At 39.7% G+C, this 281,125-nt stretch overlaps 5 protein-coding genes and 3 long non-coding RNA genes across 24 annotated transcripts; 3 read left to right on the top strand and 5 right to left on the bottom strand.

Moving 5' to 3' along the window:
* The first annotated feature begins 3,055 nt into the window (after window positions 1–3,055).
* Window positions 3,056–5,641, top strand: paqr9 (progestin and adipoQ receptor family member 9). 2 transcript variants are annotated; one of them, XM_044097185.1, is made up of 2 exons: window positions 3,056–3,162; window positions 3,696–5,641. In XM_044097185.1, the coding sequence occupies exon 2, from the start codon at window positions 4,494–4,496 to the stop codon at window positions 5,634–5,636; it is 1,143 nt and encodes a 380-aa protein (XP_043953120.1). In that variant the 5' UTR covers window positions 3,056–3,162; window positions 3,696–4,493; the 3' UTR covers window positions 5,637–5,641. The 2 variants fall into 2 exon arrangements, with proteins under 2 accessions (XP_043953120.1, XP_043953121.1); XM_044097186.1 differs by lacking the exon at window positions 3,056–3,162 and having other exon boundaries at window positions 3,545–3,796; window positions 3,902–5,641.
* Window positions 5,642–19,276: 13,635 nt separating this feature from the next.
* On the bottom strand, window positions 19,277–66,005 carry aco1 (aconitase 1, soluble). 2 transcript variants are annotated; one of them, XM_044097184.1, is made up of 22 exons: window positions 65,892–65,987; window positions 65,499–65,659; window positions 64,849–64,981; window positions 64,595–64,763; window positions 59,244–59,381; window positions 59,078–59,147; window positions 58,817–59,000; window positions 51,807–51,946; window positions 51,543–51,714; window positions 51,254–51,354; window positions 50,973–51,089; window positions 50,553–50,712; window positions 50,330–50,465; window positions 45,916–46,000; window positions 41,543–41,699; window positions 39,917–40,041; window positions 39,729–39,833; window positions 29,925–30,067; window positions 29,622–29,769; window positions 29,356–29,478; window positions 20,511–20,696; window positions 19,277–20,426 (listed from the first exon to the last, which is right to left on the bottom strand). In XM_044097184.1, exons 3-22 carry the CDS (start codon window positions 64,955–64,957, stop codon window positions 20,310–20,312), a joined length of 2,685 nt encoding a protein of 894 aa, XP_043953119.1. In that variant the 5' UTR covers window positions 64,958–64,981; window positions 65,499–65,659; window positions 65,892–65,987; the 3' UTR covers window positions 19,277–20,309. The 2 variants fall into 2 exon arrangements, with proteins under 2 accessions (XP_043953119.1, XP_043953118.1); XM_044097183.1 differs by lacking the exon at window positions 65,499–65,659 and having other exon boundaries at window positions 65,892–66,005.
* Window positions 20,703–55,110, top strand: LOC122820026. The gene is made up of 4 exons (XR_006368713.1): window positions 20,703–21,971; window positions 45,330–45,431; window positions 54,633–54,770; window positions 55,003–55,110. It is a non-coding gene; the product is annotated as an uncharacterized LOC122820026 (long non-coding RNA).
* Window positions 66,006–74,701: 8,696 nt separating the features above from the next.
* On the bottom strand, window positions 74,702–128,114 carry afap1 (actin filament associated protein 1). 2 transcript variants are annotated; one of them, XM_044097701.1, is made up of 17 exons: window positions 127,856–128,114; window positions 114,174–114,302; window positions 113,951–114,033; window positions 103,999–104,107; window positions 103,474–103,685; window positions 101,806–101,985; window positions 98,051–98,137; window positions 97,377–97,452; window positions 92,907–93,059; window positions 85,614–85,825; window positions 85,376–85,521; window positions 85,171–85,285; window positions 77,970–78,090; window positions 76,548–76,712; window positions 76,279–76,469; window positions 76,033–76,200; window positions 74,702–75,254 (listed from the first exon to the last, which is right to left on the bottom strand). In XM_044097701.1, exons 1-17 carry the CDS (start codon window positions 127,890–127,892, stop codon window positions 75,228–75,230), a joined length of 2,211 nt encoding a protein of 736 aa, XP_043953636.1. In that variant the 5' UTR covers window positions 127,893–128,114; the 3' UTR covers window positions 74,702–75,227. The 2 variants fall into 2 exon arrangements, with proteins under 2 accessions (XP_043953636.1, XP_043953637.1); XM_044097702.1 differs by lacking the exon at window positions 127,856–128,114 and adding an exon at window positions 127,540–127,620.
* Window positions 88,974–90,588, bottom strand: LOC122820349. Its single transcript, XR_006368771.1, has 5 exons — window positions 90,347–90,588; window positions 90,143–90,246; window positions 89,977–90,038; window positions 89,769–89,831; window positions 88,974–89,659 (listed from the first exon to the last, which is right to left on the bottom strand). It is a non-coding gene; the product is annotated as an uncharacterized LOC122820349 (long non-coding RNA).
* An 18,493-nt stretch (window positions 128,115–146,607) lies between the features above and the next one.
* On the bottom strand, window positions 146,608–255,782 carry ablim2 (actin binding LIM protein family, member 2). 13 transcript variants are annotated; one of them, XM_044097144.1, is made up of 23 exons: window positions 255,489–255,782; window positions 225,561–225,725; window positions 202,386–202,569; window positions 190,623–190,735; window positions 190,345–190,471; window positions 189,285–189,378; window positions 183,716–183,803; window positions 180,766–180,824; window positions 178,297–178,338; window positions 174,502–174,579; window positions 174,246–174,389; window positions 167,890–168,007; window positions 167,244–167,522; window positions 166,536–166,607; window positions 160,174–160,281; window positions 158,284–158,337; window positions 156,300–156,337; window positions 156,042–156,150; window positions 155,889–155,947; window positions 155,134–155,194; window positions 149,940–149,947; window positions 149,758–149,838; window positions 146,608–148,705 (listed from the first exon to the last, which is right to left on the bottom strand). In XM_044097144.1, the coding sequence occupies exons 1-23, from the start codon at window positions 255,499–255,501 to the stop codon at window positions 148,592–148,594; spliced, it is 2,208 nt and encodes a 735-aa protein (XP_043953079.1). In that variant the 5' UTR covers window positions 255,502–255,782; the 3' UTR covers window positions 146,608–148,591. The 13 variants fall into 13 exon arrangements, with proteins under 13 accessions (XP_043953079.1, XP_043953077.1, XP_043953084.1 ...); XM_044097142.1 differs by lacking the exon at window positions 255,489–255,782 and adding an exon at window positions 234,990–235,209; XM_044097149.1 differs by lacking the exon at window positions 255,489–255,782 and adding an exon at window positions 234,990–235,190 and having other exon boundaries at window positions 167,352–167,522.
* Window positions 255,783–258,004: 2,222 nt separating this feature from the next.
* On the bottom strand, window positions 258,005–258,984 carry LOC122820007. The gene is made up of 4 exons (XR_006368711.1): window positions 258,902–258,984; window positions 258,695–258,756; window positions 258,552–258,614; window positions 258,005–258,378 (listed from the first exon to the last, which is right to left on the bottom strand). It is a non-coding gene; the product is annotated as an uncharacterized LOC122820007 (long non-coding RNA).
* Window positions 258,985–260,222: 1,238 nt separating this feature from the next.
* zcchc4 (zinc finger, CCHC domain containing 4) lies at window positions 260,223–280,338 on the top strand. 2 transcript variants are annotated; one of them, XM_044097140.1, is made up of 13 exons: window positions 260,223–260,409; window positions 261,045–261,163; window positions 261,238–261,320; window positions 261,423–261,695; window positions 262,183–262,251; window positions 269,460–269,532; window positions 269,604–269,754; window positions 270,290–270,390; window positions 277,765–277,886; window positions 278,482–278,557; window positions 278,648–278,699; window positions 278,778–278,925; window positions 279,063–280,338. In XM_044097140.1, the coding sequence occupies exons 1-13, from the start codon at window positions 260,307–260,309 to the stop codon at window positions 279,181–279,183; spliced, it is 1,491 nt and encodes a 496-aa protein (XP_043953075.1). In that variant the 5' UTR covers window positions 260,223–260,306; the 3' UTR covers window positions 279,184–280,338. The 2 variants fall into 2 exon arrangements, with proteins under 2 accessions (XP_043953075.1, XP_043953076.1); XM_044097141.1 differs by lacking the exons at window positions 277,765–277,886; window positions 278,482–278,557; window positions 278,648–278,699; window positions 278,778–278,925; window positions 279,063–280,338 and adding an exon at window positions 273,246–273,470.
* The last annotated feature ends 787 nt before the right edge of the window (window positions 280,339–281,125 follow it).

The raw sequence follows: 281,125 nt of genomic DNA, 5'->3' as shown, positions 1-281,125 counted from the left end.
ACGTAGAGTCTGGGCCACGAGTGCAACACAAGGCCTGTATGTTCTAAGTTTGGCTATTGCTATCCTGTTGTTTGGCCTGTTGACTCAGGCCAGCTTCACACCACAGGGTTTATTCAGATAGAAGCAGTTTTCTATAATCTTTTGTGGAACGTCTCCCCTTGCTCTTTGTTATCTGCAGCTCAGTTCCTTCCTCCACAGGATTCTTTGTGAGCCACCTCTCCTCTCTCTCTCCCCCGTCCTCTGTTTCTAAAGACCTGGCTCTGTGTCTGCACAGCTTTGATGCACTCTTTCCCCAAACACAAGTGTTTCCAAGCAGATGCTGAGCACGAGAATTGTCACAGAGGAACAAGCACATGAAAATCCTGCTAGATCAAATGTTTGGCTCTTCAACTATAGTTTCTAACAAACTGCACTGCCTCAATGTTGCAGAGTTATCAGAAGAATACATGTAACTCTAAAGTTTTGGTGCGAATTGATGCTACACAAGTCCCAACCTGGACCAGTTTGTCATGTCATGCACTGGGTCACTCATATGACTTCTACTTATTTTTGACACAAATGGAACCCCATACTGTTTTGTCTGTGTGTATCAGGAGACTCGTGCATACTTACTTAACATATGGAGGCGTAGGAGAAGGTCTGAATTCGTAGTTATCAGATTTGTGAGGTTGAAGTTAAAACGTTTGTGTCAAAATTCAATGTTTGTAGAAATTTTAAATGTGTGTGTGTACTTTTATTTTGTATTCGTAATTTCTTCACTTGGGCTAGGACCTGCCCCCCCGAGGTGTTCCGGGCATACGAATTCAGTATTACACACACACAGGTATTTAAAGACAATTTTCACTCCGTAGACCCCTCCACCCCGTGTATCAGGAAGGCATTCTGTTTAAAGCCAGAGGTCATAACAAATCTATAAAAACTTGTCTAAGTATAGCATATACCATATATTTTACTTGATTAACTAACACTTATTGTCACGCAGCCTTTAATCTTAACAGGACACATCTGGCTAACTCTCACATTCAGGCTGTAGGTGGAGGAGACAGCTTCCAGCCCTGCAGAGAGACTGCAAATACTATGTGTCCCTCTAATGAGACATAACAATACCCCTAGACCTTTCCCCATTCCGTCACTTAATCAAAAACTTCTGTGGACTTCTGTGACAAACTGCAGAAAGTAGTTCATATTTACTAGAATGTCGCCATTCATGGTTGCAACATTAGTTCTGATATGTTGTTTTTCTAGACTTTAGTTAATACATTTTTGGTTAAGCCACTGCATGATTGGTCAGTTATTCCCCCTGGTTTTGGATGCTATGCAATTATGATGCATAACCAAGTTAACAAAGTATTATTTTTACATCTAGGAACAGCATCCCAAATAATAGCTGAACTGTGACTTCAAATTCCAGAAGATTTCAATGTAAGGCTTCATGTTGCAGAGAGCAAAGACGAGGACGAAATTCAAAGCATCTCTTCCATCCATCACAATGGGCAAGCATCATATCCCAACTCCAACATCTCTCTGCTTGGTTTTCTAACCATATGCCCAGACTGAGATTTGCAGCATATTCATGCATGTGTGATCTAGTTAAAGCAAGACCAGTTGGACTGAGCTTGTGCTTTAATTCTAGCTATTTCACAAAGTAAAGGTTGAATGCAGCGGAACACACTTCTTAAATTATTATTTTTTCTGCACTTTACAATTCAGCACTTAAAACTCAATGGGCACAAATGGATATATCCAGAACAATAGTAGAGACGTGGGCTTTCATGATCGTTTGAGTTCCAGTGTGTCCATATGTTACCAGTTAGATTGAATTATAGTCTGTGGATGCAACATGATCCAAAGCTGTAAAAATTCAAGGAGTATGGATATTTTTACAAAACAGTGTAATCAATGACGGTTAATTGGAGCAGGCCCCTTCCAGTCAGTATTTCATATCTGTACTCTAGCTACATTTTGACTGCATCCACCTTTAACATCCCAATCTTATGTCTGGATTTTATAACAACAGCAAATCAATAGCTAGCATGCCCAAAGGGGCTCCAGAGAATTTAAATTGTGCTAGTGTCTAAATTAAAATATACAGACCACTCAGGTTAATCTCAAATTACTATAAACTGAGCACAGATTAAAATAGTATTGATTTGTGTTAAATTGATTAATTCCTGAAAATTGTAAACTGCAACAAATTTAGAATTGTTTTCTCCACAATTAATTAATTAATATCATTCAAGTTTAATTGAAACGTTTCTCATCTAATTGCGCCCTGGGCGCAAATCATAGAAAAGCTGCCATTGGTGAAGTACTGCGTACAACACAAATCGTTTCTCCGAGCGCGAGCTCTGCTGCAGCTGTCTGGGAGGGGGTTGAGTAATGGGATTACCTAATGGGTGCAGGAGGAACGAGCGTTTTAAGCAGATTACGGAGAGAGTTTAGTGCTGTTTTCTCTATGGTCACGTTCAGTCGGCCTCCTACACATCGCCGGAACAGTTCGTTTAGTCCAGGAAGGAGACACAACAGAATAATCAGATTCTTTAAGAATTAGTTTGGGACTCCATCGAGTTGCCCCAAGGAACTCAGTGTGCCAGCACCACACCGGAAGCTCAAGTATTTCCTTTCAAAATCAACGTTTACAAAAAAGTTAATAATAATAATAATAATAATAATAATAATAATAATAATAATAATAATAATAATAATAATAATAATAATAATAATAATAATAAATACTTAAATAACCTTTAGGGATTAAAAAACTATACAAGAAAAAATATGGTGGATATGTCAGCCCAAAATGCATTACACAGCTCTAAACCGATTATTGAGACATTGAAAAACCAAGAGTGAGTTATTCAATTTTTGCTTCATATCTTCAAATTGTTATTTAGAGCTGTCAGTGAAAGTATGTGATTCCAACTACAAAGCAGAAAACAAACTGTTAGAGACTGGACATGTCATTGCACTCTCACATGCATACACACACACACACACACCCACGCACACACACACACACACATACACACACACACACACACACACACACACATACACACACACACACGCACACACACCCATACACACACATGCACCCAAACTTAATGGTACACTCTGCACGTATCCTGGATTGATTGACTGATTTCTCTGAATCCTCCTTAGGTGAGTGTGTGTGCGCATGGTTGTTTGTCCTGTTTGTTTCTGTGTTGCCCTGTGACAGGTTGCCGGTCCTGGGTGATCCTGCCTCTTACCCATTGACCACTGGAGATAGGCACCAGGACCCCTCCTGACTCCACTAGGGACAAGCGTATATGATAATGGCTGGGTGGATGGATATTTATGTCTTGATTAGAAAACATAGCTTTTATGGAATTTACTATGGAATTAGCATTATTCTTTGGGCCAGGAGGGCGTACACGTTATTCGTTTGCACCATTTTACCATTCTACAGTACCATTTTACAGTATCCTGGGGCAACATGACCTTTAGAACGTATTTCGTCACAGCGTAATTGTTTTATTTTGAAAATCTCCCAGGAAGCGCATTGCGCCTTTAAAACTTGATGCTAGTATCTGTCAAATCTTCAGTAAAATGCCGGCTGCCGTCAACCTCACGAGGCACTGCACTAGAGACAGCGTGCCAGCTGCCCGCCGGGCTTTAACCACCGTGTTCCTCCGTGTAAACGGCTCTTTCAGGAGGTTCCCTGCGGCGTAGAGGACTGCTCACCGGAACACTGCGTCTTCTTCTGCAACCATGCGTTTATTTCCCCATGCAACACCCTGCGCTGCAATGACAAGTGGGTTGAATGAAGTAAAAGTCGGATGTAGACATAATTCCAAGGACCAATGAGAAGGAGAAGCAGTATCTAGAGCTAATGGCCAGTTTAACCTAAATTTTGCAGAACTCTATGGATGGATCTCTGGGACATAACTGCATCAGACGGCTGCTGGCATGCTGTTCAACTTTGAAGGACAGTGCTGCAGTAAGGAACCTTTGTCTTCACCAGCTGCTGCAAAACTATGCATAGCACCTGATTAAAAAAACCCCAACAACAACAAATAAAAAAACTCGTAAGTAGAAGTCCTATGCAACAAGATAAGAGCAACAAGCTTTACATAAGCTGGATCTTTTCTGACCTTTTATGTTCTGAGTGGTCAAGGACAAAGCCAAAAGGGAGATAATGAACCAATCTATAGGACTGTGTATGCTGGACATTACACCCCACCTTGCCATTTTGTCTCTGGGCTAATACTTACGCTGCTGTTTGAATTTTCTTTGAACTCTTGAGGCCTGGACTGGATACTGGAATCAGTGATCCTAAAAGAGATGGACTGAGAACCTTGACAGGCTTTGGATGTCATATCAGTTTATAATCAACAGATTATATCAACTGACATGCTGTGATCAGCAGTAACAAGAACAGCCAAGCAGTACAGCATAAAGGTTTTTTGCCTCTTTACTTTTTTCTGGGAAAAAGGAACTCTTAGCTCATCATGTTTCTGAACTGTGGTCAACCGTTGCCTCTGCTTAGTGACAAGGATGTACCTCCTCGTGTTACAGAGAACTTCATCCTGTCAGGCTACCGGTTCCCAAACTACAGCCTGAGAGACTGCTTGTTGTCGGCATTCAGGCCTACCAATGAAACAGGAAACTTCTGGACACACTTCCTACCCATCTTCATTTTTGCTTACTACTTTCTACAGATGTTTAGTTGGGATGGTGCACCTGATGCCGATGCCCCGTTCTTTTACCCAATGTGGAACTACTTTATTGGGGTGTTTTGTCTGCTCCTGGCCAGCAGCATGGCCCACCTACTGAACTCAATGTCTCTGGTCGTAAGGGAGGTTTGCTTCTTCGTTGATTATGGCACAATCAGTGCCTACACAGTTGGCTCATCATTGGCGTACTACTACTACATCCATCCTCGGGCAGGGATAGTGGAGAAAGCGGGCAGGAATGGCTCCTATTTGGACCTAAACCACAAGCATAAAGGGTTTTTATCACCTAATGCCATGCCGGAATTCAACCTGTTCTTTGAGACCTACTACATGCCATGTGCATGTGTTATAGCAATCATATGTGTTTTATCCTGCTGTAACACTCGTCAGAGGTGGAGGGAGCATCGATACATCATACGGACCCTGGTTTTTCTACTGCCATTCCTAATCTCCTCCACACCAGTCTTCTACCGTGTCCTCACCAGATCGCCTTACTCCACCACCACGCCTTCCTTTGCTGCCTCCACCACCATGTCCAACTTCTTCTATCGCCACTCTCTCTGGCTGCTGGTGTCGGCCCTGTTCAACATCAGCAAGTTCCCAGAGAGGCTGGCCCCAGGTCGATTTGATATCTGGGGCCACAGCCACCAGTGGTTCCACTGCTGCACATTTTTGTCCATCCTTGACGAACTTCACATGATCCAGGCTGAGGTGAGAGCCATCCTGCTCAATCCTGATTTCCTCTTACCCCCTACCGTGCTCTCCCGCTTACCCGGACCAACCATTGCTTCTACCTACGGAGTGATGCTCCTCCTACAGACTACCATTGTCTCAATCATTGCGTGTTTCTCCTGGCATGCAAACTGTATATACGGCCCTCAAAGGGACCAGCTAAAGAAACAAATGAAAGTCGACTAACCCAAGGATGTCTTTCTTTATTACTGTGAAAGATGATTTGCACATGCCTAAATGGTAAGGGTGCACCAATAAATCAGGTCAGATTTTCTTAATTTTGGTGAGATCGGTGATCTGCTAACATGAAAAATCGATCTTATCTAACTCCACAAAGATCTGAAAATCAACCATTTCCAGTTTTACAAGTCAGTTCTACTTGTGCAAAATTAACAATAGTCACCCTACTTTTGCCAGCTTAGTGGCTTTGTCGCTATATTTTGTGACTTTTCAGACAATCGGCCTTAATTGGAATTGACAGGTCAGGTTTTTTTTAAAGTTTTATAGCTACAACTGTAGCTATAAAACTACAATTGGTGCACCCCTGCCATGCCATAAGAACTGCACAGGAAAACATTATTGTCCATGTGATTTAAAGTCTCTCATGCATTCTGAGACCATCTGGGCCCATTATGATGCTTTCATAGGGAGAAGTTTATGTCTGGGCTCGCTGCATGGAAGCTGTCCTATTGAGTGAATATTTAAAGTCCTTGTCAGCTTTTTTTCCCCGTGAACAGCTTCCTCATGGAATATCTAAAAAGTGAGGATAATGGCTATCTCTGTGGGCTGGACACTTGTGAATAGATGTTGATATTTGATTGAGTCTGCAGATCTCTAGTTACAGATTATGGGTTTTTCTCCCAATTGTTCTCATCATGTCCAACTTTTTTTTTTTTCCACTTCATTCTCTGCTGTGTATATGATTTTCCTCAGATTTCAAATTAACGAGACCCATTTTGTCTTGCTTTGTTATTTCCTTTTATGGCCTTGGTTAGCTACTACAGGAAGCCTTATTTCCTCTTTCTTAGCCCTGCAGCAGGAAGTTGCATGATTTTAAGGGCATCCGCTCAACAGCTGAAACTTTGTATGAGTCTTACTATAAAGCACTTTCAGGGAGCCAGTCAGACTTCTTTTAAAAAAGCCATGCTCATGTTTGAATCTGAAAGATGAAAATTGTTTGATAAGCATGTTATGATGTCCTGTAGATAGGTTATTTAGGTTATTATCTAGCTTATTTAGATGTGAAACTCATTCATGGTACATTTGATGCAGTTGCTGCTTGGGTTGTGTCCAGCCTTTAATCATATTTAGACACCACTCAGTATCTTTGTCCTGGCATCTTCTTCTCTTTTACTTATCTACCAGTCTTTTAGGTTTTTAAGAATGAAGCTAAGGTTGTGTTTTACTTGGAGAGTTAGCTGCTCTCTGAACTTTTTCTTGCCTTTGAATGGAGAGCAATCTTTAGTTTAGAATATGTTGCTGGAAATGGCTGCATTTGCTGTCCTTCATTTGCTAAAATCTGAAGGGATAGTTTGGTGTACAGGAATTGTACCTCCTGAGGGAGGTTTTCTGGAGAATTGATCAATGGTTAGATGCAGTAGATGTTTTCTTTATTGAGCTTTCATTGAAAAGATTGGGTCTGGACCAAATTGGAGTCTGGACCAAAACACTGTAGAACATCTGCAGAGGTTAAGATCTCATGGTGGTTCAACGTTATTTTGCAGTCATCTCTTTATTAGACAGTTAGTTCCAAAGAATTTTTTTTTTTTACAACACACATTGTGGAGGTCCCAGTCTTTAACAATGGCATTCCCAGAAAAAAAAAGAATGTGAGGAGGCTATCTGATTAGACAAACAGTAATCTGGTGTGCAAAAACAAATGTGAAAATATTTCAGCTCCTTATGATAATTGGACATTGATCTAGTAATAGTGATGACTTAAAGCACAGCTGTCAGACTCCAGTCCTCAAGGGTCGCTTGTCCTGCAGTTTTTAGATGTCCCACAGGTACAAAACACTGGAATGAAACGGTTTAATTATTCCTTGTGTAGAGAAGTTCTCCAGTGCTCATAACCTCATTATTCTATTCAGGTGTAGTACAGCACAGGCACATCTAAAAGTTGCAGGACACCAGCCCTTGAGGACTGGAGTTTGACACCTCTGATTTAAAGCACTTTACACCAGGACTTTGGCCCTTGAGGACCAAAGTCGGTCCTCGAGGGCTGGCATCTTGCATGTTTAGTTCTCTCCCTGGTTTAACACACCTGGATCCAATGATGGCTCATTGGAGGCCTAACAAGAACACTGACATGCTGAGAAGGTCGTTAATACCACCAGAGAGAGAATAAAACATGCAGGATGCCGGCCCTCGAGGACCGACTTTGGGCACCCCTGCTTTACACTATAACAGGGGTGGGCATTCCTGGTCCTGGAGGGTCAGTGTCCTGCAACTCTTAGATGTCTCCCTGGTCCAACACACTTGAATCCAAAAGCTGAATCACCTCCTCAGTGCAGTCAGGTTCTCCAGAGTCCTACTAATGACCTCATTATTTGACTCCGGTGTGTTGAAGTAGAGATACATCTAAAAGTTGCAGGAGACCGGCTCTCGAGGCCTGGAGTTGCCCACCCCTGCACTATAATCACATTTACCTTTACATTGTCACAGTCATTCATAGTTATATAGATCGGTAAGCACTTGTAGGGGTTAAAGTACATCAATATGTGGCAGTAGGAACCTGGAATCAAACACACAATTTTCCCATTGCAAGACGCTATTAAATCACATTCAACTTTACATTCCATTTTGCAAAACAAGTTTCTTTCTGTTATAGGTTGTAGGGTATTATGGCCTTTATTGTAAATAATTCTACATTCCTATGTAAATTAACCTCCATTGCAAATGTAGCATTAGCATGAAATTTTCTGCCGCTGTTTTACAATGGTAGGAATCCACACAATGGCTAATCTTTGTTTTTATCCCAGCTGAAGTCAGTTAAGAAGTTAACTACTGCAGGTAAAACAGTAACTAGTGATATTCTCTCCACAGAACCACACTTTGTCATTTTAACAATGTATTTTAAAGACAGCACACGTCATCAGTTTTTATGTCTTGATACTGTAGCTCAGACATAATGAGTGGACGTGTTTTTTACTGGCCTGACTTGTATTTTCGGGCTGATTTTTACTTCCATGGTCTGCAAAGGACACTGGCATGATCTGAGGCTGTGATTTTAGGAAAATAGAATGTTAACCTCATTTTAGCTCACACTGAAGGCACCTTTATGGAACTGCAATGAAACAAGTTAGGCCTTGTTCCTCTACTGGAAGGTCACGTTCTGCCTGAGTTAATCTGGTTTTCAGACATTAAACAGTTTTAATTTATCGCAATAATGCCCAGTTTAGGATTGGTTTTAAATTGCATCAGTTTGTGTTGATGATGAAGCTGGAAAAAGAGCAAATGTGTCGAGTTAGCTCTGGAAGCTAACAGCTACCATGGTTCTTCTGAATAAAACAAAGCCTTGCATTAACATTTAAAAACGGACTATTTACAGAATAGAAATACAACAGAAAACAAGTTATATTTTTTCTGATGTGTTCTTTGACTGCATGGCTGCTTCTGTGTAGTAAATTCCATGTTCTGCCATCTGAAAAAATCTGATGGCTTGGAAAGTTCTCCATTAATCCTGTAATCCTGCCATGCATTCAAGAATACTCAGTAACACAGAAAGTGAAATTTGGATCCATTCCATTCTCTCACAAAACACAACCTGACAACAGAACTGTCTGCATGGTTAAAGATGTGTTTTCTGCTATATCTTCACAGATGCAACATTATAGCTAATTCTTATTAATGTATCATGTTAATAATGTCTTACAATATAGTTGATTGATGTTGGTTTAAACATAGAAATTATATTCTGCACATTTACTTACAGTCACTTGCACATGAGAAAATGAGAAGTGGATGCTGATAGTTTTCCAAAAATATGTTATAAAGCACTTTAAAGCTTCTGCAAAGCTGAGAAAAAAGGTTTTATACCTTGTTTTTGTATTTGTATAAAAGACATGTGGATTGTTTGAACATCTTAAGAGTCAGAATATCAACCTGGCAGTAAAACTGCTTCAACAACACAAGGTGGCAATAATGGCCCAAAGTGTCTCCCATCCACCATAGTGTTTCCCAGCAGGCTGCTAAGTTTGTATATGATTGATAATCAAGCTTATTAGTTCCAGCAATAATTTTATTCACTTATGTTGGAAGCCATGCTAGCTGACAATAATTATGTTTCAAATACTAAATGAACATTTGAAATGTTGCAAAAAAACAAACAAGCAAAAAAGCAATGTAAAATATGAATTCTGTGTTTCCATCTTGTAGTTAGAAGTGAATCAACCAGACTAATTTAATCAATTGTTGCTGCTGGGTAAACGTAATAAACAAGATCTAGTGGTTGCAAACTGGTATGGACTCTACATGTCAGAAAAATGGAGAGTCCTCCCCTCCGATATGGAGGTTTGAAGTTAGAAATTTCTCACGTCAAACCTCGATGAAGTGAGAGTCAATGACTTTATTTTTACTAGAGTCAATGACTCACCGGTGGATGGGAGCGATCCACCAGTCGCTTGGAGTGACTCTCACCAGCTACTCTAGGTCCCCTCTTTGAGCTGGAGATTTGGAAAATTTCAGAGCTTTGCACAGGTATAAGGCACAGACATACCTACTAGTGGATGTGAAAGTTCACCACCAGAACTTATTCGGCAAATGCATTTCAATCTGCACTTTTGTGCATCAACTCTTTTCAGAAAAGCCAAAAGCCACCTCAAGCAAACATGAAGAGTTTTTGAGGAAGCTATTTTGAATTTTGTCGTTTCCATCAACCTGTTCTAATTCAATACTTCAAAATACGCATAAAAAAAACATTGATGGAAACACGCTTAGTGTAGAAAGGATTGCCAGCTCCTTTGTCAGTTATACTTTCTAGAGTGGATTGTCCATTGTAGAACACAAAGTCAGAACACAATTTGACTTTGTGGTCTGGAAAATTCAAACTCCTGTAAAGGATTCTACTAAGAGCACCAAAGTGCTAGCTAAATTGACAAAGTTTACAATACTGTTCTAATATTTCAATTCATTCAGTAAGAGTCAGAGCATCTGGAGTTATTGAGTGATAAACACTTGGAAACGAGGTGTTAGAAAACAAGCCAGTATACGCCACTGTGTTACGCTGACACATATCAGGTTAGCTCTACTTTTCCTGACTATAGCAGATAGTCATAGGGATTCATCAGGTCTATAGCTGATGGTGAAGCGATGTTTCTACCTCAAAAAAACATCTGTGTCAATAATTGTGTGACTGAGAGAAAGCTTAATTGAAACAGACTTTGTTTCTGCCTCTTCACTGAATCCATTAATGTTTAAGCAGTATGTGAATGTTAGCATCAGGCTACTTTATCTTACTTAGTGATGTACTCAGGGTTGACTAAAGAGGGACTCGCATGCATTATTTAGACATGCTTTTAATTATGAAGTACTTGAGAAGGAGGACAATACATTATGCAATACATTATGCTGCAATACAGCAGCACAGTGTTGCTGCTGTAAAAATCCTATTATGTGTTTCATTAAATAGTATCATTTAAGTTGTTTTGAATAAATCATACAAATAACCATTGTTTGTTTATTTTATTTTTCTTGTGCTTGTACCATTGATGGCAAATAGTATTTTTTATGTCAGACCCTTTTTATGCAGGGTCTGCATAGCTATTAGTGATGGGAAGTTTGGCCCTTCCCAGAGAACTGGCTCCCAAAGAAGAGTTGGCTCTTTCTGCTACTAAGTGGCTGTTAATTTATTAATATCAGCAGTCTCATATTTTAGCTGATGAGACTTATTTAGTATGTTATTTACTTAACATACTAAGTAAATATGAAAACTCAGTATGTTAATGAATCCTTTTGCATTTAATGGTTTTTGTGAGAAACTGTATGCTTTTTACATGTTTGTTCTGTTATGGAAGCAGGCATTCTCACATTTGTATATTTTCATCAAACTTAATTTTTTATTTAACAAAAAAACACATGAACAAAACATTGCAAACAAATCTGCTAAGCAGAATCATAATAATAATGTCTTTAAAATGCAGCTAAATGCTGTTTTATGGGAGACCCACCACTAATAGCTGCCATTTAGTGCTACCTACAGAAATATACAGAAATATTCCATCAGAAACAACCAATTAGAGCCTCTAGGAGGGTCTGAGCACTGTCAGTCACCCTCGTGTATGTGCCAATCACAGCCTCCTCTCTACTACGCCACAGCTGGTTCACCACACCAAAGTCTGCCATGAATGCTTTGGCAAGTTAGCATGACCACCAATGACAGCAGATAACCAGTTTGCCTGTAACTGGAAGTTGTTTCTTTGCTCCTATCACACTGAGCAGCGAGTATATGAGAGTCATTGGCAACTCTAAGGCCCTCCTCCTGGCTGGTGTCAAACTCCAGTCCTTAAGGGCCAGTGTCCCGCAGTTTTTTGATGTGCTACAGGTACAAACAAAGTCTACAAAACACTGGATTGAAATGTCTTAATTTCCTCCTCCTTGTGCAGATCAGATCTCCAGAGCCTTAATGACCTAATTATTCTATTCAGGTGGTGCAGCAGAGGCACATCTAAAAGTTGAAGGACACCAGCCCTCCAGGACTGGAGTTTCAGACCTGTTCTCTAATTTGTTGTCTCTGATGGAGCGAGGCATTTCTTCAGGCAGCAATAGTAGCTCTGGGGGCAGGTGTTTCTTCATTAAAAGAAAGTGATTGTTGTCCACTTCTTTAACCCTCAGTAATATGACAGGTTCAAGTTGACTTCAGCAGTTTAAATTAAGTCAAACCTAAAATGTTGACATCCAGCATGGTTAGAGGATATTAACAATTTCGTGCTGTTGAGGAACATCTGACTTCAGAAGCACACTATTGGATTCTTTTTTTCAGTCCAATAGTGTGCAGAAACACCGGAGAGGGTTTACTCCTGTTTGAAATAGATCCAGACAGACTTACCAAACCAGTTGTGAGGTGGACTCAAACTCCTACCAGGATCTACTTATTTTCCTAAGAAGAACTTGATTGTATAACATCTTCCTTTCAAAACTGAGTGATAAGAGAATTACAGGATTGTCAGTGGCTTCACAGAACCCTTTACAACAGGGGTGCCCAAAGTCGGTCCTCGAGGGCCGGCATCCTGCACATTTTAGTTCTAAACCAGGGAGAGAACGAAACCTTGCAGGATGCCAGCCCTCAAGGACCGACTTTGGGCACCCCTGCTTTACAAGCTTTGTGTTGTTTTGCAGAGCAGCAGCCAAATGCACTGAACAGAAAAGGGAAGCAGTCTATGGTGCTTCCCTTTTCTGCTAATGGTGACCTGACACCACACACTGCTTTCAAAGCGGTAGGTACATTGCTTTGAATAATTCAAATGTCCACATGAAAGTAGATTTTTTGTGTTGATTTGTAAGAGCAGTCCTTCCTTCTCTGCCCTCAGTCTGGTGGATTATTTATTTCTGGATATGTCCTGTAGGTGTGCTGGACCTTGAGCAGAGTCATGCATGTGTGGATCACATGCAACCTCCACCCCTCCCCTCACACTGGCTTTTTCCATCTGTCTGTAGCTACAAACTTCAAACGAGGGAGAACATCTTCAACCAAAGAAAGTTTGCTGCTGTCATTATAGATGCTGGCGGAACAAAAACTTGCTTTTAGTGAATACATGATGAATGGGACTAAAATACACAGCTGGACTAAATTGCAAAAGTGAAATCAACCAGAATTCAGTGAGAAACATAAGGTACTGTAGAACAGTGAGAAGAAACACTTCTTTAAAAAACAGTCTCTAACAGGTTACCCAGTTCCTCTTCAGCACTGGTGTTAATGGATAAACTGGTGACCTGACACCACAGACTGATTTGAAAAAAGCAGCAGGGGACACCACAGCAACCTCAGCGCCTTAGCAACAAACACTAATGATTCAGTTTTGCATTCTAGTTTGTTAAATGGATCTACGATTAGTTGAACATGTTGGCATAAATATGTTTTAATTTTCATATTAACTAAAAGATTACTGTTTATGATACATTATAACTCATAGTACTGTAGATTCCAGAACAAAATCTACAGTACTATGCATCGACCCAGCATGCATTGCACGCATGTAAAAATGGCGACCTCAAGGGGTGAAAAAAATAACATAAGATATAAAATTTCGGAAGCAATAAAGTTTTTTGTGTATCACAAACAGTATGGTAATTTATTTTGTTAATAAGAATATTAGAACATATTTAGGCTAATTGTTCAACTATTCGTGGATCCATTTTTTGTTCACAAAGATTTCATTCTCACTGCATGCTCAACACACACCTCTAAAAGTTTGACTATGGGTTATATTTGCAGTTCACGTTGAACTTATGCAAGCAGAGAAACACTGTGAATTTTAAACTTGACTCTTAACTTAATGCAGTATACTCTGAAGAAACATAAGTTCTCATAGGTTTTCTCAAATAAAGTCTTGTTACAACTAGTAACAAGTGTCACCTGGAGAATGTTAGATCTCCTGTTCTTTTGTATGTTTTTAAATTGTATCAGACTAGATGTCAAGCAAACCTGAAAAAGGAAGAAAGATGCAGATCAACAAAGCCAGACAGAAAGCCAAGAATTTGGCTAATGAACAATCTTTGTCACTTTCTGACAGACTGAGAAGATATTTATTGTAGATGAAAAGTTCATTATTTCATCAGAAACCATGGCAATATGTTAAATGTGAAATTAGTTGCTCACTCTAAGCAGTAAACACTAACTTATGTTTTAACTTTGCAGTCATATCACAGAGCCAACCTTTCAAAAAGCTTAATGATGCAGAATTGAGTCATCATTTCTTCACACCTGTATGTCACATCAGTCTGCATGTTTCCCCTACAGCTCAGCTGCTGCACAGACAGCAGAAAACAATAAAAAACAAAGGTAGCACTTTATTTGACGGGTTGTGAATAAGACTGTCATGACACTGACATAAACATGACATAACACCTGTCATGAACATGAGTAAGTCTTCATGAATATTTATGACTGTTGTCATAAAGTGTCAATTGGTAAATCATGACACTTTTAATACAAAGTTGACATTCAAAATATCTTCATGACAACTTGACATTAACCAAGAAATCATGATCTGACATAAATTTGTTATAAAAGTACTACTAATTAAACTTTAAAAAATATGTAGCTTCATGTTATTTTAGGGATCGGATACATATATGAAAGTATATAAAGTGACTTTTATGTCATTGATGTGAGACATGTCATCATTCTGCACTAGAAGCCAGACACAGTAAATCCAAACCAAAACGATGGATTATAATCATAATTATGGAACTGATAGAAGTAGTCTGTGTCAGTGAAGAGCATCACATCTCAACCTCACCACTCCTGCTCTAACTCCACATCTAAACAAACTTCTCTACAGAAGCTGCCATCAATGCTCCACTGAAAGCTGTTGCTGTTAACTGGGCTTTCTTTTTATCAGCTTCTTTCATCAGGGAGCGGGAGGAGGAGGACTGGTGCTAACTGGACACTAAGCTTCACGGCTGAAACTAAAACGCTAACAACGTGCTGCTGAGCGGCAGTCGGCCTGCGGGAGCCCGGTCGACTGGGACTGTGCTGCTGAAGGAGTTCACTGATCATTCACTGCCAAAACACCAAATACCACTGAGTATTTTTGGTCCAGTTTCTACTGGAAATGTCTTATTACACTTGCGGTAGGGCAGAACTGGCTCACAGGTAGCTTTCAGCAAAAACTAGGAACCCGCTTTAAGTCAGTGATTCCTCAATGGTGACCTGTTAGGGGTTGGAATATGAATATTTGCAAAACAAAACAGTATTAATTATTCACAGGATGAGTAAACCTGAATTTGTTAGTTTAATTATATATTTATTTTTTCAATCTTATGTTTCAGTGTCCACAGTAACCCCATGGATGTGTCAAGTTTATTAAACGTGGCTGCATTACTATTTCAATTTCTTTATAAAATAAAATTACAGATATTTGTGCTTCTGTACCATGACTCTATGACATTAGAGGAAGTACTGGCAGTTCATTGTTTTACCTACTTAAAACCTGGATAAGAGGCTTTAAGTAGTGAACCTTGACACCTTGACCCCACTGACTACAGTTGGATTACAAATCCAGTTTGATGTCCAGATGAACACCAATGTATTTATATGCCTCAACCACCTCCATTTGGAGAAGTCCAATGATGGAAATAAGGTTTGATCTAATACCATTTCTTCTGGAATCTACAATCATCTCCTTTGTTTTGTTTACATTGAAGAGGAGATCATTGTTTCTACACCATGACACAAAGCGATCCACCAGCTCTCTGTAATAAGCCTCTCATTCATCTCAGGATTCCAAGAGTCAGGATTCCAATAAGCCATAGTTCACAGTGCAGTTTTGTTTATAACAATAGCAGTGTGTTTAAAAAGGTGAGTAAACCTCAAAATTCTTCACATAAATTGTATTTTAATGAACACAGTTACATTGGAGACACTGCACATTCTATTTCAAAGCAAAAAACTGGAAAAAGTAATTGTATTTCTTGACTTTCTGTAAAATATTGTAAAATTCAATGTTAAAAAATAGCAGTGTTGACATCTTTCTTTACAAACTTAAAAATGAACTATATATAATCTAAGAAATTCTGGAAGATTCATCTTTCCTGAGGATAATAAACTACCGTAGAATTTAGTTGCAAAACCATGGTTACTGCTTCACATCTGTGGTACATGGAGTCAACCAACTTCTGGCACCGTTCAACAGGTATTGCACCCCAGGACAACTGTACTATGTTACACAATTCTGCTGTATTTCTTGGTTTTGCCTCATGAGCAAAATTTTTTATGTTAGCCCCAAGTTTTCTATGGGATTAAGGTCTGGGAATTGTGCTGACTGAATTCTGTTTGTCTGGAACCATGATTTTGCTCACGTGGTGGTGTGTTTGGAGTTTTTTTCTTTGTGAAACGCTCATTTGAAGTGCATTTCCTCTTCAGTATACGGCAACATAACTTCTTCCAGTATTCTGGTGTACTCAAACTGATCCATGATCCCTAGTATGCAATAAAAAAAGGACCAACATCATAATATGAGAAACATCTCTATATCATGATGCTTGAATCACCAGGCTTTATCATTTTCACTGTGTACCGTGGCTTGAATTCAGAGTTTGCAGGATGTTTGACAGTCGGTGGCCCTGAACCAAAAAGAACAATTCTACTTTCATCAGTCCACAAAATATTACGGCATTTCTTTTTAGGCGAGTCAATATGTTCTTTGGCAAATTGTAGCTGCTTTTTGTTTTTTAACAATGGGACATTGTGGGGGCTTCTTGCTGGTTGCTTGGCATCACATAGACATCGTCTGATTGTTGCAGTACTCACAGGCAATCGCAGATCTTTTTTGATCCTCCTGGAGCTGATCAATGCCTGAGCCTTTGCCATTTTGGTTATTCTGTGACCCATTTAAATAGTTCTTTTTCTTTTTCTTGCTCAACTTTCTGACTTTGGCTGCCATTTTAAAGCATTTGATACCATTTTAGCTGAACAATGTCTCTGAACTTCTTTATGGGTTTTCCCATCTTGATCAAAGAACACTCTTCTTCTGAACAGTGTCTTGAACAACCCATGTTACTCTGTTTTTCAAGAACAAATGCACATCCAGGATATGCAGCGTCAGTTGCCTTGATCCTTAAATAAGGGTCACCTATTTAACACCCGTTTTCTTTTTCACATAATCAAGGACCTCACTAATGGAACTTAGCACTGCTATTTTGAACACGCCCCTTTCAGTAAATTATTCAGTTTCACAGAACTAGCAGCATCTATATATAATGCCTGTTGAGTCTGTTGGTTTTCTATACCTTTAATAAACCTACTAGAAACTTACTTGCAGTGTAGAAGTTGAAATTCAAACAAAAACAGTGATTTACCTTTCTAGAGATGTGGGACTGCTTTTATTTGGAACACAACTGTACCACTTATGAACAATACTATTTTCATCACTTTTTATTTGTTCGGTTTAGAGCTGCATGTCCTTATGTGGCCACCTAGTGATGGTATTAATATAAATGAATGGAAAATGGGAATATCAGCAACTCCGCCTAGTAAAACTAGGAATGAGACCCAAAGGTAATTGCAGGAGTGAGCAATGCTTTAAAAACAAGCCGGATGAAGTTAATAATAGTTTATTACAATAAAGTCAATATAAAAAAATGTAGTGGCAAATATAAAAGCAGCAGTCAATAAAAGTCTTTGGTAAAGCTAAAAACAGAGTCTTAGCTAGGGAAGGCGGGTGGGGGACGTGGTCCTCTCGCCAGCGCTTGATCCTCTTCAAATGCTGTGTGCATCCACTGGTGTTGACTCCAGCGGCTCCCGGATCAGTGTATGCTTTGTGACCCTGCTTTTAGTACAATAATAACTCAAAAAAGCCACATTGCCACACTTACGTAGCATTGATTTTGGATGCGCTGCAAGTATGTCTTGTAAAATAAATATTTTTTCACTTTAACTTCCCACAGCTGATGTGAGGTGCAGTTATATTGGATGCTAAAACAATTACTGTTACAGCTGAATTTTCCAGCTCGGAAGTTGGATTTGCACATAGCACATTAAACTCAACACATTTTCTACTAGTGTGGTGACCTCTGACACCTGAGTGTTGACCTTTAGTGGTTCACAGGAAGGAACCGGGCAGATTCTTGTTGAGGAAGCTTATCGCTTCTTCTGCATGTCAAGACAAGGATTCCTACAAAGGTTTTCATGGTCCTCCATGAGGTCCTGGGATAATGACTGCTCCTCTCATCAGAAAAAATAAAGCTCATTAATATCCAATGTTTTTCTGGTATGGACCGTAAATCCATATTTAATGAACACTTATGTATGATGTAGCTGTTAATTTTCTGCTTTGTTTTGATGCGTCTGACATCATCGTCCTGCTGGAACATTCAGACATGTCCAAACATCAGATCAGATCAATTTCCAAACCAGGTCACTGGTTACAGAAACATTGTTAACTAAAGGTCATGACTGGCATGGCGGCCCACTAAAAGTACTTATAATTATTTTTTGCTATTCAAACATAGAGATCAAATACATATTTTTAAATGAATGTTTTATAAAAGGATTGAAAAGTATATTACTTTATTAATTGATAATGCATTTATTTCAATATATATTTATTTAATTTTGCCCCTTTTGGTGCTACAAACTCCAAAGGAGTCGCATCACTATGATTCTGAAATCCATTTTACAACCCCCGCCCCTCGGTATCTTGCGATCCCCCTGGGGTTCCGGAGATGCACTTTGGGAGCCTCTTATCTAGAGAACCAAATGTTTCCACTAAACCAACAAACTATTGTTTATTATCAAAAGATTCTAAGTATGTTGATGCTAAATATGGCTCCCAAAAGCTTTTCATCAAGTGCTGATGCATCAGAACAAATCTTATATGTTTGTACATGATGTGACCTGGAAGCTCCATTCAGATTTTCTGGGTAACGGCAAAGAGCATCAGAGATAAAGCTACTCCTTCCTGTCTTCATATCAGAAGAGCAGCAACAGCAGCTGTCTGGTTCTTTTCTAGTGAGAACATCCCAGTCAGTTTCACCAGCAGGGAGGCTATTTCTGGAGCTTTTAGGGATTAATCTGCCTGGAAAACATCCCTACATCATCTTGTCATTTCTTAGTATTTGATATATAGAAAGTGACCCTGAAGATATAGAAGAAACAAACGACAATAAAACTGCCCCAAATAAGTCACTTTAGTTTTTACTTTTATCTGGAGTTCTTACATTGAAGTACAATGATGAAACAGTTTCACAGAGGCACAAGAGCAAAGCATCAATGAGAGAGTAAGGCAATTACTGACAAAGAGTAATGTCTGACAGGGAGTTCTGGGATCAATAGTGTTAATCACATTCCATCCTTCTGTTAGCATCAGCATAGCACCTAACCTGCTCACATTACATCTATCCTACAACCTTTCTACAGTGCTTAGCTTGGTCCCAAAAAACGACCATGAAAAAGGATCAATGGAGACAGACAATAGTTCTTGGGTAATCACAGTTTGGGTCATGTTCCTTTAAGAGAAGGAGCTCCACACATCACTAAGTGCTTTCACTTGACATTCCACACCATAAGACAAGTAATAAAATTATGCATAGTTCGTGTTGATATTGTATAGGGTCAATATTTGTATCGGCCAAGAAACTGTGATATCGTGAAAGAGATCTATTGGGAAACCTCTAAATATATATATTATACAAATTTTACTTGCCTTTTGAAACCTTTAAAAATACCTCAACCACACCACTAACTTCTCTACTCACTACTACTACTCCTTTGCTGCATCACTATCAGTGTCACAAGACCAAACTTCACCTCAGCCCCCAACTCCCCTGAAGCAAACAGCAACAAGATATCCATATATTAAAAAATGACTAGTATTGGCCGATACCGATGTTAGTGTCGATATATTGCGCAGCATATTTATGCTTGCAATGCTTCCTCCGATTTATACTCTAAACACAGTTCACATTATGAGTTGGTGCATTTATATTTTTAAAATGATGGATATTTTTAATATTGCTACATTTAAAAGACTAGAAATGACAATAAAAATAAGGATGGATTTTTCAGTATTTTGCTTGCTGCTTACCATTCAGAACCAAACAAAGAAATATTAGCTAACTTCAACTCTGACTAACTGATCAGAGCACCTTTGGACAAGATTATTCTCCAGGTGAGCTTACAGCTGAGAGTCTTCCAGCAGATCAGTTTTGTGACATCTTGCGGATCATATAGTTGAGAATTCCTCCATGGTGGAAGTAAGTCAGCTCCACATCTGTGTCGAATCTCATGCGCACTTTGAACGTCATCCCTGTGTCCAGCTGTGAAAGCAGTAGAACCAAACAAACAGGTGCTACTGTCAGAGCCAATCAGGTGTCAGCAGGAAAGCAGTGTCCAGTGCCTACCTCCACATCCACGATCATGCGGGGGGTGAGCTGTCGGGGGATGATGATGGAGTAGCGCTCTCGGCCACTCAGCCCCAGGCTGGCAGCTGTGTCTCCAGGCAGATATTCCAGAGGGATCACCCCCATTCCAACCAGGTTACTGCGGTGGATCCTTTCATAGCTCTCTGCTAGAACGGCCTTAATGCCCTATAGGAACAAGCAAACATTCAAACACTCACTCCTGGTTTTCTTTCAGATTTAAATTTTTTTCTTTTTTTCCAAGGACAAAAAACTTGTCCTTGGAACCATTTCCAAGGACAAGCCAGACCTTCGTTTGAAAGAAAAAAAATATTTTCAAGTTTATGCTATAGCATCTAGAAGAGCGGTCCCCAACCTTTTTATCACCTTGAACCGGTCAAGGCTTGACAACAGCCCGGGGGTGGTGGGGTGATGAACTGTCAGACAAGGCTTTTGCATGTTGGTGTGCCCGCTAAAGCAGGGGTGGGAAATCCTGGCCCTCAAGGGCAGGTGTCCTGCAACTCTTGGATGTCTCTCTGGTCCAACACACTTCAATCAAATAGATGACTCACCTTCTAAGTGCAGTCAGGTTCTCCAGAGTCTTGCAAATGACCTCGTTATTTGACTCAGGTGTGTTGAAGTAGAGACACACCTAAAAGTTGCAGGAGACCGACCCTCGAGGCCTGGAGTTCCCCACCCTTGCGCTAAAGCCAAGTTCACATGGCACAATTTTTAATTTTTTGTCCCGATTTTCAAAATTCTAAGATTGTCAACTTGCTTGCGATACCGATCATCCTGCTTGTGTGGTGTGCTATGACTGATCGGATTCAATTGGTAAAACGTCGGACCACTCAAATAAAAAATTGAATAGGGGTGCAGTGCGTTGGTGAAGAATAAATCTTCCATATTGTTGGCCTCCCTAACACAGGTTATAACAGCCAGACCTCCTGTTTGAAAAGAAGTGTGTTACCTAATATATATGAGGTATATGTCTTAACTATACATTTTCTTTGAGAAAAAACATTGACTAGGTTTTTCTTTCTTTGTAATGTTTACTGAGAGCAATTCAAGCTAATGCTCCCTTGCTGTAAGTTAATGTTAGTTAAAGTTATTAAACTTCATAGCTGTAAGGTTAGCTATTAACTTTAAACATATTTTAAAGGCAGGCAAATAGATTTTTTCCCTCTAATTTTAATCAAGCAAATTAAAAGCTACTATGTTAGTCAACGTTATATTTATTTAGCAACTTGGCTGAAGTGACATAGTGCTTGTGTTCTTTGCTTTACTGACTTTAGCCACATGAAGACCCATTTTAACCAAAGGACATGGTGGGGTGGAAAAAAGAATGCTAATGAAGATGTGCTAGGGGTGTGGAGGATGCTAACAAGGACCAGTCATGAGAGAAAGAAATCCCTGTTTGACCAAAGACAAAGAAGCAGATGAAATATTCCCCAAGAAATTTAGGTAAGTCATTTTTGTGATACTGTTTCCTCCAGGTGAAGGGGGTGTGGGGTGTGTGTGGGGACAGCGGAGCAGTAGTCAATTTATTTATTAATAAACTTCTTGAAAATATTGACAAGCCAGAGTATCTAGTTGGAAATAATTTTGAATGCTCATTAAGTGAAAAGATACACTCGTGCCTAAAACTATACAATAAATGACGCATTCTGAATAACAACAGGCTGTATGAACTCCTGCCAAACAAATATTTGATCAGAATAATTTTGTTCAGCTCGAGTCATTATGCTGCTTGTATTAAGAAATAACTGTATTGCACTTTATAACAACCAGTCACGTTAACTAAACCTTTGTCTGCCAGTCTACCATTCTGACAGTGTGAAGCAAAGGACATTCTTGGAATGGTATTTAGATAAATACTGAATTAAGATCACGTTATATTTTTTATTTATTTGTTTTTGTTCCTTTTTTTAAGTGACCTCAGTGGATTGAGTCATCACCCACTTTGAGAATGTCCAGAAGATTCACCAAGTTTGAATTCATGAAAAGGCTTCAATTTTAAATTCAGCTACAATTTCTGAGCATTTCCAGACACTTTCAAAGAGCTGCTCCTAGGAAATGAAGACAGGAAGAATATCTCCCTGTTGTCAGAGTGTTACAGGAAGGCTATAACGAAGGAAATAGCTGACACAAGCAAAGCAAAAAATAATAATTGAAAGAACTGTTTACCTTTTTTAAACATTATATTTATTAAATTTTACAACATAAAAAGAAGTCACTGTGATACATTTGACATAAGATTCACATTTAACAACTTAGTCCTTAAAGTAAACAAATATAAAAAACAAAGAAACAACAATGAAAAACAAGTCAACAGTACATTTAACAGAAAACAAAAACAAAGAAATAATAATAAAAAACACACAAAAAGACTCAGCAATCTGCACTGTTCTCCTAATTAGGCCCGAGCAGCAAAGCGCTGCAAAGACCCCCTCTTTGGAGGCCTTTTTGGAGGCCGTACATGGACCAATCTGCACCACATTTTTGTGAGTCGTCGGGGAGTGCAGCCGAATGCATTCATGTGTGTTGCCTGGCGGGCGATCGGGCGGGGAAAATGCGTGACAGCTTCTGTGGTGGTGCAAGGGCGGCGGTGCCAGAACTTGCACCGCCGCAAGTTGGCCGGAGCAACTTGCGGCCAACTTGCGGCCAAGTGCCGGAGCACTTGGCTGTGACAGCCGCATGAGGTTGCTTTGCAACTTTAATTTCATTTGTAGTGTTTCAGAAACTCAGTCAGCAGTGACCATGTTTCTTTAGATTTTGCTCCCTTTCATCTGACAATGTAAGTGAGTAGCTTCAGAGCCTTACATGATGTCATCTCCTTTACCCACATGTGGTTTGACGGGTATGTCCATTTTTTTTTCCAGTGTAGAGATATTAATCTCCTGGCCTGCAGGAGTCCATAGTCAATCAATTTTAACTGTCTGGTACTAAAAACACAGTTCTCTGGGTAAATACTTAAAACACACATTTTCGCCTCAGCAGGTACATTCACTGCAACAATCTTTGACAAAGTTTGGACAACTGAGTTCTAATATTGCTGTAAATTTGGATGCTCCCATACACAGTGAAAAAAAGTACCTTTTCCACTTCCTGCAGCTATCTGGGATGTTAGGTGCCCAGCGATTCACTTTGACTGGAGTTATGCAAGTTCTCATCAACCACTTGTATTGAAGGAGTTTTATCCTTGTATTAATTGACTGCTTTTGGGCTTTTAAACATGCAGTTTTCCAGTCCACCACTTGTATCTTTTCTCTGATGTCAGATCAACATTCCTTTTTCAGTGAACGCTTTCCTTAAGTTGGCTCGCTGTCGGATGGTCTCTGCTGGAAGATATTGAATGAAAAAAAGTTTATTTCCGTCGCATTCAATGTTGCAATGTTTTGTAGAGCGGAAAACAAATTCCCAATCTTGGAAATTTAGAAAACGGATGAGGACTGCTCTGGGCTTGTTCGATTTTAGAGATGCCAGGGTGCGGTGGGCCCTCTCAATGGTGAAGGATCTATCGGTCTCCAGCCAGCCGTATAAAGTCCAGCAATGACTGTTGACCCTCAGCGCTCTCCCGGAGGCCAAAAAGGCGTAGGTTCTTCTTCAGCCTTGTTTCTCCTGGTCAACGGTCATAGCTTCCAAGTAGGATACCCGTTTCATTGCTTTGGTAAGATTAGGCGTACCAGCTTCTAAAAGTTCCTCCGCCAACATGAATCTGTTTTCAGCTTCCTCCAGTCTAGTAGCATTAGCAGCAACATTTTGCTTCACCACCGCTATGTTTTTCTCCAAAGAGGCGATGGACTTCATCATTTCACCCATACAGTTACCTATGCTGTCCACTTTGCTTCTAAATCCACCGAACTCTGAATGCAACGAACGAAGTTCAGCTAGCACCGTGCTAAGGTCACACTTGCTAGTAGTGCTAGCGGTCCCCTCTTTCTCTTGACCGGTTACTGAAATATCTGCATGAGCTGGTTTTTGGGATCCATGTTTTCATGTAAAAATATCACAGTCCTTGAAAGTGGTCAATTTAGACATTTTCAGGTCCAGTATACAGTCCTAATCCTGGATTTTTGAAGTTTTTATGCAGGCCACACGGAGCGTCCACTTCAAGCTGCCATCTTGGCTTGCGGTTCCATAGCGCCCCCAAGAATGAATGACACTTTATGACAGTTATAAATATTCATGAAGACTTATTCATGTTCATGACAGGGGTTATTATGTCATGTTTATGACAGTGTCATGTCAGTCTTATGCACCCCTGTCAAATAAAGTGTTACCAAAGATTAGTCTCATTTATGCTTCAGAGCACGTTCATTAAATTTTATCTGATTCTGTTCAAATAAAAAGGTTTATTAAATAAGCCTATCCCAATATGCAATTAACGAATCAATCAATCAATCATATGATGAACTAAAATAGATCAATGATGTCCGTTTTGGTTATTAATTTGGAAGGAAAATTTTGTTTACAGGGACATCAAAATCCATTTTATTTATGGTTTTGGTGGTGTGTGGTTTTTATTTCCAATTTATTTATTGTTTAATTGACTATTTCTGTGGGAAATTTATAATATCTTCCAGTTCCAGTGTGAAATGTTCTTTACAAAATTAAACATTATTTGTCTTGAAGAGGGAGAATGTGCTTTATTATGCCATTATTAATATATTACTTGAAAATTGTCTCAATACGAAAAAGGCTCCAGCGCTGGATCGAGCACACCGGGCGCGGGTGAGAAACCCAGAGCTGTAATTGTGTGTTTCCACAACTATCTAATCAGGGAGCTTGTTACACGCAAAGCCAGAGAGTTACGAGGCAAGTTGAAATACAAAGGTACCCTGTTCCACATTTTTGAAGATTACTGCCCAGAGGTCTTACAACAGCGCTCAGCTTACTGCAGGATCATGAAAGAACTGTATGATCGAGAACTCAAGCCTGCTTTGCTCTACCCAGCCAAACTTTTCATCATGACCAAGAATGGGAGTCAAAGGTTCCTGGCTTCACCTGATGACACCAAGCGCTATATTGGCTCTCTTCATCCGCCCAACTCTAGCCCGTCAGTGGAATAATTGTTAGCTGGATCCAAGCGTTTTTTTTTTTGTTTTTTTGTTTTTTTTCTCTCTTCTTTTTTTGTGTGTTATTAATCTAGCCACTTCCAGAACTCAGATGATTCTTCATAGCTTGTTTAATGCAAAGCTGTCTCTAGAAATTCTTTACTTTATTATTATCATTATTCCGATTAACCTATACAATTAATATTAGCCCTGGACCTTATCACCTGTGTTGCATCCACAGGTGATAAGCGGATCACTTCTCAACCTGGATTTGAGAAGTTTTTCTTTCCACGTTTTCTTCCAAAACTGGAACAATCTCAGCTCAGACTGTTGTACAAATAATGTTTCTTTTCTAAAATGTTAAGATAATTTTCAAAGATAGTCCCTTGACTAGCTTTCAGATAGTCAATGGACTATCTGAAAGCCAGATCTCAGTTTGTGAGGTTATAGAGCTGAACGTCAGACCGTCTCGTATGTAACATTGGAGCTCCCCAGGGTACTGTGCTGTCTCCCTTTCTATTCACCATCTACACTGTGGACTTTAAGTACTGTTCCAAACTGTGCCATCTGCAAAAGTACTCAGATGACACGGCTATCATGGGGTGTGTGAAAGAGGGACAGGAGGTGGAGTACAGGACACTGATGGACAATTTTGTGATGTGGTGCAGAGAGAACCAATTCCTGCTTAATGTAAACAAGAACAAAGAAATGTCAGTTGTCAGTTTCTGCAACAAGAAGATACATTTGCTCCCAATCTCCATCTCGGGGCAGATGTGGAGCAGGTTCAATCTTACAAATACCTTGGTGTTACATCAGACTGGAAGCTAAAGTGGACTATGAACACTGAGGTGCTCTACAAAAAGGCCACGAGCAGACTCTTTTTAACATCTGCAGTAGAATGCTCTTCATGCTCTCAGTCATCAGTGGCTAGTTCCATCTTCAATGCAGTGGTGTCCTGGGGTACTGCAATGAAGGTGAAGGACTTAAGCAGATGTAAACTGATAAGAAAGGCTGAGTGAGTTGTGGGGATCAAGCTGACTCCACTGGAAGAGGAGATGTGAGGCAGAATGTTGAAGAAGATCAGACCTATCAAGGATAATGTTTCTCATCTTCTCTACACCATGGTCTGCTCCTCAGGCTACTTCAGCCTGAGGAGCTAAAGGATGCTACAGCAAGTCTGCTCAAGGCTATCAGACTTTATAATATAGCCACTATAGCTGTGCACTTCAAATGTTGAATATATATTTAGAAATATACTGAGCGATACGTGTAATTCCTTAAGACTATCGCTGCTCATTGTTATTTATTGTTGTATATTTGTTCTTATTACAATACTTTATTTATTTAAAATTTTATTGTGTGCTATGCTGGGACAAACAGCCCCCTCCCCCCAGGAGATCAATAAAGTATTATCTTAATTACTGTTCTTTCAGAAAAAGGCATTTTTTGAGTCTATTTAGTCCAGCTAAAAATCGATCAAATACTATATTAGTTGAAAGATTATATTCTATATAATTGTTTCTGTCATGAAGTGTAGGTGAGGTGTGGTGAGGCAAGCGCTGGGGACCCAGGTAGAAGTGAAAAAACAGAGTTTAATGATGAAAATGTCCAAATATTCAAAACAGTCCAAAAACCCTGTCAGCACAGCAGAGCGGTAAACAAAGCTCAGTACTGGTAGCAAAAGGTAAACGAAGGACAGCAAGACAGACTGGTGCATACGACAAGGACCTGACGAGGAACAAAGGACACAGGTGGGGTTAAAGACACAGAGGGTAATCACAGAAACGAGACACACCTGGGAAACAATCAAGACTCAGAAAAACTCAATAAACACACAAAGAACTCAAAAACACAGAGAAAAACACAGAGAACAACAGTTTCAGTGTCAAACTTTTCAATAAATGGAACAGAAAGTGCTTTTGTCTTCCTATTTTCAGACAATAGGTCATTTAACATAGGGTTCAGTTAGAGGGAAATTTATGTGGTCATTATTAGGAAGATACAACTAACATGAACAAACTCCTATGATTCATTTAGTAATTGATTAATAATCTACCAACTGGTGTTGTAGTCAAGACCACCTAACTCGAGACCAGGTCAAGACCAAGACCTGTGCCCCGCACTACATGACATAAATAAATACATTTAAACAATATCATTATCAATTCAAACTCTTCTTCGTTTTGCCTTGATTTCATCTCTCATCTTGTGTCATCCCTAATAAGATAACGCCCTGAATGGTTGCTCATATTGCCCATGTCAGAAACCACCACTGTCTGCAACATTAAACATATCAATTAACGCAATGCGGTAAACAACGCTCAACTCTGAACACTGTGCAAGGCGCAACAAGCAAGAAGTAACCAAGCACAAGACTTGCACCCTGACTGTTCTCAAACTCTTTCCTGGTGTATGAAGCCAGGCACCACAGTGCTGTAATGTCTGCCACCATGACAGGTGACGAAAACAATCAAAGAGCAATGAGCATTCTGTGAGCTGTTCCATTCTTGTGTTTTATTTATTCAGTAATTAAATAAATATCAATGTATATAATTAAATAAAGTAATTAGAGCTTCTGAAGAGCTGTGCTGAAGAATCAGAGCTTTCATGAATGTCACATCACTGTATTGCAGACTTTGGTCACATCATTGTCCCACATATGTAACACATCAGTCAACACCTCCGCACAATATTTCAGCGCAGTGTGTGACAGTGGTTTCTCATAGCAAATGCAATTTGTCCTTGTACAGCTAGCTTTGCTAAAATCACATCCATAGAACTTAACTTTCTTTGAGCTTCTTTTCTAAGTGATGACAAAAGTTGGATGTAGTCCTCATCGTCTGTGAAAGCGAAGCGCTGCTGAATTTACATGTCACCATCTGATATTTTATGATTTATGTAGTGGGATTCTGTTCCTGACGATTACAGACTTCTGCCGCTCAGAGCAAACCACTGTGCATTGGAGTTATGCGTGCGAGTGAAAAAGGGAGGTGATGTGTGACAGCGGTAACAGAAACACTTAGTTAGTAAGTGTTTCTGTTAAACATACAGATTTTAGTCTATATGTTTTGCATCCAGTGAAAACTAAGATGTTAAATAAACTGGACAATATGCTGGCAATTTAGTGATATTTCCACAGTTGTGATCTTGACTGGTCTTGAAATAAAACCTGAGACCGAGACAAGACCGAGACCAAATGCGGTCGAACCTGAGACGAAACCGAAACATCAAAACGTTGAGGCCGGTCTTTAGACCAAGATCAGTTTCGAATACTACAACACTACCACCAACATCATTGGCTAATGATCAAGCTCATCTTTTCACAGTACAACACACAGCAACTGCAGTATGGAGCTCACACAACAACTTCCTTTCACTTTAATAAAAATTAATACTGAGACTAAAGTTTCAGACCAGGAGTCCAAGTCAAGTACCTAGGGCACAAATTTAAGTTAAGTCTAAAATGCTTTAGTTTCCAATGCAAGTCTGACTCAGATTCTTAAAATGTGGTTAGAAATGGTTTCATAAAAAAAAAAAAATGCTTTTACGTTTCAATGAAATTCTGGTTTCACTGTTAATACAAACTATTATCAAATCACACACCTCTACTTTCTGAGAAGTATATAATGACAGCATAATATTGTGTCATCTCAGACAGACAGTTGAAGAAATGGACCAAATGGCCTCACATTTCCTAGTATTTCTAGTTTCGATTGGCGCAAAGAGTGCCCTTTCACTACATACAAATCCATCTGTTATTTAAAAAAAAAAGGATGGGATGTGCAGCTCACCAGGAGAAACGGGCCCTTTGCAGCCCAGTCCCTGGAGCTCCCTGAGCCATACTCCTTCCCAGCTAGAACCAGCAGCGGGACACCGGACCGATTGTATCTCTCGGCTGCATCAAACACATCAAGCTGCAAGAAAAAAGGAACCATCACAACAACCAAGAAGCCAAAATCAGAGATGATTTTGTAAAATTTGATCTTTTTAGTGTAAAAAGACATGTAACAAATGAGTTCTGTTATAACTTTAGTACAGAACTGGTTTAGAGTCAGACCGTGTCTCCAGTAGGAAAGTGAATGGTTTGGGGTGCCTGCTTGTCAAGGAACTTGTTAAAGAGGCGGATGTTGGCAAACGTCCCTCTGGCCATGACTGCATCGTTACCTCGCCGAGAGCCATACGAGTTGTATTCTCTAGGAGTCAGACTGTCAAAACACAAACAGAGTTAGGCAGAAGCTAAATGTACTAGAAACCACAGAACTCAATCCAAAGCAGGACAAAGATTAAAAGAGCTAATGAGATAACACTGATCATTTTAGGATTCTAAAAGTGCAAACATGACAGTTTGCAGTTAACCCACCCTCTCTCAGTGAGGTAGCGTGCTGCAGCGCTGTTCCTGGCAATGTTTCCCGCCGGAGATATGTGGTCTGTTGTGACAGAGTCACCCAGGTTCAGCAGAACGTAGGCGTCTTTTATAGACTCAGGAGTCGGCAGCTTCATGGTCTGAATCAAGCCCAGGAGATACAGATCAGAGCGCAGACCGCACAGTAACACCAGATGTTTTAAAAGTGACTTATTATGCTTCTGTAACAAGCAACCCACAAAAACAGGTTAATTAATTTAGTATATATATATATATAGGAAGTTGGGCCTAATCAGAAGATTCTAAATTCGAGGGAACCCAGGTGTGAGCAACAAAGAAACACACAGTGTCTACAAGAAAACAGCTAAATTTAATATAATAAACAATGGTGGATCCACATTTAAAACAGACAAACAAATACTGCGCGCTTTTAAAAAAAATAAATAAATAAATAAATTGAATACTTCGGTCTCCAATGAGTCAATTGTTCAGTCTCAGTCTCTCAGCTGGTGACCAGTCGGGTCACTATCTACCCGTGCGCCTGGTCCTCTGGGCTGGGGCTCGCCATCCAGGTTCAGGAGAAGAGGGTCTTGGAATCTTTGGCTCTCCAAGCCAAAAGTGTATCAAACAAGCTAAAAAAAAAAAACGATGCTCCGAGCTGTCAACTGCTATTTTTCGGGGTTCAGCTGTTTACAGGGGAAACTCTCCGAGATCTCCAGATTTGTCAATTTCTTTCTAGCTCTTTAAGGAAACAACCGTCAGCTGTTAGCTCTCAGGCGTTCTGAGCGAAGCAACCGTCAGCTGTTCTCAAGCGTTCTGAGCGGAAGCAACCGTCAGCTGTTAGCTCTCAAGCCTGTCTGCTGCGCTCCGAATGAAACAACCGCCAGCTGTTGAAAGGGGCGGGACAATCAACTCCATTGGCCGACGCGAAACCAGACCGCGCCAGCCATTGGCTGCTCAAACCGCCAACAGAAGCTAACGCTAAAGGCCTATTTCACTTTATTATTTTTTTTTTTTACGTAATTACCTTTTAGTTCTTTTGGTAGAATAAGACATTGAATTAACATCTATTATTATTCTTTTTTCTTGTGTTTTTAAACACTGGGTTACACTGTCCCCCCTTGGAACATGCAAGTCCCTTTGCATGGAATGAGTTGTTTTGAAATGACAGGAATGCTGGAACCCTTAAAAGTGGTTTCAAGTTCAGGTTCTATCAAGGCACTAGTAAAAGCAAGACTTAAGCCATGGAATAGGGACTGGGCAATGGATATGAGTGGGTTCCCTAATTGGCTATACTGGAGCCTCTTTGGTTGAGTGGTTTGTCTCTCTGAACGTCTCACAGGATTTGTGGTTTCATGACTTGGGTGGTTGGGTTTGTCCTCTGATACATTTTGGTTACATACACCTTCACTATGTAGGTTAGGTTCACTTTTACAATCACTACCATGGGTCAAACGTTCAGTACTTGCTACTGCTTCAAACTTCTCTTCAGAAGGAACTACCGGGTCACTGCCAGGAATGTCATCACAATCGAGTACATTGTTGAACTCAGGTAGGTTTTCACATTCAGGTGTGTTGTCACATTCAGGTAAGTTGTCACATTCAGGTAAGTTGTCACATCCAGGTACAGTGTCACATTCAGGTAAGTTGTCACATATAGGTAAGTTTTTAGGCCATGTCTGTTTTGGAATCTCATAAATTCGCGTGAATTTGATTGGCTCTGGGACAGGTTGTTCTCTAAGCCAATAGAGCTCCTCGTTTTCAGGTTCAGGAAGATTGAATTCTTCATTTTGCTCAGTGGACTGCCATGTTTTAGGTTTGCAGACCCGATTTGGCGGAGTTGGATTTTCTTCTGTGGGAGCAAGGAACCCGCAAGGTAGAAGAAGGTCACGATGGACAGTGCGCACTGACCCATCTTTAGTTTCAGACTTAATGGTGTAGACTGGCAGATCACCAGCTTGTTCTACCACAACATAAATGTCTGTCTCCCACCTATTGGCTAGTTTATGCTTACCCCTAAGACGAACGGCTCGCACCAAAACTCGGTCTCCGGGTTCTAGTTTGGATGGTTTTATGTGCATGTCAAATCTGGCTTTATTTCTGGCAGCCATTTTGTTAGCATTTTGGGTTGCTAGTTTGTAGCTTTCTTGGAGAGTTGTTCTCAGTTTTTCCACATATTGTGAGTGGGACTTAAAACTTTTGTTTTGGAGAGGTAGGTTGAATGCAAGGTCAACAGGTAATCTGGGTTGACGACCAAACATTAATTCATAAGGTGCAAATCCGGTTGTGTCATTTTTCGTACAATTGTACGCATGGACCAATGGTTTTACAAAGTTGCGCCACTGCGTTTTGTCTTTATGTTCTAAGGTCCCAAGCATACTTAACAAGGTGCGGTTAAAGCGTTCCACAGGATTCCCCCTAGGATGATAAGGAGTGGTTCGAATCTTGTGAATGCCCATGATCTTGCAAAGTTCTTTTATTACGTGTGACTCAAAATCTGGCCCTTGATCACTATGTAATCGTTCAGGGATGCCATAAGGAACTATAAAGTGATCCCAAAGACATTTTGCCACGGTTTGGGCTTTTTGGTTAGAAGTTGGAATGGCTATGGCATACTTAGAGAAGTGATCAGTTAGTACGAGCACATCCTTTGTGTTGCTTTGATCAGGCTCAATGGATAAGAAATCCATACAAACCAGTTCAAGCGGTCTGGTAGACTTTATGTTCACAAGCGCTGCAGCTTTTTCCGGAGGGGTCTTTCGCCGCACACAGCGGTTGCATGTTTTGATTCTGTTCTCGATGTCAGCTGCCATACGAGGCCAATAAAACCTTCCTCTGGCGAGATCGATGGTACGCTCAATACCTAAATGGCCCATATCATTATGGAGACTGTGAAAAACGGCCTCACGGAGCTGCTCAGGTAGGACGAGCTGATGAGTGACATTGCCATCATCTTGGCGTGTTCGGTACAATATTTGGTTGTGCAGCTCAAGACGATTTAGTTCTCGAAGCAACAGACTTATATTTGGAAGTTCTGTTCTGACTGTAGGTGGAACCTTTTTACCAGTCTCAATTTGGATAATGACCTCACGCAAGCAAGGGTCAGCTCGTTGTTCTTGTTTGAGTTGTTCAGCTGACAGATGAGGCACGACTGGAAGACCACCACAATCATCTTCATTAACAAAGTCATCTGGTAAGGTGTTTACCGAGATGGCTAATGAGTGCACAAGAGGGGTAGGTTTATCGGAGAAACTACAACATAAGGGTCTCTCACAGATGGCTGACACCACCTCTTGGCTTAAACTGGTGTCTTGCTGTGCCAAATGAGTTTGGGTGAACAGCTGTATCCTGTCAAGCTCTTTTTGTGATACAACATCATTTAATAACTCACCATGCGGTCGCCTTGAAAGACCGTCTGCATCAGAGTTGAGTTTTCCTGCTCTATATTGGAGCTTAAAGTTAAAGGTGGAAAGAGAAGCTAACCAACGGTAGCTCATTGCATCCATCTTAGCTGTTGTCAGAATATAGGTCAGAGGGTTACTGTCAGTAATGACAGTAAACTGGTTCCCATAAAGATAGTCTGCAAACTTTTCGGTTACAGCCCACTTTAAGGCCAAAAACTCTAACTTGTGGGCGGGGTAACGAGCTTCGCTCCTGGATAACCCCCTGCTGGCATAAGCAATGACCCTTGTTTGTCCATCCTGTTCCTGATAAAGGGCGGCGCCAAGCCCTGTGGTGCTGGCGTCGGTATGAAGTGAGTACGGCAGCTTAGGGTCTGCAAATGCCAAGATAGGAGCGGAAGTGAGCTTCTCAATGATGTCTTTGAAAGCTTGCTCACAAGAGGGAGTCCACCGCTCACCAAAGGGTTTTTTCGGATCATGGTACTCAGCAGGCTTAGTTTTGGGTTTTGTGCTCTTACGCAGCGGTGGATAGCCTGATGTTAGATCAGTGAGAGGCTTAACAAGGCTCGAATAGTTCTTGATAAAGCGCCTGTAGTACCCCGAGAAACCTAAAACGAACGGTTCTTTAAGGTCTCTGGGCACAGGCCAGCTACTCAGAGCTTTCACTTTCTCTGGGTCTGTCTCTACCCCTTTGTGGGATACTATGTGTCCGAGGTATCGCACCGAAGTTTGAAAAAACTTGCATTTTTCAGGAGACAGTTTAAGACCGTACTCTTTGAGGCGGTTTAGAACCTTCATTAATCGAGTTTCATGCTCCTCAAGTGTCTTGGAAAAGACAATGATGTCGTCAAGGAACACAAGAACTTCCTTTAAGTTCATGTCACCCATACATCGTTCCATAAGCCGCTGGAAAGTGCTGGGAGCATTTGTAATGCCTTGAGGCATTCTATTAAACTCCCAAAAGCCACTGGGACATACAAACGCAGTTTTTGGTTTGTCAGCTTCCTCTACTTCAATCTGATAGTAGCCAGATTTTAAATCAAGGACTGAAAACCATTTAGATCCAGTCAATGTAGAGAATGTTTCCTCCAAGTTCGGGAGTGCGTAAGCGTCTTTTACAGTCTGCAAATTGAGTTTTCTGTAATCTATACAGAGACGGACGTCGCCATTTTTCTTTCGCACAACGACAATGGGCGAAGAGAACGGTGAAGTGGATTCTCGAATCACGCCTGCTTGTTGCAGCTCCTGTAAATGTTTACGGACGGCTTCTAGGTCATTGGGGTGTATGGGTCAAGCTTTGTGTTTGAATGGAGTTTCGTCTGACAGTTTAATGTTGTGCTTGACTTGATCAGTCCGACCGAAATCAAGGTCATTTTGTGCAAAAACCTCTGGCATGTTATTGAGCTTATGCAAGATGTGCTCTTTCCACTCAGTACTGATAGGAGAGGACTCAAAATTAAAAACCAGATTGTGTTTTTGACCGACTTCAGACTTGGAAGATCCCACTGAATGTTGGTGAGAGAGGACTCTCTGGAACGCGTGGATCTCTCCAATCACACATTTTTGAGGGATTGTCACATCATGTTCAGTTTCATTGGTGAGAACAACTGGTTCGCTCAGGTAAGCTGATGAGACTTGGCTTTACTAGGACACCCCCAGGTAAGGTTGAAAAGGATGGGTGCTCTAGCAGCACGGATCTCTCTGTGGTATTAGTTGACACAGCTACCGAGCTTTCCAGGACAACTGTCTGGCCTGCTGGGACTAGCTGAGGGCCTTTGTTGTACATAGTTGCTAGACCAAGGCTACTGCCTTTGGTCTGTTTGTGTCTTAACTCTAGCACTTTTAACACTGCCTTATAACCATCTGAAATGAGAGGCTGCTGACATGCTTCTATACAATTCATAAAGCACATCTAAGGTATTAGTTCCAATTAACACCAAAGACTGGGAAGCAGCTCGAATGTTTGGCACTAAGGCAAGTGTTGACACATCGGCTTCAATGCCGAGAAACTCTTTTGGAAAAGTGACGTTCATTTCAATGTACCCTAAATAAGGCACTGATTGGCCGTTTGCACCTTCTACTTCGAGTAGGTCAAAAAGTGGCTTAATCTCATGACTGGACAGATGTTGTTCATAATATGATTGTGGGACCGTGGTCACCTGGGAGCCAGAATCGAGTAAGCAGTTTACAGTATTGCTGTTAATCTTTACTTGGGCTGTACTTTTAGTACCGATTAAACCTCGAGGCAGTTTGAATCTGTCGGTTTTAGTATGCGACTTTAAAATGGCACGTTTTTTAGTCGGCACATTTTGCTTGGGTTCAAGGGGACGGTTTGACTCTGTGGTAGCCTCTGTTTGTCCCTCAACAGAGGCAAACTTCAGTTTAAAGAAGCAGAGCCATTGTGTTGTCTATCCCATATTTGTCTTTTTGCTTTTAGTTCTTTACGTTTTGCCTCTACAAGTGCAGGGTTTGGCTCAGATTCACAGTTGGCAACAATATGTCCATCCTCCCCACAGCGAAAGCAGTACCAAGGCTTGGGCCGTGAACTAGGGCGGCTGTGTGAAGGTAAGTTGGGTTCAGGGTTTGCATGGTCAGGTTTTGTTGTTTGGTTCTTCTTAGGTACCGTTTGTTTCTTTTGTTTCATAACTGCTGCTAATTGGCTTTTTAAATCAGCAACCTGTTTTTTCAGATCACTTAAAGTGTTTGAAGTTGTTTCGGAAAAGTCCATTTTTGTTTCAGTGACAGTTTGTTCATGTGACGCTGCTTTTTGTTTGGTTGCACTAAAGTGTTTTCTCATTCTTGTGCTTTTAACTTCTTGTCTGTTTTCTGCAGTACGGAGTAGGAGTAATAGTTCTGCAAATGTGGGCAGATTATTTCTCTTTAACTCTAACTGCAGTTCTGTCAGTAGGTTATCATCCCAACAGCCTCTTTGAAATTGCTTAAGAAGCTGTCTATCTCTTTCTCTGGGGTCTACACCACCCCGGCGCACTGCAAGACTCAGTGCCACCTGTAAGCGATGCAAGTACGCGGATGGTTTCTCCCCAGGATCCTGCAAAGTGTTCATGAATCGCACAAGCAGTTCCTCACCATCTTCAACAGTGCCAAATGCCGACTCAAGCAGCCTAAGATAGTCATCAACGGATGCATCAGGCCCAAGAGGCCGAATGACATCTGAAGCTGGAGTGAGAAGGCTCTCAAGAATTTTCCGGGTTTTTTCCAAGTTAGAAAGAGATGTGTCTCCCATCATTAAGTCAACATGGGAACGCCATGTTTCATAGTCAGCTTCAGGATATGGTCTAGGGTTTTTTCCAGAAAACGTTCTCAACCTAAGGGTGGAGTGAGCATTAGATGTCTTCTCTGTAGTTTTGACAACATGTTCAACCACAATCCTCTGTACTTCAGGTGAGACTAGATCGGTTTGACTTAACATGTGAGGTTTCTGATTAAGTTTCAAGGAACTTGGGTTAGGGCTCTGAACAAGCTTAGGAGAGTGGGGGTTATCAATGTTGTGTGGAGGGAAAACAACACTTTGTGTAGGCTCTGTGTCATTATTTGGACATGGGCTTGCAGCTGTCTCAACAGATCCCATGGACTCTTCAAACTTTGACATCACCTCCTTTAAGACTTCTTCAAAATCCTTCCCACTTAATTTAGCTAAGGTCTTTAGTTCAGTGAGGTAGGTATCAGTTACACTGCCCCCTACGGTTTTTGTGTAAACATCTGTTAGGGCGCGGACACAGTATTTAACATCTGGATTTTCAGCTGATGGATACAGGTAAGGCAATGCAGGTGTTAGCTCCTGAACAGCTAAATCAGAGCTAAACTCCACGACACAGTTCTGGTAAAACTCAGATGAGCTATCATCGACTGTTAGTGTCCTACTTATTGTACCACATTGTCGCAAGTAGTCAAAAACATCATCATCCTTTTCAGATCCAGTTAAACCACTGACAATGACTGCATTTGGTATCTTAATTCCTAATTTTGCAATGAAATCCATAGTACCAATGTGTTAACAGACAAAATTCAAATTGTTGTTCCACTGTTGTCACACAACTAGGCTCCTGGCTGTACTCGCCAAATTTTTGTAACAAGCAACCCACAAAAACAGGTTAATTAATTTAGTATATATATATATAGGAAGTTGGGCCTAATCAGAAGATTCTAAATTCGAGGGAACCCAGGTGTGAGCAACAAAGAAACACACAGTGTCTACAAGAAAACAGCAAAATTTAATATAATAAACAATGGTGGATCCACATTTAAAACAGACAAACAAATACTGCGCGCTTTAAAAAAAAATAAATAAATAAATAAATTGAATACTTCGGTCTCTAATGAGTCAATTGTTCAGTCTCAGTCTCTCAGCTGGTGACCAGTCGGGTCACTATCTACCCGTGCGCCTGGTCCTCTGGGCTGGGGCTCGCCATCCAGGTTCAGGAGAAGAGGGTCTTGGAATCTTTGGCTCTCCAAGCCAAAAGTGTATCAAACAAGCTAAAAAAAAAAAACGATGCTCCGAGCTGTCAACGGCTATTTTTCGGGGTTCAGCTGTTTACAGGGGAAACTCTCCGAGATCTCCAGATTTGTCAATTTCTTTCTAGCTCTTTAAGGAAACAACCGTCAGCTGTTAGCTCTCAGGCGTTCTGAGCGAAGCAACCGTCAGCTGTTCTCAAGCGTTCTGAGCGGAAGCAACCGTCAGCTGTTAGCTCTCAAGCCTGTCTGCTGCGCTCCGAACGAAACAACCGCCAGCTGTTGAAAGGGGCGGGACAATCAACTCCATTGGCCGACACGAAACCAGACCGCGCCAGCCATTGGCTGCTCAAACCGCCAACAGAAGCTAACACTAAAGGCCTATTTCACTTTATTATTTTTTTTTTTACGTAATTACCTTTTAGTTCTTTTGGTAGAATAAGACATTGAATTAACATCTATTATTATTCTTTTTTCTTGTGTTTTTAAACACTGGGTTACACTTCCTTAAGGGGATCTATGACTCGACGTAACAATAGACTTTATTTGAGAAATAAATTCAATACTGTACTGTAAAAACAGTACAGTATTATTTTTACAATACTGTAGGCTGTTTAGTTTTTTTACATTTTAATAAAATATTGTCACACAAATGTTGCCATGTTGTTCATGGTGGAATGCATTCTGGGTAAATGACATCTCTAGGTCTGACTGCACTAGCTCCATCCAGCCAAAAAAGAGAAGAGTATTGTCTTTAAGCCTTTTCAGTTTGAACCGGAGCACATTGAAATCGATGCGAATGTAGAAATTACAATGAAGATGAGAAGGAACAAACAGAAGACAAGAACAGAGTTGGCCATAGGAGCTGGTGTTTTGCTGCTGCCACCTTCAGCTTCATAAATGAAACAATGGATGACACGTACCCCTGGTCAGATTGTGTGATTCAGTAAGTAGTTCTATAGCTCTGTGTCTGGTCCAATAACAGCTGTTTAAGGTCCAGTTTTGGTCCAGCGTTTTTCACTCTGGTGAACTGTAACTGTCACCTGTTAGAGCTTTTGTCAGTTTTTGTCGTACAAATGGCTCAAAATTTTCTGAAGAAAAATGTTGAGGGAAGCTGAAGGTGGCAGTAGGTCCTTTGGAAGTTGTGTTCAGCTCTGGCTCTCTTGCACTGCTTTATTTTTTCATGTGGCAAATCATCCAAACTCCTCTCACTGTTTTTTTAATTATAGCAAACAGTGACACAGTGTGGCATTATCTAAAATTACAACAGGCAAGCACAATAAACAACTACTAAAGTTAGCTTTCCTGTGTTTATAGAACGGACCCAATGGCATCAGCCCAGCATTGCCTGATGATTTGTGACGTTATTTTCTGGAGGTTTTTGAAATGGCTCATTTCTAGACACCAAATTTAACTTATTGCTAAAGACCGACAGGGTGGTTTTTAGCATTTGTGCTGCTTTTAGAAGCTGTAGAAACCCAAATGGAAATAAAAAAATGAGCAAAATGTAAATTTTACACAATAAGTTCCAAAGAAGTTTTGTACAGCGGCAGAGCAGGGAAGTCATGAGTCTCATGGTGAAAGGTGAATCTTTGCCAATGTGACATTTGCATGTCACAAAGCAGTTGCACATTTACAGAATGGAAATGTGTTCCACTTCTAGAAAAAAAAATTAGTGGCTTCAATTCAATTCAAATTAAATTCTGTTGTTGGTTATAAAGTTTTAGTGAGTGTTCTTGCAACAAATTTTGGCCAAAACCTTTTTCTTACATGAGGTCAGTGAATATGAAAGTGGTACACTACAGTAGAGAACTACAGAGTTCTCTGTATCACTGATAGTTTGTTTCCATGTCTTTGGTTGCACCAAAAGGCTGATGCAGTTTACTCTATGTGTTTATATTTGAGGAGGTGCGTAGTTAAGCTTCCTTACCAATCCATCAAAGAACGGTGGTGACTTGATGTAGGTTGATTTATCATCCCAGGTGTACAGCTTATCAGAAGGAGCTACCAGAGAGTTCCAACGATCATTCACTTTCTGCAATAAGAAAAAAATACCTTCAGACCATAAAGGCTTGTATTATTTTACAGTGTATTTAGTAGAAATTCATTTGATAGTACCTCAATTTTGTCATAGACTTCTTTGAACATTGATGGAATCACAAATGTTCTCTCCACTGCCTGGATCTCATCTCGAGTGGGCCAGATATCCCTTAAGAAGATTTGTCTGCCTTCCGAGTTAACAGCTGCATTGGAGAAGAGGAAGGATGACATTTAAAGAATTATTTCAATTTGATGTTTTAGCTATTTATATGATGAAGGAAAACAATCTCTGAGGTCAACTGAAAAATCCCAGCAATGTTGAGCTGTATATTGGCTTATTCTTGGTATATTGGGACAAAATATGACATTTAAATTTCAGCTCATTAATGAGTCATTTGGAATAGTCACATAGTAACACTTGGGATTATTCTTTTAAAGGTTACAGTAATTCTGTTACATCATGATACTAATAATTGTCCATCTTCATCTTTTAAATCCACCAAACCTTACTAAATGTGAAAGTAAAGTGTAATTCAGGTCCAGTGCATTGAAAAGTAAAAGTTTTCAATACAGTTGCACCAATTGCAGTTTTCTGGCTTATCATCAACCTTTAAAGAACCTGACCTGCTAATACTGATTGTTTTGTCTGAAAAGTTGCTAAGTTGACAACAGTGACTTACTATGACAACTGACAACTATTGTTAACCCTGGTGGGGAGGTCAGTCAGTCCTATCATTGCAGAGCATAAGAAGACAGTGGCTGGTTTTCAGATCTTTGTGGAGGGAAATGATATCAGTGGATAAGATTGGGTTCTCATGCAAGTATCAGCCGATCTATCAAAATGAACAAAATCGACACCCATATTTTCAATTTGATTAATATCAATAGAATATTGAACAGCAATTAAATCAAATAGGACTAAAAATAAACTTCCCAGAATGTATGCTATAATTATGTACAGCTTTATGTTGCTCTATCAGATAAAAGTTCAATAAAATTCATTCATATTTGTGTTCATTATGTGATCCGGATTAAATGGTTGGGTACTGCAGTCACATGAAAGCCATGAGGTCTGCTTATTAGCGCAAATTCTGATAATTATTGGCTATAGTACAAAGTACACACTGTACTTTGTATAAAATTCACTGACAGGAAGTCAGATCTCCACTGGCGTAAAGTCCATTTCATCACAGCTTTGAATCATTTGACCTTTTAACTCAGGCATTTTCAATAGGTCCTGAGACCAGCAGAATTCATTGTTTTAGGTAATGTCAAACAGAAGAGCTATCCCATGATGCTAATGGTAACTTTAAAGTTACATTTAAAGTTACCATTAAATGTAATGGTAACTTTAAATGTTACCATTACATTTAAAGTAATGGTAACTTTAAATGTTACCATTACATTTAAAGTAATGGTAACTTTAAATGTTACCATTACATTTAAAGTAATGGTAACATTACTTTAAATGTTACCATTTTAAAATGGCTAAAATCTTCAAGAGACTTTAGCCATTTTAAAGAAGCAGGTTTGTTGTTGTCTCATTATAAAACTATACTCTGTGATGAGCTAGGGATGAGACTGGAAGCTGATATATCTTTACAGATGATCTTATGTTTTATCCTGATGCTGACCTAAACACCCAGAGAATAAGGAGACCATACCTAACATTTTGTTTTGCTGCTATATAGCAGCACAACTCACCAATAGGTTCCTTCTCGAAGTCTATCCTCACCGTGCCAGCTATTGCGTAAGCTATGACGAGTGGTGGCGAAGCCAGATAGTTGGCTCTGGTGTTGGGGTGGACTCGTCCTTCAAAGTTTCTGTTTCCAGACAGGACCCCTGCAGCAACCAGATCCCCCTGAAACACAAACAAGTGTTGGATCTCACATTACAAAGAAAAAAAAAAGAAAAATGGGATCTACCATAATAAAAGGTAATGGAAGATATAGATCTGAAGAAGAGCTACAAAAGCAAAGGGGGTGGATTAGCAGTGCTTGTGAATAACAGATGGTGTAAACCAGGACATGTTATCGTGAAGTGTCAACTCTGGAGCATGAATTGAGCTGATAGCAGTAAGTTTTCATTCATATTAGCTTCCAAGGGTTAGCTACTCATGTTATCTTAACCTGCTATCAACTGTTGCCGACACTGCATGGGATGTCACAAGCTCATTTGTTGCTAAGCCGCAGACAACGTTTTAAAGCAATATTTACAATAACCTGTCTACTACACTTGCAACATATGAAAATAGGAACTATGAAAAGATAATCAAAGAAAGCTGAAAATGCTCTGCTAAGTTTTTTAGGCTGGAGACTGGGATGCACTCTGTCAGCCAGATAGAAATTATTTCAATGCTGTGACAGGACCCATCCAAAAGGGAACATTTTTTCTGACACGGTAAAATTTTTAACCATTTTTATTTCTTGTCCAAACACCGGTGGCAGCAGTGCATTTGGCGCTGTTATCCATCCTTCAGAGGGAACTTACCGATTTAATCTACCACTATAATGTTACAAGCATTCAACCCACCAATACTACAGTAAACAAAAAACGCAATATAACAAGATCTGGTATTATAAAGGAAGCCCTGGTATCAACATCAGTATTTAGTGATCAGATTTCAAGCCTTCTGCTGAAATACCTTATTCAGACCAAGTGATATATAACCAACATGGAGTAACAGAAGGCGAGCGCCTTGTGCTTGGTTACTTCTTGCTTGTTGCTCTTTGGTCAGTGTTCATAGTTGAGGGTTGTTGATCGTCAGGGCATTGCCTCAATTGCTATGTCTAATGGTGCAGACAGTGATGGTTTCTGACATGAATGATATGGGCAAATGCCCAGGGCATTATCTTTTTAGATAAGCAGAACAAAGGGTTTGTTCTGCTTTTAATATTTGTTAAATTTATTTCAGCTCTAAGTATTTAATATCTAGGTGTTTTTATGGGAATATGAATCTTTCAGATCAATTTGATTAGCAATTTTGATCATATTTCACATTTTATTGTGTCAAGACCAAGACCGGGCACTGGTCTTGGTCTTGACTCAGTCTCAACTTCCCTCGGTCTTGGTCTTGACTTAGTCTCGTACCCTAAAAGTCTTGGTCTTGTCTATGTCTCGATATACTCTGGTCTTGGTCTTTTTTTAGGTGGTCTTGACTGCAACACTGAAACTGATCTCTTCATTTCAATTCCATCAATACATCCTTCTACGGCCTGTTTTTTGTTGTATTCTTGACAAATCCCAGCCATTTTCTCTGCAATGCTTCTCAGAAGCTGTAATGGTACTGCTCATGACTCCAGTCTATACAATGTCCAGCCCTTTAGAAAACGTTTGTCTTAAAAATGGATTTTTAATTACTTCTGAAGTCATATCAATTTCTCCATCTCTGTCAGCCATTGTATGTCAATTAAAATCAAATTCATACATATTAATATGAGAAGCACAGGCAGCTGATGAGTACTGCTTTGCTACAAAAACTTTGGGTTGAGAGTTTTGCTCTGACACTCCAATCAGATCTACCAAGAAGGACCTTGCTGGAGCAAACAGAAAGGGGCAGGACGGACCACTGGCAGTCTCATATCTTATTTGGAAATGGGATCATTGCACTCCGGAAGTGAAAGAGGCAATATTTCCTGTTATCCGCGTCTCCCGTTTTTATCTTCTTTTGAAATCTATGATATATCTTCATCTTTATGAAGGAGATTCACTCTCAGAATGTATTTCAGTGTACTTCTAAATCTGGAACTGATAAAATAAGCGAAACAACCAAAAACAAAAATAAAATGGATTCTCAGTCTCCATTAACAAAAATGTACTTGAATAAATTTGAATAGAGAAGATGGGTACATCGACTACCTGATGCAATAGTTCACACTACACATTAGTTCACACCTACATTTTCCCCTTACAACCATCTTAGAACTTGACAGTTCTAAGATTGTCGCTTGCGATTTTGTAACCGATCATCCTGTAGCGTGTGGTGTGTTAGGGTAGATCGTCGTTGCCGTTCCGATCTACATCAGGAGTTTTTCCCGACTGGGAACGCAGCCTGTTGAATGTGACACGTAGCCAATCAGAAAGCGTGGATTCTCCTCGAGCTTTCTGAGGGGAAATTACGGAGGGGAATCCCAAACAGCTGGCAAAGCGCAACCCGAAGTCCAGCGGACATTGGAGATGGAAACAACATTAATGTTTGTAAAACATTTCGTGCAAAGAATATAGAAATGAAGAGGGGAGGAGTTGGAGCCAAATTGCTACCAGTTGATGGTAGCACTCCGGAAGTGAAAGGGGCGAAGTACAACTTTTCAGCTGCACTTCATTAACGTGACATAAATAGGTTCTAATGATTTTCATTCAGTCAGGACGTTACATTGACACTGGAGCCACATGCACTGCAGGTAGATTGTAGTAAAGCATTGATTAATGCCTGGTTTTAAAATGAGTTAACTGGACTTGTAGCCATTATTTTGTGCCCATTGTTGGACACCACACGGCACGATGGAACCCAATCGAACCGTTCTACCTAGGATTTCTGTTGGCTAATGTGTGGTCTCAGGTTTTGAAAATGGGCCGACAATCGGCCGACAACTGTAAGATCATCTAGTGTGAACTGGGCATTACACTAAGGAAATGAGGAAGGGAGGGTCAGTGGAGAGCAGCGGAGTTGAGCCTTTTTTCATTCAGTGTCATCAACAGAAAGATAAAAAGGTTGGAAGAGACGATAAAGCCGATGATTAAAATGACGTCAATAGTTTTAATTTATCGTATGATTAATTGATCTATCGTTTATCACGACAGGCCTAGTCAGACGAAACCAAATTTATGTTAAAACGGCTTGCCACAATTCTGGTGCTATATTGTTTAGTTAGCGTAGGCCTGCAATACCGATTCTGAAGGCCCTGGCAACACATAGATACTGAAATCTGATTGGATGAGACACCAATAAGCCACACAAGCATATAAAAGAAGCAGAGAAGGCAAGAGAAACGTTCTAAAAAAATAGAATAGATTACTAAAGTATATTAGTAACATTTAACTTAACTAGCTTTATAAATCAGGTTGTAAATATATAATAGTGATTATGATAATGCTAAGGCTTGCAGAGAAGGCCTTGCAGGCCCTGACGTCCACAACTGTGTTTTAGGCTAGAGAACCCAAAACTTGAGGTGAGCAATAGTTATTTGAGACTCTGCAACAACCTTTCAAGCTTAGCGTAACCCCAGAGAAGACATACTGCTTTGTTCAGATACCAAAAGAAAAATCACCAAACACTCATCAAAGACCATAGATCAACCAAAGCAAACAAGCTAACACACACACATATCAGGACCCCCTTTAGTTTACATATTGCCATAGAGATGAAGATGCCATCACGTACCAGCTTCAACAAACCCTCTGTCATCTGGACAAAGTAGGCAGTACTGTGAGGATCATGTTATTTGATTTTTCCAGAACATTTAGCACAATTAAGTCTGATCTGCTCTTTCAGAAACTCCAGAAGACACAGATGGAGGCCAAAATCATTTGGATCTATGACTACATCACAAACAGAAAACAGTTGGTGAAACTGAAGGACTGTATGTTTAACCAGGTAATAAGCAACACAGGAGCACCACAGGGGACTGTTTTCTGACCATTCCTTTTCACTCTGTACACTTCAGACTTCCACCACAAGTCTGACTTCTGTCATCTCGAGAAATCCTCAGATGACTCTGCAGTTGTCGGGTGTATCAGAGATGGACAAGAAGCTGAGTACAGAGAGCTGGTGGAGCGCTTTTTGTCATGGTGTAGAAACAATCATCTCATCTTGAATGTAAACAAAACAAAGAAGATGATCATAGATTTACAATCATAGATGTTTGTACTTCCAGCATTCCAGGAAGTACAGATGAGGAGGCTATACTTCCTGGAATGCTATTTCAATGGTGGAAACTGTATTTTTACTTTCAGCAAAATAAAGAGAAACAGCATCATCTCCCACTTGGGCATTGATGTCCTCCAGGAGCACACATTTTACAAGATGTATATCCCATTCAAGAATACTAAGTAGAGAAGACATTGTGTGTTACACATACCTTAGTTATGGCCTCCACCACTGAATCAGGGAGTGGACCACTGTTTCCAATACACGTCATGCAACCATAGCCAACAACCTCAAAGCTGACATAAGACAAAAACCAACTGTTATAGTAGAAAGTGGGTCCGTGTATTTTCAGGTAGTTCGTTTTCTTGTTTGAAATGAAAAAAAAAGAAAAAAGAAAAAATAGACTAGTTTTTTTAAAATTTTTTGTTTATTAAACCAAAACCGGAAATCAGATAACGGCTTGGCTGAGCTTGTTATCCGATTTCCCATTTAGTGCACAAAAGGAAAATGGAAAAATGGATAACAAACGCTCAATTTCGATTTTTATGATTTCATTTTTGACAAGCGGTCTGACCCAGAAGTTCTCTGCTGTGGGGTTCTCTCTTCTCTTCTTTTTCTCCATCCTCACAGCTGAAAGACATTAATTTTTTTGTTAAGTAGGTTTAAAAATCTCCTTCTTGGATAACAGTTACTGACTGGACACTGCATCTGATCTGACTTATGAGCTACATCACAACACCATTGTAGAAATATTGAGTAAAGACATTTAAACTCCTTGAACAAGGGTCAACAACCTTTTTGAGTCCAAGGGCTGTAGGGACACTGAGGACTAATTGGTTTGATAAACACATAAATTTGTACAATTCATCTTTAATTAAAGTATCAATAATAATAAATGATAGAATAGAATAGAATAGAATTCAACTTTATTGTCACTGCACTGTCACAAGTACAAGCAACGAAATGTAGTTTGCATGTATCCAGAAGTGCTATAAATATTTATTTACAGACTAAATATAAATATAAATATGGGAGCTATATGCACAGATTATACAGATTATACAAGAATGTTAGGAAATGGATTATATATGTATTAGTGGGTTTATAATACAAGATAAATAATGGCAGATAAGATTTACAGATTGTATATGTGTGTGAGGAAAACAGTCTGGTGTGTGTGTGTGTGTGTGTGTCTGTGAGGATAGTCCATGTGTTATTGTTGTATGAGAGGATAGGGGAGTACAGTCCTTATAGTTTATGTTTTATGTCAGGAGACGTTCAAAAGCGTGACAGCTGTGGGAAAGAAGCTGTTCTGGTGCCTGGTGGTTCTGGTCCGTAGGCTTCTGTAACGCCTCCCAGAGGGCAGGAGGGAAAAGAGTATGTGTGCTGGGTGAGTGAAGTCCTTTGTGATTTTCTCGGCCCTTTTCAAACACCGCTTCCTGTAGATGTCCTTGATGGCAGGGAGCGGTGCCCTGGTGATATACTGGACAGTTTTCACCTCCCTCTGCAGCCTGGTCCTTTAGGTTCTGATGGGTCTGCAGTGTTCCTCTCCAGATGCATTCTGTCTGATATCATACAGCAAACCGTGTGCCACTGAACATTGCCAACACATTTCTTTTTTTTTTCTTAAATTGGCCTTGTTCCACTTCACTGAAATTGCTCAGCCTGGGATGTGGGTCTTCCCACTCACGCCTATATCTTTGCCAGAGGGTTTGCTTTTAAGGACGGTGGAGTATCGGTGAACATTTTAAAAAGACACGGGTAGATAGCAGCTCACTACGGCTGCATAGTGTCCGTGTCTAGGCAACCGTGACAACAGCATCCAGGGGTCCTCTATAGCATAGACATGAATACGCAGACGCCTCATTGAGTGCTGAGTCCTACGTTATGTCACCTCCATCTTGTATATGGCAGTAGAGCGATCGGAGCTCTCTAAGTCCTGTGCTGTGTTGACTTGTTTCAACCATTTCACAATACAACTGGACTCATTGGTATTACCTTGTAAGGATGAAAGAGCAGAATTTCTTGACTTTGCAGCCAGAAACTCGCTCCTAAACAATTTCCTATGTAGCTAAATTGGCCCAAAGTAACCACTGATTGTTAGCATAGCTAACGTTTTCAAACTGTTTTCTAATGAGAGAGAGCTGATGAGAAACTGCTGTTAGAGGGGAAGTGCATTAGAGACCAGGGGATTTTGTGAGGAAAGGTCAGTCAGGATCAGAGCTGGAGCTGCTGTTCTTCTCTCTGTTTCACAGCTCAGCTTCACAATGTCAGTATTTAGCTTTGCTATAAAGATGCTATGAGTCAGAGCCCCGACATGCTGAAAATTTATTTTTTCTGAATATGAAGGAAAAATATATGTGGTCTCTATTACACTTTTGGACAATTTCTCTTTTATCCTTGGCTTTAGCCTGTGTACCAGGAGTCTCAGAAGTCATTGGAGTTCTCCCAGTGTGGCCAGCAGACTAAAGCCCTGCCTGTGGACAGTGTTCCCAGTATAATAATAAACACATAATAAATAAATGTGTTTTATTCTTTCACTTTTTGTGTATTTTTAAATATTTCAATCTGAAGTATTAGTGTATTAATACAGCTTATGCAATGAAATAAAATTATTTACTCTGTCAGAATTATTTTCAAACTTTGCTGTCAGTAGAAGAGTTGACATGATTCTGTAATATTTTTTTTTCTTCAAAAAAGTAAGAAAAATATGTAGTTTAATGTTTGACAATGACTGATTCATGACTTTGATAAATCAAAAGTAATTTATCAATAATACATAAAAACATAAATACAAGCATATTTTTTTCTTGTCTTGAAATGTTAAATTCATCCATCTATTTTCTGGTCACTCTTGTCCCTAATGGGAGGGTTGCTGGTTCCTATCCCCAGCTAACGTTCCAGGTGAGAGGCGCGGTTCACCCTGGACAGGTTGCCAGTCTGTCGCAGGGCAACACAGAGACACACAGGACACACAACCATTCACACACACACTCACACCTAGGGAGAATTTAGACAGACCAATCAACCTGACAGTCATGTTTTTGGACTGTGGGAGAAAGCCGGAGAACCCGGAGAGAACCCACCATGCACAGGGAGAACATGTAAACTCCATGCAGAAAGACCCCGGGCCGGGAATCGAACCCAGGACCTTCTTGCTGCAAGGCAACAGCTCTACCAACTGCGTCATTGTGCAGCCCTGAAACGTTAAATGTACATTAAATTATGGAATCATGTAAATATGTTCTTTAATAAAACACTGTAAAAGTGTGTGTCAGTTCATCAATGTCAATATAAAACCTTTCAGAAACATTTCTATCAAATAAAAATATTGTGCTCTTTGTTCACAAATTCCCCGAAACACATCAAAAGTTAGAAACTCTGTCTTTAGTCATTTCTTTGATGACCAAATATATTAGTGTGTGTGAGAGAACACACACCTTTCAATGACAGGTCTTAACATAAAATACTTTGTAGAAAGGCACTTGCTGAAGTTCGGTCCATTTACTTGTATTAGCTTACTGGCACAAAGGCCACATTCAATATGGTGGACGCTGTGACGTATCGCAGCAATGGGCCGACCCGCTCTATGAGGTGTCTACGTATTCATGTCTATGCTCTGTAGCCTCGACAATTTAGGTAACCTTAATATTTCCTGTGTTTTGTTTTGGTCATTATTGTTGAGATCTGCGTGATAGGTGTGTCTATCAGACATTTATAGAAATAGGAAACAAATTGCACCCGGTAACGGTTCAATACGGCACACAACAATTAACAGTCAAATACGAGACGATTCCGTAATTTATGGGACGGGTGGCAACGCTAACAAGACAACTACAGCCACCTGTCATTTTAGGCTAGCTTATCAGTGCCGTTCCTCTATTACTGATCACTTCATGCATACACAAACAACTGTTAATACAGTAAATGCAGACTAGAAAAAATGTCCCTACATCATTCCAGGTCAGACCGCTTGTCAAAAATGAAATCATGAAAATCGAAATTGAGCACTCGTTATCTGTTTTTACATTTTCGTTTTGTGTACTGAATGGGAAATCGGATAATGAGCCGAGCTGAGCCGTTATCCAATTTCGGTTAATAAACCAAAAACCGAGTCTATTTTAGTTTTTTTCATTTTTCACTTCAAATGAAAAAATGAACAGCCTGAAAATACACAGACCAAATAGTCATAGCCATTATCCGATTTCCGATTTTGGTTTAATAAACAAAGTAGTCTATTTTCGTTTTTTTATTTTTCACTTCAAACAAAAAAACCAACTGCCTGAAAATACACGGACCAAGCCACAAATCAGATTTCTAATTTTGGTTTGATAAATGAAAAACCGAGTCTATTTTTGTTTTTTAATTTTTCATTTCAAACAAGAAAACGAACTGCTGAAAATGCAGGAACCACCAAGGTGGCCATGTATTGCAATTTTCTAAAAATAGACATTTTATTATACATTACTCCGATTAAGTAAATTATTGAAAACACTTAAGATATTGACTTAAAGTATAACTTACAATGTGTAAATAATGTTTCTCTTGTTAGTTGCCTAAGCCAACCAACATGAGTAGGTACATCAAGAGTCGATAAACTCAGACGTAACTACTGAGCAGCTTACCCCAGCTGAGACATGCAGTCCATGACGCCACTCTTCTTCAGATAGTAGGTCACCACTCCACTACCAGGTGACAGGCTGGTCTTTATGTACGGCTTCACACTTAGACCATACTCTATTGCTTTCTTAGCAAGAAGCCCTGGAACAACACATGCTTGCAGTCAGTTTTGATTGGGACAATGGGTCATTTCAGCATTAAAGCCATGGACAGATGTGGTACATCCACCTGCTCCAAGCATGACAGACGGGTTGCTGGTGTTGGTACAGCTGGTGATAGCAGCAATGACTACTGAGCCGTGGCCCAGAGTATACTCCTTCCCACTGAACTGGAAGGGGACCATAGTGCTATGACGTTCAGGTGCCACCTGGAAACCCTTAAATCCTTGCTAAGAAGATCAGAATTGAATGGTAAAATTAAATAGGTTCATTATAAAGTTCTGTATAGCAATAAAAAATAGAAGAGTCACTATTTAAGGGTATTCACCACTGAATTTCATAGACATAATAAATCATGGTAAAATACAGTATAAAGTTGAATAAACTCAAAAGCTGAAATGTTTAATATAACTTTCAGTACTGTGTTGTAGCTCTGCCTTTTGTTGACCCTTCTATTGCATAAAACTAAACCAACGCAAACTGAACCAACCTTTGCTCCCAAACAAGATTCAAAATCCGTTTTCATTTCAGAAACGGGAATTTTGTCCTGTGGCCTTTTGGGACCACTGCAACAAGGAACCACTGTGCCGAGGTCTAACTGTACAACCTTAAAGAGAAAAGAAATTCACAGATTCTTAAATCTTTGATCAGCCTTAATGATTTCAATTGACTCTCTGATTTTAAATGCCAAACATAATTTTTTTTTTAGTTTTGAAACAAATCATGCAAGATTAGACTCATTAATGTTTTGACAAAGGTGAGCTTAATTACCTGAGTGAAATCTGGATCCTGGGCAATATTATTGTAGTCTCTGAACAAGCCTGCTGCCTTCAGGTACTTGGTAATGTAGGCCAGTGTTTCTGGTTCCCGTCCTAAAACAAGACACTATCATCACTTTTGATGACTGAGGAAAAATGTCCAATATCCATAGCTTCAAACTTACACAGCATAAAGAGCAGTAACTGCTAAAAATAACATACTATATTTTGCTGAGTTAATCTAGTAATTTTAAAAGTGTCTAGAAATAAGAGAACTCTAGTTCACACAGCTGGTCACTCACCAGTCTGTTCCAGGTACTTCATGCTGATGTCATCCACTGGGAAGAAAGCCGCTGTGGCTCCATACTCCGGACACATATTAGCAATGGTGGCTCTGTCAGCAATGGATAGCTGGGCCACACCTGGGCCGAAAAACTCCACAAACTTCCCCACAACACCCACCTGACGGAGGTGCTTCAGGTCCAAGAAGAGGAGGAGGACGACAAAATGTCAGGGACACTGGACCATTTTGTTGTCATTTCTGCAGATAACCTCTGACTAATTACCTTAGTCACAGTGAGGACAATGTCAGTGGATGTGATGAGCTTGTCTGGTGTCCCATACAATTTGTATCCCACCACCTCAGGAAGCACCATGCTTATTGGCTGACCCAGCATCACAGCTTCTGCTTCAATGCCCCCAACACCTGAAAAGCAAATGCTGACTTTAATTCAACAGCTAATAAAGTACCTTTAAAGATGACATTCTATGAATGCACATTATCTATCTCCAGGGTTTTGTTTTCTGGATAGTTGAACTGATGTCAGCCTCATTTTAAGGCCAGAGTTAGCATCTCTGATCCCAAGGTTCCTGCATGTGTAGCAGTGTGATGTTATTACACTAGATTGTCAAGTGAGAAGCTATTCCGGTAGGAAATCATGTGAGGACCAGCAGCTATTATTTTGAAAAGACGACAGCTTTTTTATTTTCTTCCATGGGAGAAGGCTCTGTGGGACACTGTGATGAGTTAAAGCCTGTTTTTGACTACTATTTCCTACTATTTGAATGCAGAAGCATTAAAGTGCTTTCAGATCAGCTGTTGTCTGGCTATTATTTCCCACAAGACACAAGGCAGAATCAACAATGCTAAACATGCTTTAAATGTTTCTCTACTAGAACACTCCGGGACCACAGTCCCTAGCAGGTTTAAGTAGAACTGCATACAGACAGGAAATAGGTTGGCTATTTCAGCAGGAGTTTTTCAGCAGGAACATGTGAAACATGCAGGACGCCGGCCCTTTGAAATTAGGCTGGTTTTATTTGAAAGGCTGTGAATAAGACTTACATGACACTGTCATAAACATGACATAACACCTGTCATGAACATAAGTAAGTCTTCATGAATATTTATGACTCATCATAAAGTGTCATTCGGTAAATCATTGCACTTTTAATACAAAGTTGACATTATTCGATATGTCTTTGTTATGACAACCTGACATGAACCAAGAAATTGTAATCTATCATACATTTGTTATAAAAGTATTACTGATTAAACTTTAAAAATGATGTACCTTTATGTGGTAATATTTTATTGCTTTGCCATTTTGTTTAGTCTTAAATTTCTAATTGTTGTTAAGTTTTACAGCAAGATGTCTACAAAGCACTTATAAACTTTGCATTTGAAACATTATTTAAGGCCGTTTTTAGTAGTGCAATACACCACCTCCACCAGTGAGAGGCAGCAGTGCACGAACAGGTGTGTAGTGTGTTGGAAGAAATCTTCCATCTTGTGGGGCCAACCTAACACAAGTTATAATGGCCAGACCTCCTGCTTAAAAAGAAGCTAAAGTTTGTCACCTAATACATCTGAGGAATGTCTCTTTCTTTACAATGTTAACTATGAGCATTTCAAGCCAATGCTATCTTGCTGTAAGCTATTGTTAGCTAAAGTTATTCAACTCCATTACTGTCGTAATGTAGTTTTTTCCCCCTCCAGTTTTAATCTAACAAATTAAAAGCTAATACGTAGGCCTGTCACAATAGCAAATTTTGCTGAACAATTAATTGTCTCAAAAACCATTGCGATAGACGATAGTATTGTTTGAAGACCTTTGTACACTGATTTAATGGAAATGATGTAATAATACATGCGATTTCCTGCCAAAGATAGATACACTTTATTTTCAAAAGAACATTTAACACTGGAACTGATAAAATAAACAAAACCAAAAATAAAATTGATTCTCAGTCTCCATTAACAAAAATGTACTTGAATAAAAACACCAAAGTGTAAATAAATACTGCATTCAACCAAAAGAGTGCAGATTATAAAGTCTGTATACTATATTAACCTTCAGTAATCATTAGATTTAAATAGAGAAGATGGGCACATCGACTACCTGATGCAATAGTTCACACTACACGTTAGTTCACACCTACATTTTCCTCTTACGACAATCTTAGAACTTAATGGTCCAAAATTGTCTCTTGTGATCATCCTGTAGTGTGTGGTGTGTTATGGTAGATCGTCGTGGCCGCTCTGATCTAAATCAGGGGTTTTCCAGACTGGGAGCGTTAACACAGCCTGTTGAATGTGACAGGGAGCCAATCAGAAAGCGCGGATTCTCCTCCCGCTTTCTGAGGGGAAATTACAGAGGGGAATCCCAAACAGCTGACGCAGCACAACATGAAGTCCAGCAGACATTGGAGATAATATGTGGAAACAAAATTAATGTTTATAAAACATTTGGTGCAAAGAATACAGAAATGAGGAGGGGAGGAGTTGGAGTGAAATTGCTACGCAGTTGATGAACCCGGTAACTTTTCAGCTGTTCTTTGTTAACGTGACATAAATAGGTTCTAATGATTTTCATTCAGTCAGGACGTTACATTGACACTAGAGCCACATGAACTGCAGGTAGATTGTAGTAAAGCATTGATTAATGCCTGGTTTTAAAATGAGTTCACTGAACTTGTAGCCATTATTTTGTGTACATTGTTGGACACCACACGGCACGATGGAACCCAAACCGTTTTACCTAGGATTTCTGTTGGCTAAATCTCTCAGATTTTGAAAATGGGCCGACAATCGACCGACAGCTCTAAGATGGTGTAGTGTGAACTGGACATTACATCTGAGGAAATGAGGAAGGGAGGGTCAGTGGAGAGCACCGGAGTTGAGCCTTTTTTCATTCAGTGTCATCAACAGAAAGAAAAAAAGGCCGGAAGAGACGATAATGGCGATAATTAAAATGACGTCGATAGTTTAAATTTATCGTACATTTATTGTTTATCGCGACAGGCCTACTAATACGTTAGTCAAAGTTATCTTTTATGTGATTACTTTTCAACTTGTGACGTGCTTGTTTTCTTTGTTTTGGCGACTTTAGCTACATAAAGACCCATTTTAGCCTAAGGACACCTGGTGGGGAGTGAGGTGGACAGAGATGCCTAATGAAGACATGCTACAGTTGTGGACGGTGCTAATGAGGACCAGCCATGAGAGAAAGAAATCCCTATCTGGAAATGTAAATGTTGTCTCTGCCCCGCTGCCCCTTAAATAGTCCTGTATGAGCCAATGCTTTAAAAGCCACATGGTTTAGATCAGAGAGAGACTCTCCCTCCTGTTATTTGTTATTCACAATCAGTATTTTCTTACTGGCATAAGCCTTGAACTGAAGGTACATTATTTCAGTTTTATGCACTGCATTGTTCTGCAGTGCATAAAAGAAAATAATTGTTCTTTTTATCTGTTTACAGATTGACTGTGATGTCACAGCGCAGATGGATGACAAAACTGCCAGATTACATCCCCTCTCACGAAGACTGAATTAGCAAGTCGTGATCTGAGGAAAAACATCAATCTGCAATGTTTTTCAAAAGCAAACACTTCTAAAGAAAAGATTGTTGGTTTGCAATGAAAAATCAGATGGAATCCAGAAATTGTAGAGCTCTGAATTTTTTTCTTTACATTTCATTCCAGTTCACAGCATGACATGCAGGCATGCAGCAACAACTACATGAGTTAATGTGCTCTGTTGGTAGACATTATGGTTTCTCCTTAATCTGTAGAGACTGACCTTGGTTGTCTTTAAATACACAGCTTTATGGTGTTTTCTTTTGTTAATTGGTTATAGTAAATATTTGAACATCCATGTAAGTTTTAAGACATTTCATTGTTAACTTTAGGTTGCTGTGAAACCACCCATGTTAATCTGAACCTATTTTGTTAAAGATTGAACAGATCTGTTGCAATTTTAAATATTTAATCTGTCCTTTGTGTGCAGTGAAATGAACATTAAAGTTTATTCAGGAAACACTTTTCAGATAATGCCTCTATTAAAATCATATATTTGTGACATCAAATGTTTTTCTGCCATAAAGCAGTGGTCAAACTATGGGAAAATGTTTGTAAATCACTTTCAACAAATGAAAACCAAAAAAGGTTTTAAAGTAAAGACAGTATGAATCCTCCTCATCTACCTCAACACAGGTAACGTTTCCACCATATGCAAGGAAGTGTGATTACAATTGAGTGAAAATTGTACAGCAGGGCTACAGGAGGGTTGGTGTTCTCCAACCTTTAGATGCCTCTTCTGTAACGCAACTGAGCCAAATCATGAGGTCAGAGGTCATTAGCATGACTCTGGTGAACTTGACTGTTCTAAGCAGCCATTTAATTCATGTGTGTTGGGCCAGGACGTATCTAAATGTTGCAGGACACCCGACAGCAATGCCTGGATCTAAGGATCCCTGTTAGAGGATCAGTGTGTTCATGTAGCAGCTCCATCAGATCAGAGGGTAAATGAGATCTGAAAGGACCTGATCCTCCAGAAAGTAAAATAACACCAGATCCCAGCCATCAGTCATAATTTGTCCTGTGTAGAGATTAATATAAAATGTTATTTACACACATAGAAATTCAATAAATTAGAATCGAAAGGCAATTTATTTCACTTAATTATATTCACTTAGTGAATAAAATAAAAAGAAAATCAATATCTCACAATCTATAAATATAAATATCAGTCAGCAACATGACTTAGGAATTTGATTGGAACCTGTTGGGCAAAACAGAGACTGTAAGAACCACCCAGAGATAATTTTTATGGATTAAAGACTCAAACTGTGCTGAGTGTGACACAAAAAATACATAGATTTAGCTGTGAACAGCTAAAGTAGCTTAGCTCACATAAACATTAGCTCCCACTAACAGAAACATATGAGGAGGGCAGAGTATCAAAATAACAGACATATAAAACATAATCTGAAATTATGTATAATTACTCCATGTCTCATTATAATCGGAGAGCAAAGCCTGCAGGTTTAGCTTCTACTTACGTCAGAGGGTAGACCACCTGGATGCTCTGTCTTGCTTCCGGCCAGCGAACTATTCCGCAACCCAGTGGTCGTTTTTCAGGGCACTTAGTGTCCTATACCACTCCAAAATGCACAACATGTCTATAAATAATTTTGGACTATTATAAGGAAGTGCTGAGATATACTGTTTTCCACCAAACTAATGCATTTGCCACTTTGGCACAAGCACAGTGAGAAACATTTACAGGATAAAAACACTAGAATCAGAGAAAAACTCAAGATGACCCTGCTTTCTACTAGCATGTAAACGCACCATCTACACACAAGTCTGGGAGCTCCCAAAGCGTAAATGAGTCTCAAAAATACTTGTGCACTCGTAACCGGATCTGTGCGTAAATGCAGTTTTATGTGTGTGTACCAGGTGACTTGTGTGTACTTTTTCACTATTTGTAGGTGTAGGAGAAGGTTTATTTTATTTCTAAGGTTTACAAATCCAGTATTACACACGTACAAATATTTTTTACACATGCACAGATATTTTGAGACTATTTTCACTCCATTATATACTGACTAGAAGTTAAATCCTCTATTTTAAAACAAGTAATCCTTTGTTTAATTACAATGTACAAAGTGTTTGTTCTACAGCAATATTAATGACACTATAATGACACAATGACATTTTCATAACTGTTGCTACTTGTTTAACTTTACTGGAGGTAAGACTTAATATTAATAACACTGTAATAACACTTAATGACATCTTCATAACTGATGCTGTGACGGTCCCCTCCTGTCCAGAAGGGGTCTCTAGTCCACTATTTGTTTGCTTTTTTTTGTTCTTTCAGGAAGCAGGTAGATGGGCTGTTAATTGAACGCACCGGGTGGCTGATAAATACTGACATCCAGTCAGTCACCTGGTCTGCTTGATTGGCCTCCGGACCAGACCGGAACAAGCAGCATTGGTCCACACTTCTCTCGGACTGGCTGAGCAGTCCTCCCAGCGCATACTTTTTTGATACAAATAAATTATTGTTTCTATGGATCCGCTCGTCTGTCTCCCATTTTTGTCATTGCCTACGAGTGGGGCCTGACAATGCTACTTCTTCCACTTAATGTAAGAGGAATCATTAATTACTGTGTTATTAAATCATTTGACAGTGTAATAAAGCTAAATGAAATCTTTATTGTTGGTCCAACATGTTCTGCTTTATTTCAGGTAGGGGGAAATATAAATTACTGTTCTGTTAAAGCTTTTGACAGTGTAATAACACTAAATGATAATGTAATGACTACTATTATGACATATTTATGACATATGATCATTCTTGGTTAATATCAAGTTGTCATAAAAAAAGATATTTTGAATAATGCCAACTTTGTATTAAAAGTGTCATGATTTTCCAAATGACACTTTATGATAACAGTCATAAATATTCATGAAGATATACTCATGTTTATGATAGGTGTTATGTCATGTAAGTCTTATTCACAACCCGTCAAATAATGTGTTACCGATGTTTATGTACATGTTTTAATTATTATTAAGTGTTTCCTCTTCTCATGTTCTCTTTTTTTCCCCACAATAGATTATATTTCAAGCAAGAAAAATACAGGGACAAAATAAAACAATGGACCGTGCAAAACAAGATATAAATATAAATAAAATATCTATGGTGCAAACAAAGAACAAGTAAATTATGATGTCAAAATGAAACTGGTGCTCCAGGGTTGTGGTCTGTGTTTTAGGGCCAGTGCAGCTAACTTTTTAGTTAGTCATGTCACCATTTATATTACTGCTACTGCTGGCATTTTACTACAAAAGTTTATCTTTTAGCAGTGCAGAGGTATTTAGTGATAAAGAGGAACCTACAGGTGGACTGCAGCACTAACACAAGTCCAGCAATGATGGTAGTTATTGCTGGACTAACAGCAATAATGGCGGTCCAGCAATAACTACCATTAGTTATTACTCTTCTTTTCTGTAAGAATAATAGCTGCTTTCTTAGAGAGGCTTCTGCCCTGTACAAAACTACTGAAACAGTTTTCTGATTCTCCAAAGACTTAAAAGCCATCAGGAGAAAATTCAGTGTCACAAGATTTCTGGAAAAATGTAATAAAAGTCTGACAACATAATAATCTGGAGGTAACACTGTAAAGTCAAACATCAAGAGTATAATTGACTTTATACTTGCCATGGTTCAAACAAACCAAATAGATTAGAATAAGGTAAGGGTTAAATGTGTTACGGTCTCACCCCAGCCAAGAACACCCAGTCCATCAATCATGGTGGTGTGGGAGTCTGTGCCCACCAAACTGTCTGGGTAGAAGAAGCCATCGTAATTAAACACCACCCGGGCCAAATACTCCAGGTTGACCTGGTGAACAATTCCTGAACCAGGAGGAATGATCCGCATGTTCTTGAAGGCTTTGGACCCCCACTGGGAAAAACAGGCATCATGTTAACAATCTAGTTACTTCAAACACTATGGACAAAGAGGTTGTTTTTAATATACACCTTCAAAAACTGAAATCTTTCTCTATTGCGGTCAAACTCTAAATCCTGGTTCTTTTGAAGGCTGTCAGACCTGGTGGAAGAAACAGGACCCATCAAGAGATCAGGCAGCAGGATAACACACGATCTATAGAATGATCCAACAATAGGGAGAACTGCAAGGTCTTACTTCCTGTTAAAGTCCACTTGGATGGAGTGATCAATAACGAGGTCAGCAGGACAAACTGGATTAATCTTTTCTGGGTCACCATCCAATTTCATTACGGCATCCCGCATGGCAGCGAAGTCTACCACAGCAGGAACACCACTGTAACGACACACCGTGTCAATAGACAGACATGCACCGAAAACCTATTTTGAAACTTTTCAAATACAAACAGACTTTTTACAGGTCTTTTGACAATTACAATAATTTATAGCTATATACTTGAGGAAACCTGTTATGGAACCATTTGTGTTTTATACTTTCATTGAACAGGACAAGAACAGGCTGGCATTGATAAAGGCAATTATACCCCAGACAAAGCCAGAGCTTATGAAGATGTGACTGAAGCTGGTAAGACAGTGTGGGCTGAAAGGCCATTCAATGACAAGGAAGTCATTATCATCACTAATAAAAATACTCCAGGGTTTCTCCCAGTGTAAAGCTTGGTGGACTGCTAGGCTTTACTTGTCCCCCTCCAGACTACATGTTGCTTGTTTTTTATTTCTAAAATAAAATAAAAAAATTCTTATATTTTTTAATAAGCTGGACTACAGCATCTCTGCTGCACTGAGAATATAACTGGCAGGCCAGAATTGTTCCTGAAAGAGGGATTTATGGTTGATGAAGTGAACAGGGCATGAAGGTGGGAGTGTGCATCAATCACACAGCTGGTGCCTCTGCACTTTGGCTCCCTAACGTGTTAATGCAGTTTGATCTCTGAAAACTTTCCTAAAATTTTACACAGTATCCCATGTAAGGACATTTATTTAGAATACTTTATTTGGGATTTTTTAGTGACAACATCACAATTATTAACTGTCAGAATAAAATTGGTTAAGCACTAAGCAAAATTCAAACAATGAGACCTGAATAAAATAAATACAATTATGATAATATAATCTACAACAAAGAGGGGATACACTGGAGGTATACTTATGTAATTTTTGTGGCGTACCATATAGCTGATGTAAAAAATGTAATTGTACTCGTCTTAACCGAGCGTTTAGAGTAGAGGTGAGGTGACACCTTCTCTGCACAAATTATTGCCTCTCAATAGATATTCCTTTTTCCTATTTGATTCTGGAACTGTCCATAGCATTTATAATTAAGGTTGACGTGAGTGCTGTATACACCCTTGAGATGATTTTACATACACAATAGCTGACTGGGATGACACATATCCTCAATGGGAGATGTGGATGGTAATTTCCAACTTCCTTTATGATTAGTTCTTATGAAGTTGCGTAACTGGAGATAACCAAGGAAATTTTCATTTCCTTGGTTACCAAAGTCAAATTAAACTTCTCTTTTAATTGCTAGAGTGACAGAAATACTTCCTTTTTGTTTCAGTGCTCAAATCAGCTAATTCACTGCTACTGCCAGGATCTAAAGTCACCAGACATTGGTAGCAGTCCATTTTCCAATAACTTGGTTTTAGAAGAAAGAAAACCTTCTAGCTTAAACATTTCGCAAAGTTTATACCAAATTTGGATTGACTGTATTATTAAAGGCTTATCAGTTACATTTTTGATAGTTTTCTTATCCCATTTATAAAGCAAATTTACTGGTATCTCTTCTTTTGTCGCTGTTGTATCAATTTTGAGCCATGAGGCCAGAGCCTGGAAATCAAACATCTGTGCCAAGAGCCTAAATTGAACCACAAAATAGTACTATTGAAAATTAGGGAACTCCATCCTCATACTGCAGTGATAATTTATCCATCCTGAGACTTGGTGGCTTACCGTGCCAAATTAATTTTCTGATAAATTGTTTAAAGAAAGATAAAGAATACAATCAAAGAAGCTCATAAACCAGCGACCCACCAGAACCGCACGGTAAAAAGCTCCGCCGGGATCCAAACCGCTCTTAGAACTACGGGAGGTTCAAACTCTGCTCATTCATTTTTAGTTGATAGAAAAAGTGCCAAGCTGCCAAATAAAGAAAAGCAAACTGACCATTAAGATTTGAGCTTTGGCGTGCCCTTTGACCCCCACAACTCAGACGTGCGCTGCGTACAAGATGTTTTGGCACATTAGATCTTTTTTTTCTCCACAATTTTGTTAATTGTAAAGAGGGTTTGATAATACAAATTTCAGAATTCTACTTTTCTTTTTTACTTCAAGGAAAATCTTAAGGTAGGCAGAGTGTGTGCAGCCGTACAGCTGCTGCTGCCCTCCGATAAAATCCTGCAGGCATCTGAGCAGTTCTGAACTTTAACCATAGAAAAGAGTTTTAAGCATAAAGCAATTTATTTTAAACATTTTTTATAATTAACTTTTTTTTTTAATCTAAATGTAAACAAATGTTATTAATTCAATGTAAAAACATTAAATTAAATAATTTCTTTGGCAGTGTTCCCTAATGACAATGGCTAGTTTTAGAACTTGCTCTTAGGACAACTGACAAGGTCCCCTCGGGCGACACGATTTAGTGTTTTTATACAATCAAAATTACAGATTTCGTGGTGCCAATTTAGAAATATTAGTAAGGAATTGTTATAATATTTGCACTAATGTTAAATGTCACTTTTTATTACTCGCTGTATCAATTATGGACTATAACTTGACATCAAGTAAGACTGAGGCAGCAGTCACTTAAACTCAATGTTTTGACCAATTTTGAGAAAATCAGCAGTAAAATCAGAATTTTTTTTTGGATTTTGTGTGAATTTCGCAGATTTGTGAAAAACTGAAAAAAACTTAGATATAAAGTCTAAAGTCTAGAGAGCCACATAAAAAAACTACGGAGGTCCAGATTTGGCCCCCGGGCCTTGAGTTTGACACTTGTGATTTATGCCTTGGGCCGTTTGTCAGTGTAATCAGTATTACATGGTGTGTTTAGATCTACTAAATGCTAACTTAATTTGGATTTAAAAGAAGTGCAAATAATTGATATTCATTTTCATCATATATTTTTTATTTGTTGTTTTTAAGACTCTGTAGTTGTGGGTTCAATTATTGTCGGCAGTGTCTTCGAGTAACATAATTACTCAGTAATATTTTACCTTTCCTGTCAACTTAAAAATTTTAATACAAAAACACAGTGGACCACTGGTGCACTGTTTAGCCAGTTTTCTGGGGGAAACCCAGCACTCTTTTTTTATTACAGCATAGATGTTCACAGTTCTATTATGGTAGAATGGTTTTCATCTTCTTTCAACAGAGAACAGAAAGTTGAAAAGCATAGAGCACAGATAACAGCTAAGGTAGAGTTTTGTGGTGAAAAAGGGTACTTGTTATGCTCAACATGCTGAGTATTAGTTACTGGACACATTAAAATAATTGAGAATTTAAAATGTTTGGAATATTTTCCAACAGCAGTCATCATAATGACGGAACAAAGCTATCAGCAGTTACCAAGTGTCAGCATAATTTTTCCCTTTTTGGTGATTACATCATCAAAACTTCTTCCATCCCTGCAGTGTGAGACCTAGAGATTGAAACTTGTGACCCCAATATTAGTTAAAAATCACTGCAATTATACAGGTAAAAGCCAGTAAATTAGAATATTTTGAAAAACTTGATTTATTTCAGTAATTGCATTCAAAAGGTGTAACTTGTACATTATATTTATTCATTGCACACAGACTGATGCATTCAAATGTTTATTTCATTTAATTTTGATGATTTGAAGTGGCAACAAATTAAAATCCAAAATTCCGTGTCACAAAATTAGAATATTGTGTAAGGGTTAAATTTTGAAGACACCTGGTGCCACAAACTAATCAGCTGATTAACTCAAAACACCTGCAAAGGGCTTTAAATGGTCTCTCAGTCCAGTTCTGAAGCCTACACAAACATGGGGAAGACTTCAGATTTGACAGCTGTCCAAAAGGCGACCATCGACACAAAAGGTTATTGCTGAAGAGTCTGGCTGTTCTCAGAGCTCTGTGTCCAAACACATTAATAGAGAGGCAAAGGGAAGGAAAAACTGTGGTCAGAAAAAGTGTAAAGCGATAGGGATCACCGCGCCCTAGTCAAGATTGTGAAAAAAAAACCTATTCAAAAATGTGGGGGAGATTCACAAGGAGTGGACAGCTGCTGGAGTCAGTGCTTCAAGATCCACCACCAACAGACGCTTGAAAGACATGGGTTTCAACTGCCGCATACCTCGTGTCAAGCCACTGTTGACCAAGAAACAGCGTGAAAAGCGTCTCACCTGGGCTAAGGAAAAAAAGAGCTGGACTGCTGCTGAGTGGTCCAAAGTCATGTTTTCTGACCAAAGCAAATTTTGCATTTCCTTTGGAAATCGAGGTCCCAGAGTCTGGAGGAAGACAGGAGAGGCACAGGATCCACGTTGCCTGAAGTCTAGTGTAAAGTTTCCACCATCAGTGATGGTTTGGGGTTTGGGTCATCTGCTGGTGTCGGTCCACTCTGTTTCCTGAGATCCAGGGTCAACGCAGCCGTCTACCAGCAAGTTTTAGAGCACTTCATGCTTCCTGCTGCTGACCTGCTCTATGGAGATGGAGATTTCAGGTTCCAACAGGACTTGGCGCCTGCACACAGCGCAAAATCTACCCGTGCCTGGTTTACGGACCATGCTATTTCTGTTCTAAATTGGCCAGCTAACTCCCCTGACCTTAGCCCCATAGAAAATCTGTGGGGTATTGTGAAAAGGAAGATGCAGAATGCCAGACCCAAAAACGCAGAAGAGTTGAAGGCCACTATCAGAGCAACCTGGGCTCTCATAACACCTGAGCAGTGCCAGAAACTCATCGACTCCATGCCACGCTGCATTAATGCAGTAATTGAGGCAAAAGGAGCTCCAACCATGTATTGAGTATTGTACATGCTCATATTTTTTATTTTCATACTTTTCAGTTGGCCAACATTTCTAAAAAATCCCTTTTTTGTATTAGCCTTAAGTAATATTCTAATTTTGTGACACGGAATTTTGGATTTTCATTTGTTGCCACTTCAAATCATCAAAATTAAATGAAATAAACATTTGAATGCATCAGTCTGTGTGCAATGAATAAATGTAATGTACAAGTTACACCTTTTGAATGCAATTACTGAAATAAATCAAGTTTTTCAAAATATTATAATTTACTGGCTTTTACCTGTATATTAATCTTTTCCCCCTCTGAAAAAGAGACATCAAGTAAATTGTTAAAAATCTAATATGATTGTGATTATGACAAGATAACTTAAATTAGTGTTTTCAACTGAATGAAGTATATTATGTATTCACTCAGATGGTGAAACTGAGCTATAAGGTTGAATGCCAATCCAGCTCTGTTTGTAAATAAGACATGCAATCTTCCCCCCAATAGAGTTATTACTGGTGGTAAAAGTAAACGTGAAAGAACCTACGTGAAGTCTTGGAGGATGACACGGGCCGGCCTGAATGGTACCTCCACACATTGAGTCTGGGTTTGCTGCCAGTTTAGGATGTTTTCCACATCCAAGCTCTTCACTAGAAACTCGTCACAGTTTCTGACGGCTGATTCCAACAGGACCCGGATGGAGAACGGCAGCCTGTCTGAGAAGCAGATAAATAGTGGCAACAAACATCCAGGACATCTGATGATTAGAACAGGTTTCAGCAAGACTCATTTTGTTGTTACCATATCTGGGATCTCCGAGCTTAAGAAGATTGAAAAACCTCTGGCCTGGCACCTCGGGGCTAAGAGGCTCCACTATATGTTGGAAAGGATTGTTTCCTGCAACAAGCATCCTCTTCTTTGTGAATGTAGATAGCTAAATTAATAGAGAAATGTTTATAAGCCTCTTAAAAACATTGCACATGTAGAGAGAGAGCAGAGTGTGGTGGGTTAATCCACAGACAGAGTGCATGAACTTCCTCACAGTGTAAATGGATTAGCCAACACTGCAGAGCATACACAGGTGAAACAAGTGGTCAATGAACTCTCAGTTGACAAACCTTACATAACCCAAATTCTTTACCAATCTGTGAAAATGTCAAGGAGAAAAAGAGCACAGGTAAATATGAGACAAGTCATCTCTATTTTTACAAGCAGTGGGAAAGGAATGGAGATTCAAAACACAGGTTCTGCCACGATTTCCTGGATAGAAGCCATGATGTGGCAGAGTTCAACTGATAAGTGAAAAAACGCTGATGCTGCACACCCTGAATGTCTGCATACTTACTCGGTGACACACACCACAACATAAACTAATACACATAAATGTTCTAAGAGTGGCAGGCAGTTGCTCAATATTGGCTTAGTATTCACTAGAATTAATATGTTATTACATTAACGCTGTTATTTCCCAGAAAGCCGTGATTCCAGCTCTACTCAGCTCCATTATGGGACTTTCATTCATGCTTCCAGCACTTCTTTTCCACTGAGCCTCTTGCGTCACTTAGCATTAGGTAAGCTCCTTAGTAGGACATTGTTGCCAAACACTGTTGGTCTAAAAACATGGCGCGAAAGTATTAATCACACAAACGTCAATGCAAATGTTATTTTTTTGCTTCACAATGAGTATAAATTGGTATTGGAAAGGCAATGTTAGCTGACTTAGTCACAAATCAAATGCAACGATGAATTAAAACATCGTATTGTAATGAAAGTAATTCACGACATGCCTCCAGAACATAGTTAACCCTTTAGTTAATAGCTGTCTTTGGGTATAAACTACTTACTTCGATCTGTAGCAGAGGCGACAACCCAAAACAAGACCCAAGGACTCCACTGTGACAACTCTGTTGTTCCGCAGTGGTTGGCTCAACTTCCGGTTGGACTTTTTCTTCGGCTTCTTCTTCGGCTTCTACTTCTTCTTCGTGATTTTTATTGGCGGGTGACATCTAACGTTAAGATGTATTATCACCATCTACTGTGCTGGAGTGTGGACCAGAGCATCTCTCCCCCAATCTACATTCTTACATATAATCCTGTTTCCTTTAAAAATAATTTAATAACTGCTTTATTTATTTTATGTTTAATTGATATTTTATTAAGTTTTAATGTCTCTATATCATGTTTCCTAATTTCTTGTTTTAGCTTCTCTCTACTTATAGTATATTTTTCACAATGAATTATTACATGTTCTACTGTTTCTATATCTATACCACACTCACAACTACCTGTTGGATGTTTACCTATCAAATGTAAAGTTTAGTAATCTTGTCATTACTACTTGTTCTTTTCGATTTTCTCCTATTATTTTCATATTCTCTACTTTCTTTTGTATATGAAATAAATGATGACCTCTAGTTCCTTCTTCCCACAATTGTTGCCATTCAGATTTAATTTTGCTCTTAATTGATTTTATTTCAGATTTACAATACGTTATTTCCATAATTCTACTTTGTTTTAAAATCACCCTTAACTAAATAATCTGTCATTTCATTCGCTTTTATATTTTTAGGAGCTAGAATCCACATAAACCTAATCTCTACTTGAGTTTGTGTCATTCTAAATATAACTTCATAAATTTTGTATACTAACTCCATACGACGTTCAGATGAAATATTTAAAGTAGACATTAGTGCTGATAATGAATCTGAACATTAAAGAACTTTTCCTATTTTATTTTGCTCTACCCACTGTAAGGCCATCAGTATTGCTAACATTTCCACTGTATAAACAGCTAAATGGTCAGATGTTCTTTGTTTCATAAATATATCTAGTTCAGGAATAGCATAAACAAATCCTGTTTTATTTTAAACTAAATCTTTTGAACCATCTGTATATACAATTATGAAGGATTTATACATATTCTTAATTCTGTCATTTACAAAACTTACCCAGTTATTATCTTTATTAACCTGCATTTCTTTGTAAACCTCTAGATCAACAGTCTCATATGGAAACAACCAAAAAGGAGTAGTTGGATAAGGCACCACAGCACAGTATCTCTTTCCCTGTATCCCCATTTCTCTAGCGGATTTATCTGCTGCCCATGCAAAACAATCTATTTTAGCTTTTCCACTCTCCCAGCAAAGTCTCAGGATTCTTACTGCTGAATTATTCTCCTCTTATGTCCCTGCAAACTCACCCAATAATTCAGCATAATTTGCTTTTGTCTTAAATATAAAGGACTCTCTCCCATTTCAACCCTCACTGCCAAAGATGGAGATGTCTTCAAAGCTCCACAGCATAATCTCAAAGCTTTATTTTGAATTACTTCTAATTTACTAATGACTGTTTTCACAGCCTGCCTGTAAACTACACACCCATAATCCAACACTGATCTAATCAAAGCAATATAAATCTTTTTTAAAGTAATTTTATTTTTGCCCCAATCTAACCCTGTTAAACACTTCATTATATTTATATCTTTTTTACATTTCCCTTCAATATACTTTACATGATCACTCCATAAAAGCTTGGAATCAAACATGATTCTTAAAAAACGAAATTTACTTACTTTTTCTATTTTTCCTCCATACATTTTTAAATCAATTTCTTCAATTTTCTTCCTACTGAATACAACAGTCCACCTTCTAAAATAAAATCATTTGCCCTTCTTCTCTGCTCCCTCCTAAATTTCTCCTGTTCTGTTAAATTATCTGAACTATGGATCTTTGCAAATGTTCTTGCCATTACTTCTACTTTCCCTTCATTTGTTACTTCTTTTCTTTCTTCATGTTTTAGATTTGGTTTTGTTCTCTCCTGTATGTTTCCCTTCATTTTCTTAATCATTCCCCACACATTAGCTATAGGAGTTGTTCTGCCTATTGAATCACAAAATTCTCTCCATTTTGTCTTCTTTGCTTTCTTAATAACTTTCTTTGCAGAAGCAAAGAAAGTAGCAGAAGCAGAAGCTTGATCTTTTTTATATTCAATTAAATTTTTAAAAGTATATGTTCTTTTCAATATTCTAGAAGCCCAATTTCTTTTTCTTTCTGCTTCACTGCACTCTTGTGTCCACCAAAGTACCCGTTTCTTTTTGTTCTCACCTTTACTTACAGGAATTGTTATTTTGCTGCTTTCAGTATAACTTCCTTAATCTTTCCCCCTATACTTTCTATATCTAGATTTAAATTGACCATGTATTTCTCACATATATATTTAAATATATTCCATTTTGCCTTATCAAATATCCATCTTTTCTGCCTTCCTACCACCCCCTTCTCTTTAGAAATAAGGATTTTACAAAAAATTGGAAAATGATCACTACCTATTGTTGTTTCTTGCTCTATTTCCCACTCACATAATCCAGCTAAATCTCTGGACACCAGAGTTAAATCTATGGCTGATTAATTTCCTGTATGCACATCTATTCTTGTTCCCCTCCCATCATTCATACACACTAATTGATTATCTTCCAACAGCTGTTCTAAAATATCTCCATTTATATCAGTTTCCTGCCTTCCCCTTAAATTGCTATGGACATTAAAATCTGCACACCAAATAACTTTATTTCTATTTTGTCCCTGAATTTCTTTTAATTTATTCAACTCTAATCGTTTACAAAGATTGTAATAATTTATTCTAATAAATGGATCTCCATTTATCCAAGTCTCTACAATTACAAACTCATCTTCTTCTCCTCTCTTAACCACACTAAACAGCAGCCCCTCCCTAATAAAAATGGCACATCACCCACCATTACCTTCAATCTGATCAAATCTAATAGCAGAAAAATTTAAGATTTTAAATTCTAGTTGGGGTTTTAACCAAATTTCTTGTATACAAATAACCTCTGGAGTTTCTTCTAATTTATCAATAAAATGCTTTAATTCCAGTCCATTTGCAATTAAACTTCTTGCATTCCATTGGAGAATCAAGACCATAGTGTTACTATCCTATCCATGCTGCATCCTGACTGGCTTGAGCACTAAGATCATCCCTCACTTCCTCCCATGTTAATTCATTAATGTTAAGATGATTTGCTGCTGCTTTCACAATTACTTGAATTCTTTCGGTTTTTGACTTAATTTCCATAGTTGCATTTATAACCCCTGCAATAAATATCACTAGCTTTTTTAAATCCCCATACACTTTATTTTCTATTTTGGTTTACCTCTGTATCCATCCTGTTTTCCACCCCAACATCTGTTCTTTGCTTTACCGTTTTAACAGTCTCTGCATAGGATAGCTTGTTGCGTATTCTAATTTGTTGAACCTGCAGCTCCCTCTTCATTACTTCACAGCCCCCATATGCCGCACTGTGGCTGCCACCACAATTACAACATTTTGGCTGCCTGCTCTTGTTGCACTGTTCATATTCATGATCCTCTCCACATCGTGCACATCTTCTTTTTCCTTTACATGTCTGCACCATGTGGCCAAATCTTTGACATTTAAAGCATCTAATCGGTTGTGGGACATACTCTCTTACATTGTAGGTCAAATATCCTATAAATAGACTCTCTCTGGAAGTCTTTCTTCACCAAACTCTATCAAAAGACTTTCACTGTTCATTTTCTCTCCATTTTTAAAGGTCTGAAGCCTTCTTACATCTTTAACTCTTCCTCCTCTGAGATTTGATTTTATTTCCTCAATTGAAACCTCATTCAGGATCCCCCAAATATTCCCTTCCTCCATTTACTTCCTTCTTGTGTCAGACTCACACTTGTCACTTTATAATTTCCTACTTCTTTCATCCTACATGCTCTGTCTTTTTATTCTTCTGTATTACAACTTATCATTAAGTTTTCATCTCTTAGAACTTTTGCATTAGTAATGTCCCCCACTTGATTCTTCAGAATCGTGGATAATTTAACCGGGCTGATCGTTTCTAATCCCTTCTCCTCGTTAACTCTAACAATTACTTTGAACTCCTTTATTTCTCCCTCCATTTCTTCTTCCAGACTCATCCCAGTTTTTCACCACTCTTCCCCTCTTTCCTACACCTGCCTTCACTGATGAATTGTCTCTTTTTGGACTCATCCTTTCACTACTTGATGTTTCACTGCTCCCATCACTCTCATTATCTAAACTATTTTCCCACTCTGCTCCATTCACAACACAGCTGTGTCTACCTGCCGTAGTCTTTGTCCAAAGTTCTTTCACCAATCTACGAGTTTTCCCAACTGCATCTTGAACATCTCCTTGACGCAGACTTCCATGAGTCCAAAATTATCTTATTTCTTTTTCTTCACCTTCCTCTCTTTCAGTTCTTAATTTAAACTTTTAACCATCAGTATAAACCTGTTTTCCCCCTGCTGCTGTGCTGCTTCAGGTCCTTCCAGTTAAGCCCCACTTCCACGTTTCTTCCTGTCTTTTCACATAGACATGAATACCCCGGTTGGACTTTTTCTCAATCAAAGCATTTTCAAGACGCAGTATTGAATGTATGTTTTTTTTTAACAACGTAAAAAAAAAAAGAGCATTGTGGAATAATAAAAATAAAATGCCAATGATATCAGGCTATATTTGATCTTTTGAAACAATGTACGTTGTAATAGGATATAGTTTTGTGTCAAGTGGTCCACACTTCTTATCGGTTGGTGGCGGTAATGCTCACCTAACATTTTTGCCAACCGATAATAAATTTCGAGAAGAAAAAGAAGAAACATTGTTACAGCATATCTCTTACTACGGAAGGGCTGCTGAATAAAACTATATGATAAATCTGATTGATGTTTTTTTTTTCGAATGCTAACTGTAATCTCAGAACCCAGAATTACATCTGACAGTAACCAGCTTCAATAACAGAGATGTGAACTGTGCAAGTGAGGAGGAAAACAAACTTTCTGGAGGAATGTTGTATTTAAGTTATGTTTGACGTGGCTGATTAAAATCTGGTTTCCAGACGGTAGCTTTGCACCTGCTTTACTCCAGATGTATCTGGCCCTCCGGCAGTGCCAAGTAGGACAGTTTCACTAAAAGAAAATGAACAAAAACAGTGTGATATATATTGAGAAATAACTTAACATAACATGGTGTCGCCGGTGGTACTGTGACGGAGATGTTGTATTATTGTGGCCAGATAGAGATGAATAAAAATGAAATGCTTGTTTTGAATACACATGGCGTCCTGTCTCATGTATGTCAGAGTAAATGACAAAGAGAATTGATTAATCTTCCTATGGTGTTGGGGTTGCCACTGACCCATTCAATTTTTAAGTGCATACAAGTACACAAAATTAATGCGTGTTTATCACATTACTTTTGGATTTGATCAGAAACCTCTGCATTATAAAATTATGCAAAAATATCCAACTTCATTTAATTTAAAAATACTTTGGTTTCATATCCGCTGAGATGAGTGCTTTTCTCCTGCAGGATCAGGCAGGTAAAGTCAACTTGCATTAATCCACTTACTAATGGGAATCAGGAGGTCTCTTTAAATAGGAGATGGATTCCTGTGGCAGAAGGCAGATGGTTCTATTGCATCTGTGGTATTCTGACCTTAGCTTTCATAGCAGTACTTTGTGATTCTAACTTCGGTCCTGTCCCTAATCCTTTCAAAATTAAAGTTTATGATTGGAAAGTTCAGAGGGTATGAATATTCTCCGACACTAGCCTCTCACTCTACTCTAAATAAGTGTATTTAGGGCAACATGATTACTTTACAACCAGTTCTTATCATGCAGTGTCATGCTGTGGTTGATGTATGGTGGTGGTGTGGTTATAAAGAATAAAACACAAAGTCACATGTGATGGTCAGGGGCTGTTTACTCTCTTATGTACAAGCATGTGTCACCGAGTTGGAGACTGTCTGAGATATAAAACAAAAGAAAATGCATAAGGTGCTGCAAAAAACACACTGATGGATAAATCTAAACTCCATCAGCTTATCCCCCACACTTCCAATCTACCTCCTACATCCACCCTCCCCCACAGATTTCCATTGGCTCCCACTGGAGAACCCCACCTACTAGTTAAAGATTAAAGTCCCTATATGCTGCTGTCTTTATGTTAGAGATACTTATGCTGCTATAATTTTAATGACATCTAAAAACCTTTTATGTATCAGGGTCAAAGGTCAAACCAGGTCTCTTCATGTTGTCCAATTCTTGCACAAATGATGTATTTTGTGCAATCTTTGTGCTGCAAAAATATTTTTATGTTACTATCATATTTTAATAAATACATTAAAGTGCAAAATAAAATAAAAATGAAAAATCAGAAACTGCCTCCTTTTCTATGGTTACCAATGGGGGCTGCAACCTTTGGATTTGGATTTGCAAACCACTGAGACCATTTCTGTTTGAGTAGAGTATTTCAGGGTGCATGCCAGACCTTTGATGACTCGCTTATCAATATCTTTATAACAAACCATTTGTTATGCAAAACACATATTTTGAAGGAACCAGGTATTTGGAAAAACACAATTTTCTTGTGTATTTTTGAAGAGCTGAACTGTGTGGATGCAGCAATTGAAGTTTCACTACAGCACCTAAGAGGCAGTAAAGTCAGTACCAGCAAATTCACCATTTCAGTCTGACATGGGCCATTATGAATGCAAGAGAGTGAGGATGGAAATCAGTCTGTGTTTGACTCTGTGTGCTATTGCTTTGGGATGTGGCTCATAGAAATCTGGACACATGATGAACAGGGGGAAATCTGACCACTTTTCACATCTGAAAGCAGCTCTGCTTGATTCTTTCTGCTCCGACACATGCAACATGGCTGCCATCCATCAACACATGCTGTAACATCAAGGAAGCAGAATTCCTCTGTTACAAGGCTTAGTATCCATGTGAATAAAAGCTGAAAAAAATTAATTATGTGAAAGTTTCTCCTGAAGCTGTTTTGTTCTGGTTTCACTTCAGACTCTGTTCTACTCAGCATTAAACATGGATTTACCGACTGCTTTTCCACCTGGATCCACCTGACCATTGTGGTTTTACCATATCTCTGGGCTATTTCAGGTAAAGGAGTTATTTTCAATGTTTTTGATAAATAACACAAAGAATGAACATTTTGACCACTCCATGTAGCCCAGTCTCCCTAGAATACAATCTCATCAAAAAGCCAAGTTTGGTCAAAGCAAACAGTAAAAAACTGAGAAGGAATGTTTCCCATTAAACATATATTAGGAAGTCATCAGTTTGTAAAAGGCTGGTCCATGAAGAATAGCTACCAAAGAGCATTAGTGGTGCCATTACAGGCAGTTACCGGAGAGTCCATGTCATTTTAGCATCTGACCACATGGATGTGAGCCCTACTGAATTATGTTGCATGCTGCTAATGTTACATTTACAACAATAGTTCTAGATAAGCTGTACAATCAGTACAGCTGATCAGTGATAGTTGTTGACTACCAAGGGGTACTTGTATTTGTCTAATTTGAATTAGACAAATTAGAAGTAACCCAAATAGACATAGTTAAGTAGCTAAAGACATTGATCTTTGCATAAAAACATACCAGTTATATGTAACGTGTGGGAGAACAGTTCAAGGACTCTTTGAAAAAGTGAGTAGAGAAGTAGTGGCGGTAATTACCTCCAGTTGGCCTCTTGTTTTTCTCTACTTCTTATTGCTAGCAATGCAAGCTTGCAGCAATGTTTATAGCTAAAACTTCAAACTTGCAAATTTTTATATTGTTTTCAAACACGCATGCATGTCTTTTAGCATCACATTAACTATTTGTGTTTCCATTACAAATGTACCAAATCTTTGTCCATATTCTGCTAATAATTTCTCACATGCAATGTTCCCATTAAACAGGAAATGAAATTAAAATCACAAGTGAATAAGCTTCTTCACAAAATAAATCATTAAAAAAATAATGGCAGTGACAGATGTATACAACAACATAAAATATATTCAAATTTCAGACATGGTGCTAGCACACGTCTATCAACCATTAGAGTAGACCTTGGCTTCCCATTCAGTCATCGGAGCGACAAACCCCTTACATCTGGGAACAGCTGCTTCTGCAGCAGTTTTGGGAAATTGTGCTTGGCAATTTCACAGACGGGTTATGGATTCAACACATTTGAATGACACACAAGTGTTTATGGACTGTGTGATGCTGTGAGAGCTCTGGTGAAGCCAGCTGAATATTGTCCGAAAAAAAACAAATAGACTATCATCCTCCTACTACTTTTGTCATTTTTTGCCAGTGGCAACATAAGACTGTTAATATATTGACTCATATGATGCAACAAAAGTTTTCCATTGCAGTTCTGCAAGATACAACTATTTCAATATGGCCAAAAAAACCACCTTACCGTAAAGCAAACACTATTGAAAAACATGAGCTTTTTCAAAATCGGCATGCTTCTATTAAGCATATTTATTTTTGTAATTTCAATTTGCGTAATTTGATGGATAATGGAAATGCAGCTACTGTTGGATGCTGTGATAAGTGCTTATGAAACTATCTTTCCAGGCATTGCGCACCACGTCAGCCTTTTCTAGACATGCTATCTTTTTCAAGTTTACTCAAAATTGAGGCAGATTTCAATTTACTTGAAAAGTAAGTGAACCCAAAATTCTATTATGCGTTTTACCACATTTTCTGCCCCTTCTGTTTTGTAAAACTAATGGTAAAGTACCTCCAGTCAAAGGTCTTCCAATCTTTAGTGTTGTAACAGCAAGAAGCAATTCTGTTTCTTTTTTTATTCTCTGTAAGGAAGTTTCATTGTCATCTTGTGTTCTGTTGTGATTATTTTTTTTTTGCATTCTTGGAGATGGGTCAATCAGAAGATTGACACAGCTCAAATGCAACAAAAGATTTGCTTGTCAAGAGTCACAAATTCTAAAAAAAAAAAAAAAAAACAACAAAAAACCCTTAGAAATATTCAGCATAAATAAAAAATGGGAAAGTCAGTATTTCCTTTAAAATATACAAATAAATACTTAGTTTTGTTTCTTTAAAACTGCATCAGAATTTTTTAGTAAGAAATGTGGCTGCTTTTGATGGGATCACTTGGCACACTAATCATGCTACAAAGCTATGTGTAGTGATATGTATGGCATATAAAACATTGTCTCTTGTTTTAGCTGGTGATAATGAAATCCCTGTGTCTTACTGGGCACACACTCTGTCTGTATGAGCAGTCTTAAATAAATATATACACAATGTCTGCAGCAGAAAGGAGAGGAAGCAGGGTCGATGTGAAGACTTCAGAGATTTATGAGCCACTCTTCTGCTCCCATTCCTGTGAAACAAAAGCACACTCTATAACAACTTGGAAGCATTGTTTTGTATGTGTTTGAGTTTCAGTCTAGTATCTGTGAAGAACCAAAAAACATATGTGCACAGACAAGATAAAAGTAAGTTTAATCAAAGCTTACTGTCCTTCCCTGTATACAGCCCCTTAGTGGTGGAAATTTAAAATAGCAGTAGCATGCAGAAGTTGAAAGTTACTTATGACCATGAGAATTCTGCTTCAGAAACCCAGGTTCAGTAGTGAAAAGTGAGACATTTTGTAACGCATGTCAGGACTTTCCAGGCACTCTTGAGAAATTTGATACACAAATCTGTGTTGTTTGTGCAGCTCCAAGAACAGTTTTTTTGTAATGTCACTACAACACCAGTCGTCTTTGTGGAAACACTGATATAAAAGACTTTTATAGGTTTTTGTGTTGTTGTTGTGTATCATGTCTGTTCTATTTTATGTCGATGTGGACAATATGTCTATATAGTCTGAATCTATATGTGTGTGTGCGTGCGTGTATGCGTGTGTGTGGGTGTGTATGTGCGCATATTACATATAAGTGAAAGCAGAAATAAATAACAACATGATGCAATTAGCCTGGTTAATTATTTCTTTTGGGCCAATCTTACAAATAACATTTCTGGTGTCATGGACAGGTCTGTAAAGAGGAGAATTTTAAGTACTTCAGGTTACTTTATGTTACTTATTCCATTCTACTTCCTCAGATGGAGGTACAGTAAGATGAGCAGTGACATCTGTCAGCAGAGTGAACTCTGACCTTGGCCTTCCTCAGCACATGTCCTCTGACCGTTGATGGCTTCTGGCTACTCTGCTGCCGGCGCAGTAACGATGCGCTGTTGACTGGCAGTGTGCAGGACTCTGTGTCGCTGGTGTCGCAGCTGGAGAAGTGAGAAGACTCCTGTGTTCTCCGCAGCATGGCTGGAGACTGTTAAGGGGAGAAAAACAGAAAATTAGGCTGCCACCTCGGCCAACTATCAGTGACAAAACAAGGTGGAGTTCCAACCTGCAGGTCTGAGGAGGCAGCTTTGGGTTCAATGGTGAGGCCCAGGGTCACTCCTCCACTCAGAGCTTTCTTCAGACTCTCCTTGACCTCTGTTGCCTCCAGCTCCAGGTTCACTCTCTCTTCCTCCTTCAGCTTGCACTCATCTTCCACCTTCTTCAAGCGCTCCAGCAGAGATGCCTGTGAACGTTTGCCTGGCGTTTCCGGAGAAAACAATTGCTAGTTTTGGAAAATCCTGCTAAAATGAGCCTTCTTCTTGGCTGATTTCCTACCTGCTGCCCCCTCCACAGCAGTGCGCAGGTCTCTCCTCTCCTTCTTCAATTGGTTTAGATGGTTCCTGATCTCCTGTTTCTTTTTCATCAGCTCCTCCTCTTTGGCCTGCAGCCGTTTGGCATCTGCCTCGACACGGTTCTTGCCGTACTTGCACTGCTCTGCATCTGCACAACAAAGACTGGCTGTTAAAGCATCTAATAAAGGAGAGAGTGAGAAGGCTGCATGATGTCAGTCACACGGCAACCCAGCCGCAGGAATCAGTCTTCCTTAATTAGTAAAGCTAAGCCCTACATCCCTGCAAACCTGAATGATGGCAACCAGAGAGCTGAGTTTGAAAAGAAGGCTGGTATTCTCAAATCATTTGGAGGGGAAATTGAAGAGTTACTTTGAGCACATTCTGCAGAGTTACAGGAGGTTACAAATGCTCTCAATCACACATCGAACACAAAAACCTCTGAAACCACCTTCCCATCTTTCAGTTTCTATCCCAGACTCAAGTCTTCCTTGAGTCCATCACACATGCTGGGATAACTTTTTGTGAGTTTTACAAATTGCTCTGCTAGAATTATCAGTCAGTCCATCCAGAATTTCAAGATGATTTTCTTATGATTTTTGTGATAGATATGATTGATTTTGTGTTGCTACGTTAGAAATATTTGCAAGGAACTTTGGAACATTTTTTTGTCCTTAAACCTCTTCAAAAAAGGTGATAGAAACATAACAAGCAGGTACAGTAGATTGAACACACACAAACATTTGTATTCTTTAAAGGACTTAAATAGCTAAATTTTTCTTACTGGCTATATCGATAACTTGACATTAAGTAAGGCTGAAGCAGCAGAGTAATAAAAGTAATAAATACAGCTACCTTCATGTGGGAGTTAGTCACTTACAGTCAATATTTTTAAAAATTTTTGTGGAAAATAAACTCACAATTATGCATTAACATGGAAGAGGATTAGAGCCACTGGAACAAAAGGAATTCTGACATTTTTCTCAGAATTAGAATTATTTAAATTCTGTAAGCAGAATTTAAATAAAGAAATCTAGTCCTAAGATTCAATTCTATCAAATAAATTTTGGACATTCTTTCAGTGTAGATAAAGTCCAAGTTTACAAATCCTTTGACGAGGAAGAAACAGTAATATCACTATTTCATAGGCCAACAAAATACTTGACTTATTTATTCTGATTTTGACATAGATGGAGAAAGAATAAAAATTCTGAGATTAACATCAGAATCCTTTTTTTCTTCTGTTTTTAGTGTCCCTAATTCTCTGCTGTACATTAGTGCAAAATAGGGATACTTTTGATTTTGCATACATTTCCACCAAAAACTGGAGGGACTGATCAACGGAGCCAGTCACACAAAAAATATGAGAACCTTATGCTCTGCAGGAGAATTCAGAGACAACACTTACTGGAGTTGTTGCGTTTCACAGATGCCATCCCACTGACTCCATTCTTCTTGGCCTGGCTCTTTGGCTCAGCCTTCTGTTTGGAAGCCACTCCATTGATATTGGCTCCCTTCTTTCCCTTGAACTGTAGAAAACAGGAAAAGGACAAGGGAAGATTTTTAAATGGCAATTCTAATATTGAAACACAAAACCCTCTTTGGGAATTTTGTAAGACATCGAGTATGAACAGTGCAATAAAGTAGAGTCAAAGATTAATACTGAACTCAACGAATCGAAATCACCTGTAATTATAATTGACATATCATGTGTCAAGCATAGTGGTGTTAGCATCATGTTGAGGGACAGTTTTTTTTTTACTGATTGCACCGGTGCATCAGACAGGCTACACCATTGTATCATTTTAAATCCCTTCTTAAAACTACTTTCTTTGGCATGGCTTTTGACATGTTGAGATGTTAATATTAGCTTTTGCTTATTTTATTAGTCTTTTATTACATGGCTAATATGATAATATATTTTTGCTTGAATAAAGCTGGAGGACTCCACAGTGGCACAATTGGTAGCACTGTTGCCTTGCAGCAAGAAGGTCCCGGCCCGGGAATTGAACCCAGCTTGGTTAATTGTTTTTTCTAAATTCTCCTTAGTGAGTGTGTGTGTGTGTGGGGGTGTGTGTGTGTGTGGTTGTTTCTTCTGTCTGTCTCTGTATTGCCCTGTGACAGACTGGTGACCTGTCAGGGTGCTCATCACCTCTCGCCTGAAACGATCGCTGGAGATAGGCACCAGCACCCCTCCCAATCCCACTATAGACATGGGTGTAAGAATATGGATGAATGGACGATGTAAAGCTGGATCGGATTGGTACATGGCACTAGGATAGATTCCACCCAGTTTTGTTCACATATTAGGCTAATAAAGATGCAGGTGACTGGCATTGTTGCATTTGCATCATAGAAGCATTCATTCCATTTACTGTAAATATTTTGTGTAGGAACATCTTGGCTACTTTAAAGAAAAATAATTGGTGACAGGATGATAGGCAAGATACTATTATTTTGCCATTTATTTGTTTGGTGAGTGCGATCTGTGTCGAGAAAACATAGCGCGTGAGTAAAGCTAGCTTTATTGATGACACGCCAGGGTGTGTGCGCCACACAGGGGCACTGCCAGGAATGTTGCCAATCAAAGTATCAGAGCATAGTAAAGACAGGAACCACGGCGGCCGGGATTGATGGGATCCTGGTGGACCCACAAGCCAAAAGGACCCATCATTACCAGAAATGCGCTGAAGCGTTAGAGCGGCTCGCTGCCTACAAAAGGAATAAAGAGCAACAACGGGCACCGGAGCCAAGTACGGACCACGAGGACTCGGAGACGAATGAGCCCCTGACCCGGTGCCCCAGTAGGTCAGAAACACCCCAAAGGCAACGGAAACCGTCAGACATGGATATTGTAGACATAACCGTGGACAGCGACGAAGGATGGGAGCAACAAGGTCGGGCTCAAGACCGAGAGGGCTCCCCGAGAACATTTGCGGAGGAAGATGAAGGAGCATTCCATGACATAATCCTGGGGCAGCAGCTGAAGGAAGCTGCTGCGAATTGGTCTGTTCGGCGGGCCCGGCAGTCTGAGTTCCACCTGACAGCCCACAGCACAGAGAGGAAACCGCCGGCTCCCCTACAATACCTGGTTGAGAGCAGCTCAGACAACGAAAGAAATGACTCGGACAAAAAAGAAAGGGGAACCGGGGGACTCAGAAAGAAGACTCAGAAATCAAGCACCCGGAAGATGACCCAAGAACTGGCCCTACTACCACAGGAGGCCAGACTCAGTGTACATTGGTTCATTGGGGAGCCGTGGGAAATCGAGGGTGATGGACTGATAGTGTTCACCAACAATAAGTACAAGATCCACAACTGAAAGTTCCGAGCAGACCTCAAGCTCAAGGCCAGAAAAGGTTACCAACAAGACGCAACGTTACTGAAAGCCACCCACGGCGCAGTGGCTAGGGGGGAAGTAATATAACCCTAGGGTTATAATAAATGGCTACAATCTCCCCTACGGCGTGGTGGTCCTGGTTCCAACTGACGCCTACAAGAAAGGTGATACAAAAAGTTTAATTGGCCCCCCCCCATGCAGCTGCTATTACAATATCTTGAGTCTATCTGACCCATCAAAAGTGTCACAATTTTAAAGGCTGACCTTGCTTTCTTTGGTCCAATACTGGTAACTAGTACAATAGTTACTGCTCAGGAATTTTACATCCAACAGTGTGCATACAGCATGCAAGTAGGTTGATTTAATTTAGTTTAATTTAGTTTTAGTTTATTGAAATCTCTCCCCACGAGCAACAATCATAGGCAACATGCAAAATATACATAAAACAATCCAGACTTCTCAAAAAATGCTATGTAGTTGCATTTTATTCAAACCGCAGTTTATAACTTTGTTATGAGACAAATAATCTGTGAAAACAATCAACCTCCTCCACCTGCTCAACTACTATTACTAGTTAAAGTAATGCAACGTTCAGCCCAAAACAACCAATCAGAACCAGGAGGAGGGTCTGTCAATCAACGTCATTCACTCACTGCTAAATGTACTAATGATAGAGAAACTTATCATTACAGGAAAATCATTTATCTGCCATCACTGGTAGCTATGCCATCCAGTGAGCTAGACCAAGCATTTACAGCAGGCTGTGCTAGCTGCAGCATAGTACAGGTTAATTGGGAGGTAGGATGAGCAGCCACTTGAGATTGTGATTGACAGCACTAAAACTCTCCTGCCACTGACTGGTTGTTTCTAGAACTTTGAGAAAGCAGAGGAAATAGATTTTTCCCATCTCTCATACCATACTGTCACAACATAATGACAGTTTTAACGAATATATACGTATATATTTTATAAAAATTACATACTGCTTCTTTAATTTCACTCAGGAGAGGATGGGTCAGGAGGAACGTGGGTTAGAGCTGCTGCTGACTGACTCATCTGTTATGTGATTAAAGATACAGGGACAAGTTAAATATATGAATATCTTGGTATTTTTTTCCTTAATTCATTAGATGCTAGTGAAATGGAGGCAAACAATCTGTAGCTGAGCTAACTATGCTAAATGGTTGTTAATCTCACACAGTCTACCCACCTCTCTTGGAAAAAAACTGGATTATAAATTAACACTCCTGTTTTTTTCCCTCTCTCTGTTTCTCTATTTTATTGAATATCTGACTTTATTATTTTTCTTAGCAGCATAGTAACTGCCACAGTCGTTCTTGTTTCCTGTTGACTGCTGCTGAACACCGTCACTGTCAAGAGCTCCAAACTGGAATAAACCATTTCATGCAGATCCAGGAGGGTTCAGGGCAAATATGGATGAGTGTTTTTTAGTCTGGGAGTGGGAACGTAAAATTTTTACTGGTTAAAACAATCTTTGAAATTACAATATGATTAATTTTGTAATTGACTAGGCCACAATTTTTTTTAATTTTTTTTTTATTTCTATGAATAAAGAAAGAAATTGTGGAGGGCCCCCTGCTGGTCAGGGGCCCTTAGAATTATCATAACGTTTCTCTCCTATACAAATGCACCATCACCTCCTCTACATGTTGGCCTTCAGCGCTGTTGTGACGCCTGGTTGCGACGCCTGGTTGTGTACCTCTCATGTTTTTTTAATTATTATTATTAAGTTTATTTGATAGGGACAGACACACAGACATAGACAGACTGAGGAAAACAGCAGTCCCATGTTTGCATCATAGTGCAACAGCAACAGCTAATGTGCAGCACTTGTCTCTAAGTGAGCTTTTAAAAAGTACCTCTAAAAAAATTGAAGTGATAATCATTTAAAATAACACAACATAATGTTGACAACATCTACAAACAAACAGTGAAACATAAAACATTAAAAATGGGTACAGTTCTCTTTTTGACATAACCAGAGTTTTGTTTGTTTTTTGAACGTACTAAAACTGGTTACAGACTTTAAATCAACAGGAAGTGAGTTCCAAACTGCAGATCCTCTCATAGACAGAGAGCACTTTGAGCAAAAGTGGTTCTTCAAAGGGGGACCTTACAATTTCCATCTAATTTCCATCTCTTTGTACTCAAACTGGACAATTTGGAAAGGGCTTTTATAGAGCAGTTTTGCCTGTACCAGTATTCATAAACTCTATATGGAGAGCTCATTTTTGGAGAGTAATGCACCAACCGACATATCAAAAGCCACACCGCTTGCTTGACTTGTGCAGCGTGTGAATTTAAAAGTGCAATATAACTCAGCTACCTAAAATTTTGGACCACAGGATCTAAAGAAAGCCACAAGTGCAACAGTTCAATAATTTAAAAAGTCTCACAGTAGATACTTTATACTTATGAAAAGGTTAATAAAACCTTTAAACGTTCATTTAAAAACATTTCTAAAATTAATTATATATGTTGATTTACATGTCTCTAATACTGAGAAAAAAAATTTAATAAAAACTTCTTCCAAGGCTTCATCTTCCATAAACTCACAACACAGAGCAGATTCTCCCTGTTTTTTTACCTTCATGCTGTGTTTCACAGCATCCGCCACCTCAGTACAATGTGTGCACTGTTGTAAAAATGAAATGATCGCAGCATTTTATTAAGAACATTGTTGCTGTAAATTGCTACTAATTGGAGTTAACATTAACCAGAACTGTACATAAGTGGACAATAAAACTAGAACACCAGTGTCTCACAGCCGAGGAAACTGGAACACTGTACTGGTTTGTCATCTGACTGGCTGACTGAGATCTTTCATGTAACCCATATTAACCAAATATTTAGCATCATTGGTTATTCCATGAATTATGATTTTTCATGATTTTAGTTATTATTGTAATTAATATTTGGTTCACATTTTGAATAAGAGTATATTGTAAATGTGGTAAAATAGGTGAATCCTTCTGAAATAAAAACCTTTGTCCACCTTGACAGCCTTCATTATTCAACAGAGCAACACTTTGTGGTCTATGGTCACTGTTACAGTAGCTGGCGGCACTACACAGCACATACATCAAAGGGTGATGAGTAAGAGGTAGAGCTCCATAATAGCCTGTGCGGTGCCTTATATGGTTGCAGAAGAAGGCTGGCAATGTAAAAATATTAAAGGAAAGGATAATCATACAACCATAAAACATAGTTTAAATTAGCAAACAATGTGAAAAGCAAATTATACGAGTTGATCTGAGGGAAACAGAAAATATAATGGAAGGGATGCAAGAATTAAGTCATTGGAGAGGAGTAAGTTAGTGAGGATTAAAAAAGGAATAAATGCAGAAGAGTTTGTATGATGAGTTTATTAGTTAAGCAGCAGTCTTAGTCACCTGAGTGGAGTCCAAAGGTTTATGCTCAGCAGTGAGGAATCGAGAGGAGATTTTAGAAACAGGAGATTTGTAGGGAGCAGCAGAAGAGGAGGAGGAGGAAGCGGAAGCAGAGGAAGCTTTGGGGGGATAGCACGTCCCAAGTTGAGGTAATGGCATATTTTCATACAGATTAGTGCTCTTTTGCTGCACTTCCTCTTTCATCTGGCCCCCCCCTGTGGTGGGAGTAGAGTACTGCAACTCAAGTTCCTTGAGTTAGATGAGGAAAGCAAGCAAACAAGGTGAAGAAAAGGAACAAAAAAAAAAAAAAGAAAAACAGCAACAAAATATGGATGACAGGGAGGAGGAGAGGTCACAGTTAGTACAAGCAGGAAGTCAATATGTGGCATTATTTGGATGGGTAAACATTATCCACCCACCCCTAACATTACCCATTAATGGAAAATGTTATCCATTACCCAGATAATGGGTAAATTTTACTCATTATCTGGATGGGTAAATATTACCCATCCAGATAATGTCAGATATTACTAAAAGTTTCATTCCATTGCGAAATTATTTCAACTCCTTGTTTTTAAGATTTCATGATGGATAATTGTTTTGAACATTTTCACAAATAATCATGTGATTATTTCAATCATCTGAGTCTTTGCATTCGGCCCCATGTGTCTAGCTAGATTTATGCCTAAAAACTGTATAATATTGTTGTTTGTTCTCAATATTTCCTTTTCTTCCCAGGTTGTTGTTGTAAATAAGAACATGTCTTTAATAGCTTACCATGTTACCGGTAAATAGAGGTTGAACGAACGAATGGATGTTAGTGTTTTGCACAAACCCCTGACTCCAGATTGGAGAGGGATTGGCAATGATCCCACCCACTCTACACTAAAATCACATTTGGTTGAAGAGTTCCTCTCATTCCCTCCAAATGTCTAGTTTTAGAACCGTGGTGAAGTTACGTTTGAGTTGGATATTTGATAAACACAACTGTGTTTCCATAAACCATAAAATTGCACAAACAACTCACATTTTTTGATAAAATGTTTTTGCGGTTAGATAAGGTGGTTTTTCAGCCGCATCAAAATACAAGTATTTCATAAAACTGCAATGGAAACAACCAAGAAGATGGCAAGAAGAAGTAGGAGAATGATGATTTAGTCAAAAATATTGAGCTTACATGACTATTTGTACCATTTTATTGCATCAACCTCACACTATTTCAATTACAGTTCATCGTCAATAAGGCAAGTAACAAAAATTGAGCTATTTAAGTTTGTTAATGAAGAAAAATGTTTTTGTCCAATATATCAATATGTCACATATAAGAAAAAGAAAATATTTTTTTCTTCTATATTTAGATTTTGGAATGGGTTTAATGAGGAATGAGGAAATATCACAAAATTCCTCGTAAATGTTTCTAAAGTAGAAATTGATGTCTCTGATCGCCAAAAAAGTCACAAAAACAATTGTGAAATCTTGGAGGATCAGTGTTCCCCTGCAAACCTTTGAGTTCTTCAAAGAAAACCTGCATTAACATTCATTTAATTACCAAATGGGTGCTTATTAATTAAGGAACTTCTGATGGACATTGGTAGCACTGGATTTTATTTAAGGGTTTTAGGGTAAATAAAAAATATCCATCACATTTGTTTTATTTTTTATCTATTTAAAATGTTGAAAACAACAAATCATCAAGGCAATTTCATTGACTGTACAGTTATATATTTGTGTCTTGGCTCATAAAAACTCCAGTAAAACACAATGAAGTTTGTTGTTGCAAAGGGAGTAGAAAACTTGAATGTTCAAGATTATAAGAAATTTTATAAAACACTTCAATAAAAGTGCCCAGGTGTCCTTACCATTCCATTTATAGGCACATCATCATAATGTAGAGCCATACCAGAGGGACAGGCATAGCCATTGACTTGGCTGTCAAGGTATGGATTGGGAGAGATGGCACGTTTACTAGTGAAACTGAAGAGATAGAAGCATAAAGTTATTTAGGTGCTCATGAAGAGGGAGACAACAAACCTAAAAATAGCAAGCAAATGCTGTTCTACTCACCAAAAGGACTGCTTGGCTAGTTGAATGACATTGGCGGTGGTCTCCACATCAATGTAGTCATAGTGCAGGGTGGCTGGGTCAGTGGTAGAGCCAGTCTCGGCCAATAACACCCCCAACCAACGCCCCATCATCTCAGAGGAGGAAGCCTCAAGAAAAGCCAGAGAACACAGTAATAAAACATGAGTGCAATGCATCTCTTTTTTACCAAGTGTCTTCCAGAGTCCTATCAGTAGTTCACCTCCAGCACCGCCACCTCCTGGCCATTACGAAGGAGGCGAAAAGCGAAAGGGTGTTTGTGGTCGAGGCCGGGGTTGACCTCGCAGCCTCGAAGGGGCAGTGAGGCGATGTGGCTCTTTAGGTCGTCACGGTCTTTGTGGAGAAGTAGCTGGTTGTCTTTCAGGCGGCACCAGCGCTCACGCCAACGGTTATTGGACAGCACGTTCAGATAGCCTGTCAGTCAAAACACAGGCAGTCCATAACAGATTTCTTTTTTTGCTTTTCATATGTCCTGTCTTGACATTGTTGACAGCTCCACAAAAAGATATCCCAAAAAGGAATCTCAATTGACTTCACTAAACCAAGATGTTAGCTCCAAAGTAGACAAGCCACATTGGTGTAACACACGAGTCAAACTCCAATACTCTAGGGCTGGTGTTCTGACTATCTGTACTACCCATCAATCCATCCTACCTTGTGGTAATACGCATACTATATCTCATATAGCTTACTCACCAGATTTCTTATCGATACATTCTACACTTGGAAGTTTCGTTTCGACTATTTTATTTTGTCAAAAATTAAGGTAAGCTTTATTTAATTTATTTTATATGGGCTTTCATTAGGCTGCTGTATTACTTCATGTTTTAAGTTTACCTGACAGGCAACCTGTAAACATATTTATAAATGACTTTAGTTTGCCATCTGAATTGTTGCTACTGTACTGTATACTGTAAACAATAAAGTCATTGCTTAGTATTAATGTCAATCAAAACAAAATACATTGTTTTTGTGAGCTTTCTTGTCCCTATACTTTAAAATATTTTAGTTTAATAATACTTTTTTTTTTTTTTTTTTCCCCACCAGGGGGTCCTTTTTGTGGGCTCTAGTGTCCCTTATACAACAGTGGGCTGACAGGAAAGGGGGAAGGAGAGGGGGCAAGACATGCGGCAAATGTCGTCGGGTCCGGGAATCGAGCCCGCGACGGCCGCGTCGAGGACTGGGGGCCTCCAGGCGTGGGGCGCGCTAACCTCTACGCCACCGGAGCACGCCCTTAATAATACTTCTTTTTAACAAATCATGCTAAGAGCATGTTGGTAGCGATATTGTGTGGGACTGAAGCTGTGTATGTTTACAGTGTAATATTAGTGTATATTACACGTAGTACAGAATTTTAAGCACAGAACCTGTGCAGTTTGGAGGACACATTTTGACTGCGCTTCATTTGATAGAGACTGCTTGTAACAAAGTGACCTTTTGTGGCTGGATTTTACAGTGAGGATGAAAAGTTGAGGCAGAGTCAGGTGGAAAACAGCAGTGGTTTATTCTTCACACAGCATCAACAATCATTTCACAGGTGAATCTGCAGCCTTAAATAGTCCCAGCTGTGACAGACCAAACCACCTTTAATTCACAGGGGAATCTCAATTCACCAATCTCCACCTAATTAAATAAAATATCTTTTACTAAATACAAACATTTCCAATTACTTTTTATAAATATTTTATGTTTTATTATTACACCATAATGAAACACCACAAAACCCATAAACACCCCCCCTCCCACACACACAAACACACACACACTTTTCAATGGCCTCTCCCGGAAACTATAAATGGTGTCTGAACCCCCGGGGCAGAATCAGTGTTGATTTACCTAATAGTTTTGTAGTGTCAAAACTAGAATGTCTTAGTTTAACACAGAATAGTGTTAAATATAGATCAACATAGAAATCTGAATTTTAAAATATTACTGGTAGGGTGTGCTGTGGTGGTGCAGGGGTTAAGCACAACCCACATATGGAGGCCTTAGTCCTCAACGCGACTGTCGCAGGTTTGCTTCCCGGCCTTTGCTGCATGTTCTCCCTGTTCTCTCATTACCCATTTTACTGTCAATTCACTATCAAATAAAGGCCACTAGAGCCAATAAAACCTTTTAAAAAATACTACTGTCAGTAAATAATTCCCAAATTCACTCGGCATTGAAAAGGTTGTGTGTAAACAGTTAAATAGCTTCCTATTGATAACCAACCGCTTTGACTCCTTCCAATCTGGTTTCCGGTCTCACTACAGCACAGAAACTGCCCTCGTAAAAGTGTTCAATGACATCCATATAAATACGGACTGTGGGAGAACCACAGTGCTGGTTCTGTTGGACCTCAGTGTTGACCAGGACATATTACTGAATGGACTGGAGAGTTGGGTCGGACTCTCCGGTCCAGTGATTAACTGGTTTGAATCGTACATAAAGAACAGGGATTTCTTTGTTTCAATTGGAAACTTCTCATCAAAGAGGTCAAAGGTCACATGTGGGGTACCCCAAGGTTCAATCCTAGGACCCTCTTATTCAATATTTATATGCTCCCACTAGCTCAGGTTATAACAGGAAATAATATTAGCTACCATAACTATGCAGATGACACACAGCTCTACATTATGATGTCACCAGGAGACTCAGAACCCATCCAATCACTGAACAGATGCTTAGAACAGATAAATGTGTGGATTTGCCAAAACTTTCTCCAGCTGAACAAAAACAAAACTGAACTTATTATTTTTGGACCTAAAGAGGAACAATCTAGAGTTATAGATCTAGAGTTATAGATCTAGAGTTATAGATATATAGTTATAGATCTAGAGTTATAGATCTAGAGTCAGTGCACAGCTTCAGTTATTACAACTAAAAACCAGCGATCAGGCCCAAAACCTGGGAGTAGTGATGGACTCTGACCTGAAAATTCAGAGCCACGTAAAGACAGTCACAAAGTCGGCCTTCTATCACCTGAAGAACATTTCCAGGATTAAAGGACTAATGTCTCAGCCAGATCTAGAGAAACTCATCCATGCGATTATCTTCAGTCACATTGATTATTGCAACAGCGTCTTCACAGGTCTGTCCAACAAATCAATCAAACAGCTGCAGCTGATCCAGAATGCTGCTGCTGGAGTTCTCACTAAAACCAGGAAGATAGAGCACATAACACCAGTTTTAAAGTCCCTCCACTGGATCCCTGTCGCTCAAAGAATAGACTTTAAAATACTGTTGCTAGTTTATAAATCACTGAATGGTTTAGCACCACAATACATTAAAGATCTGCTGTTGTTGTATCAACCTTCCAGAACTCTCAGGTCTTCTGGTTCTGGTCTGCTCTGCATCCCCAGAACCAGAACCAAACGAGGAGAAGCAGCATTTAGCATCTATGCACCACAAATCTGGAACAAACTTCCAGAAAACTGTAAAACAGCTGAAACACTGACTTCCTTTAAATCTCAACTAAAAACCCACTTATTTAGAGTTTTATTCGAAACGTAATCAATTGCAAATTTATTGACGGAATCTGACTTGATGTTGTGTTTTAATTCTATGTTGCATTGTATTTTTGTGTTTGATTTGATGTAAAGCACTTTGAAATGCCTTGCTGCTGAAATGTGCTATACAAATAAAATTTGATTGATGGATTGATTAAAAAACATTAGATGCCACTTGAATCAACAAAAACCCCACTATAAGTTGCAGTTTAAATCTACTTGTATTTCAAAACAAGATCATCAAACAGCACCGACAGCAATATACAACAAAGGTCATAAAGTTCAGCAATCTGATGTTTTCTTTCCACACATTTCAGAAAACTGCTTGCCATAGTGACTGTAATAAGCCAAGTCCTTAATTGAGCTTGGCTTATTACAAGTCCAATATTAAGAAATAATTCTAAAACATTTTGTTTTAGAAATTTTCTTCTAAAACAAAGAACATTTAAATGATCATAATAAAGACTGTACACTCTGCCAGGCAAAATAAAACCAAGCACCTAAAGTGTCGTGTCAATGTTGAAAACTGTAGGTTTTCATACGCCACAGAACACTGCAGGTGAAGTGAGCTTTGAAAGTTCATCAAAAGCGGCCATGGATGGTTTTGTGTGCCATGGATGGTCAGGGATGATCGTGTGATCACTGATGTGAAGTGTCTTTGGTGCTGCTCTTGTTTTCACCAACATGCAGGAGAAAGGGCTGTCCTGGTTCCACACCAATGAGGAACCCTTCAACACTGGCTCTCATCTTTGACAAAATGCTAAGAAGATGGATAATAAGAAATATTAACTATATATAGCAATTAGTAAACTAAGCTAATGAGAAAGTGCTTCTACACAATAAGTAGGATCATTAGAATAACCACATACCTGCACATATCTGACAACATGATTCACAGTTTGACATGAAATGTTTTGGATTCTTCTTGTGGCCTTTGAACACAGGAAGAAGAACATGAATCAACAGAAGAATGCCTGTTTATCCCAGAATGGAGGAAAAACAGGCAAAATAGCACAAACATTAGGATAATAAATACATATTTTAAAGAGAAGCGTGAGCAAAGCTAACCAGACCCACATGTGTGTGCCACTATCATATTCATTCATAACACTCTGACCACCTGGTTTTGCCCGGAGAGCCTACAAGATAAAGCATAAAAAAAATCAGAAATAATTACCATGAACACAACTCAGACATTAAGTATCACATAATCATTAGGTATTCTAGAAATTAGACAGCTTACAGAAACATTGTGAACAGCATTTAAAGTACTTTCTGAAGAAATGTGATGTGTAGAAATGATCATAACAGGCTTCAGTCACCAACATGGCATTTTTTCTTCATTTCCTAATGAAGAAAAAAAAAAGCAACCAATATGTTCTAATTTATTGTATGTATAGATTCAGAAACATTTTTGGCTTAGCTTTGATCGCATAGATCAACCCACCGGTCCAGCACAGCCATTCTCATTATGCCATCTAAAGCCAAAAACTTCAAGAAAACGACTCTGCAGTTAAATAATGTGAAATCAAATGGCCTTCAGATTTTTCTTATAGTTCTAATGTTCGGTTAACCACCCGACACTGTGCTACACTTGCTTGGCTAGCTTTAGCTGCTAACAAAAATACTAAACCAAGGGTGCTGAAGTCCAGTCCTCGAGCGCTACCGTCCTGCAACCTTTAGATGCATCCTTACTCCAACAGACCAGGATCAGCTCTGAACAGACCTGCTAATGAGCTATTCATTTGATTCAGGTGTGTTGGAGCAGGGAAGCACCTGAAAGTTGCAGGATGGTAGCTCTTGAGGACTGAACTGTACTAAACATTCATATAAACCGTGCTATCCAAACAAATAAACTTATGTCAAGCGAATATGTATATGCCTCGATACTCTTGCGCAAACAGAAAATTAATGCATCCATAAAAAAATGATTAAAAACATGATCATCTTAATATGGAACTTACCTTGTTATTATAAGCTCCAGACAAGACGCCATTCTGCTGTACATGCTCCTCGGGCAAACACGTGATGTCACAGATACAGAACAATTGTGGGGCCAACTCTGTTGTGTTTTCAAAATCAACACCAGACAGAGTTGATTAAATGTAACTCTCTGGAATAACACAAACTCTTTGGGGAAACTAACACTCATGTTGTTTAATTAGACTCAACAAGTGTTGAATTAACACTGCATTTTTAACATACAACACTAACACTGGAAATCTAACACTTTCGAATTTGCTGTGCAGTAACACCATACACTGCAGGATGATTGGTTACAAGTGACAATCTTAGAACTGGGAACATTCTAAGATTATTGAAGAAATGATACTAAATAAATGTGTTTCAATATTCAGTGGTAGATTTTTTTAACCTTCACAATTTTACTTTAAGAATTTTACTTTAACAGTTAGTGTTGCACTTTTAGCTGCGCTATTGAAATAGGATCACATTTTCCATCTGCTAAATCAAGATCTGAAACCTCTGGAGACATAAGTGGCTCTTTGGCTCACTTAATATATCAAACTATGAAATATTGCTCTAAGTCTACCTGTTTTTTTGTTTAATTCTTTTTTAAGTGCTCCTGATGAAAAAACACTGAGTACACTGTCCCCTGTGGTAAGTTTAGTCTTGAACCAGCCTCCAAAAAACAAACAAATAAACAAACAAATAAAAACTCAGTACAGACAATTGCATATATATTTTTAACCAGCTATAAGGGGGCAGACTTGTATCATCAGCACCGTTTTTTAGACGGCAATGTGCAATGCAAACTATTATGGTTAGTGTGTTTTTGCAATGGGCAATTTGAAGTGGTAATACAGTACTTAATTAATTTAGAATGATTTTTGTGATATTTATGAATGGAAAGTGTTTAAAGCATTGACTTTATTTATTTGAAGAGTATTTTGTAGTTGTTCAGTACAAAATGTATGTGTGCAAAATATTTGGATAAATAATGGGTTAGTCTGATCCTGGTCCTTAGCCTTGTTAATTACTCTTGTTGCTCTTTTTTGAAGTTTGATTAGTGAATGTTGTGTTGTTTTGTAATAAATTGGCCAAACCTCTCTGGAGTCACTTAAATAAGGTCAAACTAAAGAACAATACAGAATGTTAAGGTCAGGTTGTTTCTGTGTGAACAGAAAGGTGTTTGGTAAACTATGATAGGCCCACTTCATGAACTGTGAACTGAAGTAGTAAAACACTGACTCGTAATTTCTACTTTTCCATAGATGGACATGCAATCTTGTTTAAAGGAAAAAGGCCAACATCCACATAATGCTCAGATAAAAATAAGGGTAATTCAATTTCTAAGTATGATTTTCAAATAAAGTTCAGTTAAGTTCCTTCTACCTTGATAATAATTGGTTTTAGTTTTATTAAACCTATGAATTTAATAAAATGTTCCTCAAATGATTGGCAATGCATAGTTTTGAGTAGATTGTATTTAATTTCCAGGGGAGCAGACCCCACTAGAAGTGTATCAAAGCTGCTTGTGCCTCTCATTAATGCTAACAGATTTTGGCAGGTATGATGTATTCTGGAGTTTCTGTTTCATGTATATACAACTCTAGAAAAAATGGCCAGATTTCTGATTTTACTCCTTATACGTATATGTGTGAATAAAATTAACATTGTTCTATTAATCTATGAATTACTGACATGTCTCAGAAATTCCAAACAAAATTTAGAGATCTTTTAATTTTTCCAGAGCTGTATGTAATTTTTAACCGTTTTAGTTGAAGAAAAATAAAAAATATTTTGTGGCGGGCCCCCTGTCGGTGATTGGCCCTTGGAATTGTCCTAACTTTTGCGTCCGTGGCTCCAACAAAAGCAGAAGTAGAATGTTGAGAGTAAATGTGAATATAAATAATAGGGAATTGAAAGTTTTATGTCATACCAAGAAGTCATTACATTGATGACCAGGGCCTTCCAACATGGAATTGTCATTAGTCATGCCTTTGAGAAGAGATTTTCTAAATTTGATTAATGAAACCCAGTCTTACCACAGGTGGGACCATCTTCTTCTGCAGATGAAGTCTGTTCATCTGTGGATGGCTTCTTCTTCCCCAGGCTGATGATCTTGGTGATCTTCTTGCTGGCTCCCTTTCCAACAGTCCCAATTTTCTGCTCTGATTTGGAGTTTTTCTTTGCTTTTCCTGAAAGAATCAAGGCTATTGTGTCATAATTAACAGTTTGTGATTAAAACAAAAATAATTAAAATTTTGCATTGTTTCAGTTGAAATACCTCTGCAGAACCTTCACTGCTAAAGAAACATACCACCTGCTCATTTATGTGGATTACTAAATCCGTACAATAAGGATAACAAGGAGAAACAGAGCTCCCTTAAATATTACTATAAACAAAGAGCAAGTTTATAATCAAAAGCTAATCTCCATCATCTGTGAATTTTGCTTATTTTAAATCCAAAAATCTCCAGTAGTGCAACAAGTTGGTTTGTTCTAGTTTTTATATAAAGAGAAAAGTGAAAACATGACTGGGTTCATCCTGCTGGAGGGATTTAGTCTTACTGCATTTAGTAAGACATTTAGTATTCTTCTTTAGTATTACTAAATGTCTTACTAAATGCAGCATTTAGTCAGCCAAGTCTTTGGAGTGCAGCTTGGTCTATTTGTTTAGTGAAAACTGGAGTTTGCTCTGGGTTTTACTGTGTCTGAAAGAATCAAGAAGATATTATGTGTGCATTACTCTGACAACGTCTGCATTAGAACAAAATGCCATCTTACCCTGTGTGTGTCTCAGCAGGGTCACACTGACCCAGTGTCTGCTTATACCCCTCGCTTCCCGCTGTCTAAGGCGCAGTTAGCTGGTAGACTGCAAGTCTCAACTATAGGCCAAATTTCTATTGTTTCAATTAATATACCATATATGTTGTGCCACGGGCTGCACAGTAGCACAGTTGGTAGAGCTGTTGCCTTGCAGCAAGAAGGTCCTGGGTTCGATTCCTGACCCGGGGTCTTTCTGCATGGAGTTTGCATGTTCTCCCTGTGCATGGTGGGTTCTCTCCAGGTTCTCCGGCTTCCTCCCACAGTCCAAAAACATGACTGTCAGGTTAATTGGTCTGTCTAAATTCTCCCTAGGTGTGAGTGTGTGTGTGTGTGAATGGTTGTGTGTCCTGTCTGTTTTCTGTGTTGCCCTGCGACAGACTGGTGACCTGTCCAGGGTGAACCCCGCCTCTCACCTGGAACGTTAGCTGGGGATAGGAACCAGCAACCCTCCTGACCCCATTAGGGACAAAGGGTGAATAGAAAATGGATGGATGGATGGATGTTGTGCCACGTTCTTATTTGAGAAGAAGAACGTGGCACCGTCAAGAATCTGAAAATTGTTCCTAAGGATGAACCAGACTTCACAATCTCATTTGGCGCTGCTCATCCTCTCTTCCCCTGTCCCACTAGCTCTCTGGATGCCATGGCATCATTTATGTGAATACTCAGGATAGTTAACATGACCACCGATAACAGTGGACAAATGGTTTTCCTGAAATGGTAAGTTGCTTCTCCACCATTAGCACATTGAGCAGCATTGCTAAGACCTTCCTCCTCTGATTGGTTGTTGTTGTGAGCAATGAATTTCTTCAGACAGCAATCATAGCTCAAGGAGGATGAGGAGGAAATTGATCTTTTCACATATTACCCATTTCACAGCAAAGTGTCACAACATAATGACAGTTTTAACAAATATGAAAAAAAAATGATGTATCAAAATTATACGCAGCTTTAACCTAGTAGAAGTTTCCAAAGTCATGACAACATCACCCCAACCCTTTTCTTCAATGTTTAAATGTAAAAGAATCTTTGACAAATTTTTTTCTCTTATTATTGTTGTATTTAGAAGATAGAATTTGGGTAATTTTAACAGACCTAAAACAAGAGAAGTGTGGTCTGATGTAACTTCAGAAAGTGAAAAAAAAGATGAATGTGTCTTTTTAGTCAGTTTATATAAACTTCTGGTTTCAAGTGTGTACTATACGTATAGTTTTGTATGCAGGTGAAAGAACAGCTATAGAATAGTTGTTCTCTCAGCTATTAACTGATGTAAAATCTATTTAGAAAAAAACTTTTACTCTAGTTGATCAGCACTCTGTGTGACACCTTACAAAAAGAACATGGCTGATCATGATGGGATTTGACAGAAAATGAGCAATGTTCTGTTTGCTTTGCATGTTTCTGGGTGATAAGCTGAACCAACTGAGAATAATTTGGCAAAGAGAAGAAAAAACAAACATGGACATTCAGCATCTGGTATGAAATGCTCTTCAGAGTCAATGTAGCAGACCTCAACCAAAAAGAAGACGGAACAAAAGCACATAGCTAATATTTAGCTGACGACCCAAATAACTTAGAAGACAAGCAAAGTGCTACTTGTTTCCACATGAATTTGGCCTGCTGATGGTAAATTGGTGTGCGTTGACAGATTATCTGCTTTGGTGTGGGTTTCAGCAGGAGGAGAAAATCCCAGCAGCTTATATCAGTCAATGTGCTTATTTTTTGAGCAAAAGTATTTTTATTATAAGCTGATCTTCTCTCAAATGTAGAACTTTTACAGGAAACGTTTGTGTACCCAGTAAAGGCATGCAGGGGCTCTGCCAGGAAACTTGAGCCCCATGACAAAAAAATTCAATTGGGCCCCCTGCCAACTCAATTTGTTGAGTCTATTTGACCCATAAAAAGCAGCACAATTTTAAAGGCATGTAACTGTCTTGCTTTCCTGTCATGACAGTTTGTTATGAGGCAGATAATCTGTGAAAACATGAATCTCCTCCATCTCCTCCCTGACCTACTACTGATGGCTAAAGATTGTGATTTACAGCGCTAAAACCGCCTCCTGCCTCTGATAGGTTGTCTCTAGAGAGCACTGGGAGAAGGCAGAGGAATTAAATTATTCTCAGATAATCTTTCAAGATATTGACAGTCTTAACAAAAATGTACTTTTTGTTCATAAAATATTGCAGCTTTAATTTCACGTAGGAGGGGACGGGTCAGGAGGGACGTGGCAACAGATATCTGTAATTTAAATGCAAGCTAAGTCAGGACTATCTGGACCTACAAGAGGCTGTTTTTATAAAGACTGTCACTAATAAATATATTGTTTTACTGTGTAATTGTAAAAAGAGCAGTGAGACAGGAAAAATTGACAGACTCCCTGGAATGATGCTAACTAGCTTGTTACTGTAAACAGTGTTGCTCACCTTTTCAACTGGGACAGGAAGGAGGGATTATTCTGATATTAGGGTTAGAGCTGCTGCAGACTGACACATCTGTTAAGTGTGGTAAAAGGTACAGGTACAACTTAAATATATGAATATGTTGGTAGATATTTTTCTCTCCTTTAAATGCTAGGGAAATGGAGGCAAACAGTCTGCAGCTAAGCTAACTATCCTAAATCTCACACAGTCTAACCACCTCTCTTGGAGAAAAACTGGGCTACAAATTGACACTCTTGTCTTTTTTTCTTTCTCTCCTTTTGAAAACCTGGCTTTATTATTATTTTGTCTTCTACTGACTGCTGCTGAACACCGTCACCATCAAGCGCACTGTTGGGTAAATTGTATTATTGGTATTATCAATTATTTGTTGTTCATGCAGTCTTATAGTTATATCTTTATAATGTTTTACTTATATGTTTTACTTCATTTTAATTTTAGTATAAAGAATGTTTCTGTGTATTGAATAACTTTGATTCCTTCCTGAGGCCTTACTGAGAGAAAGCAGTGACAACCACTTCCAGCAGAGTTTGCGGCCCGGCCGGAAACTCTGCTCTCCTTGACCTGTTAGATAGCAACAAAGCCGTCACCGTGAAGACATACAACTTGTCTGCTCGACGCCGTGCCTGGAACAGAAGAATCTAGTGTGTAGATAACATGTGTCTAGATAGTGATTGTCATTAGCGCTGCAACTATGTGATGATTTTTTTTCCCCGCCCTTTGAGAGTTGCAGCGTCCAATGTGAGAGGGATCCTAAATGCAATAAAAGAGAGGAGCAGGCATATGTGATTTCAGAGCGGTAGGAGATTGTAACTGAAAGCACATCTCTGTCTGTTCTCCTCGCGAGTACAAAGAATCCATCTTTCTTGTCTTTCTTGTGTTTAATTAATTTTGTCTTTGATAGGTGTTTGAACCTGACACGCACCAAGCAGGAACGAACCATTTCATGCTAATCCGGAGGGGGGAGGAGGGTTTAGTGCAAATATGGATGTGTGTTTTGGTCTTTGAGTGGTAACATTTATTTCTTTACTGATAAAAACAATTTAAAGAACACAATATAATTAATTTTGTAATTGACAAGGCCCAAATATTTTTTTTCTATTCCTATGAAGAAAAAAACAAAACTGTTTGGTGGAATTGTCCTAACTTTTGCCCACTTTACCACGCCCCTGATGACATGAACTGTATGTTTAGTGCTGCTAAAGTCAACTGAAATGTTCCACATTGTTTACTTCCTGTGACTCTCACCTTGGTCTTTGCCATCACTGTGTCCATTCTCATGGGTTGCTTCACCATCTGAGCTAGGCCGGTCAGATGATGTTCTCTGGCAACAGAAAATCACCAAAGCAGAAGAGGAGTGACTTCAAAGAAGAGTAAACAGCATAGTTCCTCAAAAGTGGAGGGTTGAAAAAGGCACTAAAGTCCAAAAGTGGCTATATAAAGGTAAAGTACAAAATAAAAATTCCAGGAATTTCTGTAGAAGATTGAGTTGGCTGATAAATCCGACTCTCAATCTGCAGTGTTAATTTACTAAGAGTTTGGAGTACAGTTCTAATATGATGCAAACACATCAGAAGGCACGTGATAAATGTGCACTTCATATTTTAATGGTATCTATTGCTATAACAATCGATTTGATTAACTGTCCACTGCAAACCAAATTTTGCCCTGTCTATCAAGTTTGTCACAAAGTTAAGTTTAGTTAAAAAATAGTAACTAGGACAGAGGATATCTAATAAAATGATTTAAAAGACAATATACCTTAGAAACTTGAAATACCAACGCAAAACTTTTACAAATGTTGCAATTTTGGTCCCCAGTCAAACAAAGACTACCGGACTATCAGGTGGAAAAACATTCCTAAAGAACAGACATACTTTGCAACGCCACCAATCTTAAGAACATGTGGGTTTTATTTTTACCTTTTCCAGTTCTGCTTTGAGGACAGGTAATCCAGATGCAGCTCCATCGAGGTCTGCACTTCCATTTACACACACCTCCCTCATCACCTTGAAAACAGAAGGAATGCTATTTTAATTAGACTGCTGAGGACATTATACCAATGAAAACCCATATAATGACTGAGGGCAGAGTGAATTCAGTTTATACTTCAACACGTCAACTCAGGTTGGCAAAATATTAACCAATAACAAAGGTCAATAACAAATAAGTGGAGACCTCATTTTATAATGTCTGAATTTTTTTTGCAACATACAACCTAATAAAGCAGCTCAATGTAGGAAGCTTTCCAATGAGGTCCACATGTATGGTCTCTACCCTGTCTCTAATATATTATCCTTCCCTATGGCAGTTAAGGGATCAAAAGCAATGGAGACCTGGCGTTCTCGTAACTGCAGAGGAAGTAGGTGGTCCCTGCATATCAAATCTTGGCTTGGCAGTGAAAGGGATCTACATGCATAACCCAAATGGTGGGTAGTAAGAAATATGAAAATCCGCCAATACACTCTTTAACACACAAAAATTCTCCTATGTCCAATCCACATGCATTCTAGACCGGCTCTGGCTGCACTGGCGTCCTCAACTTGTCGGGTTTTGGCTTGCAGAAAACATAATTGGGTCTGGTTGGGGAAATGACAGACTGTGGCTCCATAGGTCTGGCTAAGAAAGCGACTCAGAGGCTGAGGGGGCGGGAACGGACTGTATTTCTTCGATTGGAAAGAGGCAGCCACTGTGGCTGCCTGATGTACTACTGAGCAAACTGGAGTCAGAGTTGGGTGCTAAATATGACTTTCAATTAAAGGGATCCAAGACTACTTGCACATGTTGGGATAAATATGTTGTAATTTTCCTATTAACTAAAAAAATACTGTTTGTGATACACCAAAGAGTCACTGTACAAGCAAAACTGTTCAAGGCTCTAACAAGTGATCGTTACATTCACAAGATAAAAACAAATGCCCTGCCGACAGTTTTTATTTACAAATGAATGAAATTAAATCACACCTGGCTAGAAAGCAAAAAACCCTGGGATAAACGTCAGACAGACAGCGCTGGGAGCTCTTTTTAATGCTGGTGCAGCTCTGCGGCAGTATAACCAACTACTGCCACCACTGCCACCCTGTTTATTGTGGATGAAGATTAGACCCTAAACAGCTATTAATGGACCGGACAGAGAACTATAGAAGTACTTACTGGATCACACAGTCCAACCAGGGGTACGTGTCATTCATAGTTTCATTTATAAAGCTGAAGGCAGCAGTATCAAAACACCAGCTCCTACGGATAACACTGTGCTCTTCCTTTGTTTGGTCCTCCTCATCTTCATTACCTCTTGTGGTTTCTACATTCCCATCGATTTCAACACGCTCTGGTTCAATTTTAAAAAGGCTCAATAATGTTACTCATCATTGTTCTGCCTGGACGGAGCTAGAGCAGTCGGACCTACAGATGTCTTTTACCCAGAATGCATTGCAATATGAACAACATGGCGATGTTTGTTTGATACTACACACTGTATTATTGCTGTATTGCTTTCACATCTAAAATAAATATTTCTCAAACAAAATCTAATGTTACAACTAATGATGGATCTCTTAAAAAAAACATACTGCCAATTGCTATGTTATAGGTGTGAGAAGCAGCCAAAATAAATTGATGTTTGCATCTTTGACACAGTCTATGCTATCTATTAATTATTGCATCTATTGACTCTGTGTCAGGGTGACATGTTAAAATCTTTGTATTTCATTAATAGAAATTAATATGTTAAAGTTCCAGCCCTGACTAAAATAGACTGAATTTACATTATATTGGGTCTCTTGATATCAAATAAGTCTCCTGAATGGTTGGTTGTGCCAGTAACAGCTCATGTGACAATGTGAGGTCATATACTATTATATGAATACTTCATTAAGTATTCACTATCCTTCACTATCCTTTTAAATCACATAACATATGGCACAATCTACTTTAGTGTATAATTATCCCCACAGAACCTACACTAATAGATACTTTTTTTATACTACCTTTTTTAAAGGCTCAATTCTAGCCAGGTTGGTAACATAGTATCATAACTTTTAAAGTCTGCTGAACACTGAATGGCAATAAATATTACACAGTTAAAATTCAAAGTTCACTCTGTCAAGCTTAATAGTTCATTCCTGTCAGGGGCGCTACCAGGAAACTTGAGCCCCATGACAAAAAAATTCAATTGGGCCCCCTGCCAACTCAATTTGTTGAGTCTATTTGACCCATAAAAAGCAGCACAATTTTAAAGGCATGTAACTGCATTGCTTTCCTGTCATGACAGTTTGTTATGAGGCAGATAATCTGTGAAAACATGAATCTCCTCCATCTCCTCCCTGACCTACTACTGATGGCTAAAGATTGTGATTTACAGCGCTAAAACCGCCTCCTGCCTCTGATAGGTTGTCTCTAGAGAGCACTGGGAGAAGGCAGAGAAATTAAATTATTCTCAGATAATCTTTCAAGATATTGACAGTCTTAACAAAAATGTACTTTTTATTAATAAAAGTTGCATATTGCAGCTTTGTTTTGGTCCTTTATTTTTTACTGATAAAAACAATTTAAAAACACAATATAATTAATTTTGTAATTGACAGGGCCCCAATTCTTTTTCTTTTTCTATGAAGAAAAATAAACTTTTTTTTTTTTTGTGGAGGGCCCCCTGTTGGTCATTGGCCCAAGGAATTGTCCCAATTTCCCCCCAGTTACGGCGCCCCTGATGCCCGTATTTGTATGTTGTTGAAACAAGGTGCCATTTATCCATCCATTAGTCCATTAATCCCCCTCTAAATGTTGAAGGATGTTGGAGGGGTTGTTGACTATCACCAGTAGACATTAGGTATGAACTGGGGTACATCTTGCATCTATTACCTGGTGAAGCTTTTTCAGAGTTTTTGGCTTCAAAGTTTTTCCTTTTATTGTTTTATGGCAAGTGATTGGGCTATTACACCAGTGATCAAGGACATAAATCCCATCTCATTATTGGGGGGACCATAAACAGGAAAATTTCATGAGACCAATTTTGGTGGGTCGGCAAAGTTACAATGAAATGTAACATAAAATGCGGTTTTAAAAGCTTTTAAAACACATTCAAGCTGCAGGACCAAAAATGACCAGTAATGCACATCAAACATGTTTTTCTCAGTAAGCAACTTACTAAAAAGTAAAACTAAAATTCAAATGTTGCTTAGATAAGAGTTTTGTTCAGTCTAATTGATCTAATCTTTGCTACAACTACTGAACGTAGCTGGAGAGGAACCAGCAACCCTCCTGACCCCAGTAGGGACAAGGGTGACCAGAAAATGGATGGATGGATGTATTTATGTCCACCTCCAAAATACCAGCTAATATGATGAGCATTTTACAAAGCGCACAACATTTGTTGTTTGTTGTTGTTGGTCATCATTTTTAAAATATATTACTTTAAAATATACATATTTAAATATGCTGAACCCTGTATCAGTCTAATTCAAAAAATAATTTTCCTGTTTGGAAATATAAATGTAACCAATGTAAGCAAAAGTATCAAAAGTTTTGAGAACAAAAGACATGAAATCCTGCTTTAAGACTATGTGTGTTCTTGGATTATGGCAGAAAAATTTCCCCATATTATTCCCTCATTGGGGGATTTAGCTCTGTAGTTCAATAAATAGAAAACACAGTACAAGCAGGTGCTGGTTCACTGAATTACCTTGAGCCACTCCTCGGCCTGTTCTTTGCTCTGCACTGCCAGCACCAGGGCATCTGCTCCCTGGTGGATAATCTTCAGTTCGTGCTTCTTCTTCCTGCCATCTTTGGGGATGTGCATGATGCTGCATCCTGCCAGAGTGAGTTCCATCTGTGGGGTCTGGTCTTTAGAAGATTTGTAGCACTACAAGTAGAAAGGAACAGGTGGTTTATTGCTTACTGAATGAAAATGTGACTATTGGTGCAGATGTTTAAAGACCACAGACAGAAATAACAACCAGAAAACTTCATTTTCACAAAACTTTACAATTAGAACACTAACAAACAATGATTTTCTTTAAACACACAAATGAAGTTATTAAATTTCTTAAACTTTCCCACTAACTTCATTCTTGCCATTTTTTTAATGTTTTATTAGCTCCAGTGGCCTTAATTTGAGAGTGGTCAGACAGGAAAGCGAGTTGTGAGAGAGGGGCAAAAGATAGAATAGAAAATAATTTATTGTTTGTCACTGTACATACACTCATGCGCCACTTTATTAGGTACACCTTGCTAGTACCGGGTTGGACCCCCTTTTGCCCTCAGAAATGCCTTAATCCTTGGTAGCGTAGATTCAACAAGGCACTGGAAACATTCTAACCCATATTGACATGACAGCATCACAGAGCTGCTGCAGATTTGTCGGCTGCACATCCATGATGACAATTACATCCCAAAAGCGCATTCAGTGTGATGGCTTCTACAGCATCATGGCTTCTACAGCATCATGGCTTCTACAGCATCATGGCTTCTACAGCATCATGGCTTCTACAGCATCATGGCTTCTACAGCATCATGGCTTCTACAGCATCATGGCTTCTACAGCATGATGGCTTCTACAGCATCATGGCTTCTACAGCATCATGGCTTCTACAGCATCATGGCTTCTACAGCATCATGGCTTCTACAGCATCATGGCTTCTACAGCATCATGGCTTCTACAGCATCATGGCTTCTACAGCATCATGGCTTCTACAGCATGATGGCTTCTACAGCATGATGGCTTCTACAGCATGATGGCTTCTACAGCATGATGGCTTCTACAGCATGATGGCTTCTACAGCATGATGGCTTCTACAGCATCATGGCTTCTACAGCATCATGGCTTCTACAGCATCATGGCTTCTACAGCATCATGGCTTCTACAGCATGATGGCTTCTACAGCATCATGGCTTCTACAGCATCATGGCTTCTACAGCATCATGGCTTCTACAGCATCATGGCTTCTACAGCATCATGGCTTCTACAGCATGGAATCAGCTCCAGTCTGAACTCAAAATGTCAGATCTGATTTCAATGGACTTATTTTGAGGGGTTCTTAAAAACATGCAACGTGATTCTATCAACCAGTGCCAATGTTTTTAAACTGTTTTGTAATTTGTTTTAAACTTGTGCATATGTTTGAATTTGTTTTACTTTTGGGTAACCATGTTGCTATGTCTTGCAGATTTCTGCCCAGGTCCCTCTTGAAAATAAAATCTAGATCTCAATTGGGTTTTACCTGGTTAAATAAAGGGAAAAAGTTATTATTTCCATCCTATGTAAACCATATAAGATCTGATGCCAGTCATCCACGCATGTAACGTTTGTGCTTAACCATTCTGTCTGTATTTCTTTTCAACAATCTCTCACCAATAGTTTGTTGTCTTTGATGACACACAGAAGTTTAGTCCACTGGCCGAAGCGTTTCTTGCGCAACAGAAAAGCACAGATACGGGCATCTTTCACAAGGTCCATGGATGCCTCTTCAGATGGCCACTGGTGACGCATCTTCTGACTCTTCCCGTCTTCCTCTTCTTCATCGTACGATTCGTAGGAACTGCTCATGGCATCTGAATCATAGTCTGAGAAGAAACATGGACTATTCTTAATTTTGTTGACCAGAAATAAGCTAACTATGTTAGGGTTAGTATTTTTTTTTAAAGTTTATCACTTTATTTTGGTAAATCGTCCACATTAAACACAGGAAGCAAGAAAAGAAAACAACAACAATAAATAAACCCACAGTTTACTAAAAAAGGAATAGGCCAAAGTAAAGCTTATTCTTGCCTAACCTGTTTTTATACCTTACAACATAACACGTAGGTTAGCAGTTTTCTATCTATAAAGACACATATTACATTAATGAATAAACATATATATCAGCTTATTTCTTACTAGAGGTAATGTACTCAGGAGCCTTTCCAGGACTTAAGGGAACTGCTTCCTCATAGTAACCTTCTGGAAGAGAGGAGCTGGGCAGAGGAGGAGGGTCGCTGTTTGGAGCCTACAAACAGAACAAGTTTCCAATGAGAACACTGTATAATAGCTGCTTAAAGTGAATGTATAATGTATTTTCCAGCCACATAGTGCAGTTTCATAGCACAAATAGGTAAGCATGTTTCCTTCGGTTGGAATTAGAATTTATTGTTTGTCACTGTAAATAAAATGAGATTAAAGCCAGGTCGAAAAACGTGTGAACAATGTAGGATAATCCATACAATATAAACAGAAGTATGGTGACAGTTACAATATTCATCAGTGAAATTTATATATGCACACATACAAATAAGCTATCATATAATTAGTGGATGCGAGAGTTCAGGGTGTTAATTGCTTTTGGGTAGTCGGATGTGGAGGCAATTCTTGTCATTATCGCGAGTTAAAATTTTCATGAAAGTAAAATGATCGTTTTTGTTGCGCATCTGTATCTTATTTTGAAGGTGTAAACCATAGGGACCAGAGTCAGACAGTGTTGGCGCAGTGATCGAAACGAGAGGAGTAGAGCTTGTGAGTCTTAAGTCTGGTTCATACAGCACGATTTAAGTGTCGGCAGATTTTTCAAACACGGCATTAGCCAATAAAAGTACAACAGGTTTGATCAGTTCATGTGTCCAGTCACACGGCAGGAGCCACACAAGAACCAATTTCACTGACTTCGATCTCAGAATTCTGAGATTAAAGTCCAATTTATGGTCAGTCGCCCTTAAATTCATCCGTACTGTAGCACTCAAAGTGATGTTGATGGGGAGCTTTTGAGCAGGTTTCACTGATGAACATTCCATTGGTCTCAATGGTCCAATTATGTCATCATAATCTCCCCGAGAACTCTGCTTGCTTTTATTTACATCTCATTCTTTGCCTCACTCCCCAATCAACTGTCTTGCATCAACAGAGTTAAGAATACTTTACCGAGTAACCTCAAGGGTTAGAAACTTACAAGAAACAAAACTGGAAAAATGTGACTTTTCTGCAGAGAAAATAACTACCAAATCTGTCATATGAGTATTTCTTTTTTCAGCATGCTAAGCCAGATTTAGTTTTTTTGCCAGCAAACCCCATTCCGTCCCTTAATATTCTGCTCTCTCCTCTCATTGTTGGACCAGACCTCTACCAAAAACCTTATCAGGTATCCTTTGAGGGAAACAGCAGTTTACTGAACTCATTGCTGCCAGAGTTCTCCTCTTTCCTGCCTGAAAGAGGAGAAAATATTTCCCCGGAAAGAAAAATTGGAGGATAGAAAGGAAGAGAAGTGAAAGGAACAAAAGAACTCAGCCTGAAGGGTCAAACGGGAAGCCACAACGCCTGCTTAAAGAAAATGGAACTCCCTTAAATTGGTTGAAATGCTCTGGTGAAAAGACAGCTGCTGCTCCATATCTAACTAAATAGAGACTTTTTCTTTTTAAAACATAAATATTAATAATTTTCAAAAACTAAGTGTTTAGGTAAGCATTTCTCATGCTTCCAACAGAAAGCATTACATTTTACTCCAGAGAGTGACTCTACTGCTTGGCTATGCAGTGACTAAACTCAGAGAGAGGCATTGTTTTTTTTTCTTGTTTTCATTCCCCAACAAAGTACCACAGCCTTACAGCATTTATGTGCAGATGATATGCTCTCAATCTAACCAGAGCTGCACACTCTCCCTGTGTTGAACAGAAATCACATGCTCCTTCTCTGCCAATGCAACATAAAAAAAAAACTGAACCTCACATTCAAATTCAAATTCAAAAATACGTAATTCATCCTAAATGGAAATTAAAGGTTGTAGTTCAGTGGTTGCGCATTGTAAGGACCGAGACCGTTGCCATTGTTTCTTACGGGGGGGAAGAGGGGTGCGCGTGTTGCAAGGACCGAGACCATTGCCGTTGTTTCTTACTCATTCTGCAGCATGTTGGCGTGCAAGACATAACAGACAGTATGGTGAACTCAGAGGCAAGGAACTCAAAACAAGTAGCACTGACAAGGACAATGGCAATAGATGGGGGACGATATAGACAAGGACCCGATGAGGAAACACAGACAGAGATGGGATTAAATACACAAGGGCGTAATCAAGGAAACAGGACACAGCTGGGATCAATCAAGGAGTAGACAAGAAGGCACAGGAACTAAATTGACTAGAAAACAAAAACAGAAACCATCCATCCATCCATCTTCTTCCGCTTATCCGGGGTCGGGTCGCGGGGGTAGCAGCTTCAGAAGGGAGGCCCAGACTTCCCTCTCCCCAGCCACTTCCACCAGCTCCTCCGGAGGAATCCCAAGGCGTTCCCAGGCCAGCCGAGAGACATAGTCCCTCCAGCGTGTCCTGGGTCTTCCCCGGGGCCTCCTCCCGGTGGGACATGCCCGGAACACCTCACCAGGGAGGCGTCCAGGAGGCATCCTGGCCAGATGCCCAACAGAAACCTAAATCCTTAAAGTACCCCGCCTCTCAAGGGCGGCTACTAGACGCCTAAAAAGTCCAAAAACAAAAACAACCCAACCAGGGTGGGCGGAGGGTTGGTGGGCGGAGGGTTGCTGGACGGAGCGCCAGAGTCCAAGGAAAAACACAAGGAAAACAAAACAAACTCAGTCCCAAATAAAGCGGTCAGGGCAGGGCCTGTTGCAAGGAGTCCGGCAACGGCGCAGGAGGAGGACCGAGTCTGGTGAGTCTAGCAGTCAGCAGCAGCGCAGGCTTTGCCCACGAAGAGACGAAGACGGGCGGCCAGGTGGGTGGCCGCATGAACCCACAAAGAGATATAGGCAGACGGCTGGGTGAATGCACAGACACACGAAGAGGCACGAAGCCGTGAGGCCGGCTGGGGCCACGGAGAAGACCAGGAACAGGTAAGCTAGCTGGCGGCTTGAACTGCTAGGGGATGCTTGGCTCGGTGAGCTCGGGATGAGCTCTGAGAGACTCACTGGAGGGCTAGACCTGAGAAAAGGGACGCTCTGAAGGTAAGCTGGGCGACGTCAGGGACACAGTTGCTGATGCCAGAGAATTAATTGACCTGCTTACTGGGGCTGGATGCCTGCTTAATGCGGCTGAAGGAAAGAAGACTGCAGCGGCTGGCGACTGGAGACCAAGATGGGGCTCAGTTGGGCAAAAGCCAGTGGGGGTTCAGAGGACTAAACTGCGGAAGGCTCTGGAGACGGTTGGGCAGCCTGGAGTCTGGGAACCAGCCACACCTTCAGCCATGCTACCTGTTGACCAGGAGACAGTCGTGCTGCCTGAAACCCCAAGACCAGGGGTACTGTGGCTGGCGGAATGGCTGGGGATGGTACTGGAAATGAAGTGGTGATTGGAGCTGTGGCGGTAGAGCGAAAGATACTGATATCAGACTTGGGTGGAAGTGGTTTGCCGGCCATGACAGCTAAAGCTGCCTGGCAATGCCACTCTGCTTCTTCCCACAACTGAGTCAAGTCCATACTGGGGAGACGAGGCATCCAGTACTGTAGAGCCAAAATGCAGTTTGTGGCTACCCCAAACCGTCGAGAAATGAAGCAGGGTTTCGCCACTTAATCCATAAACCCCTTTACAATTTATGAAGGCTTTCAAAGTCTGCTGGGTCCATGTTGTAGACGTATTTTCTTATTATTTTTTCGCTAACTTAACTTTAGGTCTGGTCTTTTTGTCATGATTTTGTGGTTAAAAATGGTGAGGAATGGAAACTGAGGACCCAGGTTATGGTAAAATTTGATGTTTTAATCAAAGCTCTCGCAAATAAACAGAAGTCCAGGCAGCACTGGTGAACTCAGAGGCTAGGAAATCAACACAGGTAGCACTGGCAAAGACAATGACAATAGACGGGTGACCGTATAGACAAGGACCCAACGAGGAAACACAGACACAGATGAGATTAAATACACAAGGGAGTAATCAAGGAAACAGGAGACAGCTGGGACAGGATGACACAGGAACTAAATTGACTATAAAACAAAAAAAGAAACCTAAATCCTGACAAAGCTTCTGGCTGCAGATGCTCTGTTTTCCTAAGACAGTCTGCTGAAGAAGATGATTGGGGTTGTCTGCAATTTTATTGATTTTATAAAGAATCTCTCTTGTCATCATCATCGCCGCCTCCAGAAGACCCACGGTTATCCCCAGAACAGAACCAGTGTTCTTTATCACGCTGTTGAGCCTTTTTCGATCCCTGGTCAGAACCAGGATATCTGCTGCTCCAACAGATAGCTGTATAAAACCTTTTAAAGGTCAATTTGGATAATACCTTTTATGCCTATAAAAGCCCTGTACAATGTTGCTAGATGGAGGCCACCAATATGCCAACATCTTGCATGTAGGTCAGAGATGGTGGAGATAAAAGCATTTCTCACCAACTTAAGGTGTAACCGTACGTTACACCTTAAAAGCAGGCATAAACAATCCAAATACATAGAGAACTATGATCTCAAAAAGGCTTACTCTTCAGAATACTGATAGGGTGAGAGGGTTATCTGTCAGAAAGGGGAGAGACCCTTAACCCTAAATGAGACCCAATCTTGTTCAGAGACTGCCTTCCAGATTAGTGTGTACACTATATTAATTACAACTACACATCCAAAAGCTTTTTCTGTTCCAAGTGCCGCAAAGAAAATGAACATGATTAAAGTTAATGTTTGCATGAAGCAACACTCTAGAGAGCTAGGCAAGGTCTGTTTAGGCAAAGACGAGGAAAAAGAGGGGAGGGTGCACAGGGTGGATGAGGTGGGGGAGGTTCGTTGTACTCTCCAACATCAACACAGATGGAAATCATTTGTGTTTCTGCAAGCACGAGGACTAGTACACATTCTGTTTGAGCAGGCGTGCTGCAGAGCCTTGAATGCCCCATAGGACCCAACTGATGGTGTGACTAGAACCCTGGCTAGAAGCAACTGCAGCATGCAATAGAGCTAAAACAATCAACAGAACAACTTAAATGTATTGGCCAGCATCTTTTTTTAAGGCCTCTAAGCATTTTTGGAGAGAAGAATATAAAAATAATGTCGGGACGGTGGGTTTTTTGGGGGTTTTGATTTATTGGTTTCTGGTTTCATTATTATTTTGTGTTCCTTAGTCACTTTGATTAAATCAGCCTTGTTTCTGTTTTTTTTTTTTTTTTAGTTCAGTTCTTTATGATTCTACTTAATAGATGTTCATTTCCTGTCTGTGTCTAGTTATTCTTCGTTGCTTATAGATTAATTTTCTTGGTTCCTCTGTTGTGTACTCTCCATTTTGTCTCTCTATCTCCTCACACCCACAACCCATTAGCTAATGGGTAATGCTGGTATATTGTTCCAGCATTCACTCTCTCAATATTTAATGTAGGGGTTGACTGACTGCAGTTTTCTGGTTGATTGCCAATTACCGATCTTTAATAAGGGTGACCCGATTATTTTGATTTTGTCTGACACCAATCTTTTTTGCCTGAAATGTCAGTAAATGTAGAAAGAAAGTTGCAACAATGGGGTGACTACTGTTAACTGAAAATGTGCAGATATGAACCAGTGGGCCAATCTGTGAGTCAAACCTCTATCACGAGATAGCAGAAGAGGACAGTGGCTGATTTCTAGATTTTGCTGGGGTAGATGAGATTGGGGGATGAGCTTCACATGCAAGTATTGGGTGATTACCAAAATCAAGGAAATCGGCGTGGTTAATCTCAGGGAACCTATGTTCCCTGAGATTTTTGTAAGTTTGTTTTGTTCATAATTTTTGTTATTAATTTCTAAAATCCACTCGATGTCTCAGCCTGTCAGAGTAAATAGGGTGAATATCCATGCCAGGCTTTTACCCTGCCAATGACTGAAGCATAATTTGTCTGGTTTTGGACACATAGCGTGCAAAAAGCTTAATAACTCTTTCTGTGGGACACAGGTCTCAAACTCCAGTCATCGAGGGCCGCTATCCTGCAGTTTTTAGATGTGCCAGATACAAAACACTGGAATGAAATGGCTTAATTACCTCCTCCTTGTGTAGATAAGTTCTCCAGACTCCTGCAATGACCTAATTATTCTATTCAGGTGTGTTGCAGCACAGGCACATCTAAAAGTAGCAGGATACCTGCCCTTGAGGACTGGAGTTTGACACCCCTGCTGTAGGGGATGGGAGGAGAAAGGAGGGAGAGGAGGGCTGTTCTATCTCTGCCAGGGCAGCTTATGTAAGACTGTGTGTGGAAACATGAGGGTGGCTCATTTCAAAGCAGAAGACTGAACTGGCACAGAGAGGATTTCCATTCAACAGTATTTAGGGGAACTATTTTTCCATGAACTTATTCTTGTGCACTCTGCAGAGAGGGAAAATTTGGGGTATTCCATTTCCAGATTTTGGTCTAACACCAAATTACTGTTAGATGTTTATTCACCACAATCAGTATGTTAAAGGAATGAATATCATAGATGGCTTAATGTGTGCTTTCTTTTTCTTTTCGTTTTTACATCTGAAAAGAAAATCACAACCAGATCAGATTTGCTTCAGTTATCCCTGGACAGAAAAATACTTTCACACTCAGACATACTCAGGAGTGTCACCAGAGGAGACCAAACTCTGTTTCTAATTACAATCTGCAATATATGTCAGTCAGTCAGTCAGCATACAGTCATGTATGCTCCTCATGTTGTCACTCACTGCCACGATTATGAATAAATTGATGAAAAAAAATGCCAAAGGATTTACACAGGAATATAAAAGACAGCACACATGGCGCAAATGCATAGCAGCATAGTTAAATCTATCATCATGCTCATGAAGTATCAACAGAACAGTTCATAAGAGGATTTGAGGTAGTTGGAGTACTAATTGGTATCCCAGGAAAGTAAAACAAGCTATCAAATTAAAGCTGAGATTTGTGGTTTTCTGGATAAATTCAATGTTTTCACAAATAATATCCATTAACTTTCTCTACGAATCTAAATTTTCTTTTATGATTAGATAGATCCTTGCATTTCTTTCAAACTGAAAGCACCGAGAAAAGGCAAAGACTATTTCCAGCAGAACGTTTTCATTTCTAGAGATGTTTCTGGACCAGTAAAGTTGGTCCATTATAGAAACAACCTTTGTGTTTAAGCTTGACAAGAAGCTATATTCATCAATCAAGCACAACATTATGACCACCTGCGTAATAGTGTGGTGTTCCTATTTTGCTGTCAATACAGTGATTATCATACAAGGCATGGATTCTAACAATCAAACAAAAAAAATCCACCAAATTTTATTTGTATAGCACATTTCAGCAGCAAGGCATTTCAAAGTGCTTTACATCAAATCAAACACAAAAACACAATGCAACATAGAATCAACAATCAAAACATGACATTAAGTCAAGTTCCATCATTAAATTTGTAATTGATCACGTTTCAAATACATCTCTAAACAAGTGGGATTTTAGTTGAGATTTAAAGGAAGTCAGTGTTTCAGCTGTTTTACAGTTTTCTGGAAATTTGTTCCAGATTTGTGGTGCATAGATGCTAAATACTGCTTCTCCTCGTTTGGTTCTGGTTCTGGGGATGCAGAGCAGAACCGAAGACCTGAGAGTTCTGGAAGGTTGATACAACAACAGCAGATCTTTAATGTATTGTGGTGCTAAACCATTCAGTGATTTATAAACTAGCAACAGTATTTTAAAGTCTATTCTTTGAGCTACAGGGATCTAGTGGAGGGACTTTAAAACTGGTGTTATGTGCTATATCTTCCTGGTTTTAGTGAGAACTCCAGCAGCAGCATTCTGGATCAGCTGCAGCTGTTTGATTGATTTGTTGGACAGACCTGTGAAGACGCTGTTGCAATAATCAATGTGACTGAAGATAAACGCATGGATGAGTTTCTCTAGATCTGGCTGAGACATTAGTCCTTTAATCCTGGAAATGTTCTTCAGGTGATAGAAGGTCGACTTTGTAACTGTCTTTATGTCACTCTGGACGTTCAGGTCAGAGTCCATCACTACTCCTAGGTTTCGGGCTGATCGCTGGTTTTAGTTGTAATAACTGAAGCTGTGCACTGACTTTAGATCTATAACTCTAGATCGTTCCTCTTTAGGTCCAAAAATAATAAGTTCAGTTTTGTTTCTGTTCAGCTGGAGAAAGTTTTGGCACATTCACACATTTATCTGTTCTAAGCATCTGTTCAGTGATTGGATGGGTTGTGAGTCACCTGGTGACATCGTAATGTAGAGCTGTGTGTCATCTGCATAGTTATGGTAGCTAATATTTCCTGATATAACCTGAGCCAGTGGGAGCATATACATATTGAATAACAAGGGTCCTAGTTAGTTAACAGTTAGGTCTGTTTGATTTACAACAATGATTGTTTTTTTTATGAATAGTAGCTACTTTGCTATATATCATAATATCCATGCATCCCATATATTACTACAAGTTTACAAAACTGAGCTGTTTGGTTTTGTCCAGACAGCTTCTTCTCCATCCGTGGAGAAAAATAAATAAATAAATAAATTCTGCCACTTCACTATCAACATGCAGAGATGTTCACAAGTATCTAGAAATCTAAACTGAACCTGTGCTTGTGTGTTCTGGCAGTTTGGAAAGTCTCATTTACATTTGTTCAACTTAATTCATGGCAACAAAAACTAGCTTTCATGGTTTTAGTGTTGCCAGGATAACTGGCAACATTAAACAGTACCATGTTTAGTGTTGCCAGGGACAATAAACAGTACCATGAAAGTTGCAGTTCAAAAGAAGAACAGCACCTTTCGTCTCTTTAGGCAACACTAAAACCAGGGTAAAATTATTCTGGTTTTAGTGTTACCAGGGTAATTGCCAACACTAAAATCACAAAAGTTAGTTTTCAACCCACACTAAACAAAATGGCAGAGTTTACTCGTCAACCAGTTTACTGGAAAAGCATCTGGTAAGCCATTCTAAGAAAGCACATACTGTAAATGAAAAACAAAGCAAAACCTACATGTGGAATTTAGGCCCCATTCACACAGAGAAAAACACAATAATTTTTGTGAACTATTAACAAAAAATGTACATCCACACAACACAACACTGTAAAAATGACTGTAGAAGATATGATGGACCAATCCATGGTGCTGTAACATGACCACAGAATGATGCAAAAAACAGCAAACACCACCAAGCGATACCGTGTTTGTTATTTGTGAGAGTGAGGAGCATGCAGGATAGAGAGAAATAGAGCTAACCTTTCATCATTTCAAAAAAGATGCCACATGAAACCAGCAATTTGAAATTTATCCACCATGGGACCTAGTTTCAACAATGATTGTTTCTGGTTTTCCAAAACATCAGACTGATGTGTAATTGACAAGAAATCTTTGCACTTACACCTAAAATTGTTTCTGTGTGGATGGGAATTTAGGCTGCATTCACACTGAAGCCTGAAGTAACCAAATTCCGATTTTTTTGACGTAATGCGACTTGTATCTTATTTTTTTTTATGACAGTCTGAACAGCGCAAGTTAGACTCTTTTTGAATGTGACCCAGGCCACTTGGGTATCCGATTTGTATTCGATTCAAATGTGACCTAATGTCCAGGTTGCATTCATCTGACATGAATGTCACAGATACTCAACAGTTGCTAATATGCTGCTCCGGTGGGACAACAAATTCAAAATCGTGAGTTTTGCTGTACTGTTAGCATCCATGTTAACTTATGAAACCATGAGTACTTCTTTTTGTGGCAGTTGGCAGAACACTGAGAACGCTGATTTTATTGCGCCCTCTACTGCACAAGTGGAACACTTTCAGGTTGTTTGGCCGTTCACACTGGAGAACACGTACAGGTTGCATATATTTGGAATTGTGAACGGCCCTGGCAAAAAACATCAAATTTGACAAAAAATCGGAAATGAGTAACTTCCTGCTAATACAAAACGCAGCCTTAGTGTCAAACTTGAAGGATGTGAAACTTACCAGCCATGGCTGAGGAATCTCTGGCAGGGGCATCTGAGGAGGGGCTGGCAAACCACTGTGGATCTCAGATTTAAATGAAGATTCTGCAAAAATCAAAGAGCTCACATTAGCACTAGTAATGACAGGAATAACAGGGAAAACTGTAAAAATATCAACTCCAACTGGGTAAGGAGAATCTTCCTACATGAAAAGTTTGAGATAAAATGAAGACCCTTCACTTCACCTTTATCTGAAAGCACACGGTGCAGGATGTGGGAGAGGTGGACCTTCTTCTCTCGGACGCCAGCACTCAGATACTCTCTGTCCAGCAGGTCCAGGAACAGGCGAAGCTCGGTCACTAGCTCCTCCATTGCTACAGAAAAAACAAAACATGAGGTTTCTTTTAAAATTACTAATTTTGCATCATACATAACATTAAAGACAAAACAGTTGAAAAAAAATGTCAAATCTTTCTGTGACACTATACGTGCAGTCTGATGGTTTCGATAAAACCAAGTGGTACACATTAAGACCATACATTTTGATGGGTTTGACACAGCATCCTAAAAACCTCTTGTCAAATCTTCCAGGATTATCTTGTAATTAGCTCCATCCATACTTCCCTGAACTCTTACAAGCTTTTCTGTCCCTTCCACTGCACGAAAAGAGGGATTTTCGACAGCTATTGACATCTAACGCTGCCGTGCGCTTAGCAATATCGGCAAGAGTTTTTTGTTTTTTTTTCAGAATGGGAAATTGTAGGGAACTGTGAAGAATTGTCAAAAACTGTGTGAGTCCGTGTTGCCCTATCACCCCCCTCCTCTTGAGCCTAGGTGAGACTTTCATATTTAAAAGAAGTTTCTGGGAGCCATGCAAATACAAATCAACTATTGAGCAAAGGCCTTTCTGACTACAGTTTCTGTTCACCCATTTTTCCTTCAGTGCACCACCCAGATCTGTTTACCAGTTCCAGGACCTGACCAATATCCCTCAGTGTTATCTTGAGAAATAATGAGATTTGTTTAAGAATAAAACAGGCATTAATGCCGAAAAGTTCTAATGTTACAAGTCATGCAAATGGAACAAATACAGAGTGACATTCACCAATGCTTGGCCACACTTAGCTCACCTTAGGGATGTAACAAGTGTGCATAGCTAAGTATAATTTTCAAGGTAAATCTGATGATGCATTGTCAACATTGCATGTCTGTCAAGCTCATCCAAGACTGTGTGGTGGAATACAAACAGAGCCACCACTGTACACATTTCCAAGAAAAGTGAAAAGTGCCGTCGTGAAAACACTGCGCTTTATATAAAGCACATCAGTTGTGACATCTTAGCTTTTTTGTCCATGTGAGCAACGGGATTTGGCTCCTAAGAAACACATCTGCCAGCCATGTACAGTAAAAGCCAGACTGTTGTGAGATGAGTGGTAGTAAATTTATTTTCCAGTTTGTCCATAAAGCTACCTGTACGCTAAGCACAGCAGTCCGCTGTGCTTTGTTTATGCACTCCACCTGCATAAGTACAGATGGAGACACGCACTTTGCCACTGTTCACTTTGAACGACCAGTGCGCTGTAGTTCAAGGAGAAAAAAGGTTGTCGTACTCTTTGCATCACACATTTTTTGATCATTCATTTTAATAATGCCTGTTGGTCCCCTTGGAAATAATAAAAACTTGGACATCAATCAGTGAAATCACCCCAGATATTTTTCTTCTGAGGATTTTTTTAAAATATCAAGTGCTTTTAATTTTTCTTTTCTGTTTCTGAGTATTTTCTATTTTTTTCATTAAAGTTTTTATGTTCTGTAAAAATGCATTAATAGGATGTTTTTTTTGGAGTTTTTAATGTTTTGTGTGTACATTCTAAGCTGGAAGTTGGCACAAAATTTTATGATAGTTTGATAATGACAACAAAGATTCCTGCAGCTCATAATGATTGTCTGTTCTGTGTTCACAGCTGATGGAAGAGGCAGAGAGTACTGGCAGAAGAGGAGGTGGCATTCTGGGATGGTGCCACCTATTAGGGGGTGTGAGGATGGACTGTGGTGAGGTGGAGACCCCAAGTTTCCCCATCCAGGAGCTCAGTGACCTTAGGTCTACACTACAGGAGAGACGTTGGACCTGTCCTGAACGCAGCACAATGTTGGACATGTTTGGACAAAAAGAACACAGCCAGATGATCCAGAAGTGGACAAGCATTTATGTCTTATTTTGTGTGGAAACAGTGAAAAAATAAAATAAAAAACATTCTGTGCCTCATTTATGTTCCTCATATATGAACATAATGCATATAAGCAATATCATATGAATATATTTTAATACTGCAATTAAATAGATTTTAATACAGCATTAAAAATATTGATTGGGGCAGGGTTTATTTCTAAAGACGTGTGCTGTTCAATGGGGACACATCAACCAACCAATCACATGTCGGTGATGAATTGTGATGTCATTTTTTTCATCCGATAACTGAGAATCCACGTTGGTCTGCTGAAGCGCCTTTGCATATGCTAGGCTATTCATATGCTAAGTAGAGTCGTTAACACCTCCCCGCCAGCCCGCTTCCTCCTCACCCCCCTTTCCCCCAACAACTGTGGATAGCGGTTGCTCACAAGCTGCGCTAGTGTCAGTATACAGCAGGGGTCTCAAATTCCAGTCCTCGAGGGCCGCAGTCCTGCAACTTTTAGATGTGCCTCTGCTGCACCACACCTGAATAGAAAAATTAGGTCATTAGCAAGACTCTGGAGAACTGATCTACACAAGCGGGAGGTAATTAAGCCATTTCATTCCAGTGTTTTTTACCTAAGGCACATCTAAAAACTGCCGGACAGCGGCCCTCGAGGACTGGAGTTTGAGACGCCTGGTATACAGGGTCAAACACGCCACTTTTTGTGCAGTGTTCAGAAGAAAAATCTCCCACAGCATAATGCAGCCACCACCATATATTCCATTCATGGCTTGTGGCAACTTTTAACCAGGACTTTAACCCCTTTTGCACTGCAAACCATTAGAACTTCTTACATTAACCCTGTTCCATTCCACTTCCCAGAGCCCTGAAAGTCACGGTTCCAAACGGGCCAGCCAGATGGGGCTGGTTTGAAGTCGGCCATTGACTGACTCATTGGCTACAGGGGGCAGGGCAGAGATGAGTTGTCTTCCAGATCTTCTCAGTCAGAAGAGCGCAAGGAAAGTGAGAGAGGGAAGACAGGCAGCAAAGATCATCAGGCTGGAATTGAACCTGCAACGGCCACGTTGAGGACTAAGATCTCCTCATGGGGGTTGTGCTCTATCCTTCCATCACCACAGCAGGGACAGGATCTGTCCCTGGTGAAGCTTGAGTCATGACATCAGACGTAGGATACGAACACAGCATTGAACTTAATTGTTTCAAATACACTTTTGAGAGTGCACTTGTCATGAAACGGTGTGGTGTGAAGTGGTGAGGCAAACGCTGTAGACCCAGCTAAGAGGACTGATAATTTAATGATAAGAAAAATAACCCAAAATGTCCACAAACACAGGCAGCACGGCTGAGCTGACTCCAGGGCTCAATGCCAGTAGCAGCTGGCACAACTGGTTACACGAGTGGAAGGAGCAACAGTCTGTATAGAGAATCTGTAGACAAGACACCAACTCAGACAAGGTCCAGACAGAGACACGGGTGACACTAAATACACAGAAGGTAATCGGGGAATGAGACACACCTGGGAAACAATCAAGGGGAGGACATGACAACACAGAGACTCAGACACAGGGAACTCAAAATAAATACACAGAAAAAACCCAAATCCTCATAGCACTTTAAGAAGTGTACTCTAAAAATACTCTTTTTAGAGAATACTTTAAATATTTGTTTAGAGAACACTCTAAAAAGTGTATTTAAAACAATTTAATTCAATGCTGTGTTCATAACCTACATCTGATGTCATGATGCAAGCTTCACCAGGGACAGATCCTGTACTGACCATGGTGCTGTGGTGGTGCAGGAGTAGAGCACAACAAATATAAGGAGACCTTTGTCCTCAATGTGGCCGCCGCAGATTCACCTCCAGCCTGATGACCTTTGCTGCATTGTCTTCCCGCTCTTGATTATTAAGTTAAATCAACTTAATAAATTAAATTGGATAAACTATTTTCTTTTTTCAGTGTACAGGATCTTTGAAAAACTAAAATAACATGCATATGTTTAAAATTATTTAAAGTCTAGTTGTATTTTAATATTACAATGTGAGTGATAATGTAATTTTGGAAAGTTTAGTTTGGAAAAACTTAAAAGTTTGACTTCAATGAACAGCTGAAGCATGTTGTACACAAAGCATTAGAAAGGTAATGATCTCATTTTCTGTCCTACGAAATAAAAGCTGAATTAAAATGTTTGAACAAAATTTATTTAACACCAAAGCTTTCACAACATTGATGTTTACTGCAGGACTGTTGATGCATTTGTTTTATATTATTTATGTCTCCTTAATGCCCAGGAACTCTGCCAGAAGACTGTCAACCTCCTGATAGCTTACATATGATAACTGATATTTTCCTATGTAAGATGCTCTCAATGATTTTGAGGATGATTTTGCTTCCTGCTAATACAAAACGTATGTTATAGCTCCTGCACAACCTGTTCCTATACAATTTAATCCACTTAGTACACTTTCTCTGTCCATCTAAGTCAGAATGTTAACCTTAGTCAGAGCATGTGCAGAACCTTTCCCAACACACCTGGTTCCTGCTTAATGTGCTGCAAATATCTTTGCTGAAGATAACATCCAGAAGAACCCTGTATTAAGTTCATAGACAAATTGCATCGTACGGCGTTTTTCAATGTGCATTCACTCCATCTAATGCCTCATTCTTCATGAAAATGGACTTCATCTAATATTTTGTTAAAAATATAACCCAATTTATTTTTCATTGTTAAAATTATTTGTAGGACTGCATTATTTTTCTTCTGTCTGAAGTTCTCCTCATGTGAAATTTTAAACAGTATAAATGAAAATAAAAGTACTTTATAAAGGGTTCTCATTTCACATATTTGATCATTTGTTTGGTTAAATACAGAGCTTTATTGTCATTTAAAAGGATTTTTAACAAGAAACAGTTTCATTTTAATAAGAATTTTAATTAATGAATTACAGTTTTATAATAGCTGTCAGGTTGCAAGTACAATCAACTCTTATAGATCCAGATACTCACTTCACATTAGAAAAATATTATTAATTCTTCAACAAAAAAGAAGAATTCGTTCAAATATACAGCTACATATTTTTCTCAATAATTGAAAACTTCTTCAATCTAAATAATTTAATTTAACTCTGCATTAAGCTTGTTCTCCATCTGTAATATCTGGATGTCCATCTTTCTTTAACCCTAAGCCATTGCCATGCCCCAATTAATAAATACTTAATCCAACTATGAAGGTGCAATGATGGAAAAGTCAATCCAACACACACATCAGTATAACAGCTACTGTTTACTGGACTGTAAGCCTACATGCAGTGTAACTATGTGTTCAGCAGCACCAAAGCTAGCAGCTGAGGAATGGGCATAACACAAGCCTCCATTAATCGTCATAGTGATGATATGGATCCTTTGGATATGGCACAACCTTCTTGTAAACACCTGATCTTATCACATACGATTACATCATTAAGTCCCTGGACCTCTATCGTTTTCTTGCTCCAGCAACACTCTCATTCATGATAGTTAGGCTTCACTACCAAAGCTTAGCTAGAACGCCAGGAACACAAACTTTTCCAGTGCTTGCTTTACCTAACAAGCTATTATGAAGGCTGTGGAATGTGAAATGATTGAGAGGAAAGCAGCTCCCAGCAGTGGTGCATGACATATGGTCAGGAGTGATGACAAAAGGCAACACAAGCATACAGCAAAGAAACTCCCCTCCTGCCAAGGGACATGTGATGCATGCTATGATCATTATGTAATCACATGGAAACCTAGTCAGCATTTGGACTGCCAGGAGCTGGGACCATTGCTAGCTCACAAGCAATGGAAAACTTTGATGCCAATATTCTTCACTATATATGCAGTGATGCAGCAATGCATCAAAAAATATTTTGTAGCTTTGCAACACAGCTAAACGTTGCTTCACAGAGCTTGTAGAGGCTGCATACATGTCATTCACACATTCCTTGTGTAATCTTATGATCCATTGGCAGATGGATCCTGTCAATTAAGGAGAAAAATATACCAGCCAGGAGAAAGTTAAGGTGGAGCAAAAAAATCTAATTACTTCACCTTACTTAAAATAAAATGCAAACTCATTGCCTCAAACAAAAATTAGCAAAGTAAGTTTAAGATTAGTGAGAAAGAAAACCTCATTCATTTTAAGTAAGCAATACTAAATCATGTAGTAAAACTAACAAAAATTAAATAAGTTCATGCAACTTATTTTTCATGCACTGTTAACTTATTTTTTAATTTGTGTGGACTGCTTGATAAAAATTGAATCCCAGGATGTGCTGCGGTGGTGCAGGGGTAAAGCACAGCCCACATATAGAGGCCTTAGTCCTCGACGTGGCTGTCGCAGGTTCAATTCCCAACCTGGCCACCTTTGCCGCGTATCTTCCCCCTTCTCTCATTATCCTTTTTCCTGTCAATTCACTGTCAAATAAAGTCCACTAGAGCCAATAAAACCTTTGAAAAAAATTGAATCCCACCTAGAATTACTAAATACTTGCAACTTATTACTTACTCATTTTTCAAGTTGACTTAGACAAACCAATTTTCTTGAATGAGTCCTTTTTCCCTCCCCATCCCACTTATTTTTCCTTTTTATATTAAGGTTTTATTGGCTCCTGGGTAATGGGTAATGAAAGAGGGGGAAGACATGCAGCAAAGGTCATCAAGTCAGGACCAGAACCTGTGACAGCCGCATCAAGAACTGAGGCCTCCATGAATCGGTTGTTCTTTACCCCTAACCCACTGCAACACAGAATTACTAATTACATCAAATATTTGAAATACATAATGTGTACAAAAATTATTTAGTCTGATAAAATACACAATAAACATTAATTCACTGTTCCTTTGATGCTATCTCCTCTAAATTTAGTTTACAGCATTCCTCACTATTTCGATATCTCCAGATTCATGACTTTGTTCGTAACATTAGCCCTTGCTTTCCCAATTTACCCCCAAAGGGAGGAATGGACATCATTTTGCAAACTCCAACACAATGTAGAGGTCTCATCTCCAAAATGTATAACATATAGAGGCCTTAGTCTCTATATGTCCTTAGTCTTAGTCCTTAGTTTTCACAATGCACAGAAATGTCAAGCAGTCTTTACTGCTCCGTTTAGCTTCCTTCAACCTGAGCAATACTCCAAATGGGTGGTTGGAGTGCTGCACTGATATGTGTGCATGTGTGTCTGCGTATCATTAACTAACACTAAATTAGTGAAATCAACAACAAAAATTTAAATTAGCATCTTTACACAAATATATTTATTATTGAGGTCAAAAATATTTGTTCAAGATTTGTACCAAGAGCCGATTTTTTAAAGTTCAAGTTGTCTTTACTTTGTTTCATTCAGTATTTCAAAACATCAAATAAGCCACCAACATACCAGCAACGATTTGAAGTACACTGAACAAAATATTCTGCTTCTACTACTTAAGAAAATAAGTTAATTTAAGATAAAGGCTAATGTTCAGAACATCCCCAGACATTTCTGCTCAAGTAAGCTTGCAAACTGAAGAGAAAAATATGCTCTGATGACACCATGTTTTTAATGTATGTAGGTTAACAAAATAATTGCTATTATTTGTAAAAAGGAAAAATTAATTCTTAAGAAGCCGAATATTTTTATCAGTGTAAGTAGAAACATCCTCTAAAAGTAAGCCTTAAATGGTCCAGATATTTCCAAGTATCCATCTGGACTCATTTACAGTGTCAACACCATGCCCACTTAAAGAACATCAGAAGCATATTCCAAACACAGCAATTACTCTCTACAACACCTGGGCAAGTCAGGAAAAGCGTTTTCCTGCCAGGTATTCAAACTTCCCACAGCTCAGCAGAAAAAGATGTTGTTTCTCCTGGCTTAGGCACCACCGTCTGCATGTGTGTGTGCATGCATGCATGAGTGTGTGTGTGGGGTCATTTTTGGGTCTTGCTGGAAACTTGAGCTGCTGCAGCTCCGTTGTTTTGGAAATGCCTGACCAGGTTAGAGGGAGGAGATCATTGTTCCTTCTTCCCAGAATACAGCTGCTAGGACTGAATAGCACACATGCCATCCCAGTGAGCCAAACAGCGCCTTTAACAATTTTGGGATGTGTTCAGTCTCGGTGCTTGGCATCTGTTCAGGTTGAAATCTGAATATAGAGATCTGTTTGAGGGGCAGGGGGCACAGTATCAAATATCAGCAAGGGTTTGCCTTTGGTTTCACTGACCGAGTAAAGTTCTGGGATTTTCCCCTGGGAAAATCTTTCCAAAAATTCTAATTACAAACCATCACATCGTACAAACTCTGTCACAAAGCCATGCCACTCCTGTAAATCAGTATGGGTCTGTACTCAGTTTGCTTGCATTAGCGGCCTTAATACACAGAAAAGAAAAAGTTCAAGCCAGAACTCCAAATTGTCGAGGGCCAAAATGCCCTATGAACCTCTGTGGAAAGAAGCAGTTGGAATCAGCATTTCATTGCCATGGACGTAGGTTGTCCCTTCCCAACTCCTTTTCAAAAGGAAAAGGATAACTTTTTCAAATCTTTTTACTGAGAAGATATCAAATTACATGTTCTTTGAAATTTGCCTGAATAGAAAACTTTTCATAGAAATGTTCAAATACCATTTTTAACTTAACTGTATAGTGTCTCTTAAAATTATGTACTACAACCTCTCTGTGTGTTGTCCTGCAATGGGCAAGGTGACCAGGGTGACCCTGCCTTGACCACTGGAGGTAGGCACCAGTACCCCTGGTGAGATAAGATAAGAAAATGGATGGATGGAAACTGTTGGGACCAGCCATGAAAGACTCAATTACATATAGGGAACAACAAGAGTGATATATAAACTATTAATTCCCCAATGCAATGGGCAGTTACAAGGAGGAAGAGTTTCAGAAGAAAAACATGATGTCACAGGGAGTATATAACTCCAAGAGAAAGGACGTCCTGTCCCATTTAGTACATAGTCTTTACAGAGGTGCTTTCCATTGGTGGAGAAGTGAAGAATAACATCTTCAAACGATTCCTGGATTCAAATAAATCCTCTATATACTTATGCATCTACTACTGTGGTGGCATAGGGGACAGCGTGACCCACATTTGGAGGCCTTGAGTCCTTGACGCGGCTGTCGCGGGTTCGATTCCCGGACCCGACCGACATTTGCTGCATGTCTTCCCCCCTCTCCTTCCCCCTTTCCTGTCAGCCTACTGTCATATAAGGGACACTAGAGCCACAAAAAGACCCCCTGGAGGGGGAAAAAATAAAATAAAAAATGGTTACCTAGAGACAGACACTACGCAGCCGCAGTGAGCTGCTATTGTCCAGTGTCTTTTTAAAATGTCCACCCGATACTACACCGTCCTTAGAAATAAAACCTGTGGCAAAAATACAGACGGTAGTGGGAAGACATAGTCTAAACAATCACAGTGAAGTTTAATAGGGACATTAAAATAAATGTGTTGGCGATATTCAGTGGCACCCAGTGGGTTTGATATCAGACAGAATGGATCAGGAGAGGAACCGCAGAACCAAAAGAACCTAAAGAACCTAAAGAATCAGACATCAGACTCTTCATCCCTCAGTCATTTCCTGAGACCAAAAAATAATATAGATGGCGATTTAAAGAACAAATCATACAAATAAATTAATAGTAAATAAAAAATATTGTAAAGAGAACATTAATAACGTTTATTAGGATTGTGTAGGAAAAATGCTGACAGGCTAACAGAAGCAGCTCTTTGGCTCACTTGTACAAGTTTATGTCCTGGGGGTGGGGGGGAGCCAGTGAGATGTTCACATCCACCTCAAAAATATGCAGTTGCACCCCTGCATCACGTGAGAGGAGAGAGTTTTGAGCAGATTTGGGAGATGCTGCAGCATTAATTTATGATGAAAGGCATGCTATGAAGCTCTTGCCCTTTCCTCGGGACTGTAATTATGAGGTTTGTTATCCCCTCCCTCTTAATTTTGCCTCTCATTTTGTAGTTTTTGGGCTTGGGCATGCCAACCAAACATTACAGAGAGGGAACTGATTGCTATCAAACAGAGCAGGTGGTTTACCATAAGAGCAGATGTTTTCCAGACCACAAATATGCATATGTAAAATCCTGATGTGAAGGAAAGAGGGGAAGAAGAAAGTGCTGGAGATATAGAGAGATAGGCCAGCACTGCAAAGACTTTCAGATTATATTAGGGGCAATCCTTAGTTGATAGGGGGCTTGTTCACAAGTAAGGTAAAGGCAGACTTGGGCAGAGTGATGATACTCATTGTGGTATCTCTTTAAAAGATAATTGTAGAGAAGAGGATGATGGAGACTGTAGAGAAGCTCCTGCTTTGAGGTTGTAACTTCTGCAGGGGGAAAGTGGTTTCTCTGACTGAACTTTGAACTGCTTCAGTGTGAGAGAAATGAAAAGCTCACTAAAAATTATTCTCTGATCAATAATTTTGGAAAGACTCTAGGTCATCAAGCCAATACTGGAGACCTACACAGTACTACAGTCTCTGCAAATGGCTGGCCTTTGCAACATAAAATCTGATTAATCTGATTATCCCTATAACTAGAATTTTTAAAGTTACTTTTGTATTTATTTAGAAATGGTCACACAAGAACAATACACTTACAGGGTATTGACCCTCTAGTACAATGAATAACAAAAATTATATTTTTCTTTCTCTACACACAAAAAAACAAAAAAATCCTTGTCATAATTTCATTTTTTTCAGTTTTGTATTTTAAATGACTATAAGCAAAATAAACACAAATCCCTTCTCCACAAAATAAAATTGTTAGTAATTATTTTCTTGTTTTCAATCAGGGCAAGAGCTAGGGATAAAACATATACATATAAGCCTTGTATACTATTAAAATGTTCACAATTACAAACATAAAAAGAAACAAAGGGACTTACAGGTCACATCTCACAAATCAGAACCAGGAATTCATTCTTTTTTCTAACATCTGCATTGGACAAATGTAAGATTTTAATATCATTACAGAGCATAACTGAATAGTTTTTAGTAATGAAAACCCAAAAAGTGAAACCCCTTGAACAGAGGGCCAATCAGGTGAGTTCACAGGAGAAGTAGCCGTGATCAGGGGCATGTCTGAAAGTGTGGCAGGACAGGAGGGGCAGAGGGAGAGCGCAAAAAAGTGCAAGCAGCTTTGTGCAGCAAGCGGGTTGTGACAACCATATTTCACATTTGATGGGTCACACATCTGTAATTAAAATTTAAGATATGTCAAATGTGATTATTCCTAGTCTGAATTACATTTCTAGACATCTGAATTAAGAATTGCATGTAAGGACTCTTGTGCTGTTACTGAGCTGTCCAAACTATTTCCTGCAGAATTGTGTGTCTGGCACCAAATTGTCAGAAAATGCCTAATGAAGAAAGAGCTCAGCAATACGGGAGATAAGAAGAGCACACAACTTCATCCATTTGAACACTGCCTCAGAAATATGTAAAGAATTTCCCATTTATTCACTTCTGATAAATACAATGAACGTAAAAAGGCATTTAAAAAGCCAAAAGTGCTACTATCAACCCATTCCCAAGGTGCATTTCAAAAATCTTCTCCTTTTTTATTGAAAGTTCAAAATGCTATGTAAATATGTTACTAATGTTTCCCTTCTAAATTAACCCACTAAAGGATCTACTACTGCCTTTCATTTTTGACTTTTCTTTACCATTGAAAGTCATCCTGGATCTGCGTCTGTGTTTTCTGTGAATTGGATTTGTTTCTTCACACTTCAATTTGGTAGTGGCAAATGGTCATTCACAACCAGGTTCTGGTTCTGTTCAAGGTTTCTTCCTGTTATAGGGGAGGTTTTCCTCTCCACTCTCTCTACATTCATGCTCAGTGTAAGAGACTGAGATCCAGCCACCATCAGCCAAGACTTCGTCCACAAACTGACATAATTTCAGAGTCAACCAAAGTTAGGAGGAAGAATGATCTTTACTCAAAGATCATACAGCTGGGACTGAAAATTTTAAAAAGTAAAATATTTAAATACAAAATACATCTAAAACCTTTAGCAATGACTGTATATGCAATGAGTTTCTTCCGATTAAGCTTGTCTGCAAATCACAAACCATGGAGAGCATAGAAAGGCTCCTGTTAGAAGACACTGGGGTTGGATTCTACAACGCTGCTGCACAATGGATGTGTAAGATTTGCACCAAACATCAGGAAGAGAAGCGCCACCCGGGCCACACAATACCCTGTAGCTTTTTCTATTATCATGACCACAACAGGAGAAATCAAAACCAGTGGGCAGCTTTTCATACCAGGATCATATTGGGTAGCCTTTGGGAACAGAGTGGGGCAAGAGGAACAAATAGCCCACCTGGAATGTGAGACAAAGCTGTGCTACGCTACTAGAAACACTGGTATTGTCTCTAGAAATGTTGTTTCCAGTAATGATCTGAAAAGGGGGTGGACATTTCCATTCAACCCTTTCATCCTGATAGCAATTATTGTTTTAAATTTTGGATAATTATTATGTGCAACCGTGGGAACCATGTGAATTGTTTTTGCAACAGCAAGCAGTTGATTAGCATCTCAAGAGGTCAAATAATGCCTGAACTAAGGGCTGGATGATATGGCTTAAAAACTTACAATGCAAGTGTTTCATGTCAGTTGATATCAAAAATTGTTGATAGATAATTGATGATTGGTTTTTGCTTTAAATATCTGAAATACTGCCAAACTGATGGTGACATTTACTATTTTATCTACAGTTTTCAATGTAGGAAACTGTAGATGTTTTTTTAATCACTTATTACACACAGTGGCAAAACCTGAAACTGCTGCTGTGCAAGTTACATGCAAACAAGTTGTTGCTAGGTAACCAGAGTGAGTTAGGCTTTAAACGCACTGCAGTCTGAAATTACCCAAATCTGATTTTTTAAATTTATTTTTCAAACACTGTGCTTTAAAGCCAAAAATACATAATAAAAAAAAATATACAGAGCTAATCATGAGAATCAACTCATTTAAAGTTAAAACTCAGTTTCACACAAACACAAAGACCCTAGCATAAATGTTTGGCTGTGGAACTGGACCGTTAAAGCTAATTTTCTATTAGCAGCTTTACTAATCTTTTACATTACATTACATTACCAACGCACATTAAAACGAACCTTTATCTTGGCTTTTTTCTATTCTTCCTCTTTACATCAAAGTATATTTGTTTTGTTTCACCAAGTGTGATAATGTGGCAAATGAATGCTTCTGTTGTGCTTCAGCAGTGATTCTGTGAGCTTTTTTAGTGATATCTGGGGCACATAAAAGTGAAGCACTGAAGAAATATGATGAGAAACTTATGATGTTGAAACCTAATGCTGAAGGCAACAGTATCAACACTTTACTGTGTAGGTGACAGACAGGAAAGACAAAGCTGTGGCATCTTACCCAAACCAGACTGACATCATTCTGGCCCAGACCTTAAGGAGGAGCCAGCTGTTTCTCCCCCTTCCACCCAAACTCCCCCAGCCAGCTGAACCCGCACACCTTTTACCAATACGACGCCCTCTTAACGTGAGCGCGTGCGTGTAGCAGCCCGAGGCCAGTTGCAAAAGTAACTTTTCTTTCTCCTAGGAGCCGGTCTAACTGAATGAAGCCGCAGTAATATCAGCCCAGAAGATAAAAAAAAATGGCCGACAGTGACACCGAAAAGTGAAAATAAAGCGTTTTCCTGTATTTAGAGACTCAAAAGGCGACTACTCACCCCTGCTGCAAGCGAATAGAATGGGCTCACTCCTCATCGCGAGTTCAAACTCATTTAATCCACGAGATCACGTACACAAGGCAGGAGGCGCGCGCCCAGTGGCTCAAGGGCCAACAATAAAAATCCTCACGGTCCGGGTAGTTTCCCTCTTTCTAGCTCTTTTTCCGTCGGACCGCCGGCTGCTGGAGCTCTCTTGTTCCTTTCAAACTTTTTCTCCGAATCTTTCTGATCCCTCCCTCTGTTCCTCCTCCCCTTCCATCATATCCCACTCCCATGAACTGCCTGCATGGACAATATACTTCTGTATCTAACAAAGCTCATCAATCTCTTTTTGGTCTCTTTACCTGACAAACGGACTGCAGGAAGAAAGAGAATATTGAATAACATCTGAATAGCTGAAAATTCTGTGATTAGGATGGGAGAAAATGTGGAGGGTAGATTTTTTACCCCTTTGAATAATTTTAAAATCAAGATATTCAGATTTTAAAATCAGAATATCTGCTTTGGAACCAATATGATACACCACAAGTTAACAAAAAGGTACATCCATCATTTGTTTTCATCGTCTAAAGCTATATCAGACAAAACTTCTCTTGTTGTAAGTCAGTTAGAATGACCAAAATTAAGCTAATTTAGGTATTTGCTAAAATGCCATTACTCCAGGCAAAATCACAGTTTACATGCAAAATGACTCAAACAATGATGGGAAAGCCCAAATGATGATGTCATGGCTTTGGAAATTTTTGATAGGTTAACCCAGGGATGGGCAATCCTGGTCCTCGAGGGCCGGTGTCCTGCAACTTTTAGATGCATCTCTACTTCAACACACCTGAGTCAAATAGTGAGGACATTAGCAGGACTCTGGAGAACCTGACTGCACTTGGGAGGTGATTCAGCTGTTGGATTCCAGTGTGTTGGACCAGGGAGACATCTAAGAGTTGCAGGACACCGGCCCTCGAGGACCAGGATTGCCCACCCCTGGTTAACCTGTGAGTTACTCTGGTTTGACTTGATGGAAAAGCCAAAAGAAATCAGCCAAGGAAGAGAATGGTGCACAAGTCTGGTTCATCCTTAGGAACAATTTCCAAAAGCTTGAAGGTGCCTTATCAATCTATTCAAACAATTACACAAGTACAGACACAATGGGAATAACACATCATCATAAAGATGAGTTCTGTGTTCCAGAGATCAAAGTCCGAAATGTGATGACCCAGAACAAAAGTCAAAGATCTTGTGAAGATGCTGCTGAATCTAGAAAGACAGTCATTATCCACAGATAATAAAATAATAGCAAGAAATCAAATAACCAAACAAAAAGAACAAACAAATAAAAAATAAAAAAATTAATGGTCAGATTTGAGGCTTGGCCATGCCCACATGCTTTGATATACGAAAAATCGTTTGAAAACTTTTGACCTTCAATGCTTCAAGACTGTGCTGACTGATTTTAAAGCCTGGATCTCAAAAGCTGTTGGACAAGTTTGCTCGATACAACATCTATAAGAAAGACATGATAGCAGCTTTGATCCAAAAGGGCCGATTTCCTGTTGGGTGTAGACTGTGGCTGCAACAGACCTTTTTTTTTTACATCCTGTCGAGATGTCCATGTGTGCAGACATAACCTGGTGAGCAGGTCCATCAGTCATCCCTCTCTCACTGCAGAGCAAAAGGAGACAGTATGGAGAATTTTTCTTCCATAATCCAAGAGTAGAAATTTTCAGTCTGAAATCAGGATTTCATGTCTTTTGTTCTCAAAACATTTCATATTTTTGCTTACATTTTTATTTTGAAAGCAGGACTTCATATATTTCTTCTCAAAACTTGTAATGATTGCACGTAAAATGTCTCACGCTTGGACTCAGTCTCTGCTCAGAGCAAATCTTCTCTTACAAAGCTCTCTGCTCGTGTTCTACCCTATGATTTTTTGTAAAATAAATTAACCTGTAACCTGTAAAATAGGTTCTTAGGATTGATTTTGTGTCAGTGTATTAAGTCTTTTATTTTGAAGGTTATGTTAGGAGTGGGACAGGAAGTCAGCCATTAGTTGTTTTTACTCGGTCTCACATGAGGAGGTGCATGACACTCCTTACCAGTTGATGGCGGTAATGCTCACCTAACGTTTTTTCCCAACCGCCAATAAAATTTCAACAAGAAGAAGAAGAAGGTGCATGCCAGTTTACGCCATCGACATCAACGTCTATAAGTTTTCATTTAATATACAATAGTAGATTTTATTTAATATCTTATTTGTTAAGAATGTGTTCTTTATTTAAACTTTTTTCTAGTGATAATAAATGTAGGTATGTTATTTATGTGTTACAGTTTACTCCATGTCACTTGAGTACTTGAGTCACCAAATAAAGTGAAGTAAAGAAGCTGCATCCTAACTCAAGTATTCATTCTATTGGAGTTATGCTTGCTGCTAAATTGTGCTAGTAAATACACAAGGAGAGCAGAATAGCTTGCTTGGTGGAATTTTTCTGCCATAAACAAAGAGTGCACATTTTCAGTCTGAAAACAGGGTTTTATGTCTTTTGTTCTCAAAACTTTTAATAGTTTTGCTTACATTTTCATTTTGAAAGCAGGACTTCATGTCTTTCTTCCCCAAACGTAAAAAGCTTGTATTCAAAACTTCTCGTGTTGTGATTTGAGTTTCTCTGTGTGTTTATTTTGAGTTCCTGTGTCTCAGAGTCTCCGTGTTGTCCTGTCTCCCCTTGATTGTTTCCCAGGTGTGTCTCATTTCCGTGACTACCCTCTGTGTATTTAACCCCACCTGTGTCCTTTGTTCCTCGTTGGGTCCTTGTGTCTTACCACCTACACATCACCACTTCATAACACTTCAGGCTCAGACTTAATCTCTGCTCGGACTGTCTGCTGGCTTGGAACTGCCTTTTGGTATAGTCGCCTGGCAACCTCTCAGCCAATAAAATGAAAGTGTTTTACTGGGTGCATTTGTTGTTTGTTTTCTTCTAGCGGGTGGGCCTGTGTGGCTACTATCGATTGTAGCAACCTGCGCCACTGGATGTAGGGAGAAACGACATCATCTTTCTGCTCCGTAGCACACTAAACATCCACCAGCTATGTGCTACTGATTGCTAACATCTACTGTTCTTAGGCAGGATTGTGTTCACCCAACCAAGACAACATAGTCACGTGACATAAAATGACATAATGATGAATTCTGTCAATGCTGGCTGCTGACTGAATCCTGTTGCCATGGCTGAATGGCGAATTTCAATCCATCCCCGTACGTATACGGTCGTCTCTAACACATACATGCATCATTGGATTTGCATCAAACATTTTAGAATTGAATTTTGTGAACCTCTAAAGAGCCCAATAGCATTAAATTGTAATTTGACTCCACTGGTCCACTGGGCCCTCTATGTTATTCTATCAGCTATATCTCCTTGCTCCAGATCTGCAATGTGCACCAGATTTTTTGTGTGTCCTCAGGGATTTCTGCCAAATGCATCAGTGCATGTTGCCTAGCGGACAGGTGCGGGAACTGCACAAGAGCGTCTACGCTGGCAAGTGGAAGGCGTTGCTGGAGCTCCCTCAAACTCCATGAGGTCGGAGCGGTGCTGAGCTGTGAGGGCTATTCAAGGTTTCTTGTGTCCTATTTTGTTTTGTGTGTCCACCAGTCGCAGTCCTATCTAGACCGTATTGATTTATTTCAGAAAGACTCTTCTGAAAGACTCGTTTCACCAGAGGATTAAGGCCATTGAAAGAGAAAAAGAATTTAGACTTATTTCTCAGAATTCTTACTTTAATCTTCTGAGATCAAAAGTCAGAATTCTGAGATTAAAATCAATGCAGAAGGGTGACGTAACAGTTGCTCCCCACTTTTTTTTCTACAAGCAATATGTATGTATTAACTAGTTTACCCACCTCTATTACATAGAAGTAGAAAAAAAGATGAACCAATCAAAGTTCCTAGATGACAGCATCATATCTAGCAATGGGGTCAACCACACCTTCTCACTGTGACGGGAATTTCTGTTGTTCTCAGGAGCTGATTGAATCACCCCTGAGCTAAGACTCCTGGGAAGGAATTTTTAAGATGAGATGGGAGCTCTATGAGAGGACTCTATGAGAATTTTTGTGAACATGCACAAACATACAGATGCAAGATTAAGGAAATGACCTAATAGGGATATGCCCTCTTTAGACCATAGCTTAGATAGAGGCCTAGAAAAGGAACTGGGATCTGTTTGGGGCCATTTTCTTTGTTTCCCACAAGGAAGCATGGAAATGGACCATTGCTGTAACAATAAACTATTTCTCTGTTGTTCCAAAACAATATTACTACATATTTGGCTTTGATAAATTGGACTGATGATTTTACCTCAGTTTTTGCGGTCATTCGAGACAATCCCCTCCCAAGAAAAGAGTCCAGGCTGTATACTATTGTCATGCTGCGTGCTTTGTCTGTGTGTTTATTTAGAATTTTCTGTGTTTCTGAGTCTCTGTGTTGTCCTGTCTCCCCTTGATTGTTCCCAGATGTGTCTCGTGTCCTTGATTACCCTCTGTGTATTTAATCCCACCTGTGTCCTTTGTTCTCTGTCGGGTCCTCGTCTGATGTTGCCACAGTCTGCAGTTCTTTGTCCATTCGTGTACCTTGTGCCACCTGCGTTGAGCCCAGGATTCTGCTCAGCAGTGCTGCCTTGTGTTTTGAACTATTTTGGATTATTTTTTTATTAAATACACTTATTCTTCACATCCTGGGTTTCCCGCCTGCTGCCTCACCACCTCATCACACCGCCTTGTCATGACAGAAGGACCCGACCAGACCAAACGGTGAGGCAGACTATTTTTTTTTCATCATGGACCCTGATGAAGTACACAAACTAACGGAAACTATAAAGGAGTATAAGGGGGGTTCTCCGGGAGTATGGGGTACCGGGCCCTTTGATACGGGCTGTCAGGTCCCTGTATGACCGGTGTCAGAGTCTGGTCCGCATTGCCAGCAGTAAGTCGGGCTCATTTCCGGTGAGGGTTGGACTCCACCAGGGCTGCCCTTTGTCACCAATTCTGTTCATTACTTTTATGGACAGAATTTCTAGGCGCAACCAAGGTGTTGAGGGGATCAGTTTTGGTGGCCTTAGGATTGCATCTCTGCTTTTTGCTGATGATGTGGTCCTTTTTTGGCTTCATCAGGACGTGATCTACAGCTCTTGCTGGAGCAGTTCGTAGTCGAGTGTGAAGCGGCTGGGATGAGGATCGGTGCCTCCAAATCCGAGACCATGGTCTCGAGCCGGAAAAGGGCAGACTGCCTTCTCCGGGTCGGGGGGGGGGGTGTCCTGCCCCAAGTGGAGGAGTTCAAGTATCTCGGGATCTTGTTCACAAATTAGGGAAGAAGCGAGCAGGAGATTGACAGCCGGATTGGTGCAGCGTCTTGCCGTCAAGCGGACACAGTACCGGTCCATCGTGGTGAAGAGAGAGCTGAGCCAAAAAGCAAAGCTCTCGATTTACCGGTTGATCTACGTTCCCACCCTCCTCTATGGAGGTCATGAGCTTTAGGTCATGACCAAAAGAACGAAATCACGGATGCAAGTGGCCAAAATGGATTTTCTCCGTAGGGTGTTTGGGCTCTCCCTTAGAGATGAGGTGAGAAGCTCAGTCATCCGGGAGGGACTCAGAGTAGAGCTACTGCTCCTTCACGTCGGGAGGAGACAGTTGAGGTGGCTCAGGCATCTGGTCAGGATGCCTCCTGGACGCTTCCTAGTGATGTGTTCCGGGCACGTCCCACCGGGAGGAGGCCCCGGGGAAGACCCAGGACACGCTGGAGGGACTATGTCTCTCAGTTGGCCTGGGAACGCCTTGGGATTCCTCTGGAGGAGCTGGTAGAAGTGGCTGGGGAGAGGGAAGTCTGGGCCTCCCTTCTGAAGCTGCTGCCCCTGCGACCCGACCCCGGATGAAGCGGAAGAAGATGGATGGATGGATGGATAAGGAAGTATGAAGCGGCTATTGCCAAACCCTACGCCGCCTGCAGACGGCTCGGTTTTGCCATCCGCTTCGGACTATTGCTGGACTATTGGGTTCCACACTTTCCGCACCTGTGGCTGGTGGAACTGCAAAGGGAGGCAGAGTGGGAACGTGAGGCAGCTCTGTCCGTCATGGCCGGCGAACCTCTGCCTCGCAAACCGGGCAATCTTTCCGCCAGCCCAGTCTCAGTTCCTGTGTCTTCGGGACTGGGACCTCCAGCCTCTGTTCCAGCCGGCAGCAGCCCCCGCTCCAGAGATTGTCCATTCATGTACCTTGAGCTACCTGCGTTGAGCCCTGGATTCTGCTCAGCAGTGCTGCCTTGTGATTTGGACTATTTTGGATTATTTTTTCATTAAATACATTTATTGTTCACGTCCTGGGTCTCCCGCCTGCTGCCTCACCACCTCATCAAACCGCCTTTTCATGACAAGTATGGCAGTTCAGAATTCAACTCCCATCATCAGTTTCCTTGGTCCATGCCTCACTCCCTTTAACTTCTCCCCCTCCTCTCTCTCTGTTGTAGTCAACTTTAAAAAAGTTGAAATTGTGCCACCCCTAGTAAGTGGTCCTCGCCCTGAAAAGTTTTGAGAAAGACTGGCCTAAACCCACCTATGCAAGTGTTTATCTGAATCTGCCTATTAAACAAACGGAAAATAATCACCTGCATTTGCTTTGGCGTCATTGAGATATTTAACCAGTCCACACTCTGCGATCACCACCATAGTAGTCCAAACCCTTGTCGTGATAAAGATATTTCATCTGTAGATCCCAGAGTTACTGGCTGTGTTCCAGTGTTAATATGAAACACAGCAATAAATCAATCTGTGAGCTTTGTGTTTTCCATGAGGAACTAACACAATCCAGTGATATTGCATTAGCAGAGAATAGGAAATCCCCGCGTTACACCAACATGTTCCACAAAAAGGATGTATAAAAAAATGTGGATTTTGCTTTCTGTTCTCTGTTCTTTGGAAAAGAGGCGGCTAAAATTAGTTATTTTTCATCTGGTTCTGTTTGAGTCTGTCTGAAACAATGTATCATTTCTGAGTAAAGTCTTGCAAATATTCATGAAATGTCCAGATGCTTCACATTACCCTTTGTTAAACAAATATCTGAATCTTTGTGCCAGTGTTTCATACTTTTGCAGGAGCCCAGAAAACACTTGGCAATAAAAATGGACTCGGTGAGACACAGGTAAATCAGCGTCAGTCAGCCATCACATGGCTGGGGCAGCCGAGGAAATGGGGTGATTCCACAAAAGCTAACACCACAGTCTCACTTTTCACTATGGAAAGCGTACATGGAATAATGATGTCAAGCTGCTGCAAATCTCAGGTGGCAGAGCGTCACAGTTGCCAGTTCTTATGTCCAAATCTGGAAGTCCCATTATCATCCTTTCTAAAGTCAATGAACAGAATATGGAAATGTATGTGACTGCTCAGGACAATGTCATTAAACCTGTCTTTATAATAAGTCAAAACCTGAACATCTGGATATGGTAAGTGGAATAAAGTTTAAGTTTCTGCCTTGTGACTAAGGCAATGTTTATATGAGACAATGCCTGTGAAAAGTTCCAAGTTTAGATGGCACTGCCACACCATGAGTCAGCTGTAGTTGTCATGCCAGGCCACTAGAAGGTGTTGTGACTTTAGTATGTCATTGAATACACAAATGCTTTTGATGCTTAGTTTCCACCTCATTGTAAACATTAGCTGGTCTCTGTCTCTCATGAATGAATTACTCATTTTACACCACTTATCAGAAATTATGTTAAGTTGATCATATCAAATATCAAACACAATAAAATCACATGCATGATTTAAAAGGTAAAATTTCCATTTTGCTTTCATTTTGTGTACACAAAAGCTTTTAAAAATAAATATTTGTCACAGAATACTATAAATGCAGTGTCGCTGTTTTCGTCATTTATCTTAGATTAGGGCCGCTACCGCGTTGTCCTACAACACAGGTTAGTGTTTTGCAGAGACCACATTCAAAGTAGTGCTACTGTCCACCTCCATTTTCTCCGTGGTCAGAAGAGCACGGCTATTCCTATTAGTATTTTTCCGTCACTCTCGATGGAATGTTGATTGAATAAACTCTCACAAAAAAGAAAAACTTAGACTTAGTTTCATCACCCTTGGTTTTTCAAAGTATTGTAATATAGTTATCATGATAGGGCTATTCATTAAGTCAGGGCTTGATGCTGACACTAGCTCTCTTAAAATGAGTCCACAACTATTGCTATTGCTTCTACATCGTTATCCGTGTTTATTTTTTCTAAATTCATGTATGGTATGTTGGGGGTTTTACAGGATTTTCTTTCTGGAACTGGGACGATCATGAGTGGAATCGGTTCATGTGTGGTGTGTTTATTCGTTTGTTCATTGTTAGATTTTTTATCATGGAAAGCACTTTGAATGACCTTGTTACTGAAATGTGTTGTCCAAATAAATTTACATATATTGCCTTGTGATTAATTGTGAACTGTAATAAATAAATAAATAAATATTTTTTTCTATTTTACATTTTACTCAAGAATCCCAAATATGTAAATTTAAGAGGGAACCACTATCAGCTTCCCTGCTGGATGCTTCAGTGTTAAAGGGAAACATTTTAACACAAATAAAAGAGTGTTGTGGTGAGAAGGTGCAGGGTCAGAGGTCAGCCCTCTGTCTGCTGTGCTGAGACACCTCGGTCCAGGTGATTTAATCCCTTCTGGTACAAGTCAATGCCAAGAAAATGAGCCCACGGGTGCGAGCGGCCATCCATGTAGGGGAGTTTATTAGGAGGTATTATGGGAATCTGAGACAGACAGATTCTAGACTGAGGTTTGTAGGTGGGCCAGAGTTCACTTTATTGTTCCACATCAGAGTTTGATCATGCATTCACGCCTCCCCAAACAAAGCAGACTTTCTAGGAAAATGAAGTAGAATTTGATTTAAAGTTTACTAAATTTCAACTAACAGACTAGAGAACAACAGACTGAGATATTCTGCTAGTCTGAGCCATGATACCCACAATGCTAATGCAGTCTTCTCCCAAAGCCATGTTCTGTAATTCATGCTCCCCACAATTTTACAGTAAAATCCTTAATCTTCAACAACCATTCTGGAAATCTAACATCAATACAGAACATATGATTCATTTAAAGGAGCAAAGATAATATTCAGGATGTAATTTTAGATCAAAACTCTGGAGCATGTTTAAACATGAAAGACCAAATAAGATAAAAAGTTAAAACCCTGTCGTTGACACCCATCCTGCAGCTCCCATTTTATCCTGTGCAGAAGTTCACAGGATGTTTACAGTTGGTCTACCTGCCATTGTCTATTGTTCAATAGCTGGAGACAGTTTGTGGAGAAACTGTGCTGGCCTTTTACACAAATAACAAAATACCAAGATAAACACACACACATGCCCACACACGTTACACACACACACGCAAACAACCTAATATGGAAAAGGTAGAAGGGAAAAGGAGCAAACACTTGCATATGTCTGAAGAAGTCTGGGAATTCAATTTGACCACAGTAGCCAGGTCAGCTGACATAAGAAGAATCTGGCCACAAAAAAAACGTGAACTCTCATGGGTTTGAAATGTGTCAGGGTTCACAAAAAGCATCCAACATGTGTCTGTCAATGTTGTAGAGAAGAACACTAATCAGTAGTCCCATTAGTAGCTGACCAAAAGTTTAGGTTTCTGAAAAAACTTAGGGTTATTTGTGTCTTTTTAAAGTATTCACATGGAGAATCTCATACAAAATAACAATGAAAAACTATTGAAAAAATAGTTTCACTTTATATATTTATTTTTTCCATCCAGGGGTTCTTTTGTGGGCTCTAGTGTCCCTTATATGACAGTAGCCTGACAGGAAAGTGGGGAAGACATGCGGCAAATGTCGGTCGGGTCTGGGAATTGAACCCACGACGGCCGCGTCGAGGACTCACGGCCTCCAAATGTGGATCGCGATATCCCCTACGCCACCACAACACGCCCCTTCACTTTATATATTTATTTGAAATGTTCAGAAACTGTTAGAATTCCTAGAGTTTTGAAAAAAATAACTTTGTCAAAATTTGTCAGGTTCCAAAGAGCATTTTGACTGGAAGAGTTGCAGAGATTCAAAGCTCAGGTGTGATAATGTGTGCTCCACAAATTAGAAAGCCATAAAAAGTGTTGCTTGCAGTTTGCTGTATGCTTTGATCGGAGGAGAATGGAGAATGGAACAAATACTGAAGCGTTATCTCAGTGAAACATGGTAGTAACAGCATCATGCTGTACAAATGCAAGAACAAGAGCAGGGAAGCTGATCAGAGGTGTGGAGAAGATAGATAAATCAGCTAAATCCAGCTAAATCCTGGACAAGCCAAATCCTTATAGCACAACTTGAACACAATAGTCTTTTCCAGCATCCAATCAGATTGTTTTTTGCAGCAGGAAAAGAAAAAACAGGTCCACATCAGAGTTTGATTACACATTCACAGCTCCCCAAATGAAGCATTGTTTTTAGGTAAATGAAGTAGAGTTTGATTAAAGTTGACTAAACCAGGGCTGGTGGAGACTCAGCTAACCTGAGCGATGACAGAATTCATGACAATGCTAATGCAGTTTTCTCCTTCCAAAACCATGTTCATGTTAATTCATGCTCCCCACAATTTTACACTAAAATCCTCAATCTTCAACAAGCAGATGTTCTCATTAATTTCAGCCAGATTAATATTGATGCCACGTTTTGTCTGAAGGTTGTGCTTCAGTGTTTGATGAATTGGATTTATCCCACAGATCTGAGCTGCATTAACTTTGGAGTAGGTGAGCCGGGAGGAACATCAGCTTATGCCTGTGGTTCCTCCTGATGATACAGACATTGTGAAAAATAATATACTACTAAAATTATCCATCCATCTTCTTCCACTTATCCGGGGTCGGGTCGCGGGGGTAGCAGCTTCAGAAGGGAGGCCCAGACTTCCCTCTCCCCAGCCACTTCCACCAGCTCCGCCGGAGGAATCCCAAGGCGTTCCCAGGCCAGCAGAGAGACATAGTCCCTCCAGCGTGTCCTGGGTCTTCCCCGGGGCCTCCTCCCGGTGGGACGTGCCCAGAACACCTCACCAGGGAGGCGTCCAGGAGGCATCCTGACCAGATGCCCAAGCCACCTCAACTGGCTCCTCTCAATGTGAAGGAGCAGCAGCTCTACTCTGAGTCCCTCCAGGATGACTGAGCTTCTCTCTCTAATGGAGAGCCCAGACACCCTACGGAGAAAACCCATTTCGGCCGCTTGTATCCGTGATCTCGTTCTTTCGGTCATGACCCAAAGCTCATGACCATAGATGAGGGTGGGAACGTAGATCGACTGGTAAATCGAGACTTTGCTTTTTGGCTCAGCTTTCTCTTCACCATGACGGACCAGTACAGCGCCCGCTTGACACCAGACGCTGCGCCAATCCACCTGTCAATCTCCTGCTCCCTTCTTCCCTCATTCGTGAACAAGATCCCGAGATACCTGAACTCCTCCACTTGGGACAGGATAAAATTACAATAAGTGTAAGTAAAGCTACAATAAAACCAAATAATATAAATTATGGGTGTAACAAGCCCTGCTTTTAACTACTCAATAATGACGTCTGGCCTCTGAGAGACAGAAGGGAGAATGGGGACCCAGCTGGTCTCTTCTCCTCCCCCATTCTGCTCCCTCCTACAGGATTGGTGATGCTGGAACCACCCTGCCTCCTCCTCCTCCTCCTGTCCCTCATCCCATCCTGTCCTCTTAGCCACATGGCTCTTTGTATACACTCCCATTCACCTCACTGTGTTCGACACACACTTTGCTTGTCTGATAACATGCATTTATGAGCAACTTTCATTATTTCTTGTCAAATAAGCCGCTACAATAGTTAAAAATTCTTATAAGCTCTACTTAAGAAAAACACACAGCATTCTAGCTGGAGAAATACCTGACCGGTAAACATGTATGTGGAAGATGTTTCAAATATTACAGGTGGATAACATCCAAAATAAAGAAGACACAAGAAAGCTGAGAGGCAGAAACACATCGACAGTTCAGATGGCCCGCTGTATGATTTGAGCCTCACATTCACACAGAAACAGAGCAGCTGCATGGCCTCTCTGACAGCCACTTCACACCAACGCAAACAATGTGCATCCAACCTATGAATGACACTCTGTTTTTAAAGCAGTAGTCGGGCTTACCTCTGTTGCTGTGCTCCTTTGTTTCCATGTTAGACTTTAATATTGCTTTGTGGACGGCAACAATAAAGAATGGGCAGGGGGAACTGATCATGAATGACCGACACCAACAGTGACCAATCAGAGGCCAGGAGCGGGGGAGGTAGGTCCTGTTTGGAAGCCCTTGTGTTCAGTGAATGAAAATAAAGCAACAAAGCAGCAGGTTTGTCACTGCTTTGAAAGGAATGAAAAAGAAATAATAAAACAGATAAAATAGATATGTATTTTTTGTTAGTGGCTCAGTATAGATCTGTTGGGCTGTAGCAAAAGATAACAACCATGAAGGAGCATTACTGCACATAAACCCATACTAAAGAACTGAGTGACAGACACCAGTTGTCAACATTTTGATTAAATAAGGTTTATCATAGCACAGTATTGGCATGCATAGACAAATTAGATGTAAACCAATTCTATACTATGTAAATATCAATATTTAGGTACATACTAAATACATACATACTACTAATAAGGGTAGTATGTATTTTTCATACACACATTGTGCCATCGTACTATACTAGTTGATAACTATGTTTCCTTCAGTTGCTATACAAATACTATCTATCTATCACAAATGTGAAGCAAAAGAAACTTGATTTTGATATTTCATGTCTTGAAATTGGGACTTTGTCTCTTTACAAACTCCTGTTGAGACAGAAGCTATGTTGGTGGAGTTTGAAACAAAAGAAGTGCCAAAGGAGGTTTACTTCAGTTTGATAAGATCTAGCATCAGGGAATTTGTGCCTAAACCAGTAAGACGTTTCAATTGTCAGGAATTTTGCCATGTTGCAAAAATTTGTAAAGGAAAAAGGAGATGTTCCCAAAGTTCTGGAGACCATGAATATGAAAAATGTGGAGCTGGAGTTAAACCAAAGGGCTGTAGTTGAGGAGGAGAGCATGTGAAGTGATGAAACACCAAACAATTATACAGAAAACAAAAATTATGCAGAAAGTAACGTATGTAGAAGCATGTAAAATGGTTGAAAAAGTAAACAAAATGGAAAATCATTGACAGGAGAAAAACAAGTAATCCAAAAGGTTATGGAAATGGTTGAAAGGAAAATAGCAGAGGAAAAAAAGAAAATGGTGACTTTTATTGCAGGAGTAAGAAATGCAACCTCAGATGTGAAATCAAAGACAGAAAAGGATTCAGATTATTGCCAAGGCAGCATGCCATAACTTAGATTATAGAATAGAATAGAATTGAATAGAAGTACTTTATTCATCCCAGCAGGGAAATTACTTCGCAGTTGCAGCATCAAGACAAGACACAGTAACAACTAGTTGTAGATAAAATAAAATATAAAATATAAAATGCTATAAATTGTAAAATTATATTATATTATATATATTATATAGGGTATATATTATTACTATACATTATATTATTATTAGATTTGAAGAATATTTGATGGGAAGATATAAGGGAAGAAATATTTAGTCAAGTAAGTCAAGAAGGATCATTTTAATCTTACAATAGAATGTGTAAATGCCTGTTCCTTTATATATGCTGATTGTAGATTGTAAAGGCTAAAGGCTAACGACAGCACAACACGGACCTTAACTGCAATAGCTTGTGAAGTTAGCATTTTTATGTAATGTACTCATGTTTTGTGTCAAACAAAGGCACTTAAGCAAATGTATTTTCACAGTGTATTCAGTGCTATTCAACAAACTTGGTTTCTAACGAAGTAAATACAAATTACTGCACTTGTCGAAGCTCTCCATGTTTTCTTGGGTCTGAGGGACTGCTACAGAATGCAGAGTCTTTTGTCAAATGGTCAATATTTTAAACAGTTTATTTTATGAGCTGGACGTAAAACCTGATATAATCTGTATACAGGAAACTTTGTTGGACTTCAGAGTATCTGGTTATATTTCAGTGAGATATGATAGAAAAGAAGGAAACGGGGTGTTTTTCTCTGATTAAGGAAGGTATTCCATATAAAATAATTGAAAGGAAATGGGATTTGGAGTATGTAGAAATTGAAATATGGGTAGAAGAGAATGTAATATTGATTAGAAGTTTTTACAATCCTTGTAAGAAGCTTGTGTAACCTGGTTGTATTTCTCTTTTGTCATAATTACACAAATTGTCTTTGTTTTGGTTATTTGTATTGTTCCCTACCTGCCTGAAAATCTGTCATTGTTTTAACCGTGTTACTTTAAGAACGGTAGCCCCCCCTTTTTATTTCTTCTTCTGTGGTATTGTCTTTAAATTGTTTTTGTCCCTTAGCCCCTCCCCTTTTATCATATTGTCCTGCGGGAGAGGTGTGTCCTATTTATTTTCTATCTAAATACATCCAGTTTCTTTTTGGATTTATTAAGTTAATTTCTGTTATGTATTTTTGTTTGTGTAGGACTTGGAGTGGGCAGCCTATAACACGGTTGTTTTTCTGTATGTTATTCTCGTCAGAATACATCGAGAAATCATCTTTTAAAAGACAAACCGTGTCACGGCCTGATCACTGAAAACCAGCAAAACGTAGAAAGGATGCGGTTACACTTGAAATAAGTAAACTTGAGATGAATATGAAAGTAAATATTATTTGGTGTGGAGATTTTAATGTACATCATTCATTATGGGGAAGTGAAAAAGTTGATTATAATGGTAAAGTTTTAGATAGTAATAATGTTGTATGTCTGAATAATGGTAAGAAGACAAGAATCAATGTTAATTCAGGTAAGGAATCTGTATTGGATTTAACATTTGTTTCTAGTTTAGCTCCATTATGTGATTGGCAAGTTAAAAATATGTTTTTTCGTAATAATCATTACATTATAACCAGCAATATAAGGATAGGTCAGGTACAGAGTCCTGAAGTGATGGGAGGAAAGTGGATATTTGGGAAAGAAAATTGGGAAAAATGTAATAACTCATGTGAATGTAAGATTTTAAATGTTCAAAATGATTTGAATATTGAAAGTATGAATCGAGAGATCGGTCGGAGTATTTTAGCAGCTGCTGAGGAGTTTATTCCAAAGACATCAGGGAAAAATAGGAGAACGTTAGTTCCATGGTGGAATGATGAGGGAAGAACAGCAGTCAGAGAAAGAAATAAAACATTTAAATCGGTTCTAACGTCTCATAATTTTCAACATTTAATTGATTATTTAAAAAATCACAAGCAAAAGTAAGAAGAACAATAAGAAGAGCAAAAAGATTATATTGGAGAGATTTCTGTGACAAAATTGGTAGCAATACAAAGATAAGGAAAGTTTGGGGAATGATTAAAAAATGGAGAGATAGAAGAAAATGGAGTTATCAGATATTTAATAAAAACAATATAGTAGCAGTAACTGACAGAGAAAAGGCTGATATTTTAGTAAGCACGTTTGTGGAGATACGTGGTGGGAAAAATTGATCAGTTAAATGAAATACAGGAAAGAGAGAAAACTAAAAGAAAAAATGATTACATTTTAAGAAGGAAGGAGAGTAATACTGATTATTTGATGAATTATCACTTCTCTATTGGAGAACTGAAAAGAGGTTTGGGTAGATCTAAGAATAGTGCTCCAGGTAAAGATGAAGTGTGTTATATTGTGTTAAGACATGTGAGTGACGACGTTTTAAATAAATTACTAATTTTGTATAACAACATTTGGAAAGAGGGGAGACTGCCTTGTAAAAGGAAAGAAGCCATTGCTATATTGTTATTCCGATAAAGAAACCTGGGAAAGATCATAGTAATCCTGGAAACGACAGACCGATTGCTTTAACGTCTAATATGTGTAAACTGATGGAAAAGATGGTGAATGAGAGATGAATACAATATTTGGAGTCAAGAAATATAAATTCTCCTTATCAAAGTGGCTTCCATAGAGGGAGAGGAGCAATAGATCCTGTTTTATGTTTAGAAGATGATATTAGAAAAGCTCAGATTAATAAGGAAACTGTTGTTGCTGTGATTTTTGATGTGGAAAAAGCATACAATATGCTATGGAGAGAAGGGTTAATGATTAAATTACATCAGATAGATATAGGAGGTAATATGTTTAATTGCTATGGGATTTTTTTATGTGATAGAACTATTCAAGTCAAAATCATATTTTTAAAGAATTATCAAGTAGTTTTGGCAAGTCACTCTTTGCTGATGATGGAGCATTATGGGAAAGGGGAAAATGTAGAACATCTTATTTTAAAACTTCAGGAAGGCATGGATAAAGTGGAAGATTGAGTGGGGTTTTAAATTTTCAATTGAGAAGACAAAAGTAATGTTTTTACAAATAAAAAATTGCCGTGAGAATTGACACCGACGCCGTTGTTTATTACTCATTCTGCTGATTGCTGGCGAGCAAGACGTAACCGATAGCTTATGGTTTAGTATTTTCAAAATAAAAGCTCCTCCAGACTCAATACATAGAAAGGTAATATTTATTTATTTCTTGCGCGGCCCAGTACCAATTGCTTTACAACTTTCATAACTTTAGAAATTTATGTCCATTATGTAGTGATTCATTATCTGCATTGTTGAGTATTGAAAAGGGATGTACAAGTAATTATCAAAATATATTATATGAGGTTAAGGCTGTTCATCATAGAATTTGTGAACAAAATAAAAATGTAATATTATTTTGCACTCCTGCTCATGTGGGTATTTTGGGTAATCAAAGAGCAGATAGGTTGGCCAAGGAGGCTATTAAAAAAGAAGATAATGATATGTCAATAAAGTTATCTAAATCTGAATGCAAAAGTATAGTTTGGAGAGAAAGCAAGGAGATATGGAAAATTAGATTGGATAATGAAATAAATGGAAGGCCTTTTTATAGGATACAAAATACAGTTGATGTAGTAAAGATTAGAGGAATAAACAGGAGGGAGGAGATAATTATAAATAGAATAAGAACCAGTCAGTTTTTATGGCAACTTGAGAGCTATTTTGATCTTCATTTGATGAGTTTCAACTTCTGAAGCAACACAGAAATCAGGACAAGTTCTATGTAATTTACCTGTCTTTGTGATTTTGCAGGTGAATGTAAAAAAAAAAAAAAAAAAAGGGGGGGGCAGGGGGCCAACATACCATGTTAGACCTATAACTTGGTATGTTGCCCCCATACCATGTTATAGTATGGGGGCTAATTAGTTAACCCGCATACTTAGTTAATAACTAATTAGTTATTCTCGAGATCTTAATGGGTGCCTTATGGAATCGGATAGTATTTTTGCAAAAATTTGTAGTTCTTTAAACTTATCACATTGTTTACTTCCTGGTTCAGTATAGGGGTCCTAAAAAGCCACGCCCACAGAAACATCTGTCTCTCCCTGCTGCCACCACCAGTTAATCCATAACACCGGTAAGTGGGCCAAGAGATACTCCAATGTCAGTGGCTGCTTCCCCGACGCTTCCGACTCAGTACTCCGTCCAAACTACCAGCTAGCTCTTCCTCCTGCCGTCCGACATTCAAGATCATCTTCGTGGGATCCACCAAAGCCTCTTCGTGGGTCCGTCCGGCCTCCTGGCTGACCTTCGCCACCTCTTCATGCCACAATAATTCCACCTCCTAAGTCGCCACCCACTGGACTTTTTGCGGCATGTTTTGCTCTGACCATTTTGTTTTGTTTTCTGTGTTCTTTCTTTGGACTCTTATCAACTAATAAGCAATTTCCCCTTAGGGATCAAAGTATATTCTACTGTATTCTTTAGTCACATTGATTACTGTAACAGTGTCTTCACAGGTCTGCCAAAAAAAAAAAAAATCCAACCTCCAGCTGCAGCTGATCCAGAATGCTGCTGTTGGAGGCCTCTCTAAAACCCAGAAGACCAGGAAGTTTTTAACATCACACCAGTTCTACAGTCCTTACAGTGGGTTCCTGTAACTTAGAGTAGACTTTAAAATACTGTTTATAAACCACTAAATGGTTTAGCACATTACATTAAAGATCTGCTGTTGTTGCATCAACTGCAAAACAGCTGAAACACTGAGTTCCTTGAAATCTAGACTAAAAGCCCAACCTGTTTACCTTTTGAAACAAAATCAATCAATATTCTGATGTCTAACAATGGAACTTGACAAAACGTAATGTTCAATTATTGACTGTGTGTTCTATGACTTTGTATTTCTGTGTTTATAAAGCACTTTGAACTGGCTTGTTGCCGAAATGTGCTGCACAAAAAAATTTGGATACAGCCAAAAAGACCAATTCACACTAAATTTACATTAAGCAAATTTAATTTCAAAGTGTCAATTGCACAATTATATGGTGAAGACATATAACAGTGTCTTCAGTCTTCAGAATTGCTGTAACACTGATTGCTACAGGAGATCCTTCTTGCCCACAGACATCAGAATCGACAACAACTCTTTGAAGAAACTGGGGTTATATGAGTTTAAGCAATATTTAATTTCCCTTTGGGATTATTGAAGAACTTTTGCATTTGAACTGAACTCTGATTCTTACAGTTGTGTGACATACAAAAGTGCGCAGTCTGGTGTGGTGTGATTGTGGATACCACTCACATTCACATTCACATTCACATTCACCAAGTACAAGAACTGAAACAAACAGTAACACTGTCTGGTTAAAGCACTTTAATAGCAGATGGATATTAGAAATTCAGTCTTGAGATAATGACAGGAGTTAGTGTGACCTACAGGAGAAACATTTGATCATACATTAAGATGAAACTCAAAATGTGATACGTCTCTCGTCATCAGCATTATCACGTGATGCTTATGCATTTGACGCTACACTATAATCATTTAAAAATAATATAACTTCCATAAAGTCGCATTTAAATAAATACCTTACAGAAGCAAAAGTAAACAGTGAATTCAGGCATTTCATATGACTATAAAATATTCAAACAACACTGATGATGTTTTCATACATTTCTAATACGAGGTCAGTAGAGAAACCCCATTTTTCCATCCTCATGCATGCTGAAAGATACACCAAGGCTTGTATACAGACAGATAAATCTGGTATATGTCAGTTTACTTAATCACACATTCTGTATATGATCTGATGGTGACCTTAGTTGTTAGCCCATTAAAATCAAGCAAGCTGATGGCATTTATTTAAAATGTAGAGATTTGACTCTATGCAGAAATTCATGTCAAACCATCTGAGGACACAAGAGTGTCAGACTTGGATTTTACATCAATCCAATTTAAATTTACTTCAACTCCACCTCAATACAAGTTTAAAGATCCTTCCAAAAATAGATTATTAAAATATTCCTGGTCATGTGACTATTTCCTGACTCATGTGGTTGCTATCCACTTCCTGCCTGTTGTTAATTGAAGGGTTAGAAAGAGAAGAAACTTGGAAATGTTCAGAGCATGCATCAGAACCAATCCAGCTCACATTAGAAGAAGATGAGGTAAAATGAAAAATAGAAGCATATGATGCTGAAGTACAACATCGCCGCAGACAGTTTTTAACTCCGTCTTTGTCTTCTAAGCCTAAAGGTAATGGCGATGGCATAAACCAAATCAACTTGTTTGTCAATGTATCTATTTCCATTACAAAACTATATAAAACTATGCAAGCATTTTCTCCTAGTCACAGAGCAGAGCTGTGTGTAAAAACTATGCTTTGATGCAAAACTCAGTTGATATTACACTAATGTTGAAAAAACTCAATTTCACAATTGCAGTGTTTCCATTAAATAAGAAACACAATTAAATCACACGCGAAAATGTTTGCTCACGCAATAAGTCACTACAAACATGCTTCGCCATAATACTCCAACTAACTACTTCCTGTTGTCTTCTTCTTTATAGTTTGGGCCAGCAGCAACATCATGTGCATGATCATGTGACTTGTGTGTTGTGAAAAAAGTGTTTCCATTGCAGTTTTGCAGAATAAACCAATTTCAATATGGCCAAAAGAACCACCTCATCCTGGTGCCAAAAACTTTTTATCGAGTTTTTTCAAAATTAGTGTGTTTTGGTTAAGCAAATTTATTTTCAAAATGTCAAATTGTGCTGTTATGGGATCAATGGAGACGCAGCGTGTGAATTAGGAGGCAGAGGACAAAGAGACAGAAAAGGGCATTGCAGCAAAAACATGTTGAAGTAGGAGACAAGATGAACAGAGAGGAGAAACCACAGGCAGAAAAACAAGACAGCTCATGTTTGAAAATGTAAGTTTTGGTTCATATAAAACAACCAGAACCACAGAAAGCCTGGGGGAGGCCCACAACTAGAATGAGAAAGAGCAGTTCTTAATTTTTTAAAAATCAGAATTTATGGATGTACTAGGAGAAAACTGGGGAGGAAGCAAGGAGAAAAACACAAACCATGCAAACACATCTTCTCTTCCTCTACTGTGGGATTTTCAATCAAACATTCACACTGAACTGCATACAAAAAGCTACACATTCTATTACTGCCCCCGATTATGTGAAAACATTCCCACACAGGGAATGTATTCTGCACAGGCAGAATACATGGAGATTTACAAGCAGAGAGTCTGAGGAGGTGCATACGGATATTTCTGGCGTTATCTTTTGCTTCGTTAAAGATTGCAGTTGTTGCAGTGATTATTTAATGATGGTCTAAAACAGACGGGCCTTCTTCTTCATGTCGTTCCTCTTCCACAGGGCCATCCGGTCAAACTGTTCCAGTGTCATTCCAAAAACCTGCTGAAACTCGTCTGGAGATAAATGCCTCTGGAAATGGAGGACAGGTTGGAGAGATTTTTACTTGACGGTAAACACAACAGACTTAACACAATGTTGGAAAGCTATATTACTCAAAAGAAAAACAATGCTTCATATACTTCAACTCCTTGTTTTCATTAGAGCTAACTGCTCAGCTCCCAGAGTTAACAGTAAGATATTGGAAGAACTGACCAAGTCTACTATGTTTTTCTACAAATGATGGTATCATTTATTCAGCATAATTCAACTGAAAAACTAACAAATTGGTTCAAAAGAAAGAAAGATAAAAGCCAAAAGCATGGTGTGCCCCCCATTAAACTAAGCATCACATCATCACACATCTTGACTTGGTAATATTTACAAACGTATTCCACATCTCAGATTACACAAAAATCTATTGTTCACAGCTAATCCGCTAATAGCAGAGCTAATTTTTTATTTAGTTCATAAGTGTTTTCACTGGCTTTAAAAACTTTTAATGCACTTTGCTTCCCTAAATATGTTTATCCAGATCAATTCTAAAGTGCTAATTTACTTGTTTCTTTTATAAACTATGGTGGCCCTGAAAAACAAAACCCTAATTAACTAATAACAATAAAATCAAGAAAACACAACGACTTCAATTAAGCACAACTACAAAATAAGAAAATTGGCTTATTTTGTAGTTGGCGTTTTGCACAGTTGAATGGTTGCCATGGAGACTAAACAATTTCTCAAAAATGCATGAAAGGAAGCACTCCAGGTATGTTTTGATGAAGGAATAACAACACGATGTAAAGCTAAAAACACTAAATCTATTTTACATAATTCTGCACCTTTAATGTAATGGACCATACTGAAGCTCATTTTGTTTTCATCCATCTAAGTTGTATTTTAACATAGACTAAATCTTCAAAAGACTGTCTTAGGTCATTCCAAACAGCTGACCGGTCTTTTCTACTGCAATTTGAAATCCTGAATAATTTCACAGCTTTGTCTCAACCTTTTCTCCAGTTTAACAGGCTGTGGAAAGAAGGAGGTGGTTGGACCTACAGAGAAGGGAGGGAAAGATTAGGGCTCACCTCCAGTCTGGTGCGATCTACATCTCTGGGAAGCTTCACTTTCACTTTGTGTGTCACTGCTAGTATTTCATAGGGGTAGATCTGGCATAGAAAAGGGGTTGAGAGAGATTTGTTGGTGAGTAGTATCAGCTAATTTAATTATAATTAAGGGTATAATTTAATAAAGCGAGAATATCTCTTACCTTGTAATCTAAACAGGAGAGAAGAGAGAGAAACATATATTAAAGTAGATCTGGTGAACTGACGTTTATTTTGTTGAGCAAAAAAATTATTAGGATTATGATGCTAGAGACTTGAGAACTCTCTCCTTGGCAGATCCACTAAAGACTGTATGCATATACACATGAAAACATGATCTCACCTTAGGTCACCAGAGTAGAGAGCAGTGATGGCATAGTTACTTTGATAAAGTAACTTTAATCGAATTACTGATTACTCCTTGAAAAAGTAACTTAGATTAATCATTACTTGATTTAGAAAGTAACTAAGTTACATTAAAAGTAACTTTTTAGTTACTTTCAGCAGCTACTAACTACGTTCTGCCACCTGTGAAAATTACCTTGAGCTTTGCCAAAACTTAATTGCAAGTTATTTTCTAACAACAATGTATCTCTATTTATCAGGTTGAACTGAAGGGGAGATTGTTTAATTGTTACAACAGTACAAAAAAAATTAGTAAGTATTTTCTGCATGTTGTTATGCTTGGGTTGTGTTTAAGGGAGGAAAGGAGGCAAACTCGTCAGGACAGTCAAAAACTCACAACCACACTGGTACTGGGAATTCCACAGTGTTGTCCTTTAATAAACACTCTCTTCACCAACCTTACAAACGGCTGCTATATTATCAAACATGAAGATGAGCAGAGTCCAAACAACCCGTAACTTTACTAAACGTTAGGAGCTAACATGTCTATCTGAGTTCATGAGTCCATCTATAGCACATTTTTACCACGCTCTCTACATGGTGTTTTTGTGTGATCCCCTGTCCAGCGTCCAGGTTCTGCGTTACGGCTCTGCGTTTGCTATCACAGTGCAGCTCACAGCGCTTCACAACTCAGAAGCTCCTGCACAGATTTGTGAAATTTATCTTAATATTATTAATTATATTGGCGTTTAGTTGCACAACTTTACGAACTAATTCATTCCTGTCTGTTTTCACGTTTATTACGCTGTTCATAATAGTCTCGATGTTTGCAGTTTGTTGTAGCGCAACGCGAAGCTCGATGTCATTCACAGCAAATATATTAACTTAACATTAACAAAAACACAGCGGGACGGATCATCTGGGAAATGATGGACAGAGAGAGCCTGACTAAAACTAATTGGAGGTCAGATAAATTCTGGGGTTTACCCCCGCTTATTTCCAAGCCCAAATAAGCAACGTCACTTTCAAAAACAGTAACCTCATCTCCCTCTTCCCTCCATTGTTGACATTTTGGTCGCTGCTGCACTGTAAAAAATGAATTTAGGGGGTTATCAAATTAACAAAAGAATATCATGTACTTTTAACTAAATAATTTCATGTTTCAAACAAAAACGTGATACGATCATGTTGGGTAAACAAGAAATTTAACAACTTCACGTTTATGAAATTTAATCATGTTGAGATAACATGATTCGTTCTAGTCAGACTGATCTTGTGCTGAAGCCGAGTGAGATCACGGGACGTCACGCGAGACAATCGTTTTTGTCTCAACTTGAATACGGTATTCAAGTTGAGATAATGTGATTCAATTTAGTCAGATTCATTTCCCTCCGAAGAGGATCTAGCGAGATCAGGGGATCACAAGAGATTATGAGACATCACTGTTTTGCGCCTGGGAAAACGTCAGAGTAGTTTTAGTTACACATTAAACTATAGATATTTGTTTTTCTCTGCAGGGTACTATTGGCATTAAGAACTGTACTGAAACAGTGCAGTTCTTTCTTTCAACATTTAAGAACTGTAAAAAGTCTTTTTTTTAAAAATACTTTTTTTCAGAAAAGTCTTTGAATTAACATAATTAAATCATGGAAAGGATTTTCACACAATTAAATAGCTTTCTTTCAGCCTGAAGCATGTTTGTTGAGCCAACTTAATTTTCATGAGTTGGATCAACTTAATAACTTAATAACTTAATAAGTAGTGTGGGTCCAACTATAGTAAATGAGTTGAATCAACCTTAATAAATTAAATTGAGCCAACACATTTGCTTTAAATTGGAATAACCATAATATATTAAGTTCAGCCAAAACTTAATAGAATAATCGTAATAAAATAAGTTGAGCCAACTCATTTTATTTAAATCAGAATAACCATAATATATTAAGTTCAGCCAACACGTTTGATTTAGAATCAACCATAGAATAACCATAATGACATAAGTTGAGCCAACACAATTGCTTTACATTAGAATAACCTTAATAAATTAAGTTGACCTAACAAATTTGCTTTAAATAGGAGTAACAGAATTACATGGTGCTGAAATAAAGCAAAATAATCAGGTGAAAACCTTTCCATGATTTTTTTATGTTCATCCAAAGAGGTATTTTTTTTAGTGTGATACTGTCGCATAGGAACGGTGAACACTCGCCAAGACGCACAGAGGAAATAAAATAAAATTACCAGAGAAAATAATAACGCACAGTAACACAAAGTGGTTTCAATAAGTAACTGTAGTCTAACTACTCGATTTGAGATAGCAACACGTTAGATTACTTTTTACTGAAGACACTGGTAGAGAGGGTCTCTATGCTAATGGAATCAGAGATTCATAATTGTTGGAAAGCAGAAATGGTTGTTTGTATGTTATTCTGTGAAACCTGATGTAGCTGATGGTATAGCAGAGTCTCACAGGTAAAGTATCATGTGCCTGGAACTTTTATACATTTTGTCCTGATATAGAAACAAACCTTTGCATATTTTATTGGGATTTATATGACAGACCAACAACACATACGGCAGAATTGTCAGGTGGAAAGAGAAAGAGACAGTTGTCTGGAAAAATGTGAAAATTGTTTATATGTAATGAGTCAATACTTTTCAGAATTTCTTTTGACTGAAGGTTTTTCAGGGAGTTCTCTCTGCTTTGAACAAACCTCAGCAATTTTATAATGTGTTCCTCACAACTCTTCTTATCAGAATAGTCTTATCATAAGATTGGTTAGCTACAGTGTCATAAAACAGCAGGAGATAGGTCCTTGATTCTCAAGACTGTTACTTTCCCGACCCAGCATTTCTCAGGATTGAAGCTGTCCTCATTAGCATCAAACACAACCTCCTTTTATTACAAAAAGGCAAATGGTAAGGCCATCCGTGTTGAGCTCCGCAGAATCCTTGGAGCACAACAATCAAATCTTCACAACTATAAATGACAACCTGCTGTTACAAGATCTGCCGATCAGAACCTAGAAAAGGCAGCCAGGATCAAATGTTAGCTAGAGCAGACTCCACAGACTCCGTTGACTGTATTTTTGTTCTCACCTTTCAAGGTTTTTATAGGTTTCTTATTTCTTCTCAGCCAGACTCTTGTTGAAGTATTTTTTCATCAACACCTACAAATTGAATCTTTGTCCATGCTTTGCAAAACAGCTCAAGCTCAGACTGTTTATAGTTTTCTCATCTTGCCAGAGTTTTAAGTTGCATTTAGGACTATGACATGGATATGCGTTGATGTAAACCATTCTATGATACCTTTGGCTGCTTGCTTAAGAAGAGGTGTGTTCAGATGATGTGCAGTGTTACATTTTCTGCCACACATTGTGATTTTCATGTGGGCAGGCTTAAACATCCACATGTGCAATTAAAATCAATTTCAAAAAGTTTCAGGTCTACAGACCTATTCTGCAGACAGTCCAAATACACTTTGTTTAGGTAGGTGACTAATGAGTTACAACAATGCAATCTCACACAAACAAATGCATGGATAGCTTAACAAAATTTTGTTATATAAAAATATGAGCAAACCAGAGTCTACGGAAAAAGCAGAGTCGAAATTTCCCTCAATGTTCCTGATGGAAGACATGGCGTATGAGGCCAGAGAACCTAAAGTTTACATTACTAGAGAGTCATGCTTTTCTAGAGCATCCATCCATCCATCCATCCATCCATCAGCTTCAGGTAGCAGCTTCAGAAGGGAGGCCCAGACTTCCCTCTCCCCAGCCACTTCTTCCAGCTCCTCCAGAGGAATCCCAAGGCGTTCCCAGGCCAGCTGAGAGACATAGTCCCTCCAGCGTGTCCTGGGTCTTCCCCGGGGCCTCCTCCCAGTGCTCTTTTCTAGAGCACAGATTTTTAATTTTAATTTCTTTAAAAGTGCTCAAAATGTGCTGAGGATGAAGCATGTAAACTAGGAAAATCAAGGGCTCCAAAACAGAACCTTGAGGTATACCAAAATAAAGATGACTAAGAATTTGAGCAGCCACTCAGAAAGATATGTAGAATCCACTATAAATCAGTGGTAGGTTTGCAATGATGTCATTTTCTTTCCAGAATGGTGCCCAAAGTTCGACATCATGTGTTGAAGTTTTGGATATTGACTGCTAAGTGGGTGAAGGCCGTTTATTCAGCAGTTCCACTGCCTCTCTTCACATTCTCCACCTGTGATGCAGTGCAGCAAGTGACATATATACTTTATCCAGAATGCATCACTGTAGAACAGTAAGCAGTGTGTTCTATGTGCTTTCAGACCAAACCTCTACTGTGGTCAACTAAGTAAAATCTGCAACAGAGTTAGTGTTACTCAACAGCTCTAAAGCTGAAGTCATGAATGCCTGTTCCAAACAATCACTTCCTGGAGCACAAACTGTACAGGTAGGTGTGGAATAACACATTTGACCCTGCTGAGGGTCAAATCCACTTCAACATGGTTGAATTTAGCGCTTTAATATTAGCTCTAGGTTCCACTAAATAGGTACCGTGTTGGTGTAGCGCTTTGGCATAACTAATGCTTAGGATGAGTGCTTAATAATTAGTGCAATTACATTTTTAGTTAGCAGTGCTCACCATTGATAGTGTGTGTATGACCACCTGATATTTTTTCCCCCCAAAGGCCAGTTGTAACAGTACAAATAAGGTAGCTTGTTTCACAGTGGAGAAGCTGACTACTCTGGCTGCTGTTGTTCATTGTGTCCATCAGAAAAACAGCATTAGGGATGAAACTGTGTCTGTGGTGCTGCAGGCAGAAATCTGTAGCATATTAATGAAAAGGTAATATATTATTTTTCTCAATAAATGTAAATGAATAGTAACCGCCAAGATCAATGAGTTAATTTTAGAAATTCTGAGAATAGGTGCGACTCATGAAGGAAGAAACAGTTTGTATTAAATTAAGTGGAGCAGATTTATGCTCCAGAAGACAGGAACTGAAGGTAAGATTCTCACGTTGATATTTCGTCTCACCTCTCATGCCTCCCCAGCTGTGGGAGTCAGGATCCACATCATCCTCCACCATATCAGCAGCCTGTAGGAATATACACATTCAACACAAACTCTCATCATTAACCTAGGTCTTTTCCACCAAAGAGCTTCCAGTTCTTAACCACAAATGGTCCTGAACTGATTCCATAAAAGAATCTGTTTGCTGTTCCACGGCCTGGAAAAGCAAACCTCCAGGTTGGAGACACCTCACAATAAACCTTGATCTGTCACTTGAATACCAATAAAATACATTGGAGTTTGTGGCTGTGATATAAGTGTAGGTTAGAGCTTTCTCACTCTGGCAATGTGGCATAACTACAAGAGAATAACAACAAATCTTGTAGTTATGCCACTTCTAGTAGTATAAGTAAAGATTTATACTACACAAGAATCTCTTCATAGAGCTCCAAGTTAAAAAAAATTATTTGAGTTTTTCTTCGGCTAGAAACTGAGTAAAGGTAAAATCCACTCTACAGGATAATACGTAGCCAATATATTTATTTGCATTTCTGCCAATAGATGCAAGTTTGAAGCATTCTGGAAACAATGATTTCTACTCAGCCTGTTTATTATTCCATTTATGAGTCAGTGTGGTACATGAATATTAGGTTATTTAAATCTTTCAGGGATTTATTTCAGCAACACAAACTAAACCTGTTGTGCCAACAGTTTAAACTGATTTTATCCATCACTTGAGTATTTATAACAAGCTGTTTACTCAAAAACTGGTTGCTCACCTTATAGATGCCATTCCTTCCATAGCCGGGTAATGATGCAGATTTATTGTAGGGGAAATCTACAGAGGTGTCAAAATTATTTATTTTATTTTTTCATTTTTTCACACTTTTGAATGATTCAACATCAAGCTGGAGTTGTAAATAGTTTCTCACTTGGCTGAGATGTGTCCACGGGGAGACTGCAAGTGGATTTACAGGGATTCAAGTCTTCTGGAGCTATCTCACCGTCAGTGTCACTTTTCAAGATTATCCAACTTGTTCTCTACAAAAGGAAATCAAAGGACAGACAAAACAGAAAAAGGACAGAATGATTGACAGGAGTGATGGAGGATGGCAAGATAGTTAGATAATTAGTTTATTGAGGTTGAGAACAGATTTGGAAATTCAAAATAAGTGTCCATACAGACCCACCTTGCTATCATCACCCTCCTGCCAGGATGTTCTAGAAGCTGTAAAACAGTCAAATGTTACAGCATGTCACAATCAGTGTGCTGGATCCCCTTACTCTGAGTTAACCTGTCCTTCAGGGTGAGTCCAAGTCAAACCTGGAGCATAACATCTACAGCTGCACATTTAGAGGGAGCTTTGCTACATGTACAGTCTAAAAAAGTGTCAATCACCTGCAGTATGTATTATAGACTAGTACTGGATTTGAAGAACCACAAAGAAAACTATTGGTGTTTACATAGGCATACATCAAAGCAGGGCAACTACAAACTTAGTTACTTGGGGACTTTGATTGTATTCCTATTACGATGATGAATAATGCTTCAACCACATTACATGTATGCAATAGATAGTTGTCTTTGATCTGTCTTTTATTACATGGCCACTGGCCCAAATGCCAGCCAATCATTCCTTACAATATCTAAAGGTATGATGTCACCCAAGCTGTTTTTATATGATAAACTCTCTCTATTGGTCCACCAATTATTCTTTAACAAAAAATGTAGGACAGTGTGCCATCTTACAAACTGTTTTCAAAAAACAAGGAAATTTTCTAGAAATCAAGAAAGCTGTGGAAAATGGAAAACAAATTCAGCCCATTTACTCATTTGTTAAATACAAAAGCAAACAGGCTAACAGTCTTAGGAAGATTATTAAATATAGCTACATTTAAAAAAAAAACTTTACAAGTCTACTGAAAATGACATATGTATGCTTATGGGACAAAAAACCCTGAAGACACAGTGGACATGAGTGAGACAACACAACACCAATGTCAACATCCAAAGTTCTTCTGAGTGTACACACACTGCTACAGCATCACCACTAACCCAACAGACGAGCTGGTGAGATGAATGCCAGCATGCATGACTGAGGTGAAAAACGGAGCCTCCTGCTAAATCAGCTGCAGCCACAGCTTTGCTTCACCACTGTATCTCTACATACTGAAGTTAATGAAGATAACATCTACTTCCTGAATCTTAAATATATCCTTTCATATGCTCCTTCTGAGAAGGCATATATAATTGTTGAAATATTTTTTTTTTAGCAATTTATAAAATAACTTTAGTTGAAGCAGATGCTTCCAAAAAATAGCCTTTATGGAGGCAGAATGGGAGCACTTTAATCTGAATACCAAACGCACATCTTGAAACTTTACTAAAGGACATAAATCAAATGGGGCACCGAATTAATTATAGTGCAAAAATATCCACACATCTTGAATGTTTGCTCACATTTTGTGTCATTCTACCTACAAACTCCACAGTATCACGTTAGGATTTCATGGGAGATATTTTAAGCAATATTTTTTCAATAAACAGCTTTAGCTGAGTCAGATTGGATGAAGAGTTACTATGAACACCAGTTTATAAATCTTGTAACAGATTTTCAGTCAGATTTAACTCTGGACCTTGACTAGACCATTCTAAAACATGCACTTTGATCTGAACCATCCCACTGTGGATCCAGTTTTATGTTCAGAGTTGTGAAACATTCACCTTGGTCTCAGGTTTTCTGCAAAACACTAAAATGTTGTTTTGTTTCATTCTAAGACTATGATTTATGGATTTTCATTATCTTAATCATCAAAATTACAATAAAGGGTTGCCATATTTTAATTTCACACATGGAAATGTACAAAGCTAATTGTCAGCTGGGACTAGTGGAGGCTGGCTTGACTTCAGATTGACTAAATTGTTAGAAGCAAATGCAGTAGGTATTGTCATTAATCTTTAACTTGATCTTAATCAACAGTTTACATTTTTCTATTTCTTCGAATACAATGCGTGTAGAACAGTTCAGGTAGATCCATAAACTAGCAAAATTGCAGGCCGAAGAAACCAGAGGAACAGAATTGTGGGGGTGGGGGGACAAGATGGCTGACATGCAACACATCGTGCAGAGACCAGACCAGAGAATTAAATGTTAAAGGCGAAGTTAACTGTACCATGCTGTTTGTAGATGGGGGGTTTTCTATAGATATTATCTTTGACTGTAGCCTCTGAAGATGGATACAGAGCAGAGAAAATGGAAGAAGCCAACATGGGTGGGAGAAAGAAAGAAGGAAAAAGAGAGAATGGAGAAAAAGAAGCATGAGTTAGCATTATATTGAAGAATGAACATACTGGGGACAGTATAGCTTGCTTCAGCACAGCACATTTTGTAATATCAATTGTAGCACACAAAGATATGTACGGTGTCTGGGCTCAACACATCTCATTTCGGCTGCTTGTATCCGCGATCTCGTTCTTTCAGTCATGACCCAAAGCTCATGACCATAGATGAGGTTGGGAACGTAGATCGACTGGTAAATTGAGAGCTTCGCTTTTTGGCTCAGCTCTCTCTTCACCACAACGGCGCCCGCTTGACGGCAGACTGGTTCCAGAACCAGAGCCATGCGTCAAGGTGAGACAGACTATTTCTAGCCGGAACCTCTCGACCTCACACACTAGCTCCGGCTCCTTCCCCACCAGAGAGGTGACATTCCACGTCCCAAGAGCTAGCTTCTGCAACCGAGGATCAGACCGCCAAGGTCCCCTCCCTTGGCCGCCACCCATCACACAATGCACCTGACCCTTTTGGCCCCTCTCACAGGTAGTGGGCCCATGGGAGGGGCCCACTACCCGTGTTTCCTCTCCGGGCTGAGCCCAGCCGGGCTCCATGGGTAAAAGGCCAGCCACCAGGCGCTCGCCATCGTTCCCCCCCTCCAGAGTGGGGCCCCGGTGAACCGCCTCCGGGCGAGAGAACACCAAGTCCAAAGTTCTTGTCCATAATTGGGGTCTTCAGGCTGCACTTTGTCTGGTCCCTCATCTAGGACCTGTCTGCCTTGGGTGACTCTACCAGGGGCATGAAGCCCCAGGAAGCATAGCTCCTAGGATCATTGGGGCACTCAAACCCCTCCACCATGATAAGGTGGCAGCCCAAGAAGAGCCTAATGAAAAGTTGTACAATAAAATGGCAAGACTGGTTTGCAACCTTGTCTGTGCAGCTGACAGTGAAGCACCGTATGACAATTTTTAAAGTGAAATCAACTAAGTCAGAGTATGTTGTTACTAGATGTCCATTTCTTGACAGATTTTAAGGAGCGCATTGGTTGTTTTGATGTCCGTTATGGTGGAGTGGTCACAAGATAAGCCAGACTACCACAGGATTTGCATACAAGTCAAAACATGCTGCAACTTGAATACACAATGTAAACTGCACCACTGCTACATAGCTCACACTAAACTATGAAGTCTGTAATAATATATGTCCTCTCACTCCAGGATGCCAAATGCTTGAAATTGAAAGTGAAACTGACAACTTGTTCTACTTTGTACCATAACATTAAATTTCACATTCTTAAACTCAATATACATGTGCATCAAAATCAACACTCTCTTCAAAGACAGGACTTCATGTATCACAAAATCAACTTAATTTTCTCACACCTGTGCCAAAACCACAAGTATTTTTTAATATGACAGCAGAAGATTTATTTAAAACTAATGTTTTGAGTAAGCTGATCTTCATCAATCAACTCTTTTCATCTACTCTTGTATTGGGACTCTTGTCAGTTAATCCACCATCAAGGTTAGAGATACCTTCAACCTTCAACACAGATATGAATCGTAACACTGTTTTGCTCTTGGGTACTAGCATGTAAATATAACCAATTTTCAATATTAAACCATTACTGATCAATCCGATCAGAAATGGTCATAATTACTAAATTTGATGAAATCAGTTTTCATCAAATTGTTTAGTAATTAATCCAAACTCACCTTATACGTCACCTCTTCATCATTAGGAACTGTAAAGCAGTGGCCAAAAAATGAACAGCGCAGCTGTTGCCTACCTGGTATGTGGAAATGCCGGGGAGCAGCCACATATGTTGAAGTAGATGAGGGAGATTTGCCATCGGAGTAGGTGGATAAGCTGGGAGTACTCCGACCGCTTTCACTACCTCCAATGGATTATGGATGTTAGAGATAAAAGGAAAAGGGAAATGGAGGTTACAAAGGTTGTGGAGGAGGGGCAACAAATAAAGCTTTATGGAAAGCATATTTGAAAAAGTCAAAAGTCTGGCTATAAACACTTGTGCTATTGATTTGATAACCCAACCTATTATGTACAGTTTACTTAATCTCTGTGCTGAACAAGTGTGTTGTGAGGATTCTTGTAGAACTACTGTTTTATTGCAAAGAAAGAGGAAGCCAAAAATAGAAAAGGAACACTTCAGTCAATGTTAATGGGCACTGTAAAGCAGCCTTTTCAATCTAGTACAGATCCAATATGTTACCAAGGGGAGTACAAACAGTGGCTTGCATTTTGATCACCATCCTGTTGAAGAAACCAGATGAGATGATTTGTGATTTATAACATGGTGTGTTATCCTGCTGGAAGTAGCCATCAGAAGATGAGTACACTGTGGTCATAAAGGAATGGACATGGTCAGCAACAATACTTAGGTAGGCTGTGGCGTTGACACGATGCTGAATTGGTATTAATGGACCCAAAGTGTGACAGGAAAATATTCTCCACCTCATTGCACCACCACCAGCCTGAACAAGGCAGGATGGATCCATGCTTTCTTGTTGTTGACACCAAATTCTGACCCTACCATCCGAATGATGCAGCAGAAATTTAGGCTCTTCAGACCAGGTAAAGTTTTCCCAATCTTTTATTGTCCAATTTTGGTGTGCCTGCGCGAATTGTAGCCTCAATTTCCTGTTCTTAGCTGACAAGAGTCAGAGATGCTCTTCTGCATACCTTGGTTGTAACGAGTGGCTATTTGAGCTACTGTTGCCGTTCTATCAGCTCGAACCAGTCTGGCCATTCTCCTCTGACCTCTGGCATCAACAAGGCATTTGCGCCCACAGAACTGCCACTTACTGGATATTTTCTCTTTTTTGGACCATCCTCTGTAAACCCTAGAGATGGTTGTGCGTGAAAATTCCAGTAGATGAGCAGTTTCTGAAATACTCAGACCAGCCTGTCTGGCACCAACAACCATGCCATGTTCAAAGTCACTTAAATCACCTTTCTTCCCCATTCTGACACTCAGTTTAAACTGCAGCAGATCATCTTGGCCATGTCTACATGCCTAAATGCATTGAAGTGCTGCCATGCGATTGGCTGATTCAACATTTGCGATAATGAGCAGTTGGACAGGTGTACCTAATAAAGTGCTGGTGAGGTTGTGCTCTACATCAGAGGTGTCAAACTCCAGTCCTCGAGGGCTGGTGTCCTGCAACTATTAATGTGCCTCTGCTGTACCACACCTGAATAGAATAATTAGGTTATTAAGGCTCTGGAGAACTGATCTACACAAGAAGGAGGTAATTAAGCCATTTCATTCCAGTGTTTTGTACCTGTGGCACATCTAAAAACTGCAGGACAGTGACTGGAGGACTGGAGTTTTACACTTGTGCTCTACATGCAAAGGTATGCGAAAGAAACAAAGAGAAAGTTGGAGCGTGTGACTGAGTATGAGAGTGTCAGCTGACTGTATGCAGTCTCCTCCACAGAGGGAAACAACTCATTGGCAGTAATCTGGATGCAAGTAGATGAGCTAACCAACACACACGTCAGCGTCATGTAAGTGATTTGATATACACCAAAAAACACATGCTGAGAATTCCACACATGAAGTTCAGAAAGCTGCTAGTATCAGCTAGACTTAGAACAGATCCTCTACACAAAGAAAATACTTAATGGTGAAGATATTTATCACCAAATGACCAGTGGGAACACATAGGGCACCGTGTCACATCTCCTACTGAAGAATGAAGAAGGAATTGGGTTAGTATTAAAAAGCATGGTTCAGTAATCCTAAAAGTGTTAAATGATCCACACCCAGCAACAGATACCAAATTACATCACAGTCCAACCTGTGTATCTGCACTTTTATTTTATTATCTTCTGAACTATTATGATACCACATGGCTCAAATTTGAATCTCTTCACTTTCTACTATACCTGCTGCCACTACGCACAATTCTCTACATTTTGCTGACAGTTACACATGTAGTTTCTACAATTTTATCAAAACAAGGTCACAACAGAAGAGAAAGTATTTTTTTGTCAGTTACTCTAGAGTGTTTTCACACAGTCCAATGAACTCGATTTAAATGGGGAACAAAATTGCAAGGCTGTTACATTTATCTGGTGGAGTTCACTTTCACACTACACCTTGGGCACCGCCAGGAGTCCTGGGCCCCATGACAAAAAAATAAATTGCCGCCCTCCTGCTGTTTCTATTTCACCCAAAGAGGTTGCTTCAGTAGCAGCTGGTATTTGAAAGGTGGGCTACATGTACAAGGTTGGGAGTTGTTTTCTACAGGTGAGGCAGAGCCTTAACATATTTCTATTTTCACTCTGTGGTTTGTACTATAAAGTAGTGGTCTCCAACCCCCAGGCTGCGGACCGGTACCGGTCCGTGGACCAGTTGGTACCAGGCCATGCAAGAAGTAATTAAATATTTTCGTTTTATGTATTATTTGAGTCTGGATGATCTTTTATTTTGGGATTCTCCCACCAACATTGACAAAATGAGTAAGAAACAGATCACATCTTTGGAAAGTTTCTTTGCGAAGGAGAAAAGGCCCAGAGAAGAGACAGGAGAATGGATTTATCCCAGTAGGTGATTCCCACATTCCAAGCATGATCTGCATGACATGCAGTCTCTCATCACTCCAAGATGGGACCGTCTCGTTGCAGAGAAACAAGCCCAGGGCTCCCATTAGTTGTTATCCTGAGTTCAAATTTTCCACGAAAGTAAAATGTTCGTTTTTGTGGCGCATCTGTCTCTTATTTTGAAGGGATATGTAAACGTTGCCATAGCGACCAGAGTCAGAGAGCATTAGCGCAGTGGTCGAGAAGAGATGATAGGAGTGGAGCTTGAGTTTTAGGTCTGGTTCACACGGCACAATTTAAAGGTTGGCAGCCGATTTTCCAAACCTCTGACTACACACGACACGACACGAGCTGATAAAAGTCCAACAGGTTCCATCGGTTTGTGTATCCAGCCACATGGCAGGAGCAACACACCACACGAACCGATTCCACTCATGAACATCCCGATTCCAGAAGAAAATCCAGTAAAACCCCCAACATATCATACGTAGAATAATCAAACACGCATAACTATGTAGAATCAGTAGTGGTAGTTTGCGGACTCTTTTTAAGCAATAAAAGACAAAACAAATAGAAAAGACGTTTGATAAAAGACGGCTGCAGCAGCCACTCTATTTGCTGCACTATGATTTGCAGTTGAGTTATGTTTCTTTGTAGTTAACATTTTTAACTGAATAAACATAACCACATATAATAAACATATATAAAAATGTCTTTCCACATATCACTTTCGATGTCTACCTCAGTTGCCATGTCAACTGTTTGGAATTCTCCTCCGTTCTTACGTCACGGCGCTTTCTGATTGGCTACCTGTCAGATTCATCAGGCTGCGATAATCAGGCCAAGACAATGTTAAAAATGGCCGATTTTAGATCGGGCATTTTTAACACAACACCACGTAACACACCACACACCGCAGGACGTTGTAAGATTGTCGTAAAGGGAAAATCGGGGCAACAATTTATGTATGTGTGTGTGTGTATATATATATATATATATATATATATATATATATATATATATATATATATATATATATATATATATATATATATATATATATATATATATATATATATATATATATATATATATATATATATTTATGTTTTTTTGTATATATATTTATATATATTTATAGATATATATATATAAATATAATATATCTATATATAATGTATATATATATATGTGTGTATATATATATATATATATATATATATATATATATATATATATATCCATCCATCCATCCATCCATCCATTTTCTTTACACCCTTTTTCCCTAATGGGGTCGGGAGGGTTGCTGGTGCCCATCTCCAGCTGCGTTCCGGGCGAGAGGCGGGGTTCACCCTGGACAGGTCGCCAGTCCGTTGCAGGGCAACACAGAGACACACAAGACAAACAACCATGCACACACATGGTCACACCAAGGGAGAATTTAGAGAAACCAATTAACCTGACAGTCATGTTTTTGGACTGTGGGAGGAAGCCGGAACCCACGCATGCACAGGGAGAACATGCAAACTCCATGCAGAAAGATCACCGGCCGGGAATAGAGCTGTTGCTGCAAGGCAACAGCTCTACCAACTGCGCCACTGTGCAGCCTATATATATATATATATATATATATATATATATATTATATAATTTTTTTTTTTTTTTTTTTTTGTGGAGGTGTAGGGGGAAAAACTGTCGGTCAAGGGCCGTTGGAATTGTACTAACTTTTCTCTCCTATGTAGCTCCCTTGCACTGCACTGTGTTGAACAAACTGTCAAGAAAATCCGAGATCATCCCACTTCCCCATGCTGGAGATTTCAGTTTAACAGTAACAATAAATAAAGTTATCTTTAGAATGAATCACTCAAGTGACATCTAGACCCAACAGTAGACTTAAATATCAATAAAATCAATTTGGTTGTGTGTGTTGTTTTTGAGTCCTGCAAACTTTGCTTTAAAATTACTTTTTTCTATCTAATCATAAGAAATCATAGTCAGACAGAGAGAGAGTCATGAAACAGGAAGAGCAGGTTTCCTGGAAAAAGAGGAAGCAAGTTTCCAGCCTGCAGATTTATAAAAATAGTTGAGACTATTACTTATTTCAAAGCATAAAAGTTTTAAAGAACAAAATCTAAACATTTTGAGTAATTGGATAAGATTCAAAGTAAAATACTTATATTAATATTGGTTTGCTTATAATAATAGTTACACTTACATTAGTGGGTACTCTTACAAGTAAAACAAGTAACTGTAACTTTGATATCAAATAATTAGAATCATGGAATATTCTTGGTTTCTTATTAAGTTTATAATAAGAGTATATATATATAAGTGTAACTTAAAAGAAATTTCACTTCCTGATTTAACACTTTGAAATTTGGCTTCTGTCTCTTCAAAACCACATCACAACTATACCTTCAGAAAGACATCGCAATAGTCCCTCTCTGATAACCCTTTAACAGTGTTTTAACCAGCATTGCACTGAGAAGTAGCTACTGGTTAGTCTGTAAGAGCTTAGTGAGGGAGTCACAGGGGGGTTGGCTGCTCTGTGAGACAGAAGCTTGGTAGCTTGGACACTGACTAGATCCAACGAGGAGTTATGCACATCTGAATGGATTTCTCAGACATGCACAAAATAATTAAGGCAAACTCCATGAATATTTTTGATGAGGTAAAAACATATCATGTAAAGCTCACAAAAGTTCACTTGGAATGACACTGCCCCCATTAAGATGAAATTGAAATTAGAAAAATTACTGCAAGTAATCTTTGGGAGCTGGTTGCTGGAAAGGGGATGTTTATATTCAAAAAATGTAACAAACTGTTTCAAACTCTAAAATTGTATTTTAGACTACTGGGCTGAAGTTGCAAGACAATATTTGAAAAAGGTAGAAAAGTTACAGGTTGTCTGACAAGGGGAAAGGTTCATTTGTATAAAAAAGTACATGACAGCAACACGTCAGTTTGATTAACTGCATAACACAAGAGAACTTCTGGAACAACATCTGAACCTAACAGAATCAAGATTCTTGAGTCAAAAATGAGGTGAAAAATAATTTTTTTCTCATTTTTTCTCTTTAACAAAACAAGTAGAAAAAAAAGAATTTCAAATTGAACCAGGTGTCTGATGACATGCTCCAAGATAATATAACAAGACATTCATATGAACACAGGTAGAGTTGAAGATCAAGAAGACAAGGTCATATGACAAATAACTAGGGATTATTCAGTTATTCAGATTAACAGTTGATAAGATGTCAAAGGCTGGCAAACAACGGGGACAGTAACCTAAACAGATGGACACAAAATGAAATCCCCAACCTTAATAAAGACAAATGTCAAATGAGAAAGCATCACAATTAGAACTTCAATATTGAGTTGAACCATGCACCATAACACCACGTCCACAAACACAAGTGAGCAGAGCAAGCAGAATACAAGACGTCAATGTGAATATGTTTTGAGGAATCCCATGAAACACAGCAACACCACGGTACCAAACAACAACATCACAAAATCGCCCAACTACTCCACAAGGGGGAGAAGAGACACAAACAAGAGAAAGACTAATGGTGTCTTTACCGTTGGGAGGTGGTAAATTGAGGTGCAGGGATGTCCTAGGCTTAGGACCAGGAACGGGGTCCTGTTTGAACCCTGAGGCATGAGGGACATCAAGCAATGGGGAGAAGATGAAGCCCAGGAAAACTAATGGACTAGCCTTTCAGGAGGGGTTGCAGAGTGTGACTAGTTACAGTGCTGGTTTGTGATGTTGATTGATTTTATGAGTGTGTGATATCGTGAACAGCATGATCAGTTTTATGGCTTTAGTTAAAAAAAAATAAAGAAGATGAATCTTCATGACTTAAAAAGCAGTGAGTATAGCCCCGTGTAAAATACACACCAAACAAGATATACGGTTTCCAAATGGTAGGTCATCAATCTTTAGTTAACAAAGAATCCACAGATTAAGAGCTTCCAACACACAATGAATCCATGTTAAACCGCAACCCATGGTTAACAGTTAATTCAGAAAGCCTTTAACAGCACTCCCATTCATGAGGACCATGGTGGTAAGACAAAAAAAGAGTTGGCAGGCATGTTGCTGCTTTGTTGAAATCCAACAGCATCTTTCCAAGAGATTTATAGCTTTTCTACTAAATTAAAAGGGTTGACAGTTTTTAGGTATATCACATTACAGCTTTTGCTAGTTTGTTCTCCTTCCTTGAGGCTGACAGCAGCAACAATCCCACCAACTCCTCCAGTCACTCTGTCTCAAACATGCTTTGATACCTCTGAAATAAGGGATGTAGTTATGCTGCTGGAGCATTGCCAGGGTTGTAGGGTTCAGCTGTAAAGACAAGCTTGCACTGCCACTTAGTGGTGTTGGTGAGTACTTGCCAATGCCCCCACTCCCTTCAGCCCTGTCAGAAAAGTGTGCAGGGAGGGAGGAGGTATCTCTTGCCAAGGTGGAGAGGTTCCTTACACCACCCAGGAAGGGTTTAGGTGAAGGGAGGGAACTGGAATCACGGGCCAGGCTGCTGTATTTAGCACCCATGTGTACTTCTGGTCCTGGATGTCCAATTACATGAGAAAATATTTGTCAAAATCCTATTGACTTGTCCAACTCTTCAGTCCAAAGAACTTAAGGTGTTTTCACAAATATGTTCTAAGTTAGATAGTTATAGTTTCCAAAAAAACAACAACAAAGTGCCATTAGACATTTAGATAATGTCTACGTTTTAATTCACAACTGGCAGTTTAAAATGAAAGTGTTTAGATATTGTTACTATTGCTTTATTCGCAGCAGATGCATTAAGAGAAAACACTATCACCAGCAGCGATGAACATCCATGGCAGTATTGCTCATCTCCAGGTACAATCTGTTTTACAAATCAAGTTTACAGGTTAAAGAAACGCAGCACAATGTGGTTATTACCTGCTCTGCTGTAGTTCTGAGGGGAACGAGATGGGGTGTACCGTCCATACCCCCCCAGAGAGCTGTTGGAACTGGGGCTTGAGGGCCTCCGCTGACAGGGTGACTTCTCCCCATCACCCTGGATACACAAACAGACAAGAGAAAGTCATCTACCTGCCTTTGTTCTCAGCTGCAAAGGAAGCCAGGAATGTAGGGAAAATTTCATCAATGAAATACTCCTGATGAATGAAAGAAACAAAGAAGAACGAAAGAAAAGAACAAATGATTTTGACAAATGACACATTTATTTTTCAATAAATATACATTTTGACAGAGTTTACTCTAACATTTACATAAATACAGAGTAAAAAACTAACTGCCCATTAACCACAGAACACACAACTTTGTTAAAATACCACACAGAGAAAAGCTCAGTCAGGTTATGTTTATTTATGAAAATAAACATAAATTCAGATTTTACTTGGGATTTTTTACCATCAAAGTAAACATAGTATCAACTTTTCCCCCTTGAACACTGTTTAATTTATTTCTTCTACTAGTATAAATCAAAAATGTTGCCTCTCTAATGAGAAAATGTCACAATTTCCACCTATTAGCTTCTTTTCTTGTATAACCTGCACCAAATCAAAAAGCTAATTCAGACCAACAAACTCCACATTTAACATCTTCCAACAAAATAAGCAGCGGTGAAAGTTGTTTACATTCAAGAAACATGTGAAAAGTAGTTTCTATTACCCAACAAAAAGGACATAATGCATTTGTATCTTTTTTAGTTTTAGACACAAAGCTTTAAGCACTCAGAGCCCCATGGAAAGTCCTCCACTGTAGGTCACCTGCCCTCTTACTCTGGCGGGGTTTATAGCAGACCCTCCATAAAGATTTGACAAATTACACATTCATTATTTTCTCAGACTTTAAACCTGTCTCTCCAAACAGTATCAGTTCTTCCATTCAACTGCTTCTTATTCAATCCTTGAACAGTCAACTTAGATAATAATTTTCCTTTCAGCAAATAAAAATTCAAATCTTTATGAATGATTAGTAAAGGACCCGTCATTTCTGAAAAATCAATATTTAAACCCATTTCAGGAAACTGATTTATAGAATAATTTCTTCTCCATTAATAATGGCACCACTATCTGCTTTGCATTCATTTCAAGTCAGAAGTCTTAAATGGTCCTCATGATTTAAATTGATTTTAACCCAAGCAACAAAGCTGTCATGTGTGTGTTTGAAAACTTGGTCGAGCTGTCTTTACAATTTGTCTCAGTTTCAGAACTTTTTTCTCAAGCAGTTTTCTTGACTAGCCAACTGTAGCTCCATCTTGTACATCCAAACATGCACTGAAAATTAAAGGTTCCAAAGATGCTGTTGGTTCCAGTCTTTTCCTATTAAAAATTATAGGAAATAATTTTTCCTATAAAATTTATTTTATTTTTTATAAGAAAATCTAAAAAATATTTGTATATATATATATATATATATATATATATTTCACAAACATAGCACTGTTTCTGTTCTGCTGTTTCTGTGAGTGAACTCTCACACCAAACGTCTGCTTAAAGGTGCAGCACTTAAGTAAAACAACAAAAAAATACATTTTACAGCTGCATTAGAATTTTCGCTATGTCTTAACATAACACAGATAATTTCTGAAACATAATCCATCTCCTCTGCCTCCTCTGTGTTTTGCAGAATTAATCAGCTCAGTCAGAAACAGCCAATCAGAACCAGCATTAATCAGCTAGCTGTGCTCTCAGGAAGTTTTGATTTAACTCAGTATTGTTCATTTTGATGCAACCTACATTTGACTTTGAATAAATGTTTTTTTTTTCCTTGGCACTATGATGTGAGATTTATTTGACCAATGCATAATGTATGCTTCTGAGAACCTGTCAGGTTCATCTACCTAAACATTCTCAAACTGAAAAAGAAGAGAGAGACAAGTGAGTTTTAGATTTGCTTGCAAGGAGAACAGACAGAAGCGTGCTTCAGTTACAATCTCCTACCCGCTCTGAAGCAAGCTCCTCCTGCACCCTTTCTTTTCATTTCCTTAGGGCAGTCCTCGTTACACAGCCTATTTAATTATCTTGAGTTAATCACATAGCATAGCTGCTTCTTCTGTTCTCTTGAGTCACAGCCAGGTTTGTTACACCTACAAGCTGCTGTAATGTAGAGAGCAAAGTTCAGAGTTCTTGTTTACTTCCTTCTGTAGAAACAATGCAGGAACTGATGAACCCACAGAACAATGAGGTGTCTTGTGTATCCTTGGTCTCATGTTCAGTTCCTCTGTCTCTGGTTCATAAACTTCGACCCTTAATAATCCATAGTTTATTCTGTCACGTCAGTTATCACTCTTGCTGCAGACCATCTGGAATTCTACCAATTTGACACGCTTAGATGTCTTCCTGCAACCATCTCTCACAAGGCACACATTCCAGACGCAAAGAGACATAGAGTATTTATATTTGTAATTCATTTAAACGTATCAGAACCTTATTGTTAAATATTGTTTTACTGATTGCACATTTATCAGTTGTCCTTTTGAGTGAGTAGCTGCTGCAGTTTGCCTGCAAGTATTTTGCATGTTTTATGTCTAAATTAGGTGAAATTATTGCCAGATCATGTTTCCATTTTGCCAGATAACATAGTAGCATTTATACCTGAAGAGAAAAATTAATAGCCAATCCAGGTGATGAGCCCTAATGGGTGATCAGTATTGCAGTCGGCAGCCAAAGAGCTGATCGGAGCGTCCCTAATACACATACACACAAAGACAGTCGGTAAGTAATGTCAATGTATCAACAGGAGGGTTATACATATTCAGGTTAGCTTAAGCTAGCCTAAAATGACAGGTGGCTGTAGTTGTCTTGTTAGGGTTGCCACACGCCCCATAAACGACGGAATTGTCTTGTATTTGACTGTTAATTGTTGTGTCCATTATTGAACAGATACCAGGCGCAATTTGTTCCATATTTCTCTACATGTCTGATAGACACACCTGTTACACGGATCTCAACAATAATAACCAAAACATAACACAGGAAATATTAAGGTCAGCTAAATTGTCGTGGCAGGAGCTAAATAGGACCCCCGGTCACTGTTGTCATGGTTGCCTAGAGACAGACACTACCCAGCTGTGGTGTGCTGCAATCAACCCGCGTCTTTTTAAAATGTTCACCTATTCGCCACTGTTCTTAGAAGTAAATCCTCTGGCAAAAATACAGATGTGAGGAGGAAGACACACATTCCAGACTGAACAATTTCAGTGAAGTTAAATAGGGGCGATTTAAAAAGAAAATGTGTTGACAATGTTCAGTCCCGCCAGAACCTAAAGAACCAGACATCAGAGTCTCTTCATAGTATAGAGTGACTCACAGGTGAGTCACTCTATACTAGCATTCCACACGCTACAGATTATGCACAACATTTGCTCAGTTTTACCCACCAGGTTGGTTCCTGTGAGGAACCAACCTCACTTCTCAATGAGAAGCAGCTGCAGAACCCAGAACAAAAGGCTACATTCTAATTACTAAAATACTCAATAAATATAATTAAAACTTCTTGTGTGCAAATCATTATTGTTGTGCAAATTATGCTTTAAGTACAATGCTAAATAAAGTGATTGTTAATACAGTGCAAAAATACTTTTAAAGTGCTATACAATGAATATATAAAAACAGTCCCAGTAATGAAGATCAATTCATTACAATCCCTCAATCATACCTGAGACCAAAAATATAAATGGCAATTTAAAGAACAAATCATGCTAATAGATTAATAATCAATAAATAAATAAATAAACAAGTACACTTTGTAAAGAGAAACGGTTTATTTTTTTTTACATTAGTTTGTTAGGGCTTTCTATGTAGGAAAAATGTTATTTTCTATAAATACAGTGTTTTGTGGTCAATATTATTTCACTATTATTTTATTTATGTGGATTGCCAGTTTGGATAACCTGACTTCCTAACAAGCTATAAGAATGAAGAAAAACATGCTAACAAAATGCTCATACAGCCTTGGACTGGCCCTGCCCTGCATGTAGAGCAGTGCAACAAACGGTAGATTTAATTAAATCTACCGTTTGTTATATATATATATATATATATATATATATATATATATATATATATATATATATTTATATATATATATATATATATATCTATAGATCTATATTTATTTTTTTTCTCCCTTCTCACCCACCGCGGGTGGTGATTCTTCTTCCTCTTTTTAGCTCGGGTCCTCTACCAGAGGCCTGGGAGCTTGAGGGTTCTGCGCAGTATCTTGGCTGTGCCTAGGACTGCACATTTCTGGACTGAGATGTCTGATGTTGTTCCTGGGATCTGTTGTAGCCACTGTTCCAGTTTGGGGGTGACTGCCCCGAGGGTCCCGATGACCACAGGCACCACTGTGGTCTTCACCTTCCAGGCCCTCTCCAGTTCCTCCCTTAGGCCCTGGTATTTCTCTAGTTTCTCATGCTCCTTTTTCCTGATGTTGCAGTCACTTGGTATTGCCACATCCACCACAACGGCTTTCCTCTGTTGTTTATCCACCACGACTATGTCTGGTTGGTTCGCCCTCACCATTTTGTCTGTCTGGATCTGGAAGTCCCACAGGATCTTAGCTCGGTCATTCTCCACTACCTTCGGGGGTGTTTCCCACTTTGATCTTGGGGGTTCCAGTCCATATTCTGCACAGATGTTTCTGTACACTATGCCTGCCACTTGGTTGTGTCGTTCCATGTATTCTTTCCCTGCCAGTACCTTGCACCCTGCTGTTATGTGTTGGACTGTCTCAGGGGCCTCCTTGCACAACCTACACCTTGGGTCTTGTCTGGTGTGGTAGATCTGGGCCTCAATTGCTCTGGTGTTTAGGGCCTGTTCCTGGGCGGCCATGATGAGGGCCTCTGTGCTGTCCTTCAGTCCAGCTTTTTCCAGCCATTGGTAGGACTTTCTGATGTCAGCCACTTCGGTTATTTGCCGGTGGTACATCCCATGCAGGGGCTTGTCCTCCCATGATGGTTCCTCCGGCACCTCAGCTTCTGTTCCCCATTGTTTGAGACATTCACTGAGCACATTGTCTGTTGAGGCTTTGTCCCTGATGTATCTATGGATCTTGGATGTCTCGTCTTGGACAGTGGTTCTCACGCTTACTAGTCCTCTGCCTCCTTCTTTGCGGTTCGTGTAGAGTCTCAGGGTGCTGGATTTGGGGTGGAACCCTCCATGCATTGTTAGTAGTTTCCGGGTCTTAACATCTGTGGCCTGTATCTCCTCCTTTGGCCAGCTAATTATTTCTGCAGGGTATCTGATCACTGGTAGGGCATAGCTGCCTTGGCCTTTTGCATCTTGCCTTACCCTGTCCTGCCTTATTCTGTCTTTCCTTGTCTATTCAGTAAACATAAAACCAGCAGTCAGTCTGGATGGAGCAATGAATTCTTACCTGAACATTCAGAGTCACATAAAGACAGTTACAAAGTCTGTCTTCTATCACGTGAAGAACATTTCCAAGATTAGAGGATTTATATATCAACAAAATCTAGAAAAACCCATCCATGTGTTTATCTTTAGTTGCATTGATTACTGCAACAGTGTCTTTACCGGTCTGCCTGAAGGATCAATCCTCCAGCTGCAGCTGATCCACACCACTGCTCGAGTTCTCATTAAAACCAGAAAAATCACATCACCCAGTTCTAAAGTCCTTACTCCCTGTAGCTCAGAGAATAAACTTTAAAATACTGTTCATTTATAAATCACTGATCTGCTGTTGTTGTATCAACCTTCCAGACCCCTCAGGTTCTGGTTCTGGTCTGCTCTGGATCCCCAGAACCAAGCATGGAGAAGCAGTATTCAGCTTCTATGCACCACAAATCTGGAACAAACTTCTGGAAAACTAGAAAAGTGCCGACACACTGAATCTAAAACAAAAACCCATCTGTTTAGAGTTGCTTTTGAAACATAATTATGAAACAATCAATAATCTGATGTGTAATGATGGCAATATGTAATATTGTTGACTCTGTTCTATGACTTTGTATTTTTGTGATCTAAAGCACTTTGAAATGCCTTGAACGGAAAGGTGCTATACAAATAAAATTTCATTTGAAATTTGGTAGTCCATCTGTGCTTAATTTAATCTGAGTATAAATGCAGTTGCTCTGTGAAGATCTTAAAATTACAAAGCCCTCAAATGTACCAACATGTTGCAACAGTTCTACAAAATTAAGAGGCCTAAAGTTCTCTGCATCAACCCTGTACCTGCTGTAGGAGTTCCTGTGCCCTGTACCTGCCTTTGAATTCAATCTCTGGAACTCTTAACAAAAATGATCTGTGAGCTCATGGAAAGTATTGTACCTCTCCATAGTGCCTCTCCTCAGATGGGTAGCTGATATAAGGAGAGTAGGAAAGCATGTCAGGCCTGTCGATGTTATAGATAGCCTTTGTCTTTGGAAGTGCTGCCAGGTCCTTATAGTCCAGCATCTCCTCTCCTAGTTTGGCCTAGCAACCAGAAAACAAGGAGAATGTTTTCAACCCGATCTTATTTTGTTCAAATAACACAAAGATAACTTTTTAGAACATATTAAAGCTACAATCCAGTGAGCAGTCTTACATAGATGACTCTGCTGGGTGAGCCAGAGGCACTGGATGCAGGAACTGAAGTGATGCTCTCAGAGGAAGTCCAGGTCACCTGAAACGCACACACTCACTGTTTAAACCCACTGCAGGGTGAACGGATAGGAAAGATAGCACATTCAGACACTCAGTGGAATCACTGTCAACAATGGCTTAATTAAGGGGTTGAAAGCACAAAGTCATGTGGACGTCAATTCAGTTTTAGTTTCAGTGTTTTAGTGTCCTGCTTCCTGAGGGATAAATTAGCAAAAAGGGAAACACAAGTAGAGCTCTGTTGTTTTCTTCTGCTGGGTAGACCACTAGGGGGCGCCTGCGGACCACAGTCTGAGAAAGGATGGTGTAGCTCAGGGGTGTCGAACTCCAGTCCTCGAGGGCCGGTATCCTGCAACTTTTAGGTGTGCCTCTGCTGCACCACACCTGAACAGAATAATTAGGTCATTAGCAAGACTCTGGAGAACAGATCTACACAAGTAGGAGGTGATTAAGTAATTTCATTCCAGTGTTTTGTACCTGTGGCACATCTAAAACCTGCTGGACAGCGGCCCTCGAGGACTGGAGTTTGACACCTGTGGTGTAGCTGGACACACCCTTTGAATGGAACAGTCCAGTCTAGTGTGCTTTTCTGTCAGGCTGTCAATTTTCAAAACCTCACAAAAAGAACCCTTGTAAAAGCTCACACTGATCACACACAATAAAAAAACCCATGTGGTCTAAATGACCCTGTCTCTTAAGACTACAGAAGGGTTGAAACTCTTTCTTTGAGAAACAACTGCAATATTTTAACTATAATTTTTTAAATTAAGAATCAAACTTTCATCTTAAATCTGCAGCTGTTGCTATGTCAAAAGTTTAAAAAGAGTGAGGCTAATTTCTGGTTTCATTTATCAGTTTGGTCCAAACTGTGAGAATCCTGACAGTGAACCTCTGAGTCCATGAGAGCAGCTAACTGAAACACACGTTCTGTCTGATCTTCCACACGAAAAATAAGAAAATCAGGAGTTCTAACACTGTTTTCTAATAAAGTTGTCAAGCTCCAGCTCACTGATAAATTGTTGGTAGGTTGCAATCTTTCTTGAAGCAACGCACAGTGTGATGCTAACCAACCAATTGGGAGAAGTTGTAGCTTGAAGACACCGCCCCTCCTCATCATCATAATGAAGCAGAAACGAATAAGGAAAATGGGAAAATTATAAATTAATAAGGAACCAGACCAAGCGCAACCTGAAGACCCCTTATGATGATCAATAACAATGTATCTAGTGTTCCCTCGCCCGGATACAGGTCACCGGGGCCACACTCTGGAGTCAGGCTTGGAGGGGGGCACGATGGCGAGCGTCTGGTGGCTGGGCTTTTACCCATGGAGTCCAGCTGAGTTCAGCCTGAAGAGGAGACCTGGGTCCCCCTTCCCAGGGGCTCACCACCTGTGGGAAGGGCAAAAGAGTTCGGGTGCACTACGGGATGGGTGGTGGACAACAGAGGGGGCCCTATCGGTTTGATCCTCGGCTGCAGAAGCTAGCTACTGGGACATGGAATGTCACCTCTCTGGTGGGGAAGGAGCCGGAGCTAGTGTGTGAGGATGAGAGGTTCCGGCTAAAAATAGTCGGTCTCACCTCAACACATGGCTCTGGTTCTGGAACCAGTTTCCTTGAGAGCAGCTGGATTTATTTCCACTCTGGAGTTGCCCAAGGTGAGAGGCGTCAGGCAGGAGTGGACATCAGGCACCAAGATGAGGATGTTGCTTCCCATCTCGGCACCTGTACATTGGGGTTTACCCCGGTGAACGAGAGGCTAGCCTCACTCCGCCTATGGGTGGGGGGACGAGTTCTGACTGTTGTTTGTGCTTACGGAGCAAACAGTTCAGATTACCCACCCTTCTTGGAGACCTTGGAGGGGGTAATGGAGAGTGCCCCTCCTGGAGACTCCCTTGTTCTGCTGGGGGACTTCAACACTCATGTTGCCAATGACAGTGAGACCTGGAGGGGCGTGATTGGGAGAAACAGGCCCCCCCGATCTGAACTCGAGTGGTGTTATGTTGTTGGACTTATGTGCTCGTCACGGATTGTCCATAATGAACACCATGTTCAGGCATAAGGGTGTCCATATGTGCACTTGGCACCAGGACACCCTCCGCGGCAGTTCAATTATCAACTTTGTCTTTGAAGACCTCCTCAATCTCACCCACATGCCTTCCTTTAAGGAAGTGGAGCCTGGGGACTCTCCAATCTTCGGGGACGAGGTCACCGAGATGAATCAAAAGCTGTGTTGGCTGACACGACTCTGCAATATTGCATAGACATCGGGGGCAGTTCCCCTGGATTGGCAGACTGGGATGAGGTGTTCCAGGCACGTCCCACCAGAAGGAGGCCCGGGGAAGACCCAGGACACGCTGGAGGGACGATGTTTCTCAGCTGGCCTGGGAACGCCTTGAGATTCCTCTAGAAGAGTTGGAACAAGTAGCAGGGGAGAGGGAAGTCCCTTCTTACACTGCTACCCCCGTGACCCGACCCGGATAAGCAGAAGAAAATGGATGGATGGAATAAGGAAAATGGATTAATGAAAATGGAAAGGATAAATCAATAATGGAAATAAGAAAATGAAAAGGACAAGCAAAAATGAAAGCGGGAATAAATAATTAAATGTATAAATGAATAATTATAAATAGGAATAAAGAAGCCCATTATTTCTTTATTTATTTAATTTTGGCTGAAATGGCTCTCCATATTTTACAGCTCTTTTCATATAGAAATCTGATTTGTCTAAGGTTTTCTTCTTTCAGACACAAGAAAACCTGCCAAAGAATCCCACTCTACATCTCAGCCAATGGGATCTGATTTTTCTTACACCAAATCTTTAATCTGACAATAAAACAAAGAGAGTCAGACACCACTGAGACTGTTCATCTCATTGCGAACTGACAAAGAGATGCACATTGTCGGTTCATCATTTTTAGATTCAAAAGATCTTTGGATAGATTCAAGAAGTTTAATAGGACAAACTGTGAGCATATCACATGCAATCCATTGTTTCTAATTGCAAAGCGGTGTGAGATGGCCCATTTAAACTAGATACCAGCTACAGCACACAAGCTGATGTTGAAAGTTATGTTGAAATAAATCATTATCATGAGCATATTGTGAGGATGTTAATTTGTGTGTTTTTCACTTAATTTACTCGTCCCTGTTTTGTTGTGTCTACCCCCTGATTATTCCCAGCTGTTTCCTGTTTCCCTCATTAATCCTTGTGTATTTAAGTTCAAATGTGTCTCTTGTGCCCGGCTGGATCGTTGTTTTTGTGAAGTCTTTTGTTGCCCTTCCTGAGTCTGTGTTCATGAATCATTGCTCACTTGTGCTTCCTGGTTTTGTGAACCTTGAGATGATCATTAAACCCACTTCTGCACTACACCCTGGATCTGACTGCTCCTATCTTCACCATCCCTACAAACCCACTTTATGACACAAATATTTGTGAAATATAATCAATCCTCTCACCCAATCTATGTTGTGGGGATGTTTTCACTATGGCTGGGTCAGTTCAAACAGCACTGACTGAAATAATCAGTGGCCGTGTACAGACTGATCATTTTCACTCTGCTCATATCTGCGAGCTGTTGACTGCAGCAGGAATCACTGGAAGTTGGACACTAATAGTTAATGGCAGGAAGGTCAACCTAGCAGTTTCAAACAGTTAGAACCAACCCATGCAGCTAATGACTGTGGCAGGAGGGAGGAAGTGGGTCGTTTGGAGATGGGCTTGCAAGGACAAGCGCACCCACCTGTTTATTAGGGGCATCACTGAGCTGTATCCGGACCTGCTTCTGAGAAGGAGAGGTCATAAGGAATATAGAAAAGAGGTGGATCACAGGGTGGACTACTAAAGTCACATGGTTTGCTGATGATATGACACTATTTCAACAGCAATTAGATGTTTCTACAAAATAACAAATACGGAACAATTTTGCACATCAGTTGTGATTGCTTTTCACAAATTAACTTAATAAATTATTTTATTTAATAAACACTTATAACTTGAAGGAGGACAATTGTACCGACATCTTTTTTTACTGGTTGAAAATCATAAGAACAACTGATTACACGTCAACAGTTTTGTGCCAATTCTTGTTTGCATTTTACTGGACAAATCCCATTCTGATTATGTGTTTCTCAACTCAGAGTCCCATAAATGCCTTTTTAAAGGATCTTTATCAGAATCACTGACCAAACTCAACTACTGATACCTTTAGACGATAAACACTTACGGTTTGTAATTATTGCCCTCTGTAAGTTGTGCTAAGACTATGATGGAGTATTATGGTAATTGTAAATGACTGACACAAAATGACCATGAAGGAGTCAAAAAATTCTGACCTTTGAAAAATATTTGCAACAAAAAAATGCCAAATATCTTCTAAGATTGAGGTGGCAGAAGCAGGGGATACGCTTATGGATATATTTCAAATTGCAAGATGTAGATCTGAGCTAATTTTCTTCACCAGAACATCTCCTTGGTGCACATCTGATACAATCATGTTGCAGCTTTTTCCTCTCTCTCTCAGCCATGTTTTCTGGATCCCATTCCATGGCAATCTGCACTCAAGAGGTGTTGTTATGATACCAGAAAATACCCTGAGTCTTCAACTTACACTTTAGATACAGATGAACATCTCCTAAATTTAATATAAACTTAGAGGACTTTTGGTACTTTTTAGCTGCAAATGTGACTTTCTAATGTCAAAAGATGTCTTAGTTTTAAATTTATGTTGTTTTTTTGGTGCTTGTTTGTTTTGTTGCTGTTTTTTACAATTTCTTGAACTTGTGAGGAAAATAAATATTTGAGTCATGGGACTTTCCAAGTTCTACCACTTAGAAATCATGGAAGGGTCTGAAATTTTCATCTAAGGTCCATGTCCACTGTGAGAGACATACTGTAATCTAAAAGAATCTGACATAATTCATTAGGTTTATCCAACTCAATATATTATCATTTACTCAATTCAATAAGCTCACCCAACTAAATGTAAGTGTTTTTAACTGAATTCTTTATGTGTGTTGAAAATAACAAATTTAAGTCTGTCTTTCTCAGCAAAGATCATCAGGCTGGAATTGAACCTGCAACGGCCACATTGAGGACTAAGATCTCCTCATGGGGGTTGTGCTCTATCCTTCCATCACCACAGCAGGGACAGGATCTGTCCCTGGTGAAGCTTGAGTCATGACATCAGACGTAGGATACGAACACAGCATTGAACTTAATTGTTTCAAATGTACCTTTGGAAGTGTATGCTAAGAAATGTATTCTAAAAATACACTTTTTAGAGAATACTCTTAAAAAGTACTTTAACAGTGTATTTTAGAGAATATTATAAAAAGTGTACTTGGGTTAGTGTCTTAAATAAAGACCACCTGAGCCAAAAAAACCCTGGTAAAAAAGATCATTTATTAGTTTCCTTCCTTATTTGAAGTAAACTAAATGATTTGAGTAAGACTAACTTAAATTTGGCATTTTAAACACACTTAATGAATTCAGTTGTATAATTTAATGGATTGAGTTAGATGATTATAATATATTGAGTTGGCTAAACTGATTCAGCTGGCATTGAGTAAATTGTTTCAAGTAAAGTCAAAGTAAAATGTTCCTTTAAGTAAAAGATTTGAAACTTTTGAAGCTAACTAAACACAAAAAGTAAGTTGTCATCACTAAACCAAAAATAATTAAGTGAGATCAATGGAAATAAGTCCATAAAATGAATGACAGCTCAAATAGACTTTTAGTGTGTGTGTGTTGTGTTGCCAGTTTGTATTATTTCTTTGTATCTACAATGGCTTCAGAATGCTATTGCACTGTGCAGCTATGTTTTGGAGGGTCTATCCTGCTAATATCACAGTCAAATTTAAATGTATGTAAATTTTTTTGTGTAAAGTGCCTTGATTTATCTTTTCTTGTCAACTGATGTTTTAAAACATCATGTAGTTGCTACATAATAATTTCATAATAATTTCAAAGAAAACAGCAGACATTTCCAATTACATCAATGTCTGAGGGTAAAACGTAGAGATGTTCAGCAGACATGTTTATGCCATTCAAATCAGCCTCGTTTTGCTACTACATGTAATAGAAATGCACTGAAGGGAATTCAGCTTTACTTTCTTAAACCTTAGTTTAGACCTTTGATTCTACAACTAGAAATTGCTTTTTCTGACTATTTATGCTTCATCTCTTTCAGCTGCAAGTGTCTTTAACCCACCTTGCTCTTCTCCTCCTGCTTGGCAGCTTGTCTGCATGGGGGATGCCAGATAGATGATCCTGAAGACAAAAGCAGATAAACCCAGCAACTGTTACACATTTCATTTAGTCTAAAATGCTTTCAGAGTAGTTTTCAGAATTTGATTCTGATTCAAACAACAGCTCACTCATTTATGGACAATATTTCTTTGTTGAATTTATGTGTTGCAACTGACACCTTCCCAAATACTGTTCTTTTGTTCAAACATACTACGTGATAAAGGGGAATATTTATTACTTTATCATGTACTTAGGCCTGTCACAATAAACGATAAATCAATTAATCATATGATAAATTAAAGCTATCAATGTCATTTTAATTATCGCCTTTATCGTCTCTTCCGGCCTTTTTCTCCTTCTGTTGATGACACTGAATGAAAAAAGGCTCAACTCTGATGCTCTCTACTGACCCTCCCTTCCACATTTCCTTATTGTAATGTCCAGTTCACACTACACCATCTTACAGCTGTGGCCCATTTTCAAAACCTGAGAGATCACACATTAGCCGACAGAAATCCTAGGTATAGCACAGGCATGTGCAGAGGGGGGCTAAGGGGGCTTGAGCCCCTGCCCTTTTTTTCTGTGATGCCCCTAGTGCCCTCTTTGAATTTTTTTTTTCAAAAAAAATAATTTTTTTAATTTTTAATCTGCATGTCAGAAGGCCTGTTTGTGCCCCTCAGCAATAATATTTAGCTAAATATAAGTTAGCAAAATAAACTAGTCTGGCTGCCCTCAGTCTAATAAAGACTCTCACAGACTCCATATTGTTCACACACCGGGTCCATGGTAAGGAGGAGGGGGTGGCTCTGTGTCCTCTAACTATCAAATTATGGGCAAGAATATTTTTTATACATTGGTTAGTGAATAAAAACGTAGGTCTGATGTTGACGTTAAAAAAACTGTATATTTTTATAATCGTTCTTGCAATAGCGGGACAAAATCCGCCTCGCCCCTAAACACAGAAATGCTTCAGCTGCAGAGAAAACTTCTGACTTTAACTTAATCATTCTGTTAAAAGTCTGGTTCACTGCAGGCAGCTTGAGTCGGTCCACCGCAAGTCGTAACGCAGCTCAAAGCCCCGGTACCCCCCGGTACCACCTCCTGCTCTGCTTCTCCTTAACGTTTCTACCAGGCGGTTTAAAGCCGCTACTGACGGGATCTGGGCTGGAGGTTCGTGGCTGTAAATAGAAGTTACTACAGAATCTCAAGTCTTAAAGGAAGATTCGGCCCAATTAGAGCATTTAGACTTCACAAAATAAACATCAGAGAAAATATTGTAGCAATAATTAGAACCACAGCAAAAATCCAAACACGCCACAATGAAATGAATCAAAATGTCTCCAAAGCATCGGCGGACTGACAGGGGCCACCGGGGGATTCCAGGTAGATTCCAGGTAGATTCCAGGTAGATTCCAGGTAGATTCCAGAGATGCGCATCGCAGCGGCTGCTCATGCAGAGCCGGTCCAAGGTAATATGGGGCCTTAGACAGAACCCTCCTCCCCCCAGAACCTGTCCTATTAAGAACCTCAGCATCACTAACATGTTTAAATATTAATAAGGTGAATCTGTAAGAGGGAGACCAGGTTTATTGGCCGAGTTTAAAATCGATCACTGATTATTGGTGATTTGCTGTGATGTATTTGTAAACAAACCCAATTCAAACACAAAGATTACACCATATTGTAGCCACGGTAACACAACAATCAAACTATCAAGATGATTCTTTAAACTTTTACAAAGTAAACGTCCTAATTAAATCCTAAATGTACTATTTATTTTTATCAGCTGAATGCATTAAATAAAATTTAGTAACATTGTCATTCTCTATAAATGATGCTACAGGTTTAGATCTATGGTCTCTTACAATTTCTAGGGGCCCCCGAGTGTCTGGAGGCCCCTGAATGGCCCCTACCAGCAGCTACTGAGTTTTCTTCATCTTGATATTCCAGTCTTATAATTGTAGGTCTCAGAGTTGCTAACATCAAACCCTTTGAGCTATTTTGGATCTATAAATCATTCTGCATCCAGGTTGTTCTCGAGGTTAAATGGATATCATTGGGGCTTAATTAGTAAAATGGCAGCAAATTAGCTTATTCTATAACTTCATAACCAGAGACTTTCTCTCCTCTGATCTGTTTAACAGCTACAGTCTCAGATCAACTCAGACCTCCAGGACTGTCAGCAGCAGAAACAGAAACTTTATACCTGTTGGGGAAAATATAGATTATATTTGCTTTGGATTTCCCTGGATAATGGTAATAATATAGTAGGATCAAATGAGATTCTTGATTAATATGGGTTGTTGCTATTAATAGTCCCTTGCTAACCAGATGTTAAGTGCAGAATCACTAACCTCATCTGCATTGATTACTGTCTGACTTGAAGAGTCAAAAAGTCACTAAAGTGGAACTTGTCTGAACCAGGTGACATGGGTTTAATGATCCCAAAAAGCAACACATCATGGCATGATATAAAGAAATCCAAGAACAAATGAGAAACTAAATCCCCAACACCCATCAGAGGTCAAAAATTTGAGTCCAGAACGGGGGCCCAGATGCTTTAGAAAGGTACAAATACTTTTATAAGTGCCAGTTTAAGAAGACATAAATATGTGGAAAATCAGCAGTGACTTAGTGATTTAGATAAATATAAACAGTTGGGTAAGATTGGACAGGACTTCAGCAGCTATGCCAGCAGGCACGCAGAGAAGATGACTTCCTTTGTCCATATTGTTCTGAGGTTTTAAGGCTCTTCTTTTTTTTGTTATGTTGGTGGAGTGGACCCCTGGAACAATAGTCTCTACTAAGGCAGATTCCTTGGAAACGCTGACCACTGTGTTTTACTATTTGTGGGAAGAAGAGGGAAATAAAATGATAAAAACTGAGTCCAACATGTGACAGCCGCCCCTCACCTTGCAGATACATTTCTTCTCCTTCTCCAAACATCTGCTCACAGCGAGCACATCGGGCACATGTGGGGTGGTAATGCTTCTCTCCAGCCTGTTGAGCAAAAAAATGACATTAGACTGGTGCAGAGGGATATTCAGAGGAATCACAAATGGAATGCTACTGTACCCATTAAGAATTCTCTCCAAACTTGTACAGTAGCCTACTCTTATTTTCTAAATTCCAAATTATAGATATCAAGGCATTATCTTTGACTGCCAAGGTGAGGTGCACTGTGCTATTTGAAATAGATTTCTTTCGGTTACCAAAGCAAACTCATAGAAACAAGACTAGAGAGATTTGGTCAATGTGTTTTATCAGTCACAAGGTGGAGCTATTGTACAACAAAGACAGCAATGTACCAGTGTAATGATAGCAGAAGCAAGAAAGTAAAAAACTTCCTTTGGCTGCACAAATGCAACTAAATGTTCAAACTTTCCAGCAAAGTCCTTTGTAGATTATTTCAACGGTCTTTCTGTGACCCTCCATTTCTCATGACTCGTATGTTTAAAGCAGGGTTGTCGCGCTGGCTTCACATCTAGAAGTTAATGTGAATAATGTTGTGTCAGGGGTTTGAGGAGAATTGCTATGGATATGACATATTTGTCAGTTATATTCAGACTTGGAGATATTTTTTTAACCTCTCAGCCCTCCACTGGGTTTTATGTTATGTTATGTATACATGCATGCATGTATTTTTGTATGCAAGCTCCTTTTTGTAACAATTCCAATAGCTCTTGTGAAAATGAAACCTGAAACCTCCTCTAACAAGGAGAGTCTTTGACGCTTTTCATTTTGCAAGGTTTGGTCATTTAAAGGTAAAACAAGTAAAGGCAAGGAAGAACACACCTTTCCAAAAAAACAACAAAAAACTACACAATTAAAGATTATAGTGTTTGGTTTAGTTTTGTGATAAACTAAACCAACCACTCATTTATGGAAAACGTTGTCATATCAATCATCAGGCTGATGCAGTCAGAACACAGGTCTTTGAACTCACTGGATATTGTGCTCAGATCCCCATTCAATACTTCAGATAAAAATAAGGCTTTTGGGTGGAATTTCTAACATCTCATGATCTGCATCTGATTCTGCTGCACCACAGTGTTGTCTCATTAGACAGACAATAATCCAATGTCTCTGCTCTGTTTGCACAGGGACAGACTCATGCTGCAGTGAATTTGTCTATTCACAGATTTTCTTCGTCAATCAGAGGTTGTGTTAATGGAATATTTTCCATATTTGACTGTTTTCTTTTATAAACGACGGGAAAATTTAATTCCTGTCCGTCATTTGACAGCTTATAATTAACATCCTTGACTGGTGCACATGATGGGCAGATATTATAGATCAGGGGTCATCAACATTTTTGAGACTGGGAGCTACTTCACGGGTCCAGAGAAACACGAAGGGCTACTTATTTGATACAGACATAAATTTTCTTGGCTCAGCCTTTATAACAATATTATATAAATATCCATCCATTTTCTGTTCACCCTTTGTCCCTAATGGGGTCAGGAGGGTTGCTGGTTCCTCTCCAGCTACGTTCCGGGTGAGAGACGGGGTCACCCTGGACAGGTCACCAGTCTGTCACAGGGCAACACAGAGACAAACAGGACACACAACCATTCACACACACACTCACACCTAGGGAGAATTTAGAGAGTCCAATTAACCTGACAGTCATGTTTTTGGACTGTGGGAGGAAGCCGGAGAACCCGGAGAGAACCCACCATGCACAGGGAGAACATGCAAACTCCATGCAGAAAGACCCCGGGCCGGGAATCGAACCCAGGACCTTCTTGCTCCAAGGCAACAGCTCTACCAACTGCACCACTGTGCAGCCTATTGTATATAAAGGGTTAGGGTTAACCCTAAAGCAGTGCATATTTTTTATTTATTTATTTATTTTTTTACACAAATGATGCTAAATAATAAAGACATGGGAGCAAAGAAAAATTTGCCCCTAAAAGTCTTGGTATTGTTTTTGTCTTGGGTTAGGTGACATTGACTACAAAGCTAGTTTGATAGTAAAATATGATAGTAAAATTTTTCTAAAAGAAGTATCAAATATTTACAGATTTAAGCTATTTGTCCCTAACCTGCACAAATACTAGCAGTACACTGCACTTTCTTTTGTCATGTTTTCTGTTGCAAAAAGAAACACTTCATAATAAATCAGTGCATCATGAAAGTAAATTTATGTCATTCCTGGCAAATTTTCTTGCTCTCTGATCTCACCCTTAATTTCAACAACTCCATAGAGACAAGCTTTGCAGTGAACTCATTAAATCCGTCAGGAGTTGCTCTGCTTTGCTGCGTCATCTGAGCTGGAAAAAACTGCAGAAATCAAGAACACCAATGCTCTGTTTCTTGGATAACATACTGTTTAGTGCTTGTCCAAAACAAATGGATAGCAGATGGAGAGCGAAGGAATTCGGGGACAGATATGTGCTGAAATTAAATGAGCAAAGAGACTGTAGGTCAAGGTGGAATTGTGTCGACAGGTCTGGCACTTGAAAATCCTCAGAAGGTACAGGAGGCCATGTAAAGAGTTCATATTAGAACTAGATTAAGACTGAATGATGGATAGGGCGTAAGAAGAGAAGATGTTGACTTTGGAACACTGAGATACCAAATGGATGGAAAAGGATTGAATTTTAAACATGGAATGTATGAGTGGACAGGAAAGTGGATACTACCATTATCAAATCCTTCCTTTGTTGAAATCCAAGTCTGCACGAAGGAGAAATTGTTTCATTCAAAGTCCTGCAGGGATGATCTTTCAAGTAAAAGTAGAAATGTGAAACTAAAAGCAAATGTGGCATGATATATGGCAGTGTGGCCTGAGATAAGAGGCAGGCATATAAAGCCCCACTGAGTTCATCGCTTTCTCATCACTACTTCCTAGCACAGTGCTCTCTACACCTCTACGTATCGCCAGAGGGAAGAGACTATGTAGGTGAGGGAACAGACTCACTTAAACTGATAAACCAGAGTGGGTGTAAACTTTGTGTTGCAAATTGGTGGGGACGCATTGTGAGGACGAGTGGGTGGGGGTGGGGGAGATAGAAATAAGGCCAAAACTTAAATGTGAGTACAGTCATATTCATCAACTCAGAATTTACATCCTGATGAAGCTTATCATATAAATAATACTTTTTGAAAATAGAAACATTTTAGCAGGAATTAAGCATACTAAGAAATGTAAAGATGTTCAAACATAAGTCATTCAATTAATCTATAAAACATCTGTCACTTATATGTACAGCCTTACAAAAAAATCCCATGAAAATCACATGTGAAAGTCACATGTGGTCACATAAATATGTGTTAATAGAAACATTGTCTTAAAGTTGAATTTTATGCCTCTGGCATAACTCAACATTTATTTAAGTTATGCCAGAGGCACATAAACTTAGGTACATGTGAAAAATATGTGACCACATGTTGAATAAATCATGGATCAAAATAATTTATCACATGTGGAAAATGGGAACCATATGTGGTCAAAAGAGAATTTCATGGGTTTTTTGTAAGGGCATACACTCAGCATTCCATCTTGACAGAAAAAAACAAAAATGTAGACATTTCTGCAAATTTATTAAAAAAGAAAAACTGAAACATCACATGGTCATAAGTATTCAGACCCTTTGCTGTGATACTCATATTTAAGTTAGTGATGGAATTACTAAAAAAAATAACTTTTCAGTCATATTCTGATTTATGGAGTTAGTGTGTATTTGCTCAATGCTTGCCTACATTTGAAAAAAGTTGCAAAATTCAGCACATGTCATCCCCCCAACACAGCCCTGCCTTGGGAGATGGTCCAGATCAGAAAATGCCACTGCAAGTCACACCTGCATCTCAGCTCATCAAGATTTTCAGTGGGATTTTGTTTGGGGCTAGATGGGGCAGTTGGGATGTAGAGTGTCCATCAGTATGCATTGGATATCGCCTATTTGCCATGGCAGCTAATAGGCTATTGAAATGCACCTGGGGATGGTGGACACCATTATATGTAGTCATGTCCACAAAAGCATATACGGTTCCAATGCAGGATGAGCAGTAATCTGTCACAAAGTATAGTTATAGGCCCCATATTGTTGATCTAATTTCTTTAATATGTGGCTTAAATTAAATATGTGAAAACTGCCAATGTTTGGATATGTAAACTATGTATTCTCTCTGAACGTAGATACTGTATATAAACAACTTTCTGTCAGTTCTGTCAAGATGCAATAGAGGATTAAGTAAATTTCTCTTTTATAATGCCAATAATTACATTTATCCTCATTGCTGCTGTTAGAGAAATGGTTAACAAATTTTGACTCCTATGCTTTATATAATATTTTATCCTGTTTTATAATTTTATGATTGCTTTGAATAAGGCCACGTTCTACAAACAAATAATGCAATTAGTCCAGGGTCGTAGAAACCCAGGAGAACAACTTGAAACCAATTCTCTTTTTACATCAGCTTAATATGATATGCAGAACCGTTGCCATGGCAACCGACATACAACAGCTCCAGGAGTAGAAAGGGCAAAGATTATATTCAAAAACCACAAACACTTCCCACACAGAAAGTATGTAAACACACCAAAACAGAACATTCAGCCCGCTACAAATTTCTGTCTTTTGAATTTTCAGGTTTGCTGTTTATTTTGCAATTATTAAAAAGTAATTGCCTGAACACTTGTGGTGGATGATTTAGCTAATTTAAACACCTGCTCTACTGATAATCTGTCACAAAGTAGATGTGTGGGTCACCTTATTTTTGTGCTAAGTGAACCGAAACACACTGAAATGATGCAGCTTGGGTATGATAAGTTTGTCAAAATTAAGCTACAGCATAGTTAACCTACTCTCCACTTTAATTCAAACTTTTTACTGAACATGCAAAATGTGATTCTCTTGGATCTTGTTATCTTGCTGTTGTAACATTGACAATTAATAGCAATGTGGCGCACTGTTGGTGGGGACATGTACCAATCTTCAGATTAGCATTTAATTTTGATGCATCCAAAGCATGTTATGGAACTATAGCAAAATTAAATGAATGGCAAAATAATTATTTTACATATAGTAAATATTTTTTTAATAATTAAATAATAGATTTATGTACTCATCACTATTTTGACTTATTTTATGATCCATTTAATGACTTATTTATTTATGTCAGTCTGGCCTTTCATGGAACTAATTAAACAAATAAATTCTATATCAAGAATACTGAAATATTGATACATGCCTTTAAGCGATGTACTGAATTCAATTGCAATTAATGAATGTTTTATGTTTATGTTATAAGTTTCTTCTGAACATGTTCTTTCTTGTGTATAAATACCTTTATTTTTTTCCACTATAATATATTTAGTTATGTACTTATTAATTCACATTATATATTTATGAAATATATAGATACATATATAACGAGTCACAAATTTTTTGAATCATAAAACTTTGACACTCCATAAATAGGAGTGGGACACACGCTGCACAGAATTTCCCCCATATTAAAAAAACAGCATACCTCCAGAACCTTCCCGGTGATGTACTTCTTACAACTCTCACACTGGATGCCAAACATAGCATGGTAATCCATCTCACAGTAGGGGATCCCATCTCTGTTTGGACAACACATGAGAAATTATCTAGAGACAGCACAGAGCAACAGACATGCTTAGTATCACACAGATAATCTAGAGTCTAACATATCCAACCAGGACACTTTGATTTGACACTTTGCCAAGACATAGTGTCCTATCTTGGCATTTCAAGTATGTCACATACAGAAATAGTTCCCTACATATAATAAGACAGCATTTCAAAAAAGATGGAGATGGATGGAGATTACTTGATTTAATCAAGAATGGATCTGGCATCAAAGTAAACGGGTCGGATTCATGAAATAACCTGCACACGTACAAGCTTTAAGCATTTGGATTATTGGATTTGTATGAGTGTGTTTGTGTGTGTGGCCTTGTACTTGATACATTGTAAGGACCATTTTTCTAACACGAAATACATTGTGGGGACACACTGAACCATGTGAGGATCAAAGCCTGGTCCACAGGAAAAGTGTTGGTTTTGGGTTAGGATTAGGCTGTAGTGGTGAATGGAAGTCAAAGCAAAGTCCTGGTAAAGATGAAGGAAAATAATGTGTCTTTGTGTGGTTCCATGGCCAACACAAAACTCCTTTGTGTTTTTCATGAACACAAAGGAGCTGTTTGCCACCAGACGTCTGTGTGAACCTTTCTTGAAGACATTTTGTCAATCTGGTGAAGGAGCTAATGCATTCCTAGTCAAGCTCAGCAAATATCAGTAAGAAGGAACATATTACAGCCAATTTGACATGTTGCATTGTATTTAGTTGACAGTCTGACTTTCATGGGATATGTTTGATTTGGAGATGCCAGAAACCTTCTGAAAATCTTCCAGTTGAGCAGTGGTTTCCAAAACCTTCCAGGTTTTGGCACACAAAATAAAATGCAAGAGAGTCATGACACCAACTCTTGGTTGAGCACACAAGCATTTTACAGTTAATTAATAAGAGGGTCGCTGGACCTCTGTTAATAGCCAGAGTAACTTACTTGCTTATGTACTCAGCATTGAGCACCTTGTTGCACACTTTACACTTGAAGCAGCCCAGGTGCCAGTGCTTGTCCAGAGCAACAAGAGACTGTTCATTCTTGAACTCCCTCCCACAACCACAGCAGTCTGCACAGAGCACATGTAGATGAAGATAGAGGAAGTTAGCTTCAGTTTCATCATGGAGTAAAAGTGACATCGGACATTATGGGAAAATTCAAGTTCATGGGGATGGGGCACAGAGTTCAGGTTTGGGACAGGAACTGGAATCAGTACTAACTGTGAACAGCCTGGATGGGTGCCGGGCTGTTGGCAGGCAGAGGCTGGGTACACTTCTGGCAGATACACTCTTTTCCATTAAATGTCACCCGATCACCAGCTGGGAATGGCTGCCTGAAAACAAGCAAGACACATAAAGTCAAATGAAAGATTTCACTGGGGCTGTGCCATGTGACAAGAGTTAGGTTTGAGGTTAGGAGAACAAACCCTGGACCTTCACTGACATCTATCAGTTGTTAATGAGAGGTCTTCATGGGAATATGATGACGCATTGTATAGATGTGATCATAAAAAGGTCCACTGCCATCAACCATACAAAATGATTTGGCTAACTTCTTTAAAATCTTCTCATATTGTTTCGTTCTGGTTCTGAAAAGAAACTAGACACTTTTCATATTTTTACAGTATATTTCAATCTATGCACATGTAACCGGATCCCTTCTGCGTTGTGCTGGTTATTGGTAATTAGTCAGGCTGTTCCCAACTGATGGAGCCAAGGACACGTCCTGAACCCATGAAGCAGTACGGTCATCCCCATCACTGCAGGACAGGGAGTCAGGTAGGGAAGGCTCAGCAGGAACAGCACTAGGAGCCTCACGAAAACTTCCTGTTCCATGTGAATCAGGAATCGGGGGAACTCGAACCACACTATCAACCTGGCGGTTCACATTCCCATCCAAGGTCATCCCCACAGGTAAAAAGTTCACGTCAAGAAGGAGGTTGCGATGCACCACACGCTCGTTGCCATGACGATCTCTAACACGATAAATATGGAGAGCAGGTTTGGAGGCAACCACCGTGTACATCACAGGCTCCCATTTATCAGAAAGCTTTCGCTTTCCTCTGGCTCCCTTATTTGCCACCAGGACCTGATCTCCAACTGACAGAGGGTGACCCTTGACTCTCTTGTTGTACTGGTCACATTGATGTTTCTGCTCTGCACTGGTGTTCTTCTCAGCCATTAGCATGGCAGAACGTAAATCTTCAACCAGTGATTTGACGTAAGTGTGGTAGTCACAAATAGCATCATCATGAAGAAAAACAAGGTCAACAGGCAGCCTGGGAATCCTCCCAAACATCAGATAGAACGGTGCAAAGCCTGTGGTCTCATGAACCGTGCAGTTGTAGGCGAAAGTCAGAGACTGGACCATCTGAGGCCATTTATGCTTGAGCGTGGAGGCAGAGATCTCAACATGTTGCCCAGAGTGCGATTGAATCTCTCTGCTGTCCCATTACCCATTGGGTGGTAGGGTGAGGTGTGTGATTTACTGACACCACTCAACTCTAAAAGCTCAGCCAGCAGCTCACTCTCAAAATTTGCACCCTGATCTGAGTGAATGCGCTGGGGGAAGCCATAAACACAAAAAAAAACATCCCATAACTTTTTTGCAACTCGTTTAGCAGTTTGATCCTGACACGGGAAAGCATGTGCTAACTTTGTGAAGTGATCAGTGATCACCAGAACATCCACAGACTTGTTGTTACTGTCCTCAGCTGACCAGAAATCAATACACACCAGCTCCATCGGAGCACTGGTCCTGATGTTCTCCAGAGGGGCTCTCACAGCAGGCTCTGGGGTTTTACTGAGGACACATCTGGGACATTTTCTCACATAATCTCGCACATCTCTTTCCATGTCATGCCAAAAGAAACGATGACGAGCCAAGGAGAATGTTCGTGGCTGGCCCTGATGACCTGCACTATCATGGACACCAGTCAGAACCACAGACTTCAAAGCATCAGGGACCACAAACTGGAAGCGTTTACCTTTTGTCAGAGGGTATTTTATGACACGGTAAAGAACGCCATTCAGCAATGTTAGTTTATCCCACTGCTTCAGAATTTTTAGAGCCAGTTGATTTTCACCAAAGCGTTCCCGCCTTGATGGACGGCGTCCCCGCTCAACGTACAGGACAACTCTGGAAACAACAGGATCGTTTTTCTGGTGAGAGACCAGGTCAGTTAGACAAAGAGCTGTTGATGGACCTGTGGTGTGTGGGATTATCATGCCCAGATGATCAGCTAAAGATGCTGCATGCTGAGTCTGACCAGCATCTCCACTGCAGGCTGATGACAAAAGAGAGGTGACTTCGTCACAGGTCATGGACGTGTCAACTGTAATGGAGGAAGAGCTGTCCACTGATTGAAGCTGACAGGTCAAACGGAAAACATCCTGCACAGCATGATCAGGGACCTCACAGACATGCTCCAAAAGTTCCTGACAAGGTTCTGACAGAAGGCGATCAGCCAAAGGCTTCACAAAAGGAGCTCTGCTCAGAGCATCTGCCACCACATTCTGTCTCCCTGGAACATACCTGATTTCAAAGGTGTATGGAGCAAGCTTAGAGACCCAGCGCTGTTCACAGGCATCCAGTTTGGGCTTGGTCAGGATATATGTGAGAGGGTTATTATCCGTCCACACAGTAAACCTGTGACCCTTCAGCCAATGGCTGAACTTATCGCATACAGCCCACTTTAAGGCTAGGAACTCGAGCCTGTGTGCAGGATAGTTGGCCTGGCTGCGGCTGAGAGTCTTGCTGGCAAAAGCAACAGGTCTAGCAATCTCTCCATCAGCTGGGACCTGCGACAAAACAGCACCGAGCCCATCCAATGAAGCATCGGTTGAGAGAATAAATGGCTTCTCAAAATCAGGATGCGCCAGCACCACACAGTTGAGAAGTGCAGTTTTAAGGTCTCCAAACGCTTTCTCACAAGCTGGAGTCCAGTCCTGGGGAGTCAGAACACGAAAGGTTCCAGCTTTCCCGTGTCCTTTGCTCTTTACTTTACGTTTCTGACCTGCAGTGAGGGCATAAAGAGGCTTTGCGATGCGGGAACAAGCTGGAATAAAGTGCTGATAGAATAGCACCATGCCCAAGAATGACCTCACCTTCTTCTGGCACGGAGTACAGCCATCCTCCTTCATGAGGTCTTTTCTTTCAAACCCTGAGATGACCCTTACCTTCTCCTGATCAACAGAAACACCACCAGCTTCCACAACATGGCCCAAGAACCTCACAGACCTCCTGAAAAAGTGACACTTTTTCTGGGCCAGCTTCAAGTTGTTTGCTCTCAGGCGACAGAAAACAACCTCCAGCCTCTTTAACGACTCCTCCTCAGACGGTGCAAATACCAACAGGTCGTCTAGATAGCAGAGGAGGCTGGAAAAGTTCAAGTCACCAAAAACGTTAAGCATCATCCTCATGAAGGAAGCTGGGCTGTTGCATAAACCTTGTGGGAGACGGTTGTACTTATAAAGTCCAAGCGGCGTGGTAAAAGCAGTGTAATGTTTGTCGGACTCATGGAGAGGGATGTTGTAGAAACCAGAGGTCAAGTCCATGGTGCTGAACAGCGCATTCCCACCAAGAGCAGCAAGGCAGTCAGACTGATGGGGCAATGGATGGGCATCCTTAACGGTCTTAGCATTAAGCCAGCGGAAGTCAGTGCATATCCTCATGTCCCCAGACTTTTTCCACACCATAACAAGCGGGGAGGCATATTCACTAATAGACTTCCTTATGATACCCTTCATCTCCATCTCAGACAAGACCTCCCTCAACTGCTGATAATGTGCTGGTGGTATGCGTCGATAAGGCAAGCGAAATGGCTGGTCATCAGTCAAGTGAATGCGATGAACAAAATCCCTAGCCTCACCACAATCCAGTTTTCCCCTGGAGAACACATCCTGGTAAGAAATCACGAGTTCAGCCAGCCTTCTTTTAGACTCATCTGACACCTCACAGCTCTCTATGTCAATGTCATGCAGACCACAGTCTCTCAGCATCTGCACTGGATCAGCACTGTGATGTGATGAACCTGTTGAAACAGCTGAATGGTTGCAGTACAGTTCCGATCTCCCCTGACTAAACGCAAAGTCCTCCACAGCAACACATGGAAAGACATCAGCGATTTTAGCATTGCGGCGCAGTATCAGAGGTTTTTCTGTTGGGTTGAGGACCTTCATAGGGACCCAACGATCCCCCCACATGGGTGTGACTACACGACCCACCAAAATGTTTTTTGGAGTGGAACGAGCAGATGACGGCTCGACAACCACAGTGCCTCCCAATGACAGTGGTGCAGTGGATGGGAGCTTACCCCAAACCACATACTCCTGACGAGGAAGGAGGGTAACAGCCTGTCTGAGCCTAACTGTTCCAATCTTGTCAGGTGAAGTAGAGTTTGACCACCGAGAAACACAACTCAGAAGCTGCAAAAACTCCTCACACTCTGGGTTTGCAGTGTTAGATGTAATGAGTTCCCAGTACCTCGAATCAGTTTTCATTCTTTGAATAAGGGGCCGGAGCACATTGCTACCAATGATGAATTCATCATGTTGGCCAGGTATCAAAAATGTCGGTACTGTAAATCTGAAGCCATAGATCTCAATGTTCAACTCATAGATGTATCGAGGCTGCGTGAGAAGGCCACCACACCCAACGAGCACCACATTCTCTGGGACCGCAAGAGGGATCAAATCAACACCCGCCGCTCTTAGTTTGCTCTCTGCCTCCACGCTCAATGTGCACGACATACTCCCAGAGTCCAACATACCCCTCAGTGTAGTCCGGTCACTAACTGAAACTGAGGCATAAAACAAATCACTAGCCCTCTGAACTCTCTGTGACCCCAAGAAAATCACTGCTCTGTTCTCAGGTGAAGTATTGCAACACTCAGTATAAACAGAGCGTGCATCCAGTGTAGTCGTGAGGGTATTATCCACTCTGCCCATGCTTCCCCTCTCATCACACGGGCTCTCTAGTTTAAATTAGGATACTGGGAGGACAGCTGCGGTGTGTGATGAGCAGGCTGAGGACAATCCCTTTTAATGTGTCCTGAGCCGAAGCAGTTGAGACACAGTCTGAACAATCTGCAGTGTGAGTGTGTGGTATGCTCCTCTGAGCAACAAACCCTGCATGGTGCATGCTGAGGACGTTTAGAACCACGTGTGTAACTCCTCACATGTTGACCACTTTGTTTTGTAGCAAGAGAAGCTGCACACAGAGACAGAACTTTATCGAACATCTCTGTCATCTGAGAAGGCGGTTCAACTCCTGAACTGGAGGAAAAAGGTGGCTGGGGTGGACCTGTATTCTGAAAGGATGTAGATTGTGGAGCAACATGCTGCTGTGGCTGCTGATTCAAGGGCCCTGAAGCTGAGAAATGATCACATGCTAAAGCAGCTTGGGGAAAACGGACAGCAAATGGCGTAGCATCAGCTGACAACGCAGCACTAGGCGTTTGAGCACCAAGCTGAGGAAGACAGGAGAGAACAGGGACCCGCAGACAACCAAGAGTCCTCTTTATAGTGACCATCGGCTTCCTAAGACTTGCAACACGGTTATCAAGGCGGCTCTGGACCTCAGCAGTAGTCCACTCCTCCACAGGTTTCAGCTGGAAGGAAAGAGCTAGACCAGGATCAGGACAATGGTTGATGAACATTGTAACAACTTCAGCTCCTGGATCCTCCACCTGCTTCCCCCTCCTACGCAAACACTCATCAGCTGCTTCAATAGACTTGTTCAGTCGAATCCAGTAGTCCATGGCTGTCTCTCCATCAGCTGGCAGGATGTTATAGAAGTCTCTCATTGGCAAACTGGAGAAGATCAGCTCACCAAAGTTGCGTTTCAAAATATCGAAAACAGTAGAAACCAACTTGTCACTACATGACTGAGGCTGGCAACGAAGCGACACCTGAACCACATCTCTGGCTTTCCCAATAAGTCTGGATGTGATGATCTCACACATTTCTACAGGGTCCACACATCTCATCCTTGACAGATAGCATCTCATCAAACCCTCCCATTCCTGGATGGAGAAGGTGTCAGTGTGGTCACCTTTAAAATATGGAGGTGCTCTAATATCAGACTGAACAACAAACCTCATTTGTGACTGATCGGTCAGGTCGCTTGGTTGGCTGTCAGCAACCTGAGACTGTGACTGACTTTGTGGGTTTAGTCCATTGAGATTCGTCGTAATGGCGTCCCCAATCTGCTTAGCCAGATCAGCAATCACCCCACTGAGAGCCTCAGTAGAAACAAGTTGGGTAGGGTCAGACCTTGCTTTGCCAATGGGTGTAGAAGCAGCAGCAGGGACAGGTGGGGGGTTCATCCCAAGCTGATCAACAGAAAATTCATATGGACTAAAAGGCATAGGTCTACCCCTTCCAAATGACATGTAATGTTGGCCCCTCCCCAAACTAAAAGTGACCTTCCGGTCCACTTCATCACCTTTAAAAGGTACCTCAGTGTCAGACATTTCATCAAACAATAACAGACAAAAGCTATGGAAAATAACAGTGGATCAAAAAGAAGCAATGTCAAAAATAAAGTGCAGATACCCAACAGTGTAAAAACAAATCAGTCACACAAGAACTCATATGCAACAGTCAGCAAAAGAAACAAAAAGAACAACCAGCCTTATCTACAGGTAAAGGGTAATAAACAGACTGGTTTCATGTCTTTACATTTTTTTTTTATTATTATTATTAATATTATTATTTGTTGATCATGTACCGTTTTAAGATTGTTTTTATTGTCCCAAAACACACAAAAAAAACTTTTCCAATTATTCTTCACTTATTTCCCCTCTTCCCTTGAATAAAACGAGGTGCACAAAAAAAGAAGACCAACAGAAACAGTTACTTCGTTGCTAGGATACAGCGCGCCAACGCCTGCCAGTCAAAGCGCAGGGCAAAGGCGGGGCAAGACGTCAAAGGCGGGAAAGGCACAACGTAGCAGCAGCTTCAGCAGTGGAGAGTCGACGTTACAGCGGGTCAGACGGCACCAAGTGTAACCGGATCCCTTCTGCGTTGCGCTGGTTATTGGTAATTAGTCAGGCCGTGACTCGGTTTGGCTTTCTTCGATTTATTCTGACAAGTATTAAAAAGAAAAGCAATCGTTTAACAAGCTGCCCGCTCCAAGTCCTCTCCCGCAGGACAACATGACAAAAGGGGAGGGCCTAAGGGACGCAAGCATTTTAAAGACAAAACCATAAAAGAAGTAATAAAAAGGAGGGGCTACCGTTCTTAAAGTAACACTTTCAAAACAATGACAGCTTTTCGGTCAGGTAGAGAACAATGATAGAGAATACAAACAACCAAAAAAAGAAGACATTTTGTGTAATTATAACAACCAGGTTACACACACATCCACCTATCCTCCAGCCATGGTGTACCAGAATCCTCACGAGCGTCATGGGATTGGTGGACGACTCTTTGTCTCTTTCAGTTTCAGTGAATGGGAAGATGTGAAAGGTACTGATTGATAATTTGAGAGTAGACGCTCCTTCCCAAACCTGTAAGGATTTAACAGCTATAATAGCTGAAAGGCGGAAGGCATGTCTGAAAGAGTCGCCTAGGTTTGAATGACTTAACGGAGACACAATCAGTGTCACGTTCCGTGTTTTTGTGTGTTTATTTCGAGTTTTCTGTGTTTCTACGTCTCCGTGTTGTCCTGTCCCCCTTCGATAATTTCCCAGGTGTGTCTCATCCCCTGATCACCTCATGTGTATTTAGTGTCACCTGTGTCTGTCTGTTCTTGTCGGGTCCTCGTTGATTGTAGCGTCATCTCCATCTGCCTGTTTTGTTTGCCACGCATTTTATTCTGTTGCTACCGGTGTGAGCCCTGGCTTCCACTCAGCCGTGCCGCCAGAATTTTTGTGGACTTATTTGAAGCTGGAATTACTATTAAAATTGCCTTCCCTCCACTTACCTGGGTCTACGGCGTCTACCTCACCTCACACCACACATTTCATGACAATCAGATTTGAGGTGGTAACTTTTATTCAACTCTTTCCTTAGTCTGGGAAGGTTATAATATTACCAGCATCTAAAGTGGAACAGCTAACATTGTACTCTATCATCATTCACCAGAAAAAAAGAATGTCTCTTCAGAGACAAAACGCATCATGCAGCTGGAGACACATTCCAAGTGCAATGAAAATAATTTGATCTTCCTGATAGCAGCTGGTTATGAATTTTCTTTCCACAAATTTACTGCAAGAGAGCACAGATAGGATGATGATCACTTGGTAAAGCAAGGCTCCAACTGGCTGCTGTGTGCTGCTTTCCTGAGCTCAAAAATGTGACACTAGTGCTGCAGTCACGCCGTCAGATGACGAGAAATAACTGCAGGCGGGTTGAGGAAGACTGATTATGGGGTGATCACTTAGAAGCAGAATTGTTGAGATTTTGGGATTAACTCCCTTACATAAAGTGTACAATCAATATTGTTCATACATTATTGCATGCATGAACATTCCATATTGTTCCTTATTGAATTCTCAAGGTTTTTTCATGGGATTTTGTGCAAAATACAAATACAAAGTCAAAAACAATCTGAAAGATATGGTGTCCTGTGTGGAGTAAACACTTGTATTAAGCATCCTTCACCCAGATAGGCCCAGCAAAGAGACCCATAGTCCCTTTGGAGGAGTTGCAGAGGTCCACCCTTCTGGTGGAAGAATCTGTCCACAGGTCAACTCAATACACCCTATAAATTTGCTGTTTATGGAAGAGATGGAAGAAGAAAGCTAAAAGAGATCCTTATAGCATGTAGGGAATGCAACTAACATGTGGTTGAAGATGTTCTGCTTCCAGGATAAAAATAACTGACATTAATGGCCTAAAAAAAACACTACAGAAGCCGAGACTGAGATGGAGATTCACCTTCCAGCATTAAAACCACCGTAAACATCCCACCAGAGCCACAATGGGATGGTTTAGACGCCTGCCCTCCAAGACCTCCAACTCTTGTCCTAAAGGGCCAGTGTCCAGCAACTATTACATGTCTCTGTGTCAGTACACTTGGCTCCAATATTAGATCATTAGCAGAGCTATGTAGAGCTGGAATGCAAGCTAGTGAGGCAGTTTCACCATTAAATTCAAGTAGGACAGGGGACACATCTAAACGTTGCAGGACTCTGGTCCTCAAGGACTGCAGCTTGAGACCGCTAGTTTAGCTCAAAGCAGATTCATGCCTAAAGACTCTACCACACTTCATCCAAAGTGTTGAAATTGGCTCCAAGTTATGTAGTCCATCCATCCATCCATCTTCTTCCGCTTATCCGGGGTCGGGTCGCAGGGGTAGCAGCTTCAGAAGGGAGGCCCAGACTTCCCTCTTCCCAGCCACTTCTTCCAGCTCCTCTGGAGGAATCCCCAGGCGTTCCCAGGCCAGATGAGAGGGGTCTTCCCCGGGGCCTCCTCCTGGTGGGACGTGCCCAGAACACCTCACCAGGGAGGCGTCCAGGAGGCGTCCTGAACAGATGCCCGAGCCACCTCAACTGGCCCCTCTCGATGTGAAGGAGCAGCGGCTCTACTCTGAGACCCTCCCGGATGACTGAGCTTCTCTCTCTAAGGGAGAGCCCAGACACCCTACGGAGAAAACCCATTTTGGCCGCTTGTATCCACGATCTCGTTCTTTCGGTCATGACCCAAAGCTCATGACGATAGATGAGTTATGTAGTCACATGGAGCAAATTGCATCATTTTGTTTTCAAGGAGGCATCCTTTCCTTTCGGCAACTAGAGTATTCTCTAGTATTCTAGTATTTTCTGAACTTTCTAAGTGTGCTCTAAATTTGTAAAAGTAATGAGTACTCCAGTTTCTAAGTAATAATAAAAGCTAAATGTTCCTGTTCTGGATTCTAAGTTTGTTCTAAATCCTTTTCTGGGTTGCAATAATAGGAGTCTCTGCATCTAAATAGTGAGTACATTTTCTAAAATATAAGCTAAAGAGTGACTACTTAAGAGTGAAGACAACTCTTAGGCATACATCTCTCTTTATATCCAGAGAGATGAGAACATCTCTCTGGATATAAAGTCACAGTCATTTGTGCCAATGACTGTAACGTATTGGCACAAATTTGGCATTTTCCAAGTCCTGCACAGACAAAGGTTGTTATTTTTCACTGACTTTCTCAGTCTTGTCATGTCTTCAGGTTCTGCTTTAGTGATTCTCTCTATGTAAGGGCAGCAATTATTTTACTTTCTTTTTTCGTCTAAACAAGGCAGTGGAGCAGGTCTTTCATGCATAGCATCCACGCAACAGCTCTTTTCAGTTTGTGTCAAAGTAGTATACCACCAGTTTTCTCATTGGTGTAACTTCAGTCATGGTCAAGAGACTGATTAGTGATGTCTTTTTGATCTCACCGTCCTCGTTCATGATGCTTGGTGGATCAGGCTTTGTAGGCCACTCAGGCTCCTCTTCATAAAGGAAATGTGGACCACAAATCCAGTTGTGGTTCTGGATGAGAGTGGTAAATTTTAAAACCTTTTTGATGTAAGCCATGGCCATTTTTAAATTATCACCATATTGCTTATGAAGTAGTTGTTTGGCTTCTCTGTAGCCTATCTCTGGGGTCATGTGTTCATGCTTCCCTCCAGATCTTGAGGCTCTCCACATGTATATTGCTGCCGTCAGTGTTTTTTCTAATATAAGTCTCAACAGGAAGTAAGTTTTTCAAAATAAAACTAAGTTTCACAGTAAAACTGGCCTGAACAAATATTAACCTTCTTTACTAGATATGACAAAATAAAAAAAACAAAGCATTGTACAAATAATTTAAATATTTCTTATGCATAGCTCTAAAATACTTTTGGAGACTGTTGATCAGATGCAATGAGGTATTACTTACATATGTACAATTATTAAATGAATAACTGCATTCATATACACTGTGACACAGACTGTCAAATGGCTCGAATATCCTAGATGGAAATTACATTGTTGTCTACAGAGGAGGGTGTCTCAAAAAAGAGGTGGCGCTCTCTCCATGACTGTTCCATTAAGGCAAAATAGAGGATGAAGGGATGGAAGTGTGTCCCCCAGGGGGTCTGCACTGTGTGTGAGGTGTGTATGAACACGAACGCCCCTCAACAGCATGACTACAAATTGACTGTTTGGTTTAGAATGGCCTAGCTAAAGTGTAGAAACAGGCAAGACTTGAAAACTGATTTCAGAGACACTTACTCAAATTTGACTCAGCTTGAGTTATAGTGTAGAGAAAAATGAGAAACATTTTAGGCTTTATGTTCAAAATTATAGTAAGCTCGAAAACAGCTGTATTTGCAGCAACAGGTGGCTATGCAAGGTTTCGAGTTAATGGAGCTATATAAATGCACACCAGACAATTCTAAATAATTTCTTTGTCAAAAGATATGAAAGCCATGTAATTTTCCTTCTACTTTAGAGATATGTGCCACTTTGTGCTGGCCTGTCACATTTCCAACAAAATACAGGGAAGTTGACAAGAAGTACTGGAACATGACAAAATGGGAGAAGATTAAGGCATAGAAATATTTTTGCAATCACCGCATCTTAAATTCTCTGAAATGGAATCTGTGAAAAAATAAGATTGCCTCAAAACATTGTGAATTATAAAGCCAAGGAAACTCAACAATGAGAATAAACAACTGAATTATTGATGATTAGTAGTCTTCCCATCAGCACAGACATAAAGCAGTGCTTCCATTCTTACTATGACTTCTATTCATGTTCCTCACAATAAGCACAAGTGTTTTCCCTCCACAAAAGGGATACTTGTTTAAAAATAAATGCACTGAGGTTATATGATCACATTACAAACCTTGAATGCCACATTGGAACATTCACATCAGGTTCAGCAGAGGGTAAGTACAACATGAAAACCATGCCCTGAATGGTTCAGGAAGCTGTAGGCTTGAGATTAGAAGTGTGGTCTTGCTCCAATTTTTTTTCACTTTAGAATTTCTTTAATTGAAATTCTACTTCATAACCTTTTTCTCTTACTTGCATGAGGCGCAGACAAAGCAACGGGGATGGTAGGTCTTCCCCAGAGCTGACACCACCTCCCCCTCAATGAAGTCCTGGCAGCTGAAGCAGCGAGTCCCGTACAGCCTCTGGTAGTCCAGAGTACAGATGTATTCACCTTGGCGCACAAAGAAGCCTCCTTGGGCAAGTTCACAACCACATACTGGGGAACAAAAGCACAGGAGAAAGAGAAAAATGTGAGGAAGAATTACTGGTATTTGGAACTAATAACACCTAAATTGGAATAATTTTTATTCCATTTCACTAATAAACTGTGGGTGGACTAAAAATTGGATTTTGTTATCTTTCTTGTGTTTTTATCCTCCATACTTTATTAGAAGACAAATGGTTTTAGTTTCTTGGTTTTGAGATTACTAATTAGATGAATTCTTAACACACAGCCAATTTTTAACTGTATATATAATTCTAGTTTAACTGAACAGTTTAGAACTACTTTGTGTTATTCATAACCCAAATCAAGTACACTGATGTTTGTAGTTTGTAAAAAGGCTAAATTATATATATATACTTATATATATATATATATATAAATATGTAACAAGATCCTTTCTACGTTGTGCTGATTTTAAATGATCAGGCCGCAACATGGTTTGTCTTTTAAAAGATAATTTCTCAATTTATTCTGAAGAGAACTGACAAGAACAAACACAAAACAACCGTGTTATAAGCTGCCCGATCCAAGTCCTACACAAAACAGAAGTATGTAACAAAAATTAACTTAATAGATCTCTAAATAAATATGTATTTAGATAGAAAATAAATAGTACACACCTCTCCCGCAGGACATGACAAAAGGGGACGGCCTACAGGATGCAAACGTTTTAAAGACGTTTGCATCCTCTCCTTGGGCTGCCACCTTATCGTGGTGGAGGGGTTTGAGTGCCCCAATGATCCTGGGAGCTCTGCTGTCTGGGGCTTCATGCCCCTGGTAGGGTCACCCGAGGCAGACAGGTCGTAGGAGAAGGGCCAGACAAAGTGCAGCCCGAAGACCCCTATGATGGATAAAAACTTTGAACTCAGCGTTCCCTCGCCCGGACGCGGGTCACTGGGGCCCCACTCTGGAGCCAGGCCTGGAGGGGAGGCACGACGACGAGCGTCTGGTAGCCGGGCTTTTACCCATGGAGCCCAGCCGGGCTCAGCCCGAAGAGGAAACATAGGCCCCCCCTCCCATGGGCCCACCACATGTGAGACAAAGGGGTTGGGTGCAATGTGTGATGGGTGACGGCTGAGGGAGGGGACCCTGACGGTCCGATCCTCGGTTGCAGAAGCTAGCTCTTGGGACATGGAATGTCACCTCTCAGGTGGGGAAGGAGCCAGAGCTAGTGTGTGAGGTCAAGAGGTTCCGGCTAGAAATAGTCGGTCTCACCCCGACGCATGGCTTTGGTTCTGGAACCAGTCTCCTTGAGAGGGGCTGGACATATATCCACTCTGGAGTTGCCCAAGGTGAGAGGCGTTGGGCAGTAGTGGGCATACTTGTTGCTCCCCATCTCTGTGCCTGTACGTTGGGGTTTACCCCGGTGAACAAGAGGGTAGCCTCCCTCCGCCTACGGGTGGGGGGACGGGTCCTGACTGTCGATTGTGCTTACGGGCCGAACAACAGCTCAGATTACCCACCCTTTTTGGAGTCCCTAGAGGGCGTACTGGAGAGTGCTCCTCCTGGGGACTCCCTTGTTCTGCTGGGGGACTTCAATTTTCACGTGGGCAATGACAGTGAGGCCTGGAGGGGCGTGGTTGGGAGGAACGGCCCCCCCGATCTGAACTCGAGTGGTGTTATGTTGTTGGACTTATGTGCTCGTCATGGATTGTCCATAACGAACACCATGTTCAAGCACAAGGGTGTCCATATGTGCACTTGGCACCAGGACACCCTCGGCGGCAGTTCGATGATTAACTTTGTCTTTGAAGACCTCCTCAATCCCACCCACATGCCTTCCTTTGAGGAAGTGGAGCCTGGGGACTCTGGGTTGGGCTCTCCAATCTTCGGGGACTAGGTCACCGAGGTGAATCAAAAGCTGTGTTGGCTGACACGACTCTGCAATATTGCATGGATATCGGGGGCAGTTCCCCTGATCGACTTTGTCATCATTTCATCGGATCTGCGGCCGTATGTCTTGGACACTCGGGTGAAGAGAGGTGCGTAGCTGTCCACTGACCACTACCTGGTGGTGAGTTGGCTCCGCTGGTGGGGGAGGATGCCGGTCAGACCTGGCAGGCCCAAACGTGTGTGAGGGTCTGCTGGGAACGTCTGGCGGAATCCCCTGTGAGACAGAGCTTTAACTCCCATCTCCAGCAGAACTTCGAACATGTCCCGGGGGAGGTGAGGGACATGGAGTCTGAGTGGACCGTGTTCCGTGCCTCCATTGTCGAGGTGGCTCATCTGAGCTGTGGCCGCAAGGTTGTCGGTGCCTGTCGTGGCGGCAACCCTCGAACCTGTTGGTGGACACCTTCAGTGAGGGAAGCCGTCAGGCTGAAGGAGTCCTATCGGGCCTTTTTGGCCTGTGGGACTCTGGAAGCAGCCGATGGGTACCGGCGGGCGAAGTGGCATGCGGCTCAGGTGGTTGCTGAGGCAAAAACTCGGGCGTGGGAGGAGTTTAGAGAGGCCATGGAGAAAGACTTCCGTACGGCTTCGAGGCGATTCTGGTCCACCATCCGGCGTCTCACGGGGGGGAAGCAGTACAGCACCAACACTGTTTACAGTAGGGATGGTGTGCTGCTGACCTCAACTCGGGATGTTGTGGGCCGGTGGGCAGAATACTTCGAAGAACTCCTCAATCCCACCAACATGCCTTGTATTGTGGAAACTAAGCCTGAGGACTTTAGGTTGGGCTCTCCAATCTCTGGGGTCGAGGTCGCCGAGGTGGTCAAAAAGCTCCTCGGTGGAAGGGCCCTGGGGGTGGATGAGATCCGCCTGGAGTTCCTTAAGGCTCTGGATGTTGTAGGGTTGTGTTGGCTAGCGTGACTCTTCAATATCGCATGGACATCGGGGGAAGTTCCCCTGGATTGGCAGACTGGGGTGGTGGTCCCCCTGTTCAAAAAGGGTGTGCTCCAATTACAGGGGGGTTACACTCTTAAGCCTCCCTGGCACTGTCTATTCGGGGGTTCTGGAGTGGAGGGTCTGTCGGATTGTCGAACTTCGGATTCAGGAAGAGCAGTGTGGTTTTCGTCCTGGTCGTGCAACACAGGACCAGCTCTACACCCTCAACAGGGTCCTGGAGGGTTCTGGGAGTTCGCCCAACCAGTCTACATGTGTTTTGTGGACTTGGAGAAGGCGTTCGACCATGTCCCTCAGGGAGCCCTGTGGAGCGTTATCCGGGAGTGTGGAGTACTGGGCTCCTTGATACGGGCTGTCAGGTCCCTGTATGACCGGTGTCAGAGTCTGGTCCGCATTGCTGGCAGTAAGTCGGGCTCATTTCTGGTGAGAGTTGGACTCCGCCAGGGCTGCCCTTTGTCACCAATTCTGTTCATTACGTTTATGGACAGAATTTCTAGGTGCAGCCAAGGTGTTGAGGGGATCCGTTTTGGTGGCCTTAGGATTGCATCTCTGCTTTTTGCGGATGATGTGGTCCTTTTGGCTTCAACAGGACGTGATCTGCAGCTCTCGCTGGAGCGGTTCGCAACCAAGTGTGAAGCGGCTGGGACGGGGATCAGTACCTACAAATCCGAGGCCATGGTCTTGAGCCGGAAAAGGGTTGAGTGCCTTCTCTGGGTCAGGGGGGGGTGTCCTGCCCCAAGTGGAGGAGTTCAAGTATCTCAGGATCTTGGGTCATGACCGAAAGAACGAGATCGCAGATACAAGCGGCTGAAATGGGTTTTCTCCGTAGGGTGGCTGGGCTCTCCCTTAGAGATGGGATGAGAAGCTCAGTCATCCGGTAGGGACTCAGAGTAGAGCCGCTGCTCCTTCACGTCGAGAGGGGCCAGTTGAGGTGGTTCGGGCATCTGGTTAGGATGCCTCCTGGATGCCTCCCTGGTGAGGGGTTCTGGGCACGTCCCACCGGGAGGAGGCCCCGGGGAAGACCCAGGACACGCTGGAGGGACTATGTCTCTCGGCTGGCCTGGGAACGCCTTAGGATTCCTCTGGAGGAGCTGGAAGAAGTGGCTGGGGAGAGCGAAGTCTGGACCTCCCTTCTGAAGCTGCTACCCCCGCGACCCGATCCCGGAAAAGCAGAAGATGGATGGATGGAATATAGTTTTATATATATATATATGTAACTTTTTCGAAACCATGGACTTCACCTGAAAATTGCTAGCAAGCTACCATAAAAGCATCTACAATGTGTAATTATTTAATGTTTGGTAAGGTTTGCTAAATACCTAAGCAACATATCAAGCCAGTGAGTTAGCAGTTCCAAATTTTTGCTTTTCATGTTTTGACATTTCATCTGTATGGTATGCAACTAGAGTTCTGACATAAAATCCAAACGGGCTACAATGAGGAAATTACACAAAGTGCAACGGGCAGTAAGAAGAGGAAGACATGTGCATGGAGCATCAGGCAGGGCAGTTGGGAGACGGGTCACAGGTCATGGAGTCGGTCCATTCCCCTACAGAGTTCTTACTCCTAAGGGGTGTAACATTTTGGAGGCTCCTCTGGGATTGAGTGAGACAAAGATTGACTTCTGCTAGGACCAGACGTCTCCAGCTCTCATTCAGCTCTCCTTAACTTACTTACCCAGGCCGACAACATCTACTGGACAACTGTGTGGCAGTCTGAGTTTCTGTAACCAACGGCAACAGTAACATAAGGTGTCAGGAGTGCTGTAACCAAGGTTTAGCAAACAAATTACTGCTACAACAGAACGCTGATCAGCTGCCACAACAAAGATGGAGTCAACAGAAGTAGTGGCATTACAGTTGGAGATAATCAGACTTTTGTGCACACTGCCTACAGAAAGCCTAACAGAACTGTGTGATTTTCTCACCATTGCTGGGCCAAAATTTGAACATGAGGCAGGAAAGAATAGAACATAGCTCATCTTAATGATTAGTAAGCATCTACAGAGTGATACGTTCCAAAAGTTAGAGGATTTGGGAATGTCAGAGTTTCTGTGCTTTAGAGATAAGATAACTGAGCTCCAAGTTGAGGCTGCTTTAAGTTCTTTAAGTAAAAGAACTTAAAGCAGCACGACACAAACAGCAGAATGAATATGATGAGATACTGGGTACTACATCAACAGAAACCAGACCTTCTCAGTCTCATGTACCATCCCAAATAAAACATACTCACTAGGAGGATGTACATAAAGTTCAAACTGCCATGTCCAGCCTTGGAATTCCAGCTTCAGCTCTACGTCAGACCCCTGCTGTTTGGCACAAAGAATTTAAAATATCTGGACAAATTGGAGACCCAGGACAAAAGGATCGCCTCACGTTTTCCAGTCTCGCACGACAGATTGAGCATGGCCTCCTCAAAGGCTTTCCAGAGACAGAGATTGTTGATGCTGTCATAAGGGCCATTGTCCCGGGGATGCAATTACGGAGCTACCTAGAGGGAAAAAATGACCTCACGCTCCCCACTCTGAGAAGAATACTGCGCTGCCATTATCAGGAAAAAAGTGCAACAGAATTATATAAAAAGCTGTCATCAGAAGCACAGAGCGTTAAAGAGACTCCTCAGAGTTTTCTCATCCGCACTCTGGACCTACGACAGAAGATTCTGTTTGCATCACAAGAGTCAGAGTCAGGCTTACGCTATGATCCAGTGCTAGTGCAGAACATGTTTCTCCATACAGTTATGACTGGTTTGTTGAATGATAACATAAAACGTGACCTTCAGCCATCTCTAGAACAAGCTTTTCAACTTTTATTTGAAAAGTTAAATATTGGATGTGCCTATGAAAGTGAGAGGCAGGACAAGAAAAAAATGCACGCACCACAGCGATCTGTGACTGTTCACTCTGCTCAGTCTGACTACACCACCACTGAGAAGAAGAACAAAATCAGCCAGTCGAGTCACAGTAAGAGTCAAACAGATATTCTCTCGGAACTGCAGGAGATGAAAGCAAATATGACCCTGCTTAAAGATCTGAAAGCTGAAGTGTCTTCTATTAAAGAGTCTATGCAACAGCCCTCTTATCTACAGAGGCAGCACCCAAGCTCAGTATCAGGACCAGATTGCACACCAGCTCAACCAGCACCAGCTTACCACAACTCATCACAGACACACAAGCCTGCAGTGCAACATGGTTACCATCAAGCTACTCCAGTGCAATACAGCTACTTGCAACCCCATTCAACACATCGCGATTATTTACCACTACCCCCAGGACAATACGATCATCTTCCACCCAATAAGAGATGAGATTGAGACAATGTTCATCTTGCAAAAGTGTGTTATACTGCTTCAAGAGATGTCAGCATGAACATTGGGCTGTACATAAAGATCAATGCTCGACAGCTTCCTGTAGTACTGTCTGAGCCTCACCACGAAAGAAAAAGCAAGTTAAATTTGCCCCACTAGTTGGAAAAAAATATCTGGTTGACTGTTATATCCAAGGTCAGCAAATTAGGGCATTGTGGGACTCTGGCTCACAAGTGACTGTAGTCAGTGAACAATGGAAAGCGGAACATCTGCCAGATGTGACTTTGAGAAGCATTTCTGAGATCATTGAAAACAGTGATACTTTGAATCTCATGCAGCCAATGGCCAAAACATGCCGTACTTGGGATGGATAGAAGTCACATTCAAGCTAGCTGCAGATGGAGTCCCAACAACAGAGGTTGTTGTCCCTTCACTAGTAATTAAAGGCAATAGTCTTGCTCGCCCTATTATGGCTCAAATGTCATTGGCCTGATAGTGGATACTGAGCTGCAGCAAACCAAATACACCAATAAACAGCAGTTAATCAAAGCTGTCCAAGAAGCTTTTTCTGACTTTGAAATGGATGATGAGGAAGTGTTAGTGGCTACAGTTGCTGCTGAACAGCAATTTTTGGAGTATAATGTCAAGACCACCAGAGGACAAGTACATGTCCCAAAACATACATCAGTAAAAGTAGAGTGCCGTGTTATGACAACCCTTTCACAGGAGACAACTCTGATCTTCAAACCCAGTGTCAACACAGTGGTCAGAAGGCCTAGAGTTCACTGACACCCTCTTAAAACTGGAGAAAGGTACGAAATCAGTCGTGATTGTGGATGTGCAAAACCCAACGCATCTGGGGGCAGTTTTGTATCAGGAACAGGAAAGAAAAATGCGTATAATAGCATTTGCCTCGCAAACACTCGCCAAATCTAAAAAGAACTACCATTTCCACTCTGGAAAACAGCGCATACTTTTTTTTTTTTGACAAAAATAAATTATTGTTCCTATGGATCCGCTCATCTGTCTCCCATTTTTGTTATCACCTACGAGTGGGGCGTGACAGGAACCACTACAGACAACGAACGAAGTTCGGCTCCTAAATTGTTGTTTCCTAACTGGGCACAGAGCTATAGAAGTACTTACCGGATCACGCAGTCTGATCAGAGGCACGTGTCATTCATTGTTTCATTTAAGAAGAAGCAGCAGCAGCAGCAGCAGCAGAAGCAGCAGCTCCTACAGCCAGTTCTGTCCTCTTCCTCCGTTTGGTCCTCCTCCTCATCATCATCACCTCTTCTGATTTCTACGTTCTTATTGGTTTCAATGCACTCCGGTTCAAATTAAAAAGACTTAATAACGTTACTCTTCACTGTTTTGGCTGGTGGAGCCAGGCAGTTGGACCATTACACATCATTTACCCAGAATACATTGCAGTATGAACAACATGGCGACATTCCTGTGAAAATATTTTATCAAAATTTATACAAACTAAATAACCTATAGTATTGTTGCTGTATTGTTTTTACATCTAAGATAAATATTTTCCAAATAAGGTTTATTTTTATAACTAGTTGTAGTTCCCTTTCAAACAGCAAGATAAATGCAGGCATCCCATGGCAACCACTAAGTTCAAAGGTCACCTGGCTCTTGCTGTAGTCACGTTGCACTCGCAGCTGATGTGTTTACAAACAAATAATCCCTAGCACAATAACCATAGCGACCAGATAACATCACATGACCACCATAAGCCCTTTTGCCCACAATAACTGCCTTTCCTCCGTTATTCTATTCTTTGTTTCCTGGACCTAAACACAGGAATGATAATTGATGTTTTCCTGGTTGCCTCAGTTCTGCGCAGTGATTGAAATCCCTAGGATTGGACAGATTTCCACTGCCCCAATACAGAATTAGCACTTGTTCTTATTGAAGAGAAGTGGGTCCTCTCAACATAGTATTTTTTGGAAAAACAAATACTATGTTGTTGCTGAAAAAGTGCTAAATAAATAAAATAAAATAAATAAAACCTCTTTGAAAATAACTTTTAAACAGGGGTACTTTTAATTGAAGACAGTTCTGTATGAAAAAGTCTACATTTTTTCTTGGTCTTATCTCATATTCTTTTTCTTTATTATAGGTTTCCATTAGCTGTGACAGTAAAAATCATAATTATTAATAGAAATAAAGACTTGAAAATAATGAAAATAATGAGGCATCATGTGGTTCCAGTAGCATGATTTCATTTTCTATCCTCACAGGTTCGATCACATTTCTTTGGGCACTTTGCAAAATTAAAAGGTTACATTAGAGGTGAAATGAAAGCAATTCTAATTTGTTCCAATAACACCAAATCACTTAATTTAGTAGTTCAATAATTACAAGGAAATTTAGTGTGAGAGTATAAAATATCAACACACCAAATATCAGATTTGGTTTACTTATCTGAGAAAACAAAAAATGTTTCATTCTCAGTCATAGCCCATAATAAACAGTTAAATGCACACGAGGGATCATGATTGTGACCACAAGAATTAGAACGATGTACACTGCTGTGGACCAAACATGCAGCATCACACAAGCTACACATCCAAACAGGTTCTTCACTTAATCCCCTGTAAAAACTTGGACAAACGTGTTGGAAATTCTTTACCCAGAAACCTTTCCCTTTTTATTTTATCAATTCCCACTAGGGAGTACAGCCAACTTTTTTTAAACAACCACAACAATACAAGAGGAAATGTTTACACAGGAAGAGGATGACATACTTTCCAGTGACTGCAGCAGGCCCTGAAACATCCATATGGACAATCTGTCTAGAATGAGATAATGTTTAAGGCTAATTGGGTAAACTCCAGTGGCTGGATAGATGGATTGATGGACAGATGTTCTTTTTTTTCTTCTACTTCAAAACCCTATGCTCCTTTGTGTTTGCCTTTCAGATAAAATACATAAAAAACCCTTGAATTTGTGTTTATGACAAGAACTTTAGTGTCAAAGCTCATGTTTTGGTAGCAAGGGCTTTATGGAACAAGTTGTTACCTGACTTCAAGTAAACAAAGCAACTGATATGCATTGTGTCGCTGCAAAAAATAAAAGAAAATAAAAACAAACCAATGTGCTGAGCTAGTCATGAGGCAAAAGCAAAAGCTCCTCCACTGGCTGAGCCCCCGGTTCACTAACACAGTGGTCCCCAACCTTTTTACCACCATGGACCGGTCAAGACTTGGCAATTTCACTGCGGCCCAGGGGGTGGGGTGTATGCAGTAAAATTGCACGCCCCCTTCCCGCCTGATTGTCGCAGATTGTCTCTTGCGATAATCGTAACCGATCCTCCTGTACTGAGGTGTCAAGATGACTGAGATCTGGTCTAGTCGGTAGAACATTGGGAACGCTTCGATCTAAAATCGGGCATAATCATTGTCTTGGCCTTACTATGACAGCCTGTGGGGTTCTCCCTGACAGTGAGCCAGAACGCAGCCTGTTAAATGTGACAGGTAGCCAATCAGAAAGCGCTTTAACGTAAGCATGGAATGGAATCCCAAACAGCTGACATCCGCAACTGAGAGCCAGGTGTTCTGTCAGATCATCATACGCTGTCAGAATAGCATACATGTTATTCTGACAGCGTATGATGATCACATCACACGTCATTTATCCAACGCCTTTTCATTTTGTTACGTCTTTTATCGCTTAAAATGAGTCCACAAACTATCACGGTTTCTACATTCTAAATTTATGTATGGAAGGTGGGGGTTTTACGGGATTTTCTTCTGGAACTGGGATGTTCGAGAGTGGAATCGGTTTGTGTGTGGTGTGTTGCTCCTGCCGTGGACACACGAACCGATGGAACCTGTTGGACTTTTATCAGCTCTGTGGCCACAGAGGTTTGGAAAATTGGCAGACAATTCTTAAATTGTGCCGTGTGAACCAGACTTAGGACTCATAAGCTCTACGCCTCTCCTCTCGTCTGGACCACCGCCCTAACGCTCTCTGACTTTGGTCGCTATGGTAACATTTACACATCCCTTCAAAATAAGATACAGATGCGACACACAAACAAGCCTTTTATTGTCATGAAAATTTTAACTCTTGATGACGACAAATCAGTGGGGGCCCTGAGCTTGTTTCTCTACAACGAGACGGTTCCACCTGGGAGTGATGGAAAACAATGACACCAGGGTGCCTGGTCTCTGCGTGGCAAAGCAGATGGAAGCTTCATTCTGGCACTCAAACTCAAACTTTATCACCGCAGATAGTCAGCATGTTGAGACGTAAACGCACATGCAGCACATAATGCTTTGTTCACAAATAAATATTCTCACTGCACGCTAAATGTGCCCTTCTAAATGTGCACCTCTACAGCTCACATTTGAGGTTCATATTGAGCTGCGCGAGCAGATCAAACACATTGGATTTAAACTTGACTCTTACCTTAATGAATTATACAAAGAAACATGGGACCTCATGATATAGGCCTAAATGTCCATATAGGTGAGCCAACAAGAGCGATGCAAGTAACCGGAACGGTGGCGGTAGAGTGGCGACACAAAACAGGATATTTAGGAAAAAACTAATACAGGAGCACAGTGGGACAGAGAGGTAAAATACGGTAGTTCCCCAGAAAAAATGGGAGACTTGACAGGTATGGTGCAGACCCGTCAGAACCTAAAGAACCAGACATCAGCAGGGGCACCACCTGGAATCTTGGGCCCCATGACAAAAAAATAAATTGTCACCCTGCTGTTACAATTTCTTGAGTCTGTTTGACCCATAAAAGGAGTCAAATTTTAAAGGCTTGCAACTGCCTTGCTTTCTTTGGATACTAGCACTATATTTGCTGTTGGTGAACCTTACATGCAACAGTCCACATACTGCATGCAAATACGTTGCTTACATTTTTTAAAATTAGTTTTAGCTTACTGAAATGTCTCTCCCCATGAGCAACAGTCACAGGCAACATGTAAAATATAGATAAAGCAATCCAGACTTCTCAAAACATGCTAGTTGCATTTTATTCAAGCTGCAGTATACAACTGTACTAAAAAAATGTTTTCTCTATATTTGGTAAAACTGTCACCATGTCGTGACAGTTTGTTATGAGACAAATAATCTGTGAAAACAATCAACCTCCTCCACCTCCTCCCTGAATTACTATTGCTAGCAAAAGTAATTCAACGTTCCAACCAAAACAACTAATCAGAACTAGGAGGTGGGTCTTAGTGCTGTCAATCAACCTCATTCACTGCTAACGGTGGAGAAACAACTTATCATTACAGAAAAAACTGTTTATCTGCCATCATTGGTAGCTATGCTAGCTAGACTGAGCATTTACAGCAGGCTGTGCTAGCTGCAACATAGCACACAGCAAGAGGGAGAAAGAATGAGCAGCTACATGAGATTGTGATTAACAGCCCTAAAACCCGCCTCCTGCTTCTGATTGGTTGTTTCTAGCACTAGGAGAAGGCAGAGAAAATCAATTTTTCACAGATTCTCTCTCATGCCATACTTTCACAACATAATTTTAACATCCATCCATCCATCCATCCATTTTCTGTTCACCCTTGTCCCTAATGGGGTCAGGAGGGTTGCTGGTGCCTATTTCCAGCTACGTTCCAGGCGAGAGGCGGGGTTCACCCTGGACAGGTCACCAGTCTCTCACAGGAAAGTTTGAACAAATATATAAAATATACATATATTTTATAAAAGTTACATAATGTATCTATAATTTCACTTAGAAGAGAACAGGTCAGGAGGGATGTGGTAACAGATATCTGTAATTTAAATGCAAGTTAAGGTAAAACTTTGGACTGGCTCCAGTCCAGACAGAAGGCTGTTTTTAATTATAATTATATAAAGATTGTTTGAATATCAGTCAGTAATAAATATATTGTCTTTGTTGTGTAATTGTACAAAGAGCAAAGACACAAATAAATTCTTTATAGACTCACTGAAATGTTGCTAACTAGCTTGTCGTCAAACACAGTGTTGCTCAGTTTTTTCACTGACACAAGGGGGGCTTATCCTGGTGTTACGGTGAGAGCTGCTGCTGCCTGACACATCTGTTGTTAAGTGTGGTAAAAGGTACAGGGACAACCTATATATATTAATATGTTGGTAACATATCCTTCACGTCAAGAGGGGCCAGTTGAGGTGGCTTGGGCATCTGGTCAGGATGCCTCCTGGACGCCTCGCTGGTGAGATGTTCTGGGCACATCCCACCAGGAGGAGACCTCGGGGAAGACCCAGGACACGCTGGAGGGACTATGTCTCTCTGCTGGCCTGGGAACGCCTTGGGATTCCTCCAGAGGAGCTGGAAGAAGTGGCTGCAGAGAGGGAAGTCTGGGCCTCCCTTCTGAAGCTGCTACCCCCGCGACCCGACCCCGGATAAGTGGAAGAAGATGGATGGATAGATGGATGGATGGTAACTTTTTTTCCTTAATTCATTAGATACTAGTGAAATGGAGGCAAACAGTAGTCTGTAGCTAAGCTAACTGTGATAAATGATTGACAATCTCACACATCTCACTCTTGGAGAAAAACTGGGTTACAAATTGTCAGTCTTGTCTTTTTCTCTATATATTTTTTTGAAAACCTAACTTTTTCTTAGCAGCACCATTTGTGCGAGCAACCCACTATGGTGGGCGTCCCTTATTTTAATTTCTGAAAGGTGGCAACCCTATCAGTTGATGATATAAAATAATTTAAAATAATGTATAGGGTTATGTGACTACAGCAGAAGATAAAGTCAAGCAGAGTCCTTCATTTCCCTGACAGATTTAGGTTCAAAGCTTTTAATTTGATTTCTAATTGCTTTTTCTTGCTGGAAGTATTGCTAATGTGTTGTAGTGGCCCAGTTAAAGTCCTGCCTAGAATCTGATAGAATTCTACAACTGCGCAGCTCATGTGGCAGCATGTTGGAGTACCTGTGTTACATAAGTTCTGATTTGTTCTTTTTGTAGACCTTCGTTCATGATTTTGGTTTGCTTATTTCCTCTGGAAGGATATTTGTTCTTATCGGGGGGTTTTTCTATTTTTTTATTTTTAAACAGATATTCTCTGGATTCAGTACAGTTTTGAAACTCCTGAATGCTAAATGGTAGTACTTAGCAAGATCTTATTTTCAGCAGAATTCTAAAAGCAATCCAGCAATCTCTGGAAGCTTATCTCATCTAATATACAAATATGCTGTTTAAGTCAGTACAAGAAATAAGCTATCTAACTAGAAGGAAAGGAAAGTTCTGATCTACTAACGATCCATTAGGATCATCTGTCATAACAGTCGATGGTTCCTTGAACAACCCCGTTCACTGGCAGCCATTTGAAAGTTTTCACATTTTATTGATCAAACATTTTTTGTATCTATGACAACAGAGGGCGTGTCTGCATGAGCTCACTTTGCACTTCTTCCAGGCATGATGGAGCTAAGTGAACTATTTTTTTCCCTCAAGAACAAAATATGTCCAGGGCTACATACATGCAGAAAGATAAAATTCTTAACTATTGCCAAGAGTTGTTGACCTTTTGAACTCTAGATGAGTTCACAAGCTTTTATTTGTTGTTGTCTTTGAAGGCACAAATTTGGATGGAACCATTGATATTTAAACATAAATGACTCCCTGAGACAACACGAATGCTACAGCATGTTTTCCAAGAATAAAAAGTTGGTTACTTTACAGAAAATGGATGACTTCCATCTCTGGAGGCTTATCTCATGCACTGAGATACAACATACATAACGTGGAACGTACTCTCCAAGGTTTTCAGTGTGTTGTTTGACTTGCTTCCTTTGCACTAAAGGTCCTCAGCGCCAGGTCTGATTTACTTTTTGTTAAATTTAGCTTGCAAAAAGGAGTGGGAAAGTTGCATGCTTTAATGGGTGGATGTGGAACAAAATTGATGTGTTGTACTTTCTAAAGAAAACAGAATGTGTTTGCTTCAGTTTTTAAAAGACATGATATGTTAAAGAAAAAGATTTGGACAAGCTAAAACTGAGGTTGGAAATTTTAACACTCCCATGTTTCACAGGATGAAGTCCTAAAATGAATGCTCCTGTTTGGAGTTTTTCTTTTTGGCATTTTATGTGAACAGCAACATATATGATCCTTACATTACATGTTATTTAATTAACTTTAAAAGGAAGGAAGAACCAAGTCAACCCATATTGACTTCAAAATACAATACTTCTGGAAAATTCTTTGGTCTTGGCCTGTAGTATTCAGTGCTACCAGAGAGCACAAAAATTTGCAAAAAGTCAAACTAGATTCCTTAATTCCATAAGGAAAGGAGAGCAAAGGACTCCACAATAATTAAGCAACCAGCTGTACCCTGTCTGAGACGACTCCCCACTGGCAGAGACACTAAGGGCTCTCCCAAAGCAACATTAGCAGATTGCACCCACACCATACCTGGCCCCCACAGTACCCTTGACCGTGGGGCAGAATGTAGAGCCCAGCCACCCAGGAAATGCACCCAAGGAATCAGGCTGTAAGACACCCTGGATGGGTCCCCCTAACCTGCATTGGAGCATAGAAATCAGCCAAACGACTGGAGAAAAATGAGTCCATGGCACTACAGAGCAGCAATCATGAACCTCCCATAACCTTAACCTAATCCCTATAGTCACCACCCAAACAACCCAAAACCACAGCTTCTTAATAACTTCTTATGTTCTACACTCTTTGCATTTTAGTTTCCTCCCTGAGGTTTGTCACTTTTCCCTTTTTGCGTCGTAATTCAACTTCGTCTGTGTTGTAAGTGGTAGTTTATCTTCCATCTCCCTGCTTTAAGGACAAGTGAAGGTTGTGTCTGGTAGGAAAGAGTCTCCATGGAGATATGCGCAAACAGATCTGTAAGATCTACAAAAGAAAGACTGAGTAACTATCACTCAACACTAAAACATGCAAGGAAAACGTTCTTTGCTGAAATGAAAACATTAAGAGTATCCAAGATCAGCTGTAACAACAGACTTTATTGAAGAAATACATTTAGATGTTCAAAATAATACAATAATATTAGACTATGTTATTTAGTTTTTATACATGTTGTGGATAGGCATAGCTGTTGATCACGTGGTGTTGTTAGGGATTGTACATCACCTTTTGGTCACCTGGGGATGTTTTTGTTGGGGATTTTTGTGGGTGTGTCTATGTGTAAGAGGTGCAGCCCAACTGCATGTCATGTGGCTTCGGCCAGGAAGACAGGCTGAGAGTTAGATTTCATGTCACCCATGTGTTCAGTTAATCCAGTGTCAGCTGCATACATCTTTGCCCTGACGAAGGTTATGTTTAATATATTATTGTACGTCATTATTTTATGCACAATTTCTGGATTGTTGAGGTTGATGTTAAATATTTTTTTATGTTTATTGTAAGTTTGCACTACTTCGCTAATTAATTTGGGACAGTATTTAATTTAGTTACACTAAACTTATATGTACATTTTATAAAAACAATGTAAAGTGATGTATTCTCTTTTGGGTGTTTTAGTTTCACACTTCCTTGGATTCAATAATCTTGTGGACAAAAGGACAACATTCCTCAGAGTCTTTGTATTAGGAAAAGGGGGAGGGATGAAGATGTTGGAGAGACGAAGAAAAGCTTTTCAAAGTGGTTGAAAGACAGTAGGTAAGTAATGTCAGTGTATCAAAAAGACAGTTGTAAATATTCAGGTTGGCTTAAACTAGCCTAAAGCCTTTTCTTTGGGATGTAACATGGAATGCACTGAAATATGTAAAGGAACTTGGGTAATATGTTAATTTTTATAGAATTGACAAGGCCTATTAATGATAGTGGCAAATTATTCCACCTTTAAGGTCTGACTTCAGATTTTCAAGAAGTGGTATAAAGTTCTTTTTGAAGAGATCTTTATATTTGCGAGTAACCTTACCATTAAAACTGGAATGAAAAATTGGACTGATATTGATGTTTGACAGTAACACCAGTGTTATGCCAGATTTACCAATATTATATTTTTTAAATTTTTTGTATCCAATTCCTCAATTAATCGTAAGAATAGCCGACAGATTACTCAATTACTAAAATATTCATTTACAACAGCCCTAAGTACTGTAATCAAAAAATTATGGGAATACTGAAAGGCTTGCAAAAACTACTTAGAGAAAAACCAAAGTAAATACAAAACAACATCCAACCAGGAGACGAGAACACAGGAAAGCACAAAGGCAAAACAGGAGAGAGCATGAGGATCTGGGAGAAAATGAAAGGCTTAAATCCTGGGGAAGGCTGAGAGTTCTTCTTCTTGTAGAAATTTATTGCCGATTGTCAAGAAACGTTAGGTGAGTATTATCGCCACCAACAGGTAATGAGTGTGGACTACTCATTTTCTATTATAAATTAAAAAAAAAATATATATATATATATATCCTATTATACAACTTACACTGTTTCAAAAAATCTAATATAGCCTGATATCATCTGCTTCCTGAATCCTTTTGCAGTAAGTTAACAAAGTCGAATTTCATTTTCATGTTACTGAGGTTCCTAATTAACTTGTTTCTCTGAATCCGGTAATTCCTACAATGCAAAATAACTTCTTGTAATGTCTCATCTTCCCCACAGTCACATTTTCCTGTCTGATGTTTCCCTATCAAAAATAGTGAGTGAATAGGTCTGTTTCTAAGTCCGATTCTAAGTCGTAAAATAATTATCTCTTCTCTCCTGTTTCTTTCTGTTCTTCTCATTTGTCCAATTCTCTTTTGGATTCTATAAAACCACCGTCCTTTCCTTTCTTTTACCCATAACCTTTGTCAACTCTCCTTATTTTTTTGTTTAATTATACCCTTTAATGAAGCCTTGGCATAAATTCAAACTGGAAGACTCTATTCATCTTCCCTGCTCAGCCAAACATTTCATCATGCGCCTCGACTCCAACCTATCAGTGATGATCTCCTCCTCCGATCATCAAGCATCGCCCTCTTGATGAGGTCCAGCTGTTCATCTGCTTCCACTCCTTGGCCGCGCTTCAACCTTCCTCCACCCCTCTTCCGCCTTCAGCTTGAGATTTCTTTAATATCCATTCAGTCTTCAGCATCCTCTCCACCACCAGTGTCCAGGCCCAAGGGGGGAAGACGTCTCTAATCTTCATACACAGCAGCTCATTCTCTCTGACAGCAGATACCAGCTGGGTCTGAGCGCCAAAGACTTTCATTTGGCAATTAAACTTTCTAATTCTACTCTCTCTCTGTGTGAGTCTTTCCAGGTTGAATTTCTGTTATACTGAAAGTAACATTAATATCTAACCTTACCCGATTGGAACTCTCCTAAGCCATCCTGTTTGGCATTTCATTTCCCTCAACCTCGTGATGTGCTGGAAACCATATAAAATTTATTGTTAGCTGCAACATATTGATTCTATTAAGTGTTTGTTGTATTTTAATTATATACCCTAATATATCTGATTGATGATTGATTTTAATAGTCATCCACTGAACTGCTAAAAATAAAGCAAATATTTCTCTGTATAACCGAGACTCCATCATATAATCCTTTTTCCTACTTTAATTTGAAACTGTGGCACAATAAATGCTATTCCTACCCTATTAGTTGTATTTTTGATGCATCTGTGTATATTTGTACATAGTTCTAATGCTGCTTTAAGTATTCTTGTATGATATGTTTCTTCATAATGAGAAATTTATCTGTATTCTTATTTTCTAATAATCAATCAATCAATCAAACTTTATTTGTATAGCACATTTCAGCATCAAGGCATTTCAAAGTGCTTTACATCAAATCAAACACAAAAACACAATGCAACATAGAATCAACAATTAAAACACAACATCAAGTCAGATTCCGTCAATAAATTTGCAATTGATTACGTTTCAAATACAACTCTAAACAAGTGGGTTTTTAGTTGAGATTTAAAGGAAGTCAGTGTTTCAGCTGTTTTACAGTTTTCTGGAAGTTTGTTCCAGATTTTTGGTTCATAGATGCTGAATGCTGCTTCTCCTCGTTTGGTTCTGGTTCTGGTTCTTCTCTGCATCCCTACTCTGCATGCTGACGGTTCTGGAAGGTTGATACAACAACAGCAGATCTTTAATGTATTGTGGTGCTAAACCATTCAGTGATTTATAAACTAACAACAGTATTTTAAAGTCTATTCTTTGAGCGACAGGGATCCAGTGGAGAGACTTTAAAACTGGTGTTATGTGCTCTATCTTCCTGGTTTTAGTGAGAACTCCAGCAGCAGCATTCTGGATCAGCTGCAGCTGTTTGATTGATTTGTTGGACAGACCTGTGAAGACGCTGTTGCAATAATCAATGTGACTGAAGATAAACGCATGGATGAGTTTCTCTAGATCTGGCTGAGACATTAGTCCTTTAATCCTGGAAATGTTCTTCAGGTGATAGAAGGCCGACTTTGTGACTGTCTTTACGTGGCTCTGAAAGTTCAGGTCAGAGTTCATCACTACTCCCAGGTTTTGGGCTGATCACTGGTTTTTAGTTGTAATAACTGAAGCTGTGCACTGACTCTAGATCTATAACTCTAGATCTATAACTCTAGATCTATAACTCTAGATCTATAACTCTAGATCGTTCCTCTTTAGGTCCAAAAATAACTTCAGTTTTGTTTTTGTTCAGCTGGAGGACGTTTTGGCAGATCCACACATTTATCTGTTCTAAGCATCTGTTCAGTGATTGGATGGGTTCTGAGTCTCCTGGTGACATCGTAATGTAGAGCTGTGTGTCATCTGCATAGTTATGGTAGCTAATATTATTTCCTGTTATAACCTGAGCTAGTGGGAGCATATAGATATTGAATAAGAGGGTCCTAGGATTGAACCTTGGGGTACCCCACATGTGACCTTTGACCTCTTTGATGAGAAGTTTCCAATTGAAACAAAGAAATCCCTGTTCTTTATGTAAGATTCAAACCAGTTAAGCACTGGACCGGAGAGTCCGACCCAACTCTCCAGTCCATTCAGTAATATGTCCTGGTCAACACTGAGGTCCAACAGAACCAGCACTGTGGTTCTCCCACAGTCCGTATTTATATGGATGTCATTGAACACTTTTACGAGGGCAGTTTCTGTGCTGTAGTGAGACCGGAAACCAGATTGGAAGGAGTCAAAGCGGTTGGTTATCAATAGGAAGCTATTTAACTGTTTACACACGTTTTCAATAACTTTACTGATGAATGGGAGGTCAGAGGTCAGAGATCGGCCTGTAATTCTGCAGTAGTGATTTTTCTAGATTGTTCTTTTTTATCAGTGGTTTGATTAAAGATAAAAAGTCTACTTCACTAGTAAGTATCCAAAGTGGTATTGTGGGTCATGGAATTGTCTGACACATATTTAATTGATTTAAATGAATTTCATTAACTTTAGAATTTATTATTCATCCAAAACTCTTTCATTGTTTTTCTTTTTCCCATCCAGTTTAAGCTCCTCTCATGTTGGATGGTAATTTCTTTGTCCCTGTAAATTTGACCAGTAGTTTAAAGATATTTGATCCCTTCTAACTTTAAGAGGCATTTCTCCCATTTCAACCTGTAATGTTGAAGATGTTTTAAAAGCACCAGTACATTTTCTTAAAGCCTGATGTTGGATGATATTTAGAGGTTTATAGAGGTTTGTATCTGCTGCTGAGTTATAAATTGTACATCCATTGTCCAAGACTGTCTTAATTAATCCAGTATAAATTGCTTTTAATGAATTTCTATCAGCTCTGTTCCAACTAAACACCTCATTATATTTAATACCTTCCTACATTTATCGATTATTTTTTAATGTGTACACCCCATGTCATTCTTTCATCAAACCACATCCCAAGAAATGTAAATTGTTAAACTCTTTCCAAATCCTGACCATATCATTTTGAGTTAATTTTTTTTTCATAAAGTGCAGTTTTACAAAGTTCATTTTCTAGTTTTTGTGAGCTGAGTACCAAATGAAGAGTTGATGGGAACACAACAGATGAATCACAGGAGCCACTCATTTTTACTCTCGTGTTACTCTCACAAGCTAATAGCTAATTAACTCCAGTTAACATCCCTGTTTGAGTTTTTGGCTTTTATTGATGTTTGTGTTCAGATCAGATGTGACATGAACATAACAGAGTGCAGATTTATCATCCTTAAATTGGAGTTATGTCTGAAGTGACATGTTTACCATCTATCCCAGAACTGTAAATACATGCTAAACTTTGAATGTACAGTAGTTACTTCCTTGATTTTTTTCTGTTCAGTTTTTTCAGTTTTTGCATTCCAAGGGATGTTTTCTGTACTAGATAAATACTTTTTTGAGCCCAAAGAAAAACTATATGGTGGTCTGTGGCTCCCATTCATACAAACAATAGAATGAAAAACCCATCAGATGAAAACACATTATTAAATAAATAATACACAATTACTAGACAAAAAGGGTTTTTTTTTTGTTCTATTCCTTTTTGTTTTGGATTAAGTCAGCATTAAGATGTTCTAATAGCTAACATTCAACCTCAATGTATTATTGTTATTAAGTTTATTTGATAGGGACAGACACACAGACAGACAGACATGAGCAGAACAGCAGTCCCATGTTTGCGTTATAGTGCAACAGCAACAGCTAATGTGCAGCACTTGTGTCTACACTGAAAAAATACCTCTTTGGATGAACATAAAAAAATCAAGGAAAGGTTTTCCACCTGTTTACTTTGCTTTATTTCAGCACCATGTAATTCTGTTACTACTATTTAAAGCAAATTTGTTAGGTCAACTTAATTTATTACGGTTATTCCAATGTAAAGCAATTGTGTTGCCTCAACTTCTGTTATACAGGTCCTTCTCAAAATATTAGCATATTGTGATAAAGTTCATTATTTTCCATAATGTAATGATAAAAATTGAACATTCATATATTTTAGATTCATTGCACACTAACTGAAATATTTCAGGTCTTTTATTGTCTTAATAACGATGATTTTGGCATACAGCTCATGAAAACCCAAAATTCCTATCTCACAAAATTAGCATATCATGAAAAGGGTCTCTAAACAAGCTATGAACCTAATCATCAAATTAACTCTAAACACCTGCAAAAGATTCCTGAGGCCTTTAAAACTCCCAGCCTGGTTCATCACTCAAAACCCCAACCATGGGTAAGACCTCTGACCTGACTGCTGTCCAGAAGGCCATCATTGACGCCCTCAAGCAAGAGGGTATGACACAGAAAGATATTTCTGAACAAATAGGCTGTTCCCAGAGTGCTGTATCAAGGCACCTCAGTGGAGAAATGACAGATGTGTTACAACCCAAGCTGGCTGATTAGTCTTTGGTACTGAAGTGAATGAAGGTGGTGATGTTCTGATGTTCCATCTTTGGTGCAGAAGGTGTAGATGAGGGGAAGTCTTGGCCCAGAGTTGACTATGCCGTCTAGGTGGGAAGTCGATTCTATTAGTTGTCTAGTAGGAGATTTATTTTTTGGCTTTGCCCCGAGGCAGTTCCAGGGGAGTGAGCTGCTTGCTGAGGGGCTCGGAAGTTGTTTGTTGTTATGAGACATTGGCAGAGTCGGTTCATTTTCCAAACTTGCATTGATTTCAAAATTTACCTCCAGTCAAGAAACTCTCAATTCTATCGATTGAATTCTCTGTATAATACTACTGATGACCAGAGGCATCTTGCTCTTGCTCAGAAAGAAATTCTCTTTCAGTGTATTTAATGCCACCTGTGACTCTGTGTCTTTGTCGGGTCCTCGTCTCGTTTGGCTGCTTGTCTGCTGGCAAGTCTGTCGTTTTGTTTCAGTTGTCTCCAGTTGCTACCAGCTCTGAGCTTAGTTTAGTCAGTTCATCTGTGCTGCCTGGATTTCTGAACTTTTGAATTATTTCTTCATTAAAAACCATCAAAACCATGGCAACAACCTGGATCCTCTGCGTTAGTCTCACTACCTCTCCACTGCAATTTATGACGCTACTCTAGATGTTCTCAAGATTCCGCTTTTATTTTGAGAGTCTACTTCTGCTTATCGGCAAGTGAATTTGGATATTAGCTAAATATTTAGAATGAAGCTAAATTAGCTTGCTCACTAAATATTTAGTTTGAGGCATTTGTCTCAAACTTAAGTATTTAGTGAGCAAATAAAATATCTGCTAACTAACATCAAATATTAGTTAGCGAAACTATTAAATCAACCCTCATTTTTTTCTATGGCCATGCATATGTGATGCATGGTTATAGAAAAGCAGAAAGAGAGGCGTAGTTAAAAAACAAAATCTTTAGGAAGCTTACTAAACATTTAGTTTGGAGCTAAATATTTAGCTTACTAGCTAAATATTTAGTTTCAGTGTAAATATTTAGGTGGCAAACAAAATATTTAGCTTACTAATTAAATATTTAGTTGAAACCAACAACTACAAAGGAATGAATAACATGGTCAGAATCTGACTGAAAAATGAATCCCTATTTTTCTTTCTTTTATGACAGGCTTAAGAACCCAAATTATTGCTATATTGTTTCAAATATTATTGCTTTACTTGGCATTCTGGGTAAAGCTGTTGCCTCACTCTGTGGCCACAGGCTCAAAGATGGTGGGGCCTGCTGGCCAGAATCGAGTTAAATGTGATAAACATTATGAAACTGTCATTATTTTTAAGAACCACTCTGTTGCTTAGTAACCATAGTGTATGTTGAAAACAACAAATGTGTAACACAGACCTTATGGTGAGAGTCAGGGCAGGGAAGGGCACACACAGCAACTACAGTTAACACTCCCAACACACACACCCTAACCCTTTAACCCGAATTCTATTTCATGGCACACGGTCAGCATACAGATGGATTAGCTTGGCCCTGTTTGTGTGGAAACAGACTGGAGGGAACAGTAGGAAGTGGGTGTTACATACGTTTGCAGACAAAACACTTTATGTGAAAGTGTTTGTTCTGAACACGGAGAGCCTCCCCCTTACAGGGAATCCCACAGTTGTGACAGGCAACGGCACCACCTCCTTCCTGTTTCATCTTCTGCTTCTGTTGCTCCAGAGTGCTGAGTACAGCCTGCTGTTGAAACACTGCATGAGACACAGAACACAGGAATAGTTACTTACAGCTCATGCTGAAAGGTTTATGTAGCAGTAGCAGATATAACAATCATGACAGTGAATAAATAATGATGTACAGGTTGAGCATCATCATGAGAGAGGAAAAATGGGGTACTGAATATTAAACTATATCATATCACAAAACACATTTCTCCTTATTAAATATAATGATTCAACAACCATCTGCCAAGTGCAGATTCTGAACACTGTTCTTATTTTCAATTATCATCCCATTTTTGTCCACAGTTTGCACAACGCTGTAAATTTGCCTCGTTATTCTCCATAAGTACCAATGGTGTGATCATTTGGTGTATAATATTCATGACAAATATGTTATACTCTAAAACACAGTGATGCATCATTGTGAAATAGAAAGAAATGGTTTTCTGCAGGCCCAGCTAGAGAGTCTTTAGGGTTTAAACATGCTGGACATTTACAGATCTAGCTCTGCTTTAAACTTCTCCACAACCTTCTCCCAGACCTGCCTGATGGTTCCTGGTCTCCAAGATGTTGTTTATTCCCCAGTGTTTTCTAACAAACCTCTGAGGCCATAATCAGAACACCAAACTGGATTTAGCAGCTGAAGTTATGTTCTGATTATAAAAAGCTTTTATAGCAGTATCAGAGTAAAGGCCACAAATGTACTTTGCTGTTTTCTCATTTTATTGGAAAACAATTAGAAAACTACTTATTTTCCATTTACTTCACAGCAATGCACAGAGACCTGACAACATTGAAAACTGAAAATGTTCAAGGGGTGTAAATAATTCTTTTAAAGTACTGTCTGTTCAACTTGACAAATCTGAACTTTGATTTGCTGGTAATTTATCCCAAAGGGAAATTAAATGTTTTCATTACTCATTTCATCCACGTGTGTTCAAAGAATCATGCTGTGGCAGGAAGGACCTTCAGCAGCAGCCCATCTTGAAACACATCTAAAAGTGCCTCTAAATCAGGGGTCCCCAAACTCGGTCCTCGAGGGCCGGCCTCCTGCATGTTTTAGTTCTCTCCTTGGTTTAACGCACCTGGATCAAATGATGGCTCGTTAGAAGGCCTAAGTAGAACATTGACATGCTGAAAAGGTTGGTGGTGCCACCAGGGAGAGAACTAAAACGTGCTGGATGCCGGCCCTCAAGGACCGAGTTTGGTGACCCCTGGTCTACATGAACACTGTTGCTATACACCGTAAAAAAAAAAAAAAAAAAAAGAAATAAGAAAAACATCTCCAACTTATGGTATACTACTGGTATACAGCTGTGGTGGCCACACTGAAAAAAATAACTCTTTGGATGAACATAAAAAAATCATGGAAAGGATTTTCACCTGATTACTTTCCTTTATTTCAGCACCATGTAATTCTGTTACTCCTATTGAAAGCAAATTAGCTCAACTTAATTTATTAAGGTTATTCTAATGTAGAGCAAATTGTGTTGGCTCAACTTATGTTATAATGGTTATTCTAAGGTTGATTCTAAATCAAACGTGTTGGCTGAACTTAATATATCACAGTTCTATTCACATCCATCCATCCATCCATCCATCCATTTTCTGGTCACCCTTGTCCCTAATGGGGTTGGAAGGGTTGCTGGTTCCTCTCCAGCTACGTTCTGGGCGAGAGGCGGGGTCACCCTGGACAGGTCACCAGTCTGTCGCAGGGCAACACAGAGACACACAGGACACACAACCATTCACACACACACTCACACCTAGGGAGAATTTAGAGAGACCAATTAACCTGACAGTCATGTTTTTGGACTGTGGGAGGAAGCCGGAGAACCCGGAGAGAACCCACCATGCACAGGGAGAACATGCAAACTCCATGCAGAAAGACCCCGGGCCGGGAATCGAACCCTGGACCTTCTTGCTGCAAGGCAACAGCTCTACCAATTGTGCCACCAGTCGAACCAGCGACATCTGCGTTGAGGACTAAGGCGTCCAAACATGGGGCGTGCTACCTCCTGCGCCAACACTTCAATGTAAGGAGAAAATTCCTTCCTGCTACAGAACATCTGAAACCAGAGGGAATAATTGTCCTAACACTGAACAAGTCAAGCAAAAAAAAGAATGAAAATCTACAAATGATCATGTCAGAACTAATATAACAGAGCTACCCCAACCTGATAGCTTTGTGCTGGATTTTGAAATCTACATTGAATAGATTCACTCAAGTTCAAAAAATGGGAATTGGTGGAAATGTAGTCTTGCATTTGCTGAGACATTTCCCAGAGGACCTTTGGTCTACTTTGACCGATATTTTACCCCCACTGGTCTTGATGCATGTTTGACAAGTCTCCTTTCTTAAACATATTTGATTCAGATGGCTGAAGTTCGACAATTGTTATTTTTTTAAAACCTAAATTGCGTGAATGATGCTCTTTGCAAAGACTTCAGAGTAGCTTTACTTTTTTAAAATTCATATCATATTACCTATCATAATACTTCTATATTCTTCCTAATGGAATTTACATCGCCATCTTTTTACCTGTAAAGAATAAAGATAAACTACAATGTCTGTCCTGGTGAGGATTGGTTAAATCATTTTTCCCCAATTAAAATTTCTATATTCATTAATCAAGCCCCTGGTGGATCCTCCACCTTGAGGTTCCAGAGGAAACAGCAGCTTCATGTAACTGTTTGCTGCTTTGTAAGGGCATTTTAACAGCTGTTCTCTTAATCCTGTGAATTTGTCTAACAGAAACCTTCCTCATTCTGCCTTTATCGGTACAAACCTATCTTTGTTCTGAATCAGCCACAAATCTCTTCACAGTACGTTAAAGCGTACATACATTAAGGTAAACATAACATAACATACCACTGCTTGGGGGCATGTCATCATGACATGTCATACATTTATACCACAGGCCACCGCTCTGTGCAAGGCTCAAATATCTATATGTCAAATGCCTTTTCAGGAGGCCATACTCCAAAGCCTACTCAAAATAGCTCCCTTAACTCATAAGCTTTCCATGGTGCTTGGCAGCAGTCTAGTGGATGGGCATCAAGTCGATGACATTACCACAGAATCAGAACTTTAGGATGTCCAAACTTTGAACTTGAGATCTTTCACTTTCTTAAGCCTAGCCAAGTTTTGTTGTTACTGTAAAGATAAAAATAACCAACCTACACCTGGATAAAGTTCAGGAAACAAAGACTTACTTTTTTTGGACTGGACAGTTGAGAGAGCACGTTTGCCTTTGCGGTGATGGTGAAATTTACGACGGCATATTAGGAGCATTGCAGATAGAAAAAAAAGGAGGAGTAAATAAGAAAAAACAATGAAATTTGGGGGTTAATAAAGAAAACATGAGGACATTTCTGAGCTCAAAAGGTTATGAGGAAAAAACCCAAACTTTTTAAATTTCAAGCAAATTTTTGACTTTTTTTCTATCAACACTGCCTGTAATACACCGTGGTAGAAATCTTAACTGGTGTTGCAGTTGAATGCTTTTGATTTTTCTGACATAGTTGTTGCCAGAAATGATGCTAAAACATTGTTGCATGTTGCACCTTTTAACATTAAGAGAATCTAGTCAGAACAGTTGATCATGGCTTAATTTCTGGGATATCGTTTACTAAGACTAGCTAAAAGCATCGGTAAGGGTCAGAGTTTAGACAGACCAGTAAATCTAGAGATTTGATTTTTCCATCACTCCAGCTCATTCAAGAGAATTGTGACTTCTTTGATTGCCCAAACTGTGCATTTAGTAAGACACCTATATCTTTATGGTTGAAAAATGTGAAACATTGTAAGAGATATGAACACAATAGTGAAACACTATGTCTTTAGTTACCACACAAAGCTGGACAGGGTTAGCAGGAATGAAAGAGTTGGAGCAAAATGGTGGAAGAGTTTGTAGCAATGTCTGTTTTGCAGGTTGTGTTTCAGCCCACAGTGAAACCACATGTCTTATGAATCGAGGCTCTTTGTGGAAACCATTATCAGCTGTTTGTCGGACAATCTCAGGCCAAGAGGCTTCAGATAATTAATTATTCTTTGTAAAAGTTTACATTTCAGAAAAAAAGTTAAATGTTTTTGTCTCTATACTTTAGTTTTTGGCCCACTTGTTTTATTAAATTAAATGTATTATTTTTTATCACCTTGTAGTCTTTGCAAGAAAACTTAAATTATACATAGTTTTTCTCTGTTGTGTTAGACGTGGGGATAATAAAAATGTACTTAAAAACTGTCCTGTACAAGCCACAGTGGATAACTGGATGAAATGTGTTGTTGTTTTTGCAGCAGTTCCTCATTCTGAGCATGGATGTGGAGAGAGCAAAAAGAAAAATCTCCTTTAACAGGAAGAAACCATCAGCAGAACCAGAACCTGAAAAAGGCTCAATAAAAAGGGGCATTTGCCACGACTGACTCCATTTTTATGTCGTTTCAGAGCTCTGTCTGGGATTTCTCACATTGAACTCAAACACTTAAAGAAATTTCCTCCATGCCAATTAGTGCATAGAAAAAGGTTGTAAGCAAGGATGTTGGGTTACACATACATCACGGCCAAACATTAGTGATTGGGTAAAGTTAGATTGAATTATTTCAAATTTCAATAGAGCCCACACTTCCAGCAAGCAATGATTTTTCAATAGCTGGGGGCCCAGATTGTCCATACAAAATAAAGTGTTTAGCAAGGGGCTGGTCTACACTATACAAAAAGAAAAAAGGGACTGATTTTTACCAGACTATGATTACAGGAGTAACAACTCCTGTGGTGCTGAGGAAAGACTGTTCCTCAGCACCACCAACTCTCCATGAATCCACTGTGTTTCATTAACTTCAGAAGTTATTGAAACACCGTGGGAACGACACAGGGCATTATACAGGGTAAAAGTCTTGGAGGCAGACGTTTTGGGGTTCTCTGCTGTTTGGTGACAATCCTCCTTTGGTGCTGGGCCCTCAGTTCTAGCTTGGGTTACTGAAACATTACAGTAGCTGTTGGTCACCAAATGTTCCCCCAGTACCAACAAACTAAAAACACAAAGGGACTTCAGTCAAAATCCATCAAGTATTGACTTTGATGCAACCTCATTGTTTCTGTCACATTCCCTCATATTTTTACTGATAGTCCAACACTCAAATGTCAAATACTTGAAACACATTGCTCCACCTCTTGAAGTCACCAAATATGTCATCTGGTGTTGAACTTTTGTCCAAGAAGAAACAGCACCACAAAGATGAGAAGCAAAGCAAATAGATCAGGGGATGTTTAAAGAGTGTTGGGTTCTACAACAACGATGACACTCTGGATGAACAGAGTGTGTAACAACTGCAAACCTACTAAAACAGCAATAAGAGGCTAATGGTAATTCGGAAATGTGGCAAGAAGACATCCATTGGAGCAGATGCAGCACATTGTTCTATTGTGTTTGGATAGGTTATTTAAGCAGCAAACAATATACTAAATTGTTGGCTGCATAACAATATATCATAACATGAGTCATGGAAATCTAATGTTATGAAGGAAGACATGAGACTTCCTTTTTAACTGTAAACTGGGTTATTTTCATCTTGGTACTCTATGTTGCCAGCTGTTTTCAGTTATCAACTTAACACTCAGAGCTTCAACCTGAACACTCAGGACTGTAACGGGAAAAATACAATGAACTGAACCAGAAGTATTAGTTTACCCTGGGAAGTGGTAACACAGCACTAAACTCATGATTATGTCACTTCCTAGAATAATATTTAATGCAATATTACAAAAAATGCCAAAAATATCAGAGTATTATATATATATATATATATATATATATATATATATATATATATATATATATATATATATATATATATATACACACAAGTAGAAAGAGCTGCTCTGATCACATGAGATCATAATAAAATCATTGGAGGTACATGCAGATTGATAAAGGAGGTGAAAACTAAACATAAGGGGTGTAGTGATATCTAAAACTCACAAGACAAGACACAAAACTGACATCACAAGACACAAGAAATTTTTTAATTGCTTAAAAGAAAACTTAAAAAATACAATTTATGGGTGCTGTGGTGGCGTAGGGGATAGCGCATCCCACATTTGGAGGCCTTGAGTCCTCAATTCCCAGACCCGGCGACATTTGCCGCATGTCTTCCCCCCCTTTCCTGTCAGCCTACTGTCATATAAGGGACACTAGAGTCCACAAAAGACCCCCTGGAGGGGAAAAAATATATAATTTATGTTTCATAAAGGTCTTTATTTTAGGTCTTCATTTTCCCACAAACTCAAAAAAATTATTTTTTCTGATATATTTTTATTTCTTTAGACCTCAGGAGAGTGCTTCAACTATAAATATTCTGCAGCACATTTTCCAGCAACTATTGATAGTTTGCTGTGATTGTTTGTAGCTTAATATAGCCTAGATGTCCAGCCATCAGTTGTAGCGATGCTTTCTGCCTCTTTCAGTGTTTGATTAACTCCAGTGTTTACAGTGGATACCGAAAGTATTCAGACCCTTTTAAATTTTTCACTCCGTTTCTTTGCAAGCATTTGCTAAACTCAAAAATGTTCATATTATTTCATTTGGGTTTAGGTCAGGGCTCAGTCTGGGCCAGTCAAGAATGTTCAGAGTTGTTCCGAAGCCACTCCTTTGTTATTTTAGCTGTGTGCTTCAGGTCATTGTTTTGTTGGAACGTGAACCTTCAACCCATTTGAGGTCCTGAGCTCTCTAGAAAAGGTTTTCTTCCAGGATATTTCTATATTTGGCCACATTCATCTTAGATTCAACTGTAACCGTCGTCCTGTCCCTGCAGCTAAAAAACACCCCCATACTTTCGCTGTTGGGATTGTACTGGGCAGGTGAGGAGCAGCTTTTGGTTTCCTCCACATATCGCTTAAAATTAATGTCAAAAAGTTCAATCTCTGTCTCATCAGACCAGAAAATCCTATTTCTCATAGTCTGGGAGTGTTTCTTGTGTTTTTATGGCAAATTCTATGCAGGCTTTCCTATGTCTTGCACTGAGGAGAGGCTTCTGTCGGGCCACTCTGCCATAAAGCCCCGACTGGAGAGCTGCAGTCATTGTTGACCATCTCCCTACTGCTTCGCTAGAGCTCAGTAGTGACCTTTGGGTTCTTCTTCATCTCTCTCACCAAGGCTCTTCTCCCACGATTACTCCGTTTAGCTGGACAGCCAGTTTGAAGAAGAGTTCTGCTCGTCCCAAACTTCTTCCATTAAGGATTATGAAGGCCACTGTGCTCTTAGGAACCTTGAGTCCTGCAAAAAGTCTTTTGTAACCTTGGCCTGATCTGTGCCTTTCTACAATTCTGTCTCTGAGCTCCTTGGGTAGTTTCTTCCACCTCATGACTCTCATTTGCTCTGAGCTGCACTGTGAGCTGTGAAGTCTTATATAGACAGGTGTGTGCTTTTCCTAATCAAGTCCATTCAGATTAATTAAACACAGCTGGACTCCAATGAAGGAGTAGAACCTTCTCAATGAGGATCAGAAGAAATGGACAGCATGAGTTAAATATGAGTATCACATCAAAGGGTCTGAATACTTATGGCCATGAGATGTTTCAGTTTTTCTTTTTAAATACATTTGCAGAAATGTCTACAATTGAGCTTTTTTCTGTCAAGATGGGATGCTGAGTGTATTTCCATGAGAAATTATATGAACTTTTTGATTTTAGCAAACGGCTGCGATTAAACAAAATGTGAAAAATATAAAGGGGGTTGAATACTTTCTGTACTCACTGTAAATCCTGTTCATGGCTTATCACTCTGTTGCCATTAATAGTTGCGTTAGGGGGTGTCAACACTTTAGCAAGGCAGTGTCGTTGCTGGTAGTAAACAGATGGGTAGATGGTCTGTTTACTGTTAGGTCTGAAATAGTGCAGGGCGTCTCTGTGTCGGCTGACAACCAGCCAATGATACACGTCACACACCTCGGATCCTCTGTCCCTCTCTTGGGCATGGGGCCTTAGAGGATCAAGGGGAAATTGGCAACACAAAGCCACTACTGGCATAGTGTTGTGTGCATTTTCATTGTAGAAAAGTATTTCAATTCTACACAAGAAATAAATTAGATCAGGTGCTTACAGCTAATATAGGGTGTGTGCTCACCAGCAAGCATGCTTTGTCCCATTGTGGTGACCGGAGACATGCCTTCACTACAGAAAAGTAACGTATGTCCCTTTATAAAGACAGTAATAAACAGATGGAGGTTACCAGTGCAAGCAAATGATTGGGAATAAGAGAAGGAAGGAAATATGGTCACCAAGTCAGATTTCTTGTCATAGCCAACTGGGTCAACAATGAAAACATTTTTCCTTAAGTACTTTAGATGATGTCTGAAAAGCTACACTTTGTTGTAGGGCTTATTTGTTCTTTCAAACCAATGTAATTATAGGTTAATATAGTGTGTTTGCTGGTTTTTATTAGTTATTATTATTATTTAAATATTGTTTAGTTTTGTCACACTTTGGTTAATGTTTTGGTGCAAAAAATTATAAACCATATATATGTTACATAATACCCTGGCCTGGTCATTTTATATAAGGTTATACAGTTATTATATCATATATAATTACCAATGAAATGACAAAAACGGAAATTCAGAAAGCATTTTTGTTAATTGAAATAAATAAAAATAGTAATTAATGGGGGAAAAACTATCACTAACTAGAGCTATATTGTGCATGTAAAAACTAACTAGCTTTATACTTTACAAATATAGAACAAATGTAGAAAATGGCATCTACTTAGCAAACCAGAACAACTGGAAACAACATTTTGTTTTAAACTTACTAATAGCAACACTGAACAACAATCAAACATCAAGAACCAACATTCAGTTTTATACCTCACTAATCAAGTCTCTATGACTTGTGGAGTACATATTACTTTAGACCAACCGTTAGCTTTATCCTTTAATATCGGAGCAAGTTCCAGTTTCTGGTTACAAGGGACGTTGCAGCAAAGGCATTAAGGTTTCTACCACTGTCTCATTCACATGGAAAGCACTTTAAGCTTCAGGATGGAATTAGTCAACACACCAACACATTGAGAAGTATTTAAAGGCTAACTGTTTGAGTCAGTGCTCCACACAAACTGGAATCATTAAGGTGTAGAATGATGCTCCTGTGTAAACTGTGTCTTAGAACAAAAACAAAGGCAACATTAGTATAAGGTTATGTGTTGCTTATTTGCAAAAAGAAAAGTCTGCCTTTAACCCTCTTGCCCTGTGAGCATACTACAAATAGCTCTTTGAAGGTTAATGAAAGTCATTTCTACCTTTCTCTTCTGGCATTGTCGCTCAGCAGCTGCTCCAAATACTAAAAACAGTTTTTGTATTTCAAGAAGAAGAATTACAGATGAAATCCCAGAAATCGTTTCAGAGTCCACTGGCAGTGTTGGAACACATCCTCTGCATGCAGCAAAGCTCTGGTGTAATAAAAAGCACAGAGTGAGCTTTCTGTCCGCCACTATCTCTGGAATGAGCTGGATGTCATGTGACTGTCTCTCTCTCCCACCTCTCTGAGTTATGGCAAATATTTGTTATAAATAGAAGCATGCAGAGCTCAAAGAGAATGTCACCTCCTCCTGATGAGCTCCTGCTGGGTGTGTCCCCGTCTTCCTAGTCCACACAACACTCAACTTTGACAGCTCACTGTTAACCTAACTATTAAGAATGCCAGAAAAAATAGGAAAATCATCAACTTGAATTGACAAATATCAAATATTGGTCATTCTGAAAAGTTCCACTGAAAAGTAGTCAGTGGCCATGTCAATGGCAACATGAGAAGTTTCAGATTTTAATTGTAAGCTGTGTAGGAATGCCTAAACTGATTATTTAAACGTCTCTCATAAGATCACAGTATGAGGATGGCACTTGTTTATGGCTCTCTTACTGGTTATCCGGCATGGTCAAGCAGTACCGGCTACTTCTTTTGTAGGGGTTTGTGAACTGAGTCATTGCATTAAACACATTAAAGGGAAAGTACAGAGTTTATTGTGACTTTGACCTCTTGAAGAGTTAAGACCCTTCCTATCAGGTTTATTCAGTGTAAGATTGTGTCACATTAATCCCAGAAGAATATAGCTCAGAGTAAAACTCTGAATTTGCAATTTGTCAGCAGGGTTGCTTAAAAGAGTGTCGGTTTTAGATTTGATTATACAAACAGATCTTGTGGTTTGGGCATTTTTAGGTCGTTGTGCCAGCAGCTTGCTAGGCTTATCCCCAAACTCAAAATTCTTCTGCCGTAATTTCCAAAGCAAGTTCCTAACCTAAACATTCACATTACCATTGTATTCATATTTAAGTCTCAGTATTTCCCTATCAGGGGCTTGGCGTACGGACAAATTTAGAAAAGTGCCGCGCACAAAAAATTCAAATGTATAAAACAGGGGTCTCAAACTCCAGGCCTCAAGGGCCTCAAGGTCCTGCAGTTTTTAGATGTGCCACAGGTACAAAACACTGGAATGAAATGGCTTAATTACCTCCACCTTGTGTAGATCAGTTCTCCAGAGCCTTAATTATTCTACTCAGGTGCTGCAGCAGAGGCACATCTAAAAGTTGCAGGACAGCGGCCCTCGAGGACTGGAGTTTGAGACCCCTGGTATAAAACCATGCCTGTGCACACCCCCGCACACCTTTCCTTTATAAATCCCAATTTGGGGGAAATGAAGCGCAGCTGTTGGTCTGTATTGTAGCCACCCAAACATAAAATAGTACAAAAACCTGTTTAGAGTTACTCTACTAATCCAACTCCGTGTCCAATGTGTTACATCTTTGTGTGACAAAAACTGAAGAAATTTACTATTTATATTCGAGTGAGGTTTTCAAATTCTTTTATTTTTATTTTATTTATTTTGTGGGTGTGTGTGTGCATGTGTGTGTTATGTTATTGCACGCAGTTCAGTTTCAATGCTTACATTTAAACAATAAAGATGAAAATTATGAAAAAACCATCAGGTTCGATGGTTCTTGGTCTAAATAATGCTGATGTGGTCAGATTTCAGTGTATTTAGGTGAGTTTTGACACTTTGTATTTTGATATTGACCACTGAAAAAGTTTGCATGGCTGCTGCACATTTTCATACCAGAGAAAAAGTGTGCACGCAAACTTTGACACAAAGTTCATTTTTATACATGCCGACTTGTGTGTAAAATATGATGCTGCACATTTTTTGTGTTTACGCAGGCTTTATGGTTGAGGCCCCTGGTGATATAGAAATTTGGAATTCCTCTTCAAACTGGGGTGAACACTTGATTTTAAAAAAAGGCATTTTTCTCTTTCTTTTTTAAGAGCTGAGGTGCGGGAAATTATATCACCACACAAAATGGTCTTTATTGCTTCCAATAAGGTGGAGTCAGATACTTCACCATTGTAATTTACTTTGATAAAGTTTCTTAATTTTGAAGTTACATTTTTAGCAAAGTTGTTGTCAATAAGAAGGCTCTCATTAAGTTGCCAGGAGTAAGCCTGCCTAGGAGGGGAGAGATCTAATGATATAGCTGGGGACTATTATCATAAATCAGTATATTATTATTTGTAGAATTAGCATTTCAATAGATAAGGTTGTTACTTGTCGGAAAATAATCAATCCTGCTGTAAGATTTATGTATATGTGAATAAAATGAGTAATTTCTACATGTTGGATGTTGAACAGTCCAAATATCAACCATATTCTCAATTTTTTCTAGAAAGGGGTCAAGAAAACCGTTCAAATCACTTACAAGTATTATATTTGAAAAGCCATAATCTGGAAACAAGTCAAAAACTACATTCTTGATAAAATATGTACATACTATCTTCAGTTAATATCTATAAAGCGACCAACACTTGAAGTGACAAGGGAAAGTCAGGCATCCCAACAACATTCCATTGAAACCTTCGTGTGTCAGCACAAAAGAACCCACTGTTTAGCTTTTAAAGAAGAAATGGAAGATGATTAGGTTCTCTTCAATTGCTCTTGGGATTAGATAAATGACTGTTTAATTAATAATGAAACATCCTAACATGACAATACTGTATATACAGAGTGGCAAAACAATGACTTTGTTCTTCATTCAGCTGGTACAGGGTCACCTTAGGGTAATGATGATGATGTTGGACCTTCTCCATGTCCAAGACTCCAACAGAACAATGGCCACCTTTATAACAGTAAACTCCCCGTTCCAACTCATTAGGCAGGGAGCCAGACAAGACTGAATCACATGTCCTGAAGAAGCGGGCCATCACCATTACTGGTCTTATGATTGATCCTCAAGTGTGTGACCTTGTTAAATATGTTTTGCAGTGTAGAATGTAGTTGGTATTTCACTTTGAGAGGGAACAAAACTTTTGCAAGAAAGAGTTCAGGAAAGAACAAAATTGAAGAAACACTGAAACTAAATGCAGAAATGAAGTGATAAGGCAATATGCTGGTATGACTAACCAACAAAGAAATAATCCTAAATTCAAAAAGATGAAAACTGTAGGCACAATGCTGCTTGACACACTCTGCTTTGGTGTCTGCAAAGCAGCCAACCAGGAAGCACCATTCATTAGGTCTCAGCAGCTGAGCGCAGTGAAGGCCTATCGTAACCATAATGTGTATTTTCTTTTAAGCTTCCATCAAATTAATTGACTTTTTGGAGGCCTTAACATATGTGAAAACACGCAAAACTTGGCAATCATCACAGCGGTGTGAAATTTACATATTTTAAGGTAGTTGCAAAAATCACAACAGAAACGGCTCAACAAGCCCCCTGGCAACTTTCAAAACACTATGTGCATAGACCTTACTTCAATGTAGAAGCACGATAATTGGTACACTTGTACAACTCCTCAAGGCCTACAGAAAAGTCTCTTGCACCCCTGGCCTACACCAAACAGGAAGTTACATGGGGAAATTTTTTGCTGTAATTCAAGAGAATACATTTTCAGTATGAAAGAAGGATTTCAGGTGTTTTGCTCTCAAAACTTTTAATACATGAATGAGTTTGGTGTAGAGGAGCTTCACTAGTCTGGACAGAACAACTTTAGGATAAATTAGAGCAGAGACTGTAAGCCAGACCTTCTTGTCCATCATTAGTATCTGACTTAACAGATGTGATCTGAAATATCAAAATTGATATAAGCACCTAAATCCTTCATTCTAAACCCTAGATATAAGGAATAACACAAGTTTTTTTTTTACATGTTTAGTAGATATAAATTTTGACTAAATACATGGGTTTCTTGGTTAGATATATAGATTACGGTCACAAAAAATTGATCTGTACAGTGCTTTTTGTGTTTTATCCTTTGTACAAAGACATCCAAGCTACATAGTAGGGTCACTTGACTATGTGGCTACAGTTATTTAGTGTTAGCCTCAGCTTGTAGTTTTTCTCCTTGTAGTGTAATGAATATCTCCCTTTGAATGCATGGTTGACCTTGATGACTACTGCCCTATCAAAATATCTCCATGTTCAGCATAGATGTTTGAATTAACATACAGCATAGATTAGTTTGGGGCTAGAAAAGTAATGTATAATGGAACATATTACTGTTTTTGTTTTTAAGAAAGTGACAAAAGACTGCTGTTTTTCTCACAAATAAAATCTAAAATGTGTCACTTTGCTAGGCATCAAATAGTTTCCAGTTGTGTTTTTCTCCTCTCTTTATTAATAGAATTGTTTCATTTGAAGGCAGATCATTGTATTCCAGCTTCAGTCCAATATATGTTTAGCACCTCTGAAAAGTCACATGTGAACAAACTGCTTGTGAGAAGGTAAACAACATGGCAATCCCCACGTCATCAAAGGCCTGTGTAAAACAGCAGGGTGAGGGGAAATGTCACAAACCAACACCAGACTGTAGGCCTAATTACTGCTCTGAGTGTGTGTGTGTGTGTGTGTGTGTGTGCGTGCGTGCGTGCGTGTGTGTGTGTGTGTGTGTGTGTGTGTGCGGGTGGGTGGGCGTGCGTGTGTGTGTGTGTGTGTGTGCGCGTGTGAGAAACACCAGTTTAGGGGCTTTGTACCAGTGAGCTCAGTTAGTATTTACCCAGTAAAAAAAAGTTTGTGGCATCCTCTCTGAGGATGCACAGCACAGGAGCTGAGTCCATTGCTTTCTCACTTGGCATTGGTGGTACAGGCTGCAGAAATAATCCAGTCAAATTTGTCTTTAAACTGCAGTATGTTGGAGATTATTTCAGAATAAATTTGTTTAACATGTTAGATTAGAAATAAGACCAGAAAATAGTCAAACATAGTATTTTCTCATTATATCCTAAATGCTTTAACTATATTTGAAAAGAGCCATATGTTAGTCATAAGACAGCAGCTTTTTCTATGAGAAACTCAAGAACATATTTTTTACAGCTATGAATATAATTTACACCCTTAAGTCCAGTTCCAGGTGCTGTTCATATGCTTGACACAGTAGAGGCACCAAAAAAATCAGAGTTGTGAAAAATCATCATAGTTATAAAAATCATGATAACATAATAAATATAAAGGCATTTAAGCATGCTATAGAGTAAAAATAAATTTTTACTCAAGAAAGAATGAATCTCCCTTTCTCCACGTCCTCATGGTCCGTTCAATTATGTTTCAGTCTCAGGTTGGGACAGAACTAGCCTAGCTTCTCATAAATGAAGCCAAGAAGGCATCTGACCTTTGACAGGTATGTGGCAGAACAGGAGTTGTCAAAGTTGAGTAGTGATAGGTCCGGCAACACCGACGCGTCGGCGCATGTGTCAAGCCCATAGACCAAAACCCGCGTCGGTGCGCGTATTGCTTTCAGCAAGTCACGTGATCGATACAGGAACTGTTTTGAAATGACACTGACGCCCCAAACTATGTTTATAAGGAAGCGAATCTGTCAACGGGATGCATTTACCAAAATAATTCTTGATCTTTTATGATACAGTGTCAACTATGGAGCCCAAGGGCGTAGGTTTGGTCTAAGTTTTGGTGGGACCTTACAACTTACTGACCAACCAGTAGTAAGTTGGGGGGGGGGCACCACATTGGCTTAATAACCCCTCCCCCCAACCATAACCATAACTTGATCATACATCTTGTGTATACAACCAGATACAGTCATACTCAGCAGATCAGTTCAAGAACACTTTACTTTTTCCTTTTCAAAATTCAGCAAACATTACAAGTAAGATCAAAAGAAATATCCTCTGGATCTACTGATTATACAACAAACACAATTGCAGATAAGAACAAAAAATGACTTCTTGCACTTCAGGAAAAAGATCCAATTGTTGAGATATTATGCATTTAAGAGGAAAAAAGATTCATAAAATAACAAATAAATCAATAATAAAATAAAATAATTCATAATTATTATAAAATAATGTAATATAAATTATAAAATATTACATAATTAACAGACCTATTCTACCTTACATTCAGTGCTGACCTTACTAAACACCGGACTTTACAACAAATGCGTTGCGTGATAGATATCTAAGTTATGGGTCCACTCACTGTACTTACAGCCGAGGTAGCGAAATAACTTCTAATGTCTGTCGTCCTTTTCTTTTTTGGTGGCGACATGGTCTCGGAGACTCATAATAAATGTCAAACTCAGAAGGAGACGCGTTCACTTTCAGCTCCATGGACCAAGCTTCCGTTCCGCGTGTGGCCAGCTGGCCGCCGCCTGTTGCAGCCAATCAAAGAACGTAGATCCACGTTCTTTGAACCAATAGCGGCATGGGTCGTCATAGTTCATAACAGCGAATTTTAAAATGAATGCTACCACTGCGTAGTACAGTGTTTCCCAACCCTAGTCCTCAAGGCACACTGCCCTGCATGTTTAGTTAAAGAACATCTTTTGTGGAGAAATAATTTATACTGTCAGAGGTGCTGTTCATATGGGCGGGATCAGTGGAAATGTTTCCTTAGAGGATGTTTTGGCCAGTGATCGGACCACTTTTCCGTAACGAGGACTCTAACGCGTTGCTATTTCAACTCCAGTAGTCAGACTACAGTTACTTATCAAAATCCTTTTTGCGTTACTATCTTCTTTTGTTCTTTACTCGTATGTCCTCTACTCGTCTTGTCGGTGACCGGCGTCTCTATGACAGAAATGTAAACAATGGAGGGAGATGCGATTTTGTTGGTGGAAAAACTGGAACTATTTTCAGTTTCTGTCGCCAAGTCCGATTAGCAAATTTAATGAGTGGCGGGTTGCGGCTTTTTGGGATCGTTTTGAACGTGAAGTTGCTCATTTGGGCTTGGAAATAAGCAGAGACTCATAATAAATCCCAGAATTTGTCCGTCATTAAGGTAGTTTTAGTCAGTCTCTCCTTGTTCATCATTTCCAGGATGATCCGTCCCGCTGTGTCTTTGTTAATGTCAAAATTTATTACCTCTGAATGGCCTTGAGCTTGTTGCGCTCCAGAAAACTGCAAACATCGAGACCAATATGAACAGCGCAATAAGCGTGAAAACAGCCACGAATAAGCGTGTCCGGAGTTGGCAATAGTTATAATGGGTTATAATTATTAATATTATGGTAAGTGTCAGCCATCTGAGCTGTGGAGCTGGGACTCACAATACAGAATCTGGGGGGGGCTTTAAAATCCTTCAGAGTTTTCCAGACAACAGTGGACCACACAAATTACTCATGTTTTTTATTTATTTTTTTGTACAATCTCCTCTTCAGTTCAACCTTATCAGTGGAGACACATTGTTGATGTTACCATTATAAAATAGCTTACAATTAAGTTTTGGCAAAGCTCAATGTGATTTTGCAGCTCTGCTGAAAGTAACTAAAGTTACTTTTAGTGTAACAGTTACTTTCAAGTCAAGTAGTCAGTAATATAACTAAGTTACTTTTTCAAGGAGTAATAAGTAGTCTGATTAAAGTTACTTTTTCAAATGTAACTATGCCATCACTGGTTCAATTGATGACTGATTAACAGGCTTTGTTGAACTGCAATCCTTTCATACTTTGAAAACCCCTGCTCTAAAACATGTAGGACAGTGTGCCTTGAGGACCAGGGTTGGGAAACACTGGCGTAGTATATTGAAATATTAAACTAATCAATGTAGATTTTCGTCTATTTATTTTGTTTTTGTTAAAAAATACATATGTTGTTTTTTTTTTAATTAATATGGCAAAAATTGGTCGGGACTATTTTATATCCCTTGAATATTGGTCGTGACATGTCACGACCGTCCATACCCAAACCTACGCCTATGGGAGCCTCAAGGCAAACGAAAGGTTTCGTAGTTTGGGACCCTTTTGCTCATACGTCAGAATATAAGGCATTGGTTATCACTTTGCTGTTGTTTCATCCGGTTCTTTTCAGTTTCTACTCGATCTATCTGAATCCAAATTCAGCTGAAATTGACTCTTAGTTTATTTTCACATTATGTTCTGCAGGTTAAGTGTTGCATACGTTTCTCCTTTTAAATCATACATTTCATAATTTTATAATTATACTACCTTCCATAAATAAAAATCTTTAGACAGAAAAAAAGAAAATAAAGACAACCCCGCTATAAATAAATAAAAAAAGACATTTCCAGCAAAACACATTCATAAAGATCTACGTACAAAATAAATATAAAAGAAAAAAATGTAATTTATATGAACAATGTACTGTGCCACTAAAATCAGTTTTCTTTAAATGAATCCACCTCCTCAGTGCTGAGCCATTATAGTGCATCAGAATGAAGTCCCAGATACACCCAGGATAAACTCAGGTATACATCCATTCTACAAATTACTCTGTTGCTTTTTATAAACTATTTTGTAGAAATGTATTGTTTACATAATATTTTTTCTACAGCAGGAGAAGTTGTGTCAAAAAAAAAAAAAAGTTCAAAATGTTGGAAAAAGATATTTCTTTTTAATGAAAATTTGCGAGAAAAAAACAAAAAAAAAAACAAAAAAAAAACAGTCCACAAGCATCCTTATTCCAAACACGTTAACTTTCATTTTCATCACTTGGTACATGTTCACATTATTTATTGACTGTATCGAAGAATATCAAATATATTTTCAATAATAAACATAATACAATATAAAATACAATGACTTAAATCTTATTGTTTAGACTAGGTCATCAAATCAGTCTGTCAACTATGTTGCCTGTAGGGATTTTTAATGTCCAGCAGGTGTCAGTATTCAGTGACACAATATCGACATATTATCAATACAGTTTTGCTATGGGTCGGAACCATACATGACGCCTCATTTACCCATCACTGAAGTTGAGTGTGTACCAGAACACTATTGAGTGAGTGTTTGTGAGATTTAAAGTCACACATCTCAAATCTTTGTTTGCTCACACAGACATTTGCACATTTCAATCTCACTGCTCCTGGCACAAATTATAATACAAAAGTAAGAATGGGAATCCAGAACCAGTTCTTGTACAAAACTGTTTCTCAGTAGCTCAATTACTTGGAATTCCAATTATTGATTCCTGTAATTTGTGACATATTTGCATGAAAACTTATGGTACACGCTCCGCATTTGCTTTAGAAAATATCCGAGATGGTGTTGTGGTGTGATGATGTGTGGTAGAAGTGGGGACCCAAATGCAGCAGGAAAGAGATGTCAGGTGGTGTTGAATATTTAATATAAATATGAAGAACAAAAACTTACAAAAACAGGAAAGTCCAATGGAAACAGCAAATAAAAAAATGAATCCAAATTCAGAGACAAGAGGAGAATACCAAGGAGATGAGAGGAGAGATGAGATGAGATGTAGGTAGGCGATGACAGTAACAAGATGGACTGACTGCTACTGGGTGAGACACAGAGGCTTAAAAGCTGGGGAAGGCTGTGAACAAGACAAAGCCCTGAGCTGACGAACTAACAGATTGCAGGTGTGAGTGGGTGGAGCAGGAGTCAGACTGAGGGGCAGGCAGAAAATGCCACAGATACCTGGAAGATTACAAAGGGGAACACTGGAGAGAAACACAGGGGAGCAGGAAATACTGTAACTATGAGACTAAAGAATAGACTAAAGAGAACAAACTGCAGAAGAACAACATTAGAGATGTGTGGTCAGGGTTGAAGAAAATTACAAGCTTCAAGCAAAAGAAGGATCAGGTAGATGAAGTCTGGACAGAGCAAATGAGCTGAACACATTTAAACAAGTTCAGTTCAAAAACAAACTCATCATCATCCTCTCCTGTCCCCATCCATCCAGACATCCCACCCTCCTCTGAACCACAACTTTCCTGTCAAACCTCAGATGTTTCATCTTCCACCTCAGTCATGGACTCTTCTGCTTCCACAAGTTTGACTTCAACCAAATCAGAACATGCTGCTGCTCCCTTTACCTCCCCATCCCACTTTTCTGTATCTAGAAGTCAGATGAAGAGGCAGCTGGAGAGACTGAACCGGGACAAGGCTGCAGGTCTGGACGGTGTCTACCCCAGAGTCCTGAAGCTGTCATCAACTATAGACCTGTTGCCCTGACAACCCACATTATGAAGGTCCAGGAGTTGAGTTGGCCCACCTGAATAAGCAGACAATTACAAATAAAGACCCCCTGCAGTTTACTCATTGCCGTGGATTTGGAGTTCCTTGAAGGAGGTGAGTTCCTTCACCTCCTTCAACAAACCCACTGTCATCTGGATAAAGCAGGCAGCACTGTGAGAATAATGTTCTTTGATTTCTCTAAAGCATTTAACACAATTCAGTCTGATCTGCTCTTTCAGAAACTCCAGAAGACACAGAGGGAGGCCTCTCAGAATTGATTTTCACTCTGTACACTTCAGACTTCCAGCACAAGTCTGACTTCTGTCAACTCCAGAAATCCTCAGATGACTCTGCAGTTGTCAGGTGTATCAGAGATGGACAAGAAGCTGAGTACAGAGAGCTGGTGGAGCGCTTTATGTCAGTGTAGAAACAATCATCTCATCTTGAATGTGAACAAAACAAAGGAGATAATTGTTGATTTCAGGAAAAAAAGGATTAGATCAAACTCTCTTTCCATCATGAGAAAAAAAGTGGAGTTTGAGGAATATAAATACCCCAGTGTTCATCTGGACAACAGACTGGACAGTGAAGCATCTATAAGAAGACACAGAGCAGACTGTACTTCCTGAAGAATCTAAGGCTGCGTTAACACTGCACCCTGCAGTGACCCAATTTAGATTTTTTTGTCAAATCTGATTTTTTTGCCAGGGCCGTTCACACTTCTAAATATATACGACCTGTCTGCAGGCACGTGCAGAGGGGGGGCGAAGGGGGCTTGAGCCCCTGCCCTTTTTATCCGTGATGCCCCTAGTGCCCTTTTTGAATTTGTTTTTTCAAAAAAAAAATTTTTTTTTTTTTTTTTATCTGCATGTCAGAAGGCCTGTTTGTGCCCCTCAGCAATAATATTTAGCTAAATATAAGTTAGCAAAATAAACTAGTCTGGCTGCCCTCAGTCTAATAAAGACTCTCACAGACTCCATATTGTTCACACACCGGGTCCATGGTAAGGAGGAGGGGGTGGCTCTGTGTCCTCTAACTATCAAATTATGGGCAAGAATATTTTTTATACATTGGTTAGTGAATAAAAACGTAGGTCTGATGTTGACGTTAAAAAAACTGTATATTTTTATAATCGTTCTTGCAATAGCGGGACAAAATCCGCCTCGCCCCTAAACACAGAAATGCTTCAGCTGCAGAGAAAACTTCTGACTTTAACTTAATCATTCTGTTAAAAGTCTGGTTCACTGCAGGCAGCTTGAGTCGGTCCACCGCAAGTCGTAACGCAGCTCAAAGCCCCGGTACCCCCCGGTACCACCTCCTGCTCTGCTTCTCCTTAACGTTTCTACCAGGCGGTTTAAAGCCGCTACTGACGGGATCTGGGCTGGAGGTTCGCGGCTGTAAATAGAAGTTACTACAGAATCTCAAGTCTTAAAGGAAGATTCGGCCCAATTAGAGCATTTAGACTTCACAAAATAAACATCAGAGAAAATATTGTAGCAATAATTAGAACCACAGCAAAAATCCAAACACGCCACAATGAAATGAATCAAAATGTCTCCAAAGCATCGGCGGACTGACAGGGGCCACCGGGGGATTCCAGGTAGATTCCAGGTAGATTCCAGGTAGATTCCAGGTAGATTCCAGAGATGCGCATCGCAGCGGCTGCTCATGCAGAGCCGGTCCAAGGTAATATGGGGCCTTAGACAGAACCCTCCTCCCCCCAGAACCTGTCCTATTAAGAACCTCAGCATCACTAACATGTTTAAATATTAATAAGGTGAATCTGTAAGAGGGAGACCAGGTTTATTGGCCGAGTTTAAAATCGATCACTGATTATTGGTGATTTGCTGTGATGTATTTGTAAACAAACCCAATTCAAACACAAAGATTACACCATATTGTAGCCACGGTAACACAACAATCAAACTATCAAGATGATTCTTTAAACTTTTACAAAGTAAACTTCCTAATTAAATCCTAAATGTACTATTTATTTTTATCAGCTGAATGCATTAAATAAAATTTAGTAACATTGTCAGTCTCTATAAATGATGCTACAGGTTTAGATCTATGGTCTCTTACAATTTCTAGGGGCCCCTGAATGTCTGGAGGGCCCTAAATGGCCCCTACCAGCAGCTACTGAGTTTTCTTCATCTTGATATTCCAGTCTTATAATTGTAGGTCTCAGAGTTGCTAACATCAAACCCTTTGAGCTATTTTGGATCTATAAATCATTCTGCATCCAGGTTGTTCTCGAGGTTAAATAGATATTATTAGGGCTTAATTAGTAAAATGGCAGCAAATTAGCTTATTTTATAACTTCATAACCAGAGACTTTCTCTCCTCTGATCTGTTTAACAGCTACAGTCTCAGATCAACTCAGACCTCCAGGACTGTCAGCAGCAGAAACAGAAACTTTATACCTGTTGGGGAAAATATAGATTATATTTGCTTTGGATTTCCCTGGATAATGGTAATAATATAGTAGGATCAAATGAGATTCTTGATTAATATGGGTTGTTGCTGTTGTTTTACAGAGTTTTTGTTCAATGTGCCCCTTTTTTAAATTTGAGCCCCTGCCCCTCCATAGGTCTCTGCACGGCCCTGTGTTATTGTAATAAATACATTTTTATGAAAACATTTTGTTGCAGTTCTCTGGCAGGTCTCCGGTTTATGAGCTTTGTGTGTGTGTGCGTGTGTGTGTGTGTGGTGTGGCGAACTGAAAAGCTGACGGTCACCCGGTTGGACAACTGTTTAACCCGCTACTGGTGCGTTCACACCAATGTTGTAATGATGACAAAGTCTTCATACAGACATGCTGTTTTAATACCATCGATCTGTATTCAGCTGTTCTTAGGTCGGCTGCAGGCTTTTATCCTCTTTTACATTTTTCCAGACTCCAGTTTGGAAAATGGAATAAAGTCCAATCCACCATCTAAATACTCTGTGTAAAGCTGCCTTCTGCATGTTCCCCACTGACAACTTTTCACATATTTTCTGATTATTTTCCACCAAATCTCTCTGACCGCAGCACATTTAATAACAAACAATCACCAAACCTAGCCAGACTGCAGCGCATGGTAGAGCCAAAAACATTGTCCTCCAGGTAAGAGATGTTTACTGATTACTTCGGGACAAATTGCCACAAACTCACTGAATTGATTGACAGGTGCCATCATATCAATTGAACAAGTCTGACATTCAAAGTGCGCAACAGAGGTGACCAAACACCTCATGGCCCCCCACCTTCAAAAGGAATCCGGCAGCGCTGCGTCTGCGCCACCATAGCATCTCTCCAAAATGGTTTCATATTTTACAAAACAAGATGAATTTAGGGCCAGTTGAAACTTGTTCAGAACTTTAGGAGAGCTTTGAGCAAAGGGTCTCCTGCTTTGAATATCCCAGGTGATGTTAAACTGCTCCATGTCCTGGTTATTGGATTAATGTATGAATAATTAGACCAATGAAGAAGACAGACACTATGTGGCCCAAGGGATGCAACCTCTGTGCTCCAGGGCTGTTTTCAGTGAACAGACTGGCAGGTTTTCAGAGAGGTGGACCTGGAGGAGTACACCTCTGTTCTGAGCTTCATCTCCAAGTGTGCTGATGATGTCACCACCACCAGGACTCAGGGTCGCTGAATAGGGGGCAAATGTTAGGGCAATTCCAAGGGCCCCTGGCCACCAGGGGGCCCCCCACAAAATAGTTTGTTTTTTGGGAGGGGGTAGGACTGAGGGGGGGTATAGAAATAGAAAACAATCGAGGGCCCTATTAATATAATTAATATGAATATCATGTTTTTAAAATATTTTTAGCAGTAAAATTAAATGTTCCCACTCCCAGACCAAAGAGCACACAACCATATTTGCCCTGAACCCCCTGGATCTGCATGAAATGGTTTGTTCCTGCTTGGCTTGAAGGTGCTGCAGTTTCTATGCAGCTAAGAAAAATTATAAAGTCATATTTTCAAAAAAAACAGAGAGATAGAGACAAAAGGAATGTTCTCTATCCTCAATTTGCCGATGTGTAACCCAGTTTTTCTCCAAGAGAAGTGGGTACTGTGAGCATTTAGCATAGTTAGCTTAGCTACAGACTACAAGGATCCTCTTCAGCCCCTGTACATTGGAGGAGCAGCTGTGGAGGTGATCTCCAGCTACAGGTACCTGGGTGTGCAAATATTCAGTGACCTCACCTGGAGTACCAACACCTCACATTTGGTCAGGAAGGCCCACCAGCATCTCTACTGCCTCAGGAAGCTGCAGAGATCTGGACTTAAGATCTCAGTCCTGAGGAGCTTCTATCGCTGTGTGGTGGAGAGCGTTCTCTGCACCTGCATCACTTGTGGCACAGCAGCTGCTCTGCTGCTGAGAGGACGGCCCTGCAGAGGGTGGTCAAGGCTGCAGAGGACCATGGGGAGCAGGCTTTCCTCCACAATAGACCTCTACACGTCATGATGCAGGAGGAATCTGCTCTGCATCAGGAAGGACTCCACCCATGCTCCACACACACTGATCCAGCCCTTTTCCTCAGGCAGGAGGTTGAGGAGCATCCAGAGCAAGACCAGCAGGCTGAGGAACAGTTTATTCCCTGCTTCTACATCTTACTTTTTTCAAAATGTATTTATTTACACACACATATAAATATGTGTATATTTATATGTGTGTGTAAATAACACACATATGTAAATGCATACATATGTGTATGTATTTATTAGACTTCTTGATGTGGACCTGAGTTCAAATTTCATTCCACAATCAATCAATAGGGAAACGGTGTGACAATAAAAATCCTCAAATAATTTCCATCTCACAATGACATTTACAGTCATATTCAATGAGTCAGAATATATATTCTGACAAGGCTTGTTTATTATATTAAAAGCACAAAAACCTAATGACAAAAAATGCCTTTAAGGTTCAAGTACAAAAACAGTGAAAACATAAGAAATGAACCCATACTTGGTCTGTTATATTTGTCTTGCTGCAAAATGATTTACTTTGAACAGTAATCTTACAGTTTCTTGATCTAAAATAATATGTAAATTAATGTGAGGTTCCCCAAACTTTGAGGACTGTCAGTTTTACAGTTTTTTCTCAGTGACTCTTGTGCATTGCTCATTTCAGTGCCCAACAGATTTGCATTTCTTAAAAAAATATATAGTTTTAAGAAGACTTGTTTTTATTAGCCTTAAATAACTGTTACTTCTGACTGCCACTTTGATTTTGATTTTTTTAATGACAGTAGGACTCTAAAGTCTCAAGTGGTTAGGGGTAGGAGTTTATAAGTTCTCACTTCTTCCTACCCCATTTTGAGCATGATATGTTAACTGAAACTAAAAATCTGTATTTTCTCTTCTTTCTTATGCACTTCTTGTTACTGTGCACTATTTTATTTTTATATTTGTATCATGTTCGAATAAATTTAATTTCATTTCATTTCATTTCAAAATTTTTTGAAAAGGTGTAGCAGAAATTATATCCATGCCACTGAACCAAACTCATATCTAAACATTAAAATTTTAGTTTGACTTTTATTTTTCTCAGTTTCCTTACTGAGAAAAACACACGTTTGTGCATTACCACTAACTGGTCATTTTTGGTCTTGCAGCTTGAACACATTAAAAACCTTTTAAATCACATCTTACGTGACATTTCAATGTAATTTTGCCCCATGGACCCCCCACCCCAAAAACAAATTGCTCTTAAAAATTTTCTGATTATAATGAAATAATGAAATGGGATTTCCTCTCTTTCGAGATTACACTTTCAGAAGTGTATTCTGAAAAGAAAATACACTTTTTAGAGAATACATTTGCTACATGTCTTCCCTCTTTTATTTATTAAGTTGGATAAACTTACTTGAAGTACTTATTACCAACTGAAGCCACACAATGAAGTTGGTTCAGCTATTTTCTTTATTTAGTGTACAAGATCTTTGACAAACTAAAATAACATATTAAAACATGCATTTAAAATAATTTAAATTCAACTTGTATTTTAAGTACAATGTGAGTGATAATGTCATTTTGGATAGTTTAGTTTGGAACAATTTAAAAGTTTGAGTTTACTTTCTGTAGAATTTAGATTTGAATTATTGAAAAAAAAATTATTTAAGTAACAGTGACTTAAATTTGTCATGTTGAAAACACTTAATGAATTAAGTTCAACAAAAAGGTAAATTGATCATCCAGCTCAATGCATTGAGTTGGATGATCATAATAAATGGAATTGGTCAGACTTAGGATACAAAACTGGTATTGAACTCCATTGTTCCAGGTAAAGTCAAAGTAAAAAGTTCCTTTAAACTAGTTAGATTTGTAACTCTTAAGTTAATTGAACAAGAAAAGAAAGTTCTCATCACTAAACCAAATGAATTAAATGAGATTAATGTAAATAAGTCCGTAAAATGAATGACAGTCAAAAACACTTTTTGGACTGTAAGACCTGACAGAATGCCCACAGAAAGCCATAATAAGATCGCCACAGGGTTCAGCCAAGTCCGTCTTATGCAAACTTCTCAGGTAAACTCTTTCACATTCAGGTGAAATAATCACACTGAAACAGGCGTAGATGGAAAGCTCAAGGCAGGATGTAACACTTTGTGTAGACTTGGGGAAACCCCAAGATAGGATCAGGCAACAGCCTACTGTTTGTACTAGGTTAGATATTCTTCATGGTATTTCTGTGAATCTATTGGCCAGATCAGATGGAGCGCACTGGCTCAGTCAAAATGAGATTGAGAATCAGGAAAGAATTAAGAAGAATACTGGAATACAATGAAGCTCCATGCCCCTTTGTAAATTGCACACAATAATAATAAGTCAGTTTAATTCAATAGGATCCCCACTCATAAAGCAAAAGATGCAAAGATATTTGTGTGAAGTGACACCAGAGTGGACGTTCCTGTGTTCCAGGCAGCATTCTTGCAGGCACAAGGTCAGATTTTCTACTAGTCCAATTTCCAGACAAACAATAGCGTTTGGTAAGCTCTTTCACAGGCAGTTTCCAGCTGTGTACTAATGGATTTCTGCTGTCTGGTGAGCCAGACACACTGCATAAATCTCATTAGTAAGTTCCGGGTATTCTCGTTAAAAAAAACAGGACAACCAGGATGTTCAAAGGGGAGGAATAAATCTATAGTCAGGTATCAGCTTATTAACTCGTTATGTTTTTTAGTGAATAAACTATAAGTTATGGAACAATTCTTGTAAAATCCACAACCAAGATTCATCTGAACATGGCCTCATCCTCTCTAAATAGAGCATCTTTTATTTGAAATGACAGTAAGTCTCCCTGATCTCTTATCAAGTCTTGAAACTAGAAAAGTACACCCACAAAGTTGAGAAAAGACGAGCACAACCACAAGAAGCTCAGTGTGTTCAGCAAAGCTATTGAAAACAAAAACCTTTTAAATGCCCAAATCTGAAAAATATTTGACGTTTGAAAAGGTTTGTCAGGATGAGACCTCTCTGGAAACAATATGGAAAGCTGAATTAAAAAGTTGTACCCAAAACCCACACAAGACTCTCTGCCTCTCATGCCTCAGGCTAACAAGTAAGATTATCCTGAAATGTCGCTGTAGTTTTGCAGGAGCAGACAACTTTTCCTCATTTTCTTCTTCTACTACTCTCCAATTTCCTTTATTTGCTGTCATTTCAATTGGTGACATTTTGTGTTTTCTCAGGTAAAAACCTGAAAATCTCTTAATGCTAGACCGGTCTGTCATTCTATTTGGCTAAGAGATGATCCTATCCAATATTAATATCTATATCGGTGCCAATGTTAAGAAATATTCTAGATCAGTTATCGGTTGTCATAGATAACCGATAACCCTATCCATACAGGCAGATCTATCCAGTTTAATTCTATGTTTTGTGCTCTGAATGAACTCATACTTTATTATTTATTTTACATTAGTTTTTAGAATTCCTAATTGAACTTTCTGAACCATTTGACAAACTATTTTTAAAGTTTAATTTGACATGTTTCACCCAAGTTGTCAACTTATTGTTTTAGTCAGTTTCAGTTTATTTATTATTCACTGTACATTGAGTGCTATATTTTTAATTGCACTGACGAACAAATTAAAGTTGTTATTTTTACATGTTTGATCAAGCTTGTGAATTGTTGCAGATATCACTGTTGGTATTGGAAGTAAAAAATGTGGATGGGTGCATCCCTAGTTTGGCTGACACCTTCCTGGAGGACACTGGCTGAGAAAATGCTGCCAACAATCAAACGTTCAATTTTCATAAATATAGAAAGTAATCCTATATCAGTTTGTCTTTTTTTGTGTATTCTGCTCTGCCTTCTCAAGACTCCAGGAATACGTGGTAGATGGTTGCTTGTACTGAGCACTTGTCCTCTCCACTGTGATGTAGAATGGTACATTATACATTGTTTTTATAATATTTCCAACTAAATATTTGGAAACTCTGGTGTGCACATATATTCAATCAAATTATTGCAGAACATCCATCTCTGCTTTACAGCAGTAAATATATATATATATATATATATATATATATATATATATATATATATATATATATATATTCCAGTTTTACTGTTGTGAAACAATGTATTCATCCATCCATCCATTTTCTTTACACCCTTCTTCCCTAATGGGGTCGGGAGGGTTGCTGGTGCCTATCTCCAGCTGCGTCCCGGGCGAGAGGCGGGGTACACCCTGGACAGGTCGCCAGTCTGTCGCAGACAATGTATTCAATTTCAGTTTTTTATTCCAGTTTTTCTGTCTAAAAAAGCCCAGCAAACTGCTTTAAGTCACTGACTTGCAGCTCTTCTGGGACAGTGGACAGAAGATTACATAGAGCTGTTAACTTTGTAGCATTCCCTCATATAGAATGTGGAGAAGAGACATAGCAGGCACACAATAAAAACAAAGACACTGATCCAGGAGTACTTTCTATGTTAACCCAGAAAGGAATCACAGCTAAACACTGTAGCTTCAATGAAGAGAAAAAACACAGAACATGAAGTTAAAAGCTGGATTAACAGCTAATAATGCCAGACTGGAGAGCAGTAGGAGAAAGTAGCAAAGTGAGGGAAAGTGGCCATCATGTCTTCCTGTAGCATAACTACAGAGACAGTTTACCAAAGCCAGTATAGGCTTTATAACAGAGGAATGTAGACAGGGTATCTGCCTCATGGACTATAACCGGGAGCCATTCTACTTTCAGAAACTCTAGGAACCACCAGTAAACATAAAGTCTAAGAGCAAAGTGCTAGGAAGATCTGGAACAATCTTCAATGTTCCAGATATTGAACATTGAAGATTGTTCAAGATCTGGAACATTGCTATTATCAAGCTGTTTTAGAGCTTGATAATAATCAACTGAAACTGACTAATAATTATTATTAGAGCTTGATAATAATCACGCTCTAAAACAGAGCTTGATTATTATGGGTTTTATATGTGAGAAGAAGACTTTGAAATTCTATTCTGGCTTAAACAGGAGCCAATAAAGGGAAGCTAAAATGGATAGATGTGATCTCCATTTTGAATGTTCTTTTTTTTTTTGCCACTAGTGGCCATTAATGAACAGTAGAATAACAGGAATAAGGGAAGACATGTAGCAAGAAGCCCAAGACTGAGAAAGGATCCCAAAACAAGCAGGTCAATATACTCCACACAGAGTCATCTCTGTGTGTTTGGTCATTCTCAGACTTATAAATGTAACTGGATAGGATGGATTTTATTTAGGAGTGCCAGATAAAACGAACACATATGAATGCTGCACTGTTCAAATTTTATTGAGAAAAACCCTCTTCCTTCCACCTTACTTTTGCAAGACTTTGTGTTTGTCTTTCAAATAAAATAGAATCAAATATAGTAACATTTGTGGTTCTAATGTGACAAAATGCTTAGATTTTTTTTCCTGTGTGTATGTTGTGGATCTTGCAACATTAACTAAAACGTGAATTTTTATTACTGTGCTCTTTCAGAACTGCACTGGGGCAGGGTTTAGATAAAGGTTCCCTTTATTTGTCCCATTAGGGTCCAGAGAGACAAAACCAGCTGTGGCAGCAGCAGCGCAGCAGGACAGCAACCTGCCGGGTTCGATCTGAACAAGGAGTGACTGCGGTGTCCCATAGAAAAAGGTCTGTGTGCACCCCATCCTCTATAATTAGCAAACATGATTTTACTTGCCAAAGAACTATGATTAACAAACAATATGTTTGTGCATAAATGTGACAAAATGTTAACTCAAGAAACGAAAAACAGCTTAAACAATGACAGAGCAACAACAGACTGATCAACACTACACAAGATCTGGTCGAAATAGCACTGAATTTCCCTTTATTCTACCTGCAGTCAAACCCTTTAGCAATGTTTTTCTTACCAGTGCTGCTCATGATAGCAGTCAGATGTTTTCTTCAATCAGATGATGCTTAGTAAACAACTCCCCGTCCACAATGACTCTACATGGAAGATGCCAGCAGCAGCAGCAGCAGCCTTAGACAGTGATGAGAGAGGGGGTTGACTCCGGGCTGTCCCCGCCCGCTGAGGCCGCTGAGGCCGCTCAGACCTCCACAAACAGCCGCATCAACAACACAATGTCCTGCGTGGGATCCACTGCGGAGCTGCTCCGGTTCCCCCCCGCGCTCAGCACAAGGCGCAGGCTGGGTGTGGGTACACCGTGGGGCAGCGCCGCTGGAGTCAAGTTAGACTGCCATCGATATAGTCGCTTCCGCTATGACCTTTCAGATTAATCTATCTATCTATCTATCTATCTATCTATCTATCTATCTATCTATCTATCTATCTATCTATCTATCTATCTATCTATCTATCTATCTATCTATCTATCTATCTATCTATCTATCTATCTATCTATCTATCTATCTATCTATCTATCTATCTATCTATCTATCTATCTATCTATCTATCTATCTATCTATCTATAGGTTATTTGCCTCTTTTTGCATTTACTGCAATATAACTTTTATTCAAACCAGTAATTATTTGCTCAAAACTATAATTTGTTGTAACTAAGCTGGTAAAAATGAAGAGTTAAAGTTTTTCTTTTTTAGATGAATCTGTATATTTTATGTGTATTGATTAATTTATTGTGCTATTTCTGCTATTATTTTTAGTATGTCAGTTTTGGTCCTCCATAATACCTAACTTTTATTTTTGTTCTCTTTTTCCTCCAAACGTTCCAACCGTTCACCAGTCAGCTTCTTGTTTTTACTTTGGAGGGGACATATCACCAAGTTTCCGGTTTAGTGTTGGGTAACAGTAAACGCCCTGAACACATGGGAGATGTAGTCCATAACAAATAAAAAGGGTTTATCTCATTTCACTGAGACATTTGTTTTATGTTACTTTATTTGAACGGGATTGCATTTTGATTTGCTCTGCAGGCTGTCTACCAGCTGCTGCCCAGTGGCTGCTGGAGATGGCCACCAAACTATTCTGCAACCCCCATTTTTAAAATTAATTTTACAAAACAATCACGGTCAACAAAATGGGGACTTTTTTTTAATGGAAAAAAAAAAAGAATTACAAAAAAATCCATTAATGTCAAATGAAAACTGACTTTTTTAACATAATGAGACACAGTTAAATAAATGTATGTAACAAAAAATAAGTAATTGCATAAATGTTTACCCCTTTTGTCCCACCTAATTCAATAGAGGCACAACCAATTGGTGCTAGCATGAAAAAATAATAATAATAAAATAATAATAAAGTCCAACAAATTTAGTTGATTCTGGTTAAATTGTACAATCAGTAAAAAGGGTAAAACATCTAAGAGGGTGACAACTTTTTAGGTTTTAAATTTTGATGTAGTTTTCTTATGAAGGATTTATTTCAAATCCCTTTGTGTTTTATATTGTGTGTTTCCATCATCCATCCATCCATCCATCCATCCATCCATCCATCCATCCATCCATCCATCCATCCATCCATCCATCCATCCATCCATCCATCCATCCATCCATCCATCCATCCATTCATCTATCCATCCATTCATCCATCCATCCATTCATTCATCCATCCATCCATCCATCCATTCATCTATCCATCCATTCATCCATCCATCCATCCATCCATCCATCCATCCATCCATCCATCCATCCATCCATCAGTCTTTGTACACATGTTAATATTTTTTCCTTTGTCCTTCCATTTGGTACCTTGAAGCAATCCATTGTGTTCCTCTACTTAAACCACAACGTATCAAGTTATTGTCTTTGTAGTTTCATATACATTTTGGAGATTAATCTATCACATAACACTCATACAAATAGAAAAAAATCAAAAATGCTCAAATCTTGTCCATATTTCATATTAATTGTATGTTACTTTTGTCAGAACTTCATATTATTATATTATTCATATTATTACTTGTACTTGTATTACTTGTATTACAACCAAGCTTTTATGTCAAAGATTCCTATCAGGACCAATCAACAGCTGAAGATGAAAACTGTCTTTACATCATGGGGAAGACAAACATTTATGAATGTTATAAAGAGAGAGCACTCCCTATAAAACCAATTTTGTACCATCTTCCTAGTTCACTATATTTATTTTATTTTATCTTTATTGACAAATTATATAAGAAACAAAGAGAATAATATGGAGCAGCACATCAAAAGCAAAGATTTAATGTACAATGAACATTTTTTTCCCCATCAGCTATTAGACTGATAAATAATAGCTGACTGACATAACACAGCCACTTTATCCACCTGTTACTCTGCACATGCATATGTAACACAGTAGAGAAGGGTATTATATATTTTGGATAAATGGGCCAATAGGTTCGGCTATCGGAGCACAGTGGAGTGTTTAAATGACACACAAGGGCAGTTGGGTATATTTAAAGAACTGGTTTTAGTAACAGAAAACACACAATTAACAGTTGCACAAAACACACAATTATGAAAATAAAATTACACACAATAAAGTGCAAAAAAATAAAAAAATAACAATAATACTTGGCCAAGTGCTAATTCTTAATTTCAAATAATTCGGGTGCACCCTGGTAATCAAATAAATAAATTTAAAAAAACAATAATAATAATGGAGAATGTCAGTTGTAGGTCTCACACATAACTGTGTGTGAAGATGTATGTTACTCTTTACCACACCGCAGGGTGCAGCAGGACTCCAAATGGGAAAGACGAAATTCTCTCTTTAGGTCCAGGTGGGAAGGCTCGCCATCAAAATCAAAGGAGGGATCCACTTCAGGAATGATCCAGTATTAAAAAAAACCTGACCTGTCAACAGACAGGACCAGCAGAAATACAGGACTTTACCAAGCCGTTCTAGCTTTAATCCTTCTTTCTAATACAGTAACAAAACATTACCTAGTTACTAAAACAACGGATATTTTTTAACAACAATGTAACAAATGACAAAAACACAAATAAAAGGCTCCGAATATGCTCACCGATCTCAGTGCGACACACCTCAGACAACCGTATAGTGGGTCTCAATCCGGATGTGTGGGGCACTAGACGATGTAACAAGGCATATTTAATCTAAATAATATAAACTTAATAAAATAAAATTATGTTAAAGCCTAAATTTTACCTTTTATCTATGAAGAGCAAGCTGAAATAACTGCCAGAAAGAGCCAACGATTCCTAACGGCTCTAACGGTAAAAAAAACTGAAGTTCAGTTTATATTCATTTAATAAATATTTCCAGCACAAAAGCTGGACAATCAACATAAAATCCATTCACAAAAGAGTTTATCCACAGCACGTAAAAAATACTTTTAACTGTCGGGATACATACTCTGGCGCTGCCCCGCTCAGCAGTCTCACCGCGTCGGATCTCTAGAGCAAATCCAACGGTACTGCAGACCCGGGGGAGAAGGGCGGGATCTACAACGGCAGCCTACACCCTGATTGGTCCAGACGCTCTGGAAACCAAACTTCTCATTGGCCAGGCAGACCACCCAGCTTCCTTAACCTCTTCTCTTAAAGTGGCATACCCACTTTATGTGGGTTACACATACATATGATTTTTTTTCATATTCATATTTTATTTACTTAGTTATTTAATTGTTTTTGTATTAGGCTGGTGCAGGTAAAAAAGTCAGCTGTGACTGGCTTAACTGACTACTGCCTAGTCACCAACTCAAGTCATTATGAAGAGCTTTGAGAGGCTCATCTTAAAACACATCAAGAATAACCTTCCTGATGGCCTTCTATAGGTTTGATTTGCCTATAGGACGAACCGGTCCACAGAGGTTGCTGTCTCATACAGTCATGATACATTTGCAGCATCCTGACACTTATGTTAGGATGCTATTTGTTGACTTCAATTCACCATTTAACACCATCATCCCGGAGAAGCTGACGGTGAAACTTCACAATCCGGGACTTTCAACATATATGTGCCTTTCTCACCAACCAAACTCAGGTGGTGAGAATAGGGGACAGAACATCATCCACCCTGGTCCTCAATTCAGGCACACCGCAGGGCTGTGTGCTTAGTCTGGTGCTTTTCACCCATGACTGTCTAGCCATCCACTTCTCCAACAGGGTTCTAAAGTTTGCAGATGATATCACCATAGTGGGTCTGATAAACAACGATGAGATCCCTGTACAGAGAGGAGATCCCAAACCTGTGCCAGTGGTGTTCAGTGAACAATCTGGTGCTCAGAAACTCTTACATTTGTCTGCTCAGTATTTATTAAGAAAGAGCCAGGCCTTTCTCCAGTTCATGCTTTCAGTTTTACCTCTCCATTAAAACTTACCTTTAGGTACAACACTGTCCTTTCTATGACAGCACTGATGTAAGTGGTAAGTGTTTGTTGTTTCACTTTTTATCTGTTAGTTTAATTCCTCCAGTGTGAGCGTGAGTGTTTTTGTAAGATCACACAAGTGATTTATTTTATTACTTGAGTTAACTATGGGAATAGCATGAGTTATCTTGTGAAATTCTCTGGAAGAAACAGGAAAACTGGACAGACATAAAGTGCTCATATATTGCCACTGATATCAAAAAGCCCAGTTTTTTAAATGGTTAGATGGTCTCTGTCTCCCTTTTCAATATGGCGGCCAAATTGACGTGTCGCTCCAATGACGTCTCCGACAGGAGGGACGTAAAATGGGCGCGACTTAAAACAGCATGATTGTGGTGTTTTTTGAAGTCGCTGTTGTATTTGAAATTCTGGAGAGAAGCCAGTAACCGAATGTCCAACTCAGACATGGAGATTACCGAGGCAAATATCGACAGTTTTGGAATAGAAGTTATTCTTCCAGAGGAGGGAAAAACAGCGCCACGTTGTCCGCATGGTGAGCGGATAGCGGCAACAACAACAGCAAACTAGGTCGTTTCAAAAACTATATACTTGTTAAATTTAATGTTAAATAATTATCTCTGAGATTAACTTATTCAAAACGCAGGATTTGTGTTTATGTTTAAAAAACGCCTTGAAATCAGTGAACTTTAAAGAGGCTTATTTCTCAAGATGAAAATGTAGAATACTTAAAGATGCTGTTCCGTGATCTGCTTGTTTTCTATAGCAAATGATTTGTGATGACTGATAATCTGCAAAACAACTGGTTTGGATTCCTGTTTCTATCTGATTGGTTTCTCTCCATGACCTTCACTCTTAAATTGCTTAAACGCCTTTTTCTGCATTTATCACCGTGAACAGAATGATCTGCATCATTAACTTGTAATGCTTTAGTTAACCTGGACAACTTGTGTGGTTCTGCCTGCTGAGAGGTGGGGGAGGGGGGTTCTCAACAGAATGATGACAATGGTATGACCTTAGTGATGGTGCATGCATTGGTAGGCTAATACCCGCTCTACCTAGTACCTACTCAGTGCAGCTTGACTCTATTATAATGGTTTTCCACTAGTAACATTAGCCAGGTTCCTAAAAGATAAAATGATAGTGACATCACATGCTGTGTTTCAACAGGTCCTACTTTACTCTTTGAGAAGGTTGACAATGGAGGCAATAAGGGCAGGCGGTTTTATGCATGCTCAGCCTGTCGAGACAGGAAAGACTGCGGCTTTTTTCAGTGGGAAGATGAAAAGGTATGTAAAAGTTACTTGTAATGTTTGGATATTAAGTGTTGCAGGTAAATGACTTTGATATGTTTCCATTAAAGGTGTCAAAAGCCAGGATGCTGGCCAGAGAAGCAGAGATGCTGTCAAAAAGGCCTCTGTTCACTCAGCAGGAATGTTGTAGCAGGTAAGAGTTGTGCTCATAGGACTCCGAACTGGTCTTGTCTCTGATACTTTATGAATAAACAAATGAATGAGAATATTAACAGACCAAAGCTTGTCTCCTCAGGTTTCTGCAGTTTGCTTCACTCCCCTTTATTGAGAAGAAGTTCTGTGAGGATTGTCAGATCCTTCTCCTGCCTGCAGAGCTCAGCGCTCACTCTGCCCACAGGACCACAATGGTCACCACGGCCCAGCTGAGGAGGCCCAGCATCCTGCTGCGTCCGCTAGACAATAAGAAGAGCAACGCCCAGTACCTGTTCACTGATCGCAGTGCACACTTCCTCCTGGATACGTTAGCTGGTCTGGGATATAAAAAGGTTCTGTGTGTGGGGACACCTAGGTGAGACAGATTACATTTAAGGGTCTCACCACATTAGGCAGACTCACTTTTTCTCTGAGACATTGTATTGAAATCACAAAATGACTCAAGGTTCCAAGTTTGCCTTCACAGGCTGTGAATTAACGGGGAATCAGGAGTTCCGAAAGGTTCCATTCATGATCCTATCTTGTTTTCATTACAAATTAAACAAGATGGTTATGAGCTTGTGTCACATCATATGTCATAACTCATATATGTACATTGTAAAAATTAGTATCAGTTTAACTGTCATATCTGCAGTGGGCCAGGAGGGTCAGCAAAATGTAAAAACCACAATAAAATGATTGTGGGAGGGGGGTTCTCAACAGAATGACAACCCCCCACGACTTCTGTTGTGACTTTTACTGGGGGTTTTTTATCCTTCTGGGCCACCGTACGTGCTACAAAACTTTGACTATGCACATCTTAATCTTACATTGTTAATAACAGTTATGGCGGTTTGTCCCAGACTACAGGAACTGATCAAGCTGAGAAACCTGGAGCCAATGAAGAGTTTGTTGCTGGACATTGATTTCAGGTAAGTTTGACTGTATTCTTTATTCGTTCATTTTTTCCAGTATTTTTTCAATGGGAGGAAGCTCCCTATATCTTATTTCTGCACTAGAAGCCCAAATCATTAACCCTCCTGTGCTTTACTGTTGGAATAGGCTGCTTTGCGAGAGTTATTCACATTTCAAGTTCTCTCTTGGACTATTTTGGAATATATTTTAGTACTGGACAATGAATGAATTTCAATAATTCATTGAGTAACAGAAAATGTCAATTATAATAACAATGTAGGCTTGAAAACTCAATAGACAAACCTAACAGCCAACATCTGTGGCCACTATTATTTAAACCTTCCTGTTTATAAGTTCAGTCATTCAGATTCCCCGTCTCATTTTAAGAAACCCCTGTGAAAGGAGGGAAAATATTGTGTTATTGTGACCCCTGGTGGAAATTATTTAGACCGTTCAATACAAAAACATATTTGTGATCCTGTCAAAAACCTCTAGGTTTAGGGTTATGCTATTAAATAATATATAAAAAGTATAAAATGTCTATAACTTGGTTCCTTGATGCATCAGTACTCATACCTATCACTTTTTCTACTCTTTGCTTTGTGATTTATTGTAAAATAAATGTGTGTATAATTTTCTATAGCTTTGTTGAAGTCCACGGGAGGTGATTTGGAATCTAACACTTATCTTACCCAGGTCTTGTGAAGAAACTAATAAAGTAAAAGGAATCATTTGCAGAACTCAAATCTGGAGAGGATAGGAAAATGTTTCAGTGGCACTAGTTTCTTAAAAAGAAATTGTGCTAAGACCACATACAACCATGATGGAGTGGAACATAGAACAAGTTTGGAACCACAAGCACTGTCAATAGAGCTGGCTGTTTGACCAAACTGAGTAGACTAGCCTTGGTCAGACAGAGGACAAAGATACAATCCTAAGACAGAGCTCTAGCTCTGGACATAAAACTATCCATGGTTAAACATTACTCATGCACTCCATCACTCAGAAGAAGACGCTCTTCACTTTACATCACACAGCAGCTCGCTTTGAGTTTGTCAAACTGCAGCTTAGAAACCAGGTTTATACGATTCTCTGGCTTGATGACATCAAAATAAAACCTCCTGAGCTGAACTTCCAGGGGTGGACACTGCTGCTAACCTAGAGAACACCATGAGAAAGTGCCTTCACAGTGATGCAGCATCTGAGATGTCTGTCTACCTTTGATGTCCATCCAGCATCACTAAGCATGGGATAAAGTACACAAAACGGGTGTGCCAACCTGATTGGGGTGTGAATATTTGTGAAAGACTGGATTAACAAACAAGTAGCATTTCAAAACAACACATCTGTATTAAAAATAGTGTTTGTCTTGAGTATTGCTGGGTACTGTGTAGATCTTTGAGAACACTAAATCCATGCCCAAAAGAAGTTTGACAAACGCATGAAGAAAAGTAATTACAACAGCATTAACACTTGAAGGTTGTATGAATTTCAAAAACATAGCTGACATTATCATGTTCATTTCAAGAGAAAGCAAATGCTGCAGAGATCTCAAAAGGAGATCTCTGTGGCAGTGGAGGGAGGGAGAAACTGTTAATTGGTGAATCCTAGTGACGGTGCACAATGTCTCTGTGGAACAAATGGACTTTTAGGTTTAAAGGTAATAACAGAACTCTAGATGGTTTGGCCAGTTCTGGTTCTCTGCTGATTTCAAGAAGCGTATGGCTGGGAACAATGGCTCCGTGAACCGGTGATGAGCTCTGTCAAATATTGGAGACAAGGCTGCTGAAAACCTTTGCAGTAAAACCATACTGTCTGCATCATAAAACATCAACTGACCCTTATCACCCACACTCCCACTCTCCCTGGTGGGCTCTGCCTGGCACCCTGACACACCACATGTTGGTCATTGTGCCAAGACGTTGGATTGCCTTTCTTGAACTCCAAGCACCAGGAGTTCCTGTTCCAGGCCAGGTTGGCACCTTTGTCCTGGCCCTTCCTCTACAGGCTTCCTTATGCCACACCCACTGCCCAGGTGGAGCAACAGCGGACGTCAACTTCCCAGTACCTCACACCTTCTGTGACAGGAGATGACCCCAGAGCGCAGCAGATCTTATCAAACTGGAGAGGATGCTCCAGAACGGCAGGCAGAATGGGGGACAAGGCAGTGCCCCGCCCCTCTGAGGTCAATGTGATATGGCTGTGGCAGGTCTGCATGTCAATCACAATGGGCAATGAATCTGGGGAAGGACGAAGGAAAGCATAATGGAACTAAAGTTCCTATAACCCTGTCACTCTCCCATCTATTTTAAACTAATTGCATCAGAATGGGCTAGAAAGCTTTTTTGAAATACCTAATAGCATATTCTTCCTCTGTAGTTGGGCCTTGAGGTTTTTGGAGATGGAGGAAAGGGTTTTCAGAAGCTTCTCAAATCTTGTCATTAAGTTTGATATCCTTCTCTGTGGCGTCAGGCCTTTTTGGACTGGATGTGTGATTACCCAGAAGAAAGTCACAATGAGTGATATGAAGTAAAACCTTCTAAATTAAGATGATTAACTTACCTGACAATCTCTGACTGACCCTTGAGAAAAAGGACATGCGGAAGTAAGACATCAGTTGAGTACCTTTAGGTGTTGCTGGTAAACCATCATGTTGTAAAGAATTGGAGTCAAACCTTATTTTCCTTTGGTGTGAGGGTCTTATTCAGCACACTCAGGATGATGTTGATGCTCTTTGTGACTTACTCCTGATAGTCCACCAAGTTCTTCAGTATCTGGTCCAGCCTGGTTCTGGTCTGTTTCAGCTCCGTATCCAGAGAGTCGATTACAGCCTTCTCATCCTGCTTTAGGACACACAGCATGTTTTCGAAGTGGTCCTGTACCTGATGTTTCATTACCTTTGTGGTCCGCTTGATGGGGCAGAGGGGCGGAAACGACATACAGACAGATGTTATAGTTCTGCGGTTGAAATGCACGCAGATCATATGTTTAAGTTCTGCCAATGTTCTGTCCCATACTCACTGAGAGATCGGCTTTGCGTTTTTTAAGAGACTGGATGTGCGCGTCTGTCTTGGCTCTCTCAGCTTATAGCTCATCCAGACGTTGGGATAGCAGCTCCTGCAGACAAGTCAGCTCAGTCGATTATTAGTTTTACACCTGGCATATTTTGATATGTTTACAATTTAAAAATCTTGAAGTGAACCAGGCATCAGTAGAGAATGCCAGTCTTCCCTCTCCCCAGCAACTTGAGGGATAATCAATGTCTAGTTCATGGTGCACTAGACATATCTCCATATCTTTAGTGAGGTGTTCTCACTAGATAATTCCTCACTCCTGAGGTATTCTGGGGAGGATATTCAAGGAAAAGACCCAAGACATGCTGGAAGACTTTGACCTTGGGATTTCCTCTCAAGTTGCAACCATTAATGCATGGTTTTGAAATTATTTAACTGGACTTGTAGCCATTATTTTGTGCCCATTGTTGGACACCACACGGCAAGATCGAACCCGATCGATCCGTTATACCTAGGATTTCTGTCAGCTTATGTGTGATCTCTCAGGTTTTGAAAATGGGCCGACAGCTCTAAGATGGTGTAGTGTGCGCTGGACATTACTCTAAGACAGGGGTGGGCAAACTACGGCCCCTGGGCCACATCCGGCCTGCCGAAGATTGGTACAGAATTGCCCAAATCAAATCATATTATAATCATGACTCATTCAGTTGGTCTAGTCCTGTAACGTCTGGCGCTCCACCAGGGGGCACTTTAGGCGCTGTGATACATGACTTGATTTTGTGGAGCTCGGACTTCTCTCCATTAATACTCTGCTGCTGTGAACTCTGCAACAATGAGTGGGCCACAGAGAAGAAAAGTTGACAGCGAGTGTCGAGTGTTCAATAAGGAATGGACAATGCCTTATCTGTCAAGAAACGGTTGCTGTTTTTAAAGAAAACTATCAGCCGCCACTTTTACCCTAGCTGGACATGGTAACTATGCTAACAACCAGTCAACGCAAGGACGGTCATCTATGGCGCTGAGAATGGCAGCTAGTTTCATCTCCCTTCACACAAGACCCTGAAACGGAACCTCAGGAACTGATTGATCTCCAATGTGACTCTGTCTTAAAGGAGAAGTCCAACTCTCTTAAACTGGATGGGTTTTATGCTTCATTAAGTGCAGCCAAATTTCCAAATATCCAGAAGATGGCACACAGGATGCTGGTGTTTGGCTCTACTTACATGTTTCAAACAGACTTTTAGGGTGATGAACAAAACACCCCACAGAGCTTAGCTGAGTGATGAAAACCTCAGATCTGTTCAGAGAATTACCACAACAAAACTAACACCTGACTTGGATGCACTGGCAAAAAAGGGAGATCAACAACACTTTTCCCATAAAAGTGAATGTAAATATTAAAACTAATGCTTTTTTATCCTTATGTTTGATATTTATGCATCTGCTGCTAGCCTGGCCCGGCAGTCAAATTTTAAAAGCCAATGTGGGCCCTGAGCCAAAAGGTTTGCCCACTCTTGCACTAAGGAAATTAGGAAGGGAGGGTCAGTGGAGAGCAGTGGAGTTGAGCCTTTTTTCATTCAGTTTCATCAACAGAAAAAGAAAGAGGCCGGAAGAGACGATAAAGCCGATAATTAAAATTAATGTTTTAATTTATCGTACGATTAATTGATTTATCGTTTATTGTGACAGGCCTAGTCTTATGCATAAATGCTTTGGTCATACAGTGTGTGGTGTAAAGCCACATTGCAGGAGCAACACACTACACCAGGGGTGGCCAACCCTGGTCCTCGAGGGTCAGTGTCCTGCAACTCTTAGATGTCTCCCTGATCCAACACACCTGAATCCAAGAGCTGAATCACCTCCTCAGTGCAGTCAGGTTCTCCAGAGTCCTTCTAATGACCTCATTATTTGACTCAGGTGTGTTGAAGTAGAGATACATCTAAGAGTTGCAGGACACCGGCTCTCGAGGACCAGGATTGGCCACCCCTGCACTACACACAAACCGATTTCACTCTCCACACTGAAAATCTTGCCAAACTTAAGCAATCAAACAGGAGTCCAGAATAAACAAACATGACCAACTGAGAAAAAGCAATGGTGATAGTATATGGACCATAATTAAAAAATATAAACACATCCAAAATGTCCACCAGGTTTTCTGGTGTGCCAATAGCAGTTGTTTTATCTTATGTGTATTTAGGTTCCTCTCACCAGCTACATCACATACAAGGGGCTGCATTCATGTTTGTCCTTAAAGACAAACCGAAAAATCAGACAAGACAATCCACCATGTCCAGCATCCCTGATTTCAGATCGGAGTGGTCCCTCAGTCATCCAAGTGGACCACATAATTCTTAGCGCACCACACACAGCAGGAATATTGCTAAAGATTATCTTAAGAGTCATACGGTCATCCTTAAGATTGTTATAAGGGAGAAATCAGGCCAAAATGTAGCATAAAAATAATGGCACTCTTTGACCCTAGATGAGGTAGAAGATGACGGCTGTAGCACCTAACCGCTATGAATATTGAACATCTGTCTTATCTGGTCATGTATTTGACCAGGTGAATGGACTGTTGTTTGTGCTCACAGCCAATAGATATTACTTATTGTGATATTAATGATATCACAATAACTATTTCAGCTAAACACTGCATGTATTTAATGTTCATTTTCTCTCACTGCAATTTGCTGTAGATATTGTTTGAAAGGCTCTAAGCAATAAATTAACTCGCTTTGTAAATTTGGACTTTATTTTGAGAGTGTGACCAAAGAAAAATTGCTTTTCTAATCTCAGCTTGACTTGGTGCTCATAAACCTTCAACACAAGATTTGAAGATTTGGTTGCAGTATACAACCAAATCTTCAAATCACCACCCAGTTTTTAGAGCCTGAAGAAACTGAGCCACATATTTACCTGAGAGGGCTGGACATCTTTGGCCGCTTTCCTTTGTAGTTTGGGTGATCATGGAAAAGGCTGAACAGGCTGGTCACTGCTGGAGGCCAGTGGAGTGAAGCTCGCTCCATCCTGCAGCAAGCCAGATAGGCCAGCAGAGGGAGCCAAAAGCTCACCTTGAATTGCCTGAACAGGCTGTCCATTGCTGACGAATGCTTTGTTTTCAGCCATTTCTCAGGAACTGCAGCTAGTTGAAAATTACCCAAAATATGTCAAAAATGTTAAATTCATACTTTGATCATATTAATGTTAGTATTTTCTTGTTTAAAACATTCCTGCTGATAGAATAAAATTGCTTTAATAACAGTTATTTCAAGCTGGTGATACTTTGAAGTCTTATACCAGATTTCATCTACTGAAACGATGAGCGAAGAGGATGAGAATGCTCTTCCTAGACCTGAGTGACTTTCTTATGCAGGCATCCTTCATGTCATTTCTGAAATCTGAGGTATTATTCCAAGTCTCACACCATGGTCAGTGTGTGTTTACTTGCAATTAAAGCTCTCAGTTCCCTCAAAAAAGAGTCATCTTGATTTTTCATATCTGTAATCTGCATGGAACTTGAAATGAAGTCTGTTATGTACAATTGTACGCAGGAATTTAAAATGAGCAACATTCTTGGAAAAAAATGTATACTCGGATTAAATCACACATAGGTGAACTGGAAAGCAATCATTTGATCAAGGCTTTTATTTGGGATTTCAGAGTAAAGGGTGTTCATTAACAATGCATGCTAACATTGCTAATTTTGATCTGTAAAAAGTCATTCTTCTGTGTCACATTATGTGGGTTTGTCATGTCAAATCCTGCAAAAATAAACACAATTCAGAGGTTGTTAATGTGAAAAAAATTATAAAAAGTCCTGGGACTGTAAATCACTTCAAGTTTCATAAAACTTTTCTAATCATGCTAGAGTTCTAATCTCTAGACTACTCCTATTCTTTTCCTTTCGTTTCGAGCTGATCATTAATCTTCTCTTCAGTATAGGAGACAGTAAAAGCTGCTTCTAAAAAGATAAAAATAAATTTAATTTAAAGAACTCTTACCTGGGTAACTGGACCTCTTTTCTGGTGTTTCTCTAAAGAATTGTGGACCGAGTGGGTTGTGTCGTTTCAAGCTTCTGCCTCTAGCACAGGTTACCTGGGTACTTTCAGTGGTTCTGTTTTTATGTGTGCACTCCCTAGAACACAGTCAGGCCCAGACAAACCATCACTGGTTCCATGAAGCATCAGAACTATTTGTGTGTGTTTCAGATATGCTCAGTTCTACAGTCAGGATGAGTTCTGTCACTACAACATGTTTAACCATCACTTTTTTGGCGGAGAGGTAAGTGTTGAGTTTGCAGATCCAGCTTAGGGCAGTTTCCAGCTCTGACTGATGGAGTGTTGTCCTTTCAGGCCTCCAGAGCTGTTCTGGATGCATTCCTGACAGAGGCAGATGGGGAGCAGGTGGTGATGGTAGCGGACCCTCCGTTCGGCGGACTGGTCAAACCTCTGGCCAACAGTTTTGCCTTGATTTCTCAAACGTGGAGGAAGCTGCGGAACTCTGGTTAGCAGTTTTTTAGTTCCTTGCCACATGTATTACTAACCCTACGCCCATGGTACTAACAGATTATATTTTTTTGCTTCAAACCTCCTCAAAACATCACAGAGATATCAATAAATGACAATTCTGTGAATATTTAAAATTCAAAAATACTATTGATCCCAAAGGGATTAAATATTGTTGTAAATCATTAATTCAAATTCTTCAAAGAGTTATTGTAGATAGTGATGGCTGTTGGCTGGAAAGATCTTCTATAGTGATCTGTGTAGCAGTGATTTTGAAGAATCCTCGGACTGAAGACACTAAGTTTTTCCAAGACAGTCTCATGGAGAGGATGGTCCTGTGTCCATAATTTTACAGGCATTAGTCTACAGAATATAGACTAATTTCTGATCTAATGCCTACGGAAAGAGGAAAAGTTGCTTTAACCCCTCATGCCTTGAAATGTCATTCAACAGCGATATGGATGTTGTTTGCCAGACTCGTTGTGATTTAAATGCAGGACTCCTGTGTTGAACTCTGACCTCTGTGTGTTCAGGTGACTCTAACATTGACATTCCCATCATTTGGATCTTTCCGTACTTCTTTGAGCCTCGCATCCTGGAGTGTCTCCCTGGACTGACCATGCTGGACTACCAGGTACCAGCTTATTGAAAAATACACCTTTTCATTCCCAGGAGTTTTTAATGTTATCCTGTACCTGAAGTAAAGCAGACCCCTAGTATTTATGGGCTTTAGTGACCACAGCTGCCTGCGAATAGCTAATATATGCAAATACTTCAGACTCCCTCTAAAGCCATTCATAATTACCATTTTATTAGTTTAGACACCAAATATACCTATGTGTATTAATAAGCACAGTGGAAAGCATTTTAGCACTAACACAGAAGCTAACATCCACAGCTTTCCTTATCTCCACTACTGGATCTACAGCCAATCGGCACCAAGGAAAATGAATGCTGCTCCTGGCTTGGCTACTTTGCAAATTGCAGCCAGTAGATTGTCATGTAGCATTGTCCCCAGGTTTTTCAGCTTCTTGGGCTGCATTTCATATATCTTAGGAACACTCTATGAAAGACTCTGGAAATCTTCCACAAATAATCTGGAGTCACATTCCACAGAGGAACCTGCAAATACTGAACTTAAGATAGGCAGGAGTCTACTGTACACAGTAAATGTCTATAAACTGTGGTTGCACCAATTGCAATTTTCTGGCTGATTACCAATATTTAAAAAGCCTGAGTTGAAAAGTTATTAAGTTGGCAAAAGTGAGGCAATTATTGTTAACCATGCTTCTGCAGACGTGACATGGTGGGCAGGTCAGTCAGTCAGGCATCACTACAGAGGACTGTGGCTGGTTTTCAGACCTTTGTGAAGGAAGACAACGGTTTCTTATGTAAGGATCAGCTAATTGCTGATTTTCCAAAATAATGGAAATCCATTAATTTTCAGTAAGATGCTGCAACTACCCCATAGTGTTGGAGGCTTGTCATTCCCTAACGTCATGTACTATTAGTGGGCCGCCAACATTAGAACCTTACTGTATTGGTTCAAAAATGATGCTCCTGCTATAAGCTGGGTGGCCTTGGAAAGAAAGTCAACTACATCTAGTTCTCTGTAGTGTGAACTATTGCATCAGGTAGTCGATGTGCCCATCTTCTCTATTTAAATCTAATGATTACTGAAGGTTAATATAGTATACAGACTTTATAATCTGCAGTATTTATTTACACTTTGGTGTTTTTATTCAAGTACATTTTTACTAATGGAGAATGAGTATCCATTTTATTTTTGGTTTTGGTTGTTTTGTTTATTTTATCAGTTCCAGTGTTAAATGTTCTTTTGAAAATAAAGTGTATCTATCTTTGGCAGGAAATTGCATGCATTATCATGTCATTTCCATTAAATCAGTGTAAAAAGGTCTTCAAATAATATTATCTTTTATCGCAAAAGATCTTGAGACAATTTATCACTCAGCAAAATTTGTTAGTGTGACAGGCCTACTGGTAACAAATATTATATTTTGATGAATCCCATCATCAAAATCCTTAATACACATGTAATAATATGTTGGTCCAGGTTCGTTTTATTTCAGCCACTGCTGAAGACAAATTCTCCTCTGATGCGCGATGAACCCATGAAGCAGCACGGCTCATCGTGCTTTTATTTTGAAAACCGTCACGTAAATGAAGCAGTCACGTGACCTTTGCAATGTGAGGCATCGTTTGTTGCCAGTCACGTGGTTTTCAGCAAGACGACACAAGCATTGAAGCAGAGTTTCATCTGACACGCCCCCTCTTTACTCAGTACCTCCTGGAAGCCTGGCTTCAGATAGCCCATCACTAGAAACTAGCCCTGATAGCTTCATCTATCCACTTAGTCAATCCAAAATTAGGCTTCTTTGAAATGTGTTCCGACATTTTCGGAGCTGCGTAGCTCTGCTACCGGGGCCAGGCAGCTCCAGGCTCAGCCGGCGGGTGGAGTGTTTTCCCCACATACCACAGCCTGTTCTCGGCAAGTCACTGTCGTTTTCCGCTGCCTGTTATCTGTTTGTAGCGGCTCAAAGTGTGATATGAAGAGTTTAATGTGTTTGTAGGTTATATGTACCGTTTGATACGTGTACCAAAATATAATATTCTTCTCTAGAGAGTTCCATACTTCTGAACATATTCTAATATGCACAGTGTTTTAATTCCATCCATCCATCTTCTTCGCTTTATCCGGGGTCGGGTCACGGGGGTAGCAGCTTCAGAAGGGAGGCCCAGACTTCCCTCTCCCCAGCCACTTCTTCCAGCTCCTCCAGAGGAATCCCAAGGCGTTCCCAGGCCAGCAGAGAGACATAGTCCCTCCAGCATGTCCTGGGTCTTCCCCGGGGCCTCCTCCCGGTGGGACGTGCCCAGAACACCTCACCAGGGAGGCTTCCAGGAGGCATCCTGACCAGATGCCCAAGCCACCTCAACTGGCTCCTCTCGACGTGAAGGAGCAGCGGCTCTACTCTGAGTCCCTCCAGGATGACTGAGCTTCTCTCTCTAAGGGAGAGCCCAGACACCCTACGGAGAAAACCCATTTCCGCTTGTATCCGTGATCTCGTTCTTTCGGTCATGACCCAAAGCTCATGACCATAGATGAGGGTGGGAATGTAGATCGAACGGTAAATTGAGAGCTTTGCTTTTTGGCTCAGCTCTCTCTTCACCACGACGGACCGGTACAGCGCCCGCTTGACACCAGACGCTGCGCCAATCCACCTGTCGATCTCCCGCTCCCTTTTTCCCCCCATTTGTGAACAAGATCCCGAGATACTTGAACTCCTCCACTTGGGGCAGGACACCCCCCCTGACCCAGAGAAGGCACTCTACCCTTTTCCCTTCCTCATGAATGTTTTTTAGGTTGTACATTCATATTTTTGTGTGTGAAATATATTCTTCCCTTCGATTGGCTTCTTAAGTGCAGTGTGAACCTTTTTGAAATTATTTATTTTTTATTGTTTCATACAGGCGGCTCTTCAGGAGCAGAGCCTCAGCTCCAGGTTTGGATGCAGTTTCCCAGAATCTCGCAGTGATCCTCTTCCTCCTCCTGACATCATCTTCTTCACTGTCTCATCTTTTATATACTTAAATTATTGGAATATTTGTTCATGACAGAGGTGCTGTAGAGGGGGGAAAGTTATGACAATTCTAAGGGCCCCCTGACCAACAGGGGACCTCCACATTTTTTTAAATTAATAAAAAAAATTTTGTTCATTCATCCATCCATTTTCTGTTCACCCTTGTCCCTAATGGGGTCAGGAGGGTTGCTGGTTCCTCTCCAGCTATGTTCCGGGCAAGAGGCGGGGTCACCCTGGACAGGTCGCCAGTCTGTCGCAGGGCAACACAGAGACAAACAGGACACACAACCATTCACACACACACTCACACCGAGGGAGAATTTAGAGAGTCCAATTAACCTGACAGTCATGTTTTTGGACTGTGGGAGGAAGCCGGAGAACCCAGAGAGAACCCACCATGCACAGGGAGAACATGCAAACTCCATGCAGAAAGACCCCGGGCCGGGAATCGAACCCTGGACCTTCTTGCTGCAAGGCAACAGCTCTACCAACTGCACCACTGTGCAGCCCCTTTTTTTGTTCATAGAAATAAAAATAAAAAATGGGGCCCTGTCAATTACAAAATTAATTAGATTGTGTTTTCTAAAATATTTTTTAGAAGTAAAAATTAAATGTTACCCCTTCTAGATCTAAAAGCACACATTTACCCTGAACACAAAGTTGGCTTTGAATACAAAACAAAGTTAGAATATAAGCTCTGTGAAGGTATCATGGTGAAATTAATTATACTTGTATTAATTGCAGCTTTGGACGAGTGTACAAAGTGTGCAGGTCAGAGAGAACTTCTGGGTCAGACCACTTGTCAAAAATGAAATTATGAAAATCAAAATTGAGCGCTCATTATATGTTTTTTCCATTTCCATTTTGTGCACTAACTGGGAAATCGGATAACGAGCCGAGCCGTTATCCGATTTCTGATTTTGGTTTAATAAATGAAAAACGAAAAAACAAGTCTATTTTTGTTTTATCATTTTTCATTTCAAACGAAAAAAACTAACTGCCTGAAAATCCATGGACCGAAGTCTTTTATGATCTGTTCCAATATCGAATCGTCATGCTTGCTCCCCTTTTAGCAGATACAGCTTTCAATGCTCTGTGTTTAAAAGGAATACATTTATTATATGATCTCTATGTAGACAAGAACTTTGCCTCACATGAACAGCTGGTACAGAAATTTGATATCCACAAATCACAGTTCTTCAGGCATTTGCTTTTGAGATATTGTGTGATCTCAAACTGAGTGCTTTCTTCTGGGTCCTTTCATTTCCCTTGTGGATAATATTCTGGAGTCTAGGTCCGACACAAAATGTTTAGAATAAACGTTAAGAATTTATTCATTGCTCATTTCAAATAGTAACACCATCTTGGATTCTCTGAAATACAGATGGTAGATAGACTTGGAGGAATCCATATCAGACTCAGTTTGGCAAAAGTTTTTTTGAAATATTTATTCTTCTTCAATATGTCTCAGGCATGTTATTGTTCAGTTTAAGGTAGTACATTGTCTACATTGGTCCAAAGACATATTGTACATGTAGAAAGAACTTGGATCCAAAATGTGATTGATACAAATAAAAACCAGCTCCACTTTTACACATTCTGGACTTGTCCAAAGCTTCATGGGTTTTGGTAGTCTATTTTTGACACTTTCTCAGGAATATTTGGACAAACTGTACATCTGTTATCATCCATCCAGCTTTATGCTTTCTACTCATTCATTCTTGGACTCATTCTTTGTAGATGGAAGGATCCACATCCTCCAGTAAATGGTCACTAGTCAAGGGAGGTTATGTGTTACATTCACTAAGAGAAGATTAGTTATACAGTCAGAAGATCTGTTCAATTCTATAACATCTGGCAGCCATATATATCTTATGTTGAAGTCTGTTCAGCAGATATATTTGTGTCATGGTCAGATATTGGTTGAATCATTTACAGGGCCGAACTGAGGAGGGTGTGGGCCCCTGGGCTTGAGGCAAGGTGTGGGCCCTACGTAATCATGGTTATACAGTTACAGATATATATCTGTGTGTGTGTGTGTGTATATGTATATATATATATATATATATATATATATATATATATATATATATATATATATATATATATCCCCGATTTCTTTCCCTTTGGGTGGTCGGCACTTGGCCGTGACTTACTTGTGGAACCAATCCTATCCACAAACCTTATCTACCTACAGGATCACAAAAATCAGCCACTGTCCATCAGCCTCTCATGGTCTCAACCACCAGGTCATTTCTCCATGCAAGGTTTACAATAGTCACTCCATGATTGACAGCTTTTTTGTTATCTTTTGCATGCACAAATAAGTTTCAGCAAATCAGATTTTTAAAGATTGTGATCGGCCAGAAAATTGCTACCGGTGCACCTTTAATGAATGTAAAGATCATTACTACAAACAAAATAGTGATTAAAGAAATACTTGAACATCTTGACTATGTCTATTCAACAGAGCTTCCCTAAGGAAGAAAAATGTGTCAATGTTCTCTATCCATCCTCAATGTACAGTATTTCTTTCTATCCTTCATTTCTATCTGTCTCCGTCCCTCTTTCAATTTTTATCACCTGTATCTTTCTCTGTAATTATGAAGTTTATTTCCTTACCAAGTTCAGACAGTCAGGTTATTTCCCCTCTGACAGCCAAACCTGCTCAAAACTTTATTGGGTGATGACTGAACTGTAACTGCGTATCAGGTCAGGCCAGGACGCACTCGAGCTAATTTGTACAGTTGGCCCTTCGCCATTTCAATAGGACAGTTCCTCTCACTGCTGCTTGCTGGAGCCTAAAGCTAGTTCCGCTTTTTTAACTTCACATTGAGCGAGCAGAGCATCGCATTACTTTTCTGTGACTTTAGCCATTTTCTTTCTCTTTGAATCGTTCTGTTGCTTATTTCCACTCACAGGAACCTGTTTCAAAGCATCACTAACATTTAGCATAGTTGAACATACAAAACACAGCTGCGGTGGATGGAGGATAAATCAGCCACTGGGTTTGGATGTACTCACCACTTGGAGCTGGCTTTCAAAGCGCGATCTGGAGAAGAATCGTTTCTGATGTTTGTGAACCTGTTGCTCTGATGTTTTAAAATTAACATCCATATTGTGACACCTCCCTGTTTCTTGTTCAGCCCAGTAAACTCATCAGTTTTTACCCAAAGCACAGGAACTCAATATTGTATGGATTATCCATCGTTGCACATGGTGCAGAAGTTCGCCCTTCCACCGCCTCTGACTCTGCAGGCGCCAGATCTGACACAGCTCCAGGTTCTGGTGGCACCGTAGAGCCGCTACCGGTTAGGCTAACGTTTTGAGAAGCGGAGAGGGACGGTGGTTCTGTTCCATGTCCAAAATGAGTTTTAAAAAACCCTGTCAGCTTGGATATTTTCTTCATCACCTCTCTGTTCTGCTCTTCTTTTTCTTTTGTTCTTGCACTCCACTGTCATACTTTCTGTTGTCCGCCATTGTAAGAAATTACTGCCTGATGCTCTTCCCCGATGCGCAAGACGTGTCAAATTTGGACCAATAATAATCAAGCATTCAGGATGGGCGTTTGCCAAAACAGATCAGACAGTTTTTTTAACAACACTGTCAAAATCCTTTTAGCCAGTGACAAAAGTAAGTCATTCTGACCTTATTTATTGACAAAAATACAAAGCATCTTTCAAGGCCCCTGAAGTACCGGGACCCCGGGCTGTAGTCCCAGTAAACCCGTGCAAAAATCCAGGATTGATCATTTATGCACAAACCTGAAACTTGCATTGGTTGTTTTATGAGCGTAAAACATGTACGTATCGGGGTAGTAGAGCCGGTATGGGAGGGATTTCTGTAGGCTGTCTTTGCTATTGGTTTGTGTTGTTTGCATAAAAAAACAATAAAAAGACTTTGATTTAAAAAAAATTAGGGCAGATTTATTGGTGCAGCCCTTTCTTTAAACCCTGTCAATACAGGGTACAAATGATACAAAATCAATTAAAGCCCAGTTTTGATCTGCTTGATTGGTTCAACCTGGGTTGCAGGTCATTAAGGGTGTCTTTGGACCAGTTTCTTCATGAACAGTGAGGAGATGGTTTGATAAACAAGTGATAGACCAAGTAACAAGCAAGTTACAATGTCAGTTTTCTGCCTTTACACATGAACTTTACTATTGGTCTTCTTGTATACAGCTCTCTATGATTGTTTTAAGTCGTAGTTGGTGGACAGCATTAATCTGTCATTTAACGAAATGATTGAAATAAAAGTGACAAGTTAAACACCCAGAAAGACTGGCTGGATTAGATGTAATCTGGAGGTTCAGGGAGATGTGCTGTCCCGAGCAGAGTAGATGCTGATGGGGCATTCATCAAAGTTTTTTTGATTCTAACTGTATTTTTATTTAATTTTTTTTTAACAAGGTGGACTATGACAACCATCCTCTCTATAAACACGGGAAGACGGGCAGGAGGCAGTCTCCTGTCAGACTCTTTACTAATATTCTACCCAAACACGTTGTTCTGCCCAGAGAGGAGGGCTACAGGTATTGACTTGTCATTGACTCCTAATACAAAAGAGTTCTGTTTTGTATATGCTGTTGAAACAAGATGTTTACTTACACTTACCAATACTATTTCTGTTTGCTAAAACCAACAATAAGACACAGAATATTTCAGTGATTTATTTTGTAATGTCTTCAAAATTGGAAGTTTACATACAGAATGCTAACTATCTGTTCAAACAACGGGCAGAAAGGACAATGATGATGTCATGACTTTGGAAACTAACCCAACACCTGGAACTCACTGCTTTCTGGTTTGACACGATGGGTAAGGTCAAAAGAAATCAGCCACGGTATCAGGAAGAGAGTTAGTACAGCTGCACTAGTCCAGTTCATGGGATCAATTCACCAAATCTCTTCAAACAATTATATGCAAGTATAGACATCTTCTAGAAGGAAACCAAAATGCTTGATCCAAGTCATGTAGTTCAAAGACATTGCTACTAAATACTGAGAAAATGTACATAAACTTCTGATTTCCACTGTATTTGTTCTACATCATCTTACATGATGTAGAATAATGTATCAAAGTTTGTGTTTAATACAGAGTTGTCCCATAATTTTTTTATTTCTTCAGATTTTGCTCCATGTGTCAGAGATATGTGTGCTCCCTGAACAAACACTGCACTAAATGCAATCTTTGTCCATCCAAGGTATGACATGTTCTTCATAAATGTATTCTAAAACTGCTATTGTTTCTTAAAGTCTATAATAAAAATTCTATTTTCTGTCTGTGATTTGAGGACGGCCGTGAATGGAAGCACTGCTCAGCATGTGGGAAATGTGTGAAGCCATGTAAGACATTAGATATTTTAATATTGTTTAGTTTTTTGTGCTGGATGTTGAGAATAAAAAAACCTTTTCCGACATCAGCCTGGAGCCACTGCACGTCCTGTGGCCGCTGCGCTCTGCCGGACCATCCCTGTCGCCAAGGTGACGGGGGCAACGGCTGCTTCAGCTGCGGCAGCCTGGAGCACCAACGGAAGGCCTGTCCTCTCAGAGATATGCGGAGGAAGAACAGGTAAGCCACATCACATCCTGGAAGGGATTACATATTTTCCTTCACCTACATAGAATTGAATATGGAGTGTCTTAACTTGTCTCTATATATCTGGTTGTATGTATGTGTGTGTGTGTGTTTTTCTTTCCTTCTTTTAGTTTTGGGTCTAAAGCCAAGAGTCTGGGGAAGAAAGCTTCACATTATCTAGCGAAGCCTGGAGCCAAGAAGAAGTCTGAAGCAGCAAACAGAGCAAAGAAAAGAGCTGCTCATGCTCTGTGAACTCTCATCAGGTTATTTCTGTAACATTTATTAAAATTAATTTTTTCCATATTTGTTCCAACTGACACCATGTCTTGACAAAATAATACGAGACAGATAATCTGTGAAAAGATCAAAATGCACCACTCCTCGTTAAAAACGACCATTCAGAGCCAGAAGGAGGGTCTTAAAGCTGTCAATCAACCATGTGTACATGCTGCTTCATGTGCTAAGGGTGGAGAAACGCCACCAAATTGTTACTCGTTGTCATGCTAACTGCCATGATTGACAGCGCTAAGACCCTCCTCCTGTCTCTGATTGGTTGTGTCTGACTAAGTGGTATAATTTTGCCGTTAGTACTGGAAACACTGGGAGAAGGCAGAGGAGCTCAATTTTTATCACACATGATCTGACTTATGTTACACTGTTACAAAGATAATTTTAACAAGTATGTAAAAAACCTATTTTCTTATAAAGATGCATACTGAAGCTTTACCAGCTTCAAACATTGTTAGAAACTAACTATAGATGTGGAAAAACATATAATTGACTCACCTGTACTTTTCTAAAACAAAGATGAAACCAAGTTGGAAAAGGTGTGTGAAAAACTAGTTGACTGGATATCTTGTAGAACCCCATCCAGGAGTTGGTTCCGACACGACATTTACATCAGACTGATGTCTGGGCTTTGACTAGTTCATTGCAACAACTGAACTCTTCTCCAGTCATTCTGTTGTAGATTAACCACTGAGTTGGGGATTATTGTTCCCTCGATGACCTGACCCAGCTGTTGGACAGAAGGACTAGGGACTAACTAAAACACTTTGATAGTTGCTATGAGATGTTTCTTCTGAAGTGCTCTTTTTCTTTGCTCTCACCTTTGCTGTCATCTGTCCAAAGGACATTGTGTCAGAATTTAAATTGTGCTGCTATATTGTTTTCAGAGACGAGAAATCTTCTCCTGGAAAACCTTCCAAACAGCCAATCTTTTCAGTACAATTGTCCTACAGTAATATTAGTAATAATTTTAGAATCTTTTGAACCTCAGATTATTTTTATCAGGATGTGATACTTCAAATTAAAAGAATAGGTACTTTTTAAACTAGAAATAAAAGGCGGACTGGCTGTTGTTAAAAATTCTATGTTTGAGTGCAATAAAGAAAGACTCAATGTGAAGCTCTTGTATAATTTTTTCGCTGATCACTTTGTCCTATTTACATTATATATATATTCAATACATGTGAGTCAAATAATAAGGTCATTATCAGGACTCTGGAGAACTTGACTGATTCAGCTGTTGGATTCAGTTTGTTGGACCAGAGAGACTCTAAGAGTTGCAGGACACCGACCCTTAAGGACTGGAGTTTGACACCCCCTCCATACAGTCAAGTGCAGCGATATATTTATAGTTTTCTTCTGTTATCAGAGATAATAATAAATAATAATCACAAAATAAGCATTAAGCCTAAAACCACACTACTGCAACAGACTGAATGTTCTGCTCTTTGTGTGGGAAATATGGTTTTTTTGTGGGGTTTTTTGTGGGTTCTTTTTGTGGCGTTGTCAGTTGCTATGGCAGCAAGTCTACGCGTAGCTGCGCTGATACAGAGGTCGAGAAAGAAGTGGTTTTGAGTTGTACTTTAATGGCTTGTCTCTTTGCTGTGGAGCACAACACAAAATTAATAATATCTACATGTCCAAGTGTGATTGAGTTGATAGTTATTCCAGCGTGGCTAAGCATGACATGGAGAACAATAGTCTGTTTGGCCTCAAGCGTCCGCATGCGCGAAATTTCCTTATGTAATCAGTAATATGCAGGGGGTTTGAATTTGTACATCTGATTATGATTCAGTCAATGTCTCACCAGCTATGAACCTCACTGCACATCACTGATATATATATATATAGCAGTATATATTTACATAGAAATAAAGAATATATAGTTTTGGTATCTATAATGCAC

The sequence above is a fragment of the Gambusia affinis genome, linkage group LG18, assembly GCF_019740435.1.
Source record: "Gambusia affinis linkage group LG18, SWU_Gaff_1.0, whole genome shotgun sequence".
NCBI lineage: Eukaryota > Metazoa > Chordata > Actinopteri > Cyprinodontiformes > Poeciliidae > Gambusia > Gambusia affinis.
The sequence above is the reverse complement of the archived record's forward strand: the minus strand, read 5'-3'. Positions and strand labels throughout refer to the sequence as shown.

Excerpts from the sequence above, each read along its gene's own strand:
- paqr9 (XM_044097185.1), top strand. The coding sequence starts at position 4,494 with ATGTTTCTGAACTGTGGTCAACCGTTGCCTCTGCTTAGTGACAAGGAT.
- zcchc4 (XM_044097140.1), top strand. The coding sequence starts at position 260,307 with ATGTCCAACTCAGACATGGAGATTACCGAGGCAAATATCGACAGTTTT. Across the intron at positions 261,164-261,237 it reads TTCAGTGGGAAGATGAAAAG|GTGTCAAAAGCCAGGATGCT; the intron begins GTATGTAAAAGT and ends TTTCCATTAAAG. Across the intron at positions 261,696-262,182 it reads CTGTGTGTGGGGACACCTAG|ACTACAGGAACTGATCAAGC; the intron begins GTGAGACAGATT and ends GGTTTGTCCCAG.
- afap1 (XM_044097701.1), bottom strand. The coding sequence starts at position 127,892 with ATGAGGAGTGAGCCCATTCTATTCGCTTGCAGCAGGG. Across the intron at positions 76,470-76,547 it reads TGCTGTGGAGGGGGCAGCAG|GCAAACGTTCACAGGCATCT; the intron begins GTAGGAAATCAG and ends CGGAAACGCCAG. Across the intron at positions 76,201-76,278 it reads CTGCCTCCTCAGACCTGCAG|TCTCCAGCCATGCTGCGGAG; the intron begins GTTGGAACTCCA and ends TCCCCTTAACAG.
- aco1 (XM_044097183.1), bottom strand. The coding sequence starts at position 64,957 with ATGCTTGTTGCAGGAAACAATCCTTTCCAACATATAGTGGAGCCTCTT. Across the intron at positions 59,148-59,243 it reads CAAGTGGACTTTAACAGGAA|GTCTGACAGCCTTCAAAAGA; the intron begins GTAAGACCTTGC and ends TTCTTCCACCAG. Across the intron at positions 46,001-50,329 it reads GACTGCATGTCTCAGCTGGG|CTTTGAGGTTGTTGGCTATG; the intron begins GTAAGCTGCTCA and ends GTCTTATGTCAG.
- ablim2 (XM_044097142.1), bottom strand. Across the intron at positions 178,339-180,765 it reads AGCAGGAGGAGAAGAGCAAG|AAGCAGGTCCGGATACAGCT; the intron begins GTGGGTTAAAGA and ends TCTCCTTCTCAG. Across the intron at positions 156,338-158,283 it reads CCCCATCTACAAACAGCATG|CTTCTAGAACATCCTGGCAG; the intron begins GTACAGTTAACT and ends ACTGTTTTACAG.